The sequence below is a fragment of the Paralichthys olivaceus genome, chromosome 4 (assembly GCF_024713975.1).
Source record: "Paralichthys olivaceus isolate ysfri-2021 chromosome 4, ASM2471397v2, whole genome shotgun sequence".
Taxonomy (NCBI): Eukaryota; Metazoa; Chordata; class Actinopteri; order Pleuronectiformes; family Paralichthyidae; genus Paralichthys; species Paralichthys olivaceus.
The window spans coordinates 17,884,489-18,088,957 of NC_091096.1; the positions used below are offsets into that span (position 1 = coordinate 17,884,489).

General features: G+C 42.3%; 2 long non-coding RNA genes across 10 annotated transcripts; one reads left to right on the forward strand and one right to left on the reverse strand.

The window, feature by feature from the left end:
• Positions 1-21,437: 21,437 nt before the first annotated feature.
• Positions 21,438-30,901, forward strand: LOC138407493 (uncharacterized). Its single transcript, XR_011240925.1, has 4 exons — positions 21,438-21,511; positions 26,599-26,653; positions 26,744-26,898; positions 27,198-30,901. It is a non-coding gene; the product is annotated as an uncharacterized lncRNA (long non-coding RNA).
• A 661-nt stretch (positions 30,902-31,562) lies between these two features.
• LOC109633705 (uncharacterized) lies at positions 31,563-189,846 on the reverse strand. Of its 9 annotated transcripts, none has more exons than XR_011240918.1 (8): positions 189,749-189,846; positions 189,275-189,345; positions 121,541-121,629; positions 120,282-120,377; positions 70,539-70,629; positions 44,508-44,565; positions 44,258-44,399; positions 31,563-32,469 (listed from the first exon to the last, which is right to left on the reverse strand). It is a non-coding gene; the product is annotated as an uncharacterized lncRNA (long non-coding RNA). The 9 variants fall into 9 exon arrangements; XR_011240920.1 differs by having other exon boundaries at positions 70,539-70,632; XR_011240916.1 differs by lacking the exon at positions 44,508-44,565.
• Between the last annotated feature and the right edge of the window lie 14,623 nt (positions 189,847-204,469).

Sequence of the window (204,469 nt, forward strand, 5' to 3'; positions counted from 1 at the left end):
ACGGAGGTAATGAAACAAGAAATACACACAGATGCAGAAATGTATACATGACCACTAAAGGGAGGGACAGCAGGATATTTCATAGCTTTTTATTTCCACAAGCATGGAAAGCATATGAGACATAACCTCATTAACCAGCCACCATTTTTAAATCATTCTCACATTGTGAGTGTGTGTGTTTGTTTGTTTTCTGGTGGCTAGGGGACCAGTGAGATTGATGTGTGACTGAAGCCCACTGTTAACTGCTGCAACTATAATTACAACGAGCATTTAATTGCAGACTTATTCATTAACGCTAAATAAAAAATATTATCTGTCCCTCATAATGAGGATGTACTGGGTGTCTATGACTGGAGAGCAAGATGTGGAGCAGGAAACTCCTCATTCTATTACGTAGACTTTTTACTTCAACATGATCATATTTTCAGTAAAGTTAATAAGGTGGAGGCTGAAATACACCTACTCTTCTATAATCTAATGCACAGTCTTACATTAACTACAGGACTACTTGTAAGTGAACAGAATTGCTGATCCAGCTGTGTATGTAAAAAATGCACTGTATGCTACCGGCTAAGCAGCAAACAGCAGAGAGCTAAAGGCCCCGTTCAGACCCAGCCTCCGTCTCACGAGTGGTTCTGTTTAAAAGCCGATCACAAGTGATCTGGTTCGCATGTGGGCACATTCTCATAACAGTGTGACCATGAATGCATCCTGGGACACATCTAAAGGAGTGCCTACTCATCAGATTTCCTCCGGCCTGACACAGTGTCAACTTTGACCACCGCATATTGATTTTCATTTTTTATGATTTAAAATGAGTAGAATCTTATTTCATTGTAAAAGCCACACATAGAAATGTGATTCGCTCAGCATCTCCTTGCTCTGCTCTCTCTCTCAAACACGCACACACTGACAATATGGCCGTTTGTCGTAGCTGGACTGGCTCAAAACAACTACACATTTGGTCTTTTCAAACGGCAATGATGTAGGTATTTATTTGCAAATCAGCAATTGGTGAAGGTACTTGAGCATTTAGCAGCTAAGGAGCCACTTATTTCCATCACGAGTGGGTAGAGACCATTGAGATATTAGGCTCACACTCCCCAGGCGGCCAATAATGAATAGGCAGTTGTTTGCTATCATATTTTCCACTTCAACCTGGCAACAAACGTGTTGATATGTCAATGCTGTGTTGACAGCTTGTTTACACTGCTCTCCAGTGGCCTCAAAATCAGTTATTGCATGGTTAAGGTTTTACATCTTGGTTCACTGCTTCTCTTCTGGTGAACACCAGCAACAATTAAAGTTGTATGACTAAGAGAATAATACCTCTGGTTTAGTGCTTGAAAAAAAAACCTTATAATATATAAGGGTTATAAACAAATTGATGTTTGATACTGAAATCAATCTCAGGAAGTGCGGTTTTAAGACAACTGTTACGTCCCTAAGATGTCTAGGGTATGAGGGACAAACAATTAAAAATAAACCAGGGGAAAACAAGTGACCAGCAGGATGCGTTAAAGTAAAGTCACGTATTTTTATTAACAACCTTAAGATCTGCACAAAACATTCTTCACAAAACTGAAGAGGGAATAAAACAGACAAAGAACAACTAATTGAAAACAATCTCAAACATGAAAACAAAACAAAAGAGCACTAACAGAAGTTATTCAAAGAGTTCAAAGACACACAAAAAGCACCAACCAACTAATGCATACTAGTAAACAGTTCACTCGCAGCTTGTTCCTTGCTGCCACTTGGCCCACTGGCCACATCTGAAGCTCTGCTCAGGGTTTTATCTGCTTCTCCCTGATTTCAGAGTGGCTTCAGCTGTGCAGTGGAGGTGCTGCACGAGCACACACCTGGAGGAGGAGGAGGAGGAGGAGGGAGGGGGACGAGGAGGAGAGAGAGAGAAACAAAACACGGCACGTAACAACAACAATAAGTGTCACCAATGGTGTCAAAGGAAAGTCGACATTACATGAACGCATGGTCCTGTGTTTCACTAGTTTCTTTCATTTGTTTTTGGGCTCGGGAAAGGAATCTGAAAGTTTGAAGCATTTATCTAATCTTGTTTTTTTCAAACAAAAGAGAAATACATGTGTTTTCTAGTTGAAACAGCAAGCTTGCGTCGATTATAGATTTTTCTTTGGCTACAAAGTACAGACATTTAAGTAAAGATGATTACTCTGCAGATCAGCAGTCGTGTTGGCTGCAGCAGCTCAGATCACTTTTAGGGTTTACAGGCCCAATTTATTCCTTCTCAGAAAGTTTCTGTATAATATTCAGCAATGCTTGAACATGACTGGGCTGTCCCTGCAGCTGGACATAAACTTTTATCCATCTGAATAATCATCTAGAAACGTGGTTCATAAAACAAATTGTCATTATAAAAGACATAAAGACATTTTGCGAGCAGGTTGTGGAGTGAGAGCTGGTTGAAAAGGGAGCGATGCCGTTGCCTTGTGTGCGGAGCCTTTTCTGTGCTGCTTCCTCTTTTATAGTCTGACCTTTCTCTTAATTGGCTGCCATGTCTTTACACTGAGATTCTGTTGGTCTCCCAGCCAAGTAATTTCTCCCCCTCTCCCAGCTAAAGCGTTTCCCTCTGACCCATAAATTGGAAGTGCTTTAACCTTTCCTGAGTGCTCACTTTATAGTGCTCTCTTTATTCTTTTATTATGCAGATGAAATGGATTTTCAAATTTAAAAAATGTGAGTGGTGTCACTCACACCTGCGTTCTTATAGTAAACCTTTTTATCCTCAAATTTGGTTGCAAAGCTACATTTTCAAAGTTAGCACATGACAGAATGACAGCGAAACATTAATTCAGTTAGTTATTTAATATGACTGTATGAAGACTGCTGTTTGCATTATTGCTGAAAATCCCCTTCTCTTTATAGTCAATAATCCCTAATTTACCTAAATCAACTGATGCATGAAACAATAATGATAAGAAATGAAGGCCTAGTTTACCCATTTCCTCCAGTTATCTATAAAAGCCATTACGTGTGCATTAATCAACTATCTATTAGGCTAAACAAGGTTCATAATATATCTGTAAAAGTGTATGTGTGTGCTCGGGGTGTAATATACTTGATGTATTGATATGTTTATTTCAATTTATTTCAAGACCTCATCCTGCGAGTCTGACCCCGAAATCAATACCTTCATTTATGGTCCACCACCTTCAATCAATTCTGGCCCTGTCTCCTCTCCACGATGGACTGCCTCTGACTGGACACATGTAAGCAGAGCTACACAGCTCTCTCGCTCTCTCTCTCTTCTGTGTCGCTGTGCAGTGGGAGGTAACTGGTCGCTCAAATCCTTGATTGGCTGCCGGTCATCATCCCACAGCCTTTCCCCGGCTCCTCACTCCTTTCTCAGCATCCTCCTCCGGCTCTCGCCTCTCCGCTTGCGCTCTTGACTGGCAGCTATATAGCTCTGATTCATGATAAACAAAAGTACACAGCCACGGGCAGAATGAGAGAGGCACATGCGGAACAAATGCAAATGGACCTTAGTTCTGTCATGAGCTGCTTCTCTCTCCACGCTACGCTCTCTGTCTCACCCATTCTGGCAGACTTATCAGCAGTAATGCATAATCTCATTCCTTTGAAATATAGATGCTGTGTACATGTAGATGTGCTCTGGCATCCCTTTGACCACACCACAGAATTGTATTCCTAATGTAAGAAAAGCTGTTCAAGACAACGCCTGGGCCTTGCGAGGGAGGTTTAGCCATTTAGCCGGGTCGCCTCCTTTTAGAAAGGCGTAAGGTTGGGGAAAGCCAAAGGTTTTATTCTTTTTAAAAAGCATGCATGAGCTGGCAGTATTGCTCAAACCGCCTCCTCAGGATTTATTAGCCAATTTCCACTACCATTGTCTTTCACTTCAATCTCAGAAGTGAGGGCGCACTGGGCAGAATATAGGGCTGCAATCATCCGAGTGTGTGGCGACAAAACCTCCAGCACTCGCACCTGGAACTCAATAGATATTCATGAACATTCTCGTATTTAGAGAAGGAAATAACTTAATACCGACAGTGTCGATGGAATAATAGCCATTTCCTGCCTGACTTGCAGCCCCTCAGAAAATGAGATTGCGCTGGCCGTCATTTTTCTTGTCTACTGGGTGTTTCCACGCAGAGGTCTATGGCTGCAGCTATGCTCCCTGCATTGGCAATGAGGTATAGATAGAGAGAGCGGCGGAAGAGAGAGGGAGGGCGAGAGAGGAAGAGCGAGACAGAGGGAAAGAGAGAGACTGAGGGTGACTGAGTGAGACAGGCCGACTCCAACAGGAGACAGAGGATTATTGTCAGCTTTACCATGAATAAAAATGAAGGTTAAATAGAAAATAAAAACATAAAATGTGACAGGATCATAATGTGTGCCATTTTCTGAAACGCCAACTTGGTGTCGCTCGTACCAACCTGTATTCCTAAAGGTAAAACACCTCCTGCGCTTCAGTGTAAACAGGACTCCACTCGACCGAGCTGAGAGATGCTGCTCCCCGGCTGAACAAAGGCAAATATTTCATTTGTACCATGATTATGACTGATTACTTTAGCCAGACATGGGGATGCAAGTGTGTCCACACAGGATAAGAGATGGGGAAAAAAACAAAAACGGGAGAAAAAGAAAAAGAAGATAGAGGAGGGACTTGAGTGACATAAATGGATGCCTGACCTGAGAGACAAAGGAATCTTACAAACTATTCCTTACCATTACTCGGCCTGTCACGTTACCCCGCCACCGCTCTTATAAATGAACCATTTCACAGAGGAGCTCAATCCTGCAGCCCTCTCTCTTCTCCACAATTAGGTTTCTCCTCTTTGTAAGCCTTCCTTATCTCTTTGCTTTTACTCAGGCCTTCATCAGCGCAGACATATATCACGATTTTCCTTTCCATTCCATTCTCATTCAGACCTTCATCCTCACGAGTGCACAGCATACATCATGAGTTCAGGAGAAGCTTTTAAACATTCTGGTAAAGGTTGTTGCTATAACTGTTTCTAAGCAAAACCTACTGAAACTTAAAGGTTGCTTTGGAAATTTGCTTATTTTTTAAAATCCTCTTCACAACCTGAAAGCCATCGATAAGAAAAGTCTGAAATAAAATAATTTAAAAGATGGAATCTGTGGCCCCTGAGAACTGTAATAAACAGGAACAATCATTTAATTTAGTCTGAACTAAATTATTCACTGGTGTACCTTTCTGTCCCTAACCTACCACCTGTACGGACCCTGCCGGTGTTCTCATTGCGCATGACCGGAGTCTTCAGCCAGAGAGACACACACCGCTGTAGAAGAGACGTTAGCCAGAAGTTAGAGATCGTGTCATGGAACATTTGTCTTCCATCAGCTTTTTTTAAGAGGGGGCCAGTGTGAGGGGGGGGGGTTAGTTTTTCCAGGTTAACCTACCTTAGTTTTAAATTTGATGCGGGGCTGAAAGACATAAAAACACTCACCATACACCTTTACATATTGGGGGCCTTATTTTTGTGCAATTAATTTGGACTAAAATATATTTTTTCTTAACTGTTGAAAGTACTTTCACAAAGAAAACAAATATTACTTGACATAGATAAGCAACATTTTAATTTAACAACATATTTCAGACATATTGCCAGACACTGCTCTGGGTTAAAATGATCCCGGTCTGGTGCTCTCAATTTTAGGCGCAGTTCTTACATCCCAGCAGGACCCTCACATCGGTCTGGAACCGAGTCCATGCTAGAGCTTTGGCTCCTGTATGAGCTTCTGAAAGAAAATGGAAAATCTCTTCTTTCTCATTGCTGGATAATAGAATGAGCTTAGCAATAATTATAGCAATGGGCAGTGCTGTTGATGTAAATTTGTCAGGCTCACAGTAAATAAAGGCCTTAAGACAATGCCTCAAAACTGAAAATGTACTTCATCAGTGGACGAGCTAAATCCAGACTTTCTTCACGATTCATCTTGACCTGTCATGTCAGCCTTTAGCTGAAAGACCATAAAAAAAAACTTCTGGTACAAGCAGGTATAATAAGATTGCACTGCTGAGCACACAAGAGGCCTGATTCCCTCAGTGAGTCTCTACAGAGAGTTAGTAGACCAAATCCAGGAATGGGTGGCTGAGCTTTGGTCATTTCAGTGCGTCACTCAGGGCACACAAACAGCAGTCAGAGGAGGAAAGTCTTGCTATTTTTGGCTGAGTTGAGAGGCTCCTCTGTGGCTTGAGAAACAGGGATGAGCCAAAGCGTGTGAGTGGGGGATTTTATGTGGGATAATAATATGAATTTGCGCCATAAGGGGAGATTTTTCTTTGCAATAATGGGGGTTAGGGACAATGAAAGATTGTGTGGAGGAGAAGTGGTGGTAGTACTTGGGGAGTTGGACGGGAGGGTGGTGGTGGAGGAGTGGTGCTGTTTAAATTAATCTGATCTTGGATGCCTCAGAGACGGGGCCGGTGTGAGCTCGCCACGCACCCAGACAGAAATCTGAGCAGATTGCACCACTGCTTTGTATTCCAAATTAATTGGCCTCTGAAGATCGCCCTCCGCCCCTCACAACACTACTGATGCACATTTTCCTCCCCTCAATTAAAAGTGTGTACCCCTCCCATAGCCCTCTCTGCTCATTCCCCAAGACTTCTTGCTCCCCTTGTTACCAAGAACAAACTGGACCCTCACGTCTGAGCTCAGCAGGACTGTAGGGAAAAAGCACAAACTGAAAGGGGGGGGTAATTATAATAATCCATCACTCTGAGTGTATAGTAATTGTCATTAATTGAGCTTAAAAGGTGAGGCTGTCTGTATTTTACATTTATATCCATACTAACAAGTATTAGCTGTTGTTTATTAGCTGTTGCTTATTCCTCTGTGCCGCAGCAGCGTTATCAGAAAACTATAACACATTAATGAGCCACATTGTTGCACTGGGTGACATGTTCTTCATGACACTGTACATGAATACTGTTTATTTTGAGTTGATCCCACATTCACCCTCCTGCTGCCTCCACTACACACTTAAAGTAAAACTAAAAACCAGTTATGTGCCAATCCACAACTGCAAAATAGTTCACAACAATTTCAATGTTTTACTCCTTTGTAGCATTTGAAATATGTTTAATAAAATCTACAGGACCCAGCTTTCTTGCTTCTCGAAGGGCCTATATGCTGATCCTTAGGTTGGTGGGAAACCATAACCAGTGAATGTTTTGTATAAAATTTCTCTAAAAGTCCTAAAAAGATCCATCCACTGCTCATCCTGGTCTTATCTGCTATTTAAAATGTTTTGCTTGACACTAGGATAAATAGATTTTTACAACTATCTAGTCTGCTACCAGGAACCTAACGTGGAAGTGGCTGGTAGTATGAACATGGGAAGAGTTGGTTACTATCCTAATATCCTACTGGCCTCAGAGGAATTCAAGTCAACACAAGAGAATAGTATCATCTTTTGTTTTCTATTTGAGAGATAATAACAATGTTTGGTTGTTCTGTTCTTGATGAACTGTGAAAGTTCCTTGTGCAGCAGGGGGCCACATGCTGTTATTATGCTGCTCCTTATAAAGGAAAGTCAGTCATGATAGACTCAAGATAACAATACCAGCCAAAACAAAATGGTGATGATAAACAAACAAAAAGAACTCCAGTGTATATCCAAGGTCTGTGTTTGATGCTTTATATCACATGTTGGGAGCCTTCCGTCTGTGAGCTGAAAATGGCCCATGAGACAATTTGATCTGCCCCATAAATAAATTCATAAATACAAAATAGCAACAAAGAAATACAAAAGAATTGTGATGACAGCAATTAGTTTTTGGTCTGTGATAAGAGAAAACATAAAACATTAGACGAACATGTCCTTCACGGTGGTGCCTTTCGGGCCTGTCAGTTCATGGTCAAGGTTAAAAGAAAAGTAGATGCAGAATATTGCGCCCAAGAGAAAATGTCAAATGATGAAAACAAGCCAGTGTTCATAGTTTGCACCAGCAGTGATGAAGAAGGCCAATTTCAAGTTTCATCACTGCTGTAACATGCAGCTAAACTGGCTGAGTGGCAGGACAAATGCTCCTGGGTAAAGTTAACACTCTTTAGGGGAGTTTGGGTGTCCAACAAGCAGTATAACACAAATCTGACAGAGACAGTGTCATACAGACAAGTGTTGTATTGAGTTTCCTAATAACTGAGAAACCTCATTCAGAAGAAGAATTTGTGAATGAGTGTCCTGTTGCTGATGTAGAGCTGCAACACCAGACAGAAGGAAATTGTTATCAAAAAGTAGTTATTATCTTTTAAATCTTGGAAACAATGTGCAATTTTTTTCTTTGTATCATGCAATATTCAACACTGGCCATACAGCGAGGTTTATAACGTTGTTGTTATCATGATCACGTTATGATCATCATCATCTCCATCACTACCATCTGACGTCAGACACTTTGCCAAAGAGAAGCAGGTCCAGTCATTAAATCACAGAGTTTAGTGTGATATACATGTTTAATTATTCTGTTTGGCCTGAAGAGGATAGAAATTGAGATGGCCTTTGATTGGAAAAAGGTTTGCTGCTTCAATAACCTTCTCTGTAAAGTCAAGTGATGGAAGAGTGATCCATCTTGTTGTAAAAATACTAAAATTGTGCTCACAGCTGACATATTTATTTATGAGTGTTAAGAAGTTTTGGGGGGAAGTAAAAATGTCACATGAATCTATTTATTGAACAAAGAACAGCAAAACACCACAACAAACATCAGGCACAAACACTCAACATCCAAGATATTTCAGTCAGGAGAGATGTGAAAATGTTCTCAGAGGAGAATTGCCCCTGCGGACGACAAATGCCAAAACAACTCTGACAAAGAAAGAAAGGAGAAAAATATGAGCGAACAGAAGGAACAACAATTATTTATGTAAATAATGTGCCATTGCTGCTTATAATTAGTGAGAAAATTAAGCAGAAAAGAAAAGAGGGGGGAAAAAAACATCACGCATGTCACCCAACTAATTTTTCTCATGCAAATTAACAATTGAAATTATAAATGGAAATGGTGTTGTTGTGATCGAGAGAGAGAGAGAGAGAGAGAGATGCCCTGCTTTTTTTCCCTCTCTGCTTCACTCTGTTTGGAATTCATTATCATGGTGAAGCAAGCAGAGGCAGATGTAGTTTGACACAAAGGGTGAAGTCGATAGCAGCAGCAGCAGCAGCAGGAGGAGGAAATAAGTTTGGATTATTGTTTCGGACAGAATGGGCTTAAAAATAAAAATAAAATATGCGAGGGGGCAGAAATAAAAGAGTTGAGTGATTTTAATACACATAGAAATCTCCATCGATCAGTCCTTGTGATTATTGTTACACCTCAACATCTCTTTGACCTCATTAAACCTTTGTCAGACACACAACTCAGCACTGTTTCTTTGGTGCATTTGTCCTGTTTAGGTCTATCAGTACTGGTCCTTCAGGGTTAGCAGCTGGCCTCTCCACTATTTGTCTCTGTACGTAACGCCACAGAGCCAGTGTGCACGGATCAGATGTGCTCAGGTGCTGACACAGTTATCAGACACCAAAATCCCTGACACTCTCCAAGCGAGAAGTGCTGGTTGCAGGAACTATAAAGGTGGTGTCAATGAGGGTGTGATAACTGTGAAAGTCTGTCTACACGTGTCTCCCGTGTGCTCGTCTCTCTCCACACACAGACACACATACCGTGCGACCTGCTTTCTGCCTCCCCTCTGTCATTGGGAAATGTTTTTAAAAGAAAGAGCCGCGATCAAACAATGTCGGAAAATGCCTGTCTGGCGTTCATCTGACAGCCCTGCATCCTGAACCCTTTTAAAAGAGGGTGCGGAGGAAAAAAGGGAGAGAAAATAGGACATGTTTCGTACGATTTATGCAGCGTTAATTTTCCAGCCCCCGCGTCGACTGTTTACAGAGTCCTGTGCATCTCAAACCTCTCTTGTTCTCTGCGCCCCCAACCCCCCACCCCCACCCCTCATCACTAACCACAATTCCTCCTTTACTTTTCCCTCCCACCCCTCCACCCCTCACTTTTTTGGCTTATGTTATTCTGATTTTTTTTCCCCTTCCAGTCTTTTTTGTGTCACTAGTGAGGATGCTCTCCCTTGGGGTGGCTAAATTTACATCTCTCCATATGACAAACACAAACAAAGAAGCAAATAAATCAAATGTGAGGTAGAGAGAGAAAGGAGCCGCAGAGGAGGAGGGTGAGAAGCAGGATGTTTATCAGTCTCAGAACATATACAGTATATGCCTATAGCAGTAGATTATAGTTGTGCAATGCTGTTTGGATAATGAAAGGATTGAACATTGCTCCACGTGAACCATTCTTAGCTTTGTTTTTTTCATTCAAAGACTATGTGGATAAAGTACCAGCATTAAAACCCCAACTGTCTTCAACAATGACACCCAATGACAGTTGGCTTGACAGCTTTTGGATAATAAGATTTGATATAAAAACTTAGAATAGAAAAGTTAAAAATAGATATGTGTGTGGTTGTTTTTCGAAGGCCCTGAGTGTTTGCGAGAACAGGGAGACTCGACTGGGCAAGAGGAGCCATTACCTCAACACCAGTGTCACCTGTCATCCGTCTCCAGGGACCAGGCTGGATGTGTGTGGGTGGGTGGGTGCGTGTCAGAGAAGCCTGCAAAAACGAACCTCCATCACTGCTCCCCGGCGCCCTTCCTATACACCAGCTCGGTTTACCATAAAATTTCACTTATGAAAATTCATGCAACTCAAACAAAGCCCCCAAAGAATCAGCCTGCATGTGCTCAGTTCCTGTTTGTCACTGCAAGTCTGTGCAGTAAATGTATACATGTGAGTGTAGGGCTTCAGCAGGATGGAGGATTCATCAACAATGGACTGTGCATTCAAACTCAAATGTGTGTGTGCGTCACTACTTGTGACAAGCAGAGGGGCCCTGCTGTGTCTCAGTGCGTCCTCTCTGATACATTATTAATTAGGCAGCGTTTAGAGTAACGAGCAGAGCATTTGAGCCCCCCCCCCACCCCCACCCCTCTAGTGGTGACACGCTCCCTGGGAATCTGACTGCAGATCAGAGGAAGAGACAATCTAACACTGCATCACCACCTTCCAGGAATACCAGAGAGCCAGGCTCCCAGGGAGCTGGAAGACAGGAAGTATCACAATACATCCAGCTGTATCTCTCAGCTCACACACACTGGCAATGTTTTTGTCCAATGACGTGTTGAAACTATCTTTTGTAGAAGTGGAAAGTACAAGATTTACAGGAATTATTTGCTTAAATACAGTGTTGAGTTACTGTCACTTTATTGCCTTTATTGATTTTATTCTGCAATTTGGAAATCTTTTTACTTGTATTCTATGAGTGATCAATCATTTTCTGTTAAATCAAAACTCTGGAATAGTTTGCCTCTCACAATTGCATTGCGTTGTGCATTTTCAACATAATAACAAATCTGGCGAGTCTGATTCCCTGAACAAACCACTGAGTATCTGTTACATTTTAATCTATCATAATAAACACATTACGATCAGTCGAATTACTCAAAATCAGTTTGTTTATACAGTGCACTTCACTAACTAGTGTTAAACCCTTTAACAAGTCTGCTTCTTGCCCAGGTCTATATATCATGAATCTGTATCACAGAGTGGTAATACAATAATATAATAAGAATAAAACTGTGACATATATGTCATGTGCAGATTTGTGCAATATCTGGTAGTATCAACTAGAATTTACCTGTTGGCTATAGGTGCAACATTACTCTATTACATTACTACGAATATATACATGCTTCGATTCTGAGTCTTGTTATTGTATTTAATATTTTCAATCAAACATTATCTATATTTTTATTCAATTTATAAATCATGTTGTTATATTATATTTATTGTGTCTTTATCCAACAACATCATTGTCTGGTTTAAAAACAACAACTAATTTATCACATACATTCAAAATTACACTGACAACTTAAGTGTGTGTGTGTGTGTGTGTAAAAATGGTGGGCAAGCTTAGAGGATCAACAGCATGAGCCTCAATGAGTCACAAATCCACAAGTATCCTCCCCTCTCCTTCTGATTTTGATAAATGAAAATTTGACAACATGTCTTTCTGTTATTATACACCTCTCCCTCTGATAGATACAAATTCAGTCATCCACATCCCTTCTTTCTCTCAGCGGTTAATTCTTCTATTGTTTTGCATGATTTCATGTTTTGGGTCATAACCCCCTCCTCCCTCCCGCAGGTGCATGTTCACATTATACTCGTCTCTTTCTGCTACTGTCGAACTAATTCAATAATTTACTCCCCCCTTTGTCATCCCTTTAGCCCCCCTCCCTCCTTTCTCTCCTCAGACTGCCCTTCAAATCTTCTGGGTCTGGCTGAGTCTCTGTTGTCTTCCTCATTACTGACTGTTCAGTCATTTGATTTTCTGAAACGACTGCTGTGCAGCCATGCCGGGGCCTTCTCATCCCTTTTATTACCCACCACCACACACAAACATGTTTTGCTGTTCTTGTGAGGACCATGACCCTAACCAATGTTGTGGGGACCCCTCTTTCTGTTGATTCTAGGAAGATGAGGAAGTATTTGCTCATCACTCCCATCATATCTATGCTATCATATCGGGGGTAGTGATTAAGTCGGAGCCTAAATGCCAAACACTAACCTGTTCTACTGCTGCAATAAACATTTGAATGTGAGTTGTCTGACTGAAATAGTCTTTCTTTAATTATATTTGTGAAAATGTTATAAAGGGAGTAGTCATTGTTTATTATGCATAAAGACTATATAGGATCAGGTCTCCTTCAAAACCCACTGTACTTAGTGGGTAAATTGTTCTGGAGGATACAGTCTTCTTCTCTATGATGAAGACCAGGCAAATGTAGTCTACATTGGAAAAACAGTGAAATCTCCCTTTGTAGCATTTTCCCAAATAAAATAAAGGTTTCACAAATCAGAACCAGTGTTTTAATGAATATTTAGCTTCTTTAGAATAATCTAGTACAGATTTGACAAGTCAAAATACAGTGTTTTTTGAAGGAGACCTCAGCCAATGTGGTCTATATGTGACAAACAGCTGGGACGCGTCTCTTTGTTATTATTTTATTTTATTTTCACAAATAAATACATTTTTCACAAATCTAAAAGTGGTTTTCTGACAGCATAAAGGCTTAATCTGAAATGTCCAACAGATTTACGATAGTAAGAGCTTCAAAACACAGAGAATCAGTTGCTCAGTAAGTTTCCCCCTTAACAGTCGAATCAGAAGCTGGAAATCAGATACCGCAGACATGGTCAGTCTTTTATAATCATAGTTGTTGATTGACTCACCCATTTTGATATAGAGCTGTAAACCATATTTGGTATGCATTGTTAAATCTTACTTTTAAGAGTAGGGTTTTAATTTTAACATGAATTTTTTTCAAAACAACATAAAAAAAGATTGCGGGCGTGCTAGTGTTAGCATGCTAGCGATCTTTTTTGCATGATAGTCCTGTATTTTCACATAATTTCATATCTCACCCCAAATGTCATTGATTCACCTGCATTAGCATAGCCGTTATTTGAATATTATAGGTTTGTCATCTTAGTAACTGCAAACAATAGCATTGGTTTGTTTAAGATTGCAACAATGTTATTACAATGACATCCCAGGCAAAGCTTTTTTTCTCGTCTTTTTTCACTACTGATGATATAATGGCTTTTTGAAGGGCTCTCCCAATTCAACCAGTACCCCCTGTTTCAAGGGGCAAGATAACCCTCGAAAACAAGGGGTAGGGGTAGGGAGCAAGGGGTGAAATGGGATTGGGACATAGAGAGACATCATGTTTCTAAAGCTTCGATTGGTCAAGAGGGGCAGGACTAAGAGAGAGTGCAGGTGGAGACAGAGGTCTTTTGCCACAGCAGCAAGAAGTGTGTTTCTCCTAATGTGGCACCTAGCTACAAAAAGTTAAGTCAAGTGTAACAGTTAGGAGGTGTCCACAGCCCAAACTTAAACAACAGTTTTAGTTTGGGCTGTGGGTGTTCACTCCTGCCAACTAGCCTGCTGCTATGTGTTAGTCATGCTAACTTTGTTGTTGTGTTGGTTGTAATGTTTATCCTAAGTCATGCTGACTTTGGATAAACGGACGTGGGAGTCACACGGATCACCAGATAGCACACTGTGTGACCGGAAAACCATGGTTACAACTCTGGCTTCGAGGGAGACCAGCCGTCACCCTTCTTCATCTCTGGCGGGACTGTAGCTGGTCCTCACAACCAAAACTGTCCTCACAGAAAAGGTTGTGTCTCAATAGTTGGTCCTCACAAGTACAGCAAAACCAACATGCATACACACACATGCACAGGAACATAGAAAGCCACAAGCAGCCTGTCGATTTTTCTTCTATGATACATGCAGTCTCAATGAATGTTGAATTCCTGTGCTTCTGTTTGCTGCATGCAGAGTACCCAAGCACTGGACAGTGTTGTAGTGTAGTGAAGCGTGATAGTGACAGCTAAGATTTAGCTTTTATTTTTCCAGGGCTACTCAGCAGAATGTAAAAAGTGCCTCCATAAAGAAGTGTATCTTAGAGCGACTGCCTGTGATTCCACACCACAGTTGCCGATGACACCACCATTTCTCTTGGTGACGGATGCACTGTTGTATCCTCCCAACTCTCTGCCCCACTCTGGTTATGAATGTTGCTGGCATAGCGTGGAAACACTGGGGCAAGGCCTTTTTTTTCTGTCCGAGGCAGATTTCCAAACCAAATCAGTGAAAAAAAACTCAAAAGACTTAACAGCATGACAAAAATTTAAACTTCAATGTCACCCTCATTAAAACACATTAGTAATCCTTGGCCTGGACATTCGCTGAACCCAGCAGGCTCAAACCCTTGCATCCTGCTGGACCACTGCGTGGGACATCTCAACACCCCACCACCCACCATCTCACAACCCGCCAATCTATAGGAATTTGATGGTGTGAGCATAAAAATTTGCCAGAGCTTCCTTCACATGTTTTACTTTTCTGATATTTAATCAGCATAAAAATTAGGCTCAAGTGATTGAGCAGTGAACCACAGGTTTGAAGGCCTCTTTTCTTTCCCAGTGACATGATTGTGACAAATGACAGAAGAGGAATTCTGTGTTCATGTCAAATATCCACCTGAAATTATGTAACGAGATTTAACATTCCAATATATAATCATATTTTTTAAACACAATGTTCAAAAAAGACCATTAAAGTTGTTTTGCTGCCATATAAAATACTAGAAACATTTTATATTCATTACTCATTTATATGACCGTGCTCCAATACAAGACTGTGTGTGCATGTGTGTGTGTGTGTGTGTGTTTGTGACTGACCCACACACATACACACACACACACATCCTCGCACCCACACACCCCTGCATTCAGTCTATTCATTATCTAACCCCCTAAAGCGGTCCAGAGGGGCAAACTGTGTGGTCACTGCAAGCCAAACATGCTTGGAGGCTGCAGGCCAGAGCCAAATGGCTCAGGTTCTGGCCTGCCCTAGGTGTCAACAGGCCCCCTTGGCCCTAAGTGCCAGGCTTCCTCCTGAAAGAGAAGAGGAGATGGAGAGCCAGATAGAGAGCCATCTCATTACCTACTCCCCGGGGCTGCAACTAAGCAGGAAAGTGTGAGGGCCATGTCACCTCTGTGGATGGCCCTCATGAATTGTGTTTAATTGAAATCTGATATATCTGAGTCCCCACTTGGCGCACTACCAGTCAAGCAGCAGGCTGAGTTTCATCCTGCCAAGCGAAGTTGGAAAAAAAAAATGGAAAGAGCTCCATTTTTCACATTTTCACATCTTCCCCAGCTCACATTCTTGCAATCCACAGACTTATTGATTTGTTTGTGAGCTGTGAACATGGTCCATCGTTGGCGGTGCTCTAGGATAGTAAGAGCTGATCATAGAGAACAGTTTGATGCTAACTTGGTGTACTCTGTGCTGACCTTGGCTGAAGTACACAATGTAGGCTTGCTGAAATCCCAGTCTCTAACAGAGGTGATGCCAGGTGGGGATACAGGCAGTGAAGATGCATCCACACAAAGAGCTGTTTAACTGCCCAGAGGCCCTCTGGGTACTCCACCTTTCACTTTACCCTTTTAATATTTCATATCCTGGCCCCAACCACGCTCTGGCCAAATGCCTCTGTATGGGTTGCTGGAATATGGATGAGAGTGCACATTTACCCATTTACCTGGATGTCAGTCGGAAGCAGCTCTAAACAATACACCTCTCCCCTCGCAACCTCACCTCTGCTCACCTCGCTGGGCCCAGAGCTCGCTTGTTAGAGAGAGTACGAGGGAGGAGGCGAGGCAGAAAAAAAAAAAATCCCACAAACAGGAGCCGCGGGATAACAAATACACATGTGTGGAGAAGATGTTGGACATAGAGAAGGGGGATTATACAGGTGACTAACAGAACATTCTCATACAGTATATATGTGAATATGTTGCTGTGGTTTACATTCTGAATCCATCACAGAAGCTGTGTCAATAAAGTCCTATTTACTGAGAAGTAATTATTTAAAATAGATGCATTGTAAGACTATTGTAGAACTAATACTGACCAATAAATGGTATCAAATATGTGGTTAAAAAAACTTTTTTTAAAACAATGATAATTCTGGACCTTTCCTGAAGAGGCATTTTAAATACAGGACATCAGTTCTAAACCTGCCTGTTTGGAATGGACTGTTGTCTTGCCTGTGATGATGCTACTTCAGAATTATTCCTTGTCATCAGTGAGTCCTCCTCAAACATTTTGCAGCAAAACTGCAGCAACAAAATGAATGTTGGGCTTTTACTATGACAAATTGCTAAAGAGATCAGTACCCACGACCCTCGTGAATATCTGCGTTTGTCCAATATGGTAAAATAAAAACAATAAATTCATGAAAATAATCTGGTAAACCAGATATTACAGGTAATAACCCCTGCTAGTTTATCAGAGGACATAGAAGAAGATATGTTTAACTCAGTCTGCAGACTTACATCCCCCCAATGCCAGTCGCAACTGCTACGCTGGTCACCCGTTTTATTCAAAGTGTATTAATATTGACCATATCATGTGTTCAAATCACACAAAATGAGACACTGCATTTCTATAACATGTATATGCCAAGTGTGATATAAGCTTAATGGCTTTGGAGATATGCTTTTCACATACAGACAGATTTCTGGAATTAGTAGAAAGATTGGAGAACTTTTACATGTTATGAGTAAATTATTAGTTTTCTTGCATTACTGCATTTTTAGTTTCTTAACTGCACTTGCCTGGTTGGTTACACTGTATATATCTCCTAATATCTTCATCCACCACAAGTATTAGAATTGTGTCCTCAACACAGCCTCTCAGCCTTCAACTTTAAGGTGACTAGGAGCCCCCTTAAAATGTAAATGGTTCCTGGCGACAAGTTTAAGCTTGTGACAGGAGCTTTCCAACATGCATTGAGCTATATAGAGATGCTACATTTTCCCCACAATTCAGTTCAGTTAATTTTACTGACACCATTCAATTCAATTCAATTTTATTTGTAAAGCGCCAAATCATAATATACTTTATCTCATGGCACTTAACATAGAAGGTCAAGACCTTAAAAATGTATAGAGAAACCCAACAGTTCCCACAATGAGCAAGCACTTTGGCAACTATGGTGAGAAAAACACCTCCTTATAAACAGGAGGAAACCTCTGGCAGAACCAGACTCAATATGGGCGTCCATCTGCTTTGACTTGTTGGGGTGAGTGGAGAAAAGTGGGGAAGAGAGGAGAGGTGGGTGGAAAAAAGGGGAGAGAAGAGAGAGGACTGTAGAGGACCATAAGCTCCCCACCCTCACTGCCATGCACAAACTATAGAGTTTAAGATTAGACATTACATGGGACATCACTTAATGCTGATAGGCTGTGCTTTAATATTTCTTTAATATCTATGGATAAAGCAAATGTGTTACATACAGTAATTATAGCTAATGATTGCAGTGGGAGAGAACAGAAAATGGGGTATGTTTTGAAAGAAACCAGTGAATTCATTTTTTGTCTAATAGACCCTTTTTTTGAGTTGGTCCGTCCGCGTGTGATAAGGGTGTTAAAATTAATGATTTATAACTATTGAGCCAGCAATTACATTTTAATTAGGCAGTAATTTATGATAATTTGTCTTCTTTCACAGCAGAACAGTTAATAATTGTTAATTAGCCGTTGATGATTTGTCCTTTGAACATGTACCCTAATGGCCAATTCTCAGCCTATGAGCAAAGACGTCTGCAAGAATTGTCGAGTATGTGTATAAACACGTATGAGAAGACAGACGTGGAAAGAATATAGAAATATAAGACAAAAACAGAAAACAGAAACATGTCATCCCCATCTGTACTGGCACCAGATTTTTTCACATTACCAGGCTGGCTATGTGTGCCTGCCAAGTCCATCCATCTATCTGTGCCTCAGTGTGCCAAGCCAGCAGAGAGAGAAAGACGACAGGAACGCACACCAGGAAAACTTATGCCAAGCGGAGTGAAGTAGAGAAAATTTAAAGGCACAGGCAGAAAACAGGGAGTCGCACCTTCCCCAGTCCTTTATCAACAACTGTTATTTGTCTAACAATTTCAAGAAGTTGAAATTATCTGTCTTTTTAGATATTGACCCTTGGCTACTTTCACTCATAAGTGCTAGCAGATTGCTGTTGGTGCTTTCCACTCCATGCCACTGTCTCTCAGTGCTGTTTCTTATTTGCCGTCTCCATTCCCTCACTTCCCCTCTTTGCCTGTGAACCTCAGACCCTTTGGATTTACTTTAATATGCTGGCACGTCTTGACTTGTGCAGCTAGATTCCCACAGATAAAGGTAGGGAGGAATATTCATCAGCACCTTTTTTAAGGCACACATCAGTGAGATAAGTTACAGGGTAGGAATATACAGGAGGGGACTATAGCTTATGTTTCGCTGGACAAGTCAAGAGAGGACAGAGCTGGTCAAAACACTGCATGTCTGCTGGATTAAACACCAGCAAGGTGAAATCAAGCTAACCCTTTTAAACCCTCTCACTGATTTGAACTATTCATTCCTTCCACTATTATATTTGATTCTTCAAAGGGGCTGTGTCAAAGAGGCAGAGAGAAGGGTGTTCAAAAGGCTGTGACAATCAGGAAAGTCTGTGGCTATGAAATAAATTTGGGTTCCTTTGTACGTCCAATCCCTCTGTTGGCTGCTTCGTTTGATAAGTAAAATACATCTTTAAGATATTTAGCACATATAAAAATTAATAACAGAATTTTCCAAGTTTTAGATATATTATACATATTTTTTACTTCTCCTCCAGGACAGCTCCTTTTGATTAAATATCTCTCTACAGTTCTTGCTCATAATGCGGAGCAGATATGTGAAATGGGAGGAAGAGGGATATGGTGACTTTACTGTATATTCTAAAGACGTCTGTTCGTAAAGCTGGTTGGATCATTAAAGACAGACATTGTGTGAGTGTCTGCAGCATTTTCCCTATCTGCTGTCAACTTCCTCCTCCACCTCTGGAACTCAATTTGATGGACACAAAATCTTACTCTCGTAGGAGCGTGTTAACTTAACATAGGAACCAGGACTCTTCCATTAATTAATTTGTGTTCACTCAGTTGTCAGTTTCATCCCATCTTCACACACACACACACACACACACACACACACACCTTGTCCTTATTTCTGCTTCTCACCATTTCACACATTGGTTGTTTTTCTCCATAGAGTGCAATCTTTCCACTTGAGGTCACTGTGTTAATAGTACTCATTTGTCCCTTTGCTTTTCTTGCAAGCCCTGAAGTAAACACTGAAGTCAGTATGGTCAGTAGAAGTAACTGTAATGAGACGGCAGCACAAAAGAACCCATTGAGACAATTATTTCAATGTATTCACCTTCTGACGTTCGGGAGTATTTTTGCTAACGCACATTTTCATATTTTTTGTATGTGCTGCAATCCTCATTTGACAGTTACACACCAAGGGTGTGTTTTTAAAAAGTAGCCCATAATTATATTTAAAGGCTTCATGACGTCGTCTCTACAGCTACAGCAGCAGGAAAAACAAAGAGTATCCTTTCAGATATTTCCTATTTAAATCATGTTTACGATACACCAATTTACTAAGGGCGGCTGTGGCTCTGGACTTAGAGCGGTTGGATCCCAGTCTTCACCATTCCACAAGCCGAAGTGTCTTTGGGCAAGATACTGAACTCCAAACTGCTCCTTCTATGTACTGTATGAATGTGTATGTGTGAATGGCCGAATGTAAAACTGTGCTGTAAGGTGAGTGGTCATCAAAACTAGAAAAGTGCTATATAAATACAGACCATTTACTGAGAGAGCAAACAGGGACTTTGACTGCAGGTCTGTGCAGTGTGTGTTTCCAGTCTGAGACGCACTGTTCTTTAAGTTCGGCTTTGTGGCCTGTGGTCCAAACACATATTTATTTGTTTCCGTATGTGCAGAATCAAATAAGGGTAATTATAGTGACACAGCTAAGTGTTGTCATATGACGTGCTTTATTGACTCCCATATAGCAGAGTAAATGCATCTTTTGGTTTAAAGACATACCATAACCCTAAGCACACAAGGCAAGGCAGCTGCTAATTAAATCAATATGAGATAATGAAGTGCAATTAGAGGCACTAGCTGGGCTGATCCTGTGCTGTAAGCACTGTTTCCCTCCCTTTGGGCTAGCGCCTCTTTAGAACCTGTTTTCCACTTCCAGGAGCCACAATCCCCACAGCAACCGTTTGGAGGAGTGATCACTGAGCTCCCGAGGCTGCCAACGCATTCTCACACTCAAACAGAGTTCTGCTCTCCATTTATCCTCACCTTCCTCTCTGCAAGAACAGAGCGCACACATGCTGTTTACCCCCCCCCTTGCGCCCCCGCTTCTTTCTCCAGCTTCTCACATTTTCACCTCTGCCTCTTCATGCTTCCTCCGCCTCCCTCTAACCTGGCAACTTGTTATAGTGCACATTTTTAGGATCAGTGAATTTTGCATTCCAGAGACTCGTTAAAGCGTTCAATGGTTTGAAAGATGACGAGACGTGCTGTGCTCTGCTGCATGAAGTCAGATTGTTGAACACTTGTGTAAATTAAACACAATGGCTGTTTGAAATTAAAATACAGGATTTGCTATTTACCTAAATTACAGATTTATTAATTACAGAACAGGTACCATACCACTGCCCTACATTCTTTGATTGAAGCCTCCTGTTACTGTTCATCATCATTATTATTATTACTTTACATTATCACAGTAATTATCCTCTGGGTTGCCAGCTGATTTTTAAAGTCACCAGATGGCACTATTTAGCTTCCACAAACGCATAAAGGCCTCAACAGGAGCATGTTGATGGTCGTTTCCTCTTGTGCAGAGCTTCAGCAGCAGCTTCCTCCCTCAGTCCGTGGCTGACCTCTGCAGCTTCAGGATCATATTCAACCCCATGGTGTTCCTCTCTGAGATGGTATCAGGCAGAACAAGGTGAGCTTTCTACCAGCTAAACATCTGTGTCACAGTACGAAAGTGAAGAAATGTCAGGCCCTGATGTGAGATTTGCTGCCTCCGTCTTAGATATTTACCACATAAAGTGAGCTAGAAAGTCAACAAACATATTCAGATGGAAGTGTCTGTGTGTGTGTGGGGGGTTCAGGTGAAAACAGGAATTGTTCTGCATCAGGTCTGTCTTCATGCTTTCCCTTTGGCATCAGGAGCACTTAGCAGTGGCATCTTCAGCACCACGTGCAGTGACGTCTAATGGGCTTTTAAGAGCTTCGCAAGGGGACTATTTGTGTACCATCAGTGGAAGCCTGTGATCGCTATGTGACAACAGTATTTTAAGCTGGCTCCACAGCGGCAGAGGATGACTACCCTGAGCTGTGGCTTTCCCCAGGGGAGCGCTACTGCTACTGAGATCTAACGGCTCAACTTCTCTCCCACTTTCCAACTCAGGTGTCTGTTTCCAGCAAGACAACTGAGAAGTCTTGATTCCTTCCTTTCACCTGAAAAATGCATGTTTGTGAAGAAATAGAACACGACTAAACAGGGCGCTTTCGACACTGCTCCGCTGAAGATGGGAAAAGTTTAGATTTGTCACAGGAGATGTTTTGTTTTCCCCAGAGACACAGGAGTTAGACTTGTTTTGTTATTTTCAATTGACTCCCCAATGTTGAACTACTTCGCAGGTTAACTAGTGCATCTCAAGGACTTTAAACTTACTATGGAGTGATGTTATTACAGAGTATGGCCACAACACAGTGACCTCACTCAGACAACAAACACAATCCTCTTATTCACAAAGGTAAAGAAAACACCATTTACCTGAGCAGTGTCAGGATGGGCCTGTCCCATTGGCTGTAAACTGCTGTGACCTTCATAGTGGAACAAATGTTTCTGCTACTCAATTTTTGTAAACTAGAGCTGTTGTAAGTCACTTATCGAGCTCCAGAGATATAATTTTGGACTCTGGAAACTGTCGTGGACATTTCATAATAATAATAATTGCTTGATTTGTGTTGGTTATTCCTAAATTATTTATTTACTGCAAAAGCATTAGGCTTTAAAATATCTCAATGAGGCTGACTAACTTTTAACATATTCAGTATAAAAAACAAGTGTCCTGACACCTTTAAACTCATTTACGTGTATGACACCACTTTTTCATCAGGAGATATTAGTTTTTAAATGTTTGCGTCTATCACGTGTTAGACACGTCATCGACCCCTCACGTGCTCGCAGTGAATCCTGCAAAGAGCTCCTGCTGTGCTCTGACATCGGCTCCTTCGGACATTCTGCAGACATTTCACCAGGGGGCTGGGCAGAGAAACTCTGCAGAATGGTGTGATGGTGACACCTATGCTCCTGCTGCTTTAAAATATTCCATTGCAGCTCAGTGGTTATGAATTCTTGAAGGCGCTAGGAGTGGACTCGGGCCGGGTCTGAGATGAGAGCCAATCAATTATCACCTCCAACATTACCTCATCACAAGAGAGGAGAGGAAGAGTGAGGGATGCTGGGATTGAATTTGACATGTTATAGGACTCTAAATTACTCAGCGGTGGTGGAATAATGTCTGTCTGAACAATTTATAAGAAGTGACTTTTCTTTTTTAACCAACACAAACATTGTATTGCATTGGAGAAAAACTGCTTTTTGTTTTGCTTCTAGATGTATGTTAACAAGCATTTAGACTAAAGTAATAAGCATTATGTTTTGTTATTTCATTTGTTCAAAAAGTCTGAGCAGTTTTAACTGCAACATAAATTAAGAGCTGTCTCAGTAGAATAGTTTTTTCTGAGAAAAGATGAGACTAAATGACTTTCTGAGATGGCTATTTTATCCTTCTGGTGTAAAGTTTGTAACAGCAACCTAAGACATCAGGGAAGCTGAAAGAGAGATGGGAGGGAGATTAAGAGTGCAGAGTGTGGAATGTTATCTCAGCTGTGAATGAGACAATATAATTATGATATGGAAATGATGCTGAAAGAGGAAAGTTGAGCAGATTGGAGCTTATCTTGTTAGGATGGCGCTATGCCTACCATCTCCAATATCAATTACCAATATCTCAATAACAATTACAAAATCATTCATGTATCTGGGACTCTATTCTGTTCTCCAGTAATAATATTATATTCTTGGAATCAATTTGCTGTGCTTCTTGAAACAGATAAATGAGCTTGATGCGATTCTTGCATTGTTTACTTCAGTGACAGCCAATAACGCAGATTGTGATTGGCGATACGAGAGTGAGATAGAAACAACCAAAGAGAGTTTCTTTGAACTTCACTCACCAGGGAGAACTTTTGGCGAGTGTGAGCGCAGAATACACAAATAAGTCTCCTCTCAATCTTTTCTTGGAGAACAAATTCAAACTCTTTTCACCCTGCATTTTAACACACACACACATGATCAGGCACACACACACATGCGCAAGCACACACGCGCACACACACACACACACAGTGAATCTGCCATTTAATAATTATGAGGCGTAAAATCCTTGCCAACGGCGAGCATACTGAAGGATGTAATTATGACCTCTTTCAGAGAGCCCACGCTCAGTGGCAATGCCTACATTTCCACCCAGAGTGAGAAAAACACTCCCAAGGAATGACGGGAAAACATGCCCTTCATTGCAATTAAGGACAATAATTCTCTGCAAGAAAATTGTTTCAATTGCTTTTCAGCCCAGGAGCAAAATGGCATTGATGGGGGTGATGGTTTGAAATGGGGGTTGACTGTGGGATGAGGACTGACATTTTAGGTGGTGAAACTGTGGGTTAAGTGTGAATTAGGATTTAAAGGAGTTTGAAAAAAAGATGAATGTGAGCAAAAATAAATCTGTAAAAGCCTGATATGTATATTCTTTATGTAGCAATCAGACTTAGGAGAAGTGGAAGATCTACATTATGTTTCTCTGTTCCACTAAACTGAATTAATCTCTGCACTGTGTTATCCCTCAGTATTTACCTGAGTTCTTTAATTGACAGTTGAATTTTGTGTTACCTTATTGAATTTCTAAATATCTTTGTATGGGACTGGAAAACATTTATTGTTAAAGCTACTGAACAAATTCAAATATGATTCATGTATCCCGGTTGAAGATAGAGATGAATTGCAGAGATTTGAGCAAACATCTAGCTGGATCATCCTTTGTGCTGTACTGGTGTTCTGTGTTTCTATATCACCCAGTTGTGTATAATACCACAAGAAAGTGGTGGAAAATTCCTTAAGTTTCTTTTCAGTGCTACATAACAAATCTTGTTTAGTAACAGCCACAGTGTGGGACTGAAGGTCTATTCCACTGAGACGTTGTAAGTAGCGCTCATGCATGAGCTGATAAATAGATGTTGGGGCAGCAGCATGGCCTGTGAATAAAGAGAAAATCCTTCACAGAGAGAAACCATACATAAGCTCTAGCAGTGGCGATCGTCTACTCTCTGAAGCTTCTGTGAGAAAGAATCCTGAGTCCTCATCGCCTCCAGAGGCAATGAGCTGTGACTGGCCCTGACCTTTGCCCCTGCTGCACAAGCAAAAGGGGAAATTCCTGTAAGGATCAATAGAGTATTGCATATTTATTGTTCTACAAAGGCCACTAAATACAATCCTGAAATGATTAGGACGTATGGGATATCAGATATAAATAAAACAGTCATTTACTGCATTTTTGTGACGTCCATGCTCTTAAACTAAATTAATGATTGATTTACTGTAATCAAGTAATGTTTTAAAGCTGCTGACAATCAACCAGCAAAGAGCAAAAGCTATAATTTCATCTCTCAGCTAGCTCTTGCTACTTTAGCTGAGTATGGATCTCTCTGGTAAGCAAGCTGCATGAAACATGTGGATTCTCAAAAGAACTTTCCATCATAAGTCTTGAAATTTGTCTCAATCTCTTACCAAGAGCAAAAATGTTAAGTGGTTTTATTGTTTCTGAAAACAGGTGGCATTCTTTTGATTGTTAATTCACCTCCAAAGTAGGAAAGTCTGATCGGTTGAAATCATTGACTGTATATGAAGATGTAAAGAAAGATGACAAACGACTCTCCAAAAGTGAAGCCAAAGCATATTGACAAGGTCATGAACCCCTCTTCGTCCACGTTAGATTGTATATGGACCAAATATATTTTTTTCAAAGATATTTTTTGTCATTTTAGATTTAGATTTTAGATCATATCACACAGATGTACGTTAGAGTTTAATTTCTGCCCCTAGTTTAGTTTTGATTTTGATGCTATAAGAACGGCATGAAACAACAGCTCCATCTCTTGATTGCTACTGCACATACTCTGGCCTATATTGGGAGGAAGTAGAAACATATCTTCACATACAGCCTACAGCTGGAATGGGCAGGTAAAACCCAAACTATCTGCTTGTTTGTAAAAAAAACTAAAACTATTAGACCCTTTAATTTAACTGTTTATAGCTTTAATTTGAAGTAAAAAAAAAATATATATATATAAGAGGCTATAGTGTTGCTCATAGAGCAGGTGATTAAAAGTTTAGAATCCAGTATTGAAACAGATCTGCTCCATCTGACGAGCAATTTCTTCTTCTGTCTTGAAATGTGACAGTATATAAAATGATTTCTCACGTACTTTAATACTATAAGTATGAGATTTACCTAAAGCTCAGGCCGCTTCTTTACAGCATGATGGTGAGGACAGCTGGACTGTTTGCGGGGAGGGCTGCAGGCAGGGGATCTGGATGCTGTGTTTGTATAGGAAATCCTGCGGTGGGATTGCATCTGTGGTAGCTGGCGGAACAAAGGTCTGAATGAGGAGAAATGGGCACCGGAGGGAAATGGAAAGCAGCTTTAGAGGAGGGAGGCATGCACACACGTGTGCTGGCTGTTTACATTGGGCTGGGACGCTACACGCCGATGCATTCCAGCGCTCACGGTGGGCTCACCAGATCCGGATCCATGTTTTCACGCTTGACTTTTCTTCACCTAAATGTGTGCATATGTGTCTCAGGATTCTGCGCTCGAAGCAGAAGGCTCTGTAGCTTCTTAGCTGGAGAATCAGGGGCCTCAGGTTTGAACTCTTTACAGCACTTTTTCTTTGTTTCAGGTCATTTTTATGCAGCGTGTCTGTCATCTAGCTCTGGCTGTTGGTGGTTTGACAGGTAGAGGGCCCGCGGTTCGCAGTTTCATGCATCCATATCCCTTTTCTGTCTCTAAACAGTTAATACAGCGCTTTCCCCTCCCCTCCGCAGGCTGAGGGTCCTTTACTGCAATCAAAATTCAGAAGAAAATGGAATCCTTTATATGCAAAACAAACAATGCGGAGGAAATAAAACATTCAGGCGAGCTGTCAGGTCCTTTCAAGAATCAATATGAGGCCTTTCATCTGCATCCCAACCTCTTCCTGGTAATTATCCTGCATATTTTATGCCCCCCTCTATGCCTGCTTACACACAAACATATAATATACCACACACATGCACATAAACACACGGGTTGCCACAGTCACCGAAGCTTTCAAATGCACAAACATACCCTCATGTAAACAGATGCACATAAAAAAATACTAGTTTGCATAAATCTCTGTAATATTTTTTTTTACTGGGATTTGTGCATTTGTTGTTATACAATTCTAATTTGCAACATTTATAGTTTTGTCACCTCAGTTAATTATTAACCAACTTTTCTTGAATCTCACTCCATTAGGTCACATACAGTGAGAATGCAGAGGAAGAGCAGTGGCCAGTCAGACACCTTGATCAGGATTTAAGTGTTGTCAGTGACAGAGTGACGTGCCCTTGAACAGAATCACCCGTAAAGTGTCCTGTCATCACATTTCTGCCTCCCATTACCAGGGCCGGGGGGGCCTGTGGGACGACAGAGTGATTGGGCAAAGACGTCCCTCTTCCAACCAGGCATGAGCACCCCGTGATGTCCGACTAAAGATAAAAAGGAGGGAGAATAGATGACTTCTTATTGGTTTTGTGGCAGAGATAGTTCTAAATCTGTGGATCTGAGTGTAAAACCTGAGCAGCTGCTGCGTTAGGAGCCATAAGTGACCGACTGGCAGTGGTGAAGTCTCTTCATGCTACAGCTACATCCATAATCTCAATAGATGCGAACATTTGGATTTTTGACACTAACACACCTGAAACCTACATAATGTGACAAAGTCCTGAACACAGGGCATGTGCTTGTTGGTGTAGACAGGAAGCACTCACACTGCAGTTGGTTGCTTAGTTACAGCAGATACTACGAACACGAAGCAACACTGGTGGAAAGTAAGAGCGGGAATTTATTTGGAGATGTTACTGACAGTAAGTGTTTACAATGTTTTACCATTGCTCATCAAGTTTTCAAACTAGAAATTGGGCCAGCAGCGTTTCCAGACTTCTCCGTTTTAGAAGTTTAAAAACTTGGAGTAGTTTGGACGGCCGGGGGAAAACGTAGTAACAGTGATGTAAAACTAAAACATAGCAGTGCGGATGAAGCATATGTGTCTTCAAGGGATAATATTAAACTACTGCCCTTTTTTTCCTCATCTATCTTATCACAGGACACAGTTCGACAATCTGCAACCAGCAAAGTGGGTCACATGATCAACTTGTGCGACGGCTAGCAAGTTAATCTGTTAATCCATTAATATTACATAACATTATGTTGGGTTTTTTGTTAGGTGGCCTATGGTGTAGTGAAATGATGATTTACATTAGAGCAGCAGAGGGAGTAAGGTAACAGTAGCCTATAGAACGACAGAGTCTGCCATGGATTGAAAAAATGTTCACACTGGGAACTGCTGTTCATTTCCTGTATGAAACCCATAACACCATTAATATTGTTTCTTTTATCCATGACTGTTCCACAACTGCATGTTTATTATTGTTTGAATGAACAAGGGTACGATCCTTCAATCCCTTTTTTCTCCTCTAGTTCCGTACGTTCATGAAGTGGATTCCATGTCTAAACACAGATAAATCACAAGATAGCACAAGTATTTCACATTGAAACCATTCTTAACATTTTTGGTCAATAGGGAGGTTGGCTTTAACAAGTCTTCAGTTGATGCCTTCTCTCTCATGGTTTTTTCTAACATGAACATTTTTGCATTGTTTGCATTGCAATCTACAAGTGCCTTACAAGTTGCAGTGATCAAGATCTTCTCCATACTTTTTGGCAACAGAAAAAAGAAATACTTAAAATGCTAAAGAAGAACGGATGAACAATTTTCTTTCAGCTCTTTTCTTTTTGCAATTGTAACTGATGTAACTCAGTCAACACTCTAATAAATCATTTCAGTCTAACACTGACAGAGAAAACAAAAGTGTTCAGCATCTGTGAAGGAAGGAGAAAAACAGTTTCTTTCTTGTGTCTTTAGTTTGATTTTCGGTGGCTGAAACAGAAAATCTGCCCAATGAGGATCCTCTGAGACACAAAGCCCACTTTGGAGTGTGTAAGGGCCTGGAAGGGTGTGATGGAGGGGCTGTAATGAGGCATAGCAGACAATGAAATATTAAAGTTTCTAATTAAATAGAGAGACCTCTTCCACTCTCGCCAAGGTTGTTTGGACCATTATCTCTGCCATGTGATCAGCAGTGACCCGATCTATTTAGGAGTTCCCTTGTGCTGGAACTGAAAGACGCAGCACACACACACACACACACAGTTATTGTGCGTACACACATGCGCACACACACCTATCACAAATCTCAACGTGCTGAAGACATATCTGCAGTCTCTTTAGCAGAGACTTTCAGACCACGCTTAACAAAACTGACAGCCAGGCACGGAGTTAGAAAAGGAAAAAAGTCTCTGGAACAAGGGACAGCTGCTCCTTTTCCACTAGTCAAAAACCCCACTTACAAACAATGACTCCATTACCAGTGCAGACAAATGCCTGATTTTAATCAGCATTCATACCCAGGTCTAATGACTCTGCAGTAGACAGTGGTTTTAATAGTGTCCAGCTCAGAACACACAAATGATTTCATCCTTATTTTGGCCTTTAGACAGACCTTGACGCGTAAATATCAAAGTTGGTGAACAAAATGTGCAGCAGTAATTTATTTCTTTGTTCCGTGCATGATGCAACACTAGCAAGACAGTTAGGTCAGAGGGCATCTCAGTATTTGGTGTATTTATGACATCGAGCATGACTCACTGGGGAAAAAAACAAAGGCAAACTCCTCGACTGGCAACGGGAAAGGAGTCAGTCGCCTCTTTAGCAAGTTTATCAGTGTTTACAAAACCGGCATATACATGTTACTTTTGGTGTAAAAGACGTACGTGAAATACAGACCTGTGTAACTTCCTGTTGCTGTCTGAATGTGTTCAGTTTCTAAAGGTGAAGTCTGTCTGAGAAAGACAGACAGACAGACAGAGACAGACAGACAGAGACAGACAGACAGAGACAGACAGACAGACAGGCAGAAAGAAAGATGCTTTCAGGTGCAGTGGACTGGACTTTGTGGGTGTCAGAGGTGAAGCAGCACTTCTTCTATAAAACTCTCCTCTGCTGTGGAGCATGCATGTGTAAGCAGCCTGTTTTCTCCAACCTGGTGAAAATGTAAAAAGACCTTGCTCTTTACAAGCACTGAGGCCTGGGACAAAGAGACCTGGGGCCTGCACACGGCTGTATATTAAGCAGACAGCCATTGTGTGTGGAATAACTACCATCCTTGCTTGAATTTTAATCATACTGTTTTATTAAGCTTCTTCCTTGACATAGTTTTAATGATTTGCCCAGCATGTTGTTACCACATACTCTGTATAGGTCAAAGTCACAGCATAAATGTATTTCTCATACAAAAATGATTGGATTTGTCCCTTTATTGACTATGCAAACCTTCACTATATGTATCACACAGAATCGAATGTATGAATCCTTCATGATGTGCTGTTTTATTTCATGTATCTCCACATGCTGACCTGTTTATAACAGAACATTTAAAGACATGAGAATTAACCTGACAATATTATATCATGTCTATACAATTAACCTGCATGCTGCAATTGCATGATTTACAGTGTAAGAGACTGTAAAGTGCTGATTCAAAAAAATGTTGTTGCACTGTTCACTCGCTCTGCACCTTGCATCCTAACGTCACACCACATACACAGCAGGGACGAGGAATGTAGATATTATAGCCAACTGGGCACCAATAGGTGGCACTCTGTCCCCTGCATGAGGAGTGCCCAACCACATGAACATTTGAATAAAGTGTCGCTAAAAACGATGAGCTTCTCTGCAGCATGAACATCAGACCATCCTTGTGTGAGCAAAAAGACAAGATTTCTTATTTCTAGGGGAAAAAATCTTGGCCGTACAATTTCTTTTTACATATGCAACTAAACATGTTCGTGTTTTTTTTTTATAATAGTGACATGAATACAGTCTTAGACTCTAAAAAAGAAATGATTCAATATTGTAAAATCCACAAGGGGAAAAGAAGAACGTGCCTGAAATTCACTAGAACCGTCTCTCCATCCATCCTTTCATCTTCCCTTTCATTCATGAATTGTCGACTCTACTCAGAGACTCTCTGCCCCATTCACAAAGTGATGTGAAGCAAACAAATCTGATCAGATTCAAACACCCTACACACACACACACACACACACACACACACACACACACACACACACACACACACACACACACACACCTTTCCAGTCAACTGTCTTGATCTTGCAGGTGCACAGCAGAATCAGGCACGCTAGACTGATCACATGGCATGCATGGACATATACAGTGTGTGTTAAGCTCCTGTTGCTCTCTGACTCTGTGCTCCTAACTTCACTTCCTCCCCCTCCTCCCCCTCCGCTCTGTTCTCCCTCTGGAGACTTCAGCCTGATTGGATTCTGAAAGAGAGATCGAACATAGAGGTCAAAGAGAGCCTCGAGGACGGTCCTCATCTTAGTATGTGTGTGTGTGTGTGTGTGTGTGTGTGTGTGTGTGTTGCTATGAGCCTCTGGTCAATTCATGTGCACCATGACAGGAAAAAAACACTGTTCCATATCTTCAGAGAGATTTCCACCTGATGAGCAAGTATCTTATGAGCTGGAAACTGAGTGCAGGTTATGTTAGAGTTTATTGACATGTAGGTAACTGCAGCATAATGAGCACAAATTAAATGCATGCATGTACACTATTAACCTTTCGTTTACAATGTGTCATCAAGGTGCTTTGTCACCATGTGATCACCTTATTAATCTCACTGTACGGGACATCAGGACACGCTTTTTTTGCTGACTTGAATCGGGCCGCGTCCCCCCAATCTTCAGGCCCTTGGAACATGCAGTACAATACTAATAGCGGCTGCCGTGCCTGGGTTAAACCTACGCTCAGCGGTATAAGGACCGTGAAGTCAATTAATTTCTGGCTGCTTAATGACTTGGAACCTCGGTGGTGCAGACACCCCTCCCCTCGCCCACATCTCCAGATTGATTGAGTGGATTTCATGGACATGCTGCAGCATCCACAGAAATGCTGTGAGGAATGATCATATTCAGTTTTCTTATTACCTCCATGTTTAAATGTCATCAGGATCCTTTACTTGCACTTAAAAAAATATCGGCTGAATTAATAAATTCACGTCCAAAAGGTGAATTTCAAATAGGTATTTTTTGCTGTAGGGAGAGCCAGCCAATCTTGAGTATGTTTGTCACAACCTATAAACTATGATGCACATGACATGCAGGTATAATGTGAAGGTCACTGTGTACTCTGTGTACATGTGTGCACAGACTGGACTTTTTTCCCCCTGGATATCATCATTCTAACTGCACGATGCAAGGAGGCGAATAATTACGTCACTCAGAAAACCATCAGTCCTCCACGCTTGGGTCACTTCCTTGTCCTCCCTCTTCTCCCTCTCTACCCTTCTCTGTTCTTCTGCCCCGTCGCTGCATGAATGTCCCCTTGACGGAAGGGGAAAACTTCATTTCTGCATACTGTCCTCTTGTTTGTTTCCTGTGGTTCCTGTGAGAAGCAAAAAAAAAAAGCACTGATCACTATCCCTGCTGTTCAAGGCTACTCGAAGGTTCTTGTCCTCTCTGTCTCTCCTGGGCAGAGAAGGACGGAGGGAGGGGGAAAGACAGGAGAGAGAGCGAGAGATAGAGATTGAAAAAGATGGGGAGCAAGAGAGAGAGAGTGAGAGAGCGAAGAAAGATACGGGTGGTGGTGAGGCAGGTTGTAAGTGAATGAACGTGTGTGGGTGAGGGAAGGCGGGGTGGGCAAGCTGTGAAATTGCTCCAACACCAGCGACACCGCTCTGCACACCGCTTCCACCAAGGCCTCAGCCAGTCTCCTGCACTATAGGAACCCCCCTCTACTGCCCCCACAAACTCTCAGCTCCCAAACCCCAGACCCCCCTCCTGTCTGTCTTTTTTTTTTTCAGGTCTGCTGCACACGGGGCGGAAAAGATCGTATTTATCACCTGTCAGCATTTGGCAGCCCTGAGTTACGCGACGCAGGACAGCATAAAATTATCATACACAGGCATGAAATTACAAAACCGCCCGGGGACCCCACAACAAAATTATTTTATTTTTTTTACCCCAAAAAAGGATGGAGGGTGTTTGGTTGTGAGGTGAGGAGGTGACAGGTGGGAAGTGGGGGTGACAGACGGGGGGATACAGCAGAGAGATGTGGGAAGTGACAGAGAGGAGAAATCCAAGAGGACATTTTGGGAAACTGTCCTTCACAGTCATTGTCTGAAAAAACAAAGACTGGCTCAGGCTCAGTTGGTCCAAACAAATGTCCGTGAGGTCTCCATCTGCTGCCCCTGTTTATTGTGCCTTAATCCTGTTGTACTGAGTTTTACAATAAGCAATCAAAACATATATGAAATGTTACATTACATAATTGGTCGGGTTTTGGTGGAAAGTTTTTTTTGATTCAGTTTGACCTGCAAAATGTACCACCTCCCACTGCTGATATAAACTCAATTCTTCTTTTTATATTTTCAAAATAGGTATTTCAGTGGACAGAAACCTTTCATTCCTTAACCCTCAAACGTCCTGGGATATTGTGGCTGTTTTTTAGTAAATGTTATAGATATTTTTGCCACATTAAAAATATTTACCGTACCAATATTTGCTATCTTGTTTTTAGCACCTATGACTACAGTCAATGAAGTGTGTCAACATGTTGGACACAAGAACACACAAGTCATGTGACTTGATCATCCCAGCGGGATTGTAGACTCCAGAGCGTGAACAAAGCTGAACCAGCCAAATGCGGAACGTCACTCAGAAGATCTCCGCCAAGGCCCAAAAGTCCCTTAAATTCAATTAAGCTGCAACTGCTTGTTCACACTGAATCATGAATGAAAATAAACGCCCCATCTCCTGGATCTGCCCCCTGATGCCAATCTGCACTTCATTTAATGGGCTCTTCCCTGACCCATACTTCATCCTTTTGAGTTTCGCTAATCCGTCAAGGAATTTTTGTGTAATGCTGCAAACTAACAAATACCTCAGCCAATAAAACATAACCACCATGGCAGAGGTAACAACATGGACTGTGGATAACAAAGAAAACTTTACAGACATAAACCTAAAGTAACTGAAAAATACTTAATACTTAAAACAATACTTTTTGATTTATAAATACTAACTAACTAACAACTAAATGTTCAAAATAGCCTTATTATGTTTTTATTCAGTCAACTAAAACAGAATAATCTACAATAAATTGAACAATCCGCAATCCTGTTGTGTTATGCATGTGCTTTGCCTTTTGTAAAGCACGCACGCACACACACACACACACACACACACACACACACACACTCTGTGTCCAGAGATTATACAATAAATTCATGTTCTCTTAAAAATACATTCAGAATACGATGAGCACTTGTTTCTGTGAAGGCATTTTAACTGATCTTTTTAATCTGCATTTGTAAATCTGCTTTGTTGGCACCATAATCCATCTATTGTGGGTGTGTGTGTGTCTGTGTGTGTGTGGGTTTGTGTGGGGCTGGCACTGACAGAGGGAGAGGTGGCTTTACATAGGTCCTTCATAATGCTGTGGGTATACTAAATGCTTCATTAACGCCACACACAGGAAATGGTGTGGTCAATATTTATAGACCCTGCACAGAGCACTATGTAGATATGGGATCTGTTGGCTTGCATTCCAGGGAAGAGAATCAAATTAAGTCAACGAGGGACTGGAGTTTTTCTCTCCTGGTCTCTCTTCCTCTATGAGACGGTCAATTTCCCAACGATTGACGGTGGTGGCTGGCCACCGCAGGCTTGACCCCAAATCTGTGGAGAGGAGGAAGTGCTGCACTGATGCAGAAGTCAGTAACGGTGGCACTAAAGATAACTCTTTAGGGTGTTATTTTTTACCAGTGAGACAGTTATGACGCATAGATCACAGTCACTTTAAATATTAATTCTATAATTCCTTTCCTTCCTCTACTTTCTTTACTTTGCCAGTTTTCACTAGTGCATTTTAAATACTTTGCACATCTGGCAAAAACTCACTTAAAGTGAAAACTTCATAGAAAGAGGGAAAAAAAGCACAAACTCTTGAGCTTTGACTGCAGAGGGTGAAAGTGTGCGATGTAAATAGCTTTGGAAGAAGAAGTAGAGAAGGTGAGACTGTGTTACATTCGCACAAAGAGAGGGATCGGGGAAAGGAGGAGGGGATGGGGGAAAGAAAAAGAGAGGGAGAGAGAGAGAGAGAGAGAGTGAAGGTATTGCCATAATTCCTGTGTGTCGGCATGGCTGTTAGGAGCTCAGGTGGTTGAGCGTTTGCCCCGGCCAGGCCTCATCAACGTGAAGGGCGATCTCATCCTTTCTGCATCTCTCCTCTCCTCTGCTTGATTAATTGGGTTCCAAATACGCCGGCGGAATACGTAATGTGCCCCATCACAACGCTGCGCCCACCCCACCGGAGCGCCCCCCACCCCACCCCACATCACCCTCTCCACCACTGCCGACACCCTTTCTCCCCCTCCACCTGCCTCCCAACCTCATTGCTCGACCCCCCCCTCCCTCCCCTCTGTCTCACCTCCATCTCCCACCCCTCTCCTCACCTCAGACCCTCTCTCATTCTCATTCCTCTCTCTACCTCTCTCCATCTCTGTGCGCGCTGGCAATCTCCAAAACACATTAGCATACACTTGGTATTCTGCAGGCAGGCCGAGGATGGGGGGAGAGGGAGAGTGAGAGAAAAAAAATGATGAAATATGAAAAACAATTTAACAATAATAATGACGCTGATGATAAAATTAATTATGCCCGGGGAATGGCGGATGAGGAGGGGGAAAAAAAGAGAAGGAGGCCTCGGCAGCAGTCGCTCACTTAATTTGATTCCCAGACGCTGGCGGATATCAGGTGCCATTTGACAAGTACACAATGAGTGTGTACTGCGAAATCTCTATATGCCTATGGTGAGAGAGAGAGTGTATGTGTGTGTGTGTGTGTAAGCATCGTTATAAAGGTGCCATCACAAGCGCCTACAACAACACAGGCGGTCGTTCTTTTTCTTTCTCACAGTATGTGTTCATATAGTGACACAGTGTATGACGGCACACCCTGCAGACAACACGGCTAACGTACGTGTGGGCATGCGTACATGTCAGCCCACCCACATCTCTGCCTGCTCATCCCTGTTTCTTTTTTTTTTAGAAGGCTGTGAAAAAGGAAAACACATTCTGCTTTTCAACTGAAAAACCACATCTGTAGCCGGCACACAACTCTGCAAACATGTTGCAGTGAGTGATGTCGCCTCCATCTACCAAATGTAGATTTTCCACAACATGTTTTTATTTCACTAGTCTTCTGAAAACACGCAGCTTCTCCCCCTGGGACTTTGACTGGCACATACAGGCTTTAGGGGTAGGAGTCGAGCATGACTGGCTCTCTTGGGGGAATGGGTTTAACATTTTAGGGTATTTTTCTCCACAACTATACTGCTGCACTGATCTGTTCTGTAGCAATGCTCTCTGGCACTGCTATAGTAACTCATCTCATTAGGATAAACGATGAGATCATCCTGGGTGGGGTCTGTTTCAATCTCCCTGCATCTCATGTTGCATTAACACGCCTGTCATCATGAATGTGCCACGCTGTGTCCCTTTGTGTTATTTACACTGAGGCTTAACACTTCCACTTTTTTCCCCTCCACAATTCCAAAACTGCACCGTGTAGGAGCAGAGTAATAAAAACATCCTTATCTTCCTTATCCAGACAATCTTCAAGGTTTAGGCTTTCACTCTCTGTCTTCCTCTGTGGGTATCTTTACGTCTGCGTGCATGTGTTAGTGTGTGTGAGAGAGAGAGAGAAGAAAAATGAGAGTGGGAGAAGGAGGGGTGGGCCTTGATAGAAGTGAAAGGGGGCAGAGACCGGTGGCTGCATTGATTTAATTTGCGGAGGTTTGCACGACGGCGAGGCATCCCTTTTAACGATCACTAAATTGTTTTCTGACAGAACCCCACCAAGCAATTTCTCCCCCCCGACATTTGATTTACATATGATCTTTAAACACCGCCGAGGCCGTGCTAGCTATTTGGTTATCATTCAAATCACTCTCCTCTGTGTCACACTCCGGGATAGGTCACTGTCCTAGTGGCGGCTCCTGAGACGAGACAGCAGAGAGAGAAAGAGACGGAGGCGGGAGAGGAATAAAGAGGAATGTATAACTAATGAAATAAATTGATTAAGGGGCAAAATCAATTGGTTTGCAGCCCGCAATGAAGATCTAGTGCTTAATTTAGCATGGACCCTGCAAGCCGGGGCATTAGCAGCAGAAAGGGAACTGAAAATCTAATTGGTGCTAAATGAAGTAGTGTACAGTAATGGGCGTGGGGACACTAAGAGGGGTTCCCATCTTTTACCTTTTCAAGCTCCAATCACCACCGTCTTTGAATACACTCAAAGCACACCTCAACTTTGATTCTCCCTAATGCATTTAATAAGCCTAGTTTACTGGAGTGAAAGTAAAAGACAGAGAGCGAGCTGGGAGCATTTGCATGTCTTTGAAGAATAAAAGAAGAGGAGCCCTTTAACCCGAGAAGCAAGAATCTTAGAAATTTGAGCACGCTGATGGAGAATGATTGCGGTGGACTTTTTTTGGTGAATACATGAAATATCTCGACAGAGTAAATTAAAATTAAATGTGTTTCTGAGTAACAAGGTCTGCATGACACCAACCCTTGATTTAATTTTCCTCCACAGGATGGCATGATGCACACGCGCGCATCACGCTTCTTATACCTGCCATGTGGCAGGAATCCACGGAGGTTTGCAATGAAACATTGCGCTGCTTTACAAAAGATCCATTTATAATGTCGTTTTGACTGCTGCTCGTAGGATGAAGACGCAGAAAGGTTAAGTTAAGTTTAAGCCAATTAGAGTCCCACTGAGGACGACAGGGTCTTCCTGCACACTGGCACAATTAAGGATGATCTTTAAGATGAGACACACTGCCAGGCAAACCACTCCCCATCAAAATGGAGTTGCTGTAAAGCACAGCGACAAAATGACATTATCTGTCTGCTTGTTCTACACCCCAGCTAATGTAAAGTGAGGTTCTGACATTAAGAGGAGTCATTCTGAATGTGCCGCTGCATGTAGAGCGGCCTGCTTCATGCTGACTCTTTCCATTTATTCTAAATGTTAACACTAACAGGGAAAACTACAAATACACAATTTGGTTATGATACTTTTTTATCTTCAGCATTCAGCGAGACCAAAGATAGTGGGAGTGAGGAGTGGGAGCGAAGAACTCACTGCAATTTACTCGTTTTTGAAGAGAATTTAAAAAGTATTCAGAAACTAACTCTAAAGATGAGTGGAAAAAAACCAGGAAATGTGCTTAATTATATTTTGGTTGTTCTTCTCTTCTAAAAAATCCCAGATGTTCATGGAACATGAAGAACCTCATGTTCTTGTGCTTCAGTGAAGTGAGAACGCCAACTTCAACCCAACTGTGTGTTGAGACCAAGTGATCTGTCAATAAAATTCAGAGGTCTTCTATGAACGAACCTTTCCTTCCCTGGCCGGCTTTTTACAAGACAGGTTTTAGTGAGTCACCATAAAAGCAATGAGGAGCTACTTAAGTGCACAACAGGGACAGAGCCCTGTAAAGATCATCAACAACCGCCCCTTCACTTCCTTTAGAAGAGAGACTGCGGATGGAGGATATCGGAATGTCAAAGAAAAAATTGTAAATAAGAATGAAAGTAATCGTGAAAAAGCCGTTTTCTAAATCCTGCTTTTTAGTGCCTCGCTGGTGTTCAGCAGAGTTTCTGTGTGGGTTTATTCACACACTGAGGCAATAAACCACCTGGATGTTATCTGAAGCAGACCACATGCACCCTGATTGAAACTGCTGGTGTTTGTTTCCATCTTTTTTAGATTACAAATGCATTTGAAACTCGTGAATTGCCTCCTTTTATTGCAGTTTTTTTTATCCACACGTCTGTAGAGAAAGTAAATAATCGTAGATTTGGTGATGTGGACCCAGGCGGTCCGTTAGGACGTCGTCTAATAAAACTTTTACTTATTTGCTTTTAATTAAACGAGTGGCACTTCTCTGCTTTTTGATAGCATGCACGTCAATCATGATTGTGAAGGAACGAATGCTAAAGAAAACCTGAAGTTGGTCCAAACCTAACTCACGGTTGCAAGAAGTTACGTAACAATTATCCATTCAGTTCAGCTTTTCTCTCTGCATCAGTAACCATTGCAAGAATGGATGGTATTGGACATGCATTCATACCCTCACACTCCACAACAGTGATTTAGATAATTTATGAATCGGAACATGCCGTCCGTCTTGTACAGGATTTGTACAGTTGATTGTAAGTGTCTTTAAACATATTTATAGGAATAAAATAATGAATGGTATAGAGCATCAGGACGAGCCATCGGGATGGAGGGAGAAGGAGAAAAAGAGATGGAGCCGGGTGCTATTGCAAGTGGCTCAGAGTAGGAGAGTTATCAAAGTGGCCCTATGCATGTGAATGAGTCTATTGATCGTGGCGCGGATCGATGCTGTATTTATAACACACGGGAAGGCTGAATCAATGCATACTTAATGTGTGAAGAGGCGGGGACGCTGGGGCAGGGGTGCAGGACGAGGGCAGGGGGACGGGAGGGGCGTGAGGATGGAGAGGCGGAGGCTTGTTAAATAACCAGCGTTTGCATTTTGTGTTTACTCAGCACTAGTGGGTCCGGGGGTTTGGAATGAGTTTAGTTGCAGGAGGTTATGTGCCCCTCACATCAGAGGTTGTTATTCTGAGGGGCTGTCAGTCAAAACTGCATGTGGCGATCCATGTGTGCGTGCCCTCGAAGCAGTGGTTCCTCACAAGCCTAAACTTCTACAGCAGTGTATGCATGATGCAAGATGAAAAATATTTTAAAAATGCATAAACACCTCAGACGTCCTCTCACAGAGTTGCACAGTCTCCTCCGGCTCTCGCTCAGCAGAGGCAACAGTAGCCCATGTCGGACGAGGCTGGCAAGAAAGCCCTGAGGACTCCCCACTCCACACGCTGGCACCACACAAAACAATTAGCATTTTAATTGTTTACCGTTTTCTTTCGTTTGTCCCTCTTTGTTTTATTCCTCCTGAAAGGGTGTGTACCCGTAAGGATGCATAATCATAATAATATCCTCTGGTTTGAGAAATGTTTCTTTTAAATTAATCCGTTTTTTAAATCAATTTGAATGACTGTGTGCAGCAATCTGGAAATAAACCCAACTATACATATTGTAGATTTTGGAGAAATACACATGCACAGTATTTACCATGTGAAAAATGAAACTTTAGATCTCACATGTCTCTGATAAGAAAGGAAGTGACGGATGTTACCGGCTTTCGCTTCCCTGCGGTCACATCGCATGTTGACGACTGAAGCTGAGCTCAAGCTTCACGTCGCGTTGAGGTTCTTCCGTTCAAAGTGCTCCCAGAGAACGCATAACAATTTACTGTTTTCTCCTGGCTGGGAAATTTTTTGGTAAGACTAAGACTCCTCTGGGTCTGCTTTGGTTTTTGACTTTTATAGCATCCTACTGAAGACTGAAGGAGCGGACTCACTCACTGCCTGTCGTAAACATGTGCGCAGGTGGACACAGACACAGGCACACACACACACACACTCACATGTGTGACCATAGCCACGCAAGTTTCATTTATAATAGGAAGGACTATATGGACTGTTTCCTATACCTTTGAAATACCCTGAAATGTCATCTTTATTATCAGTAGAAGGATACCATCAGTGTGAAAGGCTGTTATGTTTCCTAAAGTGACCATGACCTGAGGCATGAAAGTCATTAAAGTAGCAATGCATCCTGGTTAATTGAAGGTTAAGTCAATAGAAAAAACAGGCCTTGAAGCAAGTAGAGCAACACCTGAGAGCTTTCCCGGTTTAGACGGGTTAAGAAGCCAAATATGACAAACATAAACATCTGGATTACATACATTTTCAGTATTTGGTGTTACTGTTCATCATAAAACAATATGATTGTAACCTTGACCAACATGTAATACATCCAGAGCCGTTAAGGATATAGCATGAGGTGCGTTTTAGTTTGACCTGGAAGCAGAGAGCCACCTCTCATCGCAGGTCATCACAGGCCGTGGCCGTGAAAGAGGTGCTCGGCAGGACAACTACTTCCCAGAGATTTATGTCCCTGAAAAGCCACAGGGAGGGTTCATGGAAGGCTTACAGAGGTCATGGAGCTGATTCAGTTTCAACTCAGTGTTAATTTCTTTTCATTTGGTCCATGTGGACCTGATCACATTCTGCCAGAGAAAGGGTAGCAGAAAGTTTAAAGTTCTCAAGCTGTGTGCAGCTTTTGTATGCATACAAATGAGACAAATGGTACAAGAGACAAAGTTTAGAATAGTTGGACATTTTCCTTTGATCACTTTGTGTGCTGTAAATATGAAACTTTGCACAAAGTCTCAAAAACTGTCCAATGGTCCCAAAAAAAATATTCCTTTAAGTTTTGTATTTGATTCTAAATTTGAATTTTCTCTAAATGAGGCACAGCTACCCCACATCAGCTTATCATTGGAAGGTTTTGAAGTAGGGATGTGTTTTCTTCAGGAGCATCATATAGAGTGTACAGTAGCTTGTGCTGTAAAATGTTACCATTGTCACAGAGGGTTCAGAAGAGGAGGGAGTGTAACTTAAACATGTGTTTCCAAAAAACGAGCAGCGCTGCATATGTGCTTATCTCACAGGCCTTGACTTTGAGACTCAGTTCTGGACGTATGCTTTTTATAGCTCCCCCCCATTTGAAACTCACATCTAAAAAGCAAACATTTCTCTCTCTCTGTTCATGCGCACTATCCGGGTCCCTGGTCTCCTGCACATGTTGGCACCGTTCCAACGCCAGCATCTGCTTTCTGCGTCCTGCGCCACGTCCAACAACAGGAATCCCTCCTCTCGACGGAATGTTTCTGTTTCATGAGAAAACAGGCCCTTGCAAACTCAGCGCTGGTATTCAGACTGTGTACAGCATCGTGACGCTGTAAGCTGTTCATAATGATACGACCTTTCACAACAAGGAGGGCTTTCGCACACTCAGCTGAATGTGAACTGGCAGGTTCAATAGGCCATTAGTGCAATACAGGGGGAAAAGTGGCACAAAACATGACATAAGAAGTCATAACAGCTCAATAATACTCCCTGTTATCATGATACATTACAAGCAGCTGATGCTTTCAGTCTGTGTTCTGACTGATGGTGGCTGAGCTGCCTGTTGTAAATTACTGTATAATATATCAGGTCCAGCATTATTATAAAACAAGCCTTCATTACAGCTTCCACAACGACCTGGTGAAAACAACAAAACACATTTGTTTAAATGCCTCTAAACACATCTGTGGTCTGAAAGGTCAGATTTGATTCTTTGGTAATTATGGGTTGTTTATACATATTAAATCATTAATAATAATAATTACAGCAAATCAAAGCATATTGTTGTAAAATTATATAGTAATTTTATAGTTGTGTAGTAATATTATCATTCCAAGGAAACACATCAATCTGAATTCAACTGCACAGTGGCTCGCAGCAGATTTGGATCCCGTACAGACACCCCCCCATTCGGACCCACCCACCCACCCAGTAAACATGGGGATCGACATCATCGATTTCAAAAGTATTACTTATGGCCATCTAGACAAAATCTTAAACTAAAACGTATAACAAGGTTTCTGCAGGTTTAAGAAGATTTTTTTTGTCCATAAAACATGAAAACTAAGATCTATGTAATTCTGCTAAAACCTTTCTCTACCCTAACTGATGTCAATTAAGACCTACCTACATGTATTGATGATCTGTCATGTGATATTTTAACGTATTTAGAAATTTGTAAGTGGAAACCCTGGTATATGTGTGGATGTAGCCTGTATCTTGGAAGCTCCATTATGTGTCATTTGGCCTGTGGTCGTGCTACTTCTCACTGTGAATATCACACAGAGATAGACTCAGATATGCATGTACAGTAAAGCACAACTCAGCCCACCCACCTACAGTGCACACACACACAACACACACACACACACACAATGTTGCTGCCTGCAACAGCAAACATTACCTCTATAACTCAATTTAGAGAGGGATGTTAAAGTGAATACACAATGTGAAAAATGAGCACGCAGTTACAGTTGAAATATGGATGTTCACAGGTATATATATTTGTCTGCACCCTGAATCATTTAATCTCACCTCTCAGAGTCTGGAAAATCTTTTCACAAGTAAATTTATTCTGTGATTAATCCTGGAACCGCAGAAAAAAAATATTCATGAATTTTTCAAATGTTCTAAACATTCAAGTCAGCGCGTGGAGAAACTTGTGAGATGTGCTGAAGAATATTGGACCAGTCTAATATTAACCAACACGGAACCTGCCTCTGATCACATACGTCTTTAATCATTCAAATTACCTGCGCATGGTAACGCTGTTATCTACAAACTCCAAGATATACGGCAAATAGGCATGCATGAAAATGTCTTTAATCCAGCCGTGTTTTGAAAAAATGCTAAAGTTGAACTAATTTAATGGGTAAAATTAACCAAAGGAAAACAGCCAGACCAGCAGCTATCGAGACACGCATTACTTGTGGAAATAATTATCCGTTTAAAACATATTAAAACAGCAGGGGTGAAAGGGAAGACTTGAAGAGCCGTGCGTGGCTGACAGCAGACGCCTGATGTATAGCTTAGCAAATTTCATTAAGGGTAAGAATGGCCCGGCGCTAAAGCCCCAGAAATATCACTGGTGTTTTTTTAATTTGTCAGGTAATTTGTTACAGTGTGATTGAAGAAACCGCTCATGTAATTGGAAAGAGTCAATCTATGAGGGAAAGAAGGGGGCGAGGACGGCTGAGGAGAGGAGGAGAGACAGAGATGAAGGTGGAGATGCGATGGAGGAGGGTGGTGGGGGGAGAAGGTGGGGCAGATAAATTGGAGGCAAAGAGCATGTTTAGCTCAGACAGGGACGCACAGCAGCAGACTGAGATAGAGAGGACAGGAGAAGTGAGAGAGGGGAGATAAATAGAAAAGCAATAGAGAAAGTGAAAGTGAATAAAAGCAGAGCGCGGATAAATGGAAACTCATTTTAATTCTTAACTGCAGACAGCATCTTCACTATAATGCCTAAGACTCCCTGATACTCGCTCTATATCCTGTTAGGCAAACTTTACTCAGCGTGTGTGTGTGTGTGTGTGTGTGTGTGTGTGTGTGTGTGTTCTACAAATGTCCCCAGGCTGTTTGGATGTGGTCACTCACAAGACTTTGATAGCTGATGCTCTCTCGGACTTGAAAACATTTACAGTGGAGCTGAGATCATGGCGGTCTGCCCGAGGCTCAGGCCGGGAGTGGGCCACACACTGAAGAAGTGACTGAACTCCACTGATTAGTCACATTCAACCTTTAATAAAAATAAAGAAAAGAAAAGAGTAAGTAGGCTGTGTGTTGTGGTGATTAGAACATTAAGAAGTGTATATAGGCGAGTGTCAGTGAGGATGCTATAAATTACTTTCAGTAGATTCAGTAGTAATATAAAGATTGTGTCTCTCCGGCACCAGTGTCCTTCACTGCGAATGTGAAGAAGTGAACTGCTGTTAGAAAGTAATAAAATAAAAAGATTTCTGTGACAGTCTGAAACTCTTTCAAAGTCTTATTTCTGTTATTTTCTGAATTCCTCAGGTAAAATGACAGGTGTTTTGCATCTAATTCTTTCCAAATGCCGTCGTCTGGATGCCTCTGATTGTAATCAGAAGGACTGATGACGCCGGAGGCCTTTTTTCTTTCCCTAACTTCAGGGGATCTTTCAGGCAGCAGGAGGCCCTGGATGTTCAAGTGCCTTAACCAACAATCAGACACAGAACAAACACAAACTAACGCAGTATAGAGCGTACTCATTTTAAATTTATGATTAGAAAACAGCTGTTGCATAGTCTGAATAAAACACTCGCTCACAGTACACAAAAAACATGTTTGTTTATTTCACCAGATCAATTCATTTGAATCACCTGCATGAGCATATTTTTTATTCAGTGAATAAATCTTTTGTCATTAATGTGTTTCTTGCAGAGTTAAGTGCAGGTCGGTGTAAATCATAAAGACGTATTTATTCCCTCCATTAACAGAAAGAGATGTTTACCCTATTCTTGCCCCTTAAGGGCCCCCTCACACCTATATTCATACTATTCAATTCAATCTGAACCAATGTAACAGGAGTGAAAGCGTCTGGACCATTGAACCAAAACAAAGGCCAACCAAAAGAGATTTAAAGTCTCGGGTGGGATCAAACTGACCCATGTTTGTTTAGTGTGAATTGTTTTTGAATAGTTAGGAACAAATTGCAGGAAGTTGAAACAAAATGGTGAAACCATTATAAAATACAGTGGCCACACAATAACAAAGTGAACTGATTCATTCATTTTTTCCATTTAAACTGAAAGACTACCTTTTTATTTATGGACCTTATTCAAAAAAGTTTCAAATACAGAAGCCAAACTGACAACATACCGACAGACACCTGTCCACAAATCAATCAATGTCAAATAAGGTGGACGCAGCACATACACGTGATGATGACATGACAAACATAGATCAGAAAAAAGTGTGCATTCATTCAAAGTAAAACCAAATGTCACTATAACTCCTGACATGGTCGCATCTCCCCCCCAGCTTTGAACCTGCGGAGTCGTATTTGACGTGTGACAGAAAAACTGAAATATATGAAGCTTTCACATTGAAGCACAGTTTGTTGCATAACTGATTTGTTATGTTTACCTGATGCTAATAAAGTGCAACTCCTCTACTTGTGGTGAGTCATGCTCGCTCACATAGTGTGCATACGATTATATTTGTTTGTCACTTAGATGAAAAATGTTTGTGGTTATGTATGTTTTGCTTTTAAAGCAGCTACACTAGGATGGCAAAGAATAATTTAAATGCTTATTTATATAACAGTTGAATAAGTACGATTAATGACGTACAAACAGCAGTCCGTCTGTTAGGATACTTTGATAATTGACCACAGTGTACTCATACTGAATCTGTTGTTCAATACCCTGCATGGATGGGTGTATTTATTAGGTTAATTCAAAGACTTAAAGGTACCGTGTGTAGAATTTTGTGATATCTAGTGTTGAAATTGCATGTTGCAGCTGAACACCCCTCACCTCACCCTCTCCTTCCAAACATGAAAAAGAACCTTTGGCAGCCTTTAATTGTCATAAAAACTCAAAAGGTGTTTAGTTTGTCCAGTCTGGACTAATGTAAAAAACATGGCAGCCTCCGTAGAGAGGGTCCCCTCAATGTAAATATAAAGTATTTAAATATCAAGGGTCTTTTCTGGGGTAAAGAAAACTACAATTCGTACAATTTAGATGAAATTAACTAGTGAAAACATCATGAGGATTACTCTACATTAAATTTCTGCCAATAGTTCCCTTTCACCTAAATCTTACACACTGGACCTTTAAGTAATTTAATATCCAGGAACTGTTGATGCTTCACAGCAACAATGCAAAGCAGGCAGCTGGGGCTCCAAAGGAAGAGCGAGTCATTCACTAACCTGAAGGTCGTCGGTTCGACCCCATTCTGTCTGCTCAAGTGTCCTTGAGGAAGAAACTGGACCCCAAATTGCCGGTGACGGCTTTGCCAGCAGTGTGTGATGTGTGAGAGAGAAAGTGTTGTACATAGATGCACTGATTGTGTGTGTGTGTGTGAATAGCAAAAAAAATGGTGTAAAGCACTCTGAGGGGTCATCAAGATAGAGACCATATACCATTTTATTTACCATTCTGAAACAACGTGTTTAGGTCAAGGCTCTTCCTCGGGCCATAAGTCATCTCTAAAACTGTTTTGTACTCAGGGAAAGATAAAATTTACGCATAGATTTTTTTTTTTTTTTACATTTTATTTCACCAAGGTCTCCCCTGGTTGAATCTAAGTTGTGTTTCTTAGCAGAAAAATGCGAACTCAAAAAACATGGACTGCACTGGCATGCAAACACATTCCAGGGGGGCTCAATAGGTTGTGTCTGTCATTTAGGTGTATGATGCAGCGGTGGCGGTGTGATATGTTGCTATGGAAACATGGTGGCATATCTCTTGCTGTGGCGCTCTGCACATTTCATCACATTCACAACAGTAATAAGCATAATAATGTGGGTGGCTGGAGAGTATTTTAAAAAGGATCGGATCGCCGCTAAATTGATGTCAGTTCAATCACAATGACAGCACATATCCCAATTTGAATCAGCGTCACCGCCGGTGAAAAGTAAAGGCTTAATGCGTGGTAAAACGCTCCAATCACCGATGGAGAATTCCGTGCGTAAAAGCTGTTATTTAGCTGTAGCTCCAATTTTGTCCTTCGCCTTCTCCCCCCCTCCGCAGCTTATTGGCCTTGGCCACCCTGTAATGTGTGGTGCCTACACTGCCACAATTCCTCCTGGCTCTCGGCTGAGTACGTATCGATTGGTTGCTGGTGTGTATTACGCTGAGGGAAGGTGTCAGAGGGAGAGGGAGGTGGCGGGGAGGGGAGGTGGAAGACAGAGTGGGAGTTAGGTGGAGGAAATGTCTTGACAGCTCACTCATATAATACGACAATAACACCTTCAGAACTTCTGTGGAGCAGCGCTGATCTGTGCTGGGTGTTTGGGCATATCTGGTGAATCTTCATCTTTCACAACTGTTAATCCCTGTGCAGCCAGAAAGATTTTGTTTAAGAAGAAACCTGGTGATTAGAGGAATACATCCCTCATTCACTGAACCACACCACAGAGAAGAAAATTAATTGGAGTTGTTAGCATCTCCGTCCCTGTGGTCTCTGTCCTTTCTAGTCCAAACACAAATGAGTTCTCCATTTTTAATTTAGTGATACTGTATCAGGCTCTATCTCCATGCAGCCCCTCGGCTTTCCACCGGCCTGTGATTACCTCTGACTATATATAGGGCAATCAGTGTACGGGACTTCCCTCATTGTCATAAAGGTAAATGAGGCGTGGGGATGGTGGAGACTTGGTACGCTCTGCACAGCTCAGCACAGCCTCCCATGCGCGCACGCACACACATGCACACACACGCACACACACATTGAAGAATGCAGATGAGTAAAGAGGACAGGATTCATAGGGATTCATTTTTGGATTTGGGTCTAAATAATAACCTTTATATGTAAACAGCTAGAAAAGCATACTTACTTATAAATGTATATAATGTACTGTAAATTAATACATGGACTGTAACAAGTTTTTTTTATGCCTACTATTGTTTTAAATAATTAATTATTTTTTTTAGCATTTTATACCTGTCACACTTGTTTGTGCAAATGTGTCCTGAGAAACGCATTTTCATTTATATGTTATACAGATATGGCAGGAAAATCATTAATAAAATGGAAACTTAAATAATACACTATATTTTAATCATATTATTTTATTTATTTGCTTTTGTTTTCATTGGTTTTTTGTTGCAAATCTTTTTTTCCAGTATTCTTTTTTCTTATCGTTTTTTCTATCCCTGTAATGACCCTGTATCTCCACAGTCATCATTAAAGTTTCATCTGATCTAATCTATTATGCACAGCTATGCAGAAAAAGGTCTCTTTTTCTTCCCCCTGTCTTTTCACCTGGTGCCTTCAGACTCTCCCACGGCAATCTGAGCTACAAAACCATCACCACAATCAACCGAGGAGAGTATCAGGCCATGAGTATCCCTATGCAGCACACAGCGGAGAGGGGAGTCTGATTCATAGAGGGCCACTCTGCTCTTCATCACTTTAATAAATGGCCCGGGGGAGCGGGGAACATTTTTGCCTGCTACAGAGGTATACTGATCAGAACGGGGACATTTAAGCCCTCTGTCTCTGCCACTCCTTTTACCTTGCCCACTTCCTTTTGTCTCTTCTTCTCTCTCTCTCTCCATTTCTAACATCCTTCCTGGCCATGTCTGTCTGGGTGTCTGCCTTAAACAGGATGGATTCTCTCTGTACTTTAAAGGATGGCTACATCAGAGGGCCAGCTGGCCTCACTCCTTCATCAGCGACACTGACCTTCTGCTTGTCACCGCTTAAGCGGCCGTCACATCCACTCCACAGGCTCATCGGCCACTGCCACAGGGAAAAAAAGCTAAAGAGCTACCTTAATCCAATACAGCGTCTGAGAGCCACGTAAACAGCCAGTGTTTTATGTACTGGGCCAGACACGGTCTGTGTGCTGAGCTGTGTTGGGATGTGTGCTGCTGTGTAAAGGGCCAGCAGTGATTGTCCACCAGCCCTCTTGAGTAAGATTAAAATTTAGGACTGAACTAATCAGTTTGGGATTATGTCAAAGCACAGAGTGGAATCAATGTCTATTACTGTGGCGATAACACCAGGTTTATTTAAGATAATGTAAAACGACACACTCAACAGTAGGTGCCTCCATCATTTTAGACAAGGCTACAGCACCTTCATCAAACTTTAACCTTGTGCAATGAAAGCTATGAAAAAAAAAAGATACTGGCTCTTTAACAACTCCTTCACTTACAGTGCCGGGGCTACCCTGGCTCCAGAACACATACTGACCTAAAGATGCAGTGACACAAAAAGCTCAAAGATAATTAAATATTGATTTTTGTTTTCTAATCCTATATAAAAATTGTCCTGAGACTCCCAGCGGTAGTTTTCACCCTCAGTAAAAGAGGGGGAAAAGTCTGGATTGGCGGTTAACCTCTATTTCATGTAGGGGGGGTGTCGGTATGGGGGTGATGGGATGGGGGTGGCAGCGATGCCGATACGTTCTTGGCTCCAGCCTTGAACCTGGCCCGCACCATTACTCTCCTGCTGCTGATGACACTGATCCCCTCTCTAATCTTTCTCCTGGAGCGGACCATGGCAGGCTGCCTCTACGCTGCATGCCCGATTGATATTCTCCTCACCCAGCTCCCCCCATGTTGAATTTACACCACCCCTTCCCCCCAATCCACTCCTCCTTTTTTCTTTTTTTTTACTACCCAGGCCTGAAACCTCGCTCCATCTCTTCCCGTTCACAGAAGCAAAACTTTGAGGTGACAAGGAGCCCTCTCTCTCTTTCTCCATCTCTCTCTCTCTCTTTCAGAGAACAAATAACCTCTCCTTCAAACGTTCTCTCTTTCTCTTTCACACACACTCAGCACAAAAACACCAAACAAACTAATTCATGGGTGCCTTTGGCCATGCAGTTGGAAGAATTAAATAAGTTAGTGATCAATAACGTAAATAAATCTGCGATAACATGAATTCACAGAATGAGGCTGAGGGAACATGGAATCATGTTACAAAGACGTGATAGAGGAAAGTTAAGCTGAATGAGAATATGAACATCATGACTGATCCTGAGCTACATGGTCAAGTGCTGTGAATCTGTGTGTGTCATAATTTCAGCTAATCAGCAGAAAGATGTCCACAGTTTAAATTTGACTGTCAAGACACATGGAAACAAGAGCAACAAAGCAAAAACAAATCTCTGACACACACACACACACACAAAATGAATGGAGCATGCCCTGCAGGGGGCAGCAGTGACCAGCCCAGTCTTCTGCTCCTCACTGCATATGCATCAACTTTTTATCCCCTCCATCATGAATACAGACAAACAAACAGTCCTCTGGGCTCGTGGGCCAATAAAAAACTGATGTTATTAGCACCCCCCACCCAATGGGCTCACGGCACCATCAAACCTCCTTCCCTCGCCCTGTGGAACATACAGCGCAACCTGCTGTCACCGCCAACCCCCCCAACCACGAACATGCACCAACACGCGCTCTTAACTCCTGTAGCACCACCTGCACCACATCTTGTGATCGACGCCATGCATCCAGATCCTCTACTTCATTAAATAACACTCCAGCACTGCCACCATGGCCTTCACTCGCTAAGTGCTCCCCCATCGCCCCTCTTAACCCTGCTCTCCTCCTGCGTGGAACTGAACGGATAACCCAGTTAAGAAAAGAGGGAGAGAGAAAGAGAGAGAGGGAGATTGAAGTCACAGCTCGGTGCTATTTAGTCCCAGGTAGGTCTGTCAGAAGGAGCTGTGAAGGAAGTGTTGTCTCTCGTAATAGATTATGTTAATGCCATGAACACAGTAAAAGCAGTGTGCCTGGATTTAGGCGACATAAACACTTTTAAAACATTTCGGTGAGTTGAGACATTGCATCTTTAATTGCTGTGACGTTTTTTTTTCAAACTCAAGGAGATGTTTATTCAAGGCAGCATGCACAAGCACCCTCATGTTTTATTTACAAAGCCACCAAAGTCAAAATTAACTTATGTGGAAAAGAGTTTGTACAGGCGCCAAGGTGATCGAGGATAAGAGGGTTCTTCAAATTTCAAATGTTGTCCTCATCATTAAACAATGGCTGCAAAGCACCAGCCATCATCATGTGTTTGAATGACAGTGTCTACACTACAGCATTTAATGAGTATTATCAAAACAGTATCTTCAGTTTTCCGGTTTGTCAAACGGCAAAATTAATTAACTGTGCATGTGGGTGTGTTGGTCTTAGGTCTGATAGCAATTAGTAAGTTAGTTTTAAAGTGTTTCTGTATTTTAGTCAATACAATGTCCCCACTTTAAACGTACACACAACACAGCACAGCACATAAGTCATGAGACACATCATGTGAATTTAATATGCATCGCTTTAGCTCTGCAGGCTGCAAGTTAGCCTCTGGAGGGATAATTCAGCTTGTTTCCTGTTACCTCTTCGGCTTTAGAAACACATGATTGAGTTGGTGGGAATAGTCTATTATCTCATGACACGTGACAACCAAACTGGGGTTACTGGACATTTAATTGTGGTAATCTTAATCAATTTTGATATATTTCACAAGCTTTTAAAATTGTTGATTCAAATACAAATTCTTGAGCACATGTGGTGTTGAGAGCATCATGACTTTATTTCTGCTCGTCAGAAACCATTTTATTCACTTAAGCCTTCAGATGCCCTCTATTCGTACATAACCTTTTTATTTACAAAAAATCGCATTCAACATTGTTTTCCATTAACATTCTTGTGGTCTGTACATTAGTTAACTAACAATTGATTTGTGAGCATTTAAAAAAAAAACTTACTTACATCATTGCTTGACTTTGTCTTGATGAAATAAGTCTCACCAACTAATTGACCTATTCATTTTCCTAATATCTTAGATGCTGTGATTACTGACCTGTCTGAGCTGCTGTAACTGTTGTAAGTCTTACAGTTATTAGTTGGAGATATTTAATGAACAAAATGAAATAGTGGGAAGTGTTGAGAAGGGTCATGCTCCAAGGCTGCATCTTTGGTTATTTGCATTATTACTAATGACAGTGATTTTTGAATGAGGTTTTCTTACCTCTGCAGCTGTTTTATTTTGGCTTTCTGCAGCGTCTTTAGCGATACTGAGGATTGGTGACTGACAAGACAAAAGGACGAGGAAATGCATATAAGCATACTTTCACAAGAAATTCAGTCAGTTTGACTACAGAGCAGCACCTGCAGGGTGTGATGCCAGACTCTGGAGTATCAGATGATCAGTTATATAAAGTCAGAAACAGAGAAGCAGAATTTAAGCATTAGTGTGACAATGCTAGCTCAGACAACAAAGGTAGACCATGTATGTTTGTATGACAAGATTGGAGGTGTAATTTGTTATAATTGTGCTGATTGATTTGTGTTTAATAATGTTCAGCCATTGACCAGTCACAGTAGGCGTGGTCTAACACACAATATAGACACTACAAATATACATAAATATTCTTTCTGTCTTTTTTGTAATGTCTCTTTTTCTAAATAATGATGTCTTGTAAGCCTTATTAAGGCCTGATACAGTAAGAAATCGATCAATCATATACATAAACAAATAAATGGTAAAAACATTTTGGTGAGTTCATTATTATGTTCTAAAAAGTTGAGAAATATTTAACAATAAGGTCAATCGGTGCTCTAAAATAGACATGGTATGTAGATTGTATAAACAAACGCACATTCCTCTCAGGGTTAAATCTGACATAACTTTATATTCATGAATAGTATAAACTTCTTAACTTCCTAAATTATATTTTACAATATCATAATTAGAGTCTTTTTAAATAATAGGCTCTCAGTATTGCGGCGAGGCATCTATCTGCTCCTCTGCCTCAGCCTGACCGCAAAGACCTTGAGCATGTGCGCCTATTATAGCAAAAGTCTGACTGGATCCAAAATGAATTTGTACATGACAGCTCTGTCAAACATCCATACACCTCCCTCTACCCCCACTAGCAGCTCACCCACTCCCACCCACCCACGGCCCCCCTCCAGACAGGTGGACAGCACGCGCAGGGGCAGAATGGTTCTGGAGGGGGTGAGTGGGTGATATTGATTCAATGTCCACTGTACTTGGAGAGAGAGGGGGCCAACGGCACTTTTCTTACAAGGCTAACTCTGGACCAATCTCATCACACATTCTCTCAGGGGACTTTCTTTTTTTTTTTACCTATTCCCTTTTTTATTTTCCTTCCTGCATTGCATTTGTTCTTTCTTTCATTTTTATTCTGTTAAAGGAAGAAAAAAAAACAAGGTCGACAAAGGTTGTCCTCCCTGCAGTCAACAGAGGGAGGAGGAGGGTACAGATAGCTCTCTAGAAGACAGGCCTGGGAGCCGAGATATCCCACAATGCAGCTGATAAGAAAGTGGGCCATATAACCTTTGGTGGGCACGTGACAGGAATGCAGACAGCGGACAGCTAGCGTTGTGAGGAGGATTGGGTGGGAAGATTCTGCTGCTGCTGCCGCACTTGAAAGATGAAGTCAAAGTCGGGGGGAAGGAGGGAGGATGAAGAACGAAGGCGGCGATAAGCAAAAGAAGATGTTAGGTGCCAGAGAGAGAGAGGGGGAGAGGATGAAAGAGAGGAAAGATAGATAAAGAGAGGAACTGAGGGGATGGAGGCGCAGGAAAGCGGTGGATGTTGTGTCTCACTGAAAAGCAAAATTGCAACTGGCCTGGCTTTATTCCAAAAAACGAAACACGGAATAAGCCTGGTAGACAGGAAGCTGGAAAGAGGTAAAATGAAAACAACATTTGAAATATCATTTTATTTTCAGCTTCATTTAGAGATCACAGCTTTTAAACTCAAATAGTGACACTAGTTCATTTTGGCAGCCACTCCAAGCATCTTTTCCTAAATTCTTATCATTTCACATGATTTATGATACTTGACTCTGCAGAACGCTGTATTTGAATCCCTTACTTCAATGAGACTGGCTGAATTAAATTAATAGACTTTCTTTTTGCATAGGCATTACTGGGGATCATATCCATGGTAATGCTACATTCAGCAGCTCCCTTCCCTGCTGCACGCTAACACATATCAGCATGATTTGCTCCAACGTGGGAATAATTGACCCTGAACAATTATTACAATGAGAGCTCTCATTTTTCTTCTCCTCAGTTTGTCTTGCATCCCTTCCCTCTCCGTTATATACCACGCCGTGCGTGGCGAAGGCTCCCCTTGGTCTCTAAACCGAGGACTTGCTGCGGCACAGCAGAATCCCAGGAAAGCCACCTCACAAATGAAGTTCTCTCCATCTCAGGAGACTCTGCGTCATTTGTTTTCATTATTTTGACAACCCCTTTTTAAAGAGCTCTCCTCTTCAGCCTCCATTCGCTTCTCTCTCTTTCTCTCTCTCTCTCTCTCCAATGTTGCTTCTGTGCCCCCATTCCCCCCCATTTATTTGGAGCTCATCCCGAGTGAGGTGCAGCGATGTGTTTCAGTCACAGCTCTCTGCCTCAGAAGACATGAGGAGGGGAAGGGCGGGGGGGGCAGAGAAGCACTTCCTTACCTAGATAAATAGACACCTCCTATCTCTCTCTCCTCCCTCGCTCCCTGTCTTTGCAGCGAGACATTCTGAATCAGCTCCGACTGGGTCAGGTCAGCTCTCCCGCTCTGTTTCTGGCCTTTCAGCAGCTTTCAGAACAAAATCAAAAAGAGACGATATAAGCTGAAATTCACTTTGGGGGAGGGATGGAGGAATAAACTAATTTCTACCATTTCTCTCTCGCTCCAACCTCATTATTTACTTTTCAGGAAACGTCCCTATTCTGCTGGAGGTCATACCATTAGACCAATAAATGGAGAATATGTTAATCATCCTTTTTCAATGAATATTCAATGCAGGTCATATTATTCAATATAACCATTACCTTAATTGTACTGTAATCAATGCTAAATTGACATGCTCTTTGTTCATGTGCACGCTAAGAGAAAAGCAGCCGAAAGGGTGGAAAATATAATAGATTGAATCTGTAACTGAAACAAAGCAATGCCCTGTTGCACATTCCCAGACGAACTCGTTTTCAATCCAACATTTTCTTGTTAGTCCCTAAACTGAGGTACCAAAAGTATCTCAAACAGACTGATTTGTATATTCCTGAAACAAAGACCTCAAACATCAACACTTCATGGTAAACAAATCGTCCTCTCATCTGAGTTCACCTCCTCTGTTTCAAAGCTGGTCTTGATTTGTCTTTGGTTTCAGCCCTGCTTCACTACCACACTAACAGAGCAATACATGAACTCCAAAGGAAAAGTTGAAATCTTGTGGGAGAACAGGCTGTTCACACATCTGGCTCACTGCTCTACAGTCCAGCAAGTACTGTTTTTTTCCTAGCATGCATATGGATGGAGTTTTACACATAGGACTGTGTAGAGAGTGTTCTGACAAAGGAAACCAATTGGACGTTAAATTAATTTCACTTCTTTTTAGCGGCTGACCTGACCTGCCTTTGCTCCCCAGTGTCAAATCAGTGAAAAAGTCTATGGTGTTTAAGTCCACACCCCAGTTTTAGATATCGAAAAAGTTACATGTAGCATTCTCTCTTATGAAATATAGAAATCCACTTTCACTGTAACACTTTTGGGGATCAGCAATGTCTCTAATGTTTCTGCATCCACAGTTGATTTATTTTCTTGAACTGCTCATTACCTCCACGAAGGAGGTTATATTTTCACCCCTGTCTGTATGTTGCCCCTGAAAGGTTAGTCAAAGGGTTAAGGACAGAGGATGTCGCACCTTGTAAAGATTGTTAAGTCATATGATGCAAATTGGTGAAAATGGGCAATGTAAAAAGAATGAAATTGATTAATTGAATTTTACCCCTTTGGGGGAGGCTACAAATGGATTGTTTAAGGAGGTGGCGTAGTTAGAAAGTGAAAAAACAATCCTGGATCCCTGCAAAGAATTGATAGGTTCCTCCTTGGCCCATGTGCCATCCTGTCACCAATTTTTGTGGAACACTATAGAGTAGTAACAAACCAACCACCCGACAACAAACGTTGTCTCCTTGACGAGATAATTAAGAAGGAAAGTTTTCTTTATTCTCGATCTTCAGGATTAACCGCAAGGCTTTTGTTTCGATCCATCAGGAAAAACTTGACTCCCTCTACAACAATCCCACAGGGAGGAATCCATCATAGAGGAGACAGAAAACCTCCGTCACAGACCCCACTGGACTTGGAATCAGAATCATTGTGCATTCCACTGTTTCAATGTAACTGCAATGCATTATTGCAATATTCTATATCCTGTTGTTGCTGCAACAACGCAAAACCTGTATCCCCAGGAAACCCATTCATATTGAAAAAACCTGCAGATTGAGATTTACATCCAGTGTCAATCCTTCTGTGAAAAGAGTAGGGTGGAGAGGTGGAGAGGTGGAGAGGATTGGAGTACAGTAACAGTACAGAGTGAAGAATTCCCATCCTATTTCAGACCAGCAGTTTATGTCCTACTATTTCATGACCAGAACACCGTGTTGCCAAACCTCAACCAAGTTACCCAAAGAAATACCATACAAGAAAAGAACACCTGACTGTTTGAAGACAAGGGACAAAAAAAAGTCAATGAAAAGAGGTGACTCAAAAAGAAAGAGAGAGAGAGGCTGAGTGGAGGCAAGACGGGGATAGTTTACCACCAGCGTTCCCTTGCTCGACGATGATAGCCAGTGAAGCAGAAAAGTGAATTACCCCTCTACTCCAGCATTTCTTAATTTAATATCTCCGATGAGTGGCTTCACTTCTGGATTGGGCCAGGGTGTGCACATTTGTGCTGTGTCACAAAACATTAGACACTGTCGCTGCTATTCATTTCTGTATGGTAATTCTGAGGCACACCTCTTACTCTGGGCATCAGGGGACGTCTCTCTCCAGATTTTCTATTTTGAGTATTTTATTGGGAGAATTATCATCCACTGATGTATATTTAGCTGCTTTTGGCCGAACCACAGAGGAATATGTAACAGTTGATTGAATAAAAGGTGGTACTTATTTCAATTGCTCATCTATTTTGCTTTCATTTTTGTTTCCCCAGGAAGGAACTTGTGCCCGAGGGTAATAAAGCAGTATAAGTGTGAATGAAACAAAATGAGTTTGAGTGTTAGTTACCACTGTTCTAGTTCATATAGCGACTCAGTTTTTATACATCTTGCTTTTCTCTTTTTTATACGAGCCACATTACCAGCAGTTCTGACTTAGCAAGTCAAAACAGTGGCGAAGTGCAAACACACTTCAACGGTCTAATGACGGTCAGCGTCGCTCTAAGGAATGTGGTGACATGGTGGGTGGTGACTTTCTCAGCGCTGTGTTCTAACCGTTGCTGTATGTGCGTTAGGTGATAGGGCACCCCATAACCTGCCCACCAAATCCCCCCACCCTTCCCCATAGCCAGGCAATTGGCAGGCAAACAGCTGCTTGGTCTAAGCGGGCTGCATATCAATGGCTCTAATTAATTGGATTAATGGAGAGGGTTCTGGGATTTGGGGAGAGGCTGGAGGAAGCATTTCAGCGGAAACAGAATTGCCGTCCCTGAGGGCAGGGGGGTCGTGAGGGAGCTGGGAGGGGGCACACAGTTGAATATGGATGAGGAAAAATTGAGTTAAAACAGAGGAGACTGCGGCATTCATTAGACCGCCCACCCTCTGAAGTAGCTGCTTAATATGCGTGCTATTACTATGCAAATCAGAGATAATGAAACGCAGAGGATTTTTTTAATCAGAGGAAGAACAAGCAGATGTTGGGAGGGCTTGGAAAGAAGTGCCATGAGTGTTTGTGTGTGTATTTGCGTGTGTGAATGCTGTGTGTATGTGTGTATGTGTCACTGTCTGTGAGAATATGTGAGAGTATGCACATGCCAGAGCTGGAAGGTGTCAAGTCCTCCTCTGAAAGGAAGTAAAATAATGCAATCAGTTCAGTCAAAGCTACTGTGCACAAACTCCATGTGAACACGCTATCTGGGGCCTCACTCAGACTGATTAATCTTCTCTGCAGGAGCTGCGTTAAGAAATCAGAATTAAGAACAGGTTATTTATTGGAGAGATTTGTGTTGGTACCTTGGGGAGAGATAAAGCTTGATCGACTCATACCCGACCAATCTCTGCATTGCCCATGGTGATACGGTAAATCCCTGCAGCAGTCCTCCCCAACTGAAGAGTCAACACTGGGATACACCAGCTGTGCTGGATGGCCTAGTCCGCCTGCTGGCAGCAGAGCAGAGTGTGTGTGTGTGTATTTGTGTGTAGCTGTGCACTGAACTGAGAATGATGCTATGTGTTTGTGGCATCTCATATACATCACTGAGTGTATGTATGCTCTGGTAAAGACTCCTGCATGGAAAGCTTCTCAGTTTAAGTGGCTCCCTGTGGCCCCTTGCTCTCGCTGCCTAATCAAGGCGTTTCTCTGTGGGCCTGTTACATTAAGTGTTCTCTCAGCACAAGTGGAGGAATCAGGCAGACTGGATGAAGTCATCGATCATCAGGCAGCTGCCTTTTTAGCTGTAGCTGCCCTGCAGCACTGAGTCTGAGCAAGATGTTGGATCGGCTCAGGCTGCATTGACAGACCAGCCGGTGGTGTCACTCATGGGTTTTATTTCCTTTGCCGTTCAAACGGATACATGCATACTACAGTGTTAATTGAGACAAATTAAGCAAGAAAGAGGTTGATTTTATCTGGTAGAGATCAATACTATGAGTCATGTGGATCACAGCAGACAGGGGAGCAAACATTTGTGTGGTGTTGAGATGGACTTCAGTGGCGCAGCGGTGCAGTACAGTTGGTGATATGTGTCGTTGATATGTACAGGAAAGAAAGAGGGTGAGTAAACAAATTAATGTGTCAGCCCTTTGCCTCAATAGATTGTTATCATTAGACAGAGAATGTCAAGTGGGTCCTCCCTAGTAGGCCATATAGAATATTACAGGAGTGAATCTCCATCCTGTTTGACTCCCCATGGCACAGTAATAACAACAATCTAATGATGCACAATACATCAGGTGTACTGAAGTCCCACTATCCCGGAGCCAGGCTGGAATTTGATCTCAGGCTTGATAATGAGAATGGTGATGATGATGAGGTGGCTGAGTGATGATGATGGTGGTGTCCCTTGTTAGTGTGTCTCGGTCCTAATTAGAGCGGGTTATTACAAGGCTGGATTTAAGAGCTACAGTAGGTAGACGAGGCAGAATCAGGCGAGTGTCGCTGATTAACAACCCCTAAATAAAATCCATTTCTGCCGTGCAGGCTCACAGTGATTATGGGAAATTATTTTGCATGCCCAAATTTTTTTCAGCTACAAATCAAATAAATGTCTCACCCTGCTTGCCGTCTGAACACTCTTTAGAAATGTAAGGAAATGGAGGTCACACACGGATATTTATCATGATGATTCAGTAACTTGTGACATGTTCATTCACATTCACTATTCACTATTTATGTCCAGTACTGCCTTGCCCCTGCACAGACCCACCAAAGAACACCATCAACCCCAATATATTGCGAGCCTAAAAGAGACACATTTTAAAAATGTTCAAAATCATCATCAGTGTAACAGATTTAGAAATATCCTGAGTTCATGTGCAGCGTGTAAGAGTGTTGCTGATCTAATTCATGTCTTCTGTGGAGTTGCTATGTGAGGTTTCTGTTTTTATTTGTGTATTTACTTGAATAAAAGTGCTTAACTAAATGCCAGGACTCTACAATAACAATAAAAACCTTGTACAAACAAATTAACAGATCCAGTCAACATAAACACAAGAGTGCTTATACTTTGAAAAGGGCACAGGACATATTCAACAGATGGACTTTGAAACTGTGGCAAAAATCTATTTTGTTATGAACAATGCAGCACATGAAAAAAATAGGCAAGACCCAGGCTCTCTAGGGTTTGCTCGTCTCAGGCGGGCAGCGTGGCTGCTCTAACCTTATAATATGGGCACCGAAATGAAAAGCAAGACATTCTCCGACAGACGAGCCGCTCACACATCCACTGTGGCCCGGGCATTGGTCCATATGGGAATTGCATGGGGACTAGACATATGAAAAACTGGATCCTACGATTCCCATAATCCAATTCTGTAGAATCTTCCATTATATTTCACATGCATCTCCATGCACTCTACACTTCAACATTGTAACGTAGGCTTTATGGAAAAAATCCCAAGTCTCTAACTAAGATAACATGATAACACCAGAATCTTTTTGTCAGATTAAGCGATAGCTTCAATAACAGACATGAGACAGCTGTCAGGGCACTAACACATTTTTGAGTAACCTCAGAAAAACTTAAAAATACTATACGATATCTAAATGTCTAAATGCATTGATTAGAATATGTGTTTCATCAACATGAAGTTTACCAATACAACAACAGCACTGTAGCACCATAACCCCCAGATAGGGGTGGAGGATGGTATTTGGCACTGAAAACTTGAAAAAAGCAATACTTAAGAAGCAGGAGTAGTGGGCATTTTATTAGCAAAAAAAGCACTACAACAGAAAGACAGAAGGATCCCTGGGAAATGCAACAAAAATAAATCATACAAGAGAAATAAAAAAGAGCACACTCTGCATCCTCACAACAGGCTGCCACCTCCTCTCTCCCCCTTCACTACTGCCTGGCATTTTTGCTTTATAGCCTCACCTGCCTGGAACCTACCACCTGCGCTGGTAAGTATAGGGGGAGCTAAACAGAAAGACAAGTAGAAACCACACTCAAGACAAGACCAAGTTTGGACAGTGGGTTGCTGCTGACCTCACAATTCACAAATTCACAAATTCTGCAAAAATACAGAAGATAAATACAACGTCCTGACTAAAACTTGATCTAATGCAGCACACTTCACCCATTCTCTGTCACTTTGAGTCTGCCCAGCCCCTCCTCTGTCAGAGAGCTGAGCCTGCAAACCTGTTGTCACTCTCCCTGATCGACCTGCTGATCTGAGCCCACATACCCGGAAAAACAACCAAACAACCAAAAAGAGCTACATCACAAACATAACAGAAAAAACTGTTAACACACACTTCCTGTAAAAGAATAGAACATCCGACTCAAAAAAGATTATCTACATGATCTAATCAATAATCCAAATTCAAATAATAATCAAATGACCAAATGTGTGAAATAAGGAGACAGGGCCTATTGAAAAAGGGGAAAAAGTACCGTGTGTGTGCCTGCTCTGATTGTGAGATTCAGTTTGCTGGTTTTAATCTGAAAAGGTCCAGTTTATAGTCAGTATAGGATTAATAGCAGCACAATTTTTAAACTACCTGACATCTGGGGTCATGACCAAGTTGTACAGGCTGAAAGTGCACACTGAGAATCAGCGATGCACTGCACTTATTACACTCTGAGAATGAGCCATTGAGCCACAGCATTAATAAGCAGCACTTTGACTGCACCTTGCAACACAGATACCAGCTCATCCAGCCGAGTGGCCTCAGACTGTGAAGGTCAAAGAGGATAAACTCTGTTTCGCTCCATCGCCCCACAGGGATGTGTTGGTATGTGTGTGTGCACGTATGTGTGAGGTGTGTGTCAGGTGCTAGAAGGAGCACATAAAATCATCACACAGCACAGCACTATGATATTATATGGAGTTACTGCTGCTCACATTTTCCACCATTGCTACCTCCAACACACACAAGCCGTGTATTGTTTTAAAAAGTTGCCAAATCAATGACAGATATAGCTGCAGCCTTTTTTCCATGCACGTGGCAAAATGTTACTGCACCTTATTTCCTGCTCAGATCTTACTGTATGGTAAGAAATCCAGCCTCAGAAATGTGCCAACAGGTTTAAATAGCAGCAGAGTGCTGTAGTTTGTTGGTCTCTACCACGATCCAGCAGTTTATCTAATAGTTTCTGTGTTTTTCAGGGTGTTGTCACGAACACAAAATCTGTTTTGATGTGTGTCTGTGTGCGCTTGCCTCGGTTTTTCTTTGTTTGCATGTGGCTTTGGCATGAAGGGGCCGGGAGGTTTGGTCGGAGAGGCGCGGGCTGATGTCAACTGGCCAGTGGGCACACGGTTCAGTCGCATCAGATTGCCATCACAGGCCAGTTTTGGCGCAACTCTGACGCTCTCGCACTCACTCTCCTGTCTCTACACCCCATCCCCCTTCTCTCCTTATTAACTCCAGCTTCTTTGTCTGCCTCTTCGTGTCTCGATGTGGATTTGTGTACTGGTAATGTTTTGGAAGCAATTCGGGGCTCATTTTAAAATTACCTGACCAATTATCGCCGGTGTAATACCCAACTAATTCTGAGCAGTTGCACACAAAGCCACTGATCAAGCACATTATCTTGTACGATGTGCAGGTGGTTCACAGTTCCAATTTCACACAAGCCAAAGTCTATTTACTTCCAGTTGAGCTTGTTTTTTTCAGCATGGGGGGAGCATGGACCTCCTTGATATCTATTCTGCTTCAATTAGCAACAGATGCCTCCTCGCAGAGCGCTAACCCTAATTGTACGTGATGAGCAAAGCTAATCGCCCTGGTGCTGCCTGACCTTCCTACAGCTGTGAGGAGGAACTGGTCCCTGAGCCACATCTCAGACCTCTTCTGAACACACACTTGCCGGCGCACACAGACACACACAGTGCTCCCCAATATTTAAAATCAAGGGTGGCTGGGGGTACTGGGAACGGGGCTAGCTTTGATGACCGCAAATTAGCTGCTGTAATTGCATCTGCCTCCCTGTGCCCGTAATTTCTCAGGCCTGTTTGGTGCAATGAGGAGAGTCTGTTTGTTTTGGTGTCAAGGCGATTTAGAATCAAAATGAGGACCTCCGGCACACATGTGGACCCCCAAGCCAAATGGCAGTTCCACAGCCTTAAATAGCCCCGCCTCCCCGACTGCACAGTGCGGCCCAGAGGCGGACAACACAAAAAAAAAAAAAAAAAAAAAAGAGCATGAGAAAGGGAAGAACCAACTGTGTTCACTTAAGCATATTGCTCGACTTTCATGGTTTTTGCTGCTGGCTAATATAAATAACCAGGAGCGCTGCAAATAATTCCAGGACCCCCTAAGAATAATTTAAAAGCAGCTATGATGTAATACATGTCTAAAAATACCTGGCTTTGTCGAGGGCCTCTGTCCAGCTGTGGGTCCCCTGAATCATTCAGATGGTGGTAGCTCTCATGGTGTATATAGTGTACTGCCACTGCTGTTTTTACAGTGTATGGTGTAATACGTGTTCCCTTTTACTATGAACAAATGCAGAATTTGAAGTAGTTTCTAAGTGGTTTCTCCTTGTAAAGTTATTCAAACACCAATAAAATAGTCATCCAAGTTAGAAGGAAATTTGATCCTTGCCAAAATGGAATTTCACAAAGTCTTGAGCTTATGGTTTTGCATTAAACGTGGTAACTCTTCAGAACCCTCAGGCTTATTGCAGAGGCTTAAGCAGAGCTTACATAAGTGTGCGAGGCAGAGAAAAGCAAGCGTTGTGTGCTTGTAGACCACCGGGCGAAGGAGTGAGCCAGTGTTCGGCTCACTTGAAAAGTTCAATTTCTCTTATTTACCAAAGACAATGACTTGCAGATGATTTTTGCTCTCCTCAAAAATTTGCAAGCTAGCAAGTAACCAAACAAACATAAATCACATTAATTAGCTTTGCAGCTGTGGTGCAGTCCTGTTGATGCCTCAGTGGCTTCAGTGAGATAAGGAATCCTTATGCCATAGTGTAAATAGAAACAGCAAACCAAGATTGAACAACAAAGACCAATTAGTGCTTTGGGTTGATGATTTAGGCTCATATTTAGATTAATTATACTCTTGAGGATCTGAAAGTAAACATTTGATCTCATCCTATCTTAATCAAAGACACTAAATTACCTGGGTAAATCCTCTTTATACTTTACTTTAAATTGTATTTTATCTTGTTCAGTTCCTCTGCACTGGATGTTAAGAATTGATTGACAAACATTTAAAGGGTGTAAAAGCATTAAACATGTAAAACTGCAAGATAAATATTTCTTTAAGCTTTAATTGTATGTGAATTAGTGTTAATGTCACACATGGATGTCTGCTCTGTCTCACTTTGACAGTGATTCCTCTGTTTGGGTTGCTATACTTGCAGCACGGCAATCAAATAACAACATATTACAAACATATACAGAATATGCACTTCACAGGGAGAATGGACAGTGCACTCATTGTATAAAACATGTTAACATGGACAAAATATTCAACTTCTTTGTTCTTATTCACATGAAGACAATTCAGTTTACATGGCTAATGACAATGAAAGTTGCACTATATGAATAATTACTCTGATTAACAGTCGGAGCAGCTTGTCCCATTTTTTGTCAATATAGGAGTTTTGGTTTGTGGTCAGAAGTTTGAGCACATGCACACTTTAAAATAAACTGAACTCAAAATGTAGGTTGCTTCATTAAAAACAAACAGGAAGCTTTGGTTTCAACACAAAAGTTAAGTTGTACACGTTGTTTAAAACATGATCTGTTACTGTTTGAACTTAAGTTTTTAAAGTAATAAATTCTATTGTATTCCCTTTCCTTCCATCACACTGAATAAACTACCAACTCAAAACTTGTAGGTATCCAGAAATATTCAGAAATGTGAGCTTCTCTCTTCAACATGCATCTCAGGCCCCAGCCTGACAAACTGTTGTCCAGCTGTTTTGTGTGTAATACAGAGCAGACCGTAAACATGTAAGAGGCGGAGTGTCGCAAACTGCCATTAAAACACAAATTTCCCGGAGTGTCTGTGCTCTCTCGTCTCATGGATCATGGCTGCTCCCAGGTGGTTGCCACTACTGCCATGGCCCTGACTGACATCCACCACTCTTGTTATTATTATTAGTCATGATTCTATGACATTAATATTAACTTGTATATTATTGTAGCATTGTTATAACCCACCACTATATATATATTACCACCACTGCTAACCACTGCTACTGTAATCATTGTCTTTCATTGTAACTGTACAATATGTTTCTGTTGCCTTGTTCTGTACACGTGACATCCATTGCACGTCTGTCCGTCCTGGGAGAGGGATCCCTCCTCTGTGGCTCTCCCTGAGGTTTCTTCCACCTTCTTTTCCCTGTTAAAAGGGTTTTTTTATGGGCAAGTTTTTCCGAACTGAGGGTCTAAGGACAGATGGTGTCACTTCCTGTACAGATTGTAAAGTCCTCTGAGGAAAAATGTGTTTTGTGAATTTGGGCTATACAAATAAAATTTGATTTGATTTGATATTCAGAATGAGCTCCATACATGTCTAAATAACGCTCCTAAAACCTGAATACAATTAGCATATTCCACATGTGTTAATTTGAAAATGCTGAATTCAAAATTCAGAATATCCAAACTGAATATGCTGTTTACATGACGTGGGTTCTACCTTAAATATCCTCGGAATTTACCTGGAAATGTGCAATATTAATGTGCATGTATATGAAACTAGCAAATTGCAGCAATGGTCTCACAGACTTTTTAACAGATGTGGCACTGGTGATCAGTTTTTCTGATCAGTATAAACAGCATATAATAATATAACTTTTTATCATTATTATTTTCACACTAGTAGAAGATTTAGATGACTACATACAACATGCCCAATTATGTATTTAAGACCTCCATCAAAAATCCTTCAATAATACCTTAATACACAGAAGATGCCAGGTTGTGTCTTTGTCCATGTTCTGCACATGTACACATACATATGCAGAAAAACAAAAATTTCTCAGTTATATTTTGGTCCGGTGTTGAAATCATGTTCAAAGTTAGAGCCAAGGTTTTATGAACAACAGTTCTAACAAGTCTTGGTAGCAGCAGAAATCTCAGATTAACTTTTATTTTTTATTTTATCAACAACTCAGTGGCTGATCGTTATGTCAGTGTATGGAGTCACGTATCCATCATCAGCCAAAACATTATGCACAAGTGTACTCAAAGCTGTGTAACCATGAAGGGACAACATATATTTTTTCATTTATTTGTAGCTTTGCATAAGAGTAAAAATACATAAGTGACATCGAAGCATGTCAATAACTCCGAGATGATTTCTGGCGAAGTCACTGCCAAACACTCAAGCTTTGAATGTTTGTCACTGAAGCTGTTGCCAGAAACCACTAAAAACAAAAAATGTCATGGACGTCATTTTTCACTTTAAAGAAGTTGAGCACCACCCAGTGTGTTTTCCTTTACTACCTAATGTTTTTGTTAGAATTTAATGGCTCTCTGCAGGATTAACTCTTAACTGACTGACCTGGATGTGACTCCACAGTGCTCACTGATCTGTGTGCCATGATAACAAAAAGTGGAACATAAATTCTAGAGCGGAGTTGCACTTGATCTTCACACGATCCTCGCTCTCTGGGCGTGACTGCTGACAGTGCACTTGTCAAATGTCCAGTGTTTGACACACGTCAGGGGAATCACTCACACAGATGAAAGGCATCAAGCGGACGCTCACATGTTAATGCTGGTCTCTGGAGCTAAATGAAGCCTGGGCACACTCTGCTCATGGCCGTATCCTTTGGCCACCACAGTTAAACACCACATTGACCACTGCTGGTCAGGACTCCAACCACCATGGCCACGGAAAATTCTCAGTGGTCAACGTTTTCTCTTTTTTTTCCATTGCGCTATGAAGAAAAACATATTTGATTTTTCTGAAAAGATTAAATGTTTACGAGAGCAACAATAAGCTGCAGTGAAAGTATCAAGTGAAACCATGAGGAGTTTTTTCATGATTGTTGAAATTTTGACATAAATATTTTGATTTTGAAAGGAGCGATTTCTACCAGTAAACCATAGTTGTGGAGTCACTTCATTTCTGATATTTTCCTCATAAACCACCTTCTGTTGGCAGATGACTATCAGACACGAGGCTCATATTGATGCTCAATTTGGAGTCTCACCATGATGTGATGGTAACATTATCTCATTCTGGCCCTGATGTGCTCTCTCTGTTCGTGAGAAGGCTGTAGCCCCAACATCAAAAGTTTGGGGTTTTTTTTTTTGCCTTGATGAAAAAAATACAAGCCCCTGAACACAGCAAATGTTTTGAGTTAAATGAAAATTAATGATTCACTTAACATAGATATAAAAGTCATTTATTTTGATACATGTCTGGTATAAATAAAAAACCTTATTGTGATACTCTTTGCTGTAAATTTATGTCTCCTGAAAGTCATTTGAAAAAGGTTTTTGTGGGTTGTGCTTCAAGTGAATTTCACTATTTGTAAATGTGTGAAAACCTAAAAGTGTGTAACCATTGATTGTGGTGTGATCTCTCCTTATGACATACATTTCTAATTACTGGTAGATGTGAAACATTTTAGTCACATACTCTTTGTCAACATAAAAATTTTACATTACTTTGTCATAATTGTGTTATGATCAGTATATGACATTTAAGCCAAACTCATTCAAATGTATTTAAATGTTTGTATAGTACCACAAATAACACCAGACTACTTTTAATGAATATGAACCATGTTAATTAATACATTTTGCAGTAGTGTGGTCTGTATTTATGTTTCACTGAAAATGCAACAAGCAAAACAAAGACGTCAGGATGGACACTTTGATCAAAGTAGAAATGATTTGAGTTTTGTTTACTTCATTTATTAGGTTTTACACTTTGGTTTGTTTTGATTGTGCCAATTTAATTTGAGACTCTCTTTGAGAATTGAAAAGCTATTTAAACACTCTTGAACTAAAAGTGAAAAGCTATTTAAAAAGGGAAAATATCCCTATTAGTTATTTCCCCACTCTATCTCTGTATTCTAAGGTGTGAGGTGTTTATGAGGGGAAGTAATTAGTTGTGACTTTGTGGTGGGTCATGTTAAAATGGGATTAACAGAGTGAATATATAAGTATTTCTTAAATCTTCAAGGTAAGTGTGCCACATACTGTTCTATGTTGATGTTCGATGCTGTGTGTTGTTTTCTAACCAGCATGCCATGAGTCAGTGAAGGGCTGTGTTGTTCAGCCATAGTGATTTACAGTGCCTCATAACAGTAATTAATACAGACCTTAAAGATGTTAAGTGTAGCAAAGCTTCTCACACCCTTTGTATAATTCATGACCTCCGTGTCGTCATTCTTCTTCTTTTCCACTCGTCTTTCCCTCCACTATTTGTGTTTCCTGTGAAAGTTGCCGTTACCACAGAGATGGAGCAGAAAAACATTTCTCTGGAAGCAGCTGAGAAACAGATGAATGTTAAAGACTCTGCACCGGAGTCAGGCAACTTCTCTCGTTAAGGCTCTGCAGCTTTCTGCTTTTCTCCAGCACATTTATCATTCTCTCTTTTTTTTAATTTAAAAGGAAAATTGCAGAAGTGGGGTAATAATAAATATGTTGTTTTCCACTTTGTCTTCGAGGCAAAAACAGCATCATGTGCTTCGGGGCATAAACACCCCAACAGATGTTGAATTTGTTAAGATTTGGAGCAAATAGCCTTCTAGTTTAGAGAACTGCAGTGATAATCACAAACCCGTTTGTTCAACTCCAAAACCGAGAGTAAATCCTAATCTGAGGCTGAACTCAAAGAAACATTTAAAAAAGTGATCTCATCATGCTAATGACGACTGTAATAATTTTCTAAAAGTCCCCTTGAGTTCTGCCAGTGGTGGTGCCTGTGCTCTAAAAATGTCAGTCACACTGAAGAGGTTAACACGAGCCCTATAAGAGAGCTGATGGAATATTACACAAATAGAAGGCCTGTATCTGATCCCAGCTCAGCATGTTGTAAGACCATCCCATTCCAATCTCGCCTCTCTCTGTCACCTCATTAAAAATACAAAGAGGGCAAAGAAGGGCCAGTCCTGAGCAATCTCTGTTAAAGCTGCCAGTGAATGCAGCGGCGTTAATGTCATTTAATGCTGTTTCATCTGAAAAGCCACATTAGAGTCAGATTCAGTAATCTGGGTTTGCCCATGCTCGTCTGTATGATGTCATTATGCTAAACTGACCTTTATAGCCAGATTAGGAGGGTTGCAGGGAATAGAAGGAGGCTTTGGAAAGGGAATTAACAAGAAATGAAAAATTGTGAATTTGGCATATGGATGATGAAGTATTCTGCAGCATTTTCAACCTAAGTGCCAAATCAGAATGGGGGTGACAAAGTGGCCCTTTGTGGTTTGATCAGCGCATACCCATGTCTTTAAATTAATGTTTAGCTCTTTCAGGAATTCCTGGTCTTAAATATTGGTCTTTTTTCTCACCTTAATAATCCATTGCACAAGAAATATAATCTTGTATATGCATTATAAAACCTCTGGGTTTTTCTCCATCCACTGCACTTTTTAAGTTCATCTGTTCCACTAAAAGGTTTTCGGATTCTTTTCAGGCTGGCTGTTCTCCCTGCAGAATTATTCCTGTTCTCTTTATATTTGGAGAACATTTATTATTATGAGCCGGCTGAGCTTCTTCTCATACAGTACTGAGACGAGGAGGTGCAGCGCTCGAAGCAATCCCTCACTTCCAGGGTTATGAAACAGGATAAAAACTTACACACAGTTCTCTTTACCTTATACACTAAATCACAACAGACAGACAAAAATGTGATGGGAGTAAAAAAGGTTTTTTTTGTGCAAAAAGATTAATAAAGCCATACTTAATCTTAAAGTTGTGCTCATATTGATCATCCGGAGTTCTCTGAGGCCTTGTCTACATAAAATACATATTTACATAATGGATATTTCCAATTCTCCATCCACATGACCTTCGTCTTGCGAGACCAAGACAAGAACACAAAAATAAGGTAAAGTCAACGATCCTTTGTATACCAGAGAAGAACATTGTGAGCATGCTCAAAGTCACCATTGTTGTTGTTTTCTGTCGATGCTAATAATACAGAGCAACACTGGGCATGTGCAAAGTAAGCTGTGACATCTTCCTTTCTCAAATGTTCTGTATTACATGAGTTTTTTTAAATATTTGAAATGTTTTTTAAGGCGTCTGTTTTAGAGACTTAAAACCACATTGGTGTGTGGACGAGAGGCCCAAACACAGAGTAAAAGTTTTCTTTGTTAAATATCCCAATTAATTTGGACAGAGCTTGAGATCCCTGCTTGGAAAGACGGATAGACCAATCACCTGCAATCACTACTAACTCCAAACATCCGAACACTGGTTTAACCTCACACAGGGGAGTGAAAAAGAGATTTGCACATCCAATAAACACAAAGACACAGTGAAGGGGAGAGACATTAGATGTGACCCTGTTCAGCTTTGGTGGGGTTGAATTACTGGGTGGTACACTTACTTACTTTCTGTCCTTTTAGCAGAAGGGGGGGACTCTCTCTTTTCTTCTCTGCTCCTGGTGGCTGGAGACGGGAGGTTTCACTCTGATGGAGGTGTCTGCTGGGTTAAAGGGGAAGAAATATTGTGTTCTAGTGGAGCTTTGACACATCAACACCAGCATCACACAAAGAGCCCCAAGGTGTTGGAGCAGAGGGGAAATGAATAGAAGGTAGTGGAGGCAGAACAGTGTAATGTACATGTCCTCCTGTACTATGAATATCAGTAAACACATTCACTTTGCACATCAAAAAATCCTTATGTTTTTTTTTTACCCATCATCCAGTAAAAATTGTCACACACAGAAACCTTGCTCTCTGAGTCCAACGCGTTTAATTATTCTATTTGTTCCTAAAATGTGCAGTAGTAGATAAAATGGAGTCGTGCAGTGAGGATGATTTCTTCTTGAAAAAGAAAACATAAGGTCCATCAAATCCTGAGAATCCGTCAAGTAACAAGGAGAGTTTCATCTTCTGATCAAGGAGCTGAGAAATTATCCAGATCGATTTTAAGTCTATTTCAGGATGTCAGTTTGAAAGGCAGAAAACAAATTTACGTGATCCAATTGATCCGAATGAGCAAAATGACACAGACACAACAACGGTGGCTCTGAGTGCTCAAACAATCCTCTACAACACCTTTGACAGATGCAAAATACAAAAGGTGTGTAAAGACCTTCACTCTAAAATAAATAGCAAAGGTTTGCCACTGAAAAGGACAACTCATGCTAAAGTATTGATTACAGTCACTTGATCAGGCTCATGCCAACCATTCATAAATGTGACAGTTCATGCACCCGACATATACCCATATTTTTTACCTACAGACACTAAATGCATCTGTTGTCAGACCTGGCTCCTCCTCTATGACATGATAAACGTTTACTGCACAGGGGGCAGGTTCATGTTACACTTTCTTATCATGTCATTATCACACTGTCAAGTCATTTTCATACTTATTATCATGTTAGGTGCTACCATGGAGAAAGTAATTGACGGGTCAGCTAAACTCCTCTCTCAGGAGAAGGCCCCCCCCTTGTTAGTAATCCCAGAGAAATTGCCCAGTGAGCATGTCTGTTGACTTGTCTGTGACCGAGGTGTGACCGTCACCACTGAGCGGGGACCAGCAGATGGTAACACATTCGATTTGCGGAAAGAAACTGTAAAACATACTCAGTGCTTCAGAAGGAAATGGCAAAACAGAGCAATTTCCACAGACCACTACTGTGCAAGCATAAGAGGATCAAGATCCGTTTACTTAGCCCTGTGGGATTCTGGGTAAATGGACCGCCACCATCCTCCAGCAGAGCAACACCGCCGTTCTATAATGGCCAATCTCCGAGTAAATTGGGCCTGTCTGACCTGAAGCTGGACCAAGATTCAGAAACTATTTGAGGCTAAATCCATATTACTAATTTTTGTTTTTTTAAAGTAGAACAATCTCTTTTTTAGCTCTGCATCAGTAAAAATACATACACAACACAGCAGTAAAACATATATCACATGACCATTCATGTACACGTACACGTGTGTACCAATGTAAAAAGGAAGTAGACTGTCATCCACACTACAACACATCCTTGGACTTTTCAAACTAAAACTTAAAAGCCCCGAACTTCAACTACATTTCGGAACTTTCCGATAGTGTGGACAGTAGTAACAGTGATGCAGGATGAGGCCTGAGACACTGTAGGTTGTTCATATCAGTGAGTGACTACTGAAAAGACATATCTGTGTAAAAAACAGAGGTATTGTGCGTTGCAGACAGGCAGGTAAAAGATGCTTTAGATTCTAAAGCTTTGTTGCTGCACAACATGATCCTGTTTGACTCAGTTTATTTTGTCATGCTAAGCCTGGATGTTCTCTGTCATTCTGTCTGCTGCACCAAAACAAACAGTAATGTGTTGCGGGGGGAAAAAAACAAGAACGTGTACGCTTCTTTTTTACCCATTTCTTTCACAGCGCTTGTCAGAGGTGCACTCGTCTAACCGTCGAGCCTCAGCAAAGTGCAGAATGACAGAGACAATGACAGCAGGGGGAGTGACAGTTATGGGGACAGGAACACTCCCATGCTCAGTGCTCGTGCACTATTCCATCATTAGCCAATGAAGCCCTCATAAAAGTGAATTATGTGCCACCAGAGGGGAGGTTCCATATGGCACAAGTGATCCAGAAAGGCAACGTGTCGCAAAAGACCCCTAGAGCCCAACAAGTCAGCTTTTACAGGGGCCTCCCTCCCCGTCATTAATTGATTTTAATAACAGGCTGCAAGGGGGCAGAATGCTCTCATTCATTGGGCTGATGGGGCTTTTCCCAGGTCCCTCAGCGAACACTGCAGCACTTAGAGCTGTTTGTTTGGATTGCCTCTAGTGTGTGTGGCTCTCAGACTGGCTCGGTTACTCAGTCAGACACATACTCAATGTCCCGGCCGCTCACCCGCTCGCTCGCTCAAACATTTGTTCATTTACCAGCTCAATAATTTCTTCACTCAATCACTGGCCCAGTCATTTGTACGCTCATTTATTCATTCCTTCTCCCCACAGGCTCACCAGGGCCTATCATGCTTTAAAGCCAGGTTCATGGGAATGTGAGTGGTGTTTTTAACAGGTCCTGTAACTTCAGAGCCAGGCAGGACCCATGTAGTGTCAAAACTTGTGCAGAAAAAGTAAAGAATACAGGAACAACACTTGTATGTTCCTCTCAAACTGAAACCAGGGATCCACAATCCTGTAGACTGTCAGTTTATAGAGGTGAGTTCTTTCTTTACTCTTCCTCTGATCATGTCTTTGTCTCAGTCATTCCAGAGACTCAAAGTGAAAAATCCCTCATTTTGCATATTTTTTACTTTGATTGTTCAGCAGTCTGACTGAAGCTGGGTTTGGGGAGTGTGTGCCAGATGATGGGGAGGGGATAGGGAGGGAGCTTGGCCTGTCATAACTGTATAATACACCCATTACTCCTGTGCAGCAGAATTACCACTGATGGAAATGGGATTTTGGAAGATATATGGAATGTAATTATTAAATACATATATGCATAGGCTTTTTTACTCTGAAAGGGAGTTTTGGAGTGATATTTTTTCAGGTGACAGTAGCTAGTGTGTGTGTGCATGTATAAGCCATCTCTATTCATGTGTGCACTGACTGACTGTTACCTTATCTTGGCAAAAGTGGAACCAGTATTTTGGCATTTAGTTTTTTTGTCTATAAAAGATGCCACAGTGCTTCCCAGTCTCTGGATCCCTGTGACCCACTCGTTCAGCCTCTTGCGTCTGCGCCTCTGCAGCATCCTTCCTCCGGGGTTGACCCTGTGCTGAACATCTCCCAGGAAGCTGAGGTCTGACACTCCTAAACAGGCGAAGGGGGTCACGCTGACTCATTCCAGCAGTGAAGCTGTCTGAAGAGTTAGCCGCCTCCCGAATACCAATTTTTAAAGCTCTCTCAACCAAATAGCACACGCAGAGAAACCAAATTCCCCTGCAGTGAGTAATGCGAAGATAAGAAACAGAGAATATTTGCTCGCGTACGCTCACTATCCATGTGAGCAGTGGAAAATATTACTTTTTCGTTGGATATGAATGCCATGCCGCGCTCTTCTGCCATAATGTCCTATACTGAGTTTCTGTATTATTCTAATGAGTGTGCTGCTGGAGCATGCAACACGACAGCAGGAACATGAGGCAGTGTGTATGGTTTTCAGTGTGGTGTACCTTAGGCGAGGGGCCTCTGCAGGAGGTTTTCTTTGGAAAGCCCCTGGTGTGAAAATAGGGCCTCCCAGTCTGGCCTGAGAGGCTGTGTAAACACAGGATCCAGTCGGGCCAGCCTGCTCTGGACTGGACCTCTCCAAACAGAAACCATGAGTCAGCCTCAGGAACCCATCCATGTTCCTCCTTTAGGGATAATCAGCCAAATGCGGCCTGGAAAATGTTCACGCTATAGGAGTGATGGAGGAACTAGTCTGTATAAGAACATGTAACTCTTATCCATATGGACATTTTGTATAGACATTTAGGATAGTGTGCTGACTTTGGACCTGATTTTAGACCAAAAAAACAGCCCCTCTCTCATATTTATTTTCCTTTTCATTGAAACCACAAAACCACCAAGCAAATACTTTTAGTTTAAAAGAACCTTATGACTTCATACATGACAGCCACAGCACAAATTGAGTCAACTGAACAAAGAAGACTGAACTCTTTCTAAATCCAAGGAGAAAGCATTGGAGTCTCTGCAGCCATCTTCACATCAGTGTCTGAGTGAGTGGAAGACTTTATTAAGGCATTCGGGCATCTGAGCTCTGGAGAGAGGAAGACTTTCCCCTCATCTCCGGTCTGTGTGAGTGGAGGGGCAAGGGCCTCACACTCTACTAAAGAATATTTATCTTTCCAGCTGGTTAGATGGATTAAATGACCATCCCGCAGCGAAGGGAGAAGGAAAAGGAGTTTGAGAGGGAGAGGGAGAGGGAGGGAGGTGAGGGGATGGAGAAAGTTTGATGGAGAAAATGTGCCACAGGAAAAGAGAGCAGAAAGAGGGCGAGGAGTGGAAAGACACGAGAGTCTTCTACTCAGAAGAGAATAAAACAATAAGAATGACTTGGCAAGTTACATTTACCCCCAACTGTGACAAATATGATTGTGACTTTGTCTTCTCTCTGTGCTGGAGGGGGGGCGAGACATGCAAACACACTCACGCACACACACATGCAATTACAAATGTACATGCACGCTCAATGACATACAGACACACAGAGCTAATTAACTTCCTGACACATTCTCAGAAATTCATTTCAAAGACAGAACGCATATGTTCATGCAAATGAGATGAGAAACCGTTAAATGCTCAAATATCTGAAGCAAATGGAAAATATTTCTCAATCACACACCTCAGCGTCAATTTGATGTCGACTTGCACACCTGCTGCTCCTCTGTGGTAAGGTCACCTTAAAGTCATCCTTAATGATATTAATTGATTTTGTGCATATTCAAATATTTCTTTTATAATATCGAACTGGTAATAAGAGGAAGAATGGGACAAAAGGAAAGAAACAGAATATGCAGAAAACAAGTTTAACAAATGTTTTGAAGGAGATGCAGGACTTTTGCCAAGTTAAACAATATTAAATATGAGCTTACCAATGTTAAGCAAAGAAGACAGAGACATTTATCAAAAAAGGCTTACGATCGCTGTCAAGACATCAGACTGGTGCAAAGCAAATGAATAAAGAGATGATACAATAAGAAAAGAAACAACTTGATCAAGGAAAATTGTGACTCCTGAGAATTTATGGATATATAATGATGCCAAGGAAAAGTAGAGGTTGACTATGGTGGAGCTTGTGGGAAAGTTACTGAAGGACTCACTAGAAGCTCCCCCAGCTACAGAGCTTGACATCTAGAGGGCACAGTGGGACTTGCCCCGAGAATCTCCGAGGCCAGGAAAGACAGGCCACAGTCAAAAGTAGACAGATTCCTCCGACTGAAAACTAAAAGACAGAGTCTGTGGAAAGATGGCTGGGTTTTTGGATGAGACACCAATATAATTCGATCAGGATGACCCGCCAGCAGTCCAGCGTAAATTATATTTTAAGGTGAAGCTGAAGGAGAAAAAGAAAAGAGGAGCTGAAGTTTTGGTTAACCTAAAAAAGTGTAAGCTTAACAAAATCTAAAACAGATAGTTGTGTATCACGATCAAGAAACACATAATGTAAGATAGATTGTCTTCTATTTTATTTATATTTACTGCATTTATCCCAAAAAAGGTGGATGGAACACACATATTTTCATTAGCCTTGGCTGAAGGTTTTATCCCTTTAAAATTAACAATTTGTTTAGATGTTACATCATTTAAAGTGCAAGTGTATACGTTTTTTTTCAAAACCTTGAAGTTAACCTTCTGTTAGAGATGATCATTTTGCAGCACAGATAAAATAATTGCTGGAGTACCCATCATATATAGTGCTCAATGGAAGATTTAAAGAGAAAATACCTTCCATCCCCACACAGACAATCTTAATCATCAAAGATCATAATTCACAATCATTAAAAATTCTTAAATGATGTGCATATAACTGAGTTCTATGCAGCGTAGATAAAGAAGGAACGCGGCTCAGTTTTCAAATGCCTAAAGGTAAACACTTAGAAGAAACATGACTTTTATCAATATTTACAAGTGCAACATTATGTCAATATGTAGGTAAAAGAATGTAAACCCAGGGGAAATACACGTCTAATAGAACTGTTAAGAGAAGCATATTATCCAGATGCTGGTCATAGAATTATTTTTCAAATCTATAGGGGTCTGATAAATCTACTAACTGATTTAATTTTAACAAATCAATTTTATTCTTGTAGAGAAAAGATCACTCCTTTTCATGTATAGATACATGGCAAATTCAATCTGATATCTATTAAAGACGGTTACTATCTATAGATATAAATATATACACTTTTATATCCAGATATATACAAAAATATGTATTTTCATTATGTGGAGATAAATGTCAATGTAAAACTACTTTTAAAAACGTGTCCCTCCACTTAATCGACATATAATCACCTGCTTAGTTTTATGTAAAAAAAAAAAAGTCTCATTACTAGGGTTTTTTATTTTCCCATTCATTCGCTCACTACTCCATTTAGCGCACTGGGCAGTGAATATAATCACCCCACTGATATAAGCGCATGAACCACTAATAAAGGAGGGTAATAACATCAAAGTCCGACCCTGTGAAATGTGATGCCGGGGTATTCAGACAGGAATGTTGAATGGATGACAGCTATGTGTGTGTGATTGTGGTCGTGCAAAGTGCAATCTAAGAGCAGAGCTGAAGTCATGGAAATTTCCCTCTGTAAAAGTGAAGCATGACAATGGATTTGGAGCATCAAGGCCCGTGGGATTATGGGGATCACATAAATCCCCCCCTCCCTCCTCGCCATAATTTTAGCAAACCACATCAAACTCCATGTTAAGGGTTAATAATCCAGATCCCCACCTCCTCCTGGTCCCCTCGCACCCAAACTCAAATCTCTAACATTAACACGTGTATCCAGATGTACAGAACATATACACAAACATGAGGGGGACACACATTAACAGACCCGTGTTGGCATTCCATGCACAGGCGGCTAACCTAGCAACACAGTTTACCACACGCATGCACACACAGCTATACACACATACTACGCCCCTCAGCCCCACTCTGCCCCCTCTCCTCACAGTGTATCATCTGGAGCTCTGAGGTATAAGAGCAGAGGATTTTGTCGGAGGAGCCTGAAATCAATCGATGCGCTACAACAACCCCAGCTTCTCTCCACCCCTCCAACACTCCACTTAACCACGTGTGTGTGTGTACGTGCACATGTCTGTGTGTTTCACTCTCTCTCTCTCTCTCTCTCTCTCTCTCTCAGTCTATGTCCACTTTAACATCTGTACTAGCTGTAATCAACAGTTTGCGCGCACGCACACACACACACACACACACACACACACACACACACACACACACACACACACACACACAGCACTGCAGGGAGAGAGAAGCGTGCTATGCGGAGAGCTGCGGCTCCTTTCCTCTATTAGCCTGCTGTCGGAGGGAAGGCAGGGATAATATATAAGCCAACAGGATTAGGAGGCAACAAAGCATCAGGCTGAAGAAATCCCTCACAGCCTTGGGGTCCAACCGAGGCCTCTGCTGCTCTTCGGCCGTGCAGAGGCTAACCAGAGCCTAGCCAACCAGCTCCCGCATGCATGTCAACCAGTCCAGTTTTCCTGGACACCACCATCATCTCTCCTATTACCCCTCCTGCTCCAATTATGATCTCTGAATACCACACATGCTTCAAATAAGAGGTCAAACCCAGCACAGGCCTTGTTTTCTGTTTCACAGACATGATTATAGCTTTGGGCCCTCTACCTTTGGGAATCACTTCCATCTGACAGTCTAAACTGCTTTAACCACGTACAGTGCATCTTGTCCAACATTTGCATTTCAAAGAAGGTGCGAGCACCTACATCATGAGCTTGATGTCTGCCTAACAGCAGCACAGCTCCCTATATGAGGTGTTGAGCTGGAAGTAAATCCACGTGATTAATCAGGTCTGAAGCTAAAACATAATAATAACCCCCTTTATATTAATGTGCAGCTCATGGCTTGAACAGCTCCATGGAAAGGCCATTAGTCACCAGCTCCCTGCAAAGCCACAATTAAGCAGTCACATATTCCTCTCTCTCTCTATTTAATCACAGTGCTGTCTCCTTCGTTATGTATTCTGTTCCTGGGTGATCGTGTCTTCAGGCGCTGACTTGGACAAGGAAATGATTTTATTTTCCTGTTTGTTGAGCTGCGTATTAACAGAAGTAGCACAATTTCCTGAGCAAAGGTGAAGAGAGAAATTGTAGCTGCCATCGGAGTCACTTATACAGTTTGAGTTCATTAAATACACTTTGAGTTAAAAAGGTTATTAAGAAAGATAATTTACGTTTTAGTTAAAACATATTTTCTCTTAGAAAATATAAATATAATTGTGAGAAAAGGGAATTTTTCAATATTTCTACTGCAGAACTAATCATTGCCATGTAAATGTGAGGTCTGCATTCGTCACTTGGGGCAGGGCACCTGTTGAAGTGGAGGAGATTCAGCTTATCTGGAGATCTGAAAAGTTTGGAGGTGTCTATCTCATTCAAGTCAAGTTACAAGGATAATGTGTAATCATGCTGAATGATATTAACGTGATAGCTGCTTGACACACTTTCATTTACTCTGAGTAAATGTGCCGGCTACATGAATTTGACTTCTTATTATGTAAGCAATACTGTCTGTTGAGTTTGGTGATCATTATCCTCTATAAGAATACTCTGTATGTAGTAGTCTCATTTTGTAATTTTGGGATTTAGTTTTCTTTAATTTTGAAGGTATTTTGACAGCATTTTGACGTGTTTGATGGAAATAACTGCCCATAACCAAAATAGTGTCTTATGTTCATGTTTTCAGTGGAAGGGGAGCTACACAAATAACTTTCAAAACAGTAAAGAGTAAAAGTTAAGTTAATGCACCTTCAAGGTCGACACAATCTGCAGGACAACATTGAGACTTTTTTGGAATACCTTAAAAATACATAATTATAGTTATAGATATGATTTTAGAACATTTTAGAGGTGCACTTTATCACCCACTGTTCTTTCATTTGAGACAGTGGGTGTATGAAAAGGGGGAACTGACAGTTTTTATAATTGTTAGAGAAATATTATTTAAATTCAGGAGCTTACTGATTTTTTTTCTTGTGAGGGACACTTTAAAAAGCTGTCATGCACACCAACCACAGGCATTTCCTCCTCCCTTCCCTCCCCTCCCTCCCCAGCTCTCCTTTTTTGTGATATCCTCTAATTTTGCCCGTGCCTCTGCAAATTTGTTGCGGCGCGTGGGCCCGTTTGATTTCATTAAACAGAATATTTAAGCATAAAAATTGTTTAATCGTCTCATGTCATTAGGAGATGGATTTCATTTTGCATACATTTGCATACTTCCCCCTCAAATTAAAGCAGGGAAATATGCAAATGCTGAGGCCCAGGTTATGGCGGAGGTGTTTATTGTCATCACTTCAGGCAGTTCCACATTGCGGCGCCTCCGCAGAACAGGGGTGACAGCAACATCTGGAGGCCTGGGGGTTGGGGAGGGAGGAAAGGGTAGAGGCAGAAGGTGTAGGTGTGGAGATGAAGGTGTGTAATAGGCTGCGGTTCCGTTTTGGCATTTTCAACAGCAGAGCGCACTGATCCACCGCTGCAACTGCTGCAGCATCTAGAGCACCAAAAAACTGTCATCACACCATACTGGCTGCTCTAATTACCAACTTCATCCCCAGTGCTTTGGACGTCCCCGCACTAAAATGTATAGTGAGCCGATGAAGACATAAAACGCAGCACTGTTCTTTCAACTGTAGCCTCTGCATGTGTTTTTATCAGCTGTTCTGCTGCTATTGTCCACATGGCTAAGCACTGCTGCTAATGAGGCAGTAATTAGCAACAGCGTAACGCTTCTTCACCCGTGCTTAAGTCCTCACTCAATTTTTTCCCCCCTTGCACTGTAATTTTCTCATGCTGCAATTTCAGGCATCACAGCAGAATTTGTTCTGGCACAATAAAAAGGTTGAACTGCAGATATGAACGGTGCAGAACATTAACACAAGCGATTGCAACTTCAAAACGTCCGTCTGGATCAAACCTCATTTCATTTACAATCAGGAGGAGGCAATGCTGTTGATCCAGAGGAGGGTGTCACCTTTCACCTTATAATCTATTCTATTCTTATAATATATCACACCCCAGTGTAAATAAATAAGTAAATACTGTACACAGCATTTGAACATGATCCTGAGGAGGTTTTAATCAGAAAATAAATAATCATGAATGAGAATCTGGGGAGGAGGCACAACCAGTGTGTTTATGTGTCTGGTTATTACCCATGTTGATGCACAGCTTGGAAAATTAATGAACAACACGACTGTGACCCGTTTGTAAGACCAACCACAAGAAAGAGGGAGCGAGTGTCCAAACAGACTAAACATACCTCAGCAGGACCTGCCTCAGTACATACCCCCACAGTTTTCTAAACAAGCTGCAGAGACTAATGACAGATTGATTGCTGTGTGTGTGTGTGTGTGTGTGTGTGTGTGTGTGTGTGTGTGTGTGTGTGTGTGTGTGTGTGTTTGTGTTTGTGTGTCTGCCACTGCACTGAAATGAACATAATGCCATATTCAGCGTCTCACATAATATTCCTCTTCATGTGGTCGTAGAATGATTATCTACGTTAGCATAATGAATGCTTCAGCAACATTTGTACAGGCTGTGTGGACTGAATGACCCCTGCTGACTCTGTGTTGTAACCTTCACACGTTCGCGCTGCGTGCGCTGCCTCTCAGTCTGCAGTTACAGATGAAAAGAAGAAATAAAGATGCAACATACTGTGAGCAGCTCAAGTCTCTGCTTCATTCAGGACATCACCAGGAGACGGATGCTTTGGCAAAGTTGCCAAGGGTGTGATTTTAAGATGCATAAGATTGAGGATATCTTAGAGAGAAAGGGTTGATTTAATTTGTTTTTTTGATGAATTATTTCCAAGGTCTTTCTTAAATTTCGTTTTTTAAATGAACTGCTGATACTATGTCTATTTTCTCCACATACCAAATGGCTTGAGGCAGTGAGAGTTCTGGACTCTGGCAAGAAGAACATGCTTCACTTCTTTGAGAAGCTTGAACACAGAGCACAAACCTGTCTCATTCTGGAAATGCTGGACAGGAGTTTTTTTCAATTGCTCACAGACTGACACTGGAAGCTACCTTCCCAGTGAGATCCGATAATAACACATCAGGTAGGACTATGTGGCTTTGATCCATTCATCAACAATAGTGGAAGTACTATACTGTATTTCCTGTGCTGTACACTGGTAAGGTATATCTGTCTGTGTCAGTTGTCTCTGCAGTGTCTGAGAGACTTCCACACCCTGAAGGACATCAGTGTTGTTCACTTGGACCTGAAGTCAGAGACTGAAATGCTGGCAAACCACCTGTGTGAGGCCTTCAGAGTGAAACTAATAGATTTCGGCGTGTCCTTCACTACTTGAGAAGAAACACCATTCAGCCTCTGGGTACAGGTGTGGTTTAAATCTGCAAAGCTTATCTTTCATGGCACTTTCACACCTACTTTATTTAGTCCGAACCACGATAAAAGTGTGAAGGGTGCCTTGGACCATGGTCCGGTCCATTGCAACAAAATAAGTATGAAGTTTGAAAAAAAAATTTTTTGGGGACAATTCAGATTTATGGACCAATTGTAGAGAGGAAAAAAAAGTAGAGGAAGAAAAAGAAGCCTCCTGGTCCCTCCAGAAATATGGTTGCCCAGGTTCACAGGAGTGTCTACAGTAAGGATGTTCAACTAGTGTTGACCTTTGTGATGCTGAAAGTCAAAATATGATATGTCAGTGTTAAAGAAATAAACAAGTTCATTCAGTTTCTCCATTCAAGCCGAAAGACATCTTTTTCTTAATCCACTTTATTCAGTAAATACAATATCTGAATTGACAACACGCCACTGTTAGACACACGGCCATCAACAGACCAATCAACGCCAGGTAAGCATAGATGCAGTCCACAGAGCTGAGGACGACAGGACACACGTGTCATGCAAAAGTCTTTAGTGTGCTCCCTAACTTACCATCTGAAACCAAAACTAGGCAGATTAAACGTAAACATGGTAACAAAGACATGAACTTTAGGTGCAGACCGTGTGTGTGTGTGTGTGTGTGTGTGTGTGTGTGTTTGTGTGTGTGAGTGTGTCTGTTACAATCAAAGAAAGGTGACACAGAGCGATTCTGACTAACCATTAGCTCTATGTGTTGCTATCTGCCCAGCATTACCTTGTAACAGGTTAGACAACTGCAGGGAGCCGGAGCCCGACATGAGGTCTGGGTGAGAAACCAGGGCCCTGTAGTGACTGTGCAGAGTGGCAGAGGCCTGATGACACTCAGCCCCAGTGGCAGGGACTGGGGTAATAAATCATGGGCAGTGGCAGTCAGATAAACGGTGTTCTGAAGCTGATTGGGAGAAGAAACTATTGTGACGAGTGTGAGGTGGAGAGGAGGCATTGATGACCTGAGTGAATAAGGGTCACCACTCCACGAAGGCAGACCCAAACAGCTCCCTGCTTCTTAATTTACCCTGAAAAGCCATTACAGCCACTCGGCTTGCTTCTTCTTGACCCTCCCCTCCTCTCTCCTTCTCCTCTCGCTCGCAGAGGAACAGTCATTCTCCAGGACCTCAATGGCCCTTCAGCACAAACTCTGAAATGAGCTCTACTATCTTGAAGCAGACGTTGCTCCACACTGAGGAGCCGGTGTCTCACAGAGTGGTGGCCCCTCTGCTGGTCATTCAGGTACTTCTAGACTAATTCATAATGATCTCAGAGATGATTTATTATTGGTTTTAAGAGCTGCTTGCATTGGCCAGATGTTTTTTCCAGCCACTCAAATAAAATGTTGATAGCTCAGTTTTTCATGAATATAAAATGTTGTCATGAGTGTAGTTTAAACATGTTTTTATATTTGGTAGAATAAACTGGCCAATTTAGTTAAGTATTTATTTAAGGGAATGTGTAAATGCCCTTTTTATACTAAAACTTAACTTCAACTTAACTGCGTTTTAGCATTAAATATATTAAACACTTTTTTACACCAGTATAGGCTGCAAATTAAGATTCTGTATACATAACATTTGATGAGCTTATAAATATTATAAATACTGTAACGTTCAGTTCAACTTTCAAACACCTATAACAAAAATGCAAATTACCCATTAATGCATTTGAGGAACAAAAATCCAATAAAAATATATCTAATATTATGATACTTACAGCGAGTTTTTCTTGTGAGTACTTTTGTTTTTGAAACTTAAATTAAACATATATAATCACTTGGGTTTGTAATTGCAAACTTCACTATTAATAACAAAAGATAGAAGTCTTTTCCTAAGTAAATGTTCTTCCTTCACCCTCGGTTTTAAAATATAAGTAAAATATATTTTTATAAGCTGAAAATATTGCAATAACTTAAAGCAAGCAGTACACACTGCTATACATGCATTAAGCTGTGTATTTCAGTTTTAATCAATTAATTTCACTATTAGTGAGGAATACTTTAAATGCGTGGGTCTATCATTAGGCTGTACTATTTCAAATTCATGGGGGAAGACAATACAGTGGTGCTACTCGGCAAATGTGTATGTTATTTGTAAGGGATGTTTGCACAATTACCTTTTTTAATTTTGTAACTATAATGTGGAAAATATGCATGATTTAACATTGATGATGATGATTATTACTATTATTATTATTATTATCTTTTTGTCAGGATGCTATCATCGCTACTGAACGTCACTAAATTGTCTGCATGTTTTCACAGCTCTGCCTCTCGAGGCCCAGCTCTGCTCACTGGTGGGTAACTTATTTCTACATGGGGATACATTTGATTTTTATGTTGTCCATAACATTAATTTAAACAGGTTTCAGTTGCTTGTGATCTCCTGAGTCTTATTTGAAAAATATATTTTATACATTTAAAAATGAAGTCGTATTTCCTAAGGAGTGACGTGTTGTTTGTTTGGAAAATGCTGGCTGGTTCAATTTGGACCGACTCCTTGTTGTTCTTGTAAAACAGTTTTACATTAAGCTCCAGTGGCAGTGTAGGAGTTATAAAGCAACCTTTATGACTCACAGTATTCATCGGAGCCAGCACGAACACAGGTGTTGGCAGAGCTAATAACTACTTAGTAATCATTCTTGATTATTAAAAAGCAATTAAAAACTACAAAATTGCTCTTAGACTTTACTTTACTTTAGTAAATTAGTATTTCCACTCTATGTCACGAATAAAGGACACACTTTACACAACATAAACATCTATTAGCCTCATGTTCAATGATATTACATTTGTGCTTTAAAAACCTGTTGTGTTGCCACATGATAATCCACAGTCATGGTAATATAATCCTCTCACAGCTGACAAAGGCAGGAGAAACCTGGTGCTTATAAAGGAAAATGGTGAAACAGGTTACAAGTATAATCTATGTTATCATCCCACAATAATTTATAAAGGAATTCACCCAAAGATGTCCGTCCAAACAGAAAATACTCAGCTGCATAATACACTTTGTTGTTTAAATATTATTTCAATACTATTTCTATATTATTGGTATTAAATTAAAAATTACTGAAAAATACAGTGATGGATTTTCACCAAAAGAAAACTAGAGACAACATGTAAAGCTTTGATTGATTCGAAAATTGTTACTCATCATATAACCGATGACGTCATGAAGAAGTTACAAAGAAGTCAGAAGAAGTAATTTTTTCAAGGTATCTCTGCATCCTATTGGACTATAGACATGACCTACAGCCTGTATAGAGCTAAAAATAATCCATGATCATATGGCAGGATAACATCATGATGTCATTCTGAAGTAATGCATTAGCTTTAGAAAGCAATAAGATTACTGACACGGCCTACAGCTTAATTAGATAAACCAATCATCCATAAACATATGACAAAGATGATATCATGATATATCATGAAATCACATTATTAAAACATACACAAGTTAGCATTCCGTGCTTGGAGTATATTCACTGGGTACATGTATCACCCCTCTGATGCTTTAAATGTATGTATTTTTTTACTTTACTCTGCAGCTACTATGATAACATGACCGAAGCAAAAGGAGTAAAAAGAAATTTTCTATTTTACCAAATACGTTAATTTACTGTTAGTCGAGTGAAAGTATCCAGAAGTCCAGTCCAGATTACAGTGACAGTCCATCACTGGTTCATAACAATATGGTGAGTGAAGCTTGTGTGCAGCGCTGTGCAGAGGAGGAATCACAATGTTCACAGTGGCTCATCCAACCAGCGCCCTGGAAACTCTCTCCCCTGAGTGACGCCTGTCAGTGACACTCTATCAGCTGCCTACATGCACCCAGCTCTCCTCTGCTCCACCCCTCTCTGAGTTCTTTCTCTCCATTCCCTCTATGTACTACCTTGCCTCCTCTTCTCCCTCAGCATTGTTTCTCTCCTTTTCTGCTCTCTCACACTCTGTCTTTTTTTCCCCTTTTGTATAACTCCTTCTCCCTCCTCTTGTCTTTCCACTTCAACTGTCTCTGTCTCTAAAACTCTTCCCTTATCCTCCTCTCCCCAACTTACTCCTTATCCAAGCTTTTCCTTCCTATTCCCCGTCTCATGATTAGATAGCACTGGTGTTTGTGCACTGGCTCCCAGCGGACAATCACGCTGGGGGAGAGGACGGTGGGGGGAATGCAAGGGTTCCATTTTCTATTAGAACAAAACATGCCTGTGGGGCCAGCAAGCGTCAACTGGAAATGCAATCTGGGCCTTTGAGCTGACACCCAGAGTGAGGTAGAGGTGTAGTGTGGGGAGCAGGCACTGCTGTTGTGTGGTGGTACTCCAGAGTGAATGTTATCATTCTCTGGAGATCCAAGGCTGCCTCCCCGGGCCCTGCCTCCCTCAGACCTGGACACCTCTGAGAAAGACCGGTCCCAGTGGCCTGCAATGCGAAGTGCTAATTCTGAGCATGGTGCCCTCTAGCATTTCCCCTTTATCACAGCCACATGCAATGTTCAGGAGTGTTTATTGATCGCAGACCACTATTTGCTGAAAAATTCTCCATTTATATGACTATGTTATCAGATAGGAGTGTCACTCTCCACAGAGCAGAAGATAAGTGAGTGGAAATGTGTAGGAAGAGGAAAGAGAAGGACAGATGAAGGGAACATATAGGTGGTGGGTCTCAGCAGGGCTGGTGTGAATGCAGATAGGGAGTTCCTGGACATGCATAATTCACCACATGGGAGATAGGAGAGGAGGTGGGTAGGAAGAAAGGGAATAGGAGGGTGGGTGGGTGGGTGAGAGAGAGAGAGAGAGAGAGAGAGAGAGAGAGAGAGAGAGAGAGAGAGAGAGAGAGAGAGAGAGAGAAGGGTGGGAGAGAAGAGAAAGATGGAGGAAGGAGAAAGAGGAAAATGAGCAGTGCGTCTCAGGCAGCGTCAGCGTCTACAGTGAGGAGGTAATTAGGGAGCTGTCACTTGTTCCTGTCAGGCACCACTCCTGCTGAAACATTGAGTGTGTGTGTGTGTATGTTAGGTTTCTCTTGTGGGGGAGGGCTGAGCTTGTGTATGACTGCGTGTATGCGAGTGTGTGTGTGGCGTGCATGCATGAGTGTGTATGTTTGTGAATGCATGCAGGGTTGCATGTGTATATAAATTGTGTGAAAGCGAGTGGGGAGGGTGCGGCGCAAGTTGAATTCAAATGAGACAGAAACACCAGAAGAAAAACAGAATAAAGTAACAGACTTACTGCGAGGGAATTGTAATAATGGTGGATAAATATGACTCAGAAGTGCACAGCTGAAAGTATTAACAGAGGGGGATGTGGAAAGACGAACTATTTGGACGAGGACAAGGACAGAGACAGAGACGAGGGGGCGGATCACATTTGATAAGCGATATTTCTGCATAACCATGGAATCACACACACACACACACACACACACACACACACACACACACACACACACACTAAGTCAGGCTAAAACCCCAGAGCAACAGCCAAGTGATTTGTTGTGGTAAACATATTCATATACATGCATTATTGACACAACTCACACACACATACTCAGTAGCCAATGTGTCTACTGTCACCCCTCTGCATGCTGATTGTAATCTCAAGTCAAAACAGAAAAAACACGAATGTTTTAACAGTCTACTTGTCATATCAGTGTGGGCAACGAGCAAATACTTGACAGATCCTTAAGGAAGAAAGACAGAACACGCAGAGGTAGGTACATAAATACAGACATATATGACACACACACACACGCACACGCACACACACACAGTCAGTCAGTCAGTCAGGGAATGTGTTGCATGGGTATTTAAAGTTGTGAATGCCTTTATAATCTGCAGCCCCTCAGGAGACAGTAGCTCGCCATATGAGTGAACCAGTGTGGGCCTGTCTGTAGAGTTTTCACTGTGACACCAGCACTCATACCACTCACTGGGTGTTCCAATTAAAAGCCACCCCTGCCAGGAGAGCAACGGCTCTCCCACAATACTCCGCTCTCCCACACGCACGCGTACATGTGCACTGTGCACACGCGCACACACACACGCTGCTGACAGACCACAAACACAGTCAGGCTGACGATGATGGATGGTGTGCATAACCTGGCTGGTGATATAGACTTTGGCTAAACAGCTCAGGCCTTCACCAGGGGTTTGTCCTCAGGCAGGTGGCGGGCTTCCTCCACACAGGTGGTTCACTAGTGATGTGGAGGATAATTATCTCACAAGGAAAATTTACATAGTACGAGGAATGTTTTTAAGCATTTACATGCAGAACAATAATAGATCGCGACACTATTAAACTGTTAAAGTTTAGTAGGACTCTTTTGTACTGGTTGCTGTTTTCTTTCTGGCAATAAACGCTGCTGATTATTACATGAGGTTACTAACAGGCGGGTTTGAAGACCACACAAGTTATCAGCGACAGAGACTGTCAGCACAGAGAAAACAAGTTGATGAGACAAAACAAAACATGAATGCAAGGCCTTTTCATGGGGCGCATGGAGAAGAGCATAATAACCCCGATAACAATTTGTAAGGACTTCTGTGCATTGGTTTTCTGACTTGCCGATTCTGTGTAAACAAGCCATATTGCGCACTAATGTCACAGAAAGAGATGTGCCATTTTCCGCGGGCTGGCCCATAAAAGACTCATTAGGGCACTTGAGACGTATTTGCTCTGCAAGGGGCTGCCATTAAACACATCACAAGGCCTAATAAATACATTATTTAAAAGCTGTGCTCCAATTACTAATTGATTAGAGTCGAGCACCTCATCAATAACGCAGAAGCAGCCCCTTCAAATCAAAACACACATGATTTATACATGAAAGGCTTTAAAACGGATAAGTTCTCTGCTAATCAGTCATAAATGTTTTAAACACCAAAATTTTTTTCATCGCGTTTTGAAAAAAAGTGAAAATTGAGGGCCTGTCAGAAAGCTTTGTGCGTGTGTGTGTGTGTGTGTGAGAGAAAAGGTTCAGTGTTTGAAATGTGCACTACAGACAGAGAAACACACACCTTTCCCATTGGGAGTCAATTTCAATGAGGTGGAAAACATAGTATGAAGTTACCCTTCAGTCAAACATGACAAGTTTATACGAGACAAAATTTTCTTAAATACAAATTTTAAGTGAAAATGGTATAATTTGCTTTTCGTTCCATCTGTATTAACAATAGAGTCCCTATAGGCAGAGTCCTCCTGTCTTTGAAGGCAATTGTACCATTAACACACTAATGCAGTATTAATTACACAATTATCTAATTAAACGTATGCTTACATGTGTCTTATACAATTGAAATTAATAATTTAATAATAGGCTCAATGACATTCATTAATAAAATATACATATTTCAATATGACAAACCAATTGCAGCAGACCATGTCAAATAAATTGCTATAAATCATTTTAAGAATATGCTTGGTGATTTTTTTTTTTTGTGAAACATTGCAGTATATATGGCGGACGGTTATAAATGCCCTGTGGGAGGTTTTGCCATTTCAGTGTGCACAAAGAAAGGCTGGTCATCCTAACAGAGTACAAAACATTATTTGAAGCACAAAACAAAATTATGAAAGCAGAATAAATAATGCAATAGACAGTTTTTTGTGCTACACCTTCCAAAGAGACATTGTTCTATATTTTCCCAGACATTTGAGCCCCTGTGCATAGCACTTGTTCTACAGCTGATCATGGCTGGGTAGTGTACCTGGAGGAAAGCAAGAGAGTACAAGCAGTATCGTAATGAAAAACAAAGAAGTAATCAAAGGCTGGAGCTCCAGATGAGCAGGAGGCCCAGAGGAAAAATCGAAAAATGCCTCACTACGGATATCAAACAGAATACAATGTAAAGAGAGATTAACATGGTTATGTCATGCATGTAATTCCGGCATGCATCCGGTTCTTCTACTGTTTAATATTATCATTTATAGTTGGTGATGACTGACGAGTCAAAAGAGTTTGAACAGGCACCATCACATATGGTGTATCAGACAGTTTCACAGGCTGAGACAGACCCAGCTCTCAGTGAAGACATACAATGGGTATACATAAAACTATGAGGATGCTAACAACTTTATGGATGATGGCAAGCATGCTGCAAATAGCGCAGCACTCAGCTATACAATACAACAGAGCAAAACACCAAGTCAGAGATATTGTATAATATTATGAGAAGTGTAAAAAATAATTGGTTCTTTGTGAAACTGTGGGGGGCCAAATTAGAATATGGTGGGCTCCCACAGTCTACATAGTTACTGGGGAAACACTGGTTTGAAATTGCAAGAAGGAAATTAGCCTGGATGGAGGTATGTGTTCTCAGGGCACCCTTCTAGTTTAGTTATTTGTTTGTTCCTCTTTGTTAGCTTGCAGGACTACACAAAAACTACAAGACGAATGGGTCAGGGAGGGATGCATTGAAGTTTTGTGCAGATCCAGATCAGGGGACAGATCCAGGATTTCTATTTCCACTTTCTTTTGCATTGCGAGACACTAAAGAAAGATGCATTAATTTAGATGAAGAAAATCTGGCAGATTAAGGGGACTTGATTGAACTGTTGGGTGGAGGAATGTGCTCTACTGAGTGTCATTCTAGTTGGTTATGGTCTTTTTATTATACTGATTGGCTATATAATAAATTCCAACACGTTTTCTGTTGGATGAAAGCTCCATATTTGCGTGTACAGTGCAAGGTTTTGCATTGAGTTTTAGTGGAAAATCTAGTGTCAAGCCTGAAAATTACAAAGTCAACAGAACTGTGGCATGTAAGGCTTCCTGTAAATAACAGATGACACAGGTATAGACAGTCATTGGCTTTTGTATGAAAAGAAAATGTTTAGATAGTTTGATTGTTTACTCTTTATCACCTTTTCAGTAACCTAGAACTAAAGACTGGAACAAAGACACACACACATTACAGCCAGCAGCTATCTGATGCCTAACAAAGCATCCCAAAGAAATAGGTTAAGTCAGGTCATTCAGGTTCCTGAATTGACAGACTGGAAGGATGAAGAAGAAGAAGAGGGGAGGGAAGATGAAGAGGAGACAGGGGTCAAGGAGCGGCTGAACCTCTGGGGGCCGGCCGACTGTGTACTTGTACTGGTAAGAGCATTCAGACGTGAATGTCTCTGTATCAGCCAACCTGAGTACACAAGACCAGTCAAATCCATTGCACCCTCTGAACAAGCTTTACATCAAGCTGCACCTGTCAGTCTGCGTGTGTTCAGACCAAGACGAGTCAGACAGCTCAGATCCTCAGGGTAGGTGTCATCGCTGATCAAATAAACTGCTTATGAGCACCAGCACTGACTTTGCTAAATCATAAGGTACCTACTGTTTGGAGCCCATGAGAGGGTTAGCTCAGTTTTAATATATATAGTGAGTTGCTATCATCTATGCTAATGAGGCTGAACAACTATTTTGTGTTTACTGCAGCAGCAGCAGCATCAACACTGATGATAATGATACTGAGATAATATCTACAACTGCAAGTGATGGAGACTGTGATGATTATATAGCAATTAATGGTCAGGATGTTAAGATGAAGGAGAAGAGGAGGATGATTGTGATTATGTTGATGATGGAGATGGAGGTTGGAGAACGTATCGCCACTCTGGAGATTCAGAAGCAGCTGGTCTGAGGAATTGACAAGCTGAGCGCAGCGTGCCACGGGGGGTTGTCACTCTCCAATGAAGAGACAGGTCCATGCCTATGACGGAGTCTCCCAGCAGCCACTGCGGCGCCCCATGGAAGCTAAATCTAATCGCCTGCGCTGGTGTTGCCCCCCCCCACTGTCAGCTCACTGAGCTGGCTCCGCATCACCAGGGAGCTCCACATTCACACACAGACACACATACACACACACACTGCCGTACACTGACAGCAAGCGCAGCACAGGGACATACGAGGAGGAAGAGGGTGGAGGGAGGATGATCCTGTGGAGTTAGGATGCACATATTCACCAGCATGCATGATCCTCCGTGTGTGTGTATGTGTACGTGTGTGTGTGTGTGTGTGTGTGGTTTGCATGCTTCACTGTATGCAGATGCACATGCACCCAAACACGTGCACACATTTCATGATGACACTAATGTGTGATAGTACTTTAAACATAGGCATATCATTTGTCTGTTAATGAGTAGAGGGAGATGAGCATGTTGAATATGGTAATTTGCTGCCATATTAGCCTCCAGAGGATAGCTTAGAAAGTGTGAGTCTTTGTGTGTGTGTGTGTGTGTGTGGGTGTGTGTGTGTGTAGTAGGTAATGTACATCGGCCTTGTTGCTCTTTGAGCCTTGATACTTGGGCTGCACCCCTTGCCTTGTCTTCCAATGCTACGGGAACTGCTGGCTCATTATTCTGCTATCTACCACTGCCTCTGTTTGCTTATTTAGGATGAGACGCCGTGCTTGTGAATGTGTCCAAAGATGTCCCGGGATGTTTGCGTTGCCATGTTTACATGCCTGCCGCAGGGTTTATTTATCTACAGGTCTGCTAGATTTGTCTTATAGACTGCTTGTGTAGTTTTAAACGGGTTTATTTGAGTATCAGCCCCGCCTGCATGCATGAGCTTTAATGTGAGAGTCTGGCTGTGCTCCAACAAGTTTTTTTTTTTTTTTTATTCAGCACGGTGTTGGCCATTTCTTTTCTGTAAGCTTTTATTGCGCTTGAGCTGGAGAAGGTGACAGCTTTATGAATTGTAACTCTCTGTTGTCAGCCATTGCAGCACCACAATAAATTTTTTGTTTGCTTGCTCATCAGCTAAAGAGTACAGGTTAAACACTGGTGGGCCATTGAAAAGATGCATTAGCTTTTACAGGAATTGTTAACAATCCATTGTACATCTCCACAACACTGTTAATTCTTACAATAAACGTTTGTTTTTCACCCAAGTGACCGAACAGTCATTTGTCCAATTGCATTGTTTTTTTTTAAAAAGTTCAAGTTGGCACCAGGGACTCAAGCAATCTAACAAGCTGAATGGTAAGATGATTAGCAAGTGCACTGCATTGTAGATACCATAAACAGTCTCTCTTCTCTTTTTCTCAATACAAACGACCTTGTGTAAAGGCTGTCACCCTGGAGGCTGAATTCTATGGATGATATACTTGTGTAGTACAGCGTCCTTGTCTGCAAGATGGAGCCTATGGTGGAGGTTCATATGGATGAGAAGTGACAGGGGTCGGGAAGTGAGGAGGTGTCTGTCATATGCGTCTGTGCCTTTGACCTCATGTTCTCATAATAAGGGGTAAGGACTCTGCTTTGTCACTCCCAGGTCAGGTGACGGCGTGGCAGGCTTGGCAGGGGACAAGCAGACAAACAGCTATGCAGAGACAGACACAGACTCACAAGGCTGATGAGACATACAATAAACTGTACACAAACACACAAACACACTGACACTAAGAGCAATACACATATTTTGCAAGTTGCTTTCCTTAATCCTCTTCCTTAAGACCCAAAAGCCAGATTTACCCCCTCTCTTCTCCCCTCTCCGCTTTGCCCCCCCAAAGGTCTCCTTAATATTCCAATTGGCGCACATTAAAGCAAAGGCCGAGAAATGGAGGGATGCCAGGCGGCCAAAAGGAGCATTACTCATCAGGGTCACGCTCCACTGCACAAAACACAATCCCTCATACATCATCATAACTGCCACCCAGTGACAATTACAATTGAGATGGCAAGAACTAGGAAAGAGCTATTTAATTTAACATCCAATTATTACAAGTTATCACCCCTTGATCAATGTAATATAACAGACATTCAATGTTGCATGTGACACAAGAGGTGGAGGCCTGCATCGGTTGGTTGCATTAAGGGTGGTAGGTGGTAGCGCTGGTAGGTGGGGAAGCATACAGCACCTCAGGGATAAATACGTTTCTTGTGATTCTTCTTATGAGTAACTCGACACCCTCGGTGTGCATCACGTGAAAACAACGAGGGTGGAAGACCATAAATAGCTATTTGACATTATCACATTTACGTATATGCACAAATGCTGTGAGCCAACCACCTTGGGAGGTGGTTTAAAAAAACAATGGAGTAAGTAAAGCAGGAAATAGTCAGCGTATATGATAAAAACTATATCAGTAAATATAGCTTTTTCAAGATTCCTTTTGTATCCATGGCTGCAGCATCTTCAAACACTTAAAACTGACTGCAGGTTGTTGGGAAGCACTTGATCATAAGACAGCAGCTTGTGATGGCTTTCTGTGTGATATTCTGCCCGTCATTCCAACGGCAGCAAAATCTTGCACATCTTCTGTAGATCAATCCAGAACAGGTCTGCAATATCATCCCAACATCCATGCTATTGATTATTTAGTGCCACAACAATAAACCGATATGACCTGTAGCCGAAATGCGTTACCACAAGAGATTAAGTCATAAAACAGCAGCCTGTGCCAATAAACTGCACTGTTTACTGGGTTGATATATTCAACAGAGAGGGAGATTTTTCCTCTGTTTCTAATAGTGCTTGACACAGGCGTGTATAGCTGCTCTGGATTACACATAAAGGTTGGTGACATATTATAGGAGGATCATCGTTACCCTAACTACTGTAACTAATGAGGGCAAATTAGAATGATGATGTAGATGATTTTCAGGACGGCAATAATCATAAAGATGAGGAGGAACTGTAGGACGGGCTTTTATTGTTTCAAAGAAATGGGAAACCAGCCAAAATCCTCTTGCATTAAATGGAGGATGTGAGTTCCTGTAAGCCTCTTTGAACATAAACTAAAACAAACATACTTGACTCACTGTGGCAAAGAAGAGTAAAATCCATTTAGTAAATCTGCATATCAATATTAGCCACTATTAGCATAGTGTATTAATGTTGAATATACAAATTCACATCCCTTTTCAGAGTGATCCGAGGTTGGAGTCATAGAGGAATAATCAAAATAGGCCTTAAAGCCTTTTAAATCCTAATTCAAATATATATGCTAATTAATCTGGATTAATGTATAATTTATGTTAATTATGTATCTTCTGTTAGGATTGCGTCTGTTTTTTCTTGTAGGCGGCAGCACCACTGACTGAACTGAGATGGTAAATGTTATATCCACAAGTTCCCTTCCTTCTTCCTTGCCTTTTTTCTTGTAGCTGCTCCAATTTTTCCTTTAACTTCCTCTTTCTTTCTTTCTTTCACTATGATTTTATCGCCCTCACAACTCTGCTCTCTGAGCCCAGTGGCAGATTCCTTCAGCATTTCAATCAGGTGCTAAAAATAACCATCTTTTCTTTTATTCACACTGGCTTTGCTATAATGCAGCCACTCTGCACGGGCAGACTAGAGGTCAATCCATTATCTCACCAGTACCCATACAAGCTGCTGTCTGACTTCTCAGCGCCAAACACAGACAAACCTCGCCTCCCTCAGTCTGGTACACAATCTTCACACAGATTTAGTATTTCCACAACCTTCTTCAAAGGCAACCATCGCCATAAACGCCTTTTTAGCAAGACACCATATGCAATTTTTCTATTCTTATCCACAAAGACAGTTTATTAGCTCTATGTTTTGTAGCACCCTTAATTTATTTTGCATTATCTCAAAAGAAAATAAGATAATAAGATTGTGCAAGGTTTCATGCGTGGCGCATTCACTTTGCATTCAAAATGATCGCCTCCATTTTGTTGATTTAGCTGATAACCACAGCATGTACATTATTTATGTGTAAAATGTTGCAAATCAGCTGATCCAGTTATACTTATTAGGGAGATAAAAGCTATTAATGTTCTGCCATGTATTACTTTACGGCTGCATGCCACCGCTCCCTATGCTTTAATTTCCATACGGCTGTGGCACTTTATTCTCCATCTGCAATAATGTGATCCTTCCTCTGGAAAGATTAAAGATCAATATCCTCTCAGGCCTGTGAGTTAAGAGGGAAAGCAAGAAAAATAAGACCATCCACTTCATCCCTATTGATATATGTCACAGTAAGATGGTGTAGATGATAATGAAATTGTTGAAAATGTACAATTTATGTGTCAATGAGTTACCTTCTGTGAGGTTTCCACCACACTCCCCACAGGCCATTGTCAAACCCAAACCATTAGCACGTTCTGTGGGTAACATTAACCTTTCCACACAGGCTTACCAATATCTCATCACAGCCCAGGTCTCACTGCCCCGCACCTTTAAATACTGCTCGTTTATGGGATTGGCCGTCTCATGGGCCTTTAAAACATATATATGCATTAGAAAAATGATCATTGGTAGAGTCCATCATCTGCTGCTTTTTATGACAATTTCTTTGAGTTACAGCCGTTCTTCTGGCTTTCGCCTGCTCGTCTCCAGGGGCCTGGAGGAGTCAGGCCGCTTTCCGCTCAAAGACACGGGGGCTTTTTCCACAGCCATCAGCGAGGTGTCATTGTCTTTAAGAGCATGTTGCTCTCCATGTTTAGGTCAGGAGCTCAGAGGAGAAGATAGCCACTCAATGGAACAATCAGGGAAGAGTATTGATCTGTGAGCATTTGGCTGCCACCAATTCATGCACATCACCACTGGCTGGACGAGGTGAGCTGAAACATCACATGCTAAATCCTAAACAATTTTCAAAAGCGTTAAGACAATTAGGGGTTTTATTTATCCCTCATTTATTCTTCAATATTTTCATTAACTTTTTGCATTTGCATTCTTGTTCTCTATGTGGTTAATAAAAATGGATTGTAACAATGAGTGACCAGTTTTATATTAAGAACCAGTGCTTATTTGGGAATAGCTTACATGCCAGTAAGACCATTTTGCATTATTAGCATGCTGTATGCTTGTGCGCCTGTGTGTCTGCCTCGGTGTGTGTGTCGGTGTGCGTGTGTGTCAGGAGGTTGATTGTTGTGGTGGTCGTGATCGTGGCTGCAGGGCTCCTAATGAAGGTGTGCGTAATAAAATCAGTGCACTGGGTCCTCGTCTGCGCCCCGCCTCCCTCAAACTCCATCTGATTGAAAATGGAACAGCTGTGATGATTTAATTTACATGTTAATAACCAACGGGCCTCCAGAAAATCGTCCAATAAATGCCTTTTTATTACCGCCTGTATCTCCTGCGACGCAGGGGAATGAGTGAGTGAGTGAGGAAGAGGGTGTGAGTGGGGGAGAGAAGAGGAGAGGTGCATGGAGGGGGAGAAAAGGCGACTGTAATTAATTGTTTTAAGCGATTCTATTTAAACAAAAATTATCTGGTGGAGATGTGCGCGGAATGAACATTGACTAGTTGGCGGAGACGAGCATGCACGGGTTGGGGGGGCTGACGATGGTGTGTGTGTGTGTGTGGGGGGGGGGGGGGGGGGGGGGGGGGGGGGGGGGGGTATGGGGTGTGCGACAGTGTCTCTCCTTCTAAAGCTTAGATGTGAATTATTCTATTCTACAGATTTTCATGAGCTCACATTCAGTCTGGATTTTCATGATATCCTGCCAATCTGATTCCATCTTGTTGCCGAGGCTGAGACAGCATTAAGTTGTCAGCTTGGAGGGAATAGACTTATTCACAGATGTGTGTGTACATACTATTATACACTTATTCCGTACGTGCCAGTGGTGGCTTCACAGCTAGATGTATATTTTTATGACATTTAGCAGGATGTTACAGCTCAAGTTTGAATAGTTGAACTGCACGTAACTAACATCACCAACTTCATCTTTTTCAAAGTCATCATCACCATCATCATCCTCATTGCACTCTTTACACCAACTCAAAGCAACACTATTCAGTGGTTGCCATCCTGCTTTTTATGGATCACCAGGACTTGCTAGAGGAATAAATTCTTGACCAGCTGATTCAAAGTCTTCCATGGAGCTTGACTGGTGGCTAAATAATCCTCTGTCATTAACTTTTATTGGCCTCCTGGTCACAGCTGTTACGTCACCAAGGCTAAAACAGTGATAGAGAATCAGGATTTGTTGAAGTTCTGCCTCTTGTGTGCCTGTTCTCCTCTTTGATTTAAACCTCTTCCCCTCCCCTCTCCTCATTCCACCTTTCTCTCTAAAACCACCCAGGGAACTGAGAATTCCTTCCCAACCACGGAGAATAGAGGACGAGAAATAAGGGTTGAACCAAGGCTCGCTCCGCTCATCTTTCCCACCCCCTTTTCATTCTCTCCATCTTTTCTCCTCCACCTCCCCTGCCCCCTCCTTCCCCTGTGTCCCAGTCCTTGGAGAGGTGGCCCTGCCACCGTGGCCATTCATGTCATTGTCAGCAAAGCCACATGGTCGCGTCTCCTCGCTTCTCCTGGGACATGGGGGGCCACGGAGACAGGGCCCTCGCTGGGTGGGAACAGTAATTAAAGAATAGAAGCAAAAAATATAAAGAGAAAGAACAAAAGGCAAATGAACAAAAGGAATAACAGATTAGGCTGGGAGGGGAACGAGAGCAGACTTGAGGTCCGTGGAAACCATTAGGGAATATTCCCAGGCAGTGTACAGTACTGCACAACAGCTCAGTGGTGGGATCTATTAATGATCCAAATACCTCCAAGCCCTTTTACCACCACTCACATAGAGTGCTGCAGGGAAGATACATATGCAAAGGGTTTGCATCACTGCGTTGTGTTGTGTTGTAGAGAAACTTGGAATTCCATCCAACTGTCACAAGCATCCTTGTCACCACTTTGATCACTAGGTGTTCATTTTATTGACTTGGCTTACTGCTGGTGTGTGACATTAGAGAACACAGGTTGGCTGGGGTCCTCCCAGCCCCTGAGATTTGACACAGTTAGAGCTGAAATGCACTTGGTGCCCTGAGGCCTTGTCATGCCAAGACGGAAAGTCAACCCACAAACAACACCTAAAGCTGTTTACCTTTCAATCCTAAAAGCAACGAGATCTGACTGTGACACTGCAGAAAGGCAGAGAAACAGAACCAAATTTATGCTAATAGAATATTGTTTAGTGGGCTTTAAAAGACATCCGCCTGCTATGTTGTGTTCGCAGTTGGGACTGCCAGGGGGAGAGGGATACAGGCAGAAATACTGAAGAAGAAAAACACAGAGATAGCAAGGAGAGAGGGGAGGTAAACAGAGAGATCATGCCTACGTGTTGCACATTCCAATACAGATCGGAGAAAAGTTCTGGGGTGGTTCCCAGGAAGCGCTAACTTTGGAGAGGTAAAAGGTCACTGTATCTGGACAATGACGCCAGCTCAGCGTCTATTGACGGGGAGGGGCCAGGGGCATTGTGGGAAGGGCACAAAGTGGCTCTTACTGCCAGTCATGGTTGTGTAGTATTTGCATGGGCTGCCAATCACCTCAGAAAGGAATGCACTCGGGTCAGGAGGGTCAGGCAGGCGGAGTCTGGCCGAGAGTGAACACAACAAGCCCTGACGCATCAGGGATGATGGGCTGGAGTGTGTGTGCGTGCGTGTGTGTTACTGCTGCAGATAGTAAGATCAAACTGCAGAGCAAATAAAGGTCCCCTATATACATCTATAGCTCTGAAAGTTCTCCACGTAAAAGTCCTATATCTTTTTTGAATATAATCGGTATTTGAAGGTAGGGCTCTTATCAGACTGGCCATACAACACTGGCACATCCCCTGGAAGCAAATTCTTTGCCCCTCCAGCTACTTTAACTCTGGCACCCATTTCAAAGTTTGTGTGACAATTCTAGCGGAGCCTGCAGCTCACCCTAACCATCCTCACCCCCTCTCTCTGACCGTGAGCAGTTCTGTGAAATGGAAGGAGGAAGAAAGCAAATTGTTTGTGCCGTGGGCCCTGACAGGAGGCAACAGCACCCCAGTATTAGCTAAGGATAAAAGTAATGGGATTTGTAGTGGTGAGGCAGCGTGTGTCGCAAGGTGCTGTTGATGGGTGATAGGGGTGAATCGCCGCCTTTAAAAGCTGATAAGTATCTATGTGAGAGAGGGGACAGAGAGCAGGGCAGCCGGCAACAGAGCCTGCCGCAGATAAATACCATTTCCTGTGACTGCTCCTGTCTGTATAACTTGTTATCCATGTATTAGGATTTTGTCTCCCATCAGTGATTAAATTACATTATATCAAATGTATTTTTATCTGTGACGACGTTCAGTCAACACAAATACTGGCAGTATACAAATCTGCAATTCACTTACTAAGCCATAACAAAATGATTTTGTCGTCATCCAGAATTATACATATACATTTTTAATCCTTTGTTGTCAGCTGCTATTCAGTTTATTCCCATATTTCCCTATTTCACAAGCCTATTCATATTATACTATATTACAATATATTACAATATATTTTATGATTATATCATTTGCCATTTCTTTTCGACACCAAATTTTTTTAATTATTCCAAGAACATTTCTTTCACAGACAACCGCCACATGTCCAGATATATAACAGCAGATAAGCATCTATCACATGGTGCCCTTATAACAACTACATACATTTATTATGTAATGACATAATCATTAAGTTTTAACTGGTAGATGTTCCATCATATGTAAGAATATAAAGTAATATTTTTTGACAGTTATGTCACAAAAACATAATTTTGGTTCAATGGTTGTGAACTAAAGCAGCATTTTGTTGTCATGGGATCAGCAAAAACAACTGACAGGATTCACAGGAAAAAATCCCAATTTGCATAATTCAGTTTTTAACAAGTTGGTATCTGCTGTTTATGCTTCAGCTCTTTATTACTGTCTTTAGAGAGTAGAGCTGTTGAATCACTAGAAAAACAACACAACAGTATAGTAATATATATAATAAATATATAATAAAGTTTGCACTGTTCTCTGAGCTCTCTGCACTGTGCGTCGAGGTGCTGTCGAGCCGGGCGGTGAGCCCCGGAGTCAAAGCGGTGAAGCGAGTCCTCTGACCACCTCAGTGGAAACGGGTCAGTGTTGGCCGGCCTGTGGAGTTCCACACTGCAACCACAGCGGCTGCATCTGTGACTGCACAGAGCGAGAGCTGAACAGCAGGTGGAGGCATGGCCTGCATTCACTGCTAACAGAGCTGCCTTCCAACCTGCGAGCCAATTGTGTCAGGTCAGGTGGCTTTCAGTTTGTAAAATGATTGTAAAGAGGAAACCTGAAGTTCTCATCAGCTGCAGATTATAAACTAAGAGCAAGGATTCATCAAACACCTTTTCTGCTTTTGAACTGAATGAGGTGAGGAACGGGCTGGCTGCAAAAATATCGAGCGTCACATATAAATAAATAGTACAATTACTTTAATAATATCAGATGAACCTTTCCTCAAGTTTAATCAAACATCTTAATGTCTTGTGTTTATTTTCTCGGGACACCAGAGCAGCGTGTCCCCTAAGAACCGATCTCGCTACCGCACGGCTTTTCTGTCAGCCACAAACTGGAAACATTGGTTCACTCCGCTCAAAAATGTCATCCTTTTTAAATTAAACCTACAAAAGAGCCCTGAACCCATACACTTGAAAAATATACAGACATGTTATCCTTCGCATTCAAAAATACACATACTATCAGTGAATGTTTGGAAAGAGAGGTGAGGGAAGAGAGAGAAAAAAAAAAAGGAAAGGGTGCAGACTTTCTCATATTGACTCAGCGGGCGCTTCGCCACGCAATTAGTCTAAACTACGAAGAGAGCGAGAGGCGGGGGAGAGTGAGATAACCCAAAAAATAAAAAGCTGTCTGTGGAAAATTTGGAGCACTTCCCAAAATACACAAACTTTCCCGACGAGCACATTTCTTAGGTATGCTGTAATCTCATATGGCTGGCCTTTTCTGAGCCCCTCCGTGAGACTTCTCTCTCCTCTCCGCTGAGCTTTCCAAGCTCCCCAGCCCCCAGACCTAACCAGTCTACTTCACAGTCTGGCCTACTCTCAGGCCCCCAGTCCCTGCCTCCACAAAATCCCCTTCCAAAACCCACTGTCCACACATGGCAATCATTAGGCAACTCTCTTAAAGAGCAACACTATACCACCAATTGCAGCCTTGCATGAAATTTTGATCACTTAAAACCATCTTAAAGAGGCAGCAGCCACTTTCTGCTCCACAATCTGCTTTTCCCTCTCTCCATGAATGGCAATGGTAACCCCCCTCTCCCTCATTGTACCAGCCCAACAAAGCCAAATGAGGCTTGTAGCCACTTAAAAGAATCAGCACCATTAAGGGACACTCTTTAAATAAACTCCACGAAGAAAAAGAAAGAAATACAATGCTTTGTGATATGTGTCGGTTAGTTAAACTGCATTTTCTGCTGCATTTGCTGCCCTTGTGGTGGAATGCAAACAAGAAAAGAGCAGCTCCTGGTGCAGAGGAAATGACTTTTTGCACAATTCATGCTCTAAAAAACGAATCGCTATTTGCAGGACGTTGTCAAAATATATCGGAGAGAATAGCATAGCGCTGTGACTAACAAAAGAATTGCGGGTATGCCCCTAAATCGGGCCCAAGTGGAAGGTGGAGAGAGAAGAGAATAACAGCCAAAAACCCTGCTGAGCTAACTCGTAAACAATGATTAAGGCACCTCAAGCGGTGGCATGCCCACTCTTTGACACTCACCTAACACCACTGGTTAATTAGCTCGGGCATTTCCTTTACTGCTGGCTTTACTGTCATAAAATTAACACATTTTGCAAAACAGCAGAAACAGGCTCAAATTATAGTGAGGGTTTAACAAGCCTCTCCTGGGTGAACTGTTTGTCTCACATAGCAGAAAAGAACAGGGTCCCTGCAGGCCAGCAATTGCCATTTGTGGGGCAGGGGGAAACAGAGAGAGGAGGAGAGAAAAGAAAGATATAAAGATGGGAAAGGAAAGGAAAAAGGGAAAGGAAAGGAAAAAGGGATGGGTGAAGAGGGGGATTAGGGCTCCATGTGGAGCCGTTTATCCTGAGGAGCACAGGGAGGAGAGATAAAGCTCCAGAGGGCCCCACACAGCCCCTCAGACAGACCCTGTGCCAGGGGAACAGCTTACCCTGCCTTGTGCCCAGCAGATGAATAGGATTTAAGCAAAAGTAGATTTTGCTGAACTCTTCCCCTTCCATTCATCTTCTGTCTAAAAAACTTTCCCCATTCTGAAGGGGGAGCCACGGTGGAGATAAAGCTGTGTTGTAGATGAGTCGGGGTGGAGAGCAAGACGTGGCCAGTTGCTTTACTGTTGAAAGGGTTCAACTGGTATGGCTGCCAAGATTAGGAAACACATTATAAAAAAACTGACTCATAATGAAACACCTAGTGTTCATTTAATACAAAGAGTAATGTGAATCAAATTATGCTTTTCTTATTTTTATGTACTAACTGTAGTATTAATAGTGGAGCCTGGAAACAATAATTTTACCATCAGCACTCTCAAGTCTAATTACTACACAAAATGAGCCTGGAGGAAACAAGGGTTGTATAAAAAGAACATCTTAACACAATTACATTCTATGGGTCTTCAACACACAGTACACACATGGATGGTAAGAAGGGCATTGAATACAATGACATCTAATCACTTCATATCTACACTACGCTGCAGCAACACTAGCACCGGGCTTATCCTGCTTTAACCTGTTTGCAGAAGATTGCAGCAGAGCTCTCAGCTTTAAATCAGATATTCAGCCCTTACTTGGCCTGTTCGATTTTCCCCGCTAATTTTTTTTTTTCTTGTGTGGCTGCATATTAAGAGGCACAACGTCGTTTGGAATGCTGGTTTCTATTTTTGAAATGTTCTGAAACGATGTTTGCATACATTTGCATAGCCAAGTGCAAATTGAGCCATGAATATGCAAATGTAGAGCTGATGTCTGTGGCAGCCTCCGCTCTGCCAGGTTTATAGAAGAATTCGTTTACACACACACATGCATGCATACACATGCACGCACGCACCCATGCACACGCTTACACACACAGATTTTCTCTCACCCCTTCCAATCTCTGCACGTTTAGGGAGGACTACTTGTTTAAAACATGATTCTGAAAATCATTCATTTGCTCGTACTGCCTTATTAACTTGGTATTTTCTGTGTGCTGTTTTTCAGTTGATGCGTCGCCCTGTATGCTTTTCCATTGCCTCATTAAGGCGTGAGATGGACTGCGTGCTTGCATAAAGGTCCTCTAGCTGACACTGAGACCAGACGCCAGCTCATGCCTAGTGCAGCCGGCCCCTCAAAATAAAGTCTGACATAATTTGTTTACTGTATCTGTGGGCGCTCACTCTGCCACCCTCTTAGCTGCCAAATAACCCCCCCCCCCCGCCAATTCTTCCACTGTCTTTCTTCATCTTTGAACCTCAGAGCCCGTAGACACACATGAGAGTTTTAAATAGAATTATTGTGAGCACAAAGTCTGCATCCTGCTGAAGTTGCAGGCGTTGTTGTTGGAGCTTGTTATAAAACGCTGGTAAACCCACTAAAAACGTATTGCAAAATATTAAGCATTCACGCGGCTGTCATGTTTCCATCACTGCAGGTTGAGCAGGAGCCGATTAAAACTCGTGCCTACTTTAGAGTCATTAGACTGAAAAGGCATATCACAGAATTTCTTATAGGCTTTCTTTAACATGGTGAGATATGGCGTTAGCTTTGGCTCTCCTTCTAATTTTCTCTCCTAAGTAAATGTGCTTTTAGCTTTTTAGAAATCTAAAGTAATCATTCCATCTCAACCGTTCTGTCAAGCATGGCTGCTGTGAAAAATTAGATCTATATGTTTTACTTTTTATTTTATTTTAAAGACAAAATAATTTCAAACGTCTGCAGTCAGTCTGTAAATGTGTGTAAGTCTAATGAATCACTTCTTCTCCGCTTAGGTGGATTTTCAATGGCCCTCTGATTAGGGGTGGTCCAACATTTGTAATCCTCCATCCAGCCCTTAATGGCTTAAGTTGCAGTTCCTCACTGATTGGCACCAAGTCCTTGCACAGTGTTATTGGATAAGGGGGAAAGACAACAGTTTAATTAGGGAATAGGGAGGAAAAAACAAATCTAGCATTTAAGTTTTCAATTAACCCAATTAAGGGCAAATGGATGAACAGCCAGAGACACAATAGGAGCCGTGTTGCTGGCAATGCTCGCCTTTACTGGTGCACTTACGCTTCTGTAACATCTCGGAGGTTTTTCTTGTGATTCTGTGCCTCCATTTCAGATCTCAGTGGGGATCCCAAACAAAGCCGACGAAATCTGCACATGTACTCCAGAGAAATTATGCTAATGAAGGGAAAACAAAAAAGGAACCTTATCATGACGCTCCATTCCCCTGAGCCCCAGATTAAAAACTCATTCATTTGTTAAATATTTGACACATCTATGCTTGAGCTTTGAGCCGAGGGATTTGTGGAGTACTTCATATCAACGTGTGTGGGAGAAATGCCCCCCTCTGATACTGGCACAGACAGCCTGGCACATTTACAGAAGGCCAGACGAAATGCGGGCATGTGCATATGAACACAGAATCCACTATAACGTGCTCTGAGCTGCATCTATGCAGACAATTCTTTGTTTACAGAAGCGACAATGTCTCTACTGTGTGTTGACTTTTTACAAAGTGTCGTCTCAGTATTTATTTCGATGTCATTATTGTAATTTATTTTTCACTGTGTTTGCTTAACATACAGACTTATGTGATGTGTTCTATACCTACAGGTGTTGACCTATAGTCCCACTACGATGACATTACTTAACTCCCTAGTTCCTTAATAGTGGGTGGTGTGTAAATGCTGCAACTAAAAATTTTGAAACACATCAGTTGCTTGTAGCTCAGGTTAGCATGTGAACTAGACACAGAGCTGTGCAAGCATGAAGGAGGGATGAGGAGAAACATGGGAGAAGTAATGCAGCAGGGCACAAAGCCATTACGCCTACCCCGAAAATAATTCACAAGGGACAAAGCAGCTTTACGGCTTCATTCCTGGATAAGAATAAAAGGAGGGAGTTAGGATTTTGTGTGTGGGGGGGAAATCAGGGAAGGGTAGGGAGGGGGTGGCATAATTAGATGATCACAAACTGTACCAGCGGCTCAGTTTTCAATCTGTGGTCCAAATTACAAACCGTCATATTTTTAAAGTCATGCTGACATTCTTTCGTTCCCAGCAGCTGCCAAGAACAACCGATGCCGGGCTTGTCTTGGCGTCGGATCAAAAAGAAGGACCTAGCTCCAGTCACACAGCAACTGAAAACATTTACACAGCTGGGACCCTCGAACCCTGAGGCTGCCCTGCCCTGCTGCAAGGACCTGTGCTGGGGCAATGGGAGAGAATAGAGGGAGGGGACAGAGGGGGGACCAGGTGCTTCTGGGGAATGTAGGAGGTCCGAGGATGGAGCAAAGGATAATGACCGCTATGAGCTCACTGTTACTCACCCGCTGTTCCCCCTTGTCCCAAAAGTCATGTTTACCTACGCCCCTGTTCTGATGGCAGTACAAAATACACAGCACCAACACAAAACAAGTGTCTGCAAAGACATGCACAGACAAGCACACAAGCAGCCATGCATATTTATATTTCTACAAACCAGTTAAGAAAACAGGTTTTGATTCTGCTATTAGTCCTTTAAATCTGTATTTATATTTATAAGCACTCATACATTAAATATACATTTGTGTGCTTGTGCTGAGATTAGGTAAGATTTGTTTAATAGGTCATGAGATATAGTCATAGAACAAGTTTCCATTGCACTGCATGCAATAAGTCCATAAAGTTTTTTGCATACGTTCATAATTATACCAGATGTTTGCATCAATGCCATTTATGGAGAATTCTGACTCCTTCACATTGTTTTTCTGCACAATGTGAAACCATCAGGATGAAATATAATATTGCTTTCCTCCCTGAACAGTTACATACGTACAGACACCTGTTATAATCAGCACTGAAAAACATGGGGCCAAAAGTGAGAAAGTCCCAGCAAAGCAAAATTTTATCCTCCGGTTCAGTTTTGCGGAAATTGTTCAAATTTGATTGCTTTAGCATATGAGTGCATTCTTAAAAGCCAAGCAATGAGACATCCACAGGACTGTATTTGGATTTTTGCCTTTAAGCAGCCCTCCCTTTACCTGTCAGTCCTAAATAAAGAAGGGGGCTCAGGTTTAAGTCTGGGTTTAAACACTACAACCTTTGAATCCAATCCAGGTGAGGTGGAGATGGGTGAGGGGAGACCTCTGTATGAGAAACGTCTGGAGAAGAAAGGTAGTGTTTAAGTGGTGGTGGAGAGGAGGGGGCAGAGAGGAGCGATGAATCCAAGGTTGTGCTGACCCCTTGTGACCTCATCCCAGTAACTCTAAAACCCCAGAGGAACAATGACATCACTCCCTCATTCCAAGACAGAGAATCAAAGCACTGCGGTGATGAACCATCAGTCTGTGCACGTACACACACAATTACACACATACACACACACAAACACACACACACACACACACACACTAAACTATTAAACCCATTTTCTAATGTGCATGTGTGCATGTGACCATTCACCGCCATGGAAACAAGAGACGAAGAGGGCGGGAACATCTCATAAGTAGAACCAGATTTGATTTTCAGGCATTTATGCCCACCACTTCTTTTATGCTTGATCTCCCCCTGAAAGCTTCTCATGTGAAAAACATTTCTTAGTGAAAGGTTCAGATGTATAAACTGACACGACCATGACCTGTCGCTTCAAACACCTTAGAACTTTTCCCCCTTATCTATGTTTCCACAGTTAATCCTATAAAAACAGCCATACGGTGTGCAGTGATTTACGATAGAAAAAAGTGAGAAGACTTGAATATCTCAACACCACAGACCACCAGTCACCAGATAAGTTATTTATTGTTGGTCAATGTCGTCACTGTAAAACTATTCAACTGATTTTATCTTATTTTCATGTAATTATTCTGCTGTTGTTTCTCTGCAACAGATGAGTTCAGAGCTATTGTGAAATTAAAATGTCTGCACATGGACCATTGTTACTGTGACATGGATGGATATCACACTAGGACCTTGAACCTTAAATTGTTATATTTAAAGTTCATCATCTTATCTTGAAATATGATTGTATGGAGGACAGCGTGTTTAGAAAAATCTAGAAAACATCTTTATCTTTCAATCGAGGTATTTCATTCACAATTCCTCTGTCAGTGTTTACTATGACACGGACACAGTCAAATGGTTGAAGAACTGGACTTGTAGTAAATGCATTAGTCCTGTCTGTGTCTTAACAGAGGACACACCAGACAAAGAAAGAAGACCGACAGTTTTGGCTCCACATCAGTGTTAATACCCGTCTGAAAACACAAATCACATGACCACACGTGTGCGTGCCAGTGCAAACAGGAATTACTCGAATAACAGCTCATCTCCTACACATGTAAACAGCTGAATCAATGAAAAATGCAGAATTTTACTGCACAACAGCTGTCAAGACAACAGGGTCAGCAACACCATCATTAATGTTGCATTCTGCACTGGAGGGGGTCATGTTATAGGAGCCTGACGAATCAGCAAAGGCTACATCGTGACTAAAAAGACACAACCAGCGAGCGCTCGTGAGTGTCTACGTTGTCATTTCCAAACATTTCCAAAGCATTCTGCCTGTTTAGCCTAAAACTTGTCCGTTTCAGCGGCTCCAATACTGTACAGTGGAGTGGACGACAGTCGTATCCATAGCAGAGTTAATGCGTTTTCAAACAAAAACATAGTGGTTTGGATGAAGCCTAAGATTCAAGGTGAACAGGATAGATAAAAAGTTCCCTTAATCGCGGGAGTAAGATGAGAAGGACTGAAAATGTCTCATGTCTCTCCTCGCTTAGCTCCAAGCCTGAGCTTTTGGATTTTGGGGCTCTGGTTGGCAGAAACTTTGTGATAATTTCCGTAATTTTATATTTATCAGACAGATATGAGAGTTGTTTCCGTCTCCTCAAATAACTCTCGGCAGGAAAGCAAAGTAAGTATATTTCCCAAAATGTTAAACTTTTTCTTTATATAAAAGGCCCTGAGAACAAATCATTTAGGAGGCAAGTAGGAAGATGTATATGAATAAAAATCCATAACCCCAGACATTTATTAAAAATGTCTGTTTCTCAAATGTTAGTCATAGTGCAGTGAAAAATACAGAAATCACTGTAGGTTTACCACAGACTTCAGAGGAACAGAGCTAACATTGTAACACCACCAAAACACCATGCTGCACACGGCTTCATCCTCACCTTCAGTGGAGATGGGGTAGGCCTGTGACAAGGAGCCCTGCAAATGGCAACATGCTAATTGTCGTAAGTATCTGATTGGTGTAATAGTGCTTTACAAGTTATGTGGTGGGTAATAAAGTGACAGTGCGTTTAGCTCCAAATCATGCGGAAGACGCATGCTGAGCTGTCTGACGCTGGCAGAAAGGACTGCTCAATTAGGGAGCAGATTTAAGATGAGAGCGTTCATTCCCCAGCCCAATTAATTAGCACTAAGAGAGGAGAGGCAGCCAGAGAGCAGAGGAGAGATTTAGCCAGGAAGTGCCCACCAGGGACTCGCTCTCCTGCTCCTATCTCCACACCCTTACTCTATTCCATGCTCTATTTCCCTCCATGTCCTGCTCATTCTTTTATTCTTACTCTCCGTTCCTTTGACTCCTAGCTCACCTTATGCTCCCCCCCGTCATTAACAGTCTTATAGAGGTCCAACACACCAGTATAATGATCTGTGTTTGATTACACAACGATTGCAATTTGTGGGTATCACAGTTTCATTGTAAAATGTTCCCATTACATCATCAAGTCTCTCTCCTTGTAAACACATGTGATGCAACTAAAACATTTTTAAGCTCACATTAATATTAGTTTAAGATCTAGCCGAGCTCTAAATGCTCTTCAAGGCATCACATGGCCAAATTTACTGGAAAGGTCTATATAATCATCAAAAAAATCTGCATCTAATAAAATGGCATATTGGATAGCCAGAATGTAAAATAACTTAAAATGACCCTTAAATATTTCACACAAAATATACGCATATGGGTTGTGCTTCAGTAAAGTGCTGGCACAAGCAGTGACAGAATATATGTATATGTTAAATCAACCACCCACACAGAAAAAGATGTTTCAACTATCTGGCACCACTTAAACCTGCAGTAAATTATTTTATGGGCATCAAATTGATGTGGCAAACATGGCCATCGCAAAGAGGGGCTTATTCGTACATCTACTCAGTCTGTCTGATGAAAACAAGTCCAACAGCCACATGTCTTTTACCTCTCCACCAACTCCAGAGAGAAGCATGTGACTCTTTGTGAAGCTTGATTCTTCACTAGCTGGACCATACAAAGTTGCTAACTTTGGTGCTGGGCAGGAAGTGTACAGTGGAGTTTAACCACAGTTGGCTGCCTGACACTTAAGAACAGAAAAGACACTGGTTGGTTTAAGAGAAGCACAAAAGTTAGGTTACAAATAAAAAAAAAAGTAAAATGATCTTAAAGCTCATCATAAAAAAATGTCCTGGGTTGCAACTGTTTGTGTGTTTGCATTTCACTTGGAGAGCTTCGTGGTCAGAACGTGTGGCTAGCGGCAATAAAAAATCGTGATCCATTACAACAGCTCACTGGCTAACTAGCTTACTGGCTAGCAGTGTGTTTTCTTCCCTCATACATACGTTATGACAGAGGTAAAGTGCATATGAAGCAATTTGAAGACGACCAAACTGAATCGTCCTGTTACCTTGAACAAAATTGAGAATTTCTCAGGGGTTGGAAACATTTTGGATAATGTGGGTACATAAGTCGGCAAATACATAACATAGGACATTTTAATGAAGTATTGTTACATTGTATATCTTGACACAGAGGTTTTTACAGGGCCATGAGAGCAGACCCTTATGCCAAGGAAATACTGTGGAAAAGTTTGATTCTTCATCTTTAAATGTTTTATATTAGCATATACACACACCATCCAATAATATGAAAAACTCCCTCAGTTGTCAGATGCCTAGAATATGTAGAATGCAGTGGCACAACATATTTAATGGTTGTTCTAAAGTCATTCATGTCTTTGTTGTCAGAGTTAATGCAGGTTTCATCAAACCAGGCCATACATTTGTTATCGTAATGCTTTTCAGATTAGTTTATGATGATGTCAGACCTTTCCCTTGGGCTGGTATTTCAACAAGCCACTGGAAACCGATTATTTGTGCCTAAAAGAAAAAAAAGAAAAATCTGCAGCATACATATTTATAATGGGACGTAGCCGATACCTGCGATGGTTTGTCAATAAGCAAGGGCTGTTAATATATTGTGTCTGGACCCGTGACCCTGCCTGCCTGAATGTCAGATAACTTACACTATTACTGCCACTGCCCACCGGCCATCTATCAAAACACAGCAAAACGTCAATATCAGAAGCTCGTCCCAAAACTCTAAAAATTACCCTGGTTAGAGGCAGGAAAATAAAAACCAATCAATGTGTGGTCTGAAAGGAAGGGCCAGTCCTCACTGTGCTATATGAATTTTTGATGCCTCTGCTGCTTAAGCTCCAGACTATCAATTACGAGATAAACAGGGTCTAGGTGATTGTTGTCATGGTGCACAGGGCTGCCATCCAATTAGATCTCGCACCGATTAATGTGTTAATATCTTACATAATTGGTGTTGGGGGCTATTTTTTTCTCCCTCTCTCAAATACCACGCTGATCCTTATAGAGACTAATATTACACCATTAGCACAATCTTATCTGGGCAAAGTAATATCGATGAAATATATGGAAAGACACCGTATAATTCAAAAACCCATTTCGGTGGCTTGACAGACTATTTCTGCATGTTTCCTAATCATCACCTTTTTTAGGTCCCACTTTCTTTCAAACCAAAAACTCAATCAATAATATGAACATAATGTTCGTGCTGTAGATCACTCGATTGATCCCGGGAAATAAATTCTTATCAGTTTTATCACTTAGCTGTGAAAAGGCTCACAGATAAAACAACAGTGGCTTTGTTGTCCGTTTGTCAGGGGGGAGGCTGGAATATAAAAGGGACAGGGTGAAAAAAAACATTTGGGGCAAAAATAAGCAATGAGAGAGAGAGAGAAAGGAAAGAAACAACAGAGGAGAGAATATTTGAAAAGAGCCAAGGAAGAGTCCGAACAGAAGAGGGATAAGGGGAAAAAAAGGAGAAAGAGAGACGAGAGCAAGGGATGAGACGGCTGCCTGGAAAGACAATTAGTATTCATGCGGCGTGGCGCTCCAGAGAGGATTAATGGACTCTGATGCCTAATATCCTGGAGAACAATTAATTTGCCCACAGTTTTGTCATGGTTGAAAGTCAAATGCTGGAACAGATCGATGCGCACAGCCGCCAGTGAAATCGCGGCAGCCCCTTCTGCCGGGCGCAGAATTTTAATTTCATCATCATCATTTTCCCCGGCTGCCACCCTCAACGAAGCTGTCCCTGACATGGCTGAGAGGGCCGCCACGTCCCGACAGGCACGGTGCACAAGCACACATAAAAAGCACAGTGCACACACACAAACACACAGCAGTCACATGTGCACATGATCGGTGTATAAAACCCTCATGCATGCATGCATACTCACAACCACACACACTCCTTGATACAAACATCCACACAAAGCCTTTTCTATACACTCTGGCATCAGAAATACAGACGCCACGTGCCATTGTGAATCTCTCCTTTGTCCAAACTGCATGGCTGAACAGACACACCATATATCTTTACTTTCATCCACCACAATTCTCGGCCGAGAGTCTAACTATAAAACACAAAATCACACCACTAAGTTTTTTTCTACGGTTACATGTTCTAACTGCCGTGCATTTAACAAAAGACAGTGGTCGTAGGTGAATGCTGTGTATCTGGGACGACATCAGTAGAGATGGGCCTAAGTCACATGGCACCGTCAAACGTCTACTGTCAAAAAAAATAGGGAACGAGAAAAAAAAAACTCTCGGACAAACACATTTCAATAAGAGTGACAACTAATAACCAAAAAGCGGCATGAATCTAGATATTCTCCAGGAGCGGGCCTATGCTAATAACATCAATAACACAATCACATGTCGACATCACCATAGGCAACACAGCGTTGATCGGCACGCGCCGCCGCACCATCGTCAAAGGCGGTAAATATTTCATCAGGGATGCAGATGTGTCAATTAAAGATATGTAGAGACACAGCAAGAGCCCTCTTCTGACTCCTTGCTTTATTTGTCTTTTAGCTTCTCTGCCTTGCTCAAGGATATTCTCATTAGCAAATTAATGCAACACAAATGAGAAGGACACAAGAAGCAAGCAGGATGACAAATAAAGATGTGGGGAAAATAAAGATGTGCTTTTGGAGGATGTACATCGCTTCCGATGAGCTAGAAGCTTCATCCTAACTTTATCTGACCTGTGTAGTAATTAAATCTAAACTTCCATGCTTGAAAGAGAAATAAATCAGAAAAAGAACAGCACATATGAATTAACCTAAAATGATTTTAAAATGCAGAGACAATCTGTACGTGGTTTCCAACAATCAACAGACCTGTTTTTATTTTTTCTTACTCGTGAGAATCATCCTCTCCTCAGAACCGGCCGCTCTGCTCTGTATTATCATACGGTCCTCGCTTTCACTTCCATGGTTTTTGTCACAGTTACCCTCCGCGGGGGAGAAAAAAAACGTAGACATCACTCCATGAATTATTAAAGGCGCTGGTGCTAATTTATTTAATGAATTAAGAAGAGTCCAGTGGGGGGTATTTCAATAATGGAGCACTGTTAGTAGTGTTTTAATAAGGATGGCACACACTGATTGGGTAATTACATCTCAGCTCTCCCTATGCTGCTCCACTCTGGGGCCACGAGAGGAGGAAGCATTGTGATGGTGGAGAAGTTGTCTGGCTTCTATATTTATCATAAAACACACGTCACGACACAGAGTCTTACACACTGGCCTCCCAGTAGAGACTGAACTGGGCTGTGCCCCACAGTCAAATGAAAGGGTTATCAGATAGATGGGTGCAGAGCACAGCAAATGTTTGTGAACATGAGCTTCTATGCATATGAAGTTTATACTACACATGCCTTTATTTTTTATATTAAGGGATTTGATTTGATTGTTTGTTTGTTTTTCAAAGTGAAATATGATTTAATAATTAGTTTTTTCCTTGTCAATCTACATTTACATAACTTAAAAAGCTTAATTAAATATAAAAAATAATAATTCAAGCAGAAGAAATAAACATCAATGTAAAATATAACTAAGCCTTTTGTGCAGTCTAGCATGTTAATTAATACGACCAATTTAATGTAATGGTGCATAGTGATGCATAGTGCCACATTTGTAATTTCATCGTAATAACTATGAAATAATCACCGTTATTAGTCTGATGTTCAATTTAACCACTATAAATCACAGAGGAAGAGTTCAGGTGAACCATGGAAATCAGTGGCACTAAAAGGTAACGTCAGATAACAAATCTTTACGGTTACTATGACTACCATGAAACAGCTCACAATAAAGACACTCATATTGTGCTATGTCCAGAACTCATAATGCTCACTGATGCATTATAAGTCCTGTCATAAAACATTAAGCATTGGTGACTGAAATGTTTGAGACTAGTAATGCACTGTTCTAAGTTTCATTTCAATTTGAGATGTGTTCAGCCTCACATTATGAGCAGATAACAGATGAAATATAAGTGCACATACAGCTCAACATCTTGATTTACCACAGTAGGAGTTAATCAGTTTAAATATGATCATCTTAAAAAAAAAAAAAACATTTTCAAATGTCTTGCTGTTTGTTTAAGATTTTTTTTAAATTAAAACATGAATGTAGAAACTCTTTGTCATAGCTTAGAGTTGATGCCTTGACATACTTTTGTTGTTTCTATATTTATATAGATATATTAATGTAATTATATTAAATATGGAGATTGATTACATATTTACTATTTCCTTCGTTGAGAAAAGTAAATGTTAACAAATTCCACATGTTATGTTAATGTGATGGTTCCACCTGAGTTTACCACAGTCACTGTGTGAAAAGTGCAGAAACATTTTTTATTGGGCCTTTATCACCTTTAGTTTGAATGCATTTAAATGCAATTTAAATTCACATTCTTTATATTACAACTGGCTCTCACCAGTTTCTGGTCATTTGCAGACTGAAACACAAACAGGTAAAAATGGTGAGAGAAATGTAGGTGAGAAGAGGAAATTCCTCTAAAGCCAACACCTGGGGTTCAAGAGAGAAAAGAGCACAAAATAATCTAAATGAAGTGAATGGTGTGCAAATCTTACAACAGCACTGCTGAAATACAACACTTGTTTTAAATGGCAGGGGTAATAAAATAAATACAATAAGTGTTAAAATACACAAGCCAAAGGATTACAGTAAATATGTCAAACCTCATATAGGTCAGAAAAACTGATCAATCCTGTTGGTGCGTGATTTTTAACACTTCTGTCACTTAAACCAAAAAAATGAGAAAGATCACAAAGGAAAGTTGATGGAGGGAGGGAGGAAAATAATAATTTCTCAGCAAAAATGTCAGGCCCGGTTATGAATTTTTTAGAAAGCAATAAAGCCCACAAGCCTCGTCTGGCTCTTGTCTCACTGTTCAATACATCCACTAGCTTGCAGTGAGACACAGGGACGGTGAGAGGGAGGAGGAGAGAAAGAAAGACAGAGACCAGAGTGAAAGAGAGAGAGTGAAAGACTGTATATAATGGGGGCTTCATTGGTCCAGGCTGGGCCTGTAATGGGACTGGATCCCGATCAATAGAGACGCTCCTCAGGCCATTCGTAGGCGTAATGACTTTAGGTTTCTCAATAATTAAGATATTGTCACTGTGCTGACTGCAGGGTCAGCCAATCATTAACCCCATGTTAAATATGCCTTTGTTTTAATTGCTTCGCCTTAACTCCTCCAGATACGCAGGCAGGGAAATTAAAGGGACAGCACCTCTTTTCCCTGTGTGTATGAGAGTCGGAGAGGGAAAGGAGGAGAGAGATAGGAGCCCTGAGGCGTACTTGTATATGTACTGTTGAGGTGTCTGTGTTCAGCACATCACCAACCTATTAACTGCCTCTATTTTTAGCTTTCAGAAAAGAATCTTTCTTCTAACAAAGGCATCAACTGTGCTGTGGCATATATTCCTCTTCTCTTTAAATATAAAGATTTACTTCTGGAGGTTTGACAAGAGAGGAACCAGCCTCTTTTATTCTCTTTTGAGCGCTCACTCTATTGAACAAATTCTTATGGAGGCTGTGTCATTTGATTTTCATTTGGGTGTTTCAAAGATAATGCGAGCTCTAAACATTTCAAAATTCTAGGCAGCGAGGCTGAATGAGGAGCCGGCAGTGGCACAGCCTACTCAGACAGTAATATTCCTACCTCACTTCCCCCATCCCAGCAATCACTCCCACCCATCCCTGCCCCAGCTGGGTGATGAGAAACAATGAATTTATATCTGACGTGCTGCCATTCTTTTCTCCCTTCCACACAGAGTGCTGTGCTTCCCTCTCTCCTGTCTGCCGCCTTGCCATTGGCTGTTGGTAAATGGACTAAAGCGCCACTCAATAGGCCGATGCACTCCGTGAAGGCGAGGGGGCTTGACCTTTCCTGGCGTGGGGAAACGCAATTCATATCGGCCCCAGACCAGCTGCCCGCTAAACGAACATCTATTCCAATTTCCAGACGCTTGCAACACAAAAAACAGGAGTGGGGTAGGGGATGGGTGGGCGTGCATTGGGTGCTGGGGTAGGTGGGGTTCGGTGGGGTGGGGTTGGGGGAGAAGGGATTGTGAGCAGGGAAGTCCTGATGGATTTTAGATTGGTTTCTCAATTTCTCCTCACTCAAGAGAGGTGGGGGAGAGATGAGACAAAGAGGAAAAACAAACAGCAAATACGTGAACGTCCGCACACATGCACACTAAACCGCCTAAAAAAAGGGGGCTTAAACTGACCCTGTGATTTACTGATTATTTATTTACTTGTCGAGGTGTTTATTATGCTGAGTTGTTAAATTATTTTATGGGATTTCACTTGATATATTTGACTGCACCCTTTTTTTTAACCGGGGCTAAATCATCAACACCAGACAGACTATTAATGACGGACCACCAAGAGAGACGGTTACTGTGGAGACCGCATTCCCCCAGGACCTACTCATGACAAACACACAAACAAGAGTATGAACACACAATCAGACACTCACCGAATATACGCACAATCACACTCACACTTTAGACGCTTGCAAACACACAAACTCTCACGCAACCATTTGCTGTATATCGGGAGGTGTTTTCAGCGTGTGCAGCGGTTTAGTCAACACTTGGCTGCTTTTAAAGCATGATCATTTATTAAATCACAGAAGTTGGTGCATGGTGCAAAAAGGCAGAGTAAATTAAATGTTGGATTTGTCATCATATACACATGCGACTTAAGACAAGTCCATTCAGATGCAAGGCAAGCAAACTGTCTGAGAGAGAAATGAGCATCTGCCCTGAACACGGGTCTATTTTTTTTTTGCAAGTGGGTGTGGGTGTGTGTACAAATGTGTGAAAGCAAGAAAACTGAAGACACACGCGCGCGTGCGCGCACACACACGCACAAATTAAAATGAAAGTGGCTTGTGCATTAAGGTAGTATTGTGGCCTTAACACTACATCACCACAATGAGTCTCTTCTCTGTCTAAGGATGGCTGCATTAATTGTACTGCTGTCTATAAATATATATATATGCTTGTCTTCATGTTCCTTCTTTTTTCCTTCTTACTGATTGAATATTTGACGCATCATATATTATTAATCAGACACTAGCTTCATTTATCGAGTGGAAATAATATGGTATACATTTCAGTTTTGCTATGGCTGATCTACATTTTACCATTCGCTGCAGGGGATGAAACAGACCTTGGTGGCAGAGCTGGAGAAGGCTGTTACAAAGACGCCTATACTAAGGCATGCAGACAAATGCGCTTACGCATAAACAGAGACGTATAAACAAGCCCACAAACACACGCAGGCACAAGGAGGTAAACAATTCCCACTTTTGAGAGCTGGAGTTATGCCTTGGGCAACAAACCAATCATAGCTCTGCTGTATGAGCATGTTTTTTAGATAAACAACTGGTATTGGTAATTTGGCACAGCTCCCTTGGACATAGCAATGTGTAAGCAGTGTGTCCTTAAACTGTGAGTACAACAAATGAGCCACACAGCAGCACCAAGTCAGATACGAGGACGTGGTGCCTGAGGTCTCTTGGGTGTTCTGCTTTTCCCTGTAGCCCTGTGTCTGTCTGGCAATGTCTGCATGGTAGTGTAAGGCCTGGCCCAATTAAACCTATTTAGAGAGCCTTCAGCCTTGGGCTCAGCGGGGACTCAACATGTCATCCTACCTTCCACAGACATGTGACTTCCTGCCTGTAACAAAGACGGCTCATGCGGTATGATGTAACCATTCAACATTTTCGTGAAATATGCACTTTTCCACACTCGAAGTTAATGTTTGTTATTTTTATTCCTAAAGTATCAATGATACCTGTTTTAGCAACTCTCCTCATAGCTCCCTTCATTCTTGGTGGTACTGATGGGTGGGATGTGGGTTGGCTACATGGACGGAGATCAGATTTCCTACACCCCACAAAAGCAAACACAGCTAGTCGGCAGTGTGTGCCGTGCATCCCTGGAGTCCAACTGCTGCTCTGAAACCAATTTAGCAGCCCATGCTGGATAGAGTAAACCTCGGCCCCCTCCCTCTTTTCTTCTATCCATCCATCCTTTCCCTCCCTTTCCTTCCCTCTCCCTTCTGTCTTTACTCAGTTCTCCTCTCCCTAAGCGTTACTCTTTGGAAGACACGGTGAGACCGAGGGAGAGGGAGGGAGGAGAGGGTGGGAGAGTTTTGGGCACAAGAAGGGGGAAAAAGAGGGGAAAGGGTTCTCTTCTTTCTGAAATCATGCTCTGGATCAGTCTGGAGAGGCCTTGTGTGTTTGGATTGGCATGGCGGCTGGCAGACGACAGGGGGAGGTGGAGCTGGAAGAGAGTTATAAATAAACATTTCAACAGGGCTGGGGAGAGGTGTCGGCAGGCCTCAGGCCACGGACCTTCCCTGGGCTCCTTGGCGCCCCTCCAGGTCACATTACATGAGTAAACTGCTGCACAGCAACACCGTGTGTGTGTGTGTGTGTGTGTGTGTGTGTGTGTGTGTGTTCTCAATGAAGGCCTCACTATGCCAACTTCGAAGCTCTGAGAGAATTAGCATATTATTACACAAAGACAAAATGTTCCAGTCAAACTTCCTTGAGTGACAACCTGCTGATCTGGGCGTTTGGTGAAAAAAATAATTAATTCATAACCAAATAATTAATAAATTAGAAACAAATATTTTATGTTGGCTATATATATATATATCATAAGAAATGTATGTGTTCATCAAGTTCTATTTTTCCTGATATATCATGTCCTTTTGAAACTATTGTTCAATAGTGCTCTTGTAAGGAATTTCTATGTTGGTTTTGTAAATTATTTCTGAAAGGCCATCATCTTAGGAATCCACTGTGTGGTAAAAAACTTTACAGTCAATCTGTACTAGTAGCTATATTCAATATCACTTCCCATATTGTGCCTTTTCTTTCCATCGCAGACATCAAAACAATTAAACACAGTATAAACAGTCATATGAAAGAGACAATGATACATTGCATAACTGGGAATATCAACATATGCACACAATTGCAAGCAGGAATTTGCTCTGATCCATCACTGCGTTGAAAAGACATAAGGCGAAAATGAAAACTCTGGCAGTTCTGCCAAGCAGCTAACAGGCATTTTGAAAGAAGCCGCAGGGGTAAAGTGCAGCACAGTGGATCTAATCCTGGGAACGAGAACAGACGCCCAGTACTTTGCCCTCCTCTGCCCAGGCTGAGAGCTGGAGTTGGGCATTGGGCTAAGAAACCCTTGGCAGCAACACCTTGCCCTCCTCTTACGTGGTTTGGAATGCCAAAAATTGGATATCAGAGTAAGAGCGGACTGAGGAATGGCTACAGGAATGTTATGCACTGTATCTGTTTTTACAGATAGCACCTGCACACCTCACAAAACCAAAGGTTCCTGTAAGTATGTACTGCATGTGTTAGTATAAACTATGTTTTATGACTTTGGTGTGCAGATTTCTTTGTCCAGTATAAACTCACCCTCCCAGATGGTTTTCCACCCAATCAGGCCTCAGCACTCCCCTCCAGTTCCCCTGTGTAACTCAGGTTCACGGTTGATGGACAGATCCCACAGTTCTGTTATAGGAAAAGAGGCATTTTGGTTTCATGGTTACTTATTGCAGGCAGATTTTTATGGTTGTATTTTGGCATAGAGCACTGGTGCTTTTGGCTTGAGTTTTCCACATCTGTGCTCCACAGGGGTCATCTTGTGCCTTCACTGCAACCCCTCGAAAAGAAAAATGGGGCACGGTGATCATATTTAGTTACATAGGTGTGGACAACCACCTACAGAATGTTGCTGTAGGACAAAAAAATTCTGTGACTGCACCATTACAGCAGCTAACTTTGGAACTTCTTGAACACATTAAGGCTCGCGTGAAAAATAAATCTTCCGACGGACGGCAGAAATGATAGACCACAGTTTTTAAAGGGCTGAAACAAAGAAAACTATTAGGAGGAATGGTGGATCCAGCTGCATTTTAAATTAAGATGAAAGGGGGGAAAGAGAAGGGAAAGAACTCTGAAGGAAAAAGAACTCAAAGGGAAATGTCGACCACAAAATGCTATGAAGTCAGAGCGAGCCTATCTCTTTTTAGTCAATTGTGGTTTTGCTCCACGATTTACTATAAAAACCTGGCAGTGTCCGTGGGGGCTAGTTAGCAGTTCCCATTGATATGACTTGAGCTGGGTGGCTTCACCACATGCTTGGCCAGGGGTGAAGTGACTCATAAACACTTGGTGGCTGAGGGGTGGGGAGTGTTGGGTGGGTGGGGGGGTCATCCACCTGTGGAGAGACTACACGGCCTGTAGTCAAAACAGACACCACTGACCCTCTGTTTAGCCGGCAGAAGACTTGGAGTGTTTCAAATAATAACTTTTATTTGTCTAGTATAATCCTGATAGAAATCCCTCATGTCTAAAGGCAAAAAACAATACAATCATATTATTCCAATTTTGGTGATGAAAACTACTGGGTAAATATAAGCTTTTCTTAAACTATACATTCTGAAACTGATGGATTATTATATAGCATGTACCAAATGTTTTTTCATACATGGATTGAAGTAAGTGTATAAACACAATGTGAACCTTTGGAGTATTTTATGGTCTGGGTCCATTTTTCCACACATACATGTTATTATATGTCTGTTTTTTCTCCTTTTTTGTTCATTCAGACAGAGAGAGGGAGAGAATTGGGGATACAGATAGGGGGAGGGAAAGCAGTGCATTACTATTACCATTTCCTGTTTCTGTGGAGCCAGGGGTCTTCGGGGAGCAGGCTGAGAGGAGTCCTGGCGACCAGCCGCCTCCGATGAGCCAAGACACACTGTGGAACGAGGGGAGAAAATCATGAAACCTGCCTGCAGAGAAGCTACCTTTAAATAATCCCAACACAAGGCTTGGAGCACTCATTATACACGACTACAACCTAATGAGAAATTAACCTAACATCAGATAAGCACTCAAAATATTTACAGGAATGGCTTCATGATGCGGCTTCTTAACTGTAGCCACATTTACTGTGAAAAAGGTCTTTTCCTCCTAAATCTGGATACAACTAGTCGACTAACGATATTTGCTCTCGGCATCTCATCTTCACAACAGTGAGGCAACTGTTTCTAATTAAATTTTAGTATCATTTTCTGGATAGTCTTTACCAAGAAAACATTCTTATAACTCTGAGTCTTTTACACTGTGGTTTTTCACTATAAACAGTCATAATAATACACCACAATTTTATTGCCGAAAGAAAAAAAAGGGATGCAGAAATATTAGAAGTGGAGTTTGGAGGAGGATAGATGAATATGTGAACAGAATCTAGCAAAGCATTAACCTACGTGCTCAAAAATACACTATTGACCCAAAAAACCTCCTTAAAGTTAATGCAGCAGTAGCACTGAAGTTATTGCTATATAGATGAGTATTTCTTGCCTATAGTTATTACACAGATACCTTGAATATACATATTTCCCCTTATTATTTTGTTATAATAACAGCAATAACAGCATTAACACACAAAGTACATCAGGTAAATGTTTAACCCAAAAAAAATAAAAAATAAATGTACTTGGAAATCTGTATCTTAAGGGATCAGTTAAGTAAACAAATATAGTCAAATAAGAGACAAATGTTGAGGAGCCCTGAAACCCCTGGCCCACCCTGGAGGAGACCCCCTTTCTCCCACAACAGTGCTACCCAACACAACCTCCAGCCCTGCCAGCATGCTGTTCTCCTGACAGGCTCCGGCTCTGAGGCCTTAAGAAAACAAACTGGCTCTGATTGTGAAAATAGTGCCGTAGGGCCCTCCCAGTGCCCGCCGCTTATCTCACACAAGGCGGGCTTTGTGTACTGTGGGGGCTACTTGATGGCCCTCAACAACCCCACCAGGTGGAGACTTCTAGGGCCAAACTCTCATCCACCATCCGACCCCCCATCGTTTTCTCTCTCTGCCCTCATGCATACAGTGCTGCCTCCTTAGAGACCTCTGTGTATATTTTTAAAGGGGAGCATCAGGAAATTGATCCACAGGCCCCACACCGGTCTTGTGGCAAAAACGAGTTCCTCAACAGTTGGGGATGATGAGACTTCCCAACCATGAAATGCCAAACATTTGTTCATATACAGATTATTCTGAATAGATGTTTGATATATGGAATCACATTTGCTGAAGATAAGCATTTATAAAGCTCAGGATAAAAAGTGCTGGTAGTTAATCCAAAATGTTCACTAGTTTTTCGGTAGCATAGATATTCTTTTTAATTAGGCCCTACCTAGCCATGTTAAAGAAAGTTATTAGGATCTGAAAATTGAATGGGGTCTTTATTGGCCTACACCAGGTCCTACACCAATGATAGCAATCACCACTTTCCTACAGGGTTAGGACCATACAGCTGTTAATATATGTTATTCAAGTTGTTATCAGATTGGTACTCAGTATGGCACAATACACAAAGTCCAGGCATCGGAATCGGAACATCTTAAAAATAGAATAAATAAAAACATTTTGACAAAAACAATACTTGAGTTCCTCAGGTTACATTTATTTAGGGAGAAAATTCAACAATGCAGCAGGAAAGAAAATAAACAACTGATTATCTTTATAAGAAGAAGAAAGAAGAGATATTGTGAATATGTGTCTCATCCAAGAATGAAGAGCACCACTAATACTGTAGGATTGCCACTGTGTTTTATGGGTATTTCTTTTGGAGTGATATGTGACAACAATCGCACGGTTTCCTGTCCGTCTGATGTTCAGCCAGGACAAATTGTCAGCATTATAACAGATGCTTTAGTACACTGGCTTCAGAATAACTGGATATGATACTATGATACTATTAGCATCATTGGAAAGTCAATGATAACTCACCCACAGCTATGAGTGATGTTTTCCATGAGGTCACAAGCCAAGCCAAACTACCAGCTATGCCAAGCTGCCTGGATAATAATGATGGTTACCTGAGGCAAATATGTAACAACAAAGGTTTTTTTTTGCCAGAAACTGATGAGTGTTTATAAGTTAATTTACATACAATCAATTGAGAGTATGTATGACAAAGACAGCCCACTAGTTAACCCACAGGCTTATCACTTGTTGTAACAAGCTTAGAAGAGAAAAGGTTCTGTTTAAGAACATTTCTTCACTCTATTTGTAAGTAAACTATAGTTCATACCAACAATCTGTGAGATAATCACACATGGAATGTAACTCAAACATAAAACGTCAATTCAAAGCCAATTCTGCACATTTAGTCAATGTTATATGTGTTCTATTGCCCTGGGGAAGAGGAACTGCAGATTGGCAGTTTGTTTTGACACAATTAATCATATGCAAAAATTAGAAATCTGAAATAAAAATAAAAACTTCTGGCACTTAATTTCCCACAGTCAATTACTGCAAACTACCAGAAATTGCTTTACACTGAAGTAAACTTGCCATGTGATGGAATGAGCTTTTAGTTTAAAAAATGTTTCATATTTCTTTGTACAAGGGGTGAGATAAGTACTGTCACTGCAATACTTCACATCATGATGTTAGCATTTAGCTCAAATCTATTTATAACCCAGTGTCATACTAGTCTCACATCAGCGTACCAGTGGACCATCATAAAAACCATAAAGTTTTTACCATCTGTGTCTCTCTCTTTACCAGCCTTCTGTCTGTAGTTCAGGGTGTTCATGAGTGCAAGCATGTTCCAGGCCTCTAGAGCTTTACTGGTCAGTCAAAGCCAAGTTTCAATGCAGCGTTGCTACACAGCTTTGTACAAAACCACCTGTCAGATTCAATTGCCCCAAACCATCTATAAGCTTAACTACTTGATTGATGGAGCAAGGTGTAAGCTGTACACACTCTTTAAACTGGTTTGCATGTGGATAGACAGAGTTCGATCTGTTTGATAATTGAGGCAGTTGTTAGTGAATGAATTAGTGCGTTTTAAAACGAATCTCTATTTGTGCAAGAACAACATTCCTATTTTTGATTAAAGCTCAGCGAGCAACAGTTTTGACATTACAACAGAATCAATGGTTGCTAGTGGTACAAGAATCTTCCCAGTACATTAGCTCGCACAAGGCAGTTGTAAGCTTTCACAATAGCAAGTGAATAAAAGAAAAAAATAGCTTTATGACCAATGGCAAAGACCATCTTTGATCAGATACAAGACTACTGGTCTTCACTAATACAATTATTTATTTTCATGAGTGAAGTGGATCTTTATCTTTTCACTGCTAGTTTATTTGAGTTTATCTGAAAATGTAAGTGTGTGCTTGAGTGTTTGTGTTCTTACTTGCCTGCTTACCCTTATGTTGTATGAACAACATTCTGCCTGAGCACACAAAAAATCAGACAGTCTACTTAGTTTCAATAAAGTTCAACTTGTTAAAGAAACATAATTTCCCCTTCAATATTTTGAACATCCCTTGGATTCAGGTAGAGGTTCTGTCAACAGGGAGAAAAATCTGCCTCATAATTGATTTAGTCTAATAGCTGTGATTTAGCACAGCTGCCAGCTGTGTACACACAGACAAAGAGCACAACACAGAGAGCACCTTCACCATTCACTTATCCAGTCAACTGGCTGAAGATACTGAAGTGGGGGTGGATAAAGAAAACAGCTAAAGATCAATGATGAAGGCAATCAGTCTTTCTTTGAGGTTTTTTTAAAGTGGGCAGCGAATATAAAAAAAATAAAGATGACACCTTATTCATTTTCTATTTCTGAGGAGTTTTTCCATCTTATTCTTGAAAAATAGAATGCAATGATGAAATTTGTACAATGGCATAAGGGGAAACTAATATCTTCCATATGGAACATAAACTGAGCCTTGTTTGAGGTGGATGCTGTTGCACCAACCATATTTCAGTTGGAATTCATTAGAAAGCTGGGGTTACATTTTTCTTATGGAAACCAAAAGAAATGAGAAATGTGGATGAGGCTGTTTTTTCCAAGGTCCTTGGAGAGCGTGTATGTGATCTGAGACACTCGGGGTGGCGTCTGGATGAGCATGGGTTTGGATCAGGACCCTGCATCTGGGGCACATGTGCCGTCAACAGGGACAGAGAGACGGGGATACAGAGCCAAAACCTCTCTCTCTCTCTCTCTCTCTCTCTCTCTCTCTCTCTCTCTCTCTCTCTGTCTGAAAAAAACTTAAATGACTTTCCTGACCATGCCACAAAACTTCCTAATGTAGTTTTTTAGCTTCGTATGTGAATACGATCAAATTATATTTGATCAAATGCCCTTTATAAAACAATGCTACTCACACAGTCTATTGAAAAATGATCATTGCAAAGAGCAGGTTTTCCCTTTGGTTGAATGTGTTTGGTAGTTCAGAGGAAACGCAGATCAGCAATAGACAACCAATACTTCTAAAGAAGAAAGGAGCAAAACTATGGAGCAGCGATAGACAAAGAAAAGGCTGTGGTTGTTGTGGTTCCTTGGCTGAAGAAACCACATCTAGTCCCCCCTTGCAGTTTCTTGGCATCTCCCAGGCTCGCCATCCATTAGCAGCATCAGGAGGCCCGGGGCAGCCGACAGGAGTGTGACCGGAGATTATTGTCCTGTGTGCTTGTTTGGGTTAAGGCTTTAGATGGGGAAATGGGATTAGGATAGGCCCGGCTGGAGGGACACACACTAATGGGAAGCAGAGGAGCACTCGCCTGATCCTCCTCGACTCAGAGAGAGCAACCCTGTTATCCCACCTGATTGGATTAGCCCCCTGTTAAATGTGCTATGATAAGGGAGGACCACTGCTGAGACTCTGCTCGGTGCTGCTGGGGTGGGAGCGCACAGATACATGTACAGGGAGCAAATAGATTCCTCCACACGCTTTTTAATATCTGCTTCATGTTCGGCTCTGATTTGGTTGTGATGTGTAACTTGATTGTAGCATATGACACTTGGACTAACACTGCCCTGCCTTGGAGATTTGTTTTCATAGTCATATCATTTTTTTGCTTTCAGATATGATAGATAACTCCAACTACAACATCTTTCATTTACCTTAGCTGCTTGGTTGGACCACTGAAGTATTTATAGCATCAACCTCACCTAACTGTATGCATATGTATGCAAATCCTTGAGACTCAAACTTGCTAATTGCAGCCACTCCACCAATCAGACAGTAATTACTGGAATCCTGTCTGCCTTCCCTTCCAATGGCTGAGCAGCTAATTTGAGCCGTGGTTTAAACAGCTGGAAAACAGCATCTTGTGGCAAAACTGGTGGCCTATGTTTGACTGTGCATGCATGAGAATGTGTGAGTGTGTATCTGTGCTACTCTTTATGTGTATGGCACTTTTTAGAAAATACTGTTTAAGATATATTGAAAAAAACTCATAGTAAAATCTGCCTGGGCAGATGTGTGTAATGTAATATTTCTACAGGATCTCCTTCATACCTGCAGCTCTGCTCCTCTATCAATATGTTAACTCTATCTGACCTACCTGCCAGATTAGTCCCCCTCTCCGTGATTGATTAACATTTTATTAATGTTTCCATTTGCCACCGGTTCAGGTGATACAGCATGACACACAGTGCCTACTCGAGGTGATGATTGGATTAAAAAGGTTACTGATCCCATAATTGCTTTTAAATTACCCTCCATGTGAGTGTGCGTCATTAATGTAATGATTATCCACATCACACCAATGTTACCTCAGTGAATCTTTAGCCATTTAGTCTTGATAAGGTGACATGTCACACTCATCATCAAACACAGACATAATCTGCTCAGACAAAAAGATTCAGAAATCCTTTTCCAGAAAACATCAAGTGTTATTAAGGTTGAAAGCAGCAACTCCCAGTCTGCCGATCATTTTCGCCTACGTGGTCAACTGGTTGGTAAAGTACAACACCACAGTTACAACAATTAGCCCGACGCCCCCACATGTCCAGTTGACGGCTATATATAGATCACTTTATAGCTAATTAACTAAATTGTTGTTAATGTTGAGCATGTACAAAAGCTACTCCTCGTTAATGGCCAAGCAGCTAGAAATGGGTCCGTTAAACGGTCATAACACAGCCTGGTTATTAAACTTTTTTTATGAAGATGAGTAGAAGAGATAGTCTTTAACTAATCAATAAAAAGTTTGGTAACACTTTATATTAGGGAACACACAAAGTGAACATATCCAAGCACTTGATTGTAATTCATGTACAACAACTTCCTTACTTACCATCAATATGCAGTAATTAGGAGGTTATCAAGAGAAAACTGTTAATCAATGGAGTAGTTGCAGAATAAGGTCATTAAGAATAAGGCATTAATAAGTGCTTTATAATGACTGATAAAGAGCCAATATGCCTCTTATGTCCATGCTATTAAGCAATTAGTTAATTGTTGATATGTGTTCCCTAATATAAAGTGTTACCAATAGTTTTTAGTCAGTAGGGTGTTAACGGAATCTTATTTTTCCTATGCTGTTGTGAAAAACCTTCTTTCCTCAAGGGTAATTTTCACAACCGCACATCTTTATTTTACAGACTGTTTCCCATTGCATTCTTTTATTATATGTATTTTCTCTTGTTAATTCGCTGCAGATCTGTGGCTTTAGCAGAAACATCTTGAGGATGCACTGCAATATCCTGATGTGACTGTAATAGTTTTTTGCAAAGAACAAAAGTGGAACATTCACAACTTTCAGCAGCTGCACAAACTATACTGTTACCACCATAGACTGTATATAAAAATGGATTGCACAACTTCCTCCTGTTGTGCAAAAATGAAGCTAAAATATACAGTGTATGTGTGCCGTCATCGTGTGCTTTTGATGTAATTTGGAGCGAGAACCTGTGCAGTAGTGAACAAGGTCCCGTCGATACACATGCTTGACCAATCGTGAGTCAGTCTCAGTTGTTAATCATTATTGTTTTTATAGCATCAAATAACTCCTGATAACCAAACTTACCCAAAAAATTTGCAAGTTAACAAACATTATTGTGATAAGAACTACACTAACATGGAGGAGGCGGGATTTATGACCTATCCTGCAGCCAGCCACTAGATGGTTGGACTATAGCACATGCATTGCTTAAAGGTTTAGTGTGTAGGATTTAGAGGCATCTAGCAGTGAAGTTGCACGGCTCCCCCTCCCCTTCCGAACGTGTATGAGACTCTTCAATGGCTTTCATGGCAAAAATGCGAAAGGCTCAACAGGCACATGTAGAAGCATGGTGGAGCAACAGAACCCTCTCCCAATGAAGATATGAAGGGTTCATTGTAAGTGAACAACAATATAATACATTTTAGTTACAGATGATTATATACCAATTAAAACATAGGTCTGAAAATGTAATCCTCTTATTCCATTCTAACCCCGGAAACATGACTGTAAAGGTTTTTCTGTTTATAAACTGTGACCAAACAAGTACAACATGGAAATGAAATCGCTTGGGGCTGTATGCAGCTGTCATGTGGGCCAGTTGTGCATCAGGCAGTGGGCAGGATTAAAAAGAAATGTTGCAGCCTTTCCTATTGCAGCAGAGCATTTTCCACCAGTTTGTGTTTTGTTCATCCAGTAAATTCAGAAGTGGTAAGAAGTGTTTCATGCTTATGCAACTGGATGTGTTAGTGGATTTTTTTTGGCTCCAGTAGTAAAAAAAAAAAATGTCTCAAGGTACAATTACTGTACTTGTATAATGACCCAGAGACTGTTCTGGTGTTCGGGTTTGACTTAACCTAACTTGAACCCAAACACACAAATTACATGTTGAACAACAGCTTATCCTTCACAAAGTAGATGAATGAAGATTGATACATATTATCTAATCAAGTGCATACTAAGACTAAATCTTCATTTATTAATGTAGCAGTCAACATGGATTTCTTAGTTATGAAGGTCAAGAGCCAATAAACAACAGCAGCCCTGCTTTTCTGCTTCATCGATGCCAGAAGACGTGCAGCAAACTCTTTCTGCTTCCCTGCAAACACAGCCTCATTGGATGTTTTCCACTGGAACTAATACAGAACAGTTCTGTTTAACCTCTGACTGTTTTCCTCATTGTTGTTGTTTTATTAAACTGGATACTTTCAGATGCAAATGCTGAACTTTTCTGACACTTCACGAAATGTAAAGGAGCAAATGTTTTTTTAATGAATTAGATGGTAGCGTAAGCATTTTATACGGCAATGTGCACAAAGATTGACACGAATGAGAAGCAACAAACATGTCCAACAGCATTAAATGTAAAATGTGTCATGCTGAGGTGATGTGTATGTGCCAAATATATAAATTAAATAAATGACGTGTCTTTTGTGCAGTATATTCATAGTACCTGTGTGTTTTGAGCGAGTGTATGTTCATTCAGTGTTCGGTTGAGCAGAGTATGCATGCGTGTGTGTGTCTTTCTCATCCAGAGCAAGTCGTGAAACCTAATTGCTTGCACATGTGGAGGATTTTCAAGTGTTTAGAATAAAGTTGGTTTCAAGAAGAAGAAAAGAAAATGTAAGGAGGGAGAGGGTGGGTGGGTGGGTGGGGGGTGAGCAGTCTCCTGCTAGAGACAGCCACCCTGAACCCCTCCCTCTGCTGAAACCAATGCCTTTCTCTTTCTCTACTCACAGGAGTAAAGGTCAGGGGTCACAGGGGGAAGATCTCCGTGATTGGACACAGGCATGTAGTATCTAACATGGAGGACACAGTAAAGTTATAGTGTGAAACGTGAGATTAGCTCGCATCAGATCAAAGTTATATAAATGAAAAGAAAACACAGCTAAACTTCTACCTTGTAGTCTAAATGTTAAAGTACATACAAAGCAAATGAGGCAAAAAAAGAAAGGCACAGCAAAGGAAGAAAAAGCCTCACATACCTCGCCTCACCCCTCCTCTCAACCCTTAGTCCTTCTTAGGGGAAGATAAAGTGTTCCAGAGACGGGGAACCCAGCACAATTTCAAAGATGTATCAGAGGGTAAAGATGGAAAAGTGCTTTTAATCTTGTGTAACCCTATAGGGCCCTAAATGGGAAGGGCTTCAGAGCAGGAATCCTTTAAAGAGGACATATAATCCTAATTAAAACACAGAGCAGAGCCACCACTTGATCTGCTGGGGCCTCAGCTTGAGCTCAACCACGCTGCAGTTGAGGATCTTTTATTGTTGTTGAAGACACACTAATGAAATAACGGTCTATCAAATCAAATGATCGTTATTGCTTACCTACATTGCTCTAATGAATACCTTTACTTTACACAAACCACTATTTGTAGCACACGCAGGCTTCAAAGCTCCAAACATGAAAACAACTGGAGTCTGTCAGAAGGACATTACTGTGTACGTAATCTGAAAATAGGCTCTATCATTAACATAGCATCCAATGAGGTTTTTGTCCATCTTCACTGTAATCTTTGGAATCCTTTGGAAAACATACTATTGTCATAATTACCTGAACAGACTATCAATGAGGCAAAAAACTCATGTAAATCGTAACATTATGGCAAAAGTAATACTGCCCCCCCCCCCCCCATCCTTTAAACAATCGCTCCCCAACTCTCTTTTGTCTCATTTTTAACAATCTGTGTCCTTTCTTTACAGTGGTGAGTGCCCACCCCCCCCTTCCATTGATCAGGGTAATTGAGAACAGTCACGTACCCCCACCCCACCACCACCCCACTTCTCTGCCGTCCTTATCCCCGCTGCCCCTCCCCAGCCTCATGAAAGCCCAGACATCTGGTCCACATACACCCCAAAGTCTTCACCCCCCACCCCCCGTCACCTCCGAGTCCGTGTCCTTCTCGGGAATAACCAGACAGAGTCCCAAGACATTTGAGTGGAGAACACGAAAATGTAGAAGAAGAAAAACACATGAATCCAAAGAGGACAAAAAGATGGAGAAACCGAACACGCAAAAACCAAAGTGAGGCCACAGAAAGCCTCACGGAACTTGTTGTGAAGCGAAACATGTTGGCATGGTGTGTCAAACATGTAGATGTTGTGTTTGTGACTGACCGAAAATTATTTGAATTTTTTTTCTTATCACATCATTTTAATGTTAATGAAAAAGCCTCCACTTCTTCCTCGCAGCAAGGACTGAGAAAACTCTGTATGAAAGGCGACTGAGAGGCCTGATTCTCCAGCAGCAGGATCATTAGCCTTTATGCATATAATATGGGCATAAAGGCTATGGTGTGATGTATTATAGTACTATTAAAAAAGTGACAATATCACCTATAAGAAAATATATTGTGCCTCCATGTAGTTCTTTTATGTTAGGAAATGTGTTTTCTCCCCCAGTCTGCAGTAGAAAATGTAATGATAGAAAAAGAAGTGTGGGATTTTAAGTTTGTGTGTGTGTGTGTGTGTGTGTGTGTGTAGCGGTGTAAGTTACATGTTACAGATAGAGATCAGGCAGGGACAGATTTAATTAACAGATATCTCTCCTTAATGTAGATTCTTCTGGCTCCCTCAGATCCTCTTGTGCTTATCCAACCAGAAATAACTTATCTTGGCTCCGCACTAGTCATAATGTATTTCTTACACCATTTAAGGGAACAGGGGCTTCGCCAGAGAGACTACACTTTCATGTTTACTCACAGCAAACGGCAGTTGACAAGATTAGCGCTCTGAGAATTGTCGCTAATGTCTGCAGTATGTGTTACATTCACATACATTCCACATCCTATGTAGCATTTCACAGATTGTCTGGAAACTGTCTCTGTGTGTGTGTGTGTGTATTAATTTGCTCGCCATAAACTAAAGCTAATAGAGATTTGCCCTTTTAACTATCTCTCAAGGTGACCAGATTACTGACATCAATTAAAGCAGGTCCTGCTGGCTGGATGCCCAAAGCACACGCTCACCCTCAGAGAAAAGAGAAGAGATCATCATCCAATAAATCACACGAGGAAAGGAGGGAAGGGGAGAGAGAGAGAGGGAGGGAAAAAAGTGAGTGAAACTGACAACACAGCAAAACAGACAGGGAGACTTTAGAATAACTTCGGTTTCCTCGTAGAAGCTATTTGCCTGTTTCAACGATTCCTATAAAGTAAATAATGAAATGAAGTTTAATGCTTATGGATTTTATATACGGATTCTATACTAAGTACAGTCCTACTACAGCTGCCACAGTTCAGTGAACTGGAAAGAGTCAATGGAATGGAAGAGAAGGAGAAATTAAAGCCAAAAAAAGAGAAGGTCCCAGACAGTTTCTTTTTATGCTGCACTGAAAAACCCAATCATCAACACACAGTCGTCCATAGAACAAATGTTTGTTTTTGTTTGTATAAGAGCATCATTTAATACGCCATACACAGCATGCATGGGTGCATTAATAAGTATGTGTGTAAGAGTATATGTATGTTTGTTGCCTTACATTTGGTTAGAGCAATCTCTGAGCCCATTGGCTACCGACTGACAATGAATCACCCACTGGGGGCAATGGCCAATATTTTGAGTAGACAGCGGGTGTCCAGCCATTCACTGACCACTATTTATAGTCCAACTAGTTTCTTTTACCACACAAGTCAAAAGTTTCTTCACACGAAACACAAACAGTGATACTTTGTAGATGTTTCTGGTCCAGACGACTCTTTGGCTCATAAATTAATAGAGAGAAATCAAAAGGGCGATAGCTGATGCATTTCGGTCAATGTTACCTGCGAGCTCATATAACATAGAGAATGTGTTTACACATAGATTATAGTTATAGTTATTCACTTGTAGTTCATGTGAATGTATATGCACATTCATGTGTTAGAAACATTTTGGAAATTTTGAGTGTTTGTGTATGTCTGCATTTTTGCATGCACGCATGTGTGTAATTCTGTGTGCGAGTGTGTGTGTGTGTGTCAGTCTAACTCTCCCCCAGGTAATTCTTCATGTCCGCTCATTAACACTTAACACTGAAAGTCGAGAGCTAAAGTTGCCTTAGCGTGAGTCAGATTCCCTCATCCAAGTCCACGGGCAGGCAGCCCGCTCCGCTCACTCTTAACCCTGTAGATTCAAAGTATTACACATCATTTTACAGGAATGTGAGGGCCTGTGGCTTAGTGGCTTGTTCTAGAGAAAGATCCACAAGTGGAGCTCCTGCATTCACCCCGGTCTCTTTTACAGTATTTCCCATTTGGCCGCTGGTGTAAGGTTACTTGAAACCAAATCAGTGCCTGGTGAATTCATTATGCAGGTGATGCAATGTCAACTTCTTTGTGTGGGTGGGATAACTGATAGCAATCACTCCCTTAAGGCTATGTAGACTACTACATAGTGCTACTGCACTAAATATATTACATTATGGAGTAACACATGTCGTTTTGTGCAAGATTGCTAAATTTTAAAGTATCCAAATAGGCATTAACGTCTTGTGTGTGTGCACCAATTGATGATCTAAAATGCGCAGCATGTCCATCCGGTTACACCCACGTGCGCAGACAATGAGTCCATCATTAAAAGGACTAAAATACAATCCGATGACACATAGCACTCTGTTTAAAAGCATACTTTAAGGGGGGATGAGGAACTTTAATTAACCTGGGCTGCAGATAGGAGGGAAGGAGCAGTTATCCACTGGCCTCTGGCATGGTGCCTGTGCAGCCTGGAGAGGTGAAATATATTCTCATGGATCCGAAGTCTGCCCCGTGCAATATTCTCTGCCTTCACATACACATTAACCTTGCAGGTGCGAATGCGGACAAAGATTGGGACAGATGATAGAGAGAAGGGATACAAGAGATAAGGTGTCAGATGAGAGAGAAAGGGAGAGGAGAGAAATTGCCTGATCACTTCACCGCACACCGTTAGCAATTTAATCAAGGGCCTAACAAACATGGAGTTATTTCTCTAACTGCATTGGAGTCTTCAGTTAATACAGTCGTCCCTAATTCAAAGCAACGACTGACGATGCTGCAGACAAGAGCATGAGTGAAAAGATAATTGATTGTTTTTAATCATTAAGACATTTTCCTTGCTTCAATGAAACTGCCCCCCCACCCCCACCCCTAAACTTGTCAGTTCTCAATGTAACACCTGCCCCTGTGGCCTATCCAGTCTCTGTACCCCCCTTTCTTCAAAACACCCCCCCACCCACTCGCCCCCTGAGTTAGTGACTCCGTAGACCTCGGGTCCAGCTTTCCCAGACGGTGATTTAAAATAACAATTGCATGCATATCAGGTTTCGGGCCTCTGAAATACATGTGAGATGAGGTAATGTGATCAGTCCAGAGCGCCATCCAAACCTCTTACTCTCTCGCTTTGTGCATGTGTGCATGTCCTTACTGTCTTTATATTTCTATTTGGTAAAAGAACTCTATGTATTTTAAAAACAGAATGTGGTGCAGGGAGAATAAATTGCGCACAGAACTTCAAAAACTGCTACTCTCCGTCATGCTGGACATTGTGTCAAGCGTGAGAGCTTAGTGCCTGTTTTCAATTAGATCCCGAGTTAAAATGGCATTAAACTCTTACATGGTTTCATTGAGTCAAAATTACAACTCAATTAATACCCCATAAAATGGTCACAGAGTTAACGATTGAGCAAAGAGACAGAGCCATAACGTTACCCATAACATTAAAATCAGAAGTCGGGGCTGCAGTGCCTCACTGCACATGGAGAGGCACAGGACGCTTGTCGACCCAGTAAGTGCCAGTGAGTAAACACTAATAATAGCTTCCATAAACCCACTCATATGGCACTGTGGGCCAGGCCCATGGGGACCATTAAAAAATGCTGCGGCTTAGGGCATCCCTCGCAAAAAAAGACCTGTGCAGAAGTATTGTCGTGCGTGTGACACTGGTGGATGGTGGCAGAGCGGGGTGATAAGAGCGACTCCTGGAAACAAAGAGCCGGAGGGACAGATACGACAAGCAATTAGAGAAGAGAATAAAAGCAGCCATTATGCAGGAAAAGAAACTACAGATGAATGCTCTGCAGTGATGGAGCAGCGCTCTGATTAACAGTAATACCAGGAGAATTGTTTTTGTGATTAGGAGCGACTGCAGCTTAGCATGGCAGTTCCACTCTCCGTATGATTTGTGGACTTCTCAACCAGCTCTTCATAAAATGCTAACAAGCTACCTGGATGCAGTAAATAAAATATTGGGAAAGAAGGCAAAAACTACAAAGTTAAGTTAAGCAGCATGGGTAGGCTCGTTTATTTTCTTGCTCTGCCTTGGTTCGTCCGCCGTCCCCGTACACCCCCCCCCCCGTACTTTCCCTATAATTCTCTTCCCTCACCTCCCCACCCCCCATCTCTACATGGCTTTAATAAACACACACTCCTGGTTTAATCTCACTGTCACACGTTCATCTCACTGCAGAGACAGGACCGAAATCACTCATTCCTATCCTCCCCCACATGTCCCTTTTTTATTCTCCCCCAGCCCCTTCCCTCCCATGACAGGTACCTTTCAATCAGGTAATCACTGGTTAAGTAGCCATTTTCCATTTCTGTGCCTATTGAGGGCTGGCCATGTAGAAAAGACAGGGCCTTGTAGGTATGGCTGCTAATGGGGCAACAGACAAGGCCTCCCCATTCTGTCAGGGGGAGCTGAGAAGGAGAGTCTCTTATCAGCGAGCCACAGCCGCCATCCCTCACCAAATTGGCTTCTCCTTACCATCTAGTCCTTTCTCCCCCTCTCTCTTTCTACTGGCCACCATCCCCACCTGCTTATCCATAACTTCTTCCCACCCTTGTTACTTTTTATTTGGAAAAAAATCAGAAGTCGCTTTTTTTTCCTTCAGATCGCAGCGCTGTATGAGGAATGATGACAGGTTACTTCACATATTTCATCGCTTGCTCCACGTGTAATCCGTTGTGCAGGAGAAGGCCATCCACAAGACTCAAGGCTCTCTGAGTCCTCCCTCACTCTGAGAATTACAGAAATGCAGTCAGTAATTTTCCATAGCCGCTTTTCTGGTTCTCATTTTTAATTTTTCTCAATTTTTTCTTATGCTGAGTCCAATTTTTAAGTGAAAACACTGAAACGACTTGTGCCATAATATGCAATCGACCATTACACATTGCTCCCTTTCTCTCAGCATTTTTTCCAAATATTCCTGCTCATTCCCTTTTATCCCGGGATGTGCGCAATTAAAGTGCAATCTCCTCTCCTGCTCCCCCCTCAGTCCCATATGTTGTTGAGTGGCGAAGCTGTTGAGAAAGAGAAGTGTTAACCTCCTCTCCAAACCGCAGGCAGAAGGGCTGCATTCCTCCCCGAGTACTCAACGTGCTGTTTATCTGCAACCATGCACTCAGTCGTCATAGCAACCCCAACCAAATACACTGGCCTGTTCAACTCTGTTTAATTTTTTCCTCCCTTTTTTGATTTCATCACTGGGCTCCCATGCTCACTCTCTCTAAGATAAACAGAGATGGAGCCCGTACTTAGCCAAGCCTGTGTGAGTTTATTTTGAGTCTCCGCCCGGTTGGGTCCATGACGCTGTTTCGCCATCCCTCTCACTTTTTCACAGCTTGAAAATTGGAAAATGCTCAGCGCTTGTGGAGCAGAGGAGACCGGGGCTGCGGTTTGAGTTGGCCCGGCTCATCTGAGACATAACGCCCCAAATAGTTTCGGAGCGGCGTGTTCATTGCATGGCTTACGACATGTCAAACTCGGAGATGAGACTCGTCTAAAAAAGTGTGGCCTCTGGGAGCAGTGAAGATTCATAATTTATCTGTTTACACACTGTCACCACCACCCGAAATAAACAAATTTTATCACTCGCTTTCATACGCCGAGCACTCATTCGCAATCTACACAAGCTTGTCATATTCAGGAAATCAGTGAGATGAGCCCTAAAACTCACATTAACGGACTATAGCCTGTAAGACGACACTTTGTTCTCTTAATTAGCACTTCTCTTCCTCCATTCAGGCGACGTTCCAATGGTTGACTATTCCTTTATTAGGCAGGATTCCATCTCCAGCTTTCCAATAGGCACTTAACTCCTGTCTAATAGAGGATTTTCCCACACTTCCTCTGACAAGCCATTCAACTGAGAAGAGTTAATTTGTTTCTAATGCTTGGCTAATGGAGGATCTCGATGGCAGGAATTGAGTGCTGGATTTTTTGGGATTGACTTCCTCGCCACATCCTCGTCTAAAATGAAGTCTATAAGATGAGGATTTTTTTTTTCCTCCTTCAAACCACAGAGCAGTAGCAAGAATCAGTTTACCCCGAGGTCTTAAGAACGAGGGAGTCGGAAAAATGGAAATGAAAAACTTTAAGGGCTAAGTTACACTCCACTACACATTAAGCTGAATTGAATGTTGAGCCCTTAGAGTCCAATCAGAAGTCACAATTCTGCAATGAGAAAGGACTGCCCTCCTGCAACAGTGCATACATTGTTGGTTTTTTATTATTCTCTCTTTTTTTTCTCACTGTGGATGTCAGAGGGGGACTCTGTGGGACTATCTCAGCCCTGCAGTGGCCAGTCAGTTAGCGCGTGAGTGACAGCCTGTGGCACTATCAGCTGTCCTGCTGCACAGCAGAAGTGTCAGAGAGGGAGAGAGCTGGGGTGAGGGTGAGGATGAAAGTAGAGCCATGCCAGGCACAGGGGATGAGGCTCACCAAGGGCTATCTGGAAATAGCACTGTGGCCCAAATATGGCTCCTCTAATCAATCTAATTCCGTCTGCAAGCTCTGGCCTTCTCTCTCAGACGTTTTACTGCGTCAAGATAACCTTATCTTAACCTGCCACATCCTTTACAATTAGCGCTCGTTCTATAGACACACACAATAGCACACACCAGCACAGTCAAAAACACACACAAATCTTACACAGCCTGTTAATGCAGGGTAAATCAGCTTTTACCAATGTTGTTACTGCTTCATATCTAGATATAGCACATAGCTTATTGAAAGTTGTGTTTAGTTGATTCGCAAAACCTCATGTCACTTCACAAAAGATGCAAACCACGTGAAAAGCCCTTACTTGCATGGTTTCATATCTTTGCTAATGTCCGTTGAAGCTGTCAGATGTTTAACGTGATGTGGGAAGCCAAGTGCATCCACTGGGACGGTGCATGACAATAGCGTGAAAAACGACTGTTGTATAACAGAAAAAAACTTCAGCTCTGCGCTACTTATGCTTCACACCTGTGTTCTGGAAGAGCGAGCGAGCGCTAGTGGGGCATCGTATGCCGCTGATACATGATCATCAGAGCATTTTGGTATGGCTAGTACGTGGAAGGAGGGGGCTACGATGGGGGGTGGGGGTGTTCAAAGTGCTGTGGGCTCTGTCACGTCATCTTAGATTGGAGGGGGTAGAGGACTATGAAGATGAGACTTTAATGAGCTAGCACTCAACATGGCGACACTCACCACACCTGATCAGCTCCTGATTGCCATGGGAATCCTCTGTTCCCTAACCTGCCGGGAGGCAAAGCAGAGACAGCAAATCCTGCTGGAAACATGGGCAGATCAAAGAGAATCTGCCAGAAATGAATATGTTTATGCTTGTGTGCATTAGCATAAAAGAGGGAAAGGGATTTTTTTTTTCTGAGAGTAACGATCAAGTATCAGAGTAGCTGCAATTCTTTTGTTCCATTTTAAACTTGCTCGGTGTTATCCTGGCCAATCTACAAAAATATCTCCACAGAAGATAAATCTCAGCAAGGTCAAACTAACAAAGACTTTACCTCCTCCCTGTTTTCTCTTCCCTCTGATAACTCTTTGGATTTCAAATACATTTTCTGCTGCCTTCCCTGAAGTCAGGGACACAAGCCGCCTATTGATCCGCCGCTCTGCTGTTTTATGTCTGTGCATTCAGTGTATGCTTGTGTCTGTGCCAAGAATAAATGCATGTGTGCTCCTGTGTGCTATTACAGCCTTTTTGTGTCTGTGAAATGAAAACTCACACACACACAAGCCAATGGTGACTTATCAGGATAATTAGGACTAGTAATGATGTGGTGGGTGGAGAGCCTTTACCTCACCAATGCTGATGACCAGTGCCCTTGAAATCCATCATGGGGATGAAGGTGGAGAGATACAGCCTGATCAGCACGCAGCCAGTCACAAAGAAAACACAGCAGCTACACCACCTTACATCACATTCAAAAGACGTTTTATCTTTTTACACTACATAATGAAAAGAAAATGATTAATCACGTCCTTTACAGAACTAAAACTACAATGATTGCATATTGCTTTGAAACACTGATAATCTCTGCCTCTTTAATATTTATATAACAATGTCATGATTTAATGGACAAGCATATTTGGAGCTGCTCACCTCTGAAGGGGGAAAGATTATTTGAAGACTCTTAACAGTAGCACAGACAGCAAGAGAACCAAAGCGTTTAACCCACAGCAGTTTGCCCCTCATTTGACACCACACCAAAAAAAAAAAGATTAAAATAATTGATCAATTTACTCAGGGGCCAAACTGATCAATAAGATACATTATTAAAAGAAGGCTATTGATCAGGATGGAGGCAAGCCGAGTAAAATGTTTACCGCAGCAGAGAGGCCGGAATCAATTGTGCGGCCAATGCAGTTGAATAGAGCCCCATGTGGATCAATGTGAGATGGAGCAATAGGGCTTATGGATCTGCCCACTCTCCAATGTCTCTTTGTAGCAGGCTGAAAATGAAAAAGTCAAAGTTTGAGATACAGTAGAGATCAAGTCAGAGGTAGGACAGGCTCTGCTATCTTTACTACCACAGCAGACTTTTTTTGTGAGGAAGAAATTAATTTAACAGAGAGTTTTTATTTTGTATTTGGTGAGCATTATTCGTTATGGATATTAGCCTGACTGTTCTTTATCCTCTGACATCGATCTATCTATTTGAAAAATGAGTGTTCTACAATCCCATGTTGTATAATGGAGTATGACAACACCATTTTTACAGCAGGATACTAACAAACTAATTATCTGTCTCACAATATCGTCTAACTGCATTACAGTTTAGCAGCTAACTGTTTGATTTTGTTTGAGTCTAAACCAGTATTTACTGTAAATGCTAAATTAGTAAGTAGACATTTCAAATGAGTCTGCACTTTCAATTGCTTCACCACATAATGATGAGGTAATTTTAACAAAAATAAATGGATGTCCTACGACAGTCAAGTTTCAGGTCTCTGCAAGTCGAAGGTAGGGAAATCCCACACAACAGTCTGCAGCTATTATATGTTATTGCGTGTAAAAACATGCAAATGCAAATTAAGTCTTCTAAGAAAAGTAGAATAGAGACTTACAGACTATTTACATACAAATAATGTTGAATAAATATATTGGACAAAGCTAAGTATGCATATACAGTATTGATATATGAATACATGATGACTGCATGAGCTCAAATTTGATTTGTGAGTGCACACAGTACTGTACATTGTTTGTGTGTGTGTGTGTGTGTGTGTGTGTGTGTGTGTGTGTGTGTGTGTGTGTGTGTGTGTGTGTGTGTGTGAATTTATGGGCTGTTGACTGTAGACAGGAACATTTTAAAAAAGTCAACACAGACCACTACCCCGCCATCAGTTCAAGGAGCTATTTTCCACACAAAAGAAAGCTTTGAGGAGAGAAAAGAGAAGGGCAGAAAAAAGAAACTGATTTTAAAATGTGCTCTAAAGAAAAGCAGACTCAAGGCTCCTCTTTTCCCTCCCTTCTTTTCTGGCTCCTTTCTTTGCCGCTATAGAAAGGAACAGAATGATTGTGGGGTGCAATCGGAGGGGGGAGGACGGGGGTTACTGAATAGACCTCAACGCTTTTACAGATTTCCTCTCTCCCCACCATGGAGGACATCTGACCTTTGAGGGGGAAGGATGAGGGAGACAGGGGGAGACAGAGATAAAGAAGGAGGGGTTGTCGGGAGAGAGGGGAGGGAAATCATAATGAAAAGTGGTAATTCCTTAGAGAGTGAGTGAGAAAGAAATGTCTAAGGGCCAGTAATGAGATCGTCTGACTAGCGGGTTGCTATAGCAACCACCACAGTATTACTATACACTACACTGTATGAATGAGAGAAAGACCATCTATTGTTGTCACAAGTGGATGGGTCAGAGAGAGAGAGAGAGAAAGACTATATGAGAGGTGAGGACAAGCAACTCAGAGTGAAATGGCTGATGCATTACATGCCATTAATAAAGAAAATGTATATAAATTGTTTGGATACAATAACTTTCTTTTGACCAAGTAGAGTCTACTATAATGCACGTAAAGTTGTCTTAAATTGGTTAATCACATTTAAGGGTGAATGTAGGGAGCTCCACCTCCTGGATGATCCAGGTGAAAGACAGTGACCGTTCGCCCAGTGTCCGCAGTGTCTAATTGGTCAGCCAGGGAGCCAGGTGGGGGAGAGTTAACCCTGAGCAATTGTTTGGTTGGTTGGTCAGCACCGCACTCCCCAGCTCTGAGCTGAGCTGCAGATCTGATTACTGTGGTCTCTTTACAAAGCCTGCTTCCACCACCTGCTCCCACTCCACTCCTCCAGCCTCTGATAAACTATCATCACTGCAGATTGAGACAAATGATCTCCCTCTCCCTCCTAGTCCCACTGCCCAACTGTTTGTGCATGTGTCAGTGTGTGTGTGTGTCAAAGAGAAAGAGAGAAGGGTAGAGGTTACAGCTATAAAGAGATAACTTAATGATTGCAGTAAGTTTTTAAAGTGAATTACATTTATGCCTCGTTGTGTGAATAAACTTAGAATAGTTTGGATTCCTGGGTGAGAGTGAAAATATAGCCAGGGAGACGGCACAAAACATTGGTTTGCAAATGCATTTTTTCAGTCAAACTTGCCTTTTTGGGTCTGTACGGTGGAGTCGTGTGACACTGGCCCGTGGTTAACGAACATTTCCTTCCTTGGAGGAAGTACTGGTTCATGTGAGCCCCGGAGACAGGAGGCGGTGTGGGTCAGCGATAATCATATTGAATGGACAATGCCGCAGATAGGTGTGGGCAAGCCAACACGCATGCCTGGTTTGACAGTGAGGGCCTGCAGGAACTGGCCGCGAATACACACTCACGCTACGGGGTCAACAACATAACAAAACAGGCAGATAAGGAGCACAGACATCCCACTTCCATTTCTTTTTTCCGTTGGTTTGTGTGGCTATCATGGAAAAGGCACCAAGAAGTGGCATTTAGACAGAATGAGCAGAAATCATGTGTGTGTGTGTGTGTGTGTGTGTGTGTGTGTGAGAGAGAGCAGGTTGATGGAAGGGTCCACCCTGCTCCCTTCAGACGGATGTAATATTTAAATACCAGTCGAATGTTTCTCTCTTGTTGGAATGATTGAGTTTTTATTTGGAGTAAAACTTTCATCTCCACTCTTCACACAGACAAACTACCTTAAACATAAGCTGAGTGGAAAGTCACACTCACCATATATGGCAAAAATGGCCACCTGGCTTGACATGTATTTACAGTTTGTATGCATATTTAGAAATTTTTACAAGCAAGTCACACGAAGAATAGCTGTTTGGATTATCAGTGTAGTATAATAATATAATATTGTCACAAAATAAGACTTTTCCAGTTTTACATGTGGGAGAGGTCAGAGTGGAAGAATGGAGGGAAAAGGGAGGTCTGTAGATAGTCACACATATTTACTTCAGTCGGATATTTTTTATTAACAGTCAAGTTACATAATTGCAGTTCTGCTCAGCTGTTCTAATATTCTAATTCATTAGTTTTTAGTCTGTGGTACAAGACTTTTATCAGTTAACATAGCAACAGGATAATGTAGAAATCAATATGTAATCAAGTAAAATGATTAATAATAATGATAGAATAGTAATGATATAATAATAATCATATAATAATAATAATAATAATAATAATGAAAAATACAAATTGTTTAGAATGGCCTATTTTAGAATATACATATTATGTTACTGGATTTTAACTACTTGTGTATCACTTTCACATGGAACTCCTAATGGTGGGAATAACTTTATGTATTGCTGGGGATCCTGTGCATTTCCCAGCAGATCTTGCAGTATTGTCTTTTCTTATTTTAATTTGATTCCCATTATCTATTGTTAATCTGTAGTTTAACATAAATATAACAAATGTGCGTGTTGTGGTAGCAGGTGCTATTATACATTTTATAGAAGCTAATCTTTACTGTATTTTATAACTAGTATTCACATACAAGTCTATGGCTTGTAATTGATGAACAATCATCTGCTGATATTGGTTTCTAGGTGATGTTGTAGCTGTAAAGTCATGATCGTCTGTATATTGATAAGCAGTAAAGTAGCAACATGGAACCAGTTGCACGTACTGTACAAAACCCATTGCACAAAGAAGCTGCCTAATTGCATCATGTTGGATTTACAATGATTTAGGTATGACCTGCCAACCACTTAAAACTGGTTGGCAGTAATAACCAGTAGATTTTTTGTGGCACCCAGCAGTATATCAGGAGGTTCATCAACATGCAACCAGCAGCGGTGGCTCCCAGGTTCGGTGGACTGAGTCCAGCAGTTGGTCTTTACTTGCCCCAGCTCAGTTAGTGCAGGACACTTTTGCAGTTTCAGAAAGAAATCTTAGCATTACCACAGGCCAGGCAAACAGGCAGGTTTAGAACCGGCTGCACTGGTTAAATATAAATACAGACCCCAAGGTTGCAAGTATAATTCTTTCTGCTCCTACACTTCTTGTCAATGGTGCCTCCCCACCATTGACTTAATGGAGGAAGATTGTCTTGCGCTACTCAAAAAGGCAGGCAGTGGAACCACAGAAGAAGCACCAGTCCAAAAGCTGCAATCTTCCATAAAGTCCTAGTGGATGTCTCTGATGAAGTAGGCAGAGTGAGTAAAGGGAGTGACAGAACCAGTGGAAAAAGCAGAGAGATGCCAAGTATTAGAGAAAACTCTGTGAAGAAGGTCGGTTTTCTTTTTACCGGACAAGTTTGTGAGAAATATTATTTTTCCCACCCGATGGAATTGTTTGTCTTCCATGGAGCCATTTGGTGAGAAACCCATATTCTCAACCCCTTGGAAATGCGATCAAACTTTGGAATGAACACTTTCACTTGCTATTTGCCCCTTAACGTTTCATGAAACGGGTAACCACGGCAACCCCAGGATGTTTTGTTTCCCCAAAGCAGTGAGAGGGACATAACTGCCATTTCTATCTATGCTCTTATCAGCCCTGGACCGGAGGACACAGACTGCCCTTCCTTGTCCCTGCGACTACAGCCTCTTTTAGGAATCTGGGGCCACCGCTTGCCATTGTGCTGTCCTACAGGAAGTACGGTTCACTGCTCACTCCCAGCATTCACTGGGTTTCCTGTGTCAGGTTACCACTTCCTGTGTTTATTTTCTTTGCTTTTTGTCTGTATCCACCCTATAGGACTTTTCTAACATCCACCAAACCATACAAAGGGAGATGATGGCACTATCTCAGCGTTTGGGAGGAGGTGTTCCACACTGACAAATGTGTCTTTATCTGGTCAGGGATATACCTCTCCCACCACGATGGGCTCTGCCTTGTCTGACTGTGACCTGTCTTCTGGTGTGGCTTTAAATTCCCAAGTCTCTATCTGGTCTGCGGAAAAGAGTTTTTCCCCAGCTAAACCGAAAAAGGGCCTCAATCAATTTCAAATTAAGCAGTTCATTCAATGGACATTGTCTTTGACAGATAAGCTTGTTACACCTTGAGAAAGGGCTAAAGGAAAGACTTTAGAACAATCTCTTCAAAGTAATTATTGCTCTGCTTAGAGTTCTTTTTCTTTCTACTCCCCTAAAACAAACAGCTTTGGAAAACTTAGCAGGGTGTGATTGATAGAGAGCATGAATGATGTATAAAGTCTATTTTACCCAGATCGATAGTGAATTTCATTAGGACACACGTCTTGTGCGCACACACACACAAACACATACACACCGTCTTTACTGAGGACATTGCAGTGTTTTCATTCTTACAAGCCCTCCATTGTATTTTCATTGATGAACATCACAGGGTGAGTATGTGCCGGTTATCATTCCATATCACTGCCTCGAAACAAGGTGCCCTGTCTAATGCTGACTCTCTGAATTGGCTTGATATGGTTAGGCTTTCCACGTGCTCCCTGCAAAGAGTTCACCTGCATGCTAAGCACTGACCTCTCAACCAAAGCAACACAAGCCTTTTTTTTTCATTTACCCCTGTGAGATTCCCCCTGAGGATATCTCACCTCTATTGTCCTTCTTCCAACTCCTCTGTATGCCCTCAGTGATGACCACGCTGATCCTACATTCACATCCCACGTCCACCACGGTGACTAACATCCAACTTGACAGGAGGAGTGGAAGCTGAAAGTAGGTGATGGATGTATAGGTGATTATATATTGCACCATTCGTGCTGAAGTCTTGGATATACATGTCTAAATCTTTTCTCTCTAGAAAGTGTTAAACAAGAAAGAGACTAAACACACATGGTGGACGAAGGGGGGGGGAAGCGGGGTCTGGAAATCATTTCCTACTTAGTGTTTATATACACAGCCAGTGCTGGTCTTTAGATGGTGTTCAGACTCAGTGCAGTGTTATGGGACTTCATACACCCTGGCCAGACACACCAGGGACAACCCTGGTGACAGATGAGGACATGAGCATTGACTCTTTTTGGACACATTCAAATAGTTTTTTCTTTTACAGAAACAGCATTTTTATCCAATGGCTCATTTCCTCTCGGCTTATTCCTGCAATTCATGATGGATTGAAGGATAAAGAACTCAGATCAGTGAGCTCAGAGGGAGAGAAACCAAATCAGTGGCATGCTTACACTAAAAATCTGTCCACACATAAAATGATCCGTCTACATAACACAATAGTACAAGCTTTGAAAGACGCTCCTTTTTAAACAAATAAATAAGAAAAAAAATTGCAATCTCCTGAAATATTTGATGCACATGTGCTGAAGGGTAAATATTCCCATTTGGATGGATCCCCTTGCCAAAGAATATCAAACAAATTCAGAAACAATCACAAACATACCCTACAAAGACCCACATGGTTGCATTGTACACAGCACGCTGTGGATCTGTGAACAGACAATGTCTGAACATGCATCACACTTGGCGTTTTACAACAGAGGTCAATAACTGTGACCCCGGCAGGCTTTTATTTCATGGCGGGATTCGGGCAGCGGACCGTGAGGTGGTGGTGCTAGTGGATGGGATTTGGGATGTTACCACTGAGGATCTCATCTCCCCGACTCCCAGAGGATGCTGGGCCAGTAATGACAGGTTTTAACTTATTTTACATTGTGCTTGCATGCTAGTGTGCAGAGGTGGGGGTGATGGGCTTGTCCACTATGTTATGATGTCATGATAAATAATGACATTGTGTGTGTCGCTTGCCAAAATACTGTAAATCTTAACCTTTGCTCCTTGTTTTTGGTGATATGTGACAAACTTGTAAGAAAAATGTAGGTTTGAGATCACAGAGAATGATGCAGTGTTTACAGTTAATTAAAGGGGTTTCATATTTTTAATTCAGATCTTTTGCGGCAATTCTGTGTAATTAATCATTCTGTCCATCGTAACACACCATCAACCACCTGCATACCTTGCAAGGCGTCTGCATGATCTTTTAATTATTGCACATATTTGCATATTGTACGTATATTTATACATTAATTTCACATATTATATTGTATAGTTTTCTTACTTACTGTATATCTCACAATCTTTAGGTTCCTTTTAGGTTCCTGTCTTTCTCTTTGAACTACAGTTCTTGCTTCTTAATTTCCTTTATCGTTCCCCTATTTTTCTATTCAATATGTTTGTTATGCATTAAACACTAAAGCAAATTCCATGTTGAAAACCTACTTAGCGATAAATCTGATTCTGATTCGGTTAAGCATGCCAAGGATGTTTATTTACAGAACATATTTGTATTAATATGGTTCAGTGTATCTCTCAGCGTAAAGGTTTTTACATTTCTAGCTGATACATACAATCCCAGTCTGACTTAATTCAAAGCCTCGGAATAAGAGCACAGACACAGAGGGCAAAAATGCTGTAGGAGTCAGTAGAGAGCAGGCAAATGCAACACTGGAAAAAAAGAAAGGGTGCCACAGCCACAGGAGTACACTCGGCTGCTCTTTCCGTAATGTTCACTTGTGTCTGCACACGAGCAAAAGTCTTGATCTAAACTCTGTGACACCAGTTATTATATCTGTTAAGTAAGTATGCACAGAGGCGACACAGCCAGGGAGGAAAGAGAGCAGAGCAGCGAGGGTTTACACACGTATACTCCAAGATCAGCTGCTCCACTTGCACTTTGTATCCCCCCTTTTTCCTTACCTCCCTGCTTTCTGGGAGTTACATTCCACGCATAAAATATGCAACCCAAAAGCCTCTGGGCCCCCTAAGAAATAAAGAGGACAGTTACCGTGGCAACCTTGAACAACAGCAGCACACAACATCCCGCTGATGGACAGCGCGCTCCAGGAGGCCAGTGCACAGGTGCTATTTTCTTTCAAAACATAAAGAAAGACAAAAAAATCTAAAATTGCTAATGTTTTTAAATATAAAGATTACCTTACCAAATGCTCTATTTTTATTACTTTCGCAGTTCAGATGTCTTATGTCCACTGAACATTTGTGCGTCATCAGGAAAAGAAATCATTACTTCTCTTATCGCCGACCACAGATGTTCAGACTGTTTATACTTAGCAAAGCAAGAGTTTGGAAGGCTGTACTGCAAACTTGAATTATCAAAAATTTCTGCAATCGTAAGTTCTGTTGATTATCCAGGAGAAACAAAAGCAGTATTCATGTGATATTTCAACACCTTTCAGGTAAAAAGCATCCCTTGGCAGGCATTAAAAATGTAGCACATGTCTCCAATGTGATATTAAAAGCAGATAACAACCCTAAAGGAAACGTGTGAAAGATAAAGGGATGCAGAGTGGGAGTGGGAGTCGTGCTTGAGGGTTTGTAAATGGCATGGAGCATGGGTCCGGTTCCCACCAAACACTTGATCAGTCTAATTAAAAGAATCTTGGCGTGATGGGTTCTGAACAGTGGGGCGTCAGGCCACGTGCCAATTCTGCACTCACCTCCTCTCTCCCACACACTTCCAGGCGCTGCCTTCAACCACAACAACACGAGGAATTAAAGGAGAGAAAGTACATTCTGGCAAATTCTCAACACGCTCTGCTTAGTGATGCAGCGAACAGGAAAATGTATTTGAAGCACAGCGGAGCCTCACTGTCAAAGACGTGTCTGCTGTAACTGACCACTGGCTCTCCTGGTCGTCCTCTTAAGTCTGAAAAGAGCATTCAGAGTCCGTTGGACAGAGTATCCTGAGTGCTAAAGTGAGTCATCTTTGGCAACTCCTGGAAAGAAAACCAGCCTTTTGGAGCACTACTGTACATATGAATCAAACTTATGTATGTGGAGGGGCTGCCAGGACTTAATGCGTTGCACATTGCTGGAGCATGCAAACACATATGTACTGTATCCTAGCACACACGCACACACATACAGACACACAGACACACATTAAGACACAACACACACACAAACAGTTATCCCTGTTTGTTTAAGCCTTTTTCTTTTTCTCCAAAATAGACACACCGGGGTTGCTACAACAGTAGGACACAATCTACAAAACAACCTTGCTCAGAAGAAGAGTATCGTCTTACATGGGGGGAAAAAAACTACATTTTTATTGGGTAAGAAAGTGGAAAATATTAGAGAACCCTCTGGACACCATCTTTTTATGAGTTCAAAAGGAGAATCCTTTCATTTAATACTGAAAATGATTAAAAAATATGTATATTTCTTTTCCCTGAAAGATTATTTGACACACTGTGCATTGAAGAGTTTCATACTGGTAAATTATCTCTAACTGCAAGGCCATCTTTTGTCAACTAGTTATAAATCATCATATACGTGTTTCTATTGATCTAAGTAATTTTTAGAGGTTCTAAATTGATGTGTTCTTTCTTACATGAATTGTTTTCAATCATAAAAACTCAGCCATGCAAAAAAAAATGTTGCCAAGCAGCTTCTGGTGAGCAGTGCATCAGTGACACACGGTGCATCCATCCATTGTCTGACCTCCATTATCTCCACCCTCTACCTGTACCATGAAATCTCACCACACGGTTGTAATTTCAATGGTAAGTGGTTACACAGCAATGTATATTGTTCCTGGGTATGTCACCTTGCCTACAGCACCACCTGTCCATTTAAAGCCCTGTTCTTCCACCGTGCTGTGGTGAGGAGACAGCAGAGGACAAGCAGGTAATGGGATTGCCACACCCTGTTTGGGCTCAAAGACACAGAGGCTCTCAGCTGTGGGACAGCACGCAGGGATGTGTCTGGGGAGCATCACCTGGATGCTGGAATCACTCAACCTGCACAAGCTCATTGTTCGCCGCTGTTTCCATCCATATAGGAGAAGAAAACAAAAGGACAATGTAGAAGGAAAATGTCCCCAAAAAACTGTGTGTGTAAATAATAGCATGTGCTCACAAACGTACATATGCAAGTGCGATGTCATGACATGGCCACTTTCCCCTGAGTCGACTTTCTGGGTCTGCACCTTTGAGATAAAAGGAAGAACAGGAAAGCTTGTTGTTTTTTTTCTGCCATTTTTCTAATCCTCCACATTAACTATTATTCCCCTTGCTCTCCTTGGGTTTCTCTATCTATAGAACAGAGGTTCTTACGGTTAAATTTTCAGTTTCCCAACAGCACTGAAGCCCCCCGAGAATTACCTATGCTCTAAGATTAGCAGCCTATAATTCCTTTTATTGTTGAGGCTATAATGAATTACATAAGATGCTTATTTTGTGAGTATCAAGTCTGAAGGATGTGGTCTGGGTGGGTTTTCTTCTTTTCAACCTTGCTTCGTTCTTACCGATACCCCACCTTCCATACAGCGATAAATCCAACAGCTCCATGCTGCATCCAGCATCGTTCTGTCCTCCCATCCACCTTAACTTAAAAAAGAAAAAAAAGAAAACTTTTCCATCTTCCAAATCCCTTCATCCATGGCCTACAGGTTATCTCCCCCCACTCCAGACATAATCCTGGCCCCTCTGGCAGAAAAATAGAGGTAGAGTGAGTGGGAAAGAAGAGAAAAGACCATATAGAGACAGAAACAGCAAGACAACAACACAGAGACACAGAGGGGGAGACACACAAAGAGAGAGAGAGAGAGAGAAGTAGCGACGGGGAAGAACGACAAGGAGAGGTTGAGATACAGAACGAAACAAGAAGTATGAAGACAAACAGCAATGCTGTTAAGTCAGTGGAGCAACAAGAAAACGTAAACATCTTCCCTTTTCCAACAGCCTTTAGCGGGGGGGGGCGGCACACAGACCTGTCAACAATTGTTAACACATGTGTCCAGGCTTCCTCTAGGCCGTTTACTTGGAGACTGGAGGAGGCTCAGCACCAAAGATTTATGGCTCCCGGGGAATAAGTGGAAGTGTGTTATTGATAAGTTGCTGAGAGGAGGCGAGGGGCGCCCACTGCAGTAATTAGAGGATGAACTTGCAGCCCATTGATTGAATAGAGCTCTGAACAGACACCAGAGTCACTTCATACAGTACCAGAGTCACAGTGTGACCTCACTGTGGACAGGTGACCTCACCTCTGGGCTGAGTGTGTATCATCGTAGATAAGGACCTAGAAAGTGTTTGATGTGTCTAGGTGTTGAGTTTGATCAACAAATAAGCCTCTACAGCTGGTGTTGCATCAGAACTCAGTTTTGAGAAGTCAGGCCCAAATCCGCCTTTATGCAAGCTTTAGAGTACGTGTATGCATGTGGGTGGAGGGGGGATGAGTGCTGCTTCTGTTAAAGCCTAGCATTATCCCAGCATTCACCAGTGTTTCCAGTGACCACAGCCTTGGAGTCCAGCCCAGTCCTTCTAGACACTGCTTAGCAATGGGACCCACCATTGTTTGATTTGGCTCCATATTCTAGTGTTTTCAACGTTGCCTGAAAGAGGAGGGGTCAGCAGTGAAGAAGTCTGGACTGAAAGCGGGAGGAGAAGTGAGGCTACAGTTCCCTGGCTTTCCTAGAACTGAGGAAAAAAACAACAGATGCACGAGTTGACTTCAAGTTCTGCTTCTTTCATTTTTTTCAAATCCTCCATTTGGTACCAAAAGTAATTCCCAGCTTGTTTCGATTGGCAGTTGGATCAGATAGGTTTACTTCATAAGATGACAAAGATAGTGAAAGGTATTTTTAATCAAGGCAAAGATACGCATTCTTGTGATGCAGGCAATCATTGGGTCGTACCATTTGCCAAAAGTCCCCACATGTATGGATTTCTGCCTGCTTGATTGTCCTGTCTGTCTTTGTGATTGCAATGTATGCATGAAATTAAAAGACTTCCACTAATTAAAAATGAATCCTTTCTATTTTGTTTCCCTATTTTGGTTTGTCATCTGCTTTGCTGATACTGTCAAAACAAGACTCACTGAAAGTGTTTTTTCCAGAAGATTACCTACTCTTCATAGTAGATGCTATAGAGGAAGTGTTCTAGTGCCTAAAGAGTGCTCGGTTTGAGCTGTTCATCGTAATGAACAGTGAAGAACTTCCAGTACACGCACCTACCTGAATCCTTTTGTCCCCCAGAGTCAACATTTTAACAGTGCAGAGCTCCCATGCGTAGCCAGGAGCTGGTCTGGAAATCTGAATCCCTCCATCTCATTAATAGTAGATGCCCTCTATCCAGGGTTGGAGATGCCTGAATAATCCTCTCTTGGGTTTTTATCATTCAAATGTATTCCACCCAATGAGACACCTGTTCTGCAACTTGGGTCTCCATGACTTCGGCATGTGCCTTTTTCCTGCAGCACCACAGGGAACTATTTATGCTCACTGAGGGACCCATAGGCGAGGCAAACTTTTCTAAGGACACCTAAACATGCCTGTGCTATTATAGGTCGTCTCTTCCTCCATCACAACATGGAAGAAATCAGCATTCTGCACACAGCAGTTCTCCTTCAGCAGGACCAAACTTGAATGAATCCACTCTGACTTTAAAATAGATTTCACTAACAGCAGTAACTAGAGTGTACTCCTTTAACCAAACATACCACCACCCCCACCACCTCACTCTCTGTAACTCCCACTCGCATCACGCATCCACCTTACCCTCCCCTCCTGCCCAGGTGAGTGTTGTTCAAGCTGCACCAGCAGTGGAATTACACAGGCAAGACGAAGAAAGCGGACAATTATCTTCAATATCTGTCAGACACATGACAGCAACAGCCCCCCCACCCCAGCACCACCACCACCCACCAACACACCAAACACACACGCTGACAAGCCAAGGGAAAGTACAAAGAAAGGGGGTGTGCTGCTCTTTTGATTGTTCAGAGGCATAGAAATTGTCTCTCTCTCTCTCTCTGTCCCTCTCTCTCTCCTTCCCCCTCTTTCTCAGTGCCTTTTTCTGCTCATTACCCACCACATTTGCATGCAGGCTGCCAAAGAGCACGTAACGATGGGGAGGGAAATAAAATAAAAGGATTAGAACAATGGTAATCACTTGTGTGTGTGTGTGTGTGTGTGTGTGTGTGTGTGTGTGTGTGTGTGTGTGTGCGCGCGTGCGCGTGTTTGTGTGTGTGTGTGTGTGCGCGCGCGTGCGCGTGTTTGTGTGTGTGTGTGTGGTTGCATGCAAGTGTGACAGAAACTGAAGTAAAGAGAAAGCACCTTACTTAAAAAAAGGCATTTTAAACGATAAGAGTGAAAGGGATGAAAAGCTGCAGGTGTAATTAAAATCCGGGGTCAACCCTTCTTTTTGTGTCAAAACAACTCTAACACGCATTATTTTCTCTAATTCGAAAATTTCTTAAAATTGTACATTAGATCCACAGTTTTGGTCTGGAAACTAAAAATTGTAAGAGGGAATGATTAACATGTGTAGCTAACCTTTCAAAATATGGGTGAAGTAGAAGTACAGAAAAAGTTTACAGATTGAAACAAGCATAATTAGGAAAGAATTTCTTCTGGGCTTCCCAGCACTTTACTGAGAAAGTGGACTAAGTTATAATAATTTCCAACTTTTCAGTATGTCCTTGGGGTCTTTACCTTCCAGAGTTGCCAGCTAATGCCCTCTGGGTAGAGAGGCTCAGTAACTGACATGAGCTCAAGCATGCAGACATGACCTAATAGAGCTGGGCCATATCAGCAGGGTTGGAGGGATGGTAGGGACTAGCCATATCGCAGCCCTGGGTAAGACCTGCAGGAAAGACTCTTTCAGAACAGGGAAGGTCGATGAAAGACCCCCATGAGCCACAGAATGGATTATGTCTCCTTCCCTCTCAGCGCACTGATAACCACATCAGCTTCGAGGACCCCCTCAGGGCCAGAGCAGGTGAGACTGGCTATCTCTCTCACTTACAATCATGAATCCTTGATGCATTAACTGTGTTTCAGATGCATGTGAATGTAGAGCGGTTCGAGCAAAAAGGAACAGATGGAGATAAAGGATGGAATGTGTTACTATGGAGGAAGTGGAGAGAGGAAACAAGAGACCAATCAGCAGACGCACAGCAGAGCGAGGGAATGCTAACCTTTGAAGGACTAGCAGTTTGAAAGAGGAGGGTGAGTGGGGATCTGTGATAATAGCACACACTTGATCACGCCATTACCTCGAATTAGGGATAATTAGCCTTGGTAAACTGGGCACGAAACACGCCTATGATGTTGGGCCCAGAAGGCATGCTGTGGTACCTTTTACAGCCCGGTGGCTGATTTTGGGCACACGCAACTGCTGCTCGCAGAACGGCAAGGAAGTGATAAAGCGAGTGGGCCTGGCTGGCTGGTAGCAAACTGGGAGCAATTATCAAAGAGAGCTTATAATCAAACATCCGAATCGCAAACACGGACTATAAAACCCCCCTTGGCTTACATCCAGGAGTCGTTTTATCCAATTAGGTAAATGGCTGTAATGTGGGGGATTGAGGTGGGGATGAGGGGAGGGAGCTGAGGCAATACGAGCGTGGAGTGCAACAATTATACATTGCAGAAGATATTTGTCAATATTTTTAACTTACAGTTATTATCTTGTTTTCTGTTGAAATAGCTTGAGAATTAGGCAACTGAAAACCTATTTGTCAGGTACAATTTTTTGTCACTTCAAATCTGGCGGCTGCAGTTGCACAGCCACAATAGTTTTTGGCAGTTCCAAATAGCATTTGCTGTATAGTATTTAATTACCAAATGTTACAGCAGAGGAAAAAGTTGATCAAACTTCTAGATTGTTTCAGATAAAAAGGTTTGGCTCTGAACAGAACAGGATTACATCCGGTCAAGAGCTGCTGACCAGTGAGCAGATGCTGGATGATCCCTGTAGCCACATGATCTGGAGCCAAATTAAGTCTCCTTGAATACTGTGTGTACATACAAATCACCATCAGCCATAAAACAGCTGAGTGGGGACTGGGAGGTAAACCAGTGACTTCGGCTCTCATTTTAAAAGGTCCTGGTGGTTTTGATGAACCACAACCCTTGTCATTCCCTTTAAAGATCAGTAGTCAAACACTGATTGCGACAGCTCTCACTTTAAAGAGCTCTTGCCTCACTTACCTCTCTCCGCGTGAGTTAATTGGGAGCAGGATTGTTCAGTGGTGATGAAATCCAGACACAACCAAGTGTGTGTGTGTTTGCGTGTGTGTGTGTGTGTGTGTGCAACAACTCTCTACCTCTACCACACCAGAGAGGAATGTACCAGGCAGGGTAAAGGGAGTAAAGATGCTGAACACGTGGCCTTCAGAGCTCCTAAAACCTGAAAGTCACATTCCACATCGGCTTGACACTTCGTGGGCTACTGAACGATTTGGGGTTCCCTCTCTGTGAGTGACAAGCGCTGCACTAGGGGCTGTTGCCATGCACTTGTTAACCCTGCTCTTCTTCCCTTCTGCCATTCAAGGAACAGCTCACACTGCAGCAATACTATGTTAAGAGCTATGCAAATAGCAATTTCAGACACCACAAGCGAGAGTGGGATATTTATGGAGAAGCGTCAGAGTCGCAGAGAAAATGTAGTTAACTGGCTGACATGGTGAAACAAATGTGAATGTGCAGCACAAATGTGGGGATCTGGTTTTATTCAGACTCATTTAAACTACACAAAGCATGTAAAGTTTAAATTGAACAGATGAAAGGAATATTCCAACATTTTGGGAGGTTTGCTTATTTGATGTTACACCACAAAATTGCAAAGATCAATTTTGATCTGCACTGATGTCTTAAGTTTTTATAAATTCCCCGTTCTAAAAAAATACAGAGACAATTAAAAAGAAGTGGACAAACAAATTTTCACTTTGATTATAATATACATAATAAATACTAACATATTCAGAATAATCTAACTTTAACTATGACAGGGGAGAACACTCTCACTATAGGGACAGAGGTTTACAAAGGGCTGTTGTGACTTTCTGGCTGAAATGCGGTCGAGAGGGAAATGTCTTAACAGGGCTCGATTACTTTCAGTGTGTGTTTGAACCCAGCGTTCTCAACAACAGAGAACGGTTGCATGCCGCTGCTATAAAAACACCTATGTTGCTCGTTATTGCTCTGACACGGCCTGAATTATTTGCAAGCAGCAGCTTTAATGCTGCAGGGAACTGGGATTACACAGAACTCAATGTTAGTGTTATTCACAATGTTGGTGGGACATCACTCTGATGATGCAGTTTCAAACGAGTCGGCATGTTTGATGTGCTACCAGCTATATGTCTTATAGCAATTGTGCAATGTCGGTTTTTGTACGATCCACTTATATACATAGTGATGGTCAAACTGAAGTGTTCCCACAGAACAGACTTCAATGATGAGAGAGGGTCTTCACACTCCTGTTTGTCTGCGGTCGCTATGACCACAGGCATACAGCACATCCATTCCTTTGCTAAAGTTGTCCCTCGGAATTTGAGACACGTACACTCACAAAAAGCCCATAATGGACATTTTCGGTTCAGATACATGTACCATTACACCCCTAGTGTCTATGGGTGTTTGTGTGTCAGAATGTGTGTGTGAGTGTTTGTTTCTGACAGAGAGGGAGTCTGACTCCTCCAGATGCGAACACCTATGCTGCTCTCAAACTCCAGCTCCTCCACTAATAAACTCCAATATTAGTTACAGCCTCTAAACTCAGGAATGTGGCACTTTAACTCTTTCCCGTCCGTACAGGCTGCACTCGGCAGCTCTCTCAGCCCAGGGCCCACCAGCAGACTCACTCAGGCATGAGATGCTGGCTGTGCGTGCGTGTACGTGGCATGTCCTACATGAGCAGACACATACAGGGGCTGCTCAATAAGGAGGTGGCCTCTATCCCCACGGGGCCTGAACAGGCAAACACAAGAGCAACAGGGATGGTGTTTCCTGTAAACAACTTAGTGTTACAGTGAAGGTGTCATGCAGGAGGCAGAGCAACACAGGGTGTGTGTGTGTGTGTGTGTGTGTGTGTGTGTGTGTGTGTGCGTGCGTGCGTGCTCTAAAAGAAGAGAGGTGATTCTTTTCGGGAAAATGTTTTCAATTAATGAAGATTCTTTGTCAAAGTAATTTCAAAATTTGTTCCAAGTACAACATTTCCCCTTGATCACCCTTTCTACTGACTCTACTGTACAAGTTTTTAAAAAATTAAAATAGAGCAACACTAGATCCCTTCTGGTCTTGCATATAGTAGTTTGTGGTCATCAAATCACATCATCTTTCTCCACCCTCCATCAATTTGTCAGTTGATGAAGAGGAGAGGCCTGATTGCTGATTGATGGGATTTACTGCATAACCTCAAAATATTAAATCACATCCTGCTTTAAAAGGAATCCAAGTCCTGTAAAGTGAATACCAGAGCTACTGTCCTATACAATTACTGGTGGCTGCTTTGGCATAACTGTGGGCACAGATCAGACTAGAACAAACATGCATCGTCTGTGCCATCACTCATTGGTTTCTAACAAGTTGTCGTCAAGCTTTGATGTTTAACGCTTGCCCCTGACATCATTACGGGGCCACAGGAGAGCCGCAAAATCTAAATCTGGTTGAGAGGAAGGAAGAGTTAACGGCGCAGAGATCGGAGGAACAAGTGGAAGCCAGCAAAACGGATTGTGATTGGCCGAACACACCTATCAATCAAGGAAACACGCCCCAAAAACATGATTATTTCTAAGGCTTAAAATGTCCTTAATGAAACTATTATTCTGAAAATAACGAAACACATTTTATCGACTTTTATCAAGAGTTTTTTTTTACCATCACCAAGGTTGTGTTTTCACTGCTATGTCTGTTGGTTTATTTGTCTGACTGTCAGCAGGATTACGTAATAACAACTGAACAGATGGTTAATCTATTTTATTCAGTTTGTTTATTTGTAAAACAAATCATGCAGAGATACTGATGAAAAAAATCAGGGATACTTTGAGGACTAATAATTATGAGTGTGTGCAATTTGGTGAGGCTTGATTCAATTTGAGTAGACTGTCGGGCATCGGTGGAGTGTGACTCTATATTATTTATTTTATACATTTCAGAGTTTATTAATTTATCAGTTTTCTGTGCGTAATCCCATATTATGAGAGGCTATGGCTTAATTTAGAGACATATTTATAGTCATGCTCATATCTTCACATAAAGTATTTTGTAAATGAGCATTTAGTCTATGTATACACATTCGCAAGTAAATTATCCTATAGCGTAGTACCGAGGGATTTTTGTTTTTGTGTTTTTCTGTGTAAGACAATCAGGACATCTAAAATAAGGTCATTGATCTGCACACGTAGGCAGCAGCTGCAATCAATGACAACTTGTACTGTGGAGATGGGAGGAAGAGGCTGAGCGTGAGAGGTGGAAGATGTTTGTAAATGTTCAGTATTATAAAGATTATTTATTAGATATGTTTGACAGGTTGTCTATGGGGAAGAAATAGTCAATTTGATAGTCAAGGAATTCGATCTGCAAAAGGTCAAATAAATATTGGTTGCTGTTTTTTTCCCGGCTTGTTTCATGCTCATGTTTGCGTGTGTGTATCCACCTCTCCTAGAAACATGCAAGCGTATCACAGCAGATTTGTAAAAGCATCAATCGAGCGGTACACTTATATGAAACGCCATTTCTGGTTGACATTCTTGAAACGAACCAACTCCACCCTCAGGAAAGGCAGAAGAAGGATGCTCCCGGCCCTGTTGCATTAAAGAGAGTCACTTTATGATTCGCTTTCACTCCTTCAGAGGTGTCAACCAATCTGTGGGCTGGTGGCAGTGTGAATCAGGACTGTTGCAACTCCCACTATCACACTTTGAGACTGAAAACGGGTCCTCTGGATATCAAGTGTGACTATCGATGCTTGAGTTTTTTTCATGAGGCCCTAATGTGACAATGGAAACATTTCCAAAATGCAGAATAAGACACAGTGAAGTATTAAGAAGAATTAATAACATGTCTTATGTAATATGAGGAATATTATTATGTCCTTTTCTTTGACGTGGAAAGCATCTCTAGTGTTAATGCCAGACTGTCACACAGAGAAATTCTAACTTTGGGGGTTCCTCTTCTGTTACGGCCCAGGTGCTTTAAATGCTTGTATTCGCTGCCTTAATGTAAAAAAAGAGATGAGTCACTTCAAACGATTTAACTCTTCACGTGCCCTGTATGTTGGCATAAGTGTTAAGCAATGTATCCACTAGAGGGCAGCACAGAGTAAAAAGTGAGAACAAACATGGCGGTGTTCGAGGAAGTTGTGATGATGTAACTCTTAACGTAGAACCCTAAATGTCCTCTGATATCCTCATCGGACACTCATTCACATACACACAGGCACAAAACTTGCACACACTCTCGCCCCGTGCGGGTTGCGCTTCGTTTAGCTATGTCCGCTAGCATCACCACTTCCGGTAGTGGACTTTCAGGCTAAAAACATGGTGTAAATGATGCCGTTTCGAGTTGAATATTAATGTCGGGGTTTGTGGACACTTGGATGACACCACGTGATCAGTATGGAGGCATGTTATGTTTTTATTCCCATTGTTTTATTACATCTGAAGAAGAGGTCACCTTAGCTGAAAAATTGCTTAGCCCTGAAACTCCTCAAGTGTTTTGTGGGCTCAAACACTTCACCCACCCCTCCACTGGCATATGGTGAGTAGATAATGAGTGACTTTTCATTTTTTGGTGAACCATCCCTTTAACCCAGCAGAGATCAATAGAAATGTTATTGTAATACCGGATCAAGAATTGCAATCATGTAGGTAAACAATTGGTTCAGACTTTCAGAGTTTGTTCATGCACTAAGGAGCACAGTGTGCATGCATGTATGGTGAGTGGGGATATTTGGGTGTCAGGTGGACTGAATGTGTCCTATGGAGCAGGCTCATGATGTTAAACTGCAGGGCTGCAACAGTGCAGGCTGCAGGAGCATGACTGATCTATTGAGAGGAGCATCAGTGTGAACGCAACCATGGCTCCAATCAATATCTCCTTATTTGTTTGTGCGCACACAAGTGTAAAATTGTGTGCTGTCTCTCACTCCGTCTCTTTTTCAAGTTGTGTAAGTTAGGGCCATGAATTTAGGGAGCGATGGCAGAGAGCTGAGGGCAACGATGGGTGGAATGGAGAAATGGTTGGCATTTCAATCCCACGTAGAGGCAATGCCGTGAACGCTATTCACAAAATGAGCACAGCTTCATTTACAAATACAACAGCCACTTGCTCTCTCCGAGGTGACAAAGAGGCCAGCTCATCTTTTGCATTTACCTATTTAGCATTTGGATTGTATTCCTCTGGTTTCATTCTGTTGCTGCTATCAAGTGGTCTCTCTCGTGCCTCTTGAAGACTGAGGCTTTGAATGAGGATGAGCAGCCAGGGTGCTGTAGCTGCCGCCTGGGGAACCTTTAGTTTTACATCTGCTGAGGGAAGAGTCATATCCACATGATGGGTCCCAAGCCAGAGCAGTGGCCTAGAGAGACACACACAAGCTTAACTCAAGGCTTTCTTCAGGCCACTCTACAACCATAAATTGGATTAGAAAAAAACACACATTACTTTGTAAAATAAATGCTGCATTACACTATTTTCACTCATTTACAGTAACACCAACCCAGGGCTTCAATTAAGTCTTCCAGAATGTAGTGAATATCAGGGACTTAAATGAATTCTTTGCTTTTGCCCGAGGCCCATTTCTAACAGAGACTCGTTCCTTGTAAGCAACATGAATTCACATGTTCCAATGAGGTAATTTAAAACAATGGCCTTTTCAAGGTTGCAATACTTTCATAAGGCACGCACTGTCACGAGGCAAGCCCAATTATTCATCACAGAAATCTGATTTATTATATTATTTTTATTGTTACTGTGCAAAGTGGCAAATACAATAACTAGAATGGCACTCAGTAGAGCGTATACCTCCACCAAGGCCCAACAGTCCCCTTAAATTCAATCATGCAGCACCAAATTGCACTCATAGATATCAGTCTATCCTAAATGTACCTGATTTTTTCCATCGAGATCCATGAATTCTTCTCAGAGGAGAAAAAAATATATATGTTAAAGACATTTTTAACATTTGAGTAATCCTGCTTACTATCATATAAACAAATAAAATTAAAAAATAACAGCAGAGGTAATTATTATTCATTATTAATTTATTCTTGAAGTAACGTTATTTAAGTTAAACTTTTGTAGTTGTATGTTTAAATTAACTATTGATGCTTGAATCACTGTGATTTCACTGATAGAGAATCTAAACAAATGTAGTGTCAACTTATGAAATAAATTCATGATGTTTGTACACATGCACATGTAAAAACACTTTAATGAAAACCTGTGCGCTCCACACACACACACACACACACACACACACACACACAAAGCAGGTCACTATACCATGATGTGCGACCATGATGACAGCCCCATGATGAGAGAGGCTCAGTGCTATAGAGCACATGACAGTCAAAGGTAGTGTCCTGTCAGTCAGCCAGTGTTACTGTGGGATGCCAGGGCTGGGAGATGGCAGTTGGTGAACTCTGTGAACAACAAGCTGAAACCTGAAGCAGGCGCCCTCAAGAGCAACTCACAGAAAAAAACAGGTGCCCTGCATCGGGCGCACTGACAGTGGTGTGGGGGGGGTGACAATCACCCCCATTCTCAGGATTATGCAATGTCACCAGGCTCATGACCCCTCAGAAATAGCTGTGAGCTGTTGGGACACAGTGTTCTGATGAAATAACATCATCTTATCCACTCTATGAACTCCAGTCCCTACAGACAGGGACAGTGACTAACCTTTTCAGATGGTAGTATTTGAAGGCCACCAAAGTATGCATTGCTACTCCAGACCATTTCAGCACTTTGACTTATTTTTCAACACAACCAACATCCAAATAGCAGAGAGCAGCAGCCCAGCGTGCCAACACAGCACCACAATGTGCTGTCAGTCCCTCTGCTGTTTTCAGGTCTCTGAAGGAGAAGGCAGGTCAAAGGTCAGGGCTGGGCACACACAGAGGGGATCTCCCTGACCTGTGCACACATGGCCTCTCACCTCATTCACGTCACGGTAATACCAACAGCATACAACCTTACTAAACATTCAGTGGCTATGAGAGAACTATTTCTGAGAATGATGAGGAGCATCTATTATTGGCGTAGTGGTTTGACCTTGCACCTGTTCCGTGTGGCATTAATGGAATGGAGGTTAGCTGTTCATGTGTGCGCCTGGCTGCGCACCCCTGTGTCTTTCCTTTTTATATCCTTGTGTATTTCACATAAGTGCATCTTGACACCGCATTTCAGAGTGCACCCATGCAGTACAGTATGTTTTTATGTGCATGTGTGTACTGTATGTGTGTGGTGCCCCCCCATCGTTAAAGCTTCACCACCACCGTCACCCCCCACCACCCCAACAGGGACAATGCAATCAGACGTCACCACAGGAACCTGATATAATGATCGCTGTGGAGTGTGCTAATTAACACTGAATAGAGCTCATAATCGTGGTGCCTTTGCCAACAAAACCGTCGACAGAAGAGCACACATGCGTTTTGTCAATGAGCCGAGCAGAGACAGCCCTGCACGCAAAATCCAGCTCATTCCATGGAAAGTGCACTGGCACCTAACGACACATGTGCAGTACATTGAGAATACATGCTCCTTTATTATGGGTGTAAACTGCATGACAGGGCACAAGACTTTAAGGGAATCGTGTCCTTATTCAAGTGCCCTTAGGCTGTTTTCACTCCCCGCTGCAGTAAACAGTATCATTATTTATATCACTGATGCCTATGATGGTGTGTGCATACACTGGGAGAGCACAACACTAGCTGTTAGCACACAAATCCAAACACACAACCGCTGGTCTCCTTTGAGATGTCAGCGATCTGCTCACGGTTTGGTGGAGCCATTGTTCAGAAGGGCTCATATTCTTTAACGGGGGGCCTTTGGTTGTTGTAAACAGCATGAATTTTTAATCCAGCCCAAGATTCTGGGCTAGTAATGAATGTGTCTCGGCAGCCAGTCTCTCTGGGGAGGGAGGCCCCTGGCTCCTGTTGCTAAGTTTCAGCAATGCCTGAGTTCTAGAGGAATCGGCCTGTTACGCCCCACCAATCTAACACTAATACTAACGCTAACACACACTCACACTCACACACACACACACACGATCTACACTAAAACATCCTTTAACATAACAGAACAAGCAAAGACAAATACTTTATATACCATAAAGTAAAGCTTAAACACACATAAGCTTATTTTCTATAACAAATACAGTATGTACCATAATTGTATTCTTATAGAAAATGAGAATATGCTTTAGAATATATACTGTATATATATATACACACAGTATATACACATGAATATGTTTGTCTATAGATACACACATATGTGTATTTATGTCAATTTTTGTGTATATACACATAAACATATATATATCCATACATACATACACACATACATAACTTATAAAGCTTATTGTAATTACACTGTAACAAATATATGTGTGCACACAGGCAGAGATACATGTTTGCAAAAGTAATGATCTGACACACTCTAATTGTTGCCATCCAAAGAAAGACAGCCTCATTTTTCAATGAACTCACTCCCTTTCTATTAGGTCTCTTCCTCTGGCCGAGCTGATTTGAAGAGTGGTTCTATGTTTTCGTTCTTCCAGCTTGCTTTTTTTTCTCCTGAGAGGATCCATATCTTCGATTCTGCAGCAAGAGGCTGTCACTCATTTTATTAGTCTAAAGCCTGCTCGTTCGATAGTGTCAATTCCAAGCCATGGACATTGACCTGAAGGAGTTCCTCCCCAACACCCAGCCCCAAATCAACCACTTTCTCTGCAGAAATTCTCCCCCATCAAGCATTTTTACAATCAGCAGCAAAATGCCCTCAAACTCCTCCCAAACAGCTTTGCCCTGACCTCACAGCTGCGGCTTGAGGAAGAAGGTTGTTTATCTGCATCTTTACAGAGTTACAGACACTCTTATATTGCCCATGATGACTGTGTGCAAGCTTTGACAAAAGCAGGAGCATAATTAAAAGCTGAAGCTCTACGGTGGATTTTCTCATTTATGCCTTACTCTAACCCTGACACATTAGCAGAGTCTAATCTAAGACTGTAGAAATTGTGTGATCTTGAGACTGAAAATAGATGTGCTCCCATTGGGGCATCTCCTGTCATAGAGAAAAGCTTCAATAAAACTGAGAGATGTATACTATATGTCAAAAGGTTAAATCAAAGTGCTGCTTTTCTAAGTAAAAAAGCGGTGGAATTCTTTCCTCCTCTTTTTTCTGTCTTCCCCTCCTGAAGCGATTAAATTGCTGATTGATTTTTGTATCTCAGCTCAATTCCTTGCCCCTCACTCTCCGTCTCTTGCCATTGATCGTCACAAGGCTGCTGACTCCAAAGTCAGAGGACCCATCCTCTCTGGCCTCCGGAAATGAACTTGTTAGATGGGCTGTGCGATTTATTGCTCATGAGGCCGAGTGTCTGCGTGTGAATGTGTGAGTGTCTATAGGGGCTAGAGTGTGTGTGCGCGTGTGTGTGTGTGTTTGTGTGTGCATGTGTGTGTGTGTGTGTGTGTGTGTGTGTGTGTGTGCGTGTGTGTGTGTATGCCGAAGCTGCTTTCACAGGGTTTAAAATTTATTGCATGTCTGCATTTCTCTGTACACCAGTGCATGTGCGCGTCCCTGTTGAGGGAGTTAAGTGCTGAATTTACTCCACAATGTGTACGTGCGTATGCATGTGTGTACGGATATAATTCATCTTTGACAACATTACATATGCCACACGACTTCAGGTTGTTTTCTGATTTTCAATAAATCAGACGCATAATAAATCTCTTTTTATGACAGGTTATGTCCTGTTTAACTTTCATTTTGCCTGATCTTGTGTTGTAGCAGTTTAATATCCAAAAATGCTAAATTATTGATCACGTTGAGGTTTTGTTGAACACTTTTCTGCTGATGTAGGATGTTGAGACTTCCTCTCAGTATTCCTCGGTGTCCTGCTCGCTGATCTACCCCGTCCACCTGTGTGTGGCGTCAGACACGGCCCTGTCCTCTGCGGCAGCCTCCTCTGACATATTGATTGGGTTCCATTTAAAAGCCCTGTTCTCCCACCGTTATTTACTCCAATAGTAAATCTTTACAATGCCGTAAAAGACTGTTTTACACAGTTAGGTTATACAATCTCCCTGCTGCAGCAGCCAGACAGGCGTGTGTCAGGAGAGGAGGGGAGAGGAGAGGAAAGGAGGTGTGGGCTAAGCACCTCATCTCTCCCCATAGGCAGATGCAGTGGCACTAGAAAGGGCCTTGGCACTACTTTAAAGGGTGCTCCAAGAGAATGAGCTGCCTGCTCTCCCTCAACTTCACTCTCCTCTCTCCAGTGTGCTTTGGCACGTCTCCATCCTTTTGTTTTAAGCTGCTGATGGTTTTTTTGCTCTCCATACTGTGGCATTTAATTTGATGTAAGTGCCAGCCTCTGTTATTAGTTTATTGGCTGTATTCTGCAGAATCCAATCTTGCGTAACTGACCAAGACCTCAAAATGAAGTATTGTCTTGCACTATCAAACTTACAGCCTGCACAATGAAAAGCACTCGAGTCTCGTTGTCTTTCCATGTTAATTTTTTTGTCGTCATCAACCATGTGTATGAGATATTTGTTTTCTTTTTGTTTTGTTTTTTTCCAGTTTTTGAGTCCATCGTAGAAACATCATCAAGGCACCCTCTAGCTGCTGTACTCTTACATGGGCTCATTCCGACATTATCCATCATTTTTACTAGGGGGATGACAGGAGATGCTCCGGATAATGTCCGCAGCAACTGACTTGGACAACTGCGTTCCCACATAAAGCTCCTCCAGACAATTTCAGGAGATTATCTGGAGTTCAGGGCTTGTCTGTAAGCAGCTGCTATGATGTTGATTCATTTGAAATGTGCACCACAATCTAAAGTAAAGAAAAATAAAACTGGACTAAAGGACAGAATAATTAGCAGTAGAACATGCATGCCAGGCAGTGAGGAAGTCATGCACCAGCTTTGACTCATGAGTTCTCAGAGGTCACCATGCAACAACGTAAATCATTCAGCTTGGATATAGCCGAGGTCTTTATTTTTATTAGAGGACATATGCTCAGCTTGTTCCCACCAGCTCTCTTCGCTTCAGACCCCAGGCCCTCAGCCCTGTCCAGCCGCAGTACTGCTGTGGTCCACAAGTCACACCAGAGGTAATAATTACTTAATTTAGGAGCAGGGAGGCGGGCCATGCCTTGGCGTTTATTGGTGTTGATGCCGAGCAGACTTCAAAAAGCCACTGGGCCCATAATTTATCTCTCTCCACGGACCCCGAGTGTTTCAGGAACAGAGCGAAGAAGACATGGAGTAAACGAGAGGAAGAGAGAGAGAGAGAGTGAGTGTCTGTCTTTCAGTGGGTGTTTAATGCTGCTTGGCTGTTGACTTTGGTGTACTGATTCTTTGATGTCAGTAACACGATCATCAAGGATCTTTTCCCCAACCCCCTGCAGTAGTTTTGCACCGGCAGCCATGCGTTCCACCTCGCATCTCATCCAAGTTGAACTTGGCTATCCAAATCATCTGCCGCCACACGCTCTCACATGGGATACCCAAGCTGAAAGTGTACACTCGAAAAAAAAAAAGATCATTTGGAATAAACAATAAATAATTCAGCAGAGCGGTTAAATAAGTAATAGTGTGATATCAATTTCTTTGGTGGCACTATTGCCATACTTTATTTATTAATGGGCTTAATAGACACCATGTCTTGCCATGAAGAGCAGAGTCTAAAAAGTCTTCAGAGAGTCTCTTGAACCAAGTTCTTAAGGGAAAGAGAAAGTTACGGCTTCGTTTATCTTGTCTGTCCCTGCATATGCCTTTTTTTCTGTCTCTGTGAAGTGGCGAGACGCAGAGCGCAGTCTAGACTTTTTATTTTGTGGGGGAAAGGGTCAAGGAGTGACATGAGCCAGCTGTGGAATCCTGATCATAGTGGCTCCCCCAAATTCCTCCCTTCCCTCCCTCACATCACACACACACACACACAAGCGTATTCCCATCCCCAGGTCTCCTGTAATAGCCATGAGATGCTCCAAAAATACCCTCCCCCACCCTATCCAGGGGAGGATATCCACCCGACTCTGGGGAGATAGAATGTCTCTCTCCATATCTGGCAACCATGACCACAAATTAAGAGAGAGCTCCTGTGAAATATTCCCTTCGTGTGGCTCTGGGTTTATAAGTGCCCAGAAGAATACAGAAACTCCTGAGACTTGAAATAAGCATATGTGTGAACACTTGATCATCAATTCACAATTAAGTGATACAACAGCCTCTTCAAGCCCTCTCTTACCATAAGGGCTTACCGTCTGTGAGCCACCCAGCTTTGACTCACAAAGTTGGGATAAGAACATTGGGATGAATCCAGCTCGCCACACCGCACACCTCTGAGCTGAGCAGATGTAAGAAAACTCTGTTGCTGTAATTTCATTCCATGTGGGTCGAGACTTTAAGGGCACCAGCAAATTGTGAAAAGTTAAATGTGAGTAGTTAATGTTTTTCTCTTTTAATATTCGAGGATTACAAATGAGTTCATTGAAAACTGATTCATTCAGAATTAACCACAAACCACAAAACGTAACCCTGCTTTTAGCACCTATACTAACGGACTCCCCTCCCTGTAATTCTTGAGTTAATAAAGATGAAAGGGTGCAAGTAGCTGTAAACTAAGGTGGGTGGGCTGAGGGGCTGTTGTTCATGTGTTGACACCATCTAATATGTTGATAAATGTGTGCTTCAGTGGCCAGTCAACAACTGGCTAATATACGGCCACAACACTTTCTGCTGCTGAGGAGGACTGAGGCAGGAGAGACTGTGGCGGAGAGCTGAGGAGTGTAAGCGTTTTAGCAGATAGGTGGACGAGAACATGCCGTCATTCTGAAACATGGCCGGCTACAGCCAGAGGCTGTAAATCTAGCAGCGCCTGAATTTCAACGCTGGCTACAATGTGACCAGGCACCTGCAGTCTGCAGTGTAGGTACTGCAGTAACCTGACGGATACACACCATAGATTACTGCATAGAAATACTCACATTTCTTTAACTCTACAATTATTCATGCACTTTAAGTTGTTGCACGGTTTGTGCCAACAAAAAAAACGAATGTTTGAGCATGTGCATACTTGTAAATCCACAATGCACACACACACTCACCCTGTGAGTTTACCTGGGGTGGAGAGAGGATAAGAAAACACAGCCAGGTCTGCCCCCTCTGGCCTACGTCTGTTAGGAGAGGATGCCTCTCGCCTCCCATTTCCCCTGGTCCACAGGAGGCCCATCTCCACACAGCCACTGACCCATCTGTCCCGCATGGCTAACTGGGCTCCTGTGTATTCACTACAGCAGAGAAACACTGAAGGGAAGGAGGGGTGAAGGGGCCTACAACATCTGGGAACCATCAAGCCAAAAGAGCCTTAGATCCTGAGATTCCAGGCTCCGACCCTTCTCCTCTCCTCAGCTCCCCCCCTTGCCTCTACTCAACCCCTCCACCACCTTTTCTCTCCATCTGTCTCCCTCCATCTCTCCTCTTCCTCTCCTCCCCTCGTCGCAGCTGCCCATCATTTCCATGTCTCTTCGGCAGTGGGCCTAATCCAAACAGATTGTCTAACTGTTTCAAAAACATACTCCCTTTCTCAGCCCCCTCTCCCTCTCTGTCATGTGTTCATCCCAAGGAACAGACTCTCTCTTTCATTGCAGAGGAGGTGCTGGTGTCAGTCTGGCCTGGGTTAGCAGGTTACTGCTGCACAGAACCATTTCAGAAGGAATGATCCAGCCAGGCCGCAGAGCACTTTGGCAGATCCCAGTTTAATACTCACTCCTGACACTTTACACAACATCCCTCTCCTTTCCCTCCACGTCCCCATTAGGTCTGCATAGGATCGGCCACAGCTGGCCTATAGGCACACTGTGTGTGGTTCAGAGCCCATTGTCTCAGGCATATTGTCCAGCTCTGCCACCCTATTCCACAGGCGAATGCTGGGCCAGGGAGTGCCTTTAGGGGAAAGCCCCAGTAGGGGGTTTGGGAGCTGGTAGGTATCCCTGGAGACCACCAGGCCTCCCACTGGGTAGCCTTTCTACATCAGAGGCTCCCCCTGCCACTGCCTGCTGAACTCCTGCATATTGTGTTTTGTTTAGAAGGAAGCTCTATCCCTATTTACCATAATTGAATTAAAAGGATTAACATGGTTCCAGTGTTGCTCACATCTGTGTTCTCTATGATTCCACCTCTTTCCCCGTGTCTTAGATTCTTGAGGGAGGGGGCTGGGGATTTGTAGCTACTTCAACATTTTCCTGTGAAAGATTTTACATCATTTAAAACCTTTTTTACAATGTGCAAAAGAGCAGCATGTGCTACAAAGGATCGATTTCAGATTATACTTTATTAAAATTTAATTAAAACCAATTATGAAAACTGGATTTTCATAATTAGTTTGTATTCAAATTTAAGTGTGAAAGCTATTTATTCTGTATAGAGACATTTTCAGAGATTAAAGACAGAATCAGTTAAAAGGTGATCTTGTAAAAATCGAGTGAACCTAGCAGTCAGATTCTCTGTGTTGATTTTAGCCCTTTCGTGAAGCTGTCCCAATTGGAGCGTATGGATTGTGACTGAGGGTCAGAAGAGCAGTGGCCTGCAGATCAGAGGCTGGATTAATTGTTGACACTCTCCCAGTCCAAACAAAACCCTCACAACCCCCATTACACACACACACACACACACACACACACACACACTCTCCCTTCCAACTACACTGGGGTCCTGACAGACACTTTGATTTATGTCTAGCCACCAACAAAAAAAGAGAACAAAATCAATTGGCTATTACCGCACTTAGCACTGGGCTGTCACCACCTGGGAGTAGAGTGTTGAAAATAAAAGACAGAGTCCATACAACACTTCCATACCACTCCATATACTCATTCCACTGGGGAGACCAGATCAGAGCTCAATCTCCATATACACAGCCACAGTCTCCAAACTGCGTGTCTGTAACACTTGTGTTAAGGGGCAGCGGTAGCTCGGAGGTCAGAGAAGCTGGCTTGTGACTGAAGTGACGATGGCTGAAATTACCAGACGGGCTGGAAAACTATGGTTGGAGAAAGCCGCAACTGCAGCTACAACACCCCTGAGTAAGGTTCTGTTCCTCATCTGGACATTTGCAGGTGTCTGTAATTGTGAGAATATGGAACATGGTGTTGAAGAAACAGATCAGACATTCAACGTTTTTTTACTTATATATGAAAAACCCTGTTGCACTAAATCTCTAAAAGCCGTTTTCAGACATGAAGGATGAGGATGTCCAGACTTTCTCTAGAGTTTGCCTTTCACACATGAACAGCCCAGCAGGAGATTCTCCGCTCCGACAGTTCCACAACACAGAGACCTTCAGAGCATCAGGTGAGGGGTGGTGCAGAAGGCAGAGGCAGGACGTAATGTATAAATTCTGCAGAGATCAAATTTTTTTGTTTACAGCACATCGACACTGGTGTCCGCACAAAAGCTCTTCCACATCTCGTCAGTGTCCTTAACGTGTATGGCAATGGAGTTTGGCGCATCTCTTAAAGCAAACTCACTTGTGATCTGTGATTTAATTTGTCTGCACGCTCTAACCCCGACCCACCTAAGCTACTGTTAAGCTTCTCTCCTTCTTTTCCTCTCACTCTATCACTGTCTTTGACCTGATGTGAGAGATAATAAATACACCTAATGTCAAAGGTACTAACTGTGGATTGCTCTAAACTACCAACACTACTACTACACTGCACAAAAATCAGTTCTGTTCTCTGACACAGTACAACCAACTTAGCTGTGAATGAAACACTTAACTGTTGCTGTATCCCTTCACCTTCCCCTGACCCTTCTGTCTTACACTCATAATTGTCTGGCTGTATTTAGATATTTTTATTCCCAATGGAAGCTATTCCAGACATGCATCACCCAAGCAATAGAGGGATATTTTTATGGTTAAGCTTCAGGGGGTGGGGAGCTGGGACGTAGGGGGTTAGCTGCATGGAAAGGCCATGGATGTGTGATTTAGGGACCAATTTTGTTACAAAACTGAAATAGAGAAGCTCTCAAGCTGTGAGGCAAGTTGTATACAGTGGGAGACTGTGAGAAAAAGGGATCGCGACTAGAACAATTTTAAAGACAGAAAGTGGAGAAGTAAAAACAGGCACTACAACACCTTTTTTTTCTTTTTCCCCATATAGGGGCGTGCAAAATGGAGTACAGTTGTCAGCGGTAAAATGGGCCACACTGCATCACTATCTGCCCCCCCCCCCCCCTCCATGTCATCTTTTCCCTAGCCAGCACAGGAACCATGTCTGACCCAACAACTGTGTGTCTGCCAACTGGAATGCAGACCAGGGTCAGTGGCGGGGGCCTCATGGCCTCCTAGGGACTATTCTGAGAGAAGGAGCTCATCTCTGTTCTAACCCTACACTGGCGTCTTGTGACTGTGGTTAAAAATGGCCCTATGCGCTCACGGACTCTAAAACACAATCACTCGCTCTCTCTCGCGCTCTCCCACGCACAATCAGAGACACACAAATACACATGCATGCACTCACACACAAATAAGCCATCACTGGTGAGCGGCAAATTGGAAACTAAGGTATGTGAAGCCACAGAAGCTTCATGTGTTTCCCTTAGTGTGGCTTATTCTACGTTTTTGCAGTGTTTGTCACAGGCATCATAAACTAACAATGACTGAGTACTAGGCTAATGATCATTTGGGGAAAAGGTTCTAAGACAATATTTTCATCGTATCGTATCATAGGTACTAGCTGAATGTACAAATACATATATGTAGACACACCCACACTTGTGGTGTGTGTTTGAGTCCAAGCACACAAGCACATTTTCAGCCTCAGAGACATTACACTCATACATGTCGCACAGTTAAAACTTACAAATTAAATTTGTGTCCGTACGTATAGTTCAAGTACCAACCAACCCACTGACTATACACTGAAATCACTGTGTATTTAGCGTTATCTTTAGAGGGCTGGCCCTGTGAGTTCTCTTTACGACACTGTAAACTTTAACTGCCTGGGTCTTAGTGCTTTAGCTCCAGTCCAGCCACCCGAGGGAACCAGGGAGCTTACAGAGGGAGCTTATGGGATTGAATAGGAGAAAGCCACTGTTGTCCATCTCAACAGCAGCAACAGCAGTAGCAGCATGACAGCTCACAGCCAGCTATTCTGACACTGCCATGTCGTTGTTGAGGTGACCATTTTATTGGCACCCAAGCATAACCAGAAATATATACTTGTATGGCAGGGCTGACCAATAGGGCAAAAAATCGTAACGACAGAGGTATCACTCGATATTTTTTGTCTAGATAAATGTCAGATTATTATTATTGTTTCAGATTTTTGCTCCTCTTGTGGTTTTAAAATGTTTTTTATGAGCAGAGAATAACAAACACTTGATAAACCACAAAACTATTTACAAATCTAAAGTAGATTAATTGTGTGTTATGCTTCCTTACTATGCTTAAATACTATGCATAAATAAGACTTATATCAATAAATCTTGGATTTTTGTTTTATTGCTATAGTGAGAATTATATTGCAAAAATTATTGATATTGTTTTGTCGCCCAGTCCTACAAAGACCTATTAACATGCAATTAGGTATATATCATGTATTTGTTTCACTTTTACACACATAATATCAATACATACAAAAGTACAATATAATCTAAAAAAACCGTAACTAGTTCTACCCTCCCACCCTATTTGTGTGACATGTTCAAACAACAACTACCTGTAATCTGTTCATTCTGGATAATAGTGGATGGATAAACTGATGCCCAGTCTCATAAAATGATACCTCAATGCCTCTCCAGCTCCAGTTGGCTTTTATTTCCAACTCTGCGTGTGATGGAGAGGCTTCTTGCTGTTAAATCATCTATTTCATGAGTTGCTGGCACTCCAAGGAAAAAAGAACCTCAAGTAGGCTATTAGAGCCTGGCTGTGTTAATGCAGCCACCCATTAAAAAATCCCCATAGAGCTGAGGAAAGTGTATTATCTGTGCACATACCCACAGAATCACACTCTCAGAAAAATATGCATCCACGCACAAAAACCTGTGCATGTATATCATTACCTTTATAAATATGTGGCATCATGGTCACGGCCCACTGCATCCTGGTGGATAATTACAAACAATACACTACACAAAATTCTTAAAAATTAATATTTTGTTGCACACTAGTGATTTAGAGATGCTTGGGAGTAAACAAAATCCAGGACAATGATACAGTACATACACACAGAAGTTTTGCAGCTCATACCCATAGAGACACCTGTTGTGACACTCAGATTGCCACAGCCCTAAGATAGTCAGCCAACTCTGAGAGGGCTTGCTCACGTGAGTGACCTCCTGGGGGCTGGGACAGAGCTGCCTTCTGGTGCTATACAAACAGGACTTTTATAGGCATGTTTACGAGTGGCTTGTCGTAGTGCTTTGGGACAGGCTGGGCTGAGCCAGGTTGAGCCGAGCTTGGGGAGGGGGCAAGGTTTGATGTCAGGCAGGACAGTACAACCCTGTCTGGGCGTCTGGGTCATATACCATGGCCTCTGCTCTCTCTGGTTTCAGCTCAGGTTGCTGTTTCATGTGCGCTCTCCTGCAGGGGGACACTAACTATCAACATAGCTCCTCTGTGAATGGCATAGGTCATTGCACACATGTGGTTGTAGGGTGTCTACTTGGTGCTCGCGATGGATCATGTAAAGAAAGCGCCCCACTGTGAAAATGAATCTTGTAACTAAGAGCTTAACAAGCTGCTCCTCGAAAAAATGAGAAAACATGGTTATATTGCTGGAGTCGATGCATTGATGTCACAATGGCATTGAGGTTTACGTTTGAGGACAGGATGAGCTTTGAGCCAGGGCAAAGTTGTTTTCTAAGCCTCTATATTGTGTAGTATTACCACAGCTGTGCTAAAGGCCAGATGAGGCCCTGACCCTGTGGGCTGAAGAATCATTATGGGCTCATAAAGGGCCCTGCGCCAAACCTCCACTCAGTAAGCCTGGATCCACATGGAGTCAATGCAGCTGATTAATTAGTCAAGCAATCAATGGGCTGTGCCTTCCATCTACTGATTTCCTCTAGTATTTTGCCCAGGTACTGCAGCAATTACTGCGCATGTAGAAACATATACCCACAGACACACACACTGTATGCAAGAAAACATTCAATATCTATAGACACACAAATGAACACACACAAGTACATGTGTTTCCCTCCTTTACAAACACATGTACTTGCCTACAAAAATAATAATGAGACACAAAAACAAAGAAAAACACTTTGAATTGGGGATAAGGGGCGACAAAGGGAAAAAAGCTGTGGGAATAAGTAAGAAAGTTCTCACCTTCAAAGCAGTGAGAGCAGGCTGGCTGTCAGTCAGGAGAGGGAGGTGCCATTTGAAGGATCAGTCATCCTTGACAGTGCTGTCATGGAGAGCCTTAATTAGCCAGGATTACTTCCTCACTTAATGAAGCATGCGCTTCTTCGTCTCGGCCCGAATACCACTCTCCCCTCTCCCTATTTTTCCCTCCCTCAGGTTTTCTCCTCCGTCTATCTCCCTCACTCATCCTCTGTAGCTGCTCTGTGTGCTTCTCTCCAGGCAGGCTGCTCAAACCGCTCTTCATATTGGAGACTTCTCGCATCCCCTATCATAGACGCTCTGTCACTTCCACTAACCCAAGAGGGTGTGTTCACTCCCCCTTTACTCGCTTTCTCCCTCATGCACCCTGAATTCCTCCTCAACTGTGGCTCACACTTTCCCAGATTTTTATTCAACCGCTGTCTTTGGACAGTCTGACTGGCAGACCAACACGAAGTCTGACTAACAAACTTATTGAATAATTAATTGTGTGGTCTTTTCCAAAGACACGTCGCAGTGGTGACATGAGATTGTGAGATAATGAATGATTTGCAGCAAGTGAAGGTACTGTCGTCTTCGGTGAAACTTCAGAGGTTTCTATTGCCTCTCTTGTCTCATATGCCACTTTTTTCTTTTAAACTTCACGAATAAAACACATGCATTCAATATGTTGAAATTATATGAAGTAAATAAAGCTGTAGGAGAGCAGAAGAAGATGGAATGGTTAAACAAGACAGTGAGGATGGTGTGGGAAGGGAGTTGAAAGTCGTGAAAGAGAAGGCTGACTAATAAAGTAGTGAGAGGATGGGCAGAGTATGAGGAGAGGAGCAGGAGGAGGAGGAGAGAAGTGAAGGCGAGGTGCAGGCTCAGAAGAGCAAGGAGAGCAATTTGCCGCCACAGCGCACACAATGTCCCCTCCATGCCTGTGGGCCATGTGAAGACTGCTCCTTCAATTACACTTCACACTGGTCAGGGAGAAAGAGATAGACAGAGAGAGACAGACAGACAGTGAGGGTAGGAGATGGAGGGAGAGACAAAAACAGATATTGGCAAGGAGATGTCAATGGAGATATAAACAACGAGCTTCCGATAAAGCAAGGCTAAAAGAGCGGATCTGACAGGATTCAAAGATATAATACTATTCTCTGAATATTCAGTAGTTAGCATTGATGAATTAGCTTAGATCAAAATACAGAAATGTTTGTCTGTTGAGTTAACAATTGTCCAGACAAGAAAATCAATCAGTTAACAGTTATTTGTTTTCCTAAATCCAGAAAATGACAAACAAATGTTGCATGTGATGCAGATACTACATTTACCACAATGCAGTATAACTGCGTATTTGCCAAATAAACAGCCACTCTATCAAACTCTACAGGCCCAAAGCGTAACACAGATCTTTTGTTGAACATTTGTTGTCTCATAGCTCAAACCTGGTGACACCATCAGAGGGATACAATAACAATATCTGGGGCCCTGATCATATCTAATATTAATGTCTGTGTTAAGTGATCTGATCTCTAAGTAGAAGCTGGAATGTACCAAAGTTTAGAATGCAAATCAGATCCAGTTACTCATACCACATTCAGAGGTGATCTGGGATGTATGTGGCCTTATTGTTTTAGCAGTGTCAACACAAATGCATCAACATTGAAGCTTACGTCCTCTGGCCTGCTACAGTTTTGTATTATCTGAAAATAGCTTTACACTTCTCAGTGTTTCACATACGCTGATTTATTTGTGGCCATTTATTTGCTCAGCCCCTCCTGGTTGACAAAACCACTGACAATGGACACATCTGTATACTCAGACTGACTAAAGCATCATTTGGTCTTTGGGAACAGAAATTATATTAGTGTTTATTTGCATATAGAGCAGGGAAGTGAGATCTGATCACAAGTGATCACAGGAGACAAGAGGAGAAGCATTGTAATGCCAGGTGTGAACTAACGTTTTATGATCACTTGAGATGAATGTTAATAACAGGTCTGAGCAGGGTTTGGGATTTGTTTTTACACAAATGCATAGTTCCCCTCTGTAATGATGGAAACAGGACCACCCATGGTCCAACATGCTTCTACTGCATCTCACATACACATTAGAGTGAAAAAGCTGGAGTGGAGTAAGACATCCAGGCCACATTGGACAGGACAACAGGCACAGAGGGACCGTGAGCAGGCTGCTGTCAGCAGGCCAGATGAAGTGATACAAGGACCACAGTGAGGTCGCTAACATGGCTAACAGATATGAAGCCAACAGAGTGGCTGAGTGAGGGTGACAGGAGGGCATGTTCTAATAGAGGCCACAGTCAAGATGGAGGCTGGCTCCCCGTCTTCCACCGCTCCCTCCCTCCTCAACACGTCTCCTCTAAAAAATGCCCACCAGGCATGGGCCAGCTGCTGGAGAAAAGGAGGAGGGATGTAGAGGGCTGGAGGGATTGAGGGATGGAGGTGGAGGTTTGGGAGTGTCGAAGGGGCGGGGGGCTGGGGGGTGTCTGTATCAATCAGTCACAGGCTGACAGCTGACTCCTGTGCCCGCCATGGCCACGGGCAACTGACCAGAACCAGGCCAGAGCTGGCCAGCTGTGTGCGCACGTGAATGTTTGTGTCTCTCATACATAAACACACACCCATAAATACACAAGCACATAAATATATACGTCTCATCTTCCATCCAGCACTAGCCATATCCTCGCCATCTCTCTGCCTCACTCGCTCTCCCTGCCTCCCCAGCCTGTCCGTGACATCTTACAAGTCAATCAATCAGTTTCAGCGAGCTGGCATGAGAGCACTGCATTCATCCAGAGCACACCCTGCCTGTCATACTTGCTGAAGTATTTTTATTTAAACTGACCTTCAAACCAATCCACTTTTCTCCCTCTGTAGCACCTCAAGTATGTGCAGCAACATAAGAGAGTCTTCGGCGAGAGAAGAATGGCAGAGGGAAGGCAGAGAGCAACATCTGGTGTCTTTCAGTTCCACCCTCAGCAACTTTTTACCTGGGCTCCTGGTATCTGAAAACCTGTCTCTGGTATGCCCTCAAAAAGTAAAACTACTGTTTCATCTCTATCCATGTGTGTATGTGTGTGTGTGTGTGTGTGTGTGTGTGTGTGTGTGTGTGTGTGTGTGTATTCTCTCATGTTCAGATGCTCGTTGAAATTAAAGTGGTGAAACTAAAGGGATACTGCTTTGGTGGTTTGTTTTTAGTGTTGTTCTATTGTATAATGCCATATATTATATGTATGCGCACACACACTTATATGTATACATCTATAGACATATAGACATTTGTTATGCAACAATAAGCATAAACAGTGACAGTTTAATTATCATAACTGGATGTTGGCTGCTGCAATTTGTCGGAACTGTCCACCTTACTCCCACTTCCATCGAGAGATTCTTGAGCTCCATATGTTTCATTGTTTATTCTTCGCTCTTTGCTCCAATTAAACAGACACACGCACACACCTACACACACGTGCACAGACACACACACACACAGTTGCCCCCTTCCCATCCTCCCCTCAACTCTACTTCAGATTTCAGGGGACCCTGTGTTACTCAAGTCTGTTTTTTGGCCTGAATTTACCCCCCCCCTTATCCCCATTCTTCAAAAACTCCCCCCTGGCCCCTCCCTGTCGCGCCCCCACAAGCCTCCCCTCCACCACCACCACCCCCTCCGGCTTCTGACAGTACCTCAGCGGGAGAGCGCAGCCCTGATGGATGCCACAGATGGGCCTTTCCCTTGGAGCTCCCAGCCTCTGCGCAGTGTGTGCTCTGCAGGGTCAGAAGCCAGGCCTCCCCATGAAATGCATGTTGTAACAGGAAACAAAAGAAGGGTCCCCCCATCCTCACCAACAGCCACTGCAACCCCCTTTAGCCTCCTCTCCTATCCCAAGAAAGAGGAGGGAAGCTGAGGAGCTGACCGGGGAGGAGGGGGTCTGGAGGGTTAAAAGTCGGAGAAGGAGGGACAAGGAGAAAAAGGAGCGGCACTTTAGGATGAAAACAAGAGAAGATGTGAGAGGACATTTTCAGCTGGGGTGTCACATGGACAACTTTGCTCTCTCACACGGGGCTTTGTTTTTTTGGCTCTTTGTTTGGTGTAATTGTGTCCCTGCCACTGTGTGGGAGCACAGCTTTCACACTAATGCACAGAGTGTATTTTTAACTGGCCATCACCAAGCGTGTACATGTGCACTCGTTGTTTGTTGCACTGTGACATACAGTTGTTGTTCTGTTGGAAGTCCGCCCACACTCCACCCAGTCCTCAGCAGTGACATTGCCTGTCAGTTTGCTGAATAGATACATTGAATGACATTGAGAGACAGGCCCTCAAAGTGCATCTCCTCCAGTCTGAAAGAGAAAAGCTTTTGATGCCTTGATGTAGCTGCTAGCAACACTTCACACTCACTGAGGGAAGCTGCTGGAGAGAGCCTCGAAAGGATTATAATTGCTCTTTACAAACTGATACCACGGAGTAATAAGATTGATTGCTGATGGATAAATGTAGATGCATGGATAAATAGTCTTTTACGCACCAGAAGAATCTGAGGGACAGTGAAAACTAAGTAATAACAGGTAAATACACACACAGCCAATATTTTCATCACTAATCCATTCCACATAGAGATGTCACAAGAACAGATACTTCGGTTTAGGGATGGGACGCTCCATACCGACATTTAAAAGCGGTCTCCAGATTCTGAAGCAATTTAGTGTACAGAAGCACCTGATAATACTAGTATCATAGCAAGTATCATAAAATGATCCAATTATCATACGTCATGCATTATTAATCACACATCGTGCAGAGGGCAATTATCATTATTGTACATCTGATAACACTGAGCAACGTCGCGTATATCCAGAAACATGGAGTTTAGCAGGTTATTGTGGCTATCAGTTATGCGTGGGGGTGATTGGAGAGGAGCAGAATCATGTGTTGACCAGCACCAGTGGGGGTAGATAGGTAGGTAGGTAGGAGTGAGTGAGTGAGTGAGTGCGTGCGTGCGTGCGTGCGTGCGTGCGCAGCCTCTGCTGCCGTTTTCAGACATGACCTGAGGGTAAAATCTGGAAAATTGGTGACGGAGTTTACCCTCAGTTTGCCTTTCACAAATGCACAACACAACCACAGCTTCTCTGCACAGATGCATTTACAACTCTGTTCTTAACTCCGCTGTGGAGAGCCCAGTGATTTTATTTACAACACTGTCATCAACAGAGAGAGTCCACAGAAACTCTGGAGCGTCTCACTTGGACACTAACACACACACACACGCGCACCCACACACACACACGAGCACCCACACACACACCCACACACACCTCCTCTGGAGAAAATACAGAGGAACTGCGGAGGTCAGTGCATGTCTGAAAGCAGAATAACAGTCTGTGTGTGTGTGTGTGTGTGTGTGTGTGTGTGTGTGTGTTAGTGGCAAAGGAGGGAGGCGATTTACTTCATTTGCTCTTGCATTGTCCATTTGCACATTACACAGATTGATGCGTACATATAGTGCATAAATGGACCTCCCACCCTCTCTCTATCTCTCACTGGGTGGGTGCACTGTGCGTGCGTGTGTGTGTGTGTGTGTGTGTGTGTGTGTGTGTGTGTGTGTGTGTGTGTGTGTTCGTGCTGCATTAGGTTGAGCTAAGCTGATCCTAGTTAGATTCCAGCCTGTTGGAGCTGTGAGTTGCACCAGGCAGCATAGCCAGCCTCTGGCTATCCACTAAATTAAAGGCCTAATGCACAATCCTTCGTGCAGGCAGACAAACTAATGAAATGGAGAAGTAGGGGCCCCTGGGAGGATTGGGCGGCAGATGAAGACGCCTCCAATGAGGGATTCAACCCAGGAGCAACCTCCCCACCATGTCTTATCCATCCACATCTTCCTATCATTCTCTTACTCCCTTGCTCCTTCTCTTAGTTCTTTTTTTGTCTCTCACATTCTCTTGCATAAAGCGGAGCGTGTCAACAGCATGTCTCGGTGTACGGGTAAGGAGCAATACAGTTCTGCAGTGGGTAGCATGTTTGTTTGTGTGTGTGCAGCACTGGATTTTCAACGTGTATACCAGAGAGATGGGTAGGTGGGGCAGATTTTTTTTGGCAGCGGTCTGTCGTTACCACCAAACATGACGGTGTCCCCACAGAGGCCTGAACAGACTTAACCCACTAACCTTGAAAGAGGTGCATCGTCTATAAATAACTCCCACCAATTAAAGCTGTTTTTCTGAGTCCTCCCCACTGAGCCTGGCACCTCGGAGTCCCCGACGACTCATCTCTAGAGCAGCGCAGCACAGGAGCCACCACCCTGCTAATTAGAGTTGCTATCATTCACCTGCCCCTGTCTTGCTGCTTGGCCCTGCTGTCTCTCTCAAACACACACACACACACACACACACACACACACACACACACACACACAGCTACTATACATGCACATGACATATAAATGCAAAATACCTGTGTTCACTCACAAAAAACACAGTTATCCCACAATATCCGAGGCAAAGGATTAGCCCTGAGGAGATGACTCAGTACTTTGCCCACTTGTTCGACACGGGTGTTCTATCAAAACTGCCAACAACAGGCTACACGAAGAAATTTAACATTAAAAGAGGATGCGTCACAGCCCTCCAGTGCTTTTGGGAAGTGAGAAAAGGCAAATGGAGACGAGAGAGAGAGAACGCTACAGAGGGAAAAGGGTTGCATTACGCTTTAATTGCCATCACTATTAATTAGAAGTCTTGGAAATCTGTTGCGGTTTGGGTCTTTTCCCCCCCTCCTTCCCTCCAGTTTGTCGTCCTTATGAAGCTATCTATTAACATCTTAATTGCCGCCTGGTCGGCCGTGTTGTGCTGTGGCAGCCGCAGTGAGTTAAACACAGCCTCCCTGACATCCAATTCTGGAGGCTGGCTGACTGAAGGAACTTTTTGGCTGGATCATTAATGCAAACACCAAACTATCCAATCAGCAGGCCTGCGTGTTGCAATGACTGTCTATTAGCAGAATGAGTATACTTGAGACAGAGAAATGTTCTGAACAGTATCTACTAGGAGGTAAAAAAGGGATAAGATGCCTCTCGCTTCTTTCATCCCTCCACTCGTGTTTGTCATTGTCACTGGTGTGAAATTGGTCAGTCAGATGCTGATGATGAAGTGGCTGAAATGTAATGAATTCTATCTAGCTCATAAGTGGTTGACCTAGGGTTGATCAGAGGTTAACACCACTTCACCCCTAAGACAGGTCCCATTAGCAATTATATTGTGCATTAACAATCGCCGTGTGTGGGTTAATGTTAGAGTTTGTGCATTGTCTCACATGTGTGTGTTGAAGTGTCCTTTGTGGGGTATGTTATCACTGCATAACTTTTCCACACATATGATGCTGGCTTCATGATTGAGCCTAAGCATGAAGAATGGCTTGTGTGTCACTGACACCCACAGACAGCCCAGCCGGGGACTGTCAGTCAAACCCTATCTGTCTATCAGCGTCCCCTCACCAGCCTGCAGTCGGATGTGTTGTGCTAAATGGCATTTTTACACATTAATGCATTTGATTACACTGAGGGATGGATGGAAGGTCTGGCAGCTAAACAAAATGCTCTATCCCACCCCCACCCCCACCAACACCATGCACCACGCCCCACACACATGCGCTAATAAGCCTTGCTTTGACATTTGAAGTAACATTATTATAGGGCTCATTTGGAGCACAGAAGCCCCAGGCAGGAGGTTCTTTTCATCAGGTAGGCCAGGGCAGCTTGAGACTGGAGGGTCAGGTAGAGTAGGGGGCATAAGGAGGGAGTTGGGGGTGGGCTGGATGTCATCAGAGCCCCTGGGTTTGACATTCACAGCACAACAGACAGCAGAGATGGATGCTGGGTAGCATTCCATCTATGCACGCATGACAGAGACCCTCCCTGCACACAGCAGCCTCCGATCCCACATATGACCTTTCCAGAAAACTGGGGTGAACTTCAAGTTTTGTTGTTGTTGTGGCGGCATCAACTCCTAAGAATGATGACAATATCGCAACTCCTAAACTTCTGTGGTCATTGTCCCCTCAGTGGATCCCTTGCCTTTCGGCTCCACCCTGGACTAAACCTGAGAGTGGGAGAAGTGGGCAGGCTGTCTGGATTAGTGCAGAGCTGCACACTATTAGTACAATTTCTAAAAAGTGGCAGCATGCTGGGTTGTGGGGATCAGGATCAAGGTGATCACCTCACTATGGCTCTCTGTCCTTTCCTGGTCTTAAGTTGTGTGTGTGTGTGTGTGTGTGTGTGTGTGTGTGTGTGTGTGTGTGTGTGTGTGTGTGTGCGTGCGTGTGTGTGTGTGTGTGCGTGCGTGCGTGTGTGTGTGTAACAATCATTCATGCAGGAAAACAAGTGTGTACATATTGTGTTGCTGCTGCATTTTGTGTATCCAAATGTGGCTCTTTGAGTGTGTTTTCATGTGCAAGTACATGTAGTGTGTGTGCGAGTGTGTGTGTGTGTGTGCATGTATACAGGTTAGATGGGGCTCACAGGGTCAGGAGATGCTGCAGGGCTCTGCTGACGGCTGCAGGAAACCAATCAACCTTGTCTGTGTATTCCCCGACCCGTCGTTTTCTTAATGACCTGCCCTGACAGGCCTGCTGCAGCCCTGGCCAAACCTCCCTGCAACGCTCAATGGATGACCGGCCCCCATCAGCAACATGCTAATGACCCAAAGAGAGGGAGAAGGGAGGGTTGTAGGGAAGTGAGAGGAGAAGCACCCTGTTCATACACTTTACTACCAAAAGCGAACCTGTCGTAATTCCACTTGCGTTGGTTAACACTGAACCAAACTAGCTTGCATATTTCCACCCCTCGTGTGTGATTTTAAATCACAGGCCAAAGCTCTGGAATCAGAGGCATGACACGAAGCACCACGGCATCAGCAGCATCACGCTGTTCTGGTTCTAGTTTTGATGTTCAGATCTTCCACACAGACAGTCATTCATTCTTTTATACAGAACGGCACAGTCTAACCTTGTAAACGTAATTCTCAAATTTCAAAATTTATGTTCTACCTGTTCAAAAGTTAGGATTTGGATAACATGGCATCATGGTGTCTTAATTACCTTCTTCTCAGAAAGCTTCACCTCCATCACTTACACACACTGTGTCTTCTTCTATTTCTTTTCGATCTGGGTGCAGTCAAGAGATGATCAAACATATCATGTCAATATTTGTAAGTAGTCGTAAGTATGAAAGTAGCAAAAAGATGAACTCGACTTCTTGTAACAAAATTAATTTCAACGAGGTCAGGACGCTTCTATAACTGGTGAAGATAACACTGAGGTGTGTCTACCTATCACAGCATTTCCCTGTGAAGAAATGAAGGTCGATCATCAAAGCCCATAATAACTGCTTTTATTTACAGCCACTACCACTATAGTACATGCTTAAAGATATTGAATGTGTTTTAATTAATGTCTCTCCTTGAAGTTGCTAATTTAGAAAAACATTGTCTCTATGTCAACTGTTTTGATCTGCACGTCTACAAATAGCACAAAGAGAAAACATGATGAAGGTGAACTCCACCTGAGGATGCAAGTGTAGCCAAGCCCAGAGTGCAAGTGACATTGGAACATCAAGACCTTCAGTGTAACGATACCAACCAAATCCAATGCTCTTTACAGTTTTGACAAGTTATATGCTTTAAAAAATATCGGTATACAACAATAAACATGGACAGGGCTCCAGAGTGCGACCATTTTAATCACACATGCGACAAAAAATCTGTGAAGTGGGACTAAACATTTTCCTTGTCGCACCGGTGCGCCAAACATTCAGCTGGTGTGTGTCCGTATTTGATGAAGTCGTGTCACTTACTCTGAGTTTGTCAGTCAGAGTCTCTGTCTGAGGGTCGTCCCTCATCAATCCTGCTGACCTGCACTCCCTTTACACTTTAACAATAAACACTAACACTAACCACAAGTTATCAGGACTTGAATAGTGCTGAAGTTTACTTTGTGTTTGTTTGATCCACTCCACAGTTCACGAGACATGTATTTAAACACATTGAAAAGAAGTCCAGCATTTTGTGCAAACTCTCTGTTACACACAAGATGAGACACGCACAGCCAGGACATCAGTGTTAAAGTGACCAGACCGATCCTGATTCATTATGTGACACCTTCGATTAATAACTAAACTAATGTGATTGTCTGTGTCAAGAGTAACAGGGACAAGCAGACAGACACACATACACACACGATCCTAGAGCAAAAGCTGGAATCCTAACCTAATACAATACTAATAGATCATGACCATCCTGTTTACAGTTTATGTTGTGTGAATAGCAAATCCACACATTGTTGCTGCATTGCTATCTTAAAGCAGTAGAATGATTGCATGATTGACCAACAAAAATCTCTGAAATCAATTGGCCCTTGTTTTTAAGTGCATTTAGCAACTATAAACTATATTGACAGGTGCATTTTATTCGTACAGACCAGAACCACAACCAGCTGCCAGATGATGATGCACTGTGGTTTAGCAAAATTTCAAATCAACTTTTTTTTCCCCCGACAAATAACCAACTGTGGTCAGGTTATTAGGTCTCAATGTTTCAATGCTTTTCTTTCCCTCAATTTTGTCTTTTGTCTTATGAAGCCGTCCATTGTTGAGCCGCAACCTAACATTTTCCAACAGGTGTCTTTGTTGTGTAGAACAATGCCGACCCATTAATATTGCTGCCACCATTAAGCGTCTCTTAGTTGAAATACAGTTGAACTAAAACCAGTCTGTGCTCAAACATCCCTCCATCCTTTCCCATCTATCCAGCCGGCCAACAAACCAACCACGCTGGTGTTCATTTCTCCACTTTCCATACCTGTTCTTGGCTGATCTGATAGCAGTCAATGAGCTAACCAAGTGAGCCACCTAAAATCTGAATCCAGCTACACACACACACACACACACACACACACACACACACACACACACACACACACACACACACACACACACACACACACTCTCTTAATAACACTCTCTTAATAACACTGTGTACATTGACGGAATTAACACGGAGGAGGAGAGAGGGCGGCTGGAGGGAGAGAGCAAGGGAAGCAGAGAGAGGTAGAGAAAGCAGGACTGAGGATGAAAGAAAATAAAAAAACCTTATCTATCATTGAACACGGAGAGTTTTTCCTGTTGTACGAGACACAGCTGCGCATGCAATTCATCATCTTTTATTTAGAAGATGTAGGGAGACCCATAAAGCCAAGTAAGATGAAATATGTCTGTGGAATAAATTGTGACTATTCCATGTTTTCTCTCAGTGATAGAACTGTATTTCACTCCCTGTCATTATGATGTTGCCAGAATCCCCTGGCAGGCAAAGGGAGGTTTGGGACTTTTAAGCCGTTTGTTTCATCTCAGGTATTAACCCCAATTTTATACCTACGCAGTGAGATAATCATGGTTTCAAGCTGTTAGTGTTTTCTTCACTCACCAAATCTACACACTTTTAATCCCTGGAAACTAATTAAGATTTATATAATTATCATTTTCGCCAATTTAGTTAAGTCAGTGCGTGTTTGCCTGAATTGTGTGTGTGTGTGAGAAAATCAAGGGAGATGAAAAAAGAAACACGCTGCAGAAGAAGAAACTGGGGGAAAGCATGTGGAAACCAGCATCTTTGAGAGGAAAGTGAATGAAGGTAGAGCGTTACACAAGGCTTCCTTTATGTGTTTTGGGAAGGCATCATGCTGCTGCAGTACTTTGGGTGGGCATTGACTGACCTCCTGACACACACACACACACACACACACACACACACACACACACACACACACACACACACACACACACACACACACACACACACACACACACACTCACACTCACACTCACACACACACTCACACACACTCACACTCACACACACTCACTGGTTTATGCAGCTATCTTTATTAGGACTTTACATTGACTTCCATTCATTGTGAACAGACAAACCACAACCTTATCCCCAACCAACCATAAATGTAAACCTAACCTGAAAGTTAACCCAACCACAATTCAAATCTTACCTCTAACCTAGACCAGGACGTCAGAAATTACATTTTGTCTCATTTTGTCCTCACATGGTCAGTGGTAATACCAGAAAAGGTCTAAAAGAGGTAACAAAAATGAGTACTTGCATAAATACCTCAATCTTTGTAAGGACATTCATAATTTATTCCCTAGCTCTTTACCCTAATCGTAGCCATCACAACTAAGCGCCAAACCTCAACCCCTTGCTCTCACTCACACATTAACCAAATTCCATAACCATAACCTTAAAACCAAGTCTTAACCCTTCAACAGCTTTTTGAAATTGTGAGCAATAGCCAAAACATCCTTGCTTTCTCAAAAAAAATCCTGACTCCATTCTCCACTCACATAACTCAAACTGGTTCTCACAAAGATACAAGTACAACTACACACACACACCCCTGTCAGACCCTGGAAATACCTCACATTCCTTCCACTTCACTGACTGCTTTACGGCCAAGGAGAGATAACAAAGGAATGGGCAGGCATTGAATAGAAGCCCGCAGTGTGGACTGAGAAACCTCTTTTTTTCTGACTGAAACCACTGGACACCACACCGTATCTTGCCCATCCCACACAGCGATGGAGTGTACTGTACCGAAGTGGGGTGTACTGTACATCAGAATGAGCCACCAGCCTGGCTCACCTGTTAATCCTATTGAAGTGAAACCTCATCCTACACTGAGCTGCATGTTGGCTTGTCCTCGTACCTGGGCTGGACTCATACCCGGCCTGACTCCAGTCCTACCACTCTCCCCTGGGATTAGGTTTTCTCTTTCTCTTGGGCTCAAGTTGCCAGCTCAGGTATCCCGGATTCCCTCGGTCTCACTCCTCCTGTTTCACCTCCTGTAACCGGCCTCCTTTCGTTTTGCCACGCTCAGGTCATCTATACTATTCACCCCATGAGTCTTCATCAGGATGACAAAGAGGGATGGCAAACAGATGCGGTGCTATTCATTCACTTGTATGTTTTGGTCCACTGATGCACAATCAAGATCAAATAGATGATATTGCTTGCACAGGAGACAGCAGATTGATTTCCAGGGCTAGTTCATTATAGTGTAAGGGGAGAGCTTCACAGTCAGGTGATGTTCCGGCTGAAGTCTCTCCAAACCTCTGCTGTACGTTGGCCAGAAAGCAGGACTGACAGCGGACGAGCACAAAGCTTGGAGGTGTGCTTCCCAACGAAACTGGCAGGTGGAAATTCACTGTGATTCAACCATCACTACCCAGCTCAAGCTGTCTCTCATCCTCACTTCACTTTCTTACCCCGACAAGACATGTGCAGCCTTACCTGGTCACCAATGAAACTGAACCAAGAAGCACTGTCTATTTACATCTGTCTTCAACCCAGATTATATTGGCATCAGTTTTCACCCATCCATCAAATCTATCCATCCAAGACGCTTTCTAGTGTGTAGTGTAAACTCCTGCAGGATCAGCTGCCCTATCAAGTCTGTAACTGCCGGAGCAACATGTAACCTTTACCTGGGTGGGGAATCTAAGCTGCTGATCCTGGGTTTAGTATCAAAGGTATCAATATCTCAGATTTTCTAAAATGTCTGAGAGAGCTTAGAGCTGTGTTTGGTTATACACAAAATACTAGAAATGTATTCTTTTAAAGGTTTTCTGTTGAGTTTCACTTCTCTGGAACACAGGTTTCCCTTTTTTTGAACAAGTTAGCTCCATTTGACTCAAATCTACAATAAAATATACCATGAAAATAAAATTAGAATGCAAATGTATGTACCGTTAATTATAAATCATAATCAATTCGTATAAATAAGATAATAGATTAAGAATAAATAAAGAAACCACATACATTTCCCATACAAACACTTAATCTACCCATTATCTACACCATTTATCTTTTAAGAGTCGCAGGGAAGCTGAAGCTAATCCCAGCTGGCATTAGGGGAGAGGCAGAGTACGCTCAGGACAGGTCGCCAACCCATCCAGGGTTTCTGTCAGTCTCGACAAATTAAAGACTTTTTGAGACCTTTTTAAGACTTAATGTAAGAAATTCAAGACCTATGTCCAGAATTATTTACGTTTCCCCATAATTAAAGAAAAAGTGAAGTAGCCTGGAAGAGATTAACCGTGGAAACGCTACATTATCTCTAAAAATACAGAGACAGTCAGTGTCCCTTTTCTTTCCCACAGCCAAGCCAAGTGTACTGCAATAAATTCTGACCAAGGTGTTCGTAAACAGATAGTTCCATATAGGTCTTGTTGGTAGTTTTATTACAACATGTAAATATCGGTTATCTCCCAGAAAGAAAACCCACACAGAGCCATTGCAAACCATGCAGGCTGCCAAAGCATTTCTCTTAAAAATACTAATTTTAAGTGTGACGGAAGTAGCATTAAATGAACATTGACATATGCATTATAAACCAACCAAATGTGTGATATTTCAATGCATTTAAGACCTTTTAAATGTCACAATTTAAGATTATAACACTAACGGAAACCCTGCCATCACAGGGCCAACATACAGAGACAGACAATTTACTTTCTGACCAGAACAATTCAGCCATCAGTCCTTAAACATTCCCTGAAGTTAACAGACTGAGGTAAAGCAAGTGCAAATGAAGTGTACTTTGTTTCCTACCTGTCCTTTGGTCTGGAACAACCTCCAGAAGAGTCAGCGTGATGATCCAGAGGACAGACGAAGAAGAAGCTCTATGTTGAATGATACAGATATTTTAATTTTCAAGGTTATGGTTATCAAAATAGACTTTAACCCTCATGATAACTTTTATGAACTACACTGTTCTATACTCCCTGGTGTCATTTTAACACCTGGACCTACACCCTGTATTATTTCTTATAGTGTGCACACATTAGCTATTAATATAATTATTATTATCGTTATAATTAAAAACAGGTTTGCTAGATCTACAGCTGCAGGATGTGTTGCACTTAGCTTAGCTTCTAGGCCCTAATTGAACCAGCAGTGTAAAACAACTAAAGCTGATGAGCCTGTTTACTTCACGTCACACACATGTCCGCACTGCGTCTGCTTCAGAAACACAGAAATATTCATCTGTCAATGCGAAGCAGCAATTTTGAGCCGCTAACTCACCAGGTTAATCCACTTTATCAGAAAGAAACGACTCAACGAGTTCGACTCAAACACATCTTCTCTGTGAACAGCGACTCCACTGCACTGTGAGGCGTTTAAGGAACATCTGTAAATTGTAGCTACAGAAAAAACTTGTTTTATATTGGAGGGGGGAAAAAACTGGTGAAATTAGTTTATTTATTGTATTTAATGCAAAGTTTAAAACAGGAGAGAAACATGCTTTCTTGAGTTTTAAATATATATATAACTCAATTCTCAATAGTAAATTTGAAATAAAATCAAAGACAAAGAAAACACCATAAAATGTCAAATTGTTATTTTAGCTCCTCATTGGTTGTTGTATGGATTAACCAGCCAGGCTTACTTGTTCTACTTGGTTTATGCTAAACTAAACTGTAGTCTTTCTTATTCGACTCTCCACCAAAAAACAATTATTGCATTTCCCAAATTGCTGAACTCTTTATTAGTATGTTGAGTTAGTATAAATATCCATCTCTCTGAGGAGAAATCAGCTGTTATTTCACAGGAGAAAAATCTGAATTTCCCAACCTGGGGGACGGGACCCCATTCAAGAGGTCTCAAGATAAATCTGAGGGGTTGCGAGTTGATTGGAATTTACCTAATATAAAATTATATTAAAACATATTTCCTCTTTGGTTGACTTGGTCAGAACTAACAATTACAGGTCAATGCTTCATTTTAAGAGGTCACAAGCATATCAGTTTGAAAACCTCTGTTCTGTACTATAGTTATGATGATAGCCAATGTATATCATGAAATCCAGAAAAAATGTATAATGCACGATAATAACAATACTCTCACACCAAGTCAAGAAATGTCACAAGCAATTTCTTTGTGTGCAGGAAAGTGTCATTTATTTGTGTTACTCATGTCCTCAGAAGATTTGAGAGGACAGACAGAGAGGAGGAGTCACTCAGATTTAGCAAAATTTTGGAGATGCATGAATAAACTGGGAGGGGGTAAGCACATCGAGTGGGGGCTGATCTGTGAGCCCAGCAGGAGGCCATGTCCCCCTGGGGAGGGGTTTCCAGGCGTGGCACACCCGAGGGGCAAGGCAAACAGAGCCACACAGGGTTAACATGATGGTAACACTGGCCGGCATCAGCCTTGCCTTCTCGCATTGCCACGTCCTTGTAGGACTGCCAGACCTTTGAGTTGGGTGGGAGTGGTTTTTTTGGGGCTTTTTTTTGGAAGACAGTGGGTGGGCAGTGTGGTGCTGACGTGGTCTCATGGTAATCCCAAATGGCACAGGCAAGGCCCCAGGAAGTGAATTGGGAGCGCAGTGGCGGCTCCGTGTCAGGGCCAGCCGGGGCTTATGTGTCAGCTGGGTGTTTCCCCAAATCTGCCTCGTCGTGCACCAGGACAGCCCTCAACCACAGTGGACTGCTGAAGATGACATATGCTCGAGGCGGAGACTGACTCTGTGTGTTTGTGCAATAAGTAATCTGTGTCTCTTCTCAAACACACATGCACGCCTACATCACTTTTATTTCTCATAAATAGACACATTTGTGTATGTGTATGTGTGTAAATATCTGCCTGCCTGCCTGTCACTGCATGTTTGAGTGTATACAGTGCATGAGTATGAGAGTGTGTGGACCCAGACGGATGGTGGAGGGAGTCTCACTGATGTTGATGCAGTCCAGACATCTTTATTTAAAGCTGATGTGGTTAAAGTAGCCTCTTAAGTCGCTCTTTCCATGCCTCTGTACTCTAAGCCAATGTGAAGAGGTTTGCTAATCGCTCTGCCATGTCTGCGTGCAGGACAAGCAGAAGCGTTCCCTGTAGCCTGGCAATTTGATCACAGCTGATTAGAGCCTCGCCTATTGCCTGGAGGCGAACAGGTAGTGCTAGGTTAGTGCTGAAGTATATAATAACAGAGCCGTTAGCTCAAAGGCAAAATGTCTCTGAAAATATACTAATAGTGCCAACCTGAGTGAGCTGCAGTTGTGATCCAGGACTGCAGAGCATTGCAAACATCCAGTGGGAAATCCACAGAAGTTTGACTTTTGCAGGAGCAGCAGCTCCTTCCCCTGCTTGCTTGCTCCTCTCCTGACAGAGCTGCTGCTCATCGGGCTGCCTCGGGCCTGTTGTGGCTGGATGCTGCCGTCCAAGCCTACATGTCAGTGTGAGACAGGCTCTCCCTGACCTCTCTAGCGCTGGGGGCCTCCCAGCCCCAAGGAGGGGCCCCCTGCTCCATCACATCCCTTCCAATTACTGACATCCTGCTGCCTTTGAACACACAGGAATCATAGTGAAGAATAGCAGAGGTCAGACTGCAGATGGAGAGGGGTGGAAACGGCAGAGTCTAAGTAAGAGAAAAAGAAAGAGAAAAGGGGGGAGAAGAGTGAAAAGCTATTTGTGTCATTGATGCCTCTGTAGCCCCCTCCATCTTTTTCAAGGCTTCTGACTGAACCCTAATCAGGAGCAACTGTTTCAACAACAAAGACCAAGGGGCAGTGAGAGTTAAAAATGGCCTACCGATCAGTTAAAACAGAGAAAACAAAGCACACCACATTCCTGAAAAACTGAGTTTGGGTCAGTTTAACTGTGCAAAACATCTGATTTTCAATAACATCCACCATTAGCCCACCTAGAGGGGATAGGGAAAATCTACCAATTGCTTTTTTTAATTAATATGAAATGACATTTCACAGAGCAGTGGATTATAGGGGTGGGGGGGCATGTACTGTAAATAAGCAGTTTGGTTATGGGAATGACACGAGACACACAAGCTGTGACTGGTTTCAAAGTACAGTATGAATGAGTGACAGTGCTTGGGGAAGCAAATGGGGGGGGGTCGCATGCTTGTGCATGTCTGCATGTAGGCTTTGGCATACGAGATTGGTTGGTGCGCCTGGCAAGGGCCCAGTGCCCTTAAACCAAAATTAGCCTTTCCAAACCCATATCCCTATGGCACAATGAAAAGTCCCACTCATACACATAAGCCCGCACACTCACCAGTACAAATATGCACACACGCACACTCATAAAAAAAAAAAACATGACCTCACTTTCCCAAACTGTGGTGAACACTGCCAGGCCAGAAATCCCTTTAAGGCCTCCCTTTCAGACAGTAAGCACTGGGCTGCTGAGTAGCCATATCAAGGGTCATTTTGGGGTCAGAATGGGCAGCTATTGGACTCCAGCAATTCAAGCATTAAAAATGTGCATCGTATTTGTGGTAATAACGTTGCATCAAAGTAGTTTTGACATGTTCACTGTAGTGTGGAAAGTATTAAAAAAAGCTACCCTTTATGAAATAAACCTAACCATTTATGCTTTTTTGTATTCTCGCCTTAGCAAATTAGTTTTCATTGTGTGTGTTAGTGTGTGTGTGTGTGTGTGTGTGTGTGTGTGTGTGTGTGTGTGTGTGTGTGTGTGTGTGTGTGTGTGTAAAAGTAGAGTTTAAAGAGTGTTGAAAACTATTAGCCTGCTGCGGAGAGGCACTGTGCAGAGAATGAGTGATGAATTATTGAAGTGGCGCTTTGGTGTGAATGAAGTGTTGAAAATGTCCATTGCCACAGAGCACTCTGACGTTGGTGCACACAGCTTTCAATAGCATGTGAAACGATTCATGTGTGCACTGGTCCAGACAACGACCCTTCCACGCCTGTTTTTTTGGAACCCTCAACAAAATGCATAAAAGTGGGTACCTACTGTTCCACCTCTTTCATGAATCTGCACTTCCCTCTCCTCCTGTCATAACATTTCACTTCATTTCTTTGCCCTTTCTTCCTCCTTCTTCCTCCTCTCACTGTCTGTTTTTCTGTCTGTCTCTCTCTTCGCCCTGCTCTCTTCCAACAGGATCCTCAGAATTTCCTCTTGTTACAGCACATCCAGTGATCAGTCACAGCGATTCCACTCTTTCAAGTCTCCCCTGTTTCAAAGAGCCATTGCCGGTGGGGGGAGAGTGAACAGAAATTTGAACCAATGCTTCTCGACAGCAGGGCCGCTCCTGCATGTTACACCCCAACAGCACCAACGGAGGAGGACGGGAGGGCGAAAGAGAAAGGGAGGGCGAGGGGGAGGAGGAGGAGGAGGAGGAGTGCTCTCAAATACACATCGCACATGAAAGTCACCTCGCTCCAACCGGGAGAAATCACGGGCCCTGACGGAAAGGTAACAGCCGGCCGCAGGCACTGGACGAGTTGCTAGGAGACAGGGAAGCACTGTATGGTTGACGGGATGAGCGGGCTGGTGTGCTCACTCAGATGGAGCTCACTGACACATACAGACACTCTGACGACATACAGCTAAATGTAAACACGCTGACACATGAAGGGAACAGGCATGGGACAGAATTACAGAACATGACAACCAGACTGAAAAGACATTTTTATCATATGCCTTAATGCTGATTGGTTCAGCCTCCTGGTACGTATGTGTCATAGACTGAAGGTGAATACAAGGTGTTGATCAGCACTGTCCACAGAGATGCATGGGTGCACACATACAGGCGGCCCTCCTTCCAGTAGTAAGGTGTTTTATGGTTGTAGATAATAAGATGGCTGCCTGCCTCTCTCCTTGACCTGCTGCTGAACCTGCCATATTTGACAACTACACTGGAGGGATGGGAGATGGCAAGAGACCAGGCAACTCTACCTGCCTGTGTTCAGTCAACAAGAAAGCTCCAGCTCCTGACTCATTCAAGCTCTTAATTTCAATCTCTCCCTCTGACCCAGAATTCCTTCCCCTCAATCCGACACGTTGGGTCCTGCGGAGGAGCATCCTGGGGATTAGGCATGACATGATGTGTTTCCGATGATTTAGCTGCCTCACTCCGGTAGTGAGAGGTGCTCTGTGGAATGAGCCAGCCTGCCCACAGATAGTGCTCTTGGATGCAGCAGTGGGGAGGCTAACTAGCCTTATCTAAAGTATTTGGAGGGGAGGACACAGGCGCCTTCTCTTCCATTATATCATTATGTAAACACAAGGCTGTGCCACAGGTTGACGGGCTGTATTTCATAAATCGGCAGAGAACAAGCCTGTCTTGATTAAAGCAAGCTTACATCACTGGGAGAAATCAATCTGTTTAATTGGTCTGCTTTTGTCAAATATATTAGCTTAAGACCTGTATGGGACCATTATATTGAAGCGTGTAAATGAATATGCTTTCAGCCGATGCTGTTAAGATTCACTGAGCTTGTTGTTGTGATTTATTGTGCTTACCAAACACGTTCTCCCTCACTTGACCACAGTGTGGCTGACGAGGGAAGAAAAGATGAGAGAAAAGGTGTAAGGACCAACGCAACTCATCTTCAAAGTGGTTCATTTCATGATTGCAGTCATAATGATGCAAGATTGAGGAGTGTGGCAACACTGGACCAACTGCATATCAAGACTTAAAAATGTCAGAAAGTCTATTGTATGAGCTGTAAAAAACACTATCACCTGTGTTTGACGCATAAATCTTTCAGCTTGTTTTGCATATGATCTTTTTTCTTTTCAATGAATCAGACCGGGTTTGTCTTCCCCATGGTTGTGAAGTCATGTCAACCATTTTAGCATTCAAGGCAGGCCGCAGCAAGGCACAATAACAAGTGGTCTATTCAAATTAAATCAGTAATGGCATTGTCCATATTTCAGGCAGGTCATGCGTTTTTATTTATTCAAAGAATGAAGACAGGTCGGTTCCTCTCACAATTATCTCTTTTCATTTAAAGAATGAATGTGCATGTCAGGGCTTCTTTTACTCTCTTTCTCTCTATTCTAAGTTCCCCCTCATCCTCGCTGCCCCCGCCATCACTGGGCGACAGTAGAGGTCGTTAGTGGAAGAGGGATGATGCCAAACTTGACTGGAGTCGGGCCTTATCTCTATTCTTTACACTCTCGCTTTTGTTTCAAGGGCTTTGTTTACACACGCCCCATTAATCACCTTCTGCCTTTCCACAATCCCACAGCATTTAAAGTGGGTGCTCGTCCGGGGGGACAATGTGCGGCACAGGTGCCAGTGTAAATCTCTCTTTCTTCTCTTCTTAAGGAAGGAAATGAAGATTCCTAGACCTCTGGTCACCTTCTCCTCTCAGGTTCCTCTATTATCTTTTCTTTACTCTGCCCTTGGCCTTGATCGCTATCTCGACATATCTCTACAACTCGGCCCAAGAGAGTTTTGATTACCAAACATTTACACACTGCGCACCTGAGCGCGAGTCTATCTGACTCACCAACGCCACCCTATACGCCGTTTAATCCACTCTCGACAGCTGACTGACACTGCCCTCATGTCTTGACAGCCGAGTGTGAGCGTATGCAGACAGGATGTTGTTAAACTAACATTAATCACACCACAGGACGCCACAGGCAGAGAGGAAGATGGAGGACAGAGGAGGAACTGCCCGCCAGTGGCTCCAAGGACTGCAGGGTCACCTCTATGAGACACCTCTCAGTAAAGTGCTGTAGACCCCAAACGGTGCAGACAGTCCTCCATCTGCCTCACGGTAGAATGGAGGCCACAGCATTGTCTGCCATGTTCTAAAGTGACCACATTTTTCCACCTTGTCTTTTCAGGGATGGGAATAAGAGACACTAAGACCCCTGCATTCATTGCTTCAATGACTTTGATACTCAGAATATCAATGAATGTGAAAACAGGAGTCCTTGTTATGCCATAATGAGGATAGAACATGTGAAAATGTGTGAATTATTTTTCAGTGTGTGATTCTTTGCAGAAACATTGCTGAATTTGAATGTTCGGTCTGCAAGAGTATATGTGCAGTGCATGTACGGGAGCTCACTAGGAGTGCTTTAATGCATAGCCCTGTTTAATTGCATAGTCAATGCATTCATCATTCAGAATGCAGAGCCTGGCTAAAATGAATTGAATTATCTGGCGGGGAGAACAAAGAGATGTACATTGAGTTTGTGCGTAATTTATTGTTGCAGAGTGTAGCGAGCAGAGAGCATGAGAGGCTGGGAGAATTAGAGGCAGAGAGGGAAGATGGAGAGACCTGGTGGAGGACAAGAGGAAGAAAGAAAGAAAAAATGGAAGAGAAGGAGGAAAGGAGAAAAGCAGTGCTGAAAAGATGGGAGGAAGGAAAAGAAGGGTCTGGGGGAGGAGAGAAGAGCAGAGAGACAGGGAAGGAGAGAATGAGAGAAATGTGTAGGAGAGAGAGGAGATAGGGAGGCCGTAGAGGAGCGGAGGAGGAACCGGAGTGAGAGAGGAAGGTAGGGAGGATGGGGAAGGAGGGAGATAATAGTGAAGCCCCGGAGGAGGAAGAGGAGGAGAGACAGAGGGATGAAGGGAGAGAGAGAAAGAGAGAGGGACGCTTGTGTGCTGCACCAGAGATAGACCAGACACCTTCCTCCAGATTCCTGAGGGGATAAAACATAAGCAGTGTGTGTGTGTGTGTGTGTGTGTGTGTGTGTGTGTGTGTGTGTGTGTGTGTGTGTGTGTCCATTCCCACATGCCTGCACAAGTATGGAATTTGACAACAGAGGTTTGTGGGAGATTTCTTGTGTTGTTATACATGTAAATGTTGAATGAGTGGTCGACACCTTTCACAGGGTGAACACCTGGATGTGTGCACCTACACGACCCCCTTCATTTAATCACTGCTCGTCCAGGGTCCCTCTCACTCAACACACTCACACAGACATTGGCAGACATTTACTCTGCCGAGGCTCCATCTCCCTCCGTTGACTGTGAAGTAATTGCAGCGAGTATCGAAGGGAAAGCTTGTGCAGCCCATGGTGGTGGTGGTGGTGTGTGTATGTGTGTGTGTGTGTATGTGTGGGTGGGGGGTGGGGGGGGGGCAGACTGGGGAAAATCTATTTCCCAATACTATCTAACTGCAGCTTTCCTCCAATGGACTTGCATTCCTGGTACTGGCTGTGTCCCATTGATTCTTTCCCAACATCATCTGAAAATCTATGAGCATAAAGGGCAGCTCCGCAAAGTACAAAGCACATAAGTGCACATCATGTTCTATACCGGCCACTGTAGGAGGAGACTCTCACTTTCACCTTTCTCTCGTTCACTTGCTCTATGGTCTTCCTTCGCTACCTCCTCCCATTATTCTCACCCCCGTCCTCAAACGGGGGGCAGGGGGTGGGGGGACAGCGAGGATGGATCCAGACAGACGAGGTGGAGGGGAGTGGGAGGGAGGGGAGGCACGTATGGATTATTCTGCACAGGTTGTGACATCTCCTGACAGTGCATTATACGGCAGGGAGCTAAGAAATGCATGTCCACATCCTGTTTCTGTGGAATAACTTACTCCTGGAAACCGAGCATAGAGACCGTATCAGATATTTGGCTTCGAGATCTGCTGATTGTTCCGTGCTTTACTTAAACAACCCTCTTGTATTTCACCATCTAATTTTCTGTCTACACGTTACCAGATGAGCGACACTAAACACAATGGGTGCCTCTTCAAGCAGATATATGTGTGCACTTCTTTTCTGTCAAGATGCTGTGTCTAGACCTAAACCCTTAGAATATGATCATGGCAGTGGTACAACATTCCTTGGACTGATCCATACTGTCCAACACACATTCACACAGCTGGAGTGTGTGCCAAGCAGCTCAGTGCTTAGACTGGGAGCAGACTACAGTTCCTCCCACTACGAGCACTTGCCAAGGACTTAAAATTAGACTGTGAAAAGATACACATTGTACTGCATGGTTTGGAGCCACGGCCGAGCATAACACAACCTTTTGATAACACGGTCTTGAAGCAAACACTGCGGGGGGGGTGCATTCAAAAAACATTGGTATGTCAATCAGAGGCACGGCTATTGATTGCCTATACCGTGTGCCACCTAATGATGATTATTTCCTGACTGCAGGCTCCCTTTAAGGCATTATAGGGAAAATATAAGGAACACTCTAATATTTATGAGCTGTAGCGGTGTAATACCTCAGCTATGTTCAGGTGGTCAGCACAGCCCATGGACACCTTTCATTTATTTCCTTAGGAAGGGTCATCTGATGTGCTCCTGGTTTATTAAAAGGTCGTAGCTCTCCCTGTAGTCATGTAGCCTTTTTCTTTCTCATTGCATGGTGCACTGTAAACAAAATGCTCATCACTTCCAGTCTATGAAGTTAAAGCTTGTAGCCAGTAAGCTCAGTTCGACTGGAAACAGGGAGGAACACTTGGCCTGACTTGGTCCAGAAGTAACAGAATCCACTCAGCAGCTCTAGATTTTATCAACTGAAAAAACAAAATGAAAAAATGCAACGTATTTTGCTGTTTTTCAAGGTCATACATGCTGGACTATTGTTGGCTGAGACCAAGAACTTCTTCAAGGAGTTTCTGTCGGTTAACTGGTAAACTCATAGACTGCATGTAAAGATGGACAAAATCTGAAATATCCCAGATATGAACAATGAAACTAATAATAAACTTTATTTATGCAGCACTTTTCAAAACAAAGTTACAAAGTGCTTTACATGAATAAACAGGGATTAGGACATGTCAGGACTAAGGCAATTAAATTCAGGCAATTTAAACTGTGCTATCTCTGTGTATTTGGAGCCAGAGTCTGCACAGTACTCATCATGGAGTGGAGCCACGGAAGCAACTGCCGTCAATACGCACGCTCAACCAACCACGAATCTTAGCTGTCAATTATGGCATTTAACCCCAAATCAAAACCAAACTTACTCTAAAAACAGATTTTATCAAACATCAGTGTTATAAAAACTTAAAATGTCCCATCCATTAACATGGAGGATTCAGAATTTATGATGCCACTGCCAGCCACCAGGTGGTGATCCAGATGTTTTGGCTTCACTTTTGGGAATCAGTCATGTTGTCCATCTTTGTATACAGTCTATGGCATAAACTGCTGCCAGCCAATAAATAGTCTGATACATAAGCCCCTGAAGGATGGCACATTGTAATCTTTGATTTACAATAAAGATAAAAAAGCGTGTTTCTTGTCTTCATAATTATCTTCTTGCCGTAGCTTTCTAAATAGCACACAGATGCTTTCGTGACATGCTCTTCACATCTAACTCTCTGCAAGAAATAGAAATGTTGTCTGACTGCATTAAGATTCTTTTCTACTTGTCAAGTTGCATCAACACTCTTGATTGGACAGTACTTATAGAGTACACAGTTATGTTGGGATTACATTATTCAAGGTGAACAAATAATTTGTCTCTACCTTTATACAGGTTTAATGTCACTGCTAATTAGTCCATATGGCGCAGTCAGACATGCAAACAAAGGGGTGAACATGTTCTGTATGGTAAATATCACATGACACTTTACTCACAAGCAGAAGAAGAAAAGACAAAGAGTGTGCACATCATCCTCTGGCTTAGCTCTGTTCGCAGCCCACTACTTTACCCCCCAGGGAACATTACTGCCTCATCACAGAAGGGAAGAGAATGACTTGTGCCAAAATACCCAGAGGCCAGAGGTCATTTGATGAACAGAGTGAGATTAAGATGCATGAGAGGTTGGAAGCTTAGTTGCTGACGGGTCAGAGTTCGTCAGCAGCGCAGGTGTCCGTGAGTCAGGAGCAGCCGTACAGGTGAGGTCACATTCCCCTTCACAACAGGAGGCTTCCTGTGTTATGAGCCTGGGGGTAAACCAAACACTGAAAGGCAGTGTATGATTTTGTGTGTTTAAAGGTGAGGACATGAATGTGTCATTGTGTGGATGTGTGTGTAGTTACACATGGTTGTGTATCAGTATGTGTCATATGTACAAAATGTTTCATATCCAGAGGTGTGGCCTTCAACCCAATAAAAAAGTCAAATTGAAGACGCTGCTCTACGTCACGTGATTTTAGTGAGCGAGCCTCTGACTGTCTTCATACCTTGTTATACGTTTACTGTTACTTCTTCAAAAGTAAGAGTGATCCATTTTTACACCCGCTTGTGCACATGAATGATATAATGAGTTTTGACACAGCCAACATGCCTACAAAATAACTATCATGCCCGGTAGAATAGTAACATTGCCTTGTCTCACACAAACACACACACACACACACACACACCTCCAAGGCACCGATAAACAACGTGCAACACAACCAAACCACCCCGTGGTGAACAAGCAGGCATGGAGCCACAGCTGTGTCCCACACGATCACGTCGACCAGGGGCCTCAAAGACAACATGTCCGTGTCAAAAAAATGACAAAGCTGTGTCATACATGGATACGTTCTGGAGCAGGGAGATGGGGGAAGAGTGAGCCCTGGTACAGTGACTTAAAGCTGCATGGAGGAGAGAAAGGAAAAAAAACGAGATACAGAGCAGAATGGAGAGAGGAGGTCAGTGGGCGGACAACCACCGGCCCTGTCAAAAGAGTTTAGTTAGACAACAGCGATCACACTGTAGGTTTAGGTTAGCCGTGTTTGGCTCACCGCTTGTGCAACTTATAGAAACAACTCTCCTGCAGTTTTGTCTCAAGGAAAGCTGGTGTTTTCAGAGAGGCTTAGACGGGCAGATGAATGGGGAGGAGAGAAAGAAAGGATCTTGGGCCCAGAGGAAGAATGCAGAGGAAGGATGAGTCCTTTCTAAGAAGATGGGGGACGGCCAGAGCCGGGCGCAAAAAGAAGATCCTGTTTGCTGTCCCTTGATACAGTATACACACTAAATAGTCTTTGCAGCAGATTTCAGAGACAGACCCTTGTCTTTGTTCGGCTAATAGGCAGACCACTCTAAATGGGCTGTTTTTCAACCCTCTGACACAAAGACACTTTTTCATGACTCCTCAGTGCCATCGTTTTTCTGCTCCTCTTCTTCAGATATCTGGAACAGAGCGCTCTCTGTGTCTTGATGTGTCGCTCCCACAGCACCGGAGCTTTGAGCAAACTCTCTCACACTGCTCGCCATTGCTGGGCTCACATCCCTATAGTAAAACCGCACTGCACAACAGACACAAGCCAGGAGCGAGCGACTGCAGGCGCCCTCGCAGGGTCCCACACAGTGAAAATGTGGCCCATTAAATGACCAAAATGGTCAGTCATAATACCCAATGGATGAAATCAACATTTTTACTGCAGCCCATAAAGGTTTTGCTCATAAAGATGGAATCAATAGTAGAAAGTGATGTCCCCATGACAGCCTTATATGTATTTGTACCATCCACAGAGCGGTTCCATGACGGGAACCATCATTCTGTACAATCATGATATACATTTTAATGAGGTGTGTTGCCCTTTTCCGAGTCGGTCTGCACTCTTCGTTGTCAGCTGCACTGTAAACCTGAGAGTTGTTGTTCCTTGACTGCTCTGAACCCTCAGGCTGCTTGGCACCTACCGGAGGTGAACTCAGTTCATTATCTAATAGCAATCCCCACCAGTGGATTTCAGCTTCTATTCCTGCATGCAAACAGTAAACAGACGGGCCCCAGACAAACATAGGCGTAGAAAAAGACAAATTAGTTACATCTATATATTTTTTATCTCCACTGGTACTGCACGTAGTAACAGAGCACGGCTGTCAGGTACAAATCACCATTATATGTTGCTTTTTTTTTATTTCAAGTTTGGATTTCATGGTGTGGTGGAAATTTATCTCGAGATGTGAAATAAAGAGTTTCTCAGACCGAGTTGTCTTTAGGTCATTATGAATGCTCAAAGTGGAACAACCCCTAATAGGGAAAGAAGAAGGTTTTAATACAGTCAGTAATGAGTAATAGCATGAAAACTGAAGCCACCTGTAGTCTGGTTAACACAGGAAGCTTTCTGCTCTTGCTTCTGCATGAAAGAAGAAGTTTGCTACTGCACAGATCAGGGTCAACAAGAGGATCATCATCAAGAAAGGACATGAACTCTGAGGTTACATCTGCCAAGTGTGTAGCAACAGTCAGGGCATTTGATAGTTAAGGGTAAAAAAGTAAAAGGTGTCTGTCTAGTTTCGAATTGTCCGTCTGCACGTACGCCAGGCAGTTCCTCTTATTTGAGCATAATTGTGTTTCTATATGAGTTATTGTTGAACACTGAACACCAGCATTGATCAGACATAGAAAAGAGTTCAAACAAAGTTCATATGCAAGTTTTCCATTACAATGGTCCCCAGAGTCATGAAACATGCTCCATGTATAACAAAATGTGTAAATATTCAGCAAGGTAAACACTATAAAACTTACTAAAAGTCAAGTTATAATGGATTTACCTGACAACAGTTGCCTCCTCAAGAATATTCACTTGATTAACAAGTTGTTCTGTCTAGAATTAAGTCTGAAATCTTATATAATATCATCACACAGCGGAATATGTTTTTACTCCTGTACATTTGTTGATTGGTTGGTTTGTTTATTTATTTATGAGCAAGATTACGCAAAAAACTATCCAAAATGATTACAAAACTTGGTTGAAGGTTGTGGTTTGGATCAGGGAAGGACCCATTACATTTTGGTGCAGATTGGACAAGATGGCTGATCCAGGAATATTTTCCATTTTCTTTGTGAGACATTTTTCAACATTTATAGAAGAATTCATGGATCTTGATAAAAAAAACTTCTGACATATTTAGTGAACTGATATTTATGAGTGTGTGCATTTTAGTGCAGATCCAAATAAAACATGAATCTAGTGAATTTAAATGCAGTTTCATAAGGGGACTGTTGGGCCTTGGTGGATGTATATTTTCTCTCTCTGGTTATTGATATTTTTCATTAAATTATTTCATAAACAAGGTGAATTATTAAACAGAAGATAAAAAAAAACTGCTGCAAAGATTATCAGCGTTGCTATTCACACTGTACCATATGAAGTCTTTGACCATCGATATGCTGTTTCCATGAGTTTGGAGTCAAATGTCACGCAGGCTGTCTGTGGACTTTGATAGATCAATCTCTCTCCCACCAGCCATCCCTGGGGCTTTCATCTGCTTATCTCTGACCACTGTCTGTCTGCCTGACCGCCTTTACTCATTCACACTCGGAGGCTTCCACACAGCCCTGCAGCTCTCACTCCAAAAAGCTCACATACCACACTCAGTGACCACTGTGCAAGTGAAGCGTCTCCCCCCTCCCCATCTTCACACCCTTTTGTATGCAACCTATTTGGTATGAAGACATATACGTAAGCATGCCTCATTAACCTACTACTCACTGCTGTTGTTGGGCCTCCCTCAAGCCTGTTCACGTCTGTTTCTGGAGTCGTACGTGTATGAGCAATTTGTCATCATTTTTGCCGGAATTCAGCAGATTCCATGCTCCCGCTCCTTCGGGGCACATCCATTATATGTGGCACCTTTATGACTTTACTCGGCACTCATTAGGTTCTAAGCGTGTTTATATTGTATCTGTAATTTGTTGCGATAACTTTTACTCAACTTATTTTGTTGCCGCTACTTCTGAGACCCAGTTACCAAATTCAACACTCACCAAACGTACAGCCCCTGATCTGTTTGTCTCCCACACACACTCATGCTTGCACCCAATCTCTCTCCTTTTTTTTTTTAAAGACACTCTCATATAGACTTATTTACATATCCTACAGAGGCATATTCTACATGTGACTGCTGCTGCTGGAGGCTTTCCCGCCCTCTCCAGAGGGTCTTTTCAGCCCCGGGGCTGCTGGAGTGATGGGATTAGAGGAGGCCTGGAGCGTGTCCACGTCTAGAGCCGAGCGGGACCATGCTCCGACGACCCACCAACCTCAATGCTATTGTCCTGCTTCCCAGCGACCCACTCCAGGTGCCAGGCAATAGAGAAGATGCTCCAAACTTTCCCAGGAATGAGGCGGACTGACAAAAATAGTTCATTTAGCGCTGCAACCTGCACTAAGCCC